Source organism: Rana temporaria, chromosome 1 (assembly GCF_905171775.1).
Source record: "Rana temporaria chromosome 1, aRanTem1.1, whole genome shotgun sequence".
Classification (NCBI taxonomy): Eukaryota; Metazoa; Chordata; class Amphibia; order Anura; family Ranidae; genus Rana; species Rana temporaria.
The window spans coordinates 359,363,311-359,651,668 of record NC_053489.1 but is presented as its reverse complement, the minus strand read 5'-3'; the positions used below and the strand labels follow the sequence as shown (position 1 = coordinate 359,651,668).

Below are 288,358 nucleotides of genomic sequence, written 5' to 3'. Positions count from 1 at the left end.
AAAGGAAAAGTGCCAAAGTAGCTGGGGTTTCAGCTGCATGGTTTGTAAAAAAAACTCCCTTTTGTGTTACTTAGGATAGAAGATGCTATTTTATAAGGTCCATTCTTTTCATTCCCATTTACCAAGTTGCTGTTTATTGTAGCCCAATTATTGGGAAGTACTGAGCATGTAAAACAGAACTCAAAGACCTTGATAACATATCTCAAAGAACCCCCTTCTGCAATTCAATTAAACAAACTATATATGTAGCCAAAAACTTTTTTTTTAGATAGTGTTAGAAAACCCAGTAAAGTTAGTAATGAGGTCTGTATCCTCACTAGGGAGATTCACCCTCTTTTTTCCTGGTAATCCTTGTCAAGGAAACAAAGTGATGCTTCTGTCATCTGAACAAGTTGTGAGGGTAAATCTCCTCCCAGTGAGGACACTTGTACTGGTGACAACTAACTCCCCACACTTTGAAGAGATTTCTTCTCACTTTCTGTTGTGTGAAGGGAAATCTTCCCAATAGGGCACTGGCAGTTTAACCCTTCCCTACTGTGTGCAAAACTAAACATTTTGGGATATACATACACTTTAAGATCTACAGTGAAAAAGAGAAATCCCCTGGGTAGCTCTAATATACAAAAGACAATAGCTGGTGACAGATTGCATGTGACATAATGTGTAATTGCATTCCCCTTTCTGATGTACTGCTGAAATTGCATTCAATATAGTTGCCATAATTTTATTTCCAATACAGCAGTACTGGGGTGTTAAGCCTTATACACATGGGCCGAATATCAGCCAGTTCAACAAATGTGCCAGAAAAACCTCTGCCGATCGGCATCCAATCAGTGCTTGCAGCCACTGGCTGGGAGTGCTGACTGCTGTGTTCTGGCAGGGGTCCCCCTGTCAGAACAGAATAGCTCAGCAGGAAGATCACTATACTAATATCGCATAGTTAGTACAGGGACCTCCTTGCGAGCTTTTCAGTTTCTTTTTGTTTTTTTCTTCGTTCAGCTGAGCGAAAAGAAAAAAAACTCCTGGTGTGTACCAAACATTACGGTCATTGCCGGCAAGTATTTTTGCAGGTTGTGGGCACTGAGGAAATGAAGTATATTAACAACCTTGGCCCAGATTCAAGAAGCACTTGCGCCCGCGCAACCATAGTTGCGCGGCGCAAGTGCTTACTTGCTCCGGTGTAACGAGTGCTCCTGATTCAGGAACCTCGTTACACCGAATGCAGCCTAGGATGTGACAAACATAAGCCTCCTTATGCCTTCACATCCCAGGCTGCATTCTTGCGTTGGCCGCTAGGGGGCGTGGCCTTTGTGATCGGCGGGTTGTAGTATGCAAATTGCATACTACCACCGATTCACAAAAGTTGCGCGGGCCCTGCGTACACAAGGTACGGAGTTTCCGTACGGCGCCTTTAGCATAAGGTTGCTCCTGCTAATAGCAGGCGCAGCCAATGCTAAAGTATAGCTGCGCCTCCCGCTCGCGACGTTCAAATTTCACGTCGTTTACGTAAGTGAACCGTGAATGGCGCTGGACGCCATTCACGTTCACTTACAAGCACGTCATTTGCCGCAATGCACGTCGGGAAAGTTTCCCGACGGAGCATGCGCTGTTCGCTTGGCGCGGGAGCGCGCCTAATTTAAATGATTCCCGCCCCCGGCGGGATCATTTACATTAGGCTGCTTAGCATATTGCCCGCGCAATTTACGGAGCAACTGCTCCGTGAATCGCGGGCAAAGCGCAATATTTGCGTGGGCGCAGAGAAAAAAATTTGCTCTTTGCCCACGCAAATATTGCGCGATTCTACTTGAATCTGGGCCCTTGTTTTTACCCTATGTACATAACCTGTATTTTTATTTTCTACCTGGAGTTTCAGTGTAGAAATTAATACATTTAATTAATGTAAAACTTTGGTATACAAATTAAAAATGTATCTATTGCAAATACTTATTGGGGGGGGGGGAGTGAGTTTGCTGATTACGCATTTTTCATATAATACTTTGTGGTGCCCTTCATTCCTCTTAGAATCTGCCCCACTGGAAACCGCACTAACAGTGTGACAAATAGGATTACAAGAAATACACCACACTAAAATGCATAGACGTGAACCACCTTAAGCTGACTTCTGCCCCCCCCCCCACCCAATGTCACTGGGATTCATAGTGCAGTTTCCAGTCATTTACTGAATGCAACATATATGTGATCTTTTTAGGAGTTTCTGTTCAAATGGACATGATGGTTTAACACGAGCAGAAGCGGCATTCAGCAAAATCTTTAATGTAATGCCTCCAAGCAAATATGTTCGTTATGGGTGGAGAGCTTTTTGTGGCTGTGCGTAAATTTTATGCTTGCTTTTCGTGTCCCATCACTGCAAATCTCCTGAATATCTCCTCTCCTTGATATTGCTGTCTATGCAGGTATGATGAGCAAGAACTTCAAGAAAAAATAGATCAAAGAATGGTGACACTAGATATAAATAAAAGGGTTACAATTGCAATTATATTTTTTACCATAGTCCACTAAAATTCTCCTCCGCCTAAGACTTTTTTAGCTTTTTCCACCTAATAATATGTTTGCTTTTAGCAGGAGTGTTATTTTTACTATTAAAGATTTTTCTTATAGCATTGGGCCCTGCTTATGAAATGTAGAACAGGATATAGAGAAAGTAATATTAAAATTAAATACAAGCACATTACAATTTCATTACTTTTTTAAAAAAAGTTAACCCCCTGGTACAACAAAAAAAAGTTAATTGATTTCTACATTACTATAATTGGGTTAGAAAAAGAGGGAATACAGTAGTATTTGTCAACCACCATGATGTGAATCAAATTGTTTTTTATAAAGTACCCATTAAAAGAATGACTGAATTAATAAATTGATTAAATGTTCTTTTCAGATGTTTCTGTATACATGGAATAGTTGTACAACATACAGGGACCTTTTAAATTGTTTTTAGAATTTGATTCCTATGTGATTTTTACATGTCCTTTTAAATATTCTGCCGCTTCCTCACTTTTCTGAATGTACTAAGGTTGTGGAGCATCCGCCACTCAAAGAATAGTAGCAGAATTCAAATGGACCCCATTCACTGATATGTACATTGCTATATGCTCTACGATATACCCAGTCAGCCTGCACCCTCCACTCCTTTCCGTGATCTGACACTTGTCCCTTTTGTGCTATCTTCCTTTTTGCTCATATGCACACACTGGAATTTGATTTTCTTATTGTGCTCTTGAAAATAAAATGTTTGAAAGTGGAACATGTTTCTACATAGTGTCTAGTATGTTTTGTGTGTCTGTTTTTTTTTTTTTCTTGTATAAAAACAAACCAAAAAAAAAAAAGTTGAGGCATACATGAACAGGAGATGAATATAGATGTGCGAGTTTGGAGATGACAATAGAATATGGTTAAAAATAGAGCTCTTGGCAAGCAAGCTGAATTTTAGGCATATATAGAAGTAACATATTGCAGCTCTGTATTCATAATTCAGAGTCAGTCAGTTATGCTAAAGTGCAAACAAAGAGAATGCTGATAGGGGGAGAGGCCTCTCGCACTTCCCATTTTAACTGTCTAGCCACAGGGAGGGGACACCTGTAGATATCATGCTGGACTGTGTAAACATCAGGATTGGATGGAGCGCAATACAAATTATCTGGTGAGTAAGGCCCCTTACAGACAGGTTGGGCTCATTTGGAGCAGGCGTATGGCTGGTCCATGTCTACTCTGCATAAGTAGAGCGGGGACAGACTACCCACTCTCTCACCTATGGGTACTCGGATGTAAATGGACCATCTGTTTACAACTGACTGCCATCGATCTGCCAGATGGATGGGGAACAGAATCGGATGTCTGCAGCTGTCAATGGACATATGTCTGTTGACACCCTCTGCTTCATGCAGACTGGAGGGTTCAATCGGAGCCACCTGAAAAACTGACAGACGGACCCAATCCATCCGCCCGTGTGAAAGGTCCCAAAAACGGCTCCTATATATGTATTTCATCTGTGTATTTTGCGGTTCAGCTTTCATTTTCAGATTGAAGGATATATAAAGGTCTCTTTTTCTCTTACTCCAGCTTGCATAACTTATTTTTAACAGAAGGAATGTTTATTGAAATAGGGTGGAAGAGAGAGTTCCCCTTTTGGGCTTTTAGGCAGCAAGAAAATGTTTGGGAATAACGTTGTTGTATAAATTATTGTTTATTGCCAAGGATTTCGAATATCACAAGGGTACAAAAGTACAAAGAAGGTCACAAGGTGATAACAATATATAGGTTGAGTGGGGATAGTTGGGGGCAGCCTGGGCCCCAATGGTCCACCCCATGGTCTTATACATTGCCTAGTGTCTTGCATCAGTGGTAATTATGAAATTATTATGGGTAATTTTTTATGATGTGTGTTGACCTATGTCCTCTCATTCATTTTTGATCATATGCAATTATTATACTCTCTATATATATTTTTTAGAAATCCCAGCCCCCTGAAGAGACCCAACGGGTCGAAACGCGTCGGAGCTACAGCACCGCTCATTGGGGTTTTCATTATTACAGATTATTTATTACATATAGCCTCCTACTGTCAAAGTTTTGTTGCAATCATGTTATGCAATCATGTCATGCTCACTGCATCCAGCAATGTCATATGTTTTCAACCTATATATTGTTATCACCTTGTGACCTTCTTTGTACTTTTGTACCCTTGTGATATTCGAAATCCTTGGCAATAAACAATAATTTATACAACAACGTTATTCCCAAAAAATTTCTTGCTGCCTAAAAGCCCCAATGGGGAACTCTCTCTTCCATGCAATTTCGGGGCGAGCAGCCTTTTCATCTCCCCAAATATGTGTCTCCCTCCATTTTTTCTGTTTATTGAAATAAAACATCAGTTTACATGTGAATAACTGCAATTAATACAAAAGAACAACGTGTTTCACAGAACATGACTTGGTTAGAGTATAGAGATAACAGTAGCCAAAAAAAAAAATTTGGTAAAAGTCAGGTGATATAGAGCCGTTCTAATCTCCAAGCAGAAAGTGGAATTAGTATCAGCATATCTCATAGGACTGCCATAGTCTGCTGGAGAAGAGATTCCAAAATTTAGTCAGAAGGGATAGGAGGTGAGAAGAGGGGGGAGAGCCAGGGAGGGAGAGAGGAGGGGGGGGAGCCAGGGAGGGAGAGAGAAGGAGGCCTTCACCTGAATTACACCGTAAGGCGTCTAGCCTCTATCCAGGCTGACCATATTTTCTGGAACTTTTTGGGGCAGTATATGTTAGCTTGTACAGCGGGAGAGTGGCATTCACCATTGTTCTCCAAGCGGAGACCCTAGGCAGCTTGGGTGTCTTCAAATTAACCAATATAGTTTTCCTAGCGTAATATGCAGCATAAAAAAATAAGCTTGGTGTGTGGGTTAGTGGGTATATTCTCAGTTATCCCCAGAAGGAAAATCAGAGGATCCGGCTGTAGGGGCACCCCAGCAATCGAGCCAATGTCAGCAACCACTGCCTGCCAAAACCTCTGTATTAGTGGGCACGTCCAGGCCATATGAATAAAATTTCTTACTTCTCCTCTGCATCTCGGACAAACCGCGACAGAGTTGCTGTAAATGACTGATAGTCTTTGGGGAGTATAATAGACTGTGGAGAAATTTTAACTGCACAAAGCGATCTCTAGCTGCGACCATTAGGGGGATATATTGTTGGAGACTTTCAGACCAGTCTTCCTCTGTTAGATTCGGTATTACACGGTGCTAAGCGGAGAATGCTCTCCCAGCTCCAGTATTACCAGCATAGGTGAGTCTGAGATATATGGAGGATAGCGTCCTAACTATGTTGCAAGCAGTGAGGAGCCTTTCAACTGAGTGTGGGGCTAACGTGATAGGGGCCAGAAACTGTGCCTGTATTGCATGCGGAAGTTGTTGAAATCTAAAATACATCCATTGGGAGCCGGAATTTATTCCTCATTTCACCGAAGGAGAGCTAGTGCCCTTCAGGCATTATATCCCGGAGGACCCTTACATCGTACTTAGCCCAAACTTGCGGATCAGGGACAGTCCTCACCTGGGCCAACCCCTGGTTACCCCACAGTGGGGTATAGGGAGAAACAGTCTGGGGCTTTGCCAAGACCCCCGAGACATGCTAACCGTAGTTGTCATGGGGACAGTGATTTGTGGGCTAGATCGGGGGCCTCTATACACCAAATTACTAAGTTCGGAATATGAACCTAATATTGCCGATTCCAGGTTAACCGAGGGGTTGGACTGATCCTGTGTGAACCACCATCTCACAGACACTAAAACCCCTGACCAATAGTATTTCTTGAAGTTAGGTAGTGCCAAGCCTCCCTCCGTTAGTGGGAGTTGAAGCGTGGACTTAGCCAGCCTGGGAACCGAACCCTGCCAAATAAAGGTACCGATGGCTTGGTCTAGCTTGTTGAAAAAGGAGTTGGGAATGGTAATCGGGGTGTGTCTAAACACGTAAAGAAACTTGGGGAGAAAGGACATTTTTATTACGTTCACTCTACCCACTGGCGTGAGTGGCAGTGTCTTCCATGTTGTGCATTTTTTAAGGAACTTCTGAAGAAATGGGCGCACATTGGCCGCTATATATTCTGTCAGGTTTCTGTTAATGTGTATACCCAAATACTTGAATTCATCTACCCATTTGAAGGGGGCCAGCAGAGCAGGGGGCGCACCATCGGATTGAGGAGGAACAGCACAGATTTATACCAATTTATTCTGACCCCCGAGAATTTACCAAATGAGTCGATAACCTTGAGGGCTGCTACTAAGGAGTGATGGGGGTCATTAAGGTATAGAAGGGTGTCGGCGTCATACATCAACACCTTCTCCACCATCGGGGACACCAATATTCCAGAGACTTCGCAGGAGGACCGTAGCATCATTGCCAGTAGCTCAAGAGCAAACAAGATGGGGGAGGGGGGCATCCCTGCCTGGTACCCTGGCGTGGCGGGAAAGAAGTGGACAGAATGCCACCTGTACGAACCCTGGCTGTCGGGTTGGAGTATAGCAGCTGCAGCCATGATATAAAGGTCTGTCTGAACCCAAATTTGCAAATTTCTGTCCACAAATAGTTCCACTTCACAGAGTCAAAGGCTTTTTTGGCATCTAAAGAGGCCACTACCTCCGCCCTCCTTCCTCCAGCCACCCGGTCTATTACAGTGAATAACCGTCTTAGGTTGATATCGGTGCCTTTACCCGGCATAGAGCCTGTCTAGTCGCTGTGTACCAAGGAGAGTATTATTTTATTGAGTCGGTTGGCCAGGACCTTTGTAAGAATCTTGGCGTCCACGTTCAGTAGGGAAATAGGCCTATAAGATGAGCATAATTCAGGATCTTTCCCTGTTTTGGGTATAACTTCGATAACTGCGCAGAGCATAGATAGTGGCAGCTGGGCATCCCTAAGAGAGACTAGCAGAACCTCCCTGAACATGGACACCAAAGACGCACTGTGCCATTTAAAGAACTCCTCTGGGAGACCATCCTCCCTGGGTGTTTTGCCTGTCTGCATGGATGATATAGCGGCCTTAATTTCTTTCAGGGTAAATGGGGCATCTAGGGCCGACTGGGCCTCCGTAGTCAACATGGGGAAGTCGATAGTGCCTAAAAATGATTGGAGTTCAGCTTGGAAGTATCCGACTCTGGAGGAATAGTAGGAGACAAAACAGGAATTGATCTCTCCAAGGTCTGATATCAATTTCCCTGGGATGTCCCTGACATTCGCCACCTTTGTGGAGGCTGTCTGCTCTCTGAATAGCCAGGCGAGCATGCGCCCCGTTTTCTCCCCCTGTTCAAATATTCGTTGTGATCTATACATTTGCTTTTTGGCAGCAGTCACCCTAAGGAGCTGGACCTCCCTCAGGACCACCGCAAGAGCCACTCTCTGCCCCTCCTCCCCAGTTGCCACATTACCGAGCCTCCAGAGTCTGGGCCGCAGTCTCAGCCTGTGGAAGGGAGGCCTGGGAGGACTTGCGAGCCGAGCCAGCTCGGTTGGTACTGTCCCCTAATATGTGCTTTTAAAACCTTCCCATCGGGTGGGTGACTTCCCCAAAGAGGGGTCCGAAGACCAGTATGACAAAATAGCCGATTCTACAATTGGCTCGACCCGTTCGTCCAATATCCAGTACCTAGAGAGTCGCCACAGGCAGTTGGCCGGGGACACCGATATCTGCAGTCGCAGTAAGACAGGGGCATGATCCGAGATGCCCCTGGGGAGGACAGATATCTCCCACACTCTCGCCAGGACAGGGCAGCTGATATACACTAGATCAATAGGAGACATAGCTGCATACATGGCTAAATTGCATGTGTAATCCCAAATCTGGGGATGTTTCCACCTCCAAACATCGGTGAGTCGTAAAGTTGAGGCCCAATGGGAAAGAGGGGAGTCCACAGCGGGATCCTGAGCCAATTAATCCATATTAGGAAAGGGGGCCATCTTGCAGTCCCCCGCCAAAACGACCGCAGCGGGTGAAAACTCAGCCACAAGCTGCGCTATCTTAACGGGGAAAGCAACCGTGACTGGAGGGGGGATATATAGACCCATCAACACCATGTGAAGACCATCCACTGTCGTGTGTAACAGCACATACTGTCCTGCGGGATCTAGCCGCGGGTCTAAAAGAACAAAAGGCAGGGACTTGCGTATGAGCACACTGACCCCCCCAGGCATGTGTCATGTATGTGGAATGGTAATAATGTCCCACCCATGGTTTCTTGAGACTGAGAACCCTGCTCCCCACCAAATGCATTTCCTGTAGTATGCAAATATCCCCTTTTTTGGGGGAATTCATTCCCCTAACATTCCACAAAATTAGTGTCAGTAGAGCCATATCTCAGATGGGGAACATGGCAGAGGGTGCTCAACAGCCATCTCTGGGCCCCTGAAGGATCAGCAGGGGTAGAAGCCCCCCGAGGAAATACAGTGTTAGTCGTGTGCCCAGCCACAAGTCCCGCCAGTAGTCATGCTCATACATTCCTTCAAGAACTAACATAAAACATAATAAAGAAAAAAAACAGTAAAAAAATAGCCCGCACACCTACCCCAACTAGGATGCACTTGGATCCCCAAATCTAACATTAAACAACAAAGTAGGCAAATTAAGCCCAGGCACAAAACGCTGAGGCATTCTGCAGAGGCGCCGCCAACGGGGTGGGTGGTGGGTATAGGAGATCGCTGAGGCTGGGGGCACAATCTCATCTAGTAACAGTCCGTTAATGAATTTGCAACAGAACTCAAGAGTGAAGCATCTGCAGATGAAAGTAATGTCCTTCGACATATGTAGTACTCAGATAGCATAAAACATCTCATTAGCTTGGCACCAGGCCATGTGGTAGAAATTGACATAAGCTAGCCTGCCATCTTCCCTGACAGCATGAGTCTTAACAATGTGTGGGTCAGGTGAGGCTGGGCACAGACAACAAAAGTGCGTATAGAAAAGGATCTGCCAACCAGGTGGGTTAAAAGGGAACGGTATCAGCCTGGCACCCATCCACATGCAAGGAGGGCCCCCCAACCATAGACAGTCCAGGGCAAGGCACAGTCGCTACCTCCAAGATGGCAGCGGGCCTCAGAGAGCCATCTGGCAGTGAGGTGTCAGGCAAGTAATACAGTAGCTAGACCCCATATCCCCAGTTCATGCGGAGAATCCCGGGAGTCTAAGCGGTCAGACGTGCGGCCGTGTACGAAAATAAAACCAGGCCTCTCCCCCACCGAGAAAGCTAGCTGCGTGTCACGATCAGGCGTCGCGATTGAAGACCAGTAGCGATAGCAGTTGCAGGACAGGTATACAGGCAGTCACTTCTAGCAGATGACACAGGCTCATCTGAGATGCGGAGTCTAAGTACTAGCTGGTGTTCACCAGAGCTCCTGATGGTGGAGATGGATTTAGCTGCGAGCTAGTACCAGGTCGCTGTTCTCAGGTTTGCCCCCACCAGGGTGTGAGCAAGCTGGGGGCCAGTAGCGTATAAGCAGATAAGGGTTAAACAGCAGCATGGTCAGTAAGCAAGCAAAAAAGGTCGGTAACGAGTAGTTGCAGGTTGGGATCAGGCAGTAGAGTAGTCAAGGAACAAGCCAAGGGTTAATCATGAGTGGTAGCAAATACAGATGGCAGCAGGGAAAACAAATAGTAAGGCACTGGCTGAGAAGGCACAACAATCTAGCAAAGAGGAAGTGCTGAGTCAAGGCTTCAATAGGAAGGTAATGGGAGGAGCAAGGGGCCCAAGGTTCAACAGCAATCAAGACACAAGGCAGGGTTGTCCAACGGATCAGATAGGTTTGTCCAGCAGATCAGGCAGGGAGCTGTCCAGCATCCCAGATAGCCCCTGTGGGAAGAGTCAATGCCAGACACAGAAGAGGTCCCAGGTTCAAGCCCAGGTCCTGACACTGCGTCTGTTAGGTTAACATAGTGTCAGAACAATTGACGTATCTCGGCATAGAGCCTACATATACCGTCAGAATGTTTATACTGAAATATAAAATATTATTGTATTAATGAAAATCTGTGCTTTGGGAGATATACAATTTTCCTACAATACAAGAAATCCAAAATTCTTTTATCCGTGCTATTTTGAGGACAAGTAACACAAATGAATATTTAAAATATATATATTTATTAACTAAGATATAGTGCAAAATTAAAATCCGGTACAATTCGTGACAAAATAAACAATTATATATACTTCTACAATCAGAGATACATGATGGTTAAATGTTCAGATAATATTTATATTATATGACAAGGTAAATTCATATCTCTTATTTAAATCATCCTTGTAAATGTAAAACCTGGTGGCTTGTAATATAACCTTCCCGTTATTTCCACGGACTCTAGTAATTAGCTTGTGTTTACCTTGACACTGTGTTATCTCCTCTCAATACCAAACAGATCTCTTGCTTACTACTTATATGTGTACAGATCAAAGGAACATTTTTGTACACCAGCTCTGCAATGCAGACAAGCTTATTTTAAATTTAGAGAGAATATATTTTCACAGACATCACTTTAAAACCAATGTACAATTGTTGGCACTTAGGGCCAGATTCATGTAGAATTACGGCGGCGTAACGTATCCCGTTTACGTTACTCCGCCGCAAGTTTTTTAGCGTAAGTGCTTGATTCATAAAGCACTTACCTGTAAACTTGCGGCGGCGTAGCGTAAAGCCGTCCGGCGCAAGCCCGCCTAATTCAAATGGGGCGCGTACTGCGCATGCTCCGTTTTGAAATTTCCCGCCGTGCTTTGCGCTAAATGACGTCACCCAACGTAATGTTTTGAACGGCGACGTGCGTTACGTACTTTCCTATTCCCGGACGACTTACGCAAAAAAAAATTGAAATTCGACGCGGGAACGACGGCCATACTTTAACATGGGCTGTCTAATTTTACACCACCTAAATAGCAATCTCAACTTTACGACGGGAAAAGCCGACTAGCGACGACGTAAGAGAATGCGACGAACGCGCGTTCCTTCGTGGATCGCTGTAAACAGCTAATTAGCATACCCGACGCGGAAAACGGCACGAACTCCACCCAGCGGGCGCCGAAGTATTGCATCCTAAGATCCGAAGGCATACGAAGCCGTACGCCTGTCGGATCTTAGCCAAATGCCGTCGTATCTTTGTTTGTGAATTACAAATAAAGATACGACGCAGCAAATTTGAAAGTACGCCGGAGTATCAGCAGATACTCCGGCGTACTTTTTCTGTGAATCTGGCCCTTAGCTTTTTAAAGACAAACGTAATGTGTGTATGTCTCCTAATATTTGGAATATAATTATCTCATACTGCAGTTAGAAATAATACAATCCAAATTATTTTTGCCAAGTATATTTAAATGGTTTTAGTTATGTGTATGCGAAAAACCTTCATTACCAAAAGGTAAATAAACAAAATTATACTTTACCAGTATTTAAGAGTTCTTTCTGTTTGAGAAGTGAAAGTCCTATGAGGGACCCTCTTCAATCCCCTACATCTTTGCGTTCAATCTCTCCCTTCCAGATTTCTTCAGAGATCCTCTCAGAGAGAGAGTTCTCCAGACATCTTCCCAGAGTCAGCTTCCTCAGAGATCACCCAAAGATTCCTCCAAAGATCAGAGATCAAGACATCTCAGCCATCAGACCTCCCTTGTGCTCTCTGCATCACTTTTTATCTCCCCCAAAAGTGGGTGTGTATTTCACTATCACGTGACTGACGATGTCACATGACAATATGTTTTGATGGGTGCCCATAGCAACTAAGGATGTGGCTATCTTGAACAATGCCAATATTAACCTGTAGGGGTGGTGGTGTATAAGGAATAATTCCTAATTTTAGGGTCGTCCAGGGTTAATCATAATTTTTTGGCCCCCTTTGACCTCTGGCTTGGTATAGCCCCATAAAAAATTTTTTATGTCAAACAATTGTCAGACATCCTGGCGTTCTAGTGAATTTGTGGGATGTTTGTTTACATATCATTAGCTTAGACATTTGTTCAATTCTTAGGAAAAAGTGAAAAACCTTTGAAGTGTACTTTTCAAGGCAAAACCTTTGCTTCCCAAATACAGATTCTCAATGTCACTTGTGATCTCACATTTGTAAGGATAATAATATATATGTGCTTAACGAGTTATAATATATGAATTACTAATGCACATATATTGTTAAGGCATTACAAAGAAACAATACTATTTAAGATATATAATTCAACTGGGATTGTGAATAAGCCCCTTTGGTCTCATTGTACAAAGACAATACCAGTCGTTTTGTGTCATGCTGTGCAAGGCCTTTCATTTTGTTTATCTTTCTGGGAGTCCAGAACTTTTGATTTACAACCTGGGAGATGGCACAGCCAGGCTCCTTACAACCCAAGAACAATGTCTATTCATGCCTGAGAACCTATGTTTAAACTTTAACAGGGACAAATGGCTGTCCTTCAGTTCATCCTATACATGAATATGGAAAAAATATGAAAAGTACACAATGTGCGACTTTATATGTATTCTTTTAACCCCAAATGTCCTGACAATAGGGAGGGTGAGACAGGTCACAGATGGCACATATTCCATCCCAGGACATAGTATAGAGGTGGTCGGGGTGTAGATGGACTAAGTCCGGGGTACTCACATGTCGCTGATCCGAGATGAAGATCGGGAGTCGCATACAGGGCAGGGTATTGACCCAATGCATGGCCTCCTCTGGTTTAGTAAAGAAGCTGGTAGACTCCCCATCCACCACCCTCAGGCGGACAGGGAAGAGCATGCTATATTTAATGTTCCTGGAGCGGAGGGATTGCTTGACCGCGTCAAAAGACTTACGGAGCCTCTGGGTGTCCACAGAGAAGTCCGGGAAGAACATAAGGTGAGCCGCTTCATGGCAAATGGTGTCCACCTTCCGGGCCTCTCTGAGAAGTAGATTGCAGTCCCTGAATTTAAACAGCCGAAAAATGAACCAGCGGGAGGTGTGCCCGGAGGGCCACGGGTAGGTGGCATTCTGTGAGCCCGCTTTACCAAGTGAGCCCGCTTTACCAAGTGAGAGGAGAAGGCTGCTTGCGGTAAAAGCGTGTAGATGAGGCGCTCGTGAAGGCTGTAGTGTCCGAGCCCCCCACCCCCTCCGGGAGGCTGGGGATTCGGAGGTTGTTCAGCCTATTCCAGTTCTTGGCGTCTTCGTCCTGGGACTCAAGGTGCTTCAGCCTCACCTGTACTGTGTGCAGGGTGGCCGAGTGGTCATGCACCGAGTCCTCTGCCTCACCAACCCAGCTTAGCTACGTCCATCTGGTCCTGGATCTTGTCATAGTCTTTCCACATAAAACTCATGTCAGGGAACCAGTAGCTTCAGCGGTCGATTTGCGCTACGGCGCGTGCCCGTGCACAGCGCGCGCCTCTGCGTTCCAGCGTGGTTCTGTTCTACGTCGCGGGCGCGCGTCCACCAATGAAGGCTCAGCCCGGCCTATTTAAACCAGCCCCAAGCCTATGGCGGGTTGCTGGTTTGTTGTCAGCTTATCCTGTTTTGAACAATTCCTGAAACCTGAACCTTGACCTGTTTTTGACCCGGATTGGACCTGACTTCTCTACGCCTTCTCCTGTACCCGACCCCCGGCTTGTTTCATCGGATCTGCTGCTGTCTCTACCCCTTTGACCTCTGGCTTGTACCTCAGACTTCCTACCTTCTGTATCCCTGACCATTGGCTTGCATCCCGGATCTGCTTACAGTCCTGACTTGAACTAGCTCTCAGTTTCCTGAACTTTGCTTGCACCTGAATCACTGCTAGTACCTGCCACAGTCCTGCTCTGTGTCCGCTGACCAGTTCTCCAGTGATCTACTATCAACGCATCATCCACTGCTGGTAACCGGTGCCTCTTTGTGCCCTTCCCCGCTGTCTCCACCTCCAGGGGGTGAAGTGCACAGAGTCGCAAAGGTAGCCGCCCTCGGCATCTCGGCCTCGGTGAGTACTTATCCTGACAACTCATCTCCAGTTGCAGGGAGTCGATCTTGGACATGAGGGCCGTCTGGCAGCCGGTGATTGCCTGCATCAGAGCCGTGAAGTTAGCTTGTTCGGTAAGGCATGGTGCAGCATCTGCAGTCTGTGTCGCCATGTTGGATACTCTAGCCACATGGTCGGCCGCTCTGGTGGGTTTAGCGGGAGATTCAGTGGGTTGTCGGAGTCCGGGTTGATTCCTGCTCCTTGTCAACATCTGCCAGAACTATTAGAAGGACCCGCAGGTAAGATTATATGTGCCCAAGATGTGTATACAGGATAATAGGCCTCCGTGGCTGCAGAGCTCTGCACCTAGACGTCCGTCCTGTTCGACATCTTGGTCACGCCTCAGCTTGCATAACTTATGACTATACATGATCAATATTCAAAATGTATTTTAAACTATTGGAATAACTCCACTATAGAAAATCTTCCTAGATTAGGGCTCAATCATGGCTGTAGATTCATAAAAGCATACTGCTCAGAAAAGAGCATTTTAACAGCTCTCTGGTCTTGAGTAGGGATGAGCCGAACACCCCCGTGTTCGGTTCGCACCAGAACCTTCAAACGGACCTAACGTTCGCGTGAATGTATCGAACCCCATTGACGTCTATGGGACTCGAACGTTCGAATTCAAAAGTGCTCATTTTAAAGCCCAATATACAAGTTATTGTCGGAAAACGGGTTTGGGGACCCGATCTTGCCCCAGGGAACATGTATTAATGGAAAAAAAAGTTTTAAAAACTGTCATTTTTTCTGGAGCAGCAATTTTAATGATGCTTAAAGTAAAAAAAAATGAAAAATTCCTTTAAATATCGTACCTGCTGGGTGTCTATAGTGGCACATGTTTAGAACTGTCCCTGCACAAAATAAGATTACTATAAGAAAAAAGTCATTTCAGACTGCTTGCGGCTTTAATGTAATGTTTGGTCCTTGCAATATGGATGAAAATCACTGAGAAAAATAACATGGGTTTCCCCGCCCAGGTCATTAAAAAGCCCCTTTGGCCCTATATACTTTGAACAGCAGTATACAGTCGGTGCAAACAAGACAGGGACTGTAGGTTTGTTGTTAAGTAGAATCTGTTTGTAATTTTCAAATGGTACTTCTTTAAAGTGTAGCTTTAGCCATAAAATCTTTTTTTAAGCTTTTCTGAAAACAGAGAAGGGTTATCACCCCTGTAACATTTGTTTTGCTGTCTGTGTGCATCTGTTCAGAAGATTGCACCTCACTTTCTGTCCCAAAGACAAATGATTTTTTGAAAAAAAATATTTTTTTGTGAAACAAGGATTGTGATAAAGCATCAGTGGACAGGAGACACCTTTTACAGAAGAGAATTTCCCTTCCTAGGGGTAGATTTCCTCTCACTTACTGTTGTCTCCTTCCGTTTGCAAGTAGGAGTCGTTTGTAAGTTGGATGTTTGAAAGTAGGGGCCTGCCATATATACTCTGCAGAAATTTGGGCCCAAGAATTGTAATTACACACCCCTGTTGAACAGGGTGTCACGGTCGCTACCGTGCCAAACGGACAGCGAGGCGTGGTCGTGCCCCAGTTGGCTCTGGGTGGAATTGAACCCAGGACCTCTCCATTGCTGGTCCAGGTCTTTGCTTCTGAACCACTTCTCAGCTGGTATTCTTCTTGCTGTCCGTCGGAGCCTGGTTCTGAACTATGTGCTGATTGCCTGTCTCTGGATCTCCCTACAATCTGCACTTGTCTATCCTGGTCCAGCTGAGGCAGGTTTCCTAATCAACCAGGGTATAAAACCCTGCCTCACTATGAGGGAGGTGTCAGTTCATTGTACTCTGATTGTCCTGTCTGTGTCAACGGTTCCTGTGATTGTCTTCAGCTACAAGACTGACCCCGGCTTCTGACCCTTTGGCTTACGTACCCTGGATTGCTGCTGTCTCCTGCCCTCTGACCCCGGCTTGTACTTTTGAACTTTCCCTGCCTTCTCCATCCCTTGACCCACGGCTTGTGCCCCGGACTTGTCTTTGGTTCCTGTCTGCAAACCCTGAACTTTCCGTCGGTACTTACCTGACTCTCTCTGGAATCCTGGGCCACGGCTATACTTGACTATCCTGGGCTAATCTCTATCTAGCCCCTGTGCACAGACTTACAGCTCAGGTAGTGTCTTACCTGTATTACCGTGGGCTGTGTGTACCTGCAAGTGTGAGCTTACAAATCTGCAAAATGGACTCCACTCAAGGTAAGCCCTTACACAGGGGCAGAAAAATTGGGCCTTAGCCACTGGTGCTGGTGCCACAACACTGCAACCCCTCACAGATATTGTAATTGGAGCGCAGCAAAGAGCCACATGCAAAGTATTGCATCAAAAATTGTTATTACACGCCCCTGTTAAACAGGGGCAGAAAAAATGGGCCTTAGGCACTGGTGGCGGTGCCCAGAACCAACAATGTTCTTACTAGCTATCAGCAAGATCATTGAGGAGGAAAAGGATATTCAGTCAGCATAACAGAATAGTCACTTAGCCTAAGCATAGGCAGTCTCCAAGGGATCTGACACTTCCAAAAAATTATTCAGTTACATCAACATCAGGTGCTTGGTAGCTGGTGTTGATCCAAGCCTGATTCATTTTTATGAAGGTCAGTCAAACGACGGAGAGACGCACCCTGTGATCGGTCACAAAGCCTCCAGCAGCACTGAATGTGCGTTCTAAAAAAAGAATGCTGGATGCAGGACAAGCCAGTAACTCAATTGCGTACTGTGCAAGCTCTGGCCAGTGATCCATCCTCAAGACCCAGTAAGCCAGAGGATTTTCGGTGGGGAAGGTGTCCAAGTCTGATCTTGCCCCTAGGTATTCCCGCACCATGTAAACCAGACGCTGGCGATGGTTGCTGGAACCGGTCATACCTTGGGGCTGCAAACTAAAAAATTGTCTGAACGCATCGGTCAGACGGCCACCTTCTCCACCGCTCCTTCTGTGACTCACCGAAGCCTCAGCAACACGTTGTCCAGGACCAGGATTTGGTAATCCCCCAGGTTCTGGGAACGCGTTGCACAGACCTTTCTGCAAGGCTTCCCGAAGATGTTTCATCTTTCGCTCCCTCAGCGACGGCAAGATAAGCTCCGCAACCTTACTCTTGTAACGTGGATCAAGGAGAGTTGCCAGCCAGTAATGATCCCTCTCCTTGATACCACGAATACGAGGATCCTTACGCAGGCTTTGCAGGATCAGGGAGGCCATGCAGCGTAGGTTTGCTGAGGCATTCGGGGCACAGTCCTCTGGGTCACTGAGGATGACAGGATCCGCAGCCACCTCATCCCAGCCATGTAAAAGTCCATGGGTTCCTTGGAGGTCAGTCAAACGACGGAGAGACGCACCCTGTGATCGGTCACAAAGCCTCCAGCAGCACTGAATGTGCGTTCTAAAAAAAGAATGCTGGATGCAGGACAAGCCAGTAACTCAATTGCGTACTGTGCAAGCTCTGGCCAGTGATCCATCCTCAAGACCCAGTAAGCCAGAGGATTTTCGGTGGGGAAGGTGTCCAAGTCTGATCTTGCCCCTAGGTATTCCCGCACCATGTAAACCAGACGCTGGCGATGGTTGCTGGAACCGGTCATACCTTGGGGCTGCAAACTAAAAAATTGTCTGAACGCATCGGTCAGACGGCCACCTTCTCCACCGCTCCTTCTGTGACTCACCGAAGCCTCAGCAACACGTTGTCCAGGACCAGGATTTGGTAATCCCCCAGGTTCTGGGAACGCGTTGCACAGACCTTTCTGCAAGGCTTCCCGAAGATGTTTCATCTTCTGCTCCCTCTGCGACGGCAAGATAAGCTCCGCAACCTTACTCTTGTAACGTGGATCAAGGAGAGTTGCCAGCCAGTAATGATCCCTCTCCTTGATACCACGAATACGAGGATCCTTACGCAGGCTTTGCAGGATCAGGGAGGCCATGCAGCGTAGGTTTGCTGAGGCATTCGGGGCACAGTCCTCTGGGTCACTGAGGATGACAGGATCCGCAGCCACCTCATCCCAGCCATGTAAAAGTCCATGGGTTCCTTGGGACTGTAAATGATCCCTTGAAGACTGCTGATGCAGAGTGATAGGCTCCACCTCCATGCTGATGATACAATCCTCCTCCTCGTCCCCTTTCTGTGTGCTAGGCGAGCAAGCAGGACCACTGTCTGGATAAAGGGGGCCTTGAGAGGTAAGGAAGTCCTCCTCTTCCTCCCTCTGTTCTGCCTCAAGGGCCATGTCCATTATTCCACGAAGCGTGTGCTCCAACATGTGAATAGGAGGGACAGTCTCACTGATGCATGCATTATCACTGCTCACCATCCTTGTGGCCTCCTCAAATGGTGACAGGACAGTGCATGCATCCCTGATCAAGGCCCACTGGCGTGGGGAATAAACCCAAGCCCCCTGACCCAGTTCTGCTGCCATATTGGCACAGGTATCCTGGCTTAAACTCCTGGCTTAAGCTGGCGTGGCGTCAACCACCTCTGAGCCTGCCCCTGTAGAGCTGACAGAACCTCTGGCCCAGTGTGGCTCCTGTCTACCAAGCACACCAGCTCTAGCACCGCACGGCATCTCTTTGCCTGCATTCCTGCAAAGCCCCTTGTACGCCTACGGAGCACGGCTGGTTCCGAGGACACATCAGCACAGGAAAAGGCCACAGAGGAAGAAGAAGAGGAGGGGGTGGAGGAGAGAGGTGTGTCACAACCGGTAGGAGTGTTTTAGAGGCGTGGTGGTGGAACAACCTCCAACACTACTGTACCTTGCCCTGCGTCCTTCCCAGCTGCCAGCAGAGTCACCCAATGCGCTGTGAAAGAGAGGTAACGTCCCTGTCCATGCCTGCTGGACCATGAGTCAGCGGTGATATGCACCTTACCACTGACCACCCTGTCCAGCGAGGCATGGACATTGCCTTCCACATGGCGGTAGAGAGCCGGAATAGCCTTCCGTGAGAAAAAGTGGCGTTTGGGAACTTGCCACTGAGGTACCACACATTCCACAAACTCACGGAAGGGGGCAGAATCTACCAACTGAAAAGGCAGCAGTTGAAGTGCTAGCAATTTCGCTAAGCTAGCATTCAACCGCTGGGCATGTGGATGGCTGGGAGAGTACTTCTTTCGGCGCTGCAGCAGCTGGGGCAGGGAAATTTGGCTGGTACAATCTGACATTGGTGTACCAATAGTAGATTGCCCGCATGTACTACTAGGTTGTGACACACCTAATTCTACACCTTCAGTCCTATCAGTGCAGGCTTCAGAGAGGAGGGTATAGTGGGGTTGGAGATCCCAGCTGATGAAGGGCAAGGGGAGGTCCACTTTGTTCTTTGGTGTGGGTCTTTCAGGTATGCTTGCCAACGAACTGCATGGCAGGTCGACATATGTCTGGTCAAGCATGTGGTGCCCAAGCGGGTGATGTTTTGGCCACGCGAAATACGCTTGAGACATATGTTGTAAATAGCAACGGTGCGATCTGATGCACATGTCTCAAAAAAGGCCCACACCAAAAAACTTTTGCAGTAACGTTGAGACACAGCAGCGTCCTGCACAGGCGTAGCTCTGCGATGTAATGCAGTTGGTGTGCTGCCCTTAAGCTGGCCCCTGGAGGGCATCCTGCCTCTTTGGAGATGTGCCTCTTCCTCCTCCTCTCTCCTATCAGGCACCCACGTAGAGTCAGTGACCTCATCATCCCCTCCCTCCTCATCACTGTCGAAAACCTGACCGTATGCTGCAGCTGGGGGAACATGACTGCCAGATTGCTGTCCCTCTCGGGCACCCCCTCTCTCTGGGCTCACATTACTGCCTTCCTCTATCTGTGTTCCATCATCGGAGCCTTCAAAACGCTGCGCATCTTCATGTAGCATGTACCCAACACTGTGTTGAAAGAGTTCGGGGGACTCCTCAGGAGGACATGGTGGGACTAGGGAAGGAGTAAGTGATGCCATTGAGCAGAGGGAAGAGGACGCCTTGGCAGCTAATTTGCCAGACAAAGGAGGAGGATGGCTTGGTCATCCACTCTACCAATTTGTCTGCATGTTGAGGCTCAACACGGCCAGCTCCCGAAAAGGACGACGAGCGTGTGTGTTGAATGTGGGGGAGAGGGGGGAGAGGTAGACAGATAGAACAGAGACACAGAAGACAGAGGGGACATATGCCTCTAACACGTGTCATGCGATGTGTCAAAAACTCTCCTTCTCCAGGCGTTGCTTCCAAAATATTCAGACATAGGTTCCTTCATTATACGTTGTTTATTCTCCAAAGATATGACAGCAAACAGTTAATGCTTACATTGATTACAGCTGATAAGACATAATGGCAGGTTGGCATCTCAGAAAGTTAACAGAAGGAGGAAATAGATGTTAAGATGGTTTGATCTTTCTTTCTTGGGAGAGGGTCCCCCCTCCCCCCATCTCTCCTGCAGAGTCCGATGACCCTGAGGCTTCCGTCGGGCCGGGTGACCCTGGAGTTCCTACTCACTACACTACCCACGTGTTCTTATATACTGATTTAAAAGCCAAACTTAGGATAATTCATATATAGATTATCTCCAAGGATGGTGGCAAGCTTCCAAAGAAGGTTGCGATGAGCGTTAACGCCCACTTATGTATTTTTAAGTAACATCTCCACCCACTTTCTTGACGTAGGACTTTCAAGAATAGATGTGGCCTACGACAGGTGGCATTTCACTGACCTCAGCAAAGCTTCAAACTACCATGTTTAAACCAATGCTTCAGAGACATTTAATTTATAAAAATATTAATGAATTTAAAATCTAACAATTCCCCCTTAATGCACTGTAATTAACAAACAAAATAAGTGCATTCATCTTTAATAAAGGTTTCTGATCCACTCTTTTCCAATACAAACAATACAATTTAACATTTCAGATATTGTACATAAACTTTTTCCAAAATTCTGCGATATTTCTGTGAAATATCTAACCATTTGATTCCTTTAAGAAACTATAAATTATTATATTATTAATTAATTTTAATTTATTCTTCATCTAAATTATGTAATATAAAAAAATTTCTTCCTTTACCTTCATAAATTTTACTTCTTATAACTTCAACCATATCATATAACTATTTATCATAAAGAAGAAATAAATATATTTGATGTATCAAATTATATTACTCTATAATATTAATTAATAAATACAATTTTTTTGCATTTCTTTTGAAATTTAAATTACCAAATAATTTCTTCAGTATAAGTTTTTTATACATTATCCTTGACACTGAACAATTATAAACATAATACGTAATCTACTTGTTTGTGGATACATAAAAACATAACTTTCCATTATTTGATTGTCATATTTTTATATATTCTATCTTTTTAATCTATTTATTTTATTTATTTATCCATCTATTTAATTTATTTATCTATCCATGACCAGCAAGCAACTCTTTCTTTTAATAATTTTTTCCAATGTTCTGTATTATTTAATTCAACAATAATTCTGTTTAGACACTTTAAAATCCTTTTCTTCCACACAAGCCTGTATGTTTTTTAACTATATTAATACTTCAAATGTATACTTTGTTATACATTCTTGTAATAACAAACTATCCATCCAACTTTCCCAAGTTATGTGTTCTATAAAAATGAATACAAAATTAATTATTCTATGTGAAATAATAATTCTATGTGTATCAATGTGTATTCTTAAAAAAGATTTAGAAACCAAACTATAACAACTATTTTTCCATATTTCAAAAAATTCAAAAATTTCTATATATTATAATTACATTCCAACTCCCCCTTACATAACGATCGACCGATCAATATGCCACTTTTGATGTAAGTCCATATGAATAAATCATTGAAGTTCATTCAAAAATGATGATCCTTGATAACATAATCAAAAAATAATTTTGAAAAAACTAGAAGTAATAACCAAAATAGAAATTTAGTTGTGCTTGTTTAATGGTCATGGAAATATCCAAAACATAAAATAACCTTCCCAATTGAAATCTGATATTTCAGTTGGCATTAATATTGGAATCCGTGGTACCTTCAGATCTATATTCCTAACCATAACTTTAGCTACTGGAATAAATTATGAAACATACTCATGAGAAGTAGAAATCTTATTCAAAACATCATTTCTATTTAAATTTAGCAAAGGCCTAGCCATATTTTGTGAACAAACTTCTGAAATTCCTATACCTGTACTTTGTCCTATGCAACAGATTGCAAATAACTATATATGCTAATTTTAAAAAGACAGAAGAACAGACATTCTTCATCCTGTCATTAACTCAAAAAATGTAACCAACCCTTGCTTTAGAAAAGGTTTTAAACCAAAAATATAACAGGTAAATAAGTCACCTAGTATTTACCTATTCTTGAATCATCTTACCCTATTTAGACTTTAAAATACTATTGTAGCGTTCTATAATATCTGGGTACTAAAGATGATAAGAAACAATAACTTTATCAAATACTAAAATTGCATACATGTCCTTCATCTGTCCTATAAAAATGAAAAAAAATCATTATCTGATTCCATGGTTTGAAAACAATCCCCAATGGAATGTGACAAAGTTCATAACTTAGCTTTCATTAAAAATATATTAATTTTCCTAGAATTACCTCAATTAATTTTATCAGAAAAATTAACTAAAAAGGAAAAAACATACTTGTATACTCCTTCAGCAGGTGAAAAAATCTAATATACTTAATCTGCATAGATTGCAAATTTCTCAATACTTTATAGTATCAGATCACTCTTTGCCTTTTGAATTGCTCTATAAACATAATAAAACAATATTCAGAAGCTTGATGACAAAATGCTCTAATAATGAGCAGTTCAAAATTTCTTTCATTAGCTCAAACAAAAAATCTATTAATCAATTTGTCAGTCAATCTGTCAGATACCTGGATATGCAAAAAAAAATATTTTCATTTAAAAAATAACTATCCATTATTGTTGGAATCAATTATTTTTACAATTAATTTTATCTTCATTATCAGTCTGTACTGAGACAAAATTTTAATTGTCCCCCTTTTTATTCTGTGACTAATTATATTTTGTAAAAGTAATAATTTTACCATATTATTGTATATTTCTTTACTATACTTTACTTATAAATTTCTTTAATTTTGCAAAAGAACATTTAGGTTGGGCTTTCCTGAATATCTTATTTCAGAAAGAAACTTAATCATGTTTAAGTCCTTTTTCTGAACCAACTTATACAGTATGGTTAATTGAACCACATGTCCTGTCACTCTGACTGCGAAACAAACAAGTCTTAAGATCATTTTTTCAGTGTAGACAGATATTCAGAAAGTTTCATCTGTGCCAATATAAATATACATAAATATACTGTATATAGATCTAAATGGATTCTTCCCAATAAATATCCACTGAAAAATTGATAAAGTAACTTTTGCATGATTAATTTGCATCACTGTGGCTTATCACACTGCATAATTCTAGCTTCAATGTCCCATTTCAACTGACCTTACATCCAGTTGTCACTATAGACAAAAGCTTAATCAAAGCCTTGTGTTGACACCTCATGTTTAAAAATAACACCTTTAGTTTTTCAAAACAAATGGTGCAAAACCCACGTGTTTTTTCAAAACAATTACTTTAGTTAGTAATACCTTTTTTAAATATTTTTTTTCCCATCCATGAACCTTTATTTCAGATTTCTGAAAAAAAAAGATTTAAACACTAAAATGTGTTTATCCATAGAGTTGAAAAACTGTCATGGTATGACTGACCATCTGCTTTGTAACTCGACCTCCATTTCTCTGTTAATAGTACATTTTTTACATGTCACACTCCCAGAGAAAGATCTGTCACTGTCAGTCTTAGCTACCCATTCACTATACAATTTGTCTAAACCAATCTCATTTTATCGTTTTTACAATTTTTAACCTTTTTTAAAAATGTTAAAACATATTTGGTTTGTACATCTGCTAAAAATCATGTACATAACGTTATAATATGACTTTTGATTATAATAATGACAAATTAGCAGGACAATCTCATGAAACCCAGATTGGCCTCTGCGCATGAACCGACCTGCGTCTCCCCGAGAAAATTACTCCAACCAACTCTTTATCAGAAATACTCAATTTCTCAAAAACTTTTAACAATAGTTTTCTCTTCAATTTTTGCTATTTTTAGATTGAACAAAACTTTCATATTTTAATATTTTTCCTGGGTAAACTTTAGTAATTTAGAACAATTTACTAATTTTAATTAAATAACCAAAACCAAGTTTGGAAACTTTTGTAAAAATTGCTCAATCCTTAACTTATTATTTTCTACAACCAAATCTGTAGGATTTTTGTTAAATACTAAATACCTTGTTGATTTCCATTAACTGAATTGTATACAGTTCTTACATAATTTTAATCAATAGTTTTTCCTTAAACTTCTGCCCTTGTTTGTGCTTTGAATGACATGCAGTAACACATTTCTGTTGTTTTAGGGCTAAAATATTCCCAAACATATACAAGCAGCATTTAACTGAATTTCCTTATTAACCACTTGCCGCCCGCCAATGACAAATTGACGTCGGCAAAGTGGTTGTAGAATCCTGACTGGACGTCACGGAGACTCTTTACCACGTGATCAGCCGTGTCCAACCACGGCTGATCACGATGTAAACAGGAAGAGCCGTTGATGGCTCTTCCTCACTCGCGTCTGACAGACGCGAGTAGAGGAGAGCCGATCTGCGGCTCTCCTGACAGGGGGGGTTCGCGCTGATTGTTTATCAGCGCAGCCCCCCCTCGGATCGCCACATGGACCACCAGGGATGCCCACCAGGGAAGGGCAAAACAAAAAAAATGGGTCAAAAAAAAAAAGTATGAAAAAAAAAGTCTGGGGAAAAAAAAAGATGCAAAAAAAAAAGATGCCAATCAGTGCCCACAAATGGGCACTGACTGGCAACAAGTAAATCAGTGCCGCCCCACAGTGTCCATCAGTGCCACCCCACAGTGCCCATCAGTGCCACCCCCACAGTGCCCATCAGTGCCACCCCACAGTGCCCATCTGTGCCACCCATAAGTGCCACCCCACAGTGCCTATCTGTGCCGCCCATGAGTGCCCATCAGTGCCGCCCATGAGTGCCCATCAGTGCCGCCCATGAGTGCCCATCAGTGCCGCCTATGTGTGCCCATGAGTGCCGCCTATGTGTGCCCATCAGTGCCGCATACCAGCGCCGCCAATCAGTGCCACCTCATCTGTGCCGTCACATCTGTGCCGTCAGTACTAATATCAATTCCCGAATATTACTGGAATATACTTCTGAACTTTGAGATTTTTAACCATCCCATGTTAACCCACTTATATAAAAAACATATTTACCCCTTGTTTAGAATGATTTTCCTGTGTACACTTAACAAAACAAGAGATGCAATGTCCTTTAACTTTAGTTTCTTTCGCTTGTTACATTTACTGTCTTTGGTGATTTTTCTTGTTGCATTTTCATGTTGCTGTATATTCATACGTTGCTTTATCTTGGAAGAATAATGTCCTTATCTTTTTCATTGAAGAACAGTTTTCTTGTTCTTGTATTTTTCTGGCCCGCCGTTCCTTTTTGTTCCTTTTTCGTTCCTTTTGGCTCGTGTAACTGTTTATTTAAGCTGTAGGTAGCCTCAAGTAAACAAATGTAAAGATGCGTGCGTACAAATAATGTCTTTCTCCTTTTTGTGTATGCGAAAGGAATGTATAATGTATAGTGTATTCTTGGACCGTTCAAACATCAAAATCCGACTTTCATAATAGCTCAACCAAAATACATCTGCCTGTGTATAAATGGTGGCATTTAAAAGTGACGTGAAGCTTTAGATTCTATTTCAACTCTTCTTCTGTGAGAACTCTCACCTTTTTTAGAATCTTCTTGGCACTTCTTTACGTACGTAAACGTCTACGATTTTCCTCCTTAACCAGAAAGTCCTCGCTGGATTTTCCATGATATCTTGAACATTCTGTCCAAAATAGCTGTTAGCCTCGTGTAAGTTTTTTTTTTCTTCGTAAGCTTGTAAGCAGACAAGCATTCTAACAGGTGAGAAAACAAGACAGCGTAAAAACTCACCATTTGTGTTTTTTGAGCCTTCTTTCGTCTGATGGAAACACAAACGCTTCTTTGCTTCTAGGTTCTTTGATCGTACGTTTTTTCTTCAAGACTTGAACAAACATCTTTATGACTTCCTCCCCCTTTTCAAGGCTTTAGGGGGAAAAAATGACCAATATGGCTGGCGCGACAAATGTTGAATGTGGGGGAGAGGGGGGAGAGGTAGACAGATAGAACAGAGAGACAGAGGGGACATATGCCTCTAACACGTGTCATGCGATGTGTCAAAAACTCTCCTTCTCCAGGCGTTGCTTCCAAAATATTCAGACATAGGTTCCTTCATTATACGTTGTTTATTCTCCAAAGATATGACAGCAAACAGTTAATGCTTACATTAATTACAGCTGATAAGACATCATGGCAGGTTGGCATCTCAGAAAGTTAACAGAAGGAGGAAATAGATGTTAAGATGGTTTGATCTTTCTTTCTTGGGAGAGGGTCCCCCCTCCCCCCATCTCTCCTGCAGAGTCCGATGACCCTGAGGCTTCCGTCGGGCCGGGTGACCCTGGAGTTCCTACTCACTACACTACCCACGTGTTCTTATATACTGATTATATACTGATTTAAAAGCCAAACTTAGGATAATTCATATATAGATTATCTCCAAGGATGGTGGCAAGCTTCCAAAGAAGGTTGCGATGAGCGTTAATGCCCACTTATGTATTTTTAAGTAACATCTCCACCCACTTTCTTGACGTAGGACTTTCAAGAATAGATGTGGCCTACGACAGGTGGCATTTCACTGACCTCAGCAAAGCTTCAAATGTTTAAACCAATGCTTCAGAGACATTTAATTTATAAAAATATTAATGAATTTAAAATCTAACAGTGTGCAACGGCCACGTGCTGAAGAGGATGCACCATGTCCACCACCAGCACTGTTGCCTCTAGATGCAGAGCCTGCTTGCCCCCTCCCTCTCTGTCACCCCCTTCTGTCTCACCCCCTTCCTCTCTGTCACCCCCTCCCTCTCTGTCACCCCCATTCTGTCTCACCCCCACCCCCTTCCTCTCTGTCACCCCCTCCCTCTCTGTCACCCCCTTCTGTCTCACCCCCTTCCCCTTCCTCTCTGTCACCCCCCTTCTGTCTCACCCCCTCCCTCTCTGTCACCCCCTCCCTCTCTGTCACCCTCCTTCTGTCTCACCCCCTTTCTCTCTGTCACCCCCTCCCTCTCTGTCTCACCCCCTTCCTCTCTGTCACCCCCTCCCTCTCTGTCACCCCCCTTCTGTCTCACCCCCTCCCTCTCTGTCACCCCCTCCCTCTCTGTCACCCTCCTTCTGTCTCACCCCCTTCCTCTCTGTCACCCCCTCCCTCTCTGTCTCACCCCCTTCCTCTCAAAAACGTAACGCCGCTGGCGTGACCCACGCCACGGGCGGCCACGGCCCCGGCTCCTCAGGGGAGACTCATGGGGGGGGGGAATCAGGGGAAGGAGGAGCATCCCCTGGTCTCTGCCCTCCAAGGCCACGGCGATTCTGGTGAGGCCCACATTGAGGGCTGCCGTGTTGGCCTGGACAGCCTGGGTCAGGGCACGCACCTCCTGACCCACGCCTGCTGTTGCAGTCTGCAATTCATTGAAGCAGTTAATCACTGCCAGTGAGTTGCAAGACATGTCCTGAACTGACTCCTTGATGGAGGCCAGGCTCTCCTCCATCGGGCCCAAAGTCTGGGTGACCTGACCCAGATGGCGGGTCTGACGGGCCTGGTGCCTTCTAAGATTTTCCGGCAGAACCTCTGCCACCCCCTGGTCTTGCGGGTCGTCTTCCTGCCTCCAGATGAGGCTTGTGGCCTGGGAGTAGGGGAGACCCCTGGGGGGGAAGCCCTGTTGGGGGAGGAGTGGGAGGGGCTACCCCTGATGGAGGCCTGACTGCTGCCAGCCCTAGGGGGAGCCTCCTCCAAATGGAGAAGTACCTCATTGGCACTTAGCACCTCCTCCTCCTCAACCTCCTCAGAGGACTCCGGGCTTGCCTGGGGGTCATCCTCAGACTCATGTACGGTGGAGGCTGTGGACTGGTCAGATGGCCCAGCACTCTCCTGCACATCTGTGGATGACACAAAACATACACAGGTTGGAGGATCCACACACTTGTCACATATTCTCTCCCCCCCCACACATGCTACTCACCAGATAGAAAAAAAAAACACTTACCTGTCCTCACGGCCTCCTCAATGGAGTCAAAGCCAGGCAGCCCCTCCACTTGCTGCCTGTGGAAGCACTGGGCCACCGCACGCTCCTCAGCACTCAGCCTAATAGTGCATGCAGGTCCCCCTCCAGTGCCCTTGGCATGTGCTGCAATATTTGCCAGCTTCCCACGGACCACACGCCTGAGATCATTGATCTTTGTTTGGATCCCATTGCGGGTCCTGGTCTCACCACCCAACGCATTGACATCGGCTGTGATGTCTTGAAGTATCTGCCTCCTCCTGGCCGGGGTGGTGTTGGCACTCTCAGGGCCATGCAGAAAACGACCAAATCGGGTAATGGCCCTCACAATGATCTTCTTCTCCCACAAGGAGTAGTTTAACTTCCTCTTCCTCTCAGTCATCTTTGCAAAACACTCTCCAAAAACCACACGACACGACACAAACCAACAAACAGCAACATACAGCAACATACAACGGAACAAAAGCACCTTGCTTCAGGGGGGGAAACAAATGGATGTACTTTTGCAATGGAAGGGCGTATGTCTGGGCCTATTTATGCCCTGGGCGTATCTCACTAAGTACGCCGGGCCTTGTTCCTATCTCACTGATTGCACCGGGCCGAGTTCTGAGCATGCGCAGAGAGGCTCTGACCATAGTCAGCGTCATGCGCAGTCCGGCCGGCCCTTCATTTGCATGGGGTCATGGCTCATTTCAATGGAACACGCCCACGTCCTTCCCACTTTCAATTACGCCGGCTTACGCCTCGGAATTTACGTCGCGCCGGTGCAAATTTGGGCACAAATACTATGAGGATATGGTACTTGAGCTGGCGTAACGTAAATGAGATGCGCTACGCAGGTCTATATATGCCCTGATGTACGTGGATCTGCCCCCAAGTACGTTTAGGTGCAAACTATACAGCACAAGTGCAGTAAACTCCAAGTAGGTTTAAGTGCAAACTATACAGCACAAGTGCAGTAAACACCAAGTACGTTTAGGTGCAAAATATACAGCACAAGTGCAGTAAACACCAAGTACGTTTAGGTGCAAACTATACAGCACAAGTGCAGTAAACACCAAGTACATTTAGGTGCAAACTATACAGCACAAGTGCAGTAAACACCAAGGGGCAGATCCACAGAGATCTGCACCCGCGCAGCGTATCAGAGATACGCTACGCCACCGCCGGCGTACTCGCTCTGTGGATCTGCCCCCAAGTACGTTTAGGTGCAAACTATACAGCACAAGTGCAGTAAACTCCAAGTAGGTTTAAGTTCAAACTATACAGCACAAGTGCAGTAAACACCAAGTAGGTTTAGGTGCAAACTATACAGCACAAGTGCAGTAAACTCCAAGTAGGTTTAGGTGCAAACTATACAGCACAAGTGCAGTAAACACCAAGGGCCAGATCCACATAGATCAGCACCGGCGCAGCGTATCTAAGATACGCTACGCCGCCGTAACTTACTTGGCTTTGTTTCAAATCCACAACGAATTTGCGCCGTAAGTTACTCTCTGGCGGCGGAATTCAAATTGGCGATTAAGGGGGCGTGATTCATTTAAATGAAGCGCGACCCCGTGCCGAATGAACTGCGCATGCTCCGTTTCTAAATTTCCCGCCGTGCATTGCGCGAAATGACGTCGCAAGGACGTCATTTTTTAAACTTAGACGTGACTTACATCCATCCCGATTCACGGACGACTTACGCAAAAAAATAAAAAAATTCAAATTTCAACGCGGGAACGACGGCCATACTTAACATGGCAAATCTAACTATACGCCGCAAAAAAGCAGCTTTAACTATATGCCGGAAAAAGCCGACTAGAGACGACGTAAGAGAATGCGACGGCCGCGCGTACGTTCGTGGATCGTCGAAAATTGCTAATTTGCATACCCGACGCGGAAAACGACGCAAACTCCACCCAGCGGACGCCAAAGTATTGTATCTACGATCCGAAGGCGTACGAAGCCGTACGCCTGTCGGATCAAACCCAGATGCCGTCGTATCTTGGTTTGAGGATTCAAACTAAAGATACGACGCGGGAAATTTGAAAGTACGCCGGCGTATCAGTAGATACGCCGGCGTACTCTCACTGTGGATCTGGCCCCAAGTACGTTTAGGTGCAAACTATACAGCACAAGTGCAGTAAACACCAAGTAGGTTTAAGTGCAAACTATACAGCACAAGTGCAGTAAACACCAAGTACGTTTAGGTGCAAACTATACAGCACAAGTGCAGTAAACACCTAGGCCCAGATTCTCGTATCTCGGCGTAAATCTCCGCGGGCGTAACGTATATCGTTTACGTTAGGCCGCCGCAAGTTTTACGGGCAAGTGCTTTATTCACAAAGAACTTGCCTGTAAAGTTGCGGCTGCATAGTGTAAATCCTCCGGTGCAAGCCTGCCTAATTCTAATGATAGGGGGCGTGGATCATTTAAAGCCACCCTGGCTTTGGCCAATTAAGGCTCTTGGTTTTTTGCGCGCTGTGATTGGCTAAGCATGCGAGTCATAGTGCATGCTTGGCCAATCATCAGCGCGCAATGCCGCAGTGAATTACGACCCGTTTGTTCGAATTTCGACGAACAATCGAACAGGCAATGTTCGAGTCGAACATGGGTTTGAGTCGAACGCGAAGCTCATCCCTAGTCTTGAGATGGACCAATAAGCTTTATCTTTTGGTGCACTGCTGAAGTATGGGTGTTAGTTGCATACGGTATAGTTTTAGGTGTCACACAATGATGCCTCAGCACTGCACTGAAAGAGCGCCTGAAAACCATTGGTAATCCATGTCATTGTAAACAAAAAAAATGCAAAAAAGGAACTACAAAATAAACTTGTCCTTGGCCCATGCAGGGCAAAGCAGCAGGATGACTCTAAGGCCCCGTACACACGGCCGAGGAACTCGACGTGCCAAGCCCATCGAGTTCCTCGTTGAACTTGTCGAGAAGCTCGACAGGCTTGCTTTGCGTACACACGTAACAGACCAAAATTTGGTCGTTCTCCGGCGCGGTGACGCTCACGACGTATGACGCGACTATAAAGGGGAGGTTTGATTTTGTTGGCGCCACCCTTGGGGCTCCTTTTGCTGATTCCGTGTTTACGCGTGTTAGCAAAAGTTTGGTGAGTGACGATTCGTGCTTTTCAGTCTTTGTGCTTTCAGATTGATCTCTGCTGTTCAGTTTGTGCTTGTGGGGGTCGTATCTAGGCAATCGGGACGTGCGGTCAGGTCGTATTGTTTTACATTGCAGTCCTGTCCCCGCGTTTTTCATTGTCAGGGTCGTTCTTCATAGGTCTTGCTGTTCTTCACTGCGGTCTGTTTAGTGCAATTCTGATTTGTCGTTCGTTCCTAGCCTTATAGCCATGTTGCAGGCACCTAGTCGTCGCCGACTTCGTGCTTAGCATCTTCTGTGTGTAGGTCTGTTTGTTTATGACCTAGACGATGAGGAGTTCATGAACAGGAGGAGGACGCGTTCATGGACCAAGAATTGGTTGCTCCGTAGGAACCAATTCTCTCACATGCCTTTGCTGCGGGAGCTTCAGGAAAATAATCCTGTTGATTACAGGAATTTCCTGAGGATGTCTGATCCCGTCTTTCAGCACCTGTTGGCTTTGGTGTCCCCCTATATTACCAGGCAGGACACCGTTATGCGGGAAGCCATCAGTGCTGAGCAGAGGCTAGTTGCCACCCTCCGTTATCTGGCAACTGGGAGAAGCCTTCAGGACTTAAAGTTCTCGACGGGCTTCTCCCCCCAGGCTCTGGGCCTCATCATTCCTGACACCTGCTCTGCCATCATCCAGGTTCTGCAGGAGGAATATATGAGGGTATGTTTGGTCCTTTAATATCACATTTTATGTCTATAATGTATGCTAATGTCTTGTAGTTATCTCCTTCTAATTACCATGTCTGGAATATGCTGTGAATGTCCCCTTTGCCCCCATGCATGCTGTAAACTTTATTGATGCCCCTTTTTTGGCCTACATGCATATTTCCCATCACTTACCTCCCCAGCATGCTATCCTGGGCCCCAACCTACCTAGTCTAGTCACTTCCCAATGTATTGTGTTATATCCATTGTAATGTCCCCCCCCTCCCCTCCAAAATGTGTTGTAAAGTATATGTTCACCAATATTCAATCATTTTTTTTTTGTTTTTTGTACTCCCAAACTCATCTAGCCCTCCCCTCCAAAATGTGTTGTAAAGTCTATGTTCACCAATAATCATAATTATATTATTTTTGTACTCCCAAACTCATCTAGCCCTCCCCTCCAAAATTTGTTGTAAAGTCTATGTTCACCAATAATCATAATTATATTATTTTTGTACTCCCAAACTCATCTAGCCCTCCCCTCCAAAATGTGTTGTAAAGTCTATGTTCACCAATAATCCTAATTATATTATTTTTGTACTCCCAAACTCATCTAGCCCTCCCCTCCAAAATGTGTTGTAAAGTCTATGTTCACCAATAATCCTAATTATATTATTTTTGTACTCCCAAACTCATCTAGCCCTCCCCTCCAAAATGTGTTGTAAAGTCTATGTTCACCAATAATCATAATTATATTATTTTTGTACTCCCAAACTCATCTAGCCCTCCCCCAAACTTGGGCACTGGCCCATCAGAGGGGGTGTTTAATGTGTTAATTGTCTAAATATATTTAGATATAATATGCTAGTTCCCAGAAATGTTATAATGCTTATAATGTCTTTGTCTAATCTGCTTGCAAGGTTATGTGGCTAATTTTTTGCATTTTTTCTTCCCCAGCTTCCGTCCACACCACAGGAGTGGCAGTCTGTGGCTTTGGACTTCCAGACCCGATGGAACTTCCCCAACTGCGGGGGAGCCATCGACGGGAAGCACGTCCGCATCGTGCCTCCACCCCGTTCGGGATCCCAGTTCTTTAAAGCGGGAGTTCACCCATTTGTAAAAAAAAAATGTTTTCTCCCCTTAGCTTCCTGCTCGTTCGGTCTAGGGGAATCGGCTATTTGTATTAAAATATGAGCAGTACTTACCCGTTTTCGAGCTGCATCTTCTTCCGTCGCTTCCGGGTATGGGTCTTCAGGAGCGGGCGTTCCTTCTTGATTGACAGCCTTCCGAGAGGCTTCCGACGGTCGCATCCATCGCGTCACTCGTAGCCGAAAGAAGCCGAACGTCGGTGCGGCTCTATACTGCGCCTGCGCACCGACGTTCGGCTTCTTTCGGAAAATCGTGACGCGATGGATGCGACCGTCGGAAGCCTCTCGGAAGCCTGTCAATCAAGAAGGAACGCCCATTCCCGAAGCCCATACCCGGAAGCGACGGAGAGGATGCATCTCATAAACGGGTAAGCACTGCACATATTTTAAAATAAATAGCCGATTCCCCTAGTAAAAACGAGCAGGAATCTAAGGGGGAAAAGTGCCCTCTAAGGGTGAACCCCCGCTTTAACTATAAGGGGTTCAACAGTATTGTGCTGATGGCGGTGGTGTCAGCACAGTATGAATTCCTTTTTGTGGATGTCGGGATGAACGGACGGATATCGGATGGGGGAGCCTTCAGGCAGACGGAGTTTGCGCTTCGCCTTCAGGATGATGATCTGTCATTGCCACCGGATGACCAGAATGTAGAAGGCCTGCCATTTGTTTTCCTGGCTGATGAAGCGTTTGCCCTGGGACCCCATCTTATGAGGCCATACCCTCAGCGCACCCTCACCCCAGAGAGGAGTGTCTTTAATTTCCGGCTGGGCCGAGCACGCAGAGTGGTTGAGAACGCCTTCGGCATCATGGCCAGCCGGTTCCGCCGTTTTCCTCACCTCTCTCCACATGGCGGAATATAAGTGGAATACAATTATTTTTGCATGCTGCATTCTCCATAATTTTTTGCGGAGACAATCTCCAAATTATATGGCCCTGGTTGGGCCCGAGGCACAACTTTTGGCTCCATCACAAACTTTGGCGGGCCTTGAAGCTGGCCACACAGGACTGCCCCCCCAGAGTGCCCGTGAAGTGCGGGACAAATACATGGACTATTTCATGGGTAGGGGGGCAATACCATCTCAAGCCAATTTGCCATAATTTAATCTTTCCCAAAAATAAATCCTAATATTTTTTCTAAACTTGTTATGTCTTGCTTGTGTTGCTTGGAGTTGTTTACTAAGTGTAACTAAGTGTATTTTCATTATCAACTAGCAAACATTTCCCAGGTGATCCCCAAACCAAACACATAGAAAATTTAACGTATTTTAGGAAAAACACCACACACTTTTTTGAGGTTCAAAAGCTCTTTATTTTCATAATTTTGTTTTTTGGTTTGTTTTCCCAAATACCCTCCAAAAAATTTTTGTTTTTTTTTATCATACAATATACAATCATTTTTGTTATTTTTTTGTTTTTTTTATCATACAATATATAATCATTGTTCTCATTTTTTTGGTCTTTTTTATCTTAATAAACATTGAAATCTGTTTTTTTTTTTTTTTTTAATTAACCACTTGCCGTCGCCGCACCGTCATAATACGTCCACAAGGTGGCTCTCCTAGGCGAGATCACGTATTATGACGTCCTGCCTTTTAGCCGCCACTAGGGCACACGCGATCGCTCGGTACAGAGCGGGGAACGGGAGCTGTGTGTGTAAACACACAGCTCTCGTTACTGTCAGCAGGGGAAATGCTGATTTTCTGTTCATACAATGTATGAACAGAAGATCAGTGTTTCCCCTAGTGAGGCCACCCCCCCCCCCCACAGTAAGAACACACCCAGGCATACTTAACCCCTTCCCCGCCCCCTAGTGTTAACCCCTTCACTGCCAGTGGCATTTTTATAGTAATCTAATGCATTTTTATAGCACTGATCGCTATAAAAATGCCAATGGTCCCAAAAATGTGTCAAAAATGTCCGAAGTGTCCGCCATAATGTCGCAATACCGAAAAAAAAATCGCTGATCGCCGCCATTACTAGTAAAAAAAATATTAATAAAAATGCCATAAAAATACCCCCTATTTTGTAAACGCTATAACTTTTGCGCAAACCAATCAATAAACGCTTATTGCGATTTTTTTTTTACGAAAAATATGTAGAAGAATACGTATCGGCCTAAACTGAGGAAAAAAAATGTTTTTTTATATATTTTTGGGGGATATTTATTACAGCAAAAAGTAAAAAATATTCATTTTTTTCAAAATTGTCGTTCTATTTTTGTTTATAGCGCAAAAAATAAAAAACGCAGAGGTGATCAAATACCACCAAAAGAAAGCTCTATTTGTGGGAAAAAAAGGACGCCAATTTTGTTTGGGAGCCACGTCGCACGACCGCGCAATTGTCTGTTAAAGCGACGCAGTCCCGAATCGCAAAAAGTACTCTGGTCTTTGGGCAGCAATATGGTCCGGGGGGTAAGTGGTTAAAGAAACATTGAAATCTTGTTTTTTTATCTTTTTGTTGTTTTTTTAATTAAAGAAACATTGAAATCTGTTTTTTTTATTTTTTTGTTGTTTTTTTAATTAAAGAAACATTGAAATCTGTTTTTTTTATTTTTTTGTTGTTTTTTTAATTAAAGAAACATTAAAATCTGGTTTTTAAATTTTTTTTTTTTTTTTTTATGATTAAGATTAACTACTAAAAAATCAGTTTTTTATTGGTTTCATATACTTATTTTTTAACATTCAGACTCTCCCCAAAACATCGATTAAATTTCTTAATTTATTTTCCACCCTCCTTGTTCTTTCTTTTATTTTTCTGTTGGCCAGATGAATCTCCTCCACCTCTTCTCTGCAGGCCCAGATTTCAGAGATAACCATCTGGACAGTATGCCTGTCCAAGTCCAAGCCACCACCTGCTCCTGAAATGTGGGACAAAACCATTTTTTAAAATTAGGCAGGCCTACATCTACATTACCTGAAGCTGGGTTAGTTATATGTTACTTTACCTGATGTGGTGGCAGGCTGCGCATCATCACCATCCCTCGGGGGTGTGGCTTGCTGGACTTCTTGCTCCCGTGTCGAAGCTTCATGACGCCCTACGAGAATGAAGAAAATGGAAACAGGATTTTTATAGCTTATAGGCCTGAAAGAGGAATATGATTCACTTTATACAATTTCTGGGACTATTGATGTTTTGAAAAACCCCTCAGGGCAAAACACAGGATTGAAGGCATTCACAAAGATCATGACAATTCTTGTACCTTTGGTCTACTTTTAAACATGTAAGCCAACCAAGTATACACTGGATCACCTCACCTCTGTGTGAACCCCAAAATGGGTTATTAAAGGGGACAACAATTATGCAAATGAGTCCACATGTGTCACCGACTGCTGAGCAGACTCTCCTTTTACTGTATATATTTTAATTTAACAATAATTTTTATTTTTTAATAGCACATCTACATAATTTTCAATATTGATCTCACCCCAATTTTTGGGAAATGTCATAATTTTGATGATTTTAAACACAATATTTTGTCGTTCCGAATGTACGTCCACTTTGACGACAAATTCTTGTGCAGAAAAACATAATACAGTACAACCTGAAATTAAAAACACATGGCGCGGAACAAATATTAAAAAATATATAAAAAACTTACTTCTTCTAATCACTCTCCTGATCCTCTTCATTTGTTCCGGCTCCCGTTTTTTGAGGTCACACCACCTTTTTCGGATCTGCTCCTTCGATCTTTTCACCCCAAATTTCCGATGGAGACTCCTCCTCACCTTCTCCATTATTTGGGCCTTGACCTTATTGGGGTACTTGTATGGCCCATGCCTCCCATCATAGTCCTCTGCTTTGAAGATGAGGACCATCTCAACCATTTCCTCAAAGGTCATGTTGGTGGCCTTAAATCTTATTCTCCTTGTCATCCCTCGTCCCGCCTGGCCTGGCTCCTGTCTTGCTGCCATATTCTCCAACATGTGCTCCCAACAAAAAAAAGATTGAAAAGGGGCGGGGAAAATACGACACCATGAACGTCAGGGGCGGGGAGACGTGCGTAAAGTCACACATGCGCGTGTATAAAGGGCTACCACGTGAGTAAAAGGGGCGTTCACAGTTTGTGGAAGACCGCGGAGATAACGATCGGGTCAAAGACCGGTATGTAACTACATTTTACATGTTATTCTTGATTGAATGATTTTGTGGGCTACATCTTATGTTCATAAACTAAAACATAGCTAGTTCGAAATTTGAAGGTAATGGTCCGCTATAGTGCCGTCGTACGTAACCAACGCTTTGCTTATGCATTTTGATCCAACTACTGTTGTGTGGGCAATCTCGGTTCTCAGGATGTCTTCTAAAAAAAAGTTGGTTTAAACATGATGCAAATGGTCGCTTTTATGTCTTGACCAAACTAGATCGGAGTGCTTTTCTCTAACGTTTCATACACAAATGAGGATGAGATCTGGCTTATTAGTTCTACACAACTGGTCATCTGTTTCCTAGGAACTGACCCAACATGATCTGCTGCCAATTCCTCCTTGTCGTTTTCGCGACGGAAGATAAGGGGCGGGGGGAAACATCTATTTTTTTAAGCATGGGCGGATGTCGTGTGCGGAGTGTATATAAGGCTCGAACACACGTAGCGTCCATACGACCGGGTTGCGTAAGAAAGACGTTTGAACGACAAGCGTGTAGGTATGCTTCGAACTTGGGACAGCAGTGGCATATTCAGGAAAGACAGACATTTAAAGGAGCAATAACCCCAAATTGTTTGGGGCAGAAATAACTAACTTTACATTATATCAGTCTGGATTTCATGTCCTCATTGTCCCTTTTTGCTTTTAAGCAGCTGTAATCCTTTGCATAAATCCTCACTTCCTGGTTCTCTGGCTCCCTCTAAAATTTATCATGGGAGCTTGTCACTGTGGTCTAAGCTGTGTGTCTAAAAATCCACCGAAACAATGCTAAAAAAAATTGAAATTAAAATATGCCCTGGATTTCTTTGTTTTTGTTCTGTGTGTCTCTTTACTTCACAGAAACATTAAATCATTTTAAAAGAAAAAGTGAAACTAGAGGCACATTATATGTATGCACTTGTATGTCTCTAGACACTGTAAACAGTCATTTCATCAAAAAAAGATTTATCCATTAGTGACCCTTTAAGGGCTAGCTGGTGTGAAAGAGTAATTAACTTTATAGACTGTGTATTGACATTATTTATTTCTCCTTGGTTTTGGACAGGAAAAGATGAACCTGTTTAACAGACCTGATTTTTTGGACATATTTATCGACCGGTGGAAAGAACTTCCAGTTCTGTGGGCCACCAAAGACCCCATATCACGCAACAGAGACTTGCGCAAAACCGCACTGGAGAGCCTGCTCCCACTTTTGCGGAGACAGGTGGGGTTTGATGTGACGACTGACCAGTTGGAGGTCAAAATTGGGACCTTGAGAGGCACCTACAGGAAGGCACGCAACAAGGTCTTGGCTTCGATGAGGTCTGGAGCTGGAGCAGGGCGGGTATTTAAACCCAAGTTGTGGTACTATAGCAAACTGAGCTTCCTGGATGACCACCTGGAGGTAAGAGAGTCACTTTCGAGCCTTGCCCCCAGAAGGAACAGAAGGTCCAGCCTTCCCTCCAGCCTTCCCTCCAGCCAACCTGCTGCTCCCTCTGCAGATGAACCCTCTCAGCAGCCTTCCATCCTGGATGAAGATCCGGATTTGCCCAGCTGGAGCCAGGTATATAGTACTTTCAATGTGCAAATGTGTGGTGTTTAAATGTTGTTAAACAGATGTAAATTAAGATGTTAAAGGTAAAAAAAAGGTAGAGCTAAAAGTGTTATACAGAACATTTGTCAGTATTGGCCAGGAATTATTTTTGTGTGATTCACCATAAAACATGGGTCACAATGATTGGCTTAGCTAAGTCGTGACTAAAAAATATGCAACAGTCAGGAGCTGAAAAATTAGTATTATTTTTAAAAAAGAAAGTAAAACTGTACTTTTTTTCCATACACAGGACGAGACCAGGCAGCAGGAGGATCGGGAAAATGCCAGGCATGAGGAGGGCAGGGTGAGTGGCTTGGAGGAGGCTGCAGGACCAAGTATCTTGGACGTGTTGGCAGGCCCAAGTGGCTTGAACGTGGTGGCAGGCCCAAGTGGGTTGGATGAGGTGGCAGGCCCAAGTGGGTTGGACGAGGTGGCTGGGCGAAGTACCAGATGTCAGGTGTCTCCTCTTCGCCTGCGTCCGAGAAGGCAGGTGAGGGATACAAGGGTGCGTGACGCCTCACTAGCCCTCATTCGGGACGCCCATGCAACCCTTCAACAGCCTCCCACTGCTCAGGAGGGATTTGTGACGGTGGTTTTGGCCAAAATGGCCGAAATGACAGTAGACCAGCGCCTCCTCTTTGAGGGACTCCTCATCACCCTCGCAAATCAGGGGGTGAGGGGTCTTCTCACGGAGGACACTGTCATTTGCCGCCATCCCCATCCTCACACACCACATAACTCCCAACCTCCCCCACCTTCTTCTTCTCCTGCTCCTTCTCAACCTCCCCCACCTTCTTCTTCTCATGCTCCTTCTCAACCTCCCCCACCTTCTTCTTCTCATGCTCCTTCTCAACCTCCCCCACCTTCTTCTCATTCTCCATCTCAACATTCTTCTTCCTCTTCTTCTCCTGCTCCTTCTGAACATTCTTCTTCCTCTTCTTCTCCTGCTCCTTCTGAACATTCTTCTTCCTCTTCTTCTCCTGCTCCTTCTCAACATTCTTCTTCCTCTTCTTCTCCTGCTCCTTCTCAACATTCTTCTTCCTCTTCTTCTTCTACTACTCCTCCTCCTTCTACTGCTCCTCCTCCTTCTACTGCTCCTTCTACTACTCCTCCTCCTTCTACTCCTCCTCCTCCTTCTACTGCTCCTTCTACTACTCCTCCTCCTTCTACTACTCCTCCTTCTACTACTCCTCCTCCTTCTAATGCTCCACCTCCTTCTACTACTCCTCCTCCTTCTACTCCTCCTTCTACTACTCCTCCTCCTTCTAATGCTCCACCTCCTTCTACTACTCCTCCTCCTTCTACTGCTCCACCTCCTTCTCCTCCACCTCCTCCTCCACCACCGTCGTCTACTCATCCTCCACCACCTTCGTCTACTCCTCCTCCTGGCATGAGTACTACCCCTGTGGCACCACCTCCAGCCAGGCAGAAGAGGAAGGCTGCTGAGAAGGCTGCAGAGAAGGTCAAAGAGCAGGCTGCAGGGAAGCCACCAAGGAAGGCCTTGAAGAAATCAAGAAAGTGACTCCCTTACTTCCATGTGGTGTACCAGAGTTCAGGCTGCTATAGTACCACAACCTGGTGACATCTGCCTGCCCTGCTCCAGTTTGTGACCTCGGGGAGTCCAAGACCTTGATGCGTTCCTTCCTGAATGAACCTCTCAAGTCCCCATTTTGGCCTCCAACTGCTCACCAGTCACATCAGGCCACACCTGGCTGTGCACAAATGGCAGCAAGCTCTCCAGTGCTGACTTTTGCATACTTAATTTATTTTTATAACCAAAATAAATGGTAAATTTTTATTTTACAGTTCATACTTGTCCTTGTATTTTTTTGATTTACAATTTTGCTTGTGAGAAGGCAGGTTATGTTTAAAAAAAAATTGGATATAAGGTGTAATTTGAAAGGGACAGATGAGATAAGACAAAGCAATAAGGTTTCTATGGGGGGAACTTGACATTACAAAAAATAAAATGATTTGCATTTTTGAGAACTAAAAAATTAAGGTGAATATTAAGAGCAGGATTTAAAACACAGGACCAAAATAAGCTGAGAATATTTTCAAAAAATAATATTGAGATCAGTAAGAAAAAGGTTCCACCAAATTTTAAGGAACTCTGTGTGAATATCCTAAAAAAAGAAAAAAAGAATATTGCTGTTTTGTGCCCTTACAAAAAATTGTGTAAAGCGCTGCAAATAAACGATGAAATAATGTTGGAAGCGACACGAATGTGCTATCTCCATTCCAAACGCTAGTTTTACCTATGTTGTTCTCCAGTGTCTAAGTTTTTGACAGGTTTCTTAGCATACACACGACCGAGTTTCTCGTTGAAAAAACAGCCCGATGAAGAACTCGTCGAGCCAAAATCCACTCCCATCGAGAAAATAGAGAACCTGCTCTCTATTTGCTCGACGAGTTCCTCGGCGGCTCCATCGGGCCGAAAGTGTACACACGACAGAGTTTCTCGACAGAATCCGGCTCTTCACCGAGATTCTCGACGAATTCTGCCGAGAAACTCTGTCGTGTGTACGAGGCCTAATACATGCTTATCTTCCTGATACAATCCTTTGCTACTAATCCAGAATCTGTCGGGCCAGCTTCTGCTGAAGGGGCATAACCGAAAAAGGTCTGCCGACTGACTCCCAATCAGCGCTTTCAGCCAATGGCTGAGAGTGCTGACCAGAGTGCTCTGGTGGGGGGGCCGTCCCCCTGTCAGAACACAATAGAACAGCAGGGGAGATAGCTGTACTAACATCGGTATAACATTGTTAGTACAGCATCTCCGACCTGAGCTGTCAGTTATTTATTTTGTTCAGCCCACCGGATGAAAAAGGGACATACATTGATCCCTATGAGATTGCGGGTGTCAGCGGATGAACATCCGCTGACACCCGATCTCACCTGGGTCCGCAATCCTCCGATTCTGCAGACGGAGGAAAACCCTATTTTTCCATCCGTCTGCGGATCAGATCAGGTGAACACGGACAGACGGTTCGTGTTCAATCCGATCCCCCCATAGGGGAGAGTGGAGAAAAGACAGGGCGGTCCCTGCACAGTGTACAGTCCCTGCACAGTCTGTCATCCACCGGCTCAGCGGGGATCAGCAGAGCGATCCCCACTTAGCAAGTGTAGGTTCACTGGGGGGATTGTCACGGATCCGTCCTGTGTGAAAGAGGCCTTAAGAGACCGTATGTCTGTTTTTTCATCCATCCGTGTACGGATGAAAAAGGGACATACATTGATCCATATGAGATTGCGGGTGTCAGCCGATGTCACCCGGGTCCGCAATCCTCCGATTCTGCAGACGGAGGAAAACCCTACTTTTCCATCCATCTGCGGATCGGATCGGGTGAACGTGGTCAGACGGTCTGTGTTCATCCGATCCCCCCATAGGGGAGAGCACAGTGTGCGGGGACCGCCCTGTCATCCGCCGGGTCAGCAGGGATCAGCGGAGCGATCCCCGCTGACCAAGCGGAGGTTCACGGGGCAGATAATCACGGATCCGTCCCGTGTGAAAGAGGCCTTAGGATGTTCACTCAATATGATATAAATAATTCTAACAGGGAATGACAATAACTGGGAAATAGCAGGCTGATAGAGCTGGGAATGGGAGATCCTCTCCCTGTACATATGAGGTATAAATTAAAAACTAAAGTGCACAAGCAACCAAACACTGATTAATATAATCTGCTATAGTGCTTTTTTTTTAAGTTTTTAGGCCCTTTTTGTTTCTTTTTTTTGTTTGGTCAGCCCGTAAAAAAAAAAAACACTAGTCTGACAGCATAAAAATAGTACAATCTGATAAATGTCGATTCTTTCTTAATTGTACTGGGCACAGGCTCAAAGTCTAGACTGGGAGGCCCAGATTCACGTAGAAACGGGCAAATCTGCGGCGGCGTAACGTATGACAAGTTTTACGGGCAAGTGCTTGATTCACAAAGCACTTGCCTGTAAAGTTGCGGCGGCGTAGCGTAAATCCCCCGGCGAAAGCCCGCCTAATTCAAATGATCCGGGTAGGGGGTGTCGATCATTTAAATTAGGCGCGTTTCCGCGCTGAACGTACTGCGCATGCGCCGTCCCTAAAATTTCCCGACGTGCATTGCACTAAATGACGTTGCAAGGACGTCATTGGTTTCGACGTGAACGTAAATAGCGTCCAGCCCCATTCACGGACGAGTTACGCAAACGACGTAAAATTTTCAAATTTCGACGCGGGAACGACGTCCATACTTAACATTGGCTGCGCCTCCTAATAGCAGGAGCAACGTTACGACGAAAACGACTTACGCAAACGACGTAAAAAACTACCGCCGGGCGCACGTACGTTTGTGAATCGGCGTAAGTAGGTAATTTGCATACTCTACGCTGAAAACTACGGGAGTGCCACCTAGCGGCCAGCGTGAGAATGCACCCTAAGATACGACGGCGTAAGAGACTTATGCCAGTCGTATCTTAGGCTAATGTCGGCGTATCTAGCTTTCAAAATACAGAAAGTAGATACGCCGGCGCAGATTTGAATTTACGCAGTGTATCTATGGATACGCCGGCGTAAATTCTATCTGAATCTACACCGTAGTCTCCGAACTCCGGGCATGTGCTTGCTTTAATCTTGCTAATTCCTGCCACTGACATCCGTGATGGAGCACTATTTCTCCCACTGACACCAATTATGGGACATTACTCTTTCTACTGACACCAATGATGGGGCACTATTCCTCTTACTGAAGCCAATGAGGAGGCAGTATTTCTTCCAGTTAATTCAGGCACTATTCCTCCCCTTAATACTAGGGATGAGAAACTATTGCATTTACTGACACCAATGATGAGGTACTACTTTTTCTATCGACACCAATTATGGGGCACTATTCCTTTCACTCACACCAAAAATGGGACACTATTCCTTCTGCTAACACCAACAATAGGGCACTATTCCTCTCTTCAATACTAAAGATGGGGCATTGTTTACTCCCATTAGGCCCAATCCAACCCCTCTAAAGTGTGAGGACAATAAACTGGTCCTTTGTTTTAGAAAGTTTGGCAACCCCTGGTCTAAATCGTAGGTTATATATACAGTATATCACAAAAAGTGAGGACACCCCTCACATTTTTATAAATATTTTATTATATCTTTTCATGTAACAACACTGAAGAAATTACACTTTGCTAAAATGTAAAGTAGTGAGTGTACAGCTTGTATAACAGTGTCAATTTGCTGTCCCCTTCAAAATACAGTTGAACCTCGGATTACGAACATAATCCATTCCAGGAGAATGCTTATAATCCAAAGAACTTGCATATCAAAGCGAGTTTCCCCATTGAAGTCATGGGAAACTAAAATAATTTGTTCCGCATTGACTTCAATGGGATGCAATACCGCATGCGGCCAGAGGTGGGGGGCGCCGGAGAGCCTCTGAAACGGGCGGAAAGGACTGAGAACACGTCGGCTGACCTCGGCAAACGTCGGAAAGGCTTGGAAACAGAGTATTTCCATGTCTTTCCGAGCATTGCCGAATGGCGACGATCGGCTGCGATCGTCGCTGTTCGGCTCTGCTCGGCTCCGGTGTCCCCACACCTCAGGCCAAATGCAGTACTGCAGGCCCTATTAGGTTGAATTCTGCTCGTCTTGCAAGACAACACTCGCAAACCGAGTCAGAATTAAAAAAAAAAGTTGCTCGTAAATCAAAACACTCTTAAACTAAGGTTCCACTGTAACTCAACACAAAGCCATTAATGTCTAAACCGCTGGCAGCAAAAATAAGTACACCCCTAAGTGAAAATTTACAAATTGGGCCTAAAGTGTCAATATTTTGTGTGGCCACCATTATTTTCCAGCACTGCCTTAAACCTCTTGGGCATGGAGTTCACCAGAGCTTCAAAGGTTGCCACTGGAGTCCTCTTCCACTCCTCCATGATGACATCATGGAGCTGGTGGATGTTAGAGACCTTGCGCTCCTCCACCTTCCCTTTGAGGATGCCCCACAGATGCTCAATAGGGTTTTGGTCTGGAGACATGCTTGGCCAGTCTATCACCTTTACCCTCAGCTTCTTTTGCAAGGCAGTGGTTGTCTTAGAGGTGTGTTTGGGATCGTTATCATGTTGGAATCTTGCCCTGCAGCCCAGTTTCCGAAGGGAGGGGATCATGCTCTGCTTCAGTACATCACAGTACATGTTGGCATTCATTGTTCCCTTAACTGTAGCTTCCCAGTGCCGGCAGCAGTCATGCAGCCCCAGACAATGACACTCCCACCACCATGCTTGACTGTAGGCAAGACACACTTGTTGTACTCCTCACCTGGTTGCCACCACACATGCTTGATACCTTCTGAACCAAATAGGTTTATCTTGGTCTTAGCAGCCCACAGGACATTGTTCCAGTAATCCATGTCCTTAGTCTGCTTGTCTTCAGCAAACTGTTTGTAGTCTTTCTTGTGCATCATCTTTAGAAGAAGCTTCCTTCTGGAATGAAAGCCATGCAGACCAATTTGATGCAGTGTGCAGCATATTGTCTGAGCGCTGATAGGCTGACCCCTTCAACCTCTGCAGCAATGCTGGCAGCACTCATACGTCTATTTCGTAAAGACAATTTCTGGATATGACGATGAGCACGTGCACTCAACTGCTTTGATCGATCATGGTGAGGCCTGTTCTGAGTGAAACTTTTCCTGTTAAACCGCTGTATGGTTTTGGCCACCGTTCTGCAGCTCAGTTTCAGGGCCTTGGCAGTCTTCTTATAGCCTATGCCACCTATATGTAGAGCAACAATTCTTTTTTTTTCAGATCCTCAGAAAGTTCTTTGCCATGAGGTGCCATGTTGAGCTTCCAGTGACCAATATGAGAGAAGGAGAGCGATAACACCAAATTTAACACACCTGCTCCCCATTCATATCTGAGACCTTGTAACACTAACAAGTCACATGACACCGGGGAGGGAAAATTACTATTAATTGGGCCCAATTTGGATTTTTTTTCTCACATTTGATGCCAGCGGTTTAGACATTAATGGCTGTGTGTTGAGTTATTTTGAAGGGACGGCAAATCTACACTGTTATACAAGCTATACACTCACTACTTTACATTTTAGCAAAGTGTAATTTCTTCAGTGTTGTCACATGAAGAGATATAATAAAATATTGACAAAAATGTGAGGGGTGTCACTTTCGTGAGATACTTTAGCTACATTCAGGTGATTGGACACTGGGAAAGCTGCAAGAACATCCTAAATATAAACACTTCCAGAAAGCTTTTGTTTTAGGTGATGGACACCCTCTGTGCTGACAGATTCATACCACTTTCTTTTAGAAAGTTTCTAGCTGCTTCATAGTCACTGCGGCTCCCCTATTTGCAGCTTTCTTGATCGGTTGACTTCTCGGGTGACCCTTGGGGGATCAGACCCTGCCAGGAAGAACATGTGGGGCCAGCCTATGTTGCTTTGAGGACTAAATCCTGCATTAGGCACTTGCATAGGCATGAAAAGGAATGCCACCGGTGAAACTCTGTCCCTGAAGACCCTCTCGATGTAGCCTGTCCCAACCATCTATTTCATTACTGGGAGACTGGCAAGTCTGTGGGGCCCCCCCACTTAACCTCCTCTTTAGTGTTTGTCTCTGTCTTTCCTCTAGCTACTTCTATGCACCCTAAAGGGTTGGTGGACAATACAACATTGGCTTCTGAGGATTCAGTGCAGGAGGAGACTCATTTTTTTTATTATTATACAGGATTTATTTAGTGCCAACAGTTTACACAGTGATTTACAACTTGAGGGTAGACAGTACAACTACAATACTGCTACTGTTGATATCTCCAACAGGTTGCCATTTTGATCATTATTAATGTGGTTCACACTTGTCTAGCCATAGAGCAGTCTGAGTTGGACCTTCCTTTTTTTCATTTTTTATTATTATTATCTTTTTATTGACAGATGCACAAGAGATGACAATTACAGCTAGATAGTTAAACAGCCATGCTATATCACAGTTAGAGATGAGCTTTGTGTTCAAATGGAACTCACGCTCGACTCGAACATCGTATGTTCGATCGTTCGTCGAATTACGAACGTTATGGGCCGTTCGCGCCAAATTTGAGTGGCGTGTCACGGCCCATAATTCACTGCAGCATCGCAGTGCATTGCTGTCTGATGATTGGCCAAGCATGCACTATGACCCGCATGCTTTGGCCAATCACAGCACGCAAAAAACGAAGAGCCATAATTGGCCAAAGCCAGAGTGGCTTTGGCGAATTATGGCTCAGGAAGTTTAGTACACGCCCCACACTATATAAGGCCGCTTTGAAGTCGGCCTTGTGTAGTGTGTTGCGGTGGTTAAGACAGAGAGAGAGAGAGAGAGTGTAATTTTTTTGAGTTAGATAGAGCAGGCAGGCAGGCTAGTCAATTAGCGTTACAGTTTGTAGAGGATATATATGCATCCCAGGTGTTGTATATATATTTAGGGCTTTTTTTAGGGGGAACTTGGTGGAACTCAGTTCCCCCACCTCTGGCTCAGACCCTTTGGTGGCTGCTCACCACAATCACTTGTAAACACAGAATTTCGGTTTCAGCTCTGCACTCTGTGTGTAACCCCCCTGAACTCTGTACTCTGTATGTAATGCAATCCTGGTATTTAATGCCCCTTTAAGACCCTCCTACTGTTCGAGAAATTTGACTGACCACACCCACTATTTGATGTGATTTGGAGGGTGTATGTGGGTGAAGGGGTTTTGGGGGGTCGAGTTCCAGCACCTATTGTTTGAGGAAAAAATATACACTGTATTGAGTTTAGCCAGATCCGCTCTTCCTAATATACTGACAGGCAGGCAGGTGATTGTGCTAGCTGCAGTATTTTCACTTGGTGTACTGTGTCCTCTGCACAGTGTGAACCTAAAGCTATGTGAATACAATTGCTGTTGCTCTCATATTAACCACTTCCATACAGGGCACTGCCCAGACCAATTTTCAGCTTTCAGCGCTGTTGCACTTTGAATGACAATTACGCGGTCATGCTACACTGTACCCAAACTAAATTTTTATCATTTTGTTCCCAGAAATAGAGCTTTATTTTGGTGGTATTTGATCACCTCTGGGATTTTTATTTTCTGCAAAAAAAAAATTAAAAAGACCGAAAATTTTGAAAAACAAATGCTTTTCTTTGTTTCCGTTACAAAACTTTGTAAATAAGTATGTTTTCTCCTTCACTGATGGGCACTGATAAGGCGGCACTGATGGGCACCGATGAGGTGGCACTGATGAGGTGGAATTGATGGGCACTGATGATGGGCACTAATATGCAGCACTGATGGGGCACTGATAGGTGGCACTGATGGGTGGCATGGATGGGCACAGATAGGCACCACGGATGGGCACTGATAGGCGGCACGGATGGGCACTGATAGGTGGCACGGATGGGCACTGATAGGTGGCATGGATGGGCACTGATAGGTGGCACGGATATACTGTAAAATTATTGTACTGATGGATGCCAATCAGTGCCAAACAATGCCTTCCAATCAGTGCTGCCCATTGTGGGCACTGATTGGTATCCATTTTGGGCACTGATTGGCATCCATTGTGGGCACTAATTGGCATCACTGGTGGTCTAGGGTAGCATACCTGGTGGTGGGCATCCCTGGTGGTCTGGTGGCATAACTGGTGGTCTAGTGTGGGCATCGTCGGGGGGGCTGCGCTGATAATCGATCAGCACAAACCCCCCCTGTCAGAGGAGCAGCCGGTCGGCTCTCTACTCGCGTCTAACAGATCACGGCTCTTCTTGTTTACATTGTGATCAGCCGTGATTGGACACAATGGTAAAGAGTCTCCGCCTCTTTACCTAGATCGGTGTTGCAGGGTGTCAGACGGACACCTCACAACAACGATCGCTGCGATACGCGCCCCCGGGGGCGCGCATCGGCTCAATATCCTGAACACGTCATATGACATCTGGTCAGGATATTGAAACCACTTTGCTGCCGTCATTTTGTAATAGGGCGGGTGGAAAGTGGTTAATACCACAGGTAGTGGCTGATCAGCAAGTATTCTCACTTGGTGTACTGTGTCCTCTGCACAGTGTGCACCTAAAGCCATGTGAATACAATTGCTGTTGTTCTCATATTAATACCACAGGCAGTGGCTGATCAGCAAGTATTTTCACTTGGTGTACTGTGTCCTCTGCACAGTGTGCACCTAAAGCTACGTGAATACAATTGCTGTTGTTGTCATATTAATACCACAGGCAGTGGCTGATCGGCAAGTATTTTCTCTTGGTGTACTGTGTCCTCTGCACAGTGTGCACCTGTTGTTCTCATATTAATACCACAGAATATTAGATTGTATATGCAGTTTACCCACAGTTTTAGGTGCGCTCCCATTTAATTCTATTTTTTTGGGGGCGGAGAGTGGATACCTAGTGTAAGCAGGTACCCTCGCCCCCCTCGCCCCGCAACCTTCTAGGACACATCACAGGTCTCAGGAGGCTGCAGGATCATTCACAGGAAGCAGCGGGAAGCCAGCAAGGTGTCATAGCAGGATTAACACAGGTAACCTGGCTGGTGCCAGAGACCTGAAGACTGGTGAAGACAGCGCTGAGTCCCTGGATAGGTAAGTGTCTGTTTATAAAAAGCAGCTACAGATTTTGCAGCTGCTGACTTTTAATTTTTGGAAACCTGGATGAAGCTCCTCTTTAAAGGAGTTGTAAAGTCAGGTTTTTTATCTTAATGCATTAAGATAAAAAAACCTGTGTGCAGCAGCCACCCCATTCCCTAATACTTACCTGAGCCCCATCTCTGTCCAGCGAAGTCCACGAATGTCTCGGCTGTCCGAGACTCCCTCCTGATTGGCTGAGAAACAGCAGTGGTGCCATTGGCTCCCCCTGCTGTCAATCAAAGTCAGTCAGCCAATCAGGAGAGAAATGGGGCAGGGCTGGGCTGCAGCTCCGTGTCTGAATGGACACAGGGAGCTGTGACTCGGCTCTGGGTGCCTCCATAGCAAGCTGCTTTCTGTGGGGGCACTCAACAGGAGGGAGGGGCCAGGAGCACAGAAGAGGGACCCGAGAAGAGGATCCAGACTGCTCTGTGCAAATCCACTGCAACATAGGAGGTAAGTATAACATGTTTATTATTTAAAAAAATTAGACTTAACAATCACATTAAGGCCCTCGTGGTATTGTCTTTTGTGTCTCTTAGCGGCACAAAGCCTACCTGATCTTGATGTATGAATGAGGGGAAGAAGTCTTTTTGCTAACATTTTAGTTTAAGATCTACATTTAATAGTGAAAATGGACAGTAATTGCCACACTGTATAGGATCTTTCTCCTCCTTAGGTATTACTGTAACAATTTCACAAAGAGTATCCATCGGGAAAGATCCTTTGTCTAAAAATAAGTTGTATCCCTGGGCAAATGGCTGAGCTAGATGTTCATAGAAGGCCTGATTCAGCTAAGTACTGGGAGATTGTGTCTTGTTTGTCCTTAGAAGGTCTTTGTAAAATTCTGTAAGAATCTCTGTAATATTCACAGAATTCCTTTCCCAACTGTCCCTGATTTTGAGGGACTGTCCCTGATTTGCAGCAAAGTCCCTCTTTCCCCCTCATTTGTCTCTCATTTTGGTCTGATCTATAAAGCTGTATACAAAATGCACCTTTTTTTCTTTCAAAAAAGTGTTTCCCAGTGCTAAACCTTTCACCTATATTCTAAATGGCTGCATTTGTAAATTTCAAAAGCCAATATAAAGTAATTGTAGTGGTAAAAAAAGCCCTTGTGGATTTAGTTAACCTTTTATTTTGTTAATTCTCCTTTAAGGAGGTGTGACAGGGGGCATGTCCTATGCCTGCATATATTTGCTAGTAGGTGTCCCGCATTCCCATCTCAAAATGTTGGGAGGTATGCCTTTCCAAAGTTTATAGACTGAATGTAGGAATATGCCCTCACTTCCTTGAAAGTGGCCTGCCTGTTTGTTTCCCCACACAAATTTTTTTTTGCCTTACTCTAGGCTAGAGAGATAATTTTTTTAACTTTATGGAGAAGAAGCTCATTCGGCCTGTAATGAAATATATGTACAGTAGCTGAGTTAGAGCAGACAGAGCCAGGGATCTTTAATGTACTATTTATAGTTTTTGAATTTGAGACATCAATGAGTATATCTTCTGTGGTCTTTAGTTATTCAGACAGGATTGTTGGGAAATGAGAATGCCAATGATCACACATTTATGTGTTTCCCAAATTGTCATTGAGGTAGAATCTGTGTCTGTGATTTTGGAAAAACAAGGTAAAAAATTGGGAAGGAAGAGGGGATAGTTGAGAGGAATGAAGGGAAAACTCAGCAAAGGGGGTTTAAGGAACAGGGAGAAATAGAGGAAATATTAACACATTAGGCACATGCCTACAAGCGTGTACATGTACTATGTGTATGCTGTCTGGTAATTTATTTATATTACCTATATAAACTTAACCAGAAATAAAGAATATATATATATTTTTGAAAATATAATAATATCTTACATGCTTTGACTCTAGAGCTTTGTTGACCATATTCATTAAGCTTGTTATTAACTAGCCACTGACCAGATTTTGTATGGCATTTTGCTCATCTCTGGTGTGCTTTTGTTTGACCACTAGGTGTCTCAGTTGTAATGTTAAAAAACCTGTACTGTCTGTCAGGATTGGAAGTGGATACTACATAACTGGCTGATCTTCATCTAAGTCACAACAATAGACGATCACAGTCTGCTTAAACTAATAACACACAAAGAATTAACTGTTACCATGTTTTTATTGAACACACCATGTAAACATTCACAGTGCAGGTGGAAAAAGTATGTGAACCCTTGGATTTAATAACTGGTTGAACCTCCTTTGGCAGCAATAACTTCAACCAAACGTTTCCTGTAGTTGCAGATCAGACGTGCACAACGATCAGGAGTAATTCTTGACCATTCCTCTTTACAGAACTGTTTCAGTTTAGCAATATTCTTGGGATGTCTGCTGTGAATCGCTTTTTTGAGGTCATGCCACAGCATCTCAATCGGGTTGAGGTCAGGACTCTGACTGGGCCACTCCAAAAGGCGTATTTTCTTCTGTTTAAGCCATTCTGTTGTTGATTTACTTCTATGCTTTGGGTCGTTGTCCTGTTGCTACACCCATATTCTGTTGAGCTTCAGCTGGTGGAGAGATGGCCTTAAGTTCTCCTGCAAAATGTCTAAATAAACTTGGGAATTTGTTTTTCCTTCGATGATAGCAGTTCGTCCAGGCCCTGACGCAGCAAAGCAGCCCCAAACCATGATGCCCCCACATAGTGTTGTGTGTTTCTTCCAAATAACTCGACTTTGGTTTCTTCTGTCCACAGAATATTTTGCCAGTACTGCAAACTGTAAACGTGCAGCAATGTTTTTTTTGGACAGCTGGACGGCTTCCTCTGTGGTATCCTCCCATGAAATCCATTCTTGTTTAGTGTTTTACGTATCGTAAATTCGCTAACAGGGATGTTAGCATATTCCAGAGACTTTTGTAAGTCTTTAGCTGACACTCTAGGATTCTTCTTCACCTCATTGAGCAGTCTGCGCTGTGCTCTTGCAGTCATCTTTACAGGATGGCCACTCCTAGGGAGAGTAGCAGCAGTGCTGAACTTTCTCCATTTATAGACAATTTGTCTTACCGTGGACTGATGAACAGCAAGGCTTTTGGAGATAATTTTATAACCATTTTACAGCTTCAAGCAAGTCAACAATTCTTAATCGTAGGTCTTCTGAGAGCTCTTTTGTGCAAGGCATCATTCACATGAGGCAATGCTTCTTGTGAAAAGCAAACCCAGAACTGGTGTGTGTTTTTTATAGGGCAGGGTATCTGTAACCAACACCTCCAATCTCATCTCATTGATTGGACTCCAGTTGGTTGACACCTCACTCCAATTAGCTCTTGGAGATGTCATTAGTCTAGGGGTTCACATACTTTTTCCACCTGCATTGTGAATGTTTACACGGTGTGTTCAATAAAAACATGGTAACATTTCATTCTTTTTGTGTTATTAGTTTAAGCAGACTCTGATTGTCTTTTGTTGTGACTTAGATGAAGATCAGATCACATGCTATAACCAATTTGTGCAGAAATTTATATCATCCCAAAAGGGTTCACATACTTTTTGTGGCAACTGTATACCTTAGCTTAAACCTAAATGCTACTCTTCTGTGAACCTAAAATGACTCCAGACACCTTGGCAAAATTTACACCTTTATGGTAGTAAATAGTATATTAATATTGGGATAAAAACTATAAAAATTTGTAAACACCAAGGTTGTTTAGCAATGATTAATTGCTGAACAACCTTCAGAGGAATTCCCATGGTCAATAATCTTGCCAATCAGAGCCAGTACAAGGAGTGGGCGGGGGGGGGGGGTGGGTGCCCTGGGCGAAGTGTGAGAGGGGGTGGGTTGTTAGCAGTGGTTGCTATAGGGGTGCGGGACGCACCCGGGTGACACCCGCCAGAGGGGCCACCGCTTTACACAGTTGTTACTTGCAGAGCTGAAGCGGAGTGTTGCGAGTGTGCCCACTGCGTTCCTGCATCGAGCCGTTGTTGTGCCGAGAACAGTGTCCCATCGATATCTGTTTCCCCTGGCTCTCGGGTGAGATCTGCACTGCGAGGCGGAGTTCTGATCTCAGCCGAGAGCCAGGGAAAACAGATTTTGATGGGAAACCGTTCTCGGCACAGCTCCGTGTGCATGTCCAGAATGTGCAGGAAACAGCTGAGCCTGAGAGGTAAAGAGTCGGGGAAACGTGATGAGGGGGGTCTCACCCATCTCTTTCACACCCCCCTCTCTGTCACACCCCCTCCCTCTCTGTCACCCCCCCCCTCTGTCACACCCCACCCCCCCTCTCTGTCATCCCCCACCCCCTCACTGTCATCCCCCACCCCCTCCCTCTCTATCATCCCCCCTCTGTCATATCTATCTGCAGCCACCAGAACCTCCTGACCGAAGCAAGTAGCAAGCAGTGCCAGTGGGAAGTCTGTGCCAGCAGGAGGTCCACTCAGCTCACAGTCCGCTGAATGAACGATTACTATCTTGGACACATGAGATTCTTTAGCCCTCTATTTTATCTGTAGCTTGAACTCAGAACATGCTGCTGCCACCTGGTGGACATTAGTAGAACTGCAGTATAGTTGTTATATCCTTTCCCTTTACGGTTCATATTAATGTTTTGTACTGTATACCTGTGTTCACATGATCTCCTGCACAATTTGTGTTGAATTTCATTGTTAGGTAAAGTAGAAATTGCATATCACCACTGGTCTGGTCATTTGGCTGAAAACCGTTACGCAACACTTGGCGTCACGAACAGGATCAGCCATGTCAGACAGTGATGAGGAGAGCAGCACAATGGCGGAGCCAGTCAGCAGCGGCACTGAGGGAGTTAAACAGTCTGCCATAGCTTCTCTATTGCTGGCAGGATTGCTACCTAAACAGCTGCCTAAGTACACCGGACCAGATCAAGACTTTGATGATTGGATTAGGAGATTGCGGGGCTTGATTCGGTCATATGGGGTCTCACCTGCACAGCAGGCAGACCTGGCCATTAATGCTCTTGAAGGGGAAGCAAGGAATTAAGTTAATCCTACACCTTCCAGCAGAGGACCAGGACTCCTTAGACAAGATAATTAGCCGCTTGGAAGCAGTGTACACCCAGACGGTTGCATTAGGGGATCTTAGAGCTCGCTTTATCAGTAGAAGGCAAAAAGCAGGAGAATCCATTCCGCAGTACATCCTGGAACTGCAGAATATAGCAGTCGAGAGCCGCCGCTGGCTGAAGAATCAGTTTGTGGATGGGCTTCTGTCTGACAAAGTCAGGGAAAAGTTACAAGAAAAGAACATACAGTGGGGATCAAAAGTTTGGGCACCCCAGGTCAAAATTTGTATTAATGTGCATATTGAAGCCAAGGAAAGATGGAAAAATCTCCAAAAGGTATCAAATTACAGATTAGACATTCTTATAATATGTCAAACGAAGTTAGATTTTATTTCCATCATTTACACTTTCAAGATTACAGAAAACAAAAAAATGGCATCTGCAAAAGTCTGGGCACCCTGCAGAGTTAATATCTTGTACTGCCCCCTTTGGCAAGTATCACAGCTTGTAAACGCTTTTTGTAGCCAGCCAAGAGTCTTTCAATTCTTGTTTGAGGTATCTTTGCCCATTCTTCCTTACAAAAGTCTTCCAGTTCTTTGAGATTCCTGGGCTGTCTGTCACTCACTGCTCTTTTAAGGTCTATCCATAGATTTCCAATTATGTTGAGGTCAGGAGATTGTGAAGGCCATGGCAAAACCTTCAGTTTACGCCTCTTGATGTAATCCCCCGTGGATTTTGAGGTGTGTTTTGGATCATTATCCATTTGTAGAAGCCATCCTCTCTTTAACTTCAGCTTTTTCACAGATGGCAAGTTACCATCCGAAATTTGCTGAAATTTTATTGAATGCATTTTTCCTTCTACTCGTGAAATGTTCCCTGTGCCACTGGCTGCAATACAACCCCAAAGCATGATTCATCCACCCCCATGCTTAACAGTTGGACAGAGGTTCTCTTCATTAAATCATTAAATTCTGTGCCCTTTCTTCTCCAAACGTACCTTTGCTCATTCCGGCCAAAAAGTTATATTCTAACCTCATCGGTCCACAGAACTTGTTTCCAAAATGCATCAGGCTTGTCTATATGTTCATTTGCAAAGTTCAAGCGCTGATTTTTGTGGTGAGGACATAGAAGAGGTTTTCTTCTGATGACTCTTCCATGAAGACCATATTTGTACAAGTATCTCTTTATAGTGGAATAGTGTACCACAACTCCAGTGTCTGCCAGATCTTTCTGGAGGGATCGTGCAGTCAAACGTGGGTTTTGAATTACTTTTCTCACAATCCTGCAAGCTGTTCTGTCTGATATTTTTCTTGGTCTTCCAGATCTTGCTTTAACTTCCACTGTTCCTGATGACTGCCATTTCTTAATTACATTCCGAACAGAGGATATTGACATCTGAAAACGCTTTGCTATCTTCTTATAGCCTTCTCCAGCTTTGTGAGTGTCAACTATTTTCAGTTTCAGTTTTCTAGACAACTGCTTAGAAGAACCCATGGTGCTGATTGTTGGGGCAAGGTCAGATGAGTCTGGGCATTTAAAACCTTTGAGATTGACATCACCTGGTCTTCCTATACGATGATTGAGAACAATCCATGACACTGGCAGGTCTCAGCTTTTCAAAGGGGGGGAGTGCATGCTATAAATTCTGCAGGGTGCCCAAACTTTTGCAGATGCCATTTTTTTGTTTTCTGTAATTTTGAAAGTGTAAATGATGGAAATAAAATCTAACCTTTTTTGACATATTATAAGAATGTCTAATCTGTAATTTGATGCCTTTTGGAGATTTTTCCATCTTTCCTTGGCTTCGTTATGCACATTAATACAAATTTTGACCTGGGGTGCCCAAACTTTCGATCCCCACTGTATGTACGATCAGTATGGATCTTTTCCTGGTCATATGCAATCATCTCTGAAATATTAATTTTGGATTGACCAGGGCATTGTCTAATTAATGTATGAAATAAACTAAAGAGTATATTTATCTTTAATAGTTCTATAATATATCCATTAGTTCTGCCAAATCTCTTCCCTGGCTCTTTTATAAATATTCCTTTCAATTTATTAAAAAACAAGAAGTACTTGGGTACAGACAAGGGAAGATAAAAATGAGATAAAAGCAATGGCTGTGTATAAATAATGATTTAATAAATAAATAGGGGCGTGACCGGAAGTCGTCCTGGATGGAAGCCTAGACCTCCTGCTCTCTCACAGCCCAGCGTAACGAGGCACTTTTGGGGACTTTAATCCACAGCTACATGGGCAAATCCAGGGGTGCCCGCTCCATGAAAGCCCGGGGATCCTCTCAGCCATCACCGAGAACCGCGGTGGACCTCCGGTCCTTCTTCAATCAACAAAACATGCCACCTGTCGGGTCCGACAAGATGGCGCCGGACTCCCCCGCGGCCTGCTCACAGCCATCTCCGCGGCTCTCCAGGTCAGCCAGCTCCACACCCTGGACTCCTGAGGGACACCTGTCGGCTCCGATCCACCCCGCGGACCTTCCATCCCCCTCCGGTGCGGTGAGTCCACTCAGCCCCAGCTATCTCGCCCTGTAAGGGACTCCGCCACATGGAGCACAGGCCACCATGACAGGCCTCCCCCCTCCGCACTACATGCAGTGCTCTGGTGCTTTCCCCCAGCTGCTGAGGTCCATGTCTGACCCCTGCCTCCCAGAGACTGATCTTGGATCCCCCACGCCCTTGACCTCCTCCTTTCCTGCCCTGCCAGCACCACTGTACCCAGCCGACCAAGCAGTACAGGGGCCTGTGGGGATCCATGAGGCCTTCTTCCCCCAAGCACCTGATCCACCCCCACCTAAGAGACTCCCACAGCAGCAGCCCCCCTGCCCTCCTGGAGCCCAGCTTACTAAACATACCTATGCCCAGAAGGCTGGCTCCCCTGCACCCCATGCTTCTGGAGCAGACATCCGTGCATTGCCATCGCCCACCCAGGAACCATCGTGGGGTGACCCGAGGAACTCTCCTACAGAACCAGCCTACCTTGCTCATGGATATGCTACCCCAAACCCCCAGCCGCTGCCACCATGTCCCCCCCTTCTCACGGGCACCCACCCGTACCAGAAAATGTCCATCCTGCGTCTCATCAGTGGCATTCTTACCTGCAAGCAATTCCTACTAAGGAAGATTTTAGACAGCTGATTGAGGAGGTTAAGTCGGCGTGCCGCTCAGAAATTCAAGTGCTCCAATCGGGTATAAAGCACCTGGCAGACCGCGTGGAAATGGCGGAAGAAGAAATTCAGGAAACCAAGCTGGCGGTCCACAGGGCTCAACTTCAAGGTGCGGACCACCGCACCCTGCTACAGGACATGCAGCGCCACGTGGAGGACCTGGACAACAGGGGGCGCAGAAATAATATCAGGCTGAGGGGGGTCCCAGAGTCCGAGGACCAGGAGGACCTACAGAGTATGCTGCAGACGGTGTTTAACAACCTCCTAGGAGAACCCCCCACCTCACGCATTGAGATGGACAGAGCTCACCGGGCGCTGCGCCCTAAAAATGCCACCTCCAAACCAAGGGATATCATCTGCAGGATCAGCTCCTACCCCTTGAAGGAGGAAATCATGCGCCAGGCCCGCTTGGCGCGGAAAGTGATGCTTCAAGTGCCAGTGCAGCTATACCCAGACCTTTCGTGGATAACTCTACAAAAGCGCAGACTCCTGCAACCCCTGCTGCGGGCCTTGCAAGATGAACATATCATATACAGGTGGGGATTCCCCTTCAGCCTCACAGCCAAGCATCAGGGCAAGTCGGCCATTCTGAGATACCCGGAGGACCTCAAAGCCTTTTGCGATGTCCTGGGGATTCCTGTCCCCCAACTCCTGGAGTGGGACCTCGTTGCCACTCCGCCGGTGCCACCAGTAACTTGGCACAAAGTACCTCCGTCCAATCGTTCCAGGGGTAAAGACGCACCCCGCAAGACAGCTCACCGCAGAGGCACCTGAACTTCAAGAACCCCCCCTATTGAGATGTTTTTGCTGCGTTTTTTTCTTCTTTTTTCTGGTGACTATGCCCTGGACACCCTTTTTTTTATTATTATTCAGTCCCCCCCTCATAGTGCCCAAAGTTACACCTCCAGTATGTCTAATGGGCGCGTCTCTGTTGAGACTTGAGAGAAAGGGAGCTTTCTGTTCATCCACCCCCCTCCCCCCCTGGTTTAGTGACTGTAGTTCCCCCCCAGTCTTGCAGTTAGTTTTTTTTTATGACCACCTTAGGGCTCCCGGGCATCCACCTGGCGCACCCTCATGTGGTGTGGCCGGATGGATTCCGAGGAAACCGTTTTGACCTAGGCCTATTGGCCTTTCAAGGTCTGGCGTTAATGTTAGATCTAGTTAACCATTGTCTTTTTGTTGTTGTATGTGTTAACTCTTCTTCTTTCTTTCAGCTCTTCTCGCTCCCCTTTTCTCCTCAATCATCGGATGGCTCACCCCGACCTGCATGGGATCCGCTTGGATCACCTCCCGGGGCGCCCCGGTCCTTGGCCTCTGACCTCCGTCGGCTCCATATCGCTTCAGGTAAGAGACTCCCCCCCTCCCCACACCAACCCCATGGCTAAGGTCCTATCTTTAAACATACACTGTCTAAATTCTGACAGAAAGAGGCATCTGGCACTAAGGGAGTTTAGACAGTCGGGAGCGGACGTAGTCTTTGTCCAGGAAACCCACTTTGACAGTAAGGGATCCTTCGCGTTCGCCTCTAAGCAATTCCCACAGATGTATTTAGCGTCGGGCCCCCGCAAAAGTGCTGTGGTCGCAATACTTGTTAAACATGGGTCCCCGTTCACTTGCTCCAGCCATTACAGCGACCCCCAGGGTCACTTTGTTATCCTCCGAGGCCTATGGCAGATGCGTGAGGTCACTTTCTGCCCGTTATACGCCCCGAATGTCCAGCAGCACAGATTTTTAACTAGGCTCTTTACTCGCCTCTTTCGATCAGACCACGGGCTGCTAGTGGTAGGGGGCGACTTCAACCTGACTCATTCTGCGACTGCTGATCGCCATGTGGTGGGTCCCCGGGGCGTTGTCAGCTCGAGCTCTTAGGGACTCGAAGCTCTTCCGCCAAATCTCCAGACGATATGCCCTCTTTGATGTCTGGCGGGCCCTCCACCCAGGTGATCGGCAGTACACTTTTTACTCGGCCCCTCACAAAGCCCACTCTCGCATCGACTACTTTTTCACCAACAATCCTACACTTAGGGTTGTGCGTGAGGCGCAGATACTCCCGATATCGTGGTCGGACCATGCTCCGATCATGCTCACGCTAGACCTAGGCTCCCCCGCCCACAGGCCCTATAACTGGAGACTAAACACCTTCCTCCTCCAACATCTACCGTCCAAGACAGAACTTACCTCTACCCTACAACTCTACTTTGTAGAAAATAACACCGCTGACGTCTCCACCTCTACGCTCTGGGAGGCCCACAAGGCGGTCCTTCGAGGTAGATGCATGGCGATATCCGCGGCCCTAAAAAAAGATACAGCCGCTACTGAGCAGCGGCCCGAAAAGGGAACTTGGAGCCCTAGAGCGCCGACTACAAGTGTCCCCCTCCATCGCCCTCCTGAAGAAAATTACAAGCCTCCGAACGACCCTGAGAGACCTGGCCCTTGGCCAGGTGGAAAAGGCCCTCAGTAGATTGCGGCAAATTTACTATGACAAGGGCAATAAGGCCCACTCCCTCTTAGCGAAAAAACTGCGCAACACCCACCTTGCGACGACGCCCCATCAGGTTGAAGAAGCCTCGGGCTGTCTCCAATCTCACCCCAGGGACGTGGCCAGCACGTTTGCTGACTTTTACATGGACCTTTACAACAACCCCGACATTCCCAGTGACCCTCTCTCCCCGGACGTTTCCCGTCGTATGGCACAATACCTGGAACAGAGCGGCGTTTCTAGGCTCCAATCCTCTGACCTAACTTCCCTGAATATGCGTATTACTGAAGAGGAGATTGAGCAGACCATTAAATCTCTACCCTCCCGCATGTCCCCAGGTCCAGATGGCCTGCCTTATGAATATTATAAAGCTTTCCTGCCCCTCCTGCTTCCCCATATGTGCAAACTCTTTAATGCTTTCCTCCGAGACAGCCCCGTCTCGTCAGACATGCAGCGCTCCTTTATAACCCTGATCCCTAAGCCGGACAAGGACCCTGTTCTTTGCGCCAATTATAGGCCAATCGCCCTATTGAACTCAGATCTAAAAAAAATTACGAAATTGCTTTCGATTCGTTTGAACATGGTCCTCCCTTCCCTCATTCACAAGGATCAGGTGGGCTTCGTGCCACTTAGGCAGGCAGGCGATAACACCCGAAAAGTAATAGACCTGGTGGATGTGGCGAAGAGAGATAACACGGCGTCCTTGCTACTTAGCTTGGACGCCGAGAAGGCCTTTGACCGGCTTGGATGGCCCTTCATGTTCACCACGTTGCACCATGTGGGAATCCGGGGCCCATTTATGACAGCGATTCGCCACCTATACTCAAACCCCTCTAACCAGGTCAAAACACCCATTCGCCCTCTCTTCCTCCTTTCCCATCACTATTGGTACTCGGCAGGGGTGTCCACTTTCACCCTTGCTATTTGCTCTATGTGTTGAACCCTTAGCGGCCACTATCCGGAACAACCGTCTATCCGGGGGGTCCCTGTTAGGGGCAGGGAATTTAAAATTTCCCTGTTCGCGTATGACATCATCCTTTCCCTGACCCAACCCAGAATCTCCCTCCCGAACCTTCACGCTGAACTGGCCTGGTATGGAGCCCTGTCAGGCTATAAAATTAACACGTCTAAATCAGAGGCCCTTCCAATTAATATTGCTGGGACGGAGGTAGCTCACCTACAGGCCAACTTCTCCTACCACTGGAAAACGACCTCCCTGAAATATCTGGGGATACACATTACCCCAAGCTTCACCACTCTGTACCAGGAGAATTCCCCCCCCCCTGTTTCGCTCAGTAAGATCCCTATTGACACAATGGAAGAAACATCATATTTCCCTGCTCGGCCGGATCGCCTCAGTCAAAATGACGATACTCCCAAAGCTCCTCTATCTTTTCCAAACGTTACCCATCCCTGTCCCCTACAAACACCTGAGAAAGCTCCAGTCTGACCTAATTAAATTCACCTGGAACTACAAGAGACATAGGATACCTCAGACAGTATTGATGGCAGCGCGCTCAGACGGGGGCTTAGCGTTTCCTAACCTTGTCAAATACTGCCAAGCCACTCAACTCAGGGCGATAGCTTCTTGGTTTACGCAACGATCCTACAATAAATGGACAGAGATTGAAAAACTATGGCTAGCCCGACTCATCCTAATAACTTGCTTTGGTGCGCGGACGCGGAGGTTCCCCCTGAACGCTTGCTGGGATCTATGACACAGCTAAGGCGTCTTTGGCGTTGGCTGACGAAACCGCTCGGACTGTCCTCGGAGCGTTCGCTCATGACTTCATTTATGTGTAACCCCAAGGTGCCAGATAGCCTCACACACCATATGTCCCATCCTTGGACATCTCGGAATCTGTTTCACTTTGGGACCCTAGTAGATCCTATCTCACGCAAACTACTGCCCTTCGCTAGCCTCCAAACCAAATTTGACCTCCCTCGGCAGGTATTCTATAGCTATTTGCAAATTCGCCATTACGCCCAATCAATAGCACCTGACCTGCAATTTCCCCCCCCCCCCCAGTGCCCTTTGAGACTTTGATCCTGGCTGGATCGGCCCAGAAAGGCCTCATCTCCGACATATACAGGATATTAAACACCTACCGATCGGAATCCCAGGGTAAACACTCCTATATGATCCGTTGGGAAAAAGCCCTTAATGAGGTAATTCCAATAGAGCAATGGCGGATAATATGGTCCCAGGCGGCAAAGAGTTCACTTTGTACACTGTACAAGGAGAACACATACAAAGTACTTCTCTTCTGGTATATGACCCCCGACGTACTGCATGCCATATACCCCTCTAGCTCAGATCGCTGTTGGCAATGTCAAACGGATAGGGGCTCCCTCTTTCATATTTACTGGAGTTGCCCGGTGATCTCCCCCTACTGGACTGCAGTCCAACAACTTCTGGGCCATCTTCTAGAATTGTCGTATTTCCGAATTTTTCAATTTGCGAATTTTCGGACTTCCGAAATTTCGAGTTTCCGAATTTTTTAATTCCCGAATTTCGGAATTTTTAATTTCCGAATTTTTAAATTTCCGTATTTCCGAATTTCGGAAATTTGGATTTTTCGGAAATACGAAAAATTTACGTTTTTTTTTTCATTTTAAAAATCCCGAATTTTAGAAATTTTTCATTTTCGATTTTCGATTTTTTCAATTTTAGAAATTTCGAATTTTTCATTTTTTTAATTTTCGAATTTTTCATTTTCGATTTTGAAAATTTCGAATTTTCGAATTTTTCATTTTCAAATTTTTCAATTTTCGAATTTTCGTTTTTTTTTCGAATTTTTTAATTTCAATTTCCCAATTTCAAATTTTTCGAATTTTCACATTTTTCAATTTCGTATTTCCGAATTTTTACATTTCTGAATTTTCAATTTCGAATTTTCGTTTTTTTTTAATTTTCGAAATTCCGAATTTTCGAAATTTCCAATTTTTCATTTTCGAATCTTTCAAATTTCGAAATTTCCAATTTTTCATTTTTTATTTTCGAATCTTTCAATTTTAGAAATTTCTAATTTTTCATTTTTTTTTAATTTTCGAATTTTTCATTTTCGAATTTTCAAATTTCGAATTTTTAAATTTTCGAATTTTCGAAATTTTAAATTTTAGAATCTCGAAATTTTAAATTTTGAATTTCGAAATTTTAAATATTCGAATTTCGAAATTTTAAATATTCGAATTTCGAAATTTTAAATTTTCGAATTTCGAAATTTAACATTTTCTAATTTTCTAATTTTTTATTTTTCGAATTTTCTAATTTTCGAAATTCCGAATTTTCGAAATTTTTCATTTTCGAATTTTCGAAATTTCAAATTTTTCATTTTCGAATTTTTCATTTTCTAAATTTCGATTTTTGGAATTTTCCATTTTCGAAATTTCGATTTTTGAAAAATTCGAAAATTCGAAAAAGAAAAAATTTTAAAATTCGAAAATTAAAAAAATCTGAATTTTCGAATTTTCGAAATTGTGGAGTTTCCGAAATTGTGGAATTTTCGTTTTTTTTAATTTTCGAATTTTAGAAATCCCGAATATTCAAATAATTTTTTTTTCGTACTTCTGAATTTTTTCATTTCCGAAATTTTCCGAATTTTTTGAATATCCGAAAATTATTTTTTTAATTTTCGTTTCATTCGTTTTTTTCGGAAATTTCGTTTTTTTCGTTTTATTCATTTTTTGCTTTTTCGGAAATCCGAAAATTCTGAATTCCGAATTTACGAAAAAAGCAAAAAAAACGACTAAAAAGTAAAACATTTTTTTTAGATTTTCCCGAATTTCCGAAAAAATTTAAAAAAACGAATAAAACAAAAACGAAATTTTTTTTTTGATTTTCCCGAATTTCCGAAAAAAAAAAAAAAATGAAAATAACAAACGAAAAAAAACGATTTTTTTGGCAGTGCACATGTCTAGCCAGGATACAGGACAGGCTGGAAGCCCATGACGTTGTCTGGGAGCCGTGGCGCCTTCGGGAGGACCCATCATAACCAGGTGAACGAGCTGATCCGATGACACCTTTCTCTCCCCCCCTTTTTTCTTTTTTTTCCCCCTACCCCCCCCCCCTTCCTCTCTCTCTCTCTTTCTTATCTCCTTATCCCTTTCTTTTCTTTCTCTGTGAGCACTCCTGTGACTCACCCCAGGCTTAATGTTTTGCAAAGTCCTAATGCATGCTTCAACGAGTTAGTAAATTTGACTTCGGATATGTGCTTACTATTGCTTAACAGTGTACTGACAAAGCATATTTTTTATTGCTGGAAGGTCTGTAACGTATGCAGACTGTGTCCTATTTTGTACATCTTCCTTTATGCTATATCCCATGCTTTTGTATGTTGTAAGCAATTATTTTCAATAAAAAGTTATTTGAGAAAAAAAATAAAAAATAATTGTCCCAATAAAAAATACAATAAAACCATCAAATGGTGAGATTTATCCTGGACGCTTGTGTTAATTTACTTTCCCTAGAGCTCCTAAGGTAGTCCTTCTCTGATTCAAATTCATAAAAAAAAGTAAAAATAAAAAGTAAACACAATACTTTTCAAATATACAGGGCAACTATCTATAGCCCATGGGGCTTTTATCGAGTCACACCACAGAGGTAAAAATTTAAGTACATTTATTACATGAGGGGGCGTGTCCAAGATGGCGAGGTGAGCGGACGCTTCTGACCTGAGCTCCGCTGGGACACTTACTTTTATCCGGATCTGGGCTGCTGGATAATCCTCTCACCCCTCCTGCTGTACCTGGATGGGACGCCGGACCTCGGGCACGCCGTCCGGTAGGGGAAGGAAGCTTTGTTTCCGGGCGGTGGTAGTGGAGGACCCGCCGCCTGCTCCTCCCGCACACGTGGAGACTCGCGTGGAGACTCGCGCCACTCAAAGCTCCTGCAGGGCCTCGCAGGCCGCGGTGATGACGGAGCCCGAGCCTAGACCCCCCTGGCTTGCGGAGGTCATGGGCGCTATAGCCACTTGTCAGGCCACCCTCACGGCGAAGATTGAAGCCGTTCAGCTGGATATGGGCCTCCTGAGGCAGGACATTGATAAGCTGCGGTCCCGCGTGTCGGAGACGGAGCAGCGGGTTGGAGTTGCGGAGGACGAGGTGTTTGAACACACGGCGGCAATCCGGACTCTGCAGACCAAGGTGAAAGCCCTAGAATACCGGGCCGAGGACGGCCAGAACAGGAATCGGAGAAATAATCCCCGCATAGTAGGCCTTCCTGAAGGGACAGAGGGCCCGAGCCCGACTACATTTGTGGAGGACTTCCTGCGTTCGCTTCTCCCGGAGGCTCGTCTGTCCCCCAATACGTGGTCGAGAGGGCGCATCGTGTGCCTCCCAAGCCGGGACCCCCGGGATCGCCGCCCAGGACATTCATCCTTAAATTGCTCAACTTCAGGGACCGGGATGAGATCCTCAGGGCATCCAGAACCCTTGGAGAACTCCGATTCCAGAATACCAAGCTCCTTATCTTCCCTGATTACTCCGTGGAGACGCAGAAGCTTAGGAAGTCCTTTGACCAGGTCAAGGCGGCCATAAGAGCTAAGAATATCCGCTACAGTGTCCTGTTCCCGGCGCGGCTGAGAGTCCAGGATGGCGAATCGGTCCGGTTCTTTACTACTCCGCGTGATGCTGCGGCCTGGTTGGAGTCTCTGCCCTGGGGCCTCTGAACGCCGGATCTGTGAGTTTCCTCCCCTGCATTCGTGTTTTCGGCCTCTCTTCCCCCCCTCTCCCTGCCCGTTTGACGTTATGCTGCATGCCATCTGGACTGTCCTGTTGCTTTGCCTGGCTTGGTGGGTGGTGAGGCGGCCTTTGGCGGGAGGGCAGGGGATCCATGTCCTGACGGGTGGGGGGCTCCCTGCAATGACTGCCATATTCCTGCTTGTGGCGGGCCTGCTGGGATCGTGCCTGCCTGTGGTGGGGGGGAGGGGGGAGACTGGAGCCTGAGGCCTTTCTGCACTGACTGTGCCCGGCTGACTGTTTTGTCCTTTCAATTTTTTTTATTTTTTTTTTACCATTGTTTGCAACCTAAGTCTGTGCCCCTGCGACTGTCAGGTGTTTGATGCAGCTCGATGCCCGCTCCTGTGTGCGGTGGGCGCTTTGGTGTTCACCGCTCCGGATCACATTCACTCCTCTTTCCCTGTGGGGGTCTCTTTTGGATGACTTTATTGCCCTGATACACTCCTGCTAACCCCACCTAGCCTTCAGACTGTCCCGGCGGGAGCTATGGAGTTAAGACTTGTCTGCTTGCCTGCACTCCCTGGAACTTTCACGGGGGGGCACTATGGCTGCTTGCACAGGTCCCCTACTTGTCGGCAGTTATGCCGTGTTGGATGTTGGGATACAAACCCTCCTTGGTTTTAGGGGGATGGGTGGGGTGGGGGGATGGCCATTTGGGGGGCGCTGAGTTTTTGGGGTTACTGTTTGATTTTTTTGTTAAGTTGTTTTTATTTCATATACAGAAAATAGATATATCGGCATTACCTGAGGCTATGATGTGCATGTCCTGGGATCGGGGGCTGAGTCTGGGAGCCGGCCTTGCGCATAGTTCTGATTCCCCTGTAGCATTCCCGAGCCATGTCTTCAGTTAATATTGTGTCCTGGAATGCCAGGGGACTGAACTCTCCCACCAAACGCTCCCTGGTGTTCCAATTCCTTAAATCCCACAACCCCCACATTTGCATTTTACAAGAGACCCATCTTGTGGGGAGTAGGTTGCTGTCACTCAAGAAGCCGTGGGTGGGCACCATTACCACTCCACATACTCTAGCTTCTCTAGAGGGGTTAGTGTTCTGATTCATAAATCCCTCCCGTTCCGGCTCCTGGACCTGACCCTCGATCCTGACGGCAGATATGTCATTGTTCATGCAGTACAGTACTCTATGACTTGGACAATTGTGGGCCTCTATCTGCCTCCCCAGGCCTCATTGCTGTTAATAAATCATGTGACTGCCAAAATGGCTGAGTACGCTTCTGACAATACAGTTATACTCAGGGATTTTAATTTAGTTCCTGACTCAGGCCTGGACCGGCTGACACCTTCGCAGACCCCATGCTCTGGGCTTACGGACTGGGCCGAGACATACGGACTAACAGACGTGTGGAGGTGGAGGCACCCTCGGACTCGGGCCTTTACGTGCCACCCCATAGGACGTTCTCCCGCATCGATCTGGTATATGCGGGGGGGCCTGTCCTGCCGAGGGTGGCCGATGTACGTATACTCCCCCGGGGGGTCTCCGATCATGCTCCAATGCTTTTGACGCTTGACCTTTCCGTGGGTTCTCCTGTTAGACTCTGGAGACTCTCCAGGTTCTGGGTTACTGACACAGAAGTTGACGTTCAGTTTCAGACTGAACTGACGGGCTACTGGGCGGATAACGCTGGCACGGCCGATGCTGTGACGGTGTGGGACGCCTTCAAGGCCTCCACTAGGGGGCACTACCAGACCATTATTGCCAGGGTCCGTAGGGAGCGTAGGGCCGAGCTGGTGCGGGCGGAGAAGGGGGCGGCCGAGGCGGAGGAAGTTTTTGTCAGAACTAGGGACCCACAGGATTATAATCGGCTCCAGCTGCTCACGAGGGAGGTCCTTGGGCTCTGCACGGCTCTCACCCAGAAGAGGCTGCTAGCTCAGTCTCAAAGGATTTTTGAGCAGGGAGAGCGGTCCGGGAGACTGCTGGCCTGGCTCTCTAGGGAGCAGGCGACTGGGATGTGTGTTTCGGGAGTCCGGGATCCCGCGGGGGTACTTGTCTGTTCGTCGGACAGAATTAGTAAGTGCTTTGCCGACTTCTACAGGCTCCTTTACACCTCCAGGGCTGACTACCAGGTCTCAGACCTCCGGTCATACCTGGCAGACATTGACATACCGGTTCTAACTTTGACGTACCGTACCAAGCTTGATGCCCCAATTACGGTCATGGAGATTCGGAGATTCGTCGGGCTCTTAAGTCCATGCAAGTGGGGAAGACGCTGGGACCCGACGGACTCCCTGTGGAGTTTTATAAACACTACGCTGCGGATCTCGTTGGTAAATTTCACTCCCTCCTGGCGGATTTGCCGCGGCTGGGGAAGCTTCCTGACTCCATGAGTGAGGCTGTGATTGTGGTCATCCCCAAACCGGGGAGGGAGCCTACGCAGTGCTCCTCGTATCGTCCCATCACTTTGCTCAATGTGGACGCAAAGATCTTGGCGAAGGTCCTTGCGAATAGATTGAACTTGGTTGTAGCTGCCCTGGTCCATCCGGACCAAACAGGCTTCATGCCAGGGCGGGGAGCAGACATCAACATCAGACGCCTTCTTACCCACATTGACAGGGCCGGGGAGGGCTCGGCGGGGGTGGTAGCCTCGCTCGACGCGGAGAAGGCCTTCGATTCCATTGAGTGGGGCTACCTGTGGGAGGTGCTTTCCAGCTTCGGGTTCGGGCCAGCTTTTACAAATTGGGTGCGCCTCTTATACAACTGCCCCTCAGCCAGGATTAGGACTAACGGATGCCTTTCTGACACATTCCAACTAGGTAGGGGTGTCCCCTCTCCCCGGGCTTGTTTGCCCTGGCGGTGGAACCCCTTGCCATACTCTTGAGAGCGGATGGGAGGGTTATAGGATTACGGATAGGCCCTGTCGAGGAGAAACTGTCTCTGTATGCGGATGATACTCTCCTCTACTTGGCGGACGCCTCATCCTTGCTGCAGGTAACTTTGGACCTGATTGACCGGTTTGGTCGACACTCGGGCATCCGTGTCAATTGGGATAACTCGGTCCTGTTCCTGCTACATCCCTCTTTCTTGCGACCCTCGACCCCCACGCCGCTCCGCTGGGTGGATGAGTTTAAATATTTGGGCATTAGGGTTAGTGCTGGGGCAGGTGAGTACTTCAGCATGAATATTCAACCACTTCTGTCTCAACTGACAACTAAATGCGCGACGTGGCGATCCCTCCCCCTAACACCGGTGGGTAGGGTTAACTTGTTGAAAATGGTCTACCTTCCAAAGTTCTTATACTTTTTTCGTAACACCCCCTCATATATACCTAGGTCCTTTTTTAGACGGTTGGAGAGTCTGCTGTTGTCTTTTGTGTGGACTGGGCGACCCCCCCGAGTGGCGAGGCAGATCCTCTACCTCCCTTTATCTGGAGGGGGGCTGGCGCTCCTGAATTTTTTGATTTACTACTGGGCGGCGGTGCTGGTCACGGTCCGGTGGTGGTTCTCCCAGCCCAGGCAGAACCCGGCAGTTACGCTGGAGGTGGCTATTCTGGGCTCCTATGCGGCCCTGAGTAATTTGCCATTCCGGGGTCTCAGGGCAAATCCCTCCATGACGACCCTCATGCAGACCACAGTTAAGGTCTGGCAGGAGGCTCGGCTCATTTACAGGAGGCCCGCCCATGTCTCCCCGCATATGCCCCTGTGGTGCAATCCCATGCTGCCCCACCTACATAGCATCCCGGACCCCTCACTTTGGGCTAAGAAGGGTATTATTAGGTTGCCTCAGGTAGTTCGGGAGGGCAGGCTCATGCCCTTTAGGGAGTTGAGACAGGCAAATGCCCTGCCGATCTCTTTCCAATTTAGGTACTGGCAGCTTGTGCATGCATTCAGAGCCCAATTTCCTGACCCTCTGACCTTGGGGCCAGACTCTGTTGAACGCCTTCTGGTCTCTAGTGTGATGACGCGCCCCTTATCGTCCATGTACCTGCGTCTAACGGTGGCGCATGACACCAAGTTTACTAAGTCCTGGGAAGCGTGGAGGGCTGATATCCCCTCCCTGGATGAGGAGACCTGGGAGGACTGTATTTCTTTCTATGTCCCTTCTTTAATTGCTGCAAAAGACAGGTTCATACAATTCAAATTCCTCCACAGGGCTTACTACACCCCGCAGCGGCTGGCCCGTATCTATCCGCTGAGAGACCCTAATTGTCAGAGATGTAAGGTGGAACTGGGGACATTTTGGCATATGGTCTGGGCGTGCCCTAGGCTCCAGCCGTATTGGACGGCGGTGGCCTCTAGACTGACTGATGTGACTGGGACGGTTATCCCGGTTGACCCAACAATCCTCTTACTTAGCCATCTGGAGGACGTCGTGGGGGACAGGTACTGTAAACTGAGACTGACGTTTGCACTTTTTTATGCCAGACGTGAGATACTGTTGAGATGGAAATCGGAGGACCCTCCCACTTGCGCATCTTGGCAACGCACGGTGACTTCGGTCCTGCCCCTATACCAGTTGACTTATGAGAATAGGCAATGCCCGGATAAGTTTGACAAGATCTGGTCCAGTTGGAGAGAAGCTCGGGCGGCTCTCGACCCGGCCCCATGAGCCATTGTTCAAGGCGCCCCCCCTCCCCCCTTCCCTAGTACGCTCCTGTACTCTCATGTTTCAAACCTCGGGTGGGTTGGATGAGTGAGGTTTGCTGGGATTCGATAGTTTGTCATCCTTTCTGAGTGAGAATGTGCTTGGGGCTGTTCCCTTAGCCGGATGGCTATTCATGCTCCTGACACTGGACTTGTACATTGATGTATTTACTATAGTGTAACTGTGATGTAATGCTGATTTGTCTAATAAAGTTTTCCCAGTTAAAAAAAATAATAATTATCACATGAAAAAATATGTATATTATTATAAAACACATATCATTATACATGTATTTGAACAGTGAAAAAACATCATCAAATGGCATTCAGAAACCTTCAAGTTTGAAAAGACCTGGCATCAACATATGGCAACTGAGTGTCTGAGAAGAATGCTAAGCAAATCCTCATCAGTAAATCTTGTTCGACTGGGAAAACACTAAATATCCTTTCTCTCCCTCTTATATAAAAAAATTGTATTATTATATTCTACCTTTTTCCAGCAGGGAGGGTGGCAGCAATGCGCTCATAACCTGTTTTGCCAGCTCGAGATGAAGTGGAATACATAGCACAGGTGCGGCTGAGACCTGTCAGCTTGAAAAACTTGTTTCGCTAACTAGTCTGTACATGGGTCTGGCTGCCATCCCCAATACATTTGCTTGAAGTATCTCTCAAGGGAGACCTTAAGAGATGGGACTTGATGTTCAGTATTAACCAGTTTCTTTCTCAAGTACATTTTAAAGAATTTTTCTAGCTTCACATGGATCATTTATTGCACTTCCTTGTGGTACCTTACTGGGAAAGAAGAAAAAGCTGTAACTGTGGATTACCGTATCTAAGGAACTATTGTTACTGTTGTGTTTTCCTAAAGGATTTGTAAGGGCAACCTAAAAGGAATTTTAGGAAAGTCTAAATGACTGGTTGAGGAAGTATAGCTAGAAATATATTGGTTTCTATCAGACATAATCCAGAAAAGAGGGATCCTCTCAGTTTATTCAACAAAGCAGACTCGTTTTGGAGGCTTCTGTCTCTCATCTGAGGCTTCACTGAATAGAAGATGAAACTGTCACTCAGGTGAAAGTGGAGGATTGGGGTCTGCCAGTGAGGATACCTGGTGTTAACTTGTGATATGCCGTGGTGGTGTTTGTGGTGCTTCTGCCCTCCCTGTCTGTCTGAAGATGACAAAGCAGCACTGGCTATTAACAGAGAGATTAACAGGGTGCTTAAATTTCACAAGAGTCGCGATCGGAGAGAGTTAAAACTCCTACTTCTAGGTAAGTGTCACTTATTATTACTGTCCTTCAGCATATGTGCATACATGTCTTTTACCTTGATGAGGTTATTTTCTTTGTAAATTGATGCTGTCCTGGTAGTCAGTTACAATGAAAACCTCTGCTGAAGAGGGGTGTTTCAAAAACTTTTCCAAAATTGTGTAAAACTTGGGGACCAAAAAGCATCACATAGGGGTTACATAGTAGTTGAGGTTGAAAAAAGACACAAGTCCATCAAGTTCAAACTATGGGTTGATTTACTGTAGGAGAAAAAGCTGTTCACTGAGCATGATAAGCTTAGTTTGCTTCAGTCAACCAATCATGACCAGCAGATATCCTGTTATTTAATTTTCCTTGCATGTAGTTGGGTATTCAAAGTTAAGGAAGAGTCGCCTTCTGGATAATGGAAAAGGAGTCGGGACTTTATATTAAGCATGCGGATTGAAAGCAAAAAAATGAGCTAGTGTGTCAGATATCTATAAATGTATTAAATGTATTACAGTAAAAAATACATAGAACACCATAATACATATTCCATCACCCAACATGATTAAATAAACTCATATATATACATAGGTTCATAAAGTCATTAGGTAAAACAGTAAAATCGTGAGGCAGAGCTACATGATTCAGTGTGATTGATGCATCTGAAGCTCGACGCGTTTCGCGGCTCGGGCCGCTCATCAGGAGCTGATAGATAATGGATGTCTGTAAAAAAACAAGAGCATTGTACCAAATAATGAATTAAGCTTATTGTAATGCCTGTCATTGTCAGGGTTTTGCAATGTCTCATGGGACTTGTAGTTTCAAAACAGCTGGAGGGCCGAGTTTGCCCTTGCCTGGTATAGACACAGCAGAGGACATGTGGGTAGCCGGGGATACTGTCCGATATGGGAGCTGAGGCGGCATGGTTGGTGACACAGCTTGGAGGCAAGTATCATTGTGTGAACTCGACATGAGATCTCCTCCAGGAAGGGTCGCCTTCTTTACTAACATTTACGTTGCAAATTAAACATTCACTTTTCTAAGTGAACAGCTACTCTTTTGGTAAATTAGCCCCACTGAGGTTGATTTATGAATACTCGATTTTAGCATTTATTGGTCAGCTCCACTTTTGGTAAAATTTATGTTGGCGCTTTCTTCTAAAATCAGCAGTCCCATAAAATTTAGAAAAACAGTATTCACTATGGAAAACGTGTTCTGCACTTATGATTGTATTAAATAAGTAGCATACAAAATAGCTTATAGCAGATTTCTAAAAAAGAAACTTGCTTCCCCTCCAGTGATCCTACATCTGCTAGGTCCCCCGCTAGCGTCTTCTCCTTGGATTCTTCTGGGTGTCAGGTCTTTACTGTCTTGATTGGCTGTTGCAGGATGATGTTACTCTTGCATGTGGGCAGGAGGTCATTCATCCAGGCACACAGGAACCATGCTGAGAATGTGCCCTGAACTGCATGTGTGCAGCTCAGAGTACATTTTAAAGAAGTTCTGCAAATTGGCAAGTAAGTTTATTTTTTTGCAGAATATACAATTAAGTTCCTGCCTGTTTGCAATAGTTTTATTCATAGGTGTAGTTCCACTTTAACAGCTTGACGTCCTAAAGTCGTCTTAAAATATCCTTGACTTCAAGTGGTTAAAGCAAGTTTAGGGTAGCAGTTGCAGCTGCAGCCATAAGCTTGGAATGATTTTTTTCACTTGGTGATTGGCTGTTTAATAAAAGTGATCTCTACAGTCACCCGATCACTTTTAGCAGTGAGAAGGGCAGCTACCTCTCCTCCACCACTGCTTCTCACTGCCTGTGGTGGTTGGTATGCTCTCCTTTTCCTCCAGGGAGCCCAGGACTGCTGAAATATGCCCCACCCATTAAGCAGAAGATTGCAAGTAATGAAGCCAGAAGCTAAAATGATTTAGTGAATTCCAGATTCACAGCTGTCATTCCCCATAGACTGCAGCCAGGGAAGCAGTAAAACAAGCACACGTGGGGAGACATTGTGAGTCTAATAGACCTCTGATGTCCCCCATAAAGAGAACCTGTCGTCTGCCAATGCTATTACTCAGGGGACCTGTTAGCCCCCTTGTAAAATAAATGAAGTTAAAAGAAAAAGTGTAAAACAAATGTTTATAATGTAAAAAAGAATAATAAGAAACTTTTAAAGCACCCATGTCCCCCCTGTACATACATGTTAATGTAAATGTGCATGCAGGGCCTGCACGTGTATGGAAACAGCAATTGTGCCCCATGTGAGGTATTGATGTGAACATCAGAGTAAGGGAGTGTTTACAAAAACACAGAACTCTGTGTACAGTAAATAGCGATCTGGATATTTCGTCTCTCTCAAAAGCAGGGAGAATAAACAGACAAATAGTAAAGTAACAGCAGCACACATTACATACATTACACATTGTTAGGCACACAGTTAACCCCTTGATTGCCCCTAGATTTTAACCCCTTCCCAGCCAGTGTCATTAGTACAGTGTCATTGTACAGTATTATCACTGATCACTGTATTAGTGTCACTAGCAACATTAATGTCAGTGACCTTCCCAGATAGAGTCTGTTGGCGTCAGATTGCCACCACACAATCAGAGTCCCAGTATAGCATCATAGCTGCATAAATACCAGTATATTTACTGGGATTTATTTTTTACCAAAGACGTGTAGCATACAAGGGCTGAATAGCAAAATATGCCCCGGTCATGAAGGGGGTAAAACCTTCCAGAAGTCAACTGGTTAACATAACTTTCTAGCAATATATGCTGATTTTAACATGTGTCTGAGAAATGAATTCAGTGGCAAAGTGGTTAACTCCTTCCCACCGCTGCCTCCTGGGCCTTTAAGAGGTTTTAAATGCCGGGAGGCAGAACCGGGCATTTAAATCACATGACCGCTGTGATTGACTGTCACAGCAGTCACATGATCGGAAAGCTCCTGATCGAAAGTATGCATTGGGAGCTTTCTGGTACCCCCGGTTCCTCTTCTGGGAGAGCAGGGTGTGTTCTCTTAGCACAGAAAGATGTTTACATAGAGGCGCATATATGCAGCCTCTCAGCGTTAAAGCCCACCTGCCAAGTGACCGCATATATGCGTATGGCCGACATGAAAAGTTTATCTGTAGTCAAAACATTTTACCGTGTATATAGAAAGGCAGTCCTTCTTGCCCAGGGTTCCTTCAGAGGGTGCTAGGGTTTCCTTGAGATGTGACTTTCAGACCTCTTATTTGATGGTGCCTGCATGGTAACAAGGCCAACACTATGCGGCAGAGTCAGCAGCATGATGGCAATGATGTTTTTGTCTGTCTCTAAGAACACAGTAGGGAGACATTCTTCTTACTAACCAGTGATGGCCCATAATGCAGGTCGCAAGGGCGCCGCCCCCCTAATCCATGCGTCTGGCCCCCTAATCTACATGTGGGGCACTAATAGGCTTCAAAAGAGTGGACTCGGTGCGCAGTTTTACAAAAGATTATTGTACAAGCCTGAATGTTTGTGCTTATCAGGCAAAGGAAGGAGAGAACAGAATCATTCAACTTAACTGACTGACACAGGCAGAAAGGGTCAACATATGAACAAATGTTATGTCACCTATAAATTGTTAGATCTGAAAAATGTTCCCTGTCTGTAGGTGCCTTTAAACCTTAGATGACCCAAGTACATGTTCAAACTCCTCCAGAACAGTGATGGCCTGACCATCAGGTGAAGGAGTGCCGCCACCTAATTCATGCATCTAGCCCCTAATCTACATGCAGGGCTCCGGACGCATGGATTCCAATGTTTTTTTTTTCAAAGAACACGATTAGAGCTGGAGGCTCTAATTGGCTTCAAAAGGGGTGGGGTGGCTATTGTCAAACAACCACCCTACCCAGTTGTTTGACAATAGCGAAATAATATCAGCTATTGCTATCGGCCAATCAGGAAGTACGTCTTGAGACTCCCGACTGACCGAGGGGAGAAGCAACCATATTGGCCACCAAGGAGGAAGCTGCCAAGGAGGAGGAGACGCAGAAAATATCTGACGATTGCCCACGACCTAGATGGGATAAGTGCAGGGCTGGGGTGCCGACTGACAGATGGACGAGCAAACTCACAACAGGGCGGAGGTATGTGTGGACCGCCTGGGGGGGTGTAGTCAGCGGGTGGTTTGTTTTAGCCCCCTTCCCAAAATGGAGCACGAGCCACCACTTACCCAGAAGATCTTTTTGGTTCCCTGTCATTAGGATCACTGCCTAATCTGGATGAAAATCATCTAATGTATACCTTAAAGTGATACTAAAATCTCGTTTTTTTTTCTTTAAAAATAACATACGTTATACTTACCTGCTCTGTGCAGTGGTTTTGCACAGAGAAGCCCAAATCCTCCTCTTCTTGGGTCCCTTGCTGGCACTCCTGGCCCCTCTCTCCTGTCGGGTGCCCCCACAGCAAGCAGCTTGCTATGGGGGCACCCGAGATGATCCACAGCTCTGTGTGTCCATTCAGACACAGAGCCGCGGTTCGGCCATGACCCCTCTGTCTTTCTCTCCTGATTGGCTAACTGACTTTGATTGACATCAGCGGGAGCCAATGGCGCCACTGCTGTGCCAATCAGGAGGGAGAGTCCCGGTCGACCAAGGCACTTGTGCGACATCGCTGGATAGAGATGGGCTCAGGTAAGTATTAGGGGGGCTGCTGCACACAGAAGATTTTGTTATCTTAATGCATAGAATGCATTAAGATAAAAAAACTTCTGACTTTAAAACCACTTTAGGCTTCTTTAACCACTTCAACAGCAGGCACATTTAACCCCCTTTCCAGGCCAATTTTTAGCTTTCAGCGCTGTCACACTTTGAATGAAAATTGTGCAGTCATGCAACACTGTACCCAAACAAATTTGTTATCATTTTGTAAATATTGAGCTTTCTTTTGGTGGTATTTAATCACCACTGGGTCTTTTATTTTTTGACAAATAAGTGAATAAAGACTAAGGCCCGGATTCACAAAGCACTTACACCGACGTATCACCAGATACGCCGCGTAAGTGTAAGTATGCGCTGTCGTATCTATGCGCCATGCCCATAAACTGAGATACGCCTGAAAATAGGCTTCATCTGACCGACGTAACTTTCCTACGCCGTCGTATCGTGGGCCCATATTTACGCTGGGCGCATTTGCCGCTCCCATTGATTTTCTATGCACATATGCAAATGAGGGAGATACGCCGATTCACGAATGTAGTTGCGCCCGGCGCATAATATACGCGGTTTGCGTAAGTCGTACGTCCGGCGTAGCGTTATTCCCCATATAGGAGGCGCAACTCATGCAAAGGTATGGACCAGGGAACACAAGCCGTCGTATCTTTTGTCGTTTACGTTGTACGTGAATATGACTAGGCGTAGGTTACGTTCACGTCGTAGGCAGTGATCCATCGTATCTTAGGGAGTAGTTCCAACATGATTCTGCGCATGCGCATTGGGATGCGTCCACAGGACGGTGCATGCGCCGTTCGTTTAAAAATGTACTGCATGGGGTCACGCCTCATTAGCATGGCTCACGCCCACTTCCACCTACGCTGGCTTACGCCGAGGAAACAGGAACGCCGAGGATCTTTAACAGCGAGTGGGAGCAAGTGCTTTGTAAATCCAGTGCTTGCCTCTGTGCGCTGCGCCGGCGTAGCGTAAAAGAGATACGCTACGGCGGCATAAATATGCGTCGATGTATGTAATTCCGGGCCTAAAAGTTTATGTTATAACATTTTGCAAATAAATAATTGTTCTTCATAAATTTAGCCCAAAATGTATTCTGCTACATTTCTTTGGTGAAAATAACCCAATCAGTGTATATTATATAGTATGTATGAAAGTTATAGAGTCCACAAACTATGGTATACAGTTGTGCTGATAAGTTTACATACCCTGGCAGAATTCATGATTTCCTGGCCATTTTTCCGAGAATATGAATGATAACACAAAAACATTTTTTTCACTCATGGTTAGTGTTTGGCTGAAGCCATTTATTATCAATCAACCACCATAGGTCGGACTTAATGCACTTGTGTCTTTTTTCAGCCTTGCCTACTATGTAACTGTGTTTACTCTTTTTAAATCATAAACACAACAGAAAATACCCAAATGACCTGATCAAAAGTTTACATACCCTGATGATTTTGGCCTGATAACATGCCCACAGGTTGACACAAAGAGGTTTGAATGGCTATTAATCACTTCTGCCACGGACCATTAGGCTGCCTAAAGACCAGAGGATTTTCTGCGATTCGGCACTGCGCTGCTTTAACTGGTAATCACGCGGTCATGCAATGTTGTACCCAAATGAAATTTGCGTCCTTTTTTTACCGCAAATAGAGCTTTCTTTTAATGTCATTTGATTGCCTCTGTGATTTTTATTTTTGCGATATAAACGGAAAAAGACCGAAAATTTCGAAAAAAATATGATATTTTCTACTTTTTGTTATAAGAAAAATCCAATCCAACTAAATTTTAGTCATACATTTAACCCAAAATGTATTAATGTATTCAGCCACATGTCTTTAGTAAAAAAATGTCAATAAGCGTATATTTATTGGTTTGCACAAAAGTTATAGCGTCTACAAACTAGGGTACATTTTCTGGAATTGACACAGCTTCAAGTTTATGACTGCCTATCTCATTTCTTGAGGTGCTAAAATGGCAGGGCAGTACAAACCCCCCCCCCCCCCCCAAATGACCCCATTTTGGAAAGTAAACACCCCAAGGAAATTGCTGAGAGTCATGTTGAGCCCATTGAATATATTTTTTTTTGTCCCAAGTGATTGAATAATGACAAGAAAAAAGAAAATGGAATTGCCCCCCAAAATACTTTTTGGGAGCCTAGCAGCGTACGAGACCCCAAAATCCAAGCACCACCTTCAGGATTTCTAAAGGTGCAAATTTTGGATTTCACTCCTCACTGCCAACTACACATGTGGTATCTCCATACTCAGGAGAAGGAGCAGAATGCATTTTGGGGTGTAATTCCACATATGCCCATGGCATGTGTGAGCAATATATCATTTAGCGACAACTTTGTGCAAAAAGAAAAAAAAAATGTTTTTCCTGCAATTTGTGTCAAAATATAAAATATTCCATGGACTCAACATGCCTCTTAGCAAATATCTTGGGGTGTCTACTTTCCAAAATGGGGTCATTTGGGGGGGGGGGGTTTAAACTGTCCTGGCATTTTATGCACAACATTTAGAAGCTTATGTCACACATCACCCACTCTTCTAACCACTTGAAGACAAAGCCCTTTCTGACACTTTTTGTTTACATGAAAAAATATTTTTTTTTTGCAAGAAAATTACGTTGAACCCCCAAACATTATATATTTTTTAATGATATAGTGGGTGTTGCATTTTTTTCCAAATAGTATTTGCGCAGCGATTTTTCAAGCGATTTTTTGGGGACAAACACACTTTTTTTATTTTAATGCACTAAAACACACTATATTGCCCAAATGTTTGATGAAATAAAAAAGATGATCTTAGGCCGAGCACATGGATACCAAACACAACATGCTTTAAAATTGTGCACAAACGCGCATTGGCGACAAACTACATACATTTTTAAAAGCCTTTAAAAGCCTTTACAGGTTACCAGTTTAGATTTCCAAAGGAGGTCTCCTGCTAAAATTACTGCCCTCGATCTGACCTTTGCGGTGATATCTCACATGCATGGTGCATTTGCTGTTTACATATCACGCCAGACCGACGTTTGCGTTTGCCTTTGCGCGAGAGCAGGGGGGAACAGGGGTGCTTTTTTTAATTATTTATTTTGCATTTATTATTTTATTTTTAAACTGTTCCTTCCATTTTTTTTTATTATCATTTTTATTGTTATCTCAGGGAATGCAAATATCCCCTATGATAGCAATAGGTAGTGACAGGTACTCTTTTTTGAAAATAGATCTCTCCTCTGCCCTCAAAGCATCTGACCACACCAAGATCGGTGTGATAAAATGTTTTCCCAATTTCCCAATGGTGCTGTTTATATTTCGGCGAAATCTAGGTCATGAAATGCTTGTAGCTTCCGGTTTCTTAGGCCATAGAGATGATTGGAGCTGTTCTGGTCTCCGATCAGCTGGCGGAACCACTGGCTGCATTTTCATGTTCCCTGTTGGGACAGGAGAGCCAGAGAAAACCATGGAAGATGGTGGGAGGGGGGGACATTCCTTCCCGCTGCTTGTAAAAGCAGTCTAAAGGCTAATCAGCTGCTAGGATTGCTTTTACATGAAAGCTGACTGCTGGCTGAAAAGAATGATACCAAGATGATACCTAAACCTGCAGGCATCATTCTGGTATCACCATTCAAAGTCCAGCAACATACCAGTACGTTGCTGGTCCTTGTTGGGCATATATTGTAATATTTTTTTTCATGCAGCCTGTTGGCTGAATGAAAAAAAGAGATTGATTGGTGGGTATGCCCACCATTAGAATACCTCCCTTCATCCACCCACTTCTAATGATGGGCATACATGCGCCATTTATATATGCCGAAGCATGGGGGCATCCTCCCGCAAAAGTTAGGAGCAAATCGCTCCTCCACCCCTGCTGCCCCCATGCTTCAGCATATATGCTCTTTTTTTTAACTGTGGTTGTGAAATCTCCTACATCGTTGGAGTCACGGCTTTATGTATCGTGGGAGCAAACGTTGTTGCTGTCAAGATAAATAAATCCGCGCTGCGGCTGAATGACGTACCTGAAAACAAAAAAATGGTTAACAATAAAACAAAGTAAACAGTAAAGTATAAAAAAATTACATACCTGAAAAGCAAACATGATAAAACATAATAACAATAAATAGAATAGAATACAGTAAAAAAAAAGAGCAGAATAATAGAGAGAGTATAGAGAGAGAGAGAGAGAGAGAGAACAATAAAACAACAACTATTTTTTTATTTGTATTTTTTATTTTATTGTGTTTTTTTTTTTTTTTACTTTTTTTTGGTAACTGTAACTGTAACGGTTCGGTTCCAGGTTCGGGTCTCTCAAAATGCAATGGCATCTTGGGAGACCCTGTGTAAGTGTGTCCTATTCTGTGAAATGCTGTACCCTACGCAATACTCCACTAGTGTATGGTAGCGTTCAAAACATTCACCAATGCAAAAACCAGGATTGTCAGGACAGCATGGACAATAATAACGGGTGTCACGCCTATATCCACGTTTGCTACAGACACGAAATCTTCTTTGGGGGGCTCGTTGGGTAGGGGTACCAGGAAGGACATATGGAAAATGCCTCTCATGCAGCCGGCTTACTGCATTTGGTTGGGGATGGTGAGGTGAAGCACCGCCTGGATACGATATCTTCCTGGAATTTAAGGAAAGATCAAATCCATCCTGAAGCTCTGTATAACACATGAGCATTCAGCAAAGCCAATTGAAATAAGTATACAGACACTTTTTTGTACCAGCGTCTGACCTTATGGGCAACTAGGTACGGCGCCAGCAACTGGTCGTTAAGGTTCACCCCTCCCATATTTTGGTTATATTCGTGGACACAGAGGGTTTTTTCAACAAAACCAGTCGCCATACGAATTTGGACAGTCGTATCTGCGTGAAGGGAGGACATAACGAAAACATTCTTATTATCCCTCCACTTCACAGCAAGCAAATTATTACACCTGCAGCAGGCTCTCTCCTCCAGCCTAAGATGGAATCTACAAGCCTCTGGGATTAAGCCCTGGAGATTAGGTCACACGTGCCACATGTGCCAATTTGATGATCAAACAAGTGACTAAAAAAAACTATGCTCGTGTAATAATTGTGCACATACAAATGGTACCCCTTTCCAAATAAGGGTGACACCAAGTTCGACACTATCTTGCCAGTGCTCCCTATGTAATATGGGCAGTTCTCCAGCTCTACGTGACTATCTTTTCCCTCATAAACCATAAAGCTCCATGTATAGCCTGTTGCTCTGTCACAGAGCTTATACATCTTGACCCCATATCTGGCACGCTTGCTGGGAAGGTACTGTTTGAAAGACAAGTGGCCAGAAAATTTAATCAGGGACTCAACAACGCAGACAACTTGATGGGGAGTATACAAGGCTGCAAAACGTTCGTTGAAATGGTTTACGAGGGGCCGAATTTTGTAAATACGTTTTTTATTTTGAATTTTCGAATTTTGTAGAGCCAATCGTATTCAGGGTCTCCACGAGGACAACAAAGTTCATTGTTGTTGAAGTGCATGAACTGCTCGTATAGTGCCCTGGCCATGGAGGCAGAGAACACAGGGCCAGAAAGGTCTTAAATTTGGAAACCGTGATTGGGAAGGGAGGACTGGGGATTAGCGGCGATGTATTGACCAGCATACAAATTACTTTGGTCCACAATAGATCTATAGAGATCTTCCGTGAAAAACAGCAAATAAAAATCAAGTGCCGTAAAATCAATTGTTTCCACCTGAATTCCGGGTTGGCCAGTGATGTGCCCTATAATGTGCCCTGTGCTCTATTGTGTGCCCCACTGTGTACCCCCTGATGTGCCCTGTGCCCCCTGTGATGCACCATGCTGTGCTCAATAATGTGCCCTGTGCCCCCTGTGATGCACCATGCTGTGCTCAATAATGTGCCCTGCTATGTGCCCCATGCCCTGCTGTGTACTGCCTGATGTGCCCTGTGATGTGACCTACTGTGTGCCCTGTTATGTGCTCCTCTACTGTGTGCCCCATGCCCTGTAATGTGCTGTGTACTCCCTGATGTGTCCTACTGTGTTCCCCATGCTCTGTGATGTGCCCCGTGTACCCCCTGATGTATCCTACTGTGTGCCCCATGCCCTGGGATGTGTGCCCTATGCCCTGTGATGTGCCCTGATGTGTACCGCCTAATGTGCCCTGTTCCTAATGATGTGCCCTACTGTGTGCTCTGTGCTCTGCTGTGTGCCATGTGATGTGCCCTACTATGTGCCATATGCCCGGTGATGTCTTGCATGCCCTGATGTGTACCCCCTGATGTGCCCTGTTGTGTACCGCCTCATTTGCCCTACTGTGTGCCCCACTGTGTACCCCATGATGTGCCTACTGTGTGCCCCATGCCCTGCTGTGTACCCCTGATGTGCCCTGTGCCCCCTGTTATGCACCATGCTGTGCTCAATAATGTGCCCTGCTGTGTACACCATAATAAACCCTGATGTGTGCCCTACTGTAGGCCCCATGCCCTGCTATATACTCCCTGATGTACCCTGTGATGTGCCCTACTGTGTGCCTTGTGATGTGCTCAGTGCCCTGCTGTGTGCCCCGTGATATGCCTTCCTGTGTGCCCTGTGATGTGCCCTACTGTGTGCCCCGTGCCCTGCGCTGTGCCCCATTCGCTGCTGTGTCCCACTTGATGTGCCCTGTGCCTCATAATGTGCCCTGCTGCTCCCCTTGTGGTGTGCACTCCTTACCCCCTATGCTCTAACCTGCTGACTCCTATACTTTTCTATGCTTACCCCTTGCTATGCCCTGCTGCTCCCCTGCCCCCTGTGTACTGTGGACATGTTTTTGGTACATTTTGGAAATGTACCATAGTTGAACTCTAATGTAAGTTTATTTTTCTTTATTTTCTTGTCAATTTTGTTTATTGAATATTAAATAATATAGACAGTTACAATTAGTAATAAATAGTTACAACAAATGGTAATATTAGTCAAGTATATAATAATAAATTGGATGGAATTATACATATCTGAAGATTAGATATTTTACATAAACAGGTAATCAACTCGAAAATTAAAGGTTAGGTTAATATAAACAATTGAAAAATGTAATATGTAAATATGTGCTAATACACTTAGTTCCAGGTTTATTCAATTAATATATAGTCACTATAGAAAGAAGGCTAATTGAAAATCAACTAGTTCAATAAAAACTTAAAAAATTAATAATTTTTATAAGTAATAACTAAATATAGTATTTATGTATAATACATTACCATTTAAATATGATAATACAAAAAATAGGGAAATAGAAAAAAGGACAGAGTAATAGTAAAGGCTTTAGGGGCAAAACATGAAAATAATATCCTACTGTTTATCTACTATATGAACTCAGAGGCATAACAAGGCAGAGACAGTGAAGCATGAATCAGGTGACACGTAAGAAATAGTCAGGTAGAAAGGTATCTACACAGATAAGAAAAAGCGTAGGTGTATATGAAAACACCTTGAGGGATATACAAAGTGACACTACTGGGAAAATATGAGCATCTGGCCATTTTGTTTTACAGATAATTATTAGTCTTCATGTACTTGGGGATTTTTTTAGGCATATTATATATCTAGTGTAATGTCCACGTGCTTTCTGACAGCTAGAAATATCAGTGATGGCATGTTTTAAAGCTCCTTTACTACTTGTTAAGAATATGAGAACGTTTTAATGTACCTGTAGCCTTTCCCCTTCAAATTTTTGAAAATAGCGACACAGGGATGAAGAACAGCATAAAAATTAAGAAAAGTCACAAGGGCAGCGGCGGCCCATCTAAATGGGGCGCAGGGGTGTTGCCCCACTTAATCCATGTGCCCGGCCCTACATGCAGGGTACCAGACGCATCGATTTCAACAGGGTTTTCTTGAATCACGTAACTAGAGCCAGAGGTTCTAATTGGCTTTAAAAAAGGGTTAATATTCGCTGTTGTTGTCCTGCTTCTCCTCCCGGCCAATCAGGAAGCGGGTCCTGAGATCTGATTGGCCAGGGAGTCTTAGGACCAACTTCCTGTTTGGCCGGGAGGAGAAGTAATGCCCCCTGAGCGAGGAGCGAGATTCCTGTCATCTGCCTACTAGGGTAAGGAGGCCATAGTCCATGCGTATACTACGCGGTTTGATCATTGCCTTCACGTCTGTCTCCTGCCACGCGGGAAGGAGGGAGGGTTGGGGGTTCGCCGTCTTCCGGGTCCATCTCCCGCCATCCTGTCTGTCTAATGCAGGGGGGTTGGCATTGGCTTTGCCTCCACACCCAAAATATTGAGCACCAGCCACCACTGCACAAGGGCATTGGTATACTTGTGTATTTTCCCCTAAAAATAACAGAAAATTTCCCAGACCATTTACCAGCTAGTCTGACTGCAACAAAACCGAATAAGTCCCGTCTAACAGTTCATGTTGAAACAGAGGTTTAGCACACATTTGCAAACACATCTGAAAGCCACAGTGCCTTGTCAAGGCTCCTTTGTATACTGTGGTCCTAACTCTTCAGGTTTGAGAGTCTCCAAATTGGAGCACATTGAAGCAGTGCATAAATTATGGGCAGAATTGCTTGGAGGTAGCCCAATCCTCCTAAAGGCATTTTTTAAGCTTCAGCGTTTAGGAGCTCTTTTGCGGCAGAAAAAACTCCTAAATGCTTATAAATGCTACTAAAACACTCCTAACAAGCGTTCCTTTTTTCATGTACTGTAAAAACCCCGATGTAGCACCCTGATTATTAGGCGGGGCTGCTCTTAAATGTATTTGCCAAGTGATAGTTGCCTTGTTCAACTGACTTCGCTCTAATTCTGGAATTGCTGCACTTCTCTCTTCTGCCGCTAGGTTACCTGGTGGCATTAGATAAGACAAGGGCATTGCAAGGACAGATTGGGGGTATCTCAGCCAACAGGCAGGGATTCTCTTGAGTCCCTTGGCTTGCTGGGAGAGCCTATTTATTCGGGTGGAGTAAGGTGATCAGGGTTCTGTGCCACCTGGACAGCTGTCTGGGTGGATGTGTGTTGTACTGCCCTGGGCTGCTAGGCCAGAGACCTGAGGCCTATGCTGGGGGCATCTGGCTGCTAGGCTGTCTGAGAGGCCTATCCAGAAGCAAGATAGCAGTGTAGGGTTGGGACTGCGGCTTGCAGCCCAACCAGAAGAGACAGTTCTGCTGGCCTGAGAACCTGTCATGGTCGGAGGTAGAGGGGAAGCTGTCACCACTAAGGAACTATCTACCCTGTTGCTGGGGACCACTGTGAGTAGCTGGAGCAAGTACCAGAGCAGTGTTCTCACCAACCGGGGACGGTGAAGAATTGGGAACCTTCAGCAGGCACCAAGCCAGGGACCCAGCCAGTGGAGGTGACGAGTCAACGCTTGCAGAACAGTATTAGGTGTCAAACCAGGGACCGAGCAGGCCAGCTGGGTGACGCTTGAGGAGTATCTGTGAGTGCCAATCTGGGGACCCAGCAGGGACACGGGGTGATGCTTGAGGAAGATATTGTGTGAGAAGATTGGAAGAGCTCAGGGGATCCAGTGGCAGTGGATCAGCAAGTCTAGTGAGAGAGACTGGGAGCTCAGTTGAGTGAAGATCTACAAGCGGAGATTGTAGAGGAAGTGAAGAAATTTCAACTTGTGTTAGAAACTGTTATAAGACTGTTGCCATAGGAGACAGCTTTCCTACTCATGCAGATGTGGTGTCTTGCTGGATGTCTTTATATGCATGCATGGCTGTCTACCTGTAGAGATTTTGGAGTCTGCCAATTAACATTTCAACTGCTGAAGGGTGTCCTGGCCCTAACTCCCTCTCCCACAGTTCTGTTTAAGAAACAATAAATCTCTTTGCATTCAAGTGTCTGACGTCCATTTATCTACCTTGCATCACACCCACCATGCCACTCTACATAGAAGGATGTCAGCTATCCCCTAACTCTGGAGGTCACAATTAGTAAGGTGACCATATTTTTTACATGAAATCTGGGGACATATTTTTTCTTTACTAGTACAATCAGCGACTCTCTGCCCATCGCCGCCCGCCTCACAGCCTCTCAAGTCTTACTCTTCGAAGCCCCAGGTACTACTGAATGGGGAGCGGAGGAAGATCACTCCGCCAGGGAAGGCAAGGAGATAGGCAGGTGGCTGGCCAGGATTTGAGCCAAGGCAGAAGAACATGCGAGCGAAGCTAAATGGGCATGTGCCCGAAACTGAAGAAATATTCCCTCCGCTCCGACCAGCACATGATCATCAGAAAGGGGACCAGAAAATGGGAAAAATACAACCCCCCTATGCTAGTAGGCACGGCGGAGCAGGGGTGTGTAATTTTATTTTATTTTAATTCTGCACTGACTGTCTTTGAAATTGCCCCTGCCCCCTATTAAATCCAATCTGGGGACAAAACCAGGGACAGACTTGGTCCAGGGACAGTGTCCTCAATCAAGGGACTGTCCCCTGAAACTGGGGATGTCTGGTCACCCTACAATTAGGCCTGGAGAGGCCTACACTAATAAAATGCTAACACTCCTAAACACTCCTAAATGCTCCTAAAAGCTACAAAAACGCTATTACAAGCCAGCACATAAAAACTCTATTATCAGCGTTTTTCATCCAGCTTGTTTTTCCCAGCATTTTTTAAGCTTATAAAAAAAATGCTAGTGTGAATGGACCTGAATACCATTTTTCTGCCAGCTGCTTAAAAATGAAATGATCTAAACTGAATGGTGTAATTCACATCTAAAGAATGTTATACAAAACAATGCATCATTCATGACATTCCCAACAGGCATGGTTTCGTACTAGTGCACCTCTTCTTTGAAACATAGGTTCAATGAAAGTTCAATGACAATATTGTCTAAGGGCTCATCTCATGCACACTGCAGCTCAAAGAAAAAGCTTATTTTACAGGCATTTGAGCTTTTATTTCTCTGCCTAAAAGCTTGAAGTAGCTTGTGCTTTTTTGTGCTCTTTTGCATGTTTTTTTTTTCAAGCTTATTTGAGCTTGTTTGAACTTTTTTGAGAATAAGCATTTTCATAAAACTCTCCTGTCAGCTAATTTTACCTTTTTTGTGCGTTTTTGCACATTTAGGTGTCTTTTCTGCTCAAAAATTTTCTCTCAAAAACGCGAGTTTGGTGGGGGTGTTTTATCTGCCTGTAAGAAAAAGCCATAGTGTGCACTTTGTCTAATTATTGTTCCATAGGTCCTTCAGTTTATAGTCCATATAAAAAGATTATAATGTGACCAGGTTGTGTGACCATAAAATATCCATCCACAAATGGAAGCCTCTACAAGGGGATTAGAAGCAAAATCCAGCAGGAGCTAGAGAGTATAAAAGAGAAGAGAGGCGCCTCTAAGTGTAGCAATATGTTGCTAAATGTTGTACCCCCATTAAATGTAGCCATATTGCTACACTTAAAGGCACATCTCTTCTCTTTTATACTCTGTTGTGACATGATGCTATATCAAGACATCGCTAGTATATCAAGTTAAACTTTATTTAAAAATGTTGCTTGTCTTGCAAAACGCTCTCAAACCAAGTTACTCTCAAACCAAGGTTTTTCTGTAAAAGGAAGTGAACTCTGTATAACAGATAAGCAGCTAGCCCATAAAAGTGAATATACAACCTTTAGTAATCGATAAAACAAAAACTGTTATGCACATACAAAAACTCTTAGTAAGTGATAAACAAATATGGTCCTAAAATAAATAAATCTGTGACGTGATTAAGGAAATACCTCTGTGTTCAAAATAATTCCAATGGTAGGTGTGCTTTGTTCAAAACACTCACCAGAAATAAAATGAAAAAATAGACTGCCACGCCTGCGCAACTCCACCAATCTAGACACTCACAAGATAGTTAGCTAGTTCCATGTATACTGTCTTATACCAATCTGGGTTATGTAAAATTGTTTCACACATGGCCACATATTGGCTCTTGTCCATAAAGACCACATTGCCCCCCTTGTTGGAAGGCTTCATGACAATCTTTTTGGACAAGATCCTTTAAGGCCTTTTGCTGTAAGTGTGTTAAATTAGGAGTAGAAAAGGTTTTCAACCTCCTTAACTGTTTGTTTGAGGAATGCCTATACAGCTGGGCAGGATTGAACTTGAGGAAATTTGGTAGATTTAGCTTAGAACATGAGGAGGAAGAATATTCTTCCTGAGACATTCCAGCCTGTTCATTCTCAGCTAAGGCCTCGTACACACGGCCGAGGAACTCGACGTGCCAAACACATCGAGTTCCTCGGCCAGTTCAGCCCTGAAGCCGCCGAGGACCTCGGCGGGCCGAGAGCTCCCATAGAACAACGAGGAAATAGAGAACATGTTCTCTATTTCCTCGCTGAGGTCCTCGTCGGCTTCCTCGGCCGAAAGTGTACACACGGCCGGGTTTCTCGGCAGAATTCAGCCAGAAACTCGGTCGGAAGCTGAATTCTGCCGAGGAAACTGGTCGTGTGTACGGGGCCTAAGAGTTGAATAAGTATTTTTTAAGTTCGGTAAGCCTGGATTGTAGACATGTGCACAACAAAAATTTTCGTATTTTTTTGTTCCGTTTCGTCTCGTTCCGTAGGTTCGTAAAGATTCGTAATTTCGTAAGACTCAAGTTTTCCTATTCGGACACGTTGGTATTTCGTAACACGCAAGTTTTCCTATTTGGACCCGTTCGTATTTTCGTAACAGTTTAATTTTCGTTTATACTGAATGATTCGTAATTTATTTTCGTTGATTCGAAATTCGTAATTTTGTTAGATAATAATTTTCGTTTAATGGATTTGTAATTTTGTACTTTCGTAAATACATAGCAACACGTGGTAATCCATATTAAGATATACTTTCTTTTTGACCGTGTGTACGCTCTATCGGACAAACTTTTTTGGTTTCAAAAGTCTGACCAACTCCCTTCAGACAAAAATCCACGGAAAAGTTTGTTTGAAGTCCGATCGTGTGTACGAGGCTTTACACTGTACAATGTGACTCAGCACAAAAGAGATAAGATGATTGGCTAAGATATTAAGTAAGATATTAATTAAGATACATCACTCACTAACTACACTGCCCAGTGCCCATTCGAAAGAACGATACAAGTACACAAATTTACGAACAGACAAAGAAACGGATTTACAAAACACACAAATGAAAATACGAACAGACAAAGGATTTAAAATACGGAATGCAAATCGTTCGTTATAGATGTCATTTTCGTTCTTTTGCTTTTTCGGTGTTTCGTATTTTAGTAAGATTGTCCAATCATACGTTCGTATTTTCGCTTGTTCGTTATTTTGCTTACTCGGAATTCCGTAATTTTCGTATTTTGGTTCTTTCAGCTTTTAGGATGTTTGAATTGATCCGAATGTACGAATACTAACAAATTCGTACGAAAATCCATTTGTTACGAACGGGAACGCACATGTCTACTGGATTGTAAAGCCCTTATAGGTATTATATTCATTGGTCCAAGCATATAAAACCAAAGAAACTGGCCAGCAATGAGTTTGCTTCATAGCAATAGGTCCATGCACATTGATGTCCATTATCTGTGGATGATCCCTCTGGCATTTAACTTCTGATCACAGCACCTGGGCTGGAGGCCACTTTGCTTCAAAGTAATAGTTCAAGGCTCATTGATGTCCACTATCTGGTGAGTGTCTAGACTGGTGGAGGTGCACGTTTGTGTTTGAAATTAGTGTATGTGTAGGGCCTGTATTTTTGTAAATGCAAACAGCTATGCAAATACACAGATAGAATACATATAAGGGAGCTGTTTTACCTGCTAAAGCAGACCTGGGCAAACTACGGCCCGCGGGCCGTATACGGCCCGGCGGACCTTTTAATCCGGCCCCCCCGCCGCCGCCGAAATCGCCGCCGCCACGTTAATCACGGCGGCGGGGAACATTATAGACAGCGTTCGTTTGAACAGCTGTTTTCCCCGCCGCGCATAGACACTCCCCCTTGGACGGATCTGTCCAATCGCGAGCAAGGGGGAGTCGCATAGACACTCCCCCTTGCTCGCGATTGGACAGATCCGTCCAAGGGGGAGTGTCTACAGGGCAAGGGAGGGCTCTCGCCCCCCCCCTAGAAACCAGTGCCAATGTCATGATTGAATGAAATTAGAGCTAGCTCCACTGACAGACGGGGGCGATCGGGGGAGAATTACAGTGCAGACAGCTCACGGCTCTCCTCTCCCTGTCACAGCGCCGCTGCAGAGTTCTCTGGTAAATAGAGCCGTGGCGCTGTGACAGTGAGAGGAGAGCCGTGAGGTGTCTGCACTGTATATCTCCCCCGATCGCCCCCCCCTCCCTGTCAGCGGGACGGCCCCCCCTGAAATCTAACAGCGGATGGCCGGTGAGTGCCGTGGATGGGTGAGAGCTAGCAGGCCAGGCTGTGGGCAGCTGGGTGGGCTGGTGAGGGAGCGAGTGACATAGTGTGCGGGCGAGTGACAGCTAAAAGTGCGGGCGGCTTCGCTGACGGGTGTCAGGTGAGAGAACTTGTGGGCTGGGCGGATTGGCTTGGTGAGTGTCTATGCCTGAGCGAGTGCTGGCCAATCAGCGAGCTGTTAAGCGGGAGGGAGCAGAGAGATTACATCATCTCTCACTGCCCGCCCAGCAGCCCCCTTCCTCTCTGTGTAGGCACCGCGGGAATTTAGAGAGTTTAAATAATTTCTCTGCTGCCTGACATTGCTGACAACCCTGGTCCTGACTCTGGGACACAGCAAGGGACAATTGGAGCAGGCAAGTGACAGTCCGGACCGCAACATGTGACAGGCGATGTGACAATCCACAATGTGTGACAGGCAACGTGGCAAGTGACAATCCACAACATGTGACAGGCGACGTGGCAAGTGACAATCCACAACATGTGACAGGCGACGTGGCAAGTGACAATCCACAACATGTGACAGGCGACGTGGCAAGTGACAATCCGCAACGTGGCAAGTGGTAAACATGTGACAGGCGATGTGGCAAGTGACAATCCACAACATGTGACAGGCAACGTGGCAAGTGATAAACATGTGACAGGCGATGTGGCGAGTGACAATCCACAATGTGCGACAGGCGCTGTGGCAAGTGACAATCCACAACATGTGACAGCAGGCAACGTGGCAAGTGACAATCCACAACATGTGACAGCAGGCAACGTGGCAAGTGACAATCCACAACATGTGACAGGCGACGTGGCAGGTGACAATCCACAACATGTGACAGCAGGCAACGTGGCAAGTGAAAATCCACAACATGTGACAGCAGGCAACGTGGCAAGTGACAATCCACAACATGTGACAGCAGGCAACGTGGCAAGTGACAATCCACAACATGTGACAGGCGACGTGGCAAGTGACAATCCGCAACGTGGCAAGTGGTAAACATGTGACAGGCGATGTGGCAAGTGACAATCCACAACATGTGACAGGCAACGTGGCAAGTGATAAACATGTGACAGGCGATGTGGCGAGTGACAATCCACAATGTGCGACAGGCGCTGTGGCAAGTGACAATCCACAACATGTGACAGCAGGCAACGTGGCAAGTGACAATCCACAACATGTGACAGCAGGCAACGTGGCAAGTGACAATCCACAACATGTGACAGGCGACGTGGCAGGTGACAATCCACAACATGTGACAGCAGGCAACGTGGCAAGTGAAAATCCACAACATGTGACAGCAGGCAACGTGGCAAGTGACAATCCACAACATGTGACAGGCGACGTGGCAAGTGACAATCCGCAACGTGGCAAGTGGTAAACATGTGACAGGCGATGTGGCAAGTGACAATCCACAACATGTGACAGGCAACGTGGCAAGTGATAAACATGTGACAGGCGATGTGGCGAGTGACAATCCACAATGTGCGACAGGCGCTGTGGCAAGTGACAATCCACAACATGTGACAGCAGGCAACGTGGCAAGTGACAATCCACAACATGTGACAGCAGGCAACGTGGCAAGTGACAATCCACAACATGTGACAGGCGACGTGGCAGGTGACAATCCACAACATGTGACAGCAGGCAACGTGGCAAGTGAAAATCCACAGCAGGCAACGTGGCAAGTGACAATCCACAACATGTGACAGGCGACGTGGCAAGTGACAATCCGCAACGTGGCAAGTGGTAAACATGTGACAGGCGATGTGGCAAGTGACAATCCACAACATGTGACAGGCAACGTGGCAAGTGATAAACATGTGACAGGCGATGTGGCGAGTGACAATCCACAATGTGCGACAGGCGCTGTGGCAAGTGACAATCCACAACATGTGACAGCAGGCAACGTGGCAAGTGACAATCCACAACATGTGACAGCAGGCAACGTGGCAAGTGACAATCCACAACATGTGACAGCAGGCAACGTGGCAAGTGACAATCCACAACATGTGACAGGCAACGTGGCAAGTGATAAGCATGTGGCAAGTGACAATCCGCAACGCGTGGCAGGCGATGGTGGCAAGTGACACACTCGGGTCTCCAACTGTTTCTGCATTATGGTGAGTTGAACCATTTAATTTTGTATAACTATGTAATAATAGAAATAGGTCCAGTGATCCAGGGTGCTGTGTAATGTAAAGGGGTCCAGAGGTGCAGTTGTGGAGACGGGGTACACAGTAGGACAAAGAGATATTGAAAGATGCAGGGGGCACAGTGGGGTGTTTTTAAATTTTAACGTGGGGGGGTAGCTTTTAACCCCCGCTAGCAGTCGATGAAAGGGTAAAATGCGACTGTGTATCGCCGCTGCTGAAGCGCCCCCCCCCCCCTGAAAAAGTTTCAGCGGATGCCCATGAGTCTGTGCCACCAAAAATTGTCGCCACTGTGCCCATCACACGCAGCCACTGTGCCAATCACACGCAGCCACTGTGCCCATCAAACGCAGCCACTGTGCCATCACATGCAGCCACTGTGCCAACACACGCAGTCACTGTGCCATCAATTGTTGCCACTGTGCCCATCACACGCAGCCACTGTGCCATCACATGCAGCCACTGTTTAATCAATTGTTATTGATTAAACAGTGGCTGCCTGTCCCCAGCCTCTGCCCCCCTCCTGTGCCATGTCCCCAGCCTCTGTCCCCCTCCTGTGTCATGTCCCCAGCGTCTGTCTCCCTCCTGTGCCATGTCCCCAGCGTCTGTCCCCCTCCTGTGTCATGTCCCCAGCCTCTGTCCCCCTCCTGTGTCATGTCCCCAGCCTCTGTCCCCCTCCTGTGTCATGTCCCCAGCCTCTGTCCCCCTCCTGTGCCATGTCCCCAGCCTCTGTCCCCCTCCTGTGTCATGTCCCCAGCCTCTGTCCCCCTCCTGTGCCATGTCCCCAGCCTCTGTCCCCCTCCTGTGCCATGTCTATAACAAGTACTCGTACCAGTTGTCCAACAATGATATTTACTGCTTTTTATAAAGAAATACAATTGATTTTATGCAGTATTGAGTTTAGCCTTTTGGCCCGGCCCTCCAAAATATTTTTAGTTTCTCATGTGGCCCCCTCGAAAAAATAATTGCCCACCCCTGTGCTAAAGGATTTACATTTGTCTATCCAGTTATGAGAGCTTCACAGCCCTGCCTGGTGATCCTGAAATCTACCAGATCCAGATATGTAGAACCTTAGCCAATATACACTGACCAACCATAACATTTTGACCCCTGACAAGTAAAGTGAATAACGATGATTATCTTGTGGCAATGGCATCTAAAGGTGGATGGAATTTAATAGACAGAAGGTGAACATGTCTCTGAAGTTAGTGTAATGAAAGCAGAAAAAATGGGCAAGTGTAAGGATTTTAATTAACACTACTGAAAAGATATTGAAATCATAACGTACCGTCGTCCTATCAATTCAAGAAAAAAGGAGCAGAAGCTTTAAGGAAACTTCGGACTTTCATGGTACTTTAAACACTCACATAAACAATATGTATACAAACATATAAATGCATTAAGACAAAACAGAGTTAAAAGTAGTCCTTAAAAGCGAAGAAAGAAAGAACTGCAAACACAGACATGGAATCATTCGTGTAGGGGGGGGGGGGGGGGATCAGATATTCGTCCCTTGTCAGTTCAGCCTCTACATATTTTGCGGTGGGACCACTTCTTCAGGAATATATTTTTCAGCATTTATATGTGTGGATATCACTATAATAAACAAACATATATATAAGTACAAATAGGAAAAATATAAATCGCGCTACCTCGACCACCCTTCTTGGTCAACACAAACGTATGCAAGTGGGTGATCTATAATAATATGGGTGAAAGGCTGGCTGTTATGTCAAAAATGACCGTGATGGCCACTAGGGTGCAACATGCAGCCACCTAAAAATCCCTCAACAATCATGTGATAGTAATTTGCAAAAAGACAAAAACCAGGAGCAAAAAACAAAACACAAAAAACAAAAAGCACTTGGGTCACAAAACATCAGCTAGATATGGGTTTTGGCTCTGAATGCGTTAATAAACAGTCCAAAATGTTGACAATGAAGAGTCCATTAGATAGCAAGTAATGAGTCAAACACCCGTGCATCTGTGCCACAGTATGAATTGGTTATAAACGTGTCCAAAAGAAAAAGAGTGACATCTCCTCCACCACACTTATAGGTTGGCCTCTTACCGAATTCCAACGATCCCTTATGACAGGGGATCAGAAACAGCATATAATAGGTCCCAATCTCGCAGTTTCGGATGTGCAGTCCTGATGGATCTCGTTTTCCAAAAAATTCCAACAGCATCAATGCCCACCATGTAAAAAATTGTGACAGCTCCACATTGCATTAAATGTGTCGAAAATGTATTAAAAGATTAAAATTGCACTTACAGTTATGCAGTTTAAAATTTGCCTTGAATCTAATGTGCCGGCCGGTACACAAAACTCTCAGGCACCCGTCCACTGGGGGAACGTCAGGAGCTTCTTGGGTGACGACAGGGGTGTCAAACTCAATTTCATCGTGGGCCGCATCAGCATTATGATTGCCCTCAAAAGGGCCGGTTGTATCTGTAAGATTAGATGTCCAGCGCATCCCCTCCCCTTATATTAGATGTTAAGAGCCACTCCACCATCAGAAGTTGATTCCCCCGCTTGAAAGCAGAAAGTAAGGGTCTGGAGGAGGACCAGAGGAGGGCTGGAGCTCTCCTGCAGCTACAGGAGAGGTGCGAGTGCCACATGAAATGGTCTGGAGGGCCGGATTCGGGCTTTGTGTTCGACACCTGTGCTTCAAAGAATCTGCTACCGTGGCTTGGTGCTAGATACCACATCATACCTTCAGAGGTCTAGCGGAGTCCGTTCTTGACGGGATATGGTAGGTGGTCATACTTTTATGGCTGATTGGTGTTTTTATATAATTTTGGAAAACAAAAACATTCATTTATCAGGGTTTGTCTAAATGAGTAATTTAGGACGATGCACAAGCTCTTTTGTGTAACTGTTTTGAACAATCAGATGGTGTTTTTGCTAAGTTATTGTGCAATATGACAGACATTCAAAACTGGTAATATGAGTAACAAGCTCTTACGGATTTTTCTTGCCGTATAGTTAGCATTTCACAACAGGAAGCACAGATGTATAATATTCTATTGCATTTCTTTGAAAAACAACCCCAATTATTTATTTATCTTTTTTTTCTGTACAAACAGCTTACATGTTAACGGTAGCCCAAAGAGACACGAAATGTTATTTAAAAGTACATAGTGTTAACTGAAAAAAGTCTAAGGCTGGCCATAGACGTAGCAAATTTCTTTCCTGCAACCACAAGCTATTGTGTTCTTCCATCACGGAAAGCCGTCCTCACCAGGAGAACACTGTGATTATTGCTAGAGGCAAATCTGTTAGGCTGGGTTGTACTCAAGTTGATTGATTGATCAACTGGGGTACATTCAGCCTGCCCAGAGATTCGAACTATCTATTGCTGGCTTAATTCTAAAGCCTCAGCTTCTTCCAAATCTCCAAATTTGTTTGTTTGTGTTGCTGGGATCTGACTTCCTGTTAGGCCTCATGTACACAGGGCCTAAAAAATGCTTCTTTTGTCAGGCGTTTGGAATCAATGCCCGGTACCAGGCAGGGCCACAATCATGTGAAGGCCAACATTATGTTGGTACCCCGGCTTAGAGATGTGTGCCTTAAACTGTGTGCAGTACTTAAACGCACATAGTTCCTCTGTGAAGCATTTAATCCCATATCACTACACACCTTTCTCGTTAAATGTTGCATTTAGGGGAGACACTGCTGAGCCGTGCCCTCTCTAACAGTCCAGCATATCTCTGCCACCTCACTCGCAGTGACAGAATGGTGTCCCACTGTGCACAAAGCGCAGACCTCATGCTTGCACTTAATTAAGTCCTTGACTCTCCTGTACCATGCGACTAGGTATATAGGGACTTCATACTGCAAGTTCGGTCCCGGCTGCTTTTGGGGAACCATCCGCTAGGGAGAAAGTCAGAACAATTCCCCCTTCCCTAACAGAGGAACTGTCACGAATGCCAGGTATCATGCTTTATTGACCGGCTGCTATTTACTTCTCACCAGTTCTTGGTTACCCGTGTTAACTGCCTTCCAACTCTCCTTCCGATTTAACCCTTTGTAGTGGCCTTTCTTTATGCCCCCTTGTGTGCTTTAAAGACCCTGTTTTTCTGAAACGCCATGCACTACCATGCACCCCTTTGAATAATTTCAGACAAGGCTTGGAACAGTTAATGCAACTTTACTGAGCATTCAGCAACACAGTTCAACAGAACAGCATGCATGAAACAGAGTGAATCCCTAACTAACTAATGCAGGCTGCCAGGTTCTTACCTTCCAGAAAGGCAAAGTACACTCAGCAAGAGTCCAGTAATAGTAGGTTCCTAGTCCAGGGAGAATCCCAGCAGAATGACCCAGGAAGGGGCCACGTGATCCAGTACGACTGCTGTACATGTTGCAGTAGTTCTTCCTTTGTAAATTCTGTGTGGAAGAGCAAGAGATCTGAGCCCTCCCCTGGTATTAAAGTGCCTTACAGCAGGGGGGCAGAACTCAGAAAGCCCAAGAATATTTAGACAGTTCAACCTCTTCCCATCCTGGGCAGCCTGTAACTGTCTGTATAACTACACAGCGCAATGAATACAACAGCAGAAATACACCCAATGACACCCCACAAGCACCTGCTTACATGTGAAATACGTGACTGTAACGGTATTGCCCGTGGGACCCAGAGGCTCTTGAAGGGTGTGGGGTACCTCTGTTTCAGCTTCACCAATGACTCTTGTGTCTAGGGTCATCCTATGTCCACTAGGGGCATAGGATGACTGAGAACTGATATATTGGATTACATGAGATGGCACAGTAATGATAATCCACAATATATTTAAGAATGTCTGCAAAGAACTAATTACAGGTTGTTGATTCTGAACCCAACAGGTCAATAGGAGAGTGACTCATTCAATGTGGAACTGTAAGGCCCCGTACACACGACCGGATCTATCCGCTGGGATTGATCCGCGGATCAGTTCCAGCGGACAAATCCGGTCGTCTGTACGGCCTAGCGGATATTTATCCACGGAGATTTCTCGGGCCGATCGATTTCAAGCGGATATAAATTTCTTAGCATGCTAAGAAATTTATCCGCTTGAATCGGGTCCAGCGGATTGATCCGGTGGTCTGTACAGACTCACTGGATCAATCCGTCCGCTCCCCTCCCTCCCTCGCATGCGTCGTAATGATTCGACGCATGCGTGGAAGTACTTACCTTCCAGCGTCGCTCATCATCGCGGCGACGGCGTGACACGTCACCGCGGATGAATTCCGCGTGGATTTTGATCCGATGGTGAGTATAAGCCATCAGATCCAAATCCGGAGGAGGAATCTCCGCTGGAAACGGTCTGGTGGACCGTTTCCAGCGGAGATCCCCTCGTGTGTACGGGGCCTTAAGGTGGTAATTAACTCTGCTACTGTCATGTAAACTAACCCTAGTCTGGCTCATAAAGACCTTTTCATTGTGTGATGCTAATTAACACTGTATTGTGTAAAAGTTCTATTGATAAATGTGTATTGTATAGCAGGTGAGAAAAGCTGGAGTCTTGATGTCTGACTTGTCAGCTGTAGCTAATTAGTTCATGTGGATTATATCGGTGCCAGAAAGTCTGGCTAAAAATGTGTATTGGGCTCCTTGTGTCATGTTGTGGGTGGAGTTGATTAATTGTTCACTCTTGGTTTCTACTGTATAAAAGCCTTAGCTTACCATTAAAGTATTTATTCGTTTGAACCAGAGAACAGAGCTGTGTGTCTCGTTTTCTGGGGAATCCTATGGGCCGTGTTCGTCTGCTGGATTGTCGAGTGTCGATAAGCTGTCTTGGGGTGGAATGGAATATCGTAAACGGCGTTAACCCCTGTCCCATTTGGGGTTCCGTTACAATTGTTGGCTAGCAGTGGGATGATTTCATCGCCTGAAGAACAGCTACAAGAGGACACGGGACAATGGAGACACAGTATGAACGGCTGAAGCTCTCTTCCCTCAAGGACTTACTGGAGAACCGGGGCAGACCAGCCAGCAACCGTAAGAAAAGGGACATTATCGTAGAACTTGTCGAAATGGATAGAGCTGGAAGGCCCAACATAAAGGAAAGGCTCAGCGTAACAGACAGGACACCCGAGGAGGCAAGTTTTGATCGGGCTGTTAAACTAAGACTGGCACAGTATGGTCCTAATCCTCCACCAGAGATCATAGACCTGGTTATAGCGGCTTTTTTTTTTTAAATGTCGCTCTATTTTTGTTTATAGCGCAAAAAATTAAAACCGCAGAGGTGATTAAATGGCACCAAAAGAAAGCTCTATTTGTGGGAAAAAAAGGACGTCAATTTTGTTTGGGAGCCACGTCGCACTACCGCGCAATTGTCAGTTAAAGTGACGCAGTGCCGAATCGCAAAAAGTGGCCTGGTCATTTGGCAACCAAATTCTCCGGGGCTGAAGTGGTTAATGTTACTTAGGCTGTCAGGTCATATTTTTTTTTTTTCATTTTACCAGTCAAGATGAAGATGATCTTTTTTTTAATCAGATCTTCTTGGGCTAAAAGTGTGGAAATTCATAAAACAATATAGAAATATCCAAAACAAAATCTTAATACACCAACAGAAAAAAAAAAGAGAATAAGCTCTGATAACTCATACATAATGTATGAGCATACAGCAACCATAAGCACAGATCTGTATCCAATATACTGATAGCACAGATTTATATAATTATTCCAACAACACACAGTCATTAACACAGACCTAATTTGTATACTTGTAAAATATCTTAGCTCAATCAAATACATTTTCCAAACCAATTTTTTATATTTAAAATTGGACATTTCTCTGCTCTATGCTTTATGGGGTGATTTAGAAACCAGCAAAATCGAAGCCATAAAAGTGTGGTTTTTACAAAGTCCAGCAAAGTGAAGTGAAAATGTATTATTTTGATAGCAGATCCTAAATAGTATATCAGGTTCCTGGTCCCCAAAGTATGTAGCAATGTATTTCCTAGGTCATCATGACATGTGAATAACCTTAAAACAAAAAGAGAAGAAGATGAAGGGGAAAAAGGCAGGAGTTAAAGTTATAATTCTGGAGGCAGTAGAATCCACCTGGCTAGTCCACATGGGAGAGGCTGTGGAAAGGGGCAAGCTGAGCTCAAATGTCCCTACGACCCTATGACCAAGCACTAGTAAGCAGGGTGAAATGAATCAAGGTGTAAGGTTTGGTGAAGACATGTGAAGGTCGATGCCGCTCTTTATTGTTTATTCACCTGGGCTGGTCGGGAGTAGCGACAATCCTTTATTCTTTACATTTACTAACCCCCTGTATGGGTATTAGGACAAGCCTGCACCCCATGTTTTGGGACACAGGTATATGCTTTCACCTCTACTTTGAGCAATGCCAAAAGCAATTTCCCAGCTAAATTCAGTGGCATAGAAGAGGGTGGGATTGTACAAAATAGGGGTGGGGGCGGGTTGCGAAACATCATTCTATCGTATGGTCAGAGAATGGAGCACATTTTATTTGGCAAGTTGAAGGGCAAGAAAAGAAAGCACCGGAGGGATGCTACAGTGGGGAATATAATTATTTGATCCCCTACAGATTTTGTAAGTTTTCCCACTAACAAACAAATAAAGCATCTATAATTTTTATCACAGGTGTATTTTAAATGTTAGAGACAGAGGGCCAGATTCACGTAGAATCGCGGCGGCGTAACGTATCGTGGATACGTTACACCACCGCAAGTTTTCATCGCAAGTGCCTGATTCACAAAGCACTTGCAATGAAAACCTACGCCGGCGGCCTCCGGGGGGAGCCCGCGTAATTCAAAGGGGCGTGTGCCATTTAAATTAGGCGCACTCCCGCGCCGGACCTACTGCGCATGCTCCTTTTTGAAATTCCCGCTGTGCTTTGCGCGAAGTGACGTAAATTTTTCGAACGGCGACGTGCGTAGCGTACTTTCGTATTCCCGGACGTCTTACGCAAGAAGAAAAATTTTTGAAATTCAACGCGGGAACGACGGCCATACTTTATACAGCACATACGTGGGCTGTGTAAAGTTAAGCCAGCTAAAACGACGACTAACTTTGCGACGGGAAACTAGACTAGCAGCGACGTAGCGAACACGAAAAACAGTCGTGGATGGCCGTAACTACTAATTTGCATACCCGACGCTGGTTTACGACGTAAACTCCCCCCAGCGGCGGCCGAGGTATTGCATCCTAAGATCCGACAGTGTAAAACAATTACACCTGTCGGATCTAAGGGCTATCTATGCGTAACTGATTCTATGAATCAGTCGCATAGATACTCTGAGAGATACGACGGAGTATCTGAGATACTCCGTCGTATCTCTGCTGTAAATCTGGCCCAGAATATCAACCAAAAATCCAGAAAAACACATGATACAAAAGAATAAATTGAGTTGCAGTTTAGTGATTAAAAAAAGTAATTCATCCCCTACAGACCGACACTAATTTTGTCTCCCACAGACTGGCTACAGTATGTGCTCATGTGGACATGTGAACAGATTAGTTCTGTCAATTTAACAAGGTGCTTCTAACGACAACTGTCCACAAAATCCCCAAGACCAAAGAGCTGTCAAAGTAAGTCAGGTACAAAATTGTAGATCCGCACAAGGCTGAAATGGGCTACAAGACCATCAGCAAGAAGCTCGTTGAGAAGGAGACAACTGTTGGAGCGATTATTCGCAAATGCAAGAAATGCAAAATAACCGTCAATCCCCCTTGGTCTGGAGCTCCATGCAATATTTTGCTTCATGGGGTAAGGATGATCATGAGAAAAGTGGGGGATCAGCCCAGAACTGCACCGGAGGAGCTTGTGAATGATCTTAAGGCAATTGGGACCACAGTCACCAAACCAACCATTGGTAACACAATATGCCACCATAGATCTAAATCCTGCAGCGCCCACAAGGTCTCCATTCTAAAGAAGGCTTATGCACAGGCCCATCTGAAGTTTGCCAATGAACATCTAAATGATTCAGAGAAGGATTGGGAGAAAGTGCTCTGGTCCAATGAGACCAAAATTTTGCTCTTTGGCATTAACTCGATTTGCCGTGTTTGGAGGAAGAAAAATTGTGACTATGACCCTAAGTCAGGGGTGCCCAACCTTTTGAAGAGCGAGGGCCACTTAAGCAACTTGGTAACCAGTTGCAGGCCACAATGATCGGAGCAGCCAGATGACAGGTCGCGGCTTTTCTATAGGCCCTCCGATCCGATCCGCCTAGATGGAAGGGGACGAATTTCCTTCTTCTTTTTTTTTTTTATTTTTTTTAGAGGATCGGATTGGAGGTAGGCAGGCTTAAATGGACAAAAGTCTGTTTGCATCTGCCGCTCTGTAGAGGTGAATTGAGGGTCCGATTGGGTTTCACACTGATGTGCTGTGGTTTACCCACACCGCGAGTGCAGCGTAGTGCACCTATGTCTACACTGCAGGTTAGCTGAACTTTGCCATAGACTCCACCTGTGGCAAAAGGAAGCGCTGTACAGGAAGCATCGGCTAACGGGGATCTACTCCACAGCCGTTTTCTTCCTTTACCACCAGCTTCATTCACAACACTGATGCTGTGGTATGATGGGTGGACAACCTGCGATCTGGGCTTGCCAACCCGCCATTCCAGAGTAGGAGATCGCGAGCCACATGTGGCCCCCGGGCCATTGATTGGTCACCCCTGCCCTAAGTCAAGCACAGAGGTGGAAACATTATGCTTTGGGGCGGTTTCTCTGCTAAAGATACAGGCCGACTTTGCGCCATTGAGGGGCCAATGTATTGTAAAATCTTGGGTGAGAACTTTCTTCCCTCAGCCAGAACAATGAGGATGGGTCGTGGATGGGTTTTCCAGCATGATATTGACCCTAAACATACCGCCAAGGCAACAAAGGAGTAGTTTAAGAAGAAGCACATTAAAGTCATGGAGTGGCCTAGCCAGTCTCCAGACCTTAATCTTATAGAAAATTTATGGAGGGAGCTGAAACTTTGAGTTGCCAAGTGAAAGCCAAGAAACCTTAAGGATTTAGAGAAGGTCTGTAAAGAAGAGTGGACCAAAATACCTCCAGCTACAAGAAATGCCTTACCTCTGTGCTTGCCATTTTTCCACCAAGTACTAAGTCATGTTTTTCTTGGGGATCAAATACTTATTTTACTTACTGAACTGCAACTAAATTTATAACAATTGTATCATGTGTTTTTCTGGATTTTTGGTTGATATTCTGGGTCTACCATTTGAAATACACCTATAATAAAAATTATAGACCCTTCATTTCTTTGTAAGTGGGCAAACTTACAAAATCTGCAGGGGATGAAAAAATAAATTTCCCCACTGTATCTGGGGAAAATGTCAATGGTGTGCCTCCATCAATGCATTCAGTATTTATCAGTGGACAGAAGAACATTTTCAGAAAAGGATATCAAATGTCAAATGGTGCATTTAAATCTTATACATTTTTTAAAACTTCATTATGTATTTTTGTAACTTACTGTTATCCATAAATAGTTTTTCACATATTTTCTTAAGGTATTTCTTTGACAAACGACATCAAGGCCACTGGCATTCCATGCCAGTTAAGATGTCACACATGCCCTTTAATAGACCATCTCAAACATACTACACATATTGTAAAACCAAATAGCTAAAACTATTAACACTTTTTTTTATTAGAATCCTGACAGCCCAAATCAGGAGTTCCTCAAAAAGCCTCTCAGTATGGTTCACAAAAAAATAGAAAGCCTTTTATTGGTATTGGCCCAAAGCACTATACAGACTACTCTTATCGCGTTTTGTTTATTTTTTTGTGGTTGAACTGGATGGACTTGTGTCTTTTTTCAACCTGACTAACTATGTAACTATGTTAGCCAATATTTTATAGTCATCAGTCCACACCTAAGTTGTCAAGATGGACACCTTGTATAGAGCAGATAATTAAAAGGGGAATGTCACTTTAAGGCCTCTTGCACACTGGGGTTCTTCTAAATGCTTTTCTCCTGGCAGGAGAAACCCAGAAGCAAAAACCCTTCTAAGCTGTGTTTAGGCGTGTTTAGGAGTGACAAGCACTTGGGTGTTTATTCATTTCATTGACCAGAGTATTAATTTATCCTGGGCATTGAAATGAAAAAATGCTCAAACACTATAAGCGCCTAGAGTTACCACGCATTTAGTGCATTTAAATGTGTTTAGCTGTGTTTAGCCACTTGCTTACTGAGCACTTAAACCCCCCCCCCCCCTCCTGCCCAGACCAATTTTCAGCTCTCAGCGCTGTCACTCTTTGAATGACAATTGCGTGGTCATGCTACACTGTACCCAAATTACATTTTTATAATTTTTGTTCACATAAATAGAGCTTTCTTTAAATGGTATTTAATCACTACTGGGGTTTTTTTTTTTTGCTAAACAAACAAGAAAAGAAGGAACATTTTGAAAAAAAAAAACATGTTTCATAGTTTGTTTTAAAATTTTGCAAAAAACATAATTTTTCTCCTTCATTGATATACGCTGATGAGTCTGCACTGATGGGCTGCACTGGTGGGCACTGATAGGCTGCACTGATAGGCACAGATAAGGCAGCACTGATAGGCACAGATAAGGCAGCACTGATGGGCACTGCTGATAGATGGCACTGATGGGTACTGATAGGTGGCTCTGATAGGTGGCACTGATGGGCACTGGTAGGTGGCACTGGTGGACACTGGTAGGTGATACTGATGGACACTGGTTAAGTGGCACTGATGGGCAGCACTGTTGATGAGGCACCGATTGGTGACATTGATAGATGGCACTGTGAGCACTGACTGGTTGCACTATGGGCACTGGTAGGTGGCACTGTTGTGCACTGGTAGGTGGCACAGGTGAGGCTGTTCTCCTTGATGTCCCTTAGCTGCCGGTGATCGGGTTTTTTTTTTTAGCCAAATGTCGGCTCTGTTTATATCACATGATCAGCTGTCATTGGATGGCAGCTGATCACATGGTAAGGGGTCGGACTCGCTGATCACAGAGCGCACCACGTGTGTCCTGCAGGGGGCACGCAGGCCGTTCGAGCACGGGAGGACATCTATTGATGCCCTCCTGGCAAAGTAGGTCCACGCTGCAGCCATCATTCGGCTATAGCGCAGATCTGAAGGGCTTAAGCGTATCAAGTTTTTTTTATGCACAATAGCTCCTCTCCTGAATGCACAAGTGATGGATTTTTTTCTGCCTCTAAACTCCTGTAAACGCCTATAGTGTGCATAGGCAGATACTGTAGGTTAACCTGGAGGCAGAGAAAAAATACTCTCTAGCTGGATTTATATTTCTCAATATAGTGAGACCAAAATTATAGAGGAGCGTCATGACTACAGCTGCTTCACAAAATCCTGCTATGTACTGAAAAAATAAAAAAATTTCAAATGGTAACAAAAAGATAATCACAGGGAGTCGTTTCCAGCCCCTAATGTCGCGTACAGACGATCGGACATTCCGACAACAAAACCGTGGATTTTTTTCTGACGAATGTTGGCTCAAACTTGTCTTGCATACACACGGTCGCACAAACGTTGTCAGAAATTCCGAACGCCAAGAACGCAGTCACGTACAACATGTATGACAGCACTATTAAAGGGAAGTTCAATACCAGTCGTGTTAGTAGAAGTTTGGTGAGAGACAATTTGCGCTTTTCAGCCTCGTGCTTTTCAGTCCGTTACAGCGTGACCAATGTGCTATCTCCATTACGAACGCTAGTTTTACCAGACGGAGCGCTTCCGTCTCATACTTGATTCAGAGCATGCATGGAATTTTGTGCGTCGGAATTGGCTACACACGATCGGAAATTTACGAGAACGGATTTTGTTGTCGGAAAATTTGAGAACCAGCTCTCAAATTTTTGTTGTCGGAAATTCAGACAGAAAATGTCCGATGGAGCCTACACACGGTCGGAATTTCCAACAACAAGCTCCCGTCGAACATTTATTGTTGGAAATTCCGAGCGTGTGTACGCGCACGGCCATCTTTAATTTTGATTGGGCCCTGGGCAAACATTTTCTTGGGGCCCCCCCCTCCATCTGAGACATACAAAAAAATAGCAAATAGATGCAAAATCAGTTTACTGCAGCAGATCACGTAGCGATTGCAAGTGTTTGCCAGAGGTTACAGCCTATCCTTACCACTCACTGGCTGGTTGCTAGAGGTTACAACACATAATTTGTGCTTGCCGATTGGTTGCTAGAGGTTACTGCACATTATTAGTGCTCACTGATTGGTTGCTATAGTTTAATGCACATCATTACCACTCACTGAGCAGTGGAGCAATCTCAAATAATTGAGCAAGTAAGGCGGCACATTAATACACATACTACAGGAGAGGGTCAGAGAGTGCAGACATACTGCACGAGATTACCAGAGACTGCGGACATACTGCACAAGATTATCAGAGACTGCGAACATACTGCACAAGCTTACCATTGACTGCGGACATACTGCACAAGATTACCAGAGACTGTGACATACTGCATGAAGTTACCAGAGACTGTGACATACTGCACGAGATTACCAGAGACTGTGACATACTGCACAAGATTACCAGAGACTATGACATACTGCACAAGATTACCAGAGACTGTTACATAGTTACATAGTTAGTCAGGTTGAAAAAAGACACAAGTCCATCCAGTTCAACCACAAAAAAAAAAAAAAACACAGTAAAATCCTATACACCCAACTCCATACCCACAGTTGATCCAGAGGAAGGCAAAAAACCCCAGCAGAGCATGATCCAATTTGCTACAGCAGGGGAAAAAATTCCTTCCTGATCCCCCGAGAGGCAATCGGATTTACCCTGGATCAACTTTACCTACAAATCTTAGTATTCAGTTATATTCTGTACATTTAGGAAAGAATCCAGGCCTTTCTTAAAGCAATTTACTGAGCTGGCCAGAACCACCTCTGGAGGGAGTCTGTTCCACATTTTCACAGCTCTTACTGTGAAAAAACCTTTCTGTATTTGGAGGTGAAATCTCTTTTCCTCTAGACGTAAAGAGTGCCCCCTTGTCCTCAGTGTTGACCGTAAAGTGAATAACTCAACACCAAGTTCACTGTATGGACCTCTTATATATTTGTACATGTTGATCATATCCCCCCTAATTCTCCTCTTCTCAAGAGTGAATAAATTTAGTTCTTCTAATCTTTCCTCATAGCTGAGCTCCTCCATGCCTCTTATCAGTTTGGTTGCCCTTCTCTGCACTTTCTCCAGTTCTCCGATGTCCTTTTTGAGAACTGGTGCCCAAAACTGAACTGCATATTCCAGATGAGGTCTTACTAATGATTTGTACAGGGGCAAAATTATATCTCTGTCTCTGGAGTCCATACCTCTCTTAATACAAGAAAGGACTTTGCTCGCTTTGGAAACCGCAGCTTGGCACTGTGACATACTGCATGAGATTACCAGAGACTGTGACATACTGCACGAGATTACCAGAGACTGTGACATACTGCATGAGATCACCAGAGACTGTGACATACTGCACGAGATTACCAGAGACTGTGACATACTGCATGTGTGTATTTGGTTTGGTTTATCAGCAGTCAAGTTATTTTTGACCAGAAATACAATTATTTCCGGCACCCAAAAAAGGTTCATCATAGATCTACTACAATTCGCTACCGGACAGAATTATTTTTGGTATAATGGTGATTTCTACCTCCAACAAAGGGGTGTAGCATTGGGGGTGAAGTTTGCCCCCAGTCTGGCAAATATTTTTTATGGCCAAGTGGGAGGAGGATGTCGTGTATGCCCCAAACAGGCCCGAGATTATTCTCTGGGCCCATTACATAGACAACATCCTCCTCCTATGGGATGGTGATCTAGAATCCCTAGTTTTATGTGGACTTTAAATGACAATCAAGTAGGAATTAGTTTATCCTACGAAGCTAGCAGCTCTAACATACATTTCCTAGATCTGGAAATTATGGTCCAAGATAAACAACTGGTGACAAAAACCTTTTTCAAGACCACCGACCCGAAAGCTTATATTCCAATCGGCAGTTGTAACCATCCGTCATGGCTAGAGGGAGAACCTCGAAGTATATTTCTGAGGATTAGAAGAAATTGTACCAACCTCTCAGACTACTATTTTAAAGCTGATGTATTAAAATCTAGGTTTGTAGCTAAAGGTTACCAGCCATCGAACATGGAGAAAGAAATTAGGAAAATATCGTTGATAGATAGAAACACACTTACAATTGCACAACCGAAACAGGTTGCAGAATCCAAACATAAACATTCCTTTCTAACTACATTTTCTGTCCAATACAGACAGATCAAACTTTTCATACAGAAACATCGGGGGGTGTTAAGAAATTACCCAATTTTAGGTCCGACACTCCCATTGAGAGCAGGAGTTATTTATAGAGGTGCACTGTCCCTAAAAGGACAGATTGCCCCTAATGTAAGCGACCCCCCCCCCATTGCCCCCACTTTTTTTTCAATTATCCAAAGGTTTTCACCCATGTCGGAGGTGCAAGGTGTGCGTCCACAACATTTGTGGACGCAAGAAAGCTACAACTTTTAAATCAACTTCCACATCTGTAGAATATCCTATGAAGCATTTTTTCACCTGTGCCACAAAGTATATTGTGTACCTTATCACCTGCCCTTGTGGAAAACAATATATTGGCCGTACCATACGGACTTTCTCCATAAGGGTAGGTGAACACATAACCAGTATTAAAAAGGAACGGACTAATCATATGGAGCCAAGACATTTTTTACATCATCATAATAAAAACCCCATGGGCACCAGTTTCCAAATTATTGATAAGTTCATCCCCCATTGGAGGGGAGAGTCTAGTTTGAGGGGTGTATCCAGACTGGAGACATTCTGGATATACCAGCTCAAATGTTATGTGCCACATGGGTTGAATGTGGATTGGGACATAAATGCCTTTATCAATCAAGCCTGATCCCACTCCGATTCTCCTGTATGTGGAACACATGTTTTGAACGTTTTGCATTTATTGATTGTAAATGTTCTTTTTCTTATATGCAATTTAAATGACTTGTTAAGATCAAGTTTAGTATGTAACCCTTAGGGTGATAGGGTTCTTCTGTATTTTTTATAGTATTATTTTTTATAGATTCTTGTTTTTTATAGATTCCTGTTCCATGTGACCCTGTGGTGTTTCTCCTTCGGTTTCCCATTTGTTGGGTGGGAAAAAAAATATATACTAAACAGTGGGGCTAAGAAGGGTTCCATTGGTTTTTCATAGGGTCTTTGTGACGTACCTTTGAAGCCTATCTGGAATTGGGAGGATCTTTCCAGTTTTTTACATTGTTTTTTTGTTTCAGAGTGACAGCCAAATCTCTATTACATTAGGGTGCATTTCTTTTACTTCCCACTAGATGGAGCACACTGGATGGATTGTCCCAATTCAGAGTGTCGTCTATATTTCCATCATGCTCTGACGTGATTCTCACGTCTCCCACCAGGTGGAACGCACCGCTCCCATTGACTAGGTAGAACGCATTTTCCTATCAGCGGAGACAGGAAGTGGGAGGAACGCTTTCGGGGGACGTATCGGTACGTGACCCAGAGGTTGGCGGTTTTTCTCCTACAGGTACTGCCTCGTTGTTCGGTAAGGGATGGTGGGAGCTTAGAAAATCAGAGTTGGATCGATCGACGCTTAGGGACTCCTAAGATTGTGCAGCTTAAACGAATTGTCCATTCCCTATCGTTGGATAAGGTTTGTTAGATTAGAGGGGAGGCTTGGAACGCACCGGGACGTGGTGCAGTGACGTTATGACGTCCCTACGCAATGAGATTTGGAACGCACGCGGAGACCCGGAAGCGGGGTCACATGGAGCAATTGGTCGATAGTGGTAATAGATTGTATTATTTAAAGCGCAGTGAGATGGAGGTGCGAGTGTATGCCCCAGTGGAAGTCTAAGAAGACGAAACGCATAGGAGACATACCCTGGCTCCAGCCACCCAATACTGCTCTACTGATATCTCCTTTTACAAAAGAGATATTTTTGTTTTTGTTGTGTTTTTTTGGATTTGGGTCTTTGGATCTTTTGGTTCATCATTGGCTGTGAGAGAGTTTCTAAATAAATTTTTACTGACGTTTTTTACACTATAGTTTTATAAACACACCGTTGTTGGTGAGGCCGATCCGGACAAAAGTTTTTTTCATATAACTTTGAGTAATATCCATTGCTGTACAGCTTGAAGAGACCGTGGAATAGAATAAGGATCCACCAAGGAAGGATTTGAGAGATCCACCAGGAGTCCAGCTGAAGCAGTGTTGATATTTATGCCCATCATATCGACCGCTGTAAGGCGAGTTAGATCCATCCCGTCCGGTAAGAGTATCCAACTTTTCTACTTCCCCCTGGATGGTGAAGGCACTCCCGGGTGTTCTGTGTTTTTACTACATTCAGTTTCTACTTCAGATCGAGAGACTGTTGGAATACTTATGATTTGCACTGTTTAGATTTTGGCAGACATCCAGGAAATTTATGTGTGGATTAATACATATTTATAAACACTGGATGGTGTTTTTATCCTATGTTCTTATTCACTTTTTTTCGGAGGAACTTTGTGTTTTCTATAGGGCACATAAGACTCTCAGTCCTTTATACATTTTTGCACATTCATTTATATTAGATGTGCATATACATTTATTATTTATGATTTATGCACATATGTTGTTTTTTCACTAACAATTATTAAACTTCAATTTGTTTTGTTTTTTTCTTGCAAGTATTTGCGGTACAGTCTTTTCCTCGGAATAGCAAGAATATACTTAATGTTTCCCATCACAGGGCGTCACCGATTATTTATTGTGGGAGGAGATAGTTTTCATCACTTCCCCTGACCACAGTGCACTACACTTTATATTTCATTTGTTTCACAAAATTTGTCTTTTTTGTTGTGTTGGCTGCTAATACATATATGCAAAAGTGTGGTGCAATATTTTTTCACTCCCTTTTCAAGTACGTCACCTAGTCTGGCTGTGCTGCACTGCTGCAGTAAATGTACTGTGGGTGGGCGGTAAGCAGTTAAATATATTCTGACAAAAATGGCAAAATGCTACTTTAAATATATTCTGCATATTCTGCTGTTTGTTATGATACCAATCGTGTATGTTTTACTCATATTCTATGTTTATTATTTTATTTCACATTTCTGTTTGTTATATCTATGTGCATATGCATAATGTAAACGGAAATGCTCTATTTTCTCTTGCAAAAAAATAAAATAAATATATATACCATAGCAGTCACCTATGTAGTAAATTTAAAAACAAGCAAATATTATTATTTTTTTCCAACTGCTTGTTCAGCTTGTACAAATTACATAATCAAATACTTTGCTGAAACACCCCACATATTTTGCGTGTTACCCCCAGCGCTACCCCCCACACTCCATAGACGAGAATTTGGGCAAATATCTTGACAAGTTTGTACAACCCTTAGAGCCGGTTCACACAGGCACGACTCATCAGGCGACTTAGCCGCCTGACAAGTCGCGCTCCGTTCTGTACTATGCAACTGTTCTAAAAGGAGCGATTCAAGTCGCTCTGACTTAGAAAAAGTTCCTGTACTGCTTTGGGACGACTTCAGGGCGACTTGCATTGACTTCAATACAGAAGTCATTTTGCAAGTCGCCTCTGAAGTCATGGGCAGACGCTCGGCAAGTCGTGCTGCCCCAGTGTGAACCGTCTTATAGTTAGATCTTATTTATAGGACAGTAAACAACTGATTACATTATTGGAGATAAAGGATGCAGACCATTGCATTTTGGCCACTATAGATGTCTATAGTACAAGTAAATGGATTAAAAAGCAGGCCAAACAAATTTGAAACGGAACAAACACATTTTATTTTGGAAGGTCTCAAGTTGGCCATGGAATGTAATTATTTTTGGTACAGAGGAGAGTATTATGTACAAACAAAAGGGGTAGCCATGGGAGTTAAGTACGCTCCTAGTGTTGCTAACCTCTTCATGAATAAATGGGAGGATGAGCTATATAGTAAATCCTACCACAAATTAAGTTTTACAAACGATATATAGTCATCTTGTGGGAAGGCATTGCAAAATCACTGCAGGAGTTCTTTAAAGATATAAACTACAACAAGTATAATATTTATATTAAAAAACATCTTAAATACTCGTGCTACGTGAAAAAAAAAAAAACACTGTAGTGCTAAACCACTTTAAAATGGAATAACTAAGAATAATAAAACAGTGCTCACAGTCCAAATTGCATAACATTGACTACTAATAATGCAATGTGATTTAAAATAAAATAAAGTGCTCTGAGCTCCAAAAACATGCTGAAGTGGTTCAACACTTTAGTCCAAATTACAAAACAGTGACAGATACACCAACATAACATACAGTCCAAAATCTTGTATAAAGTGCTTGTTGCTCCTAAAGTGCTGTAAGTAAACAGCTGTGCAAAGTTCCTCATTCCCCTCTTGTATACCCATTCACTAGATAGAATGGACCCTCAGCTTTTCAGTCGGGGGTCAGACACACTTAGTATCTGGTGTTAGGAAATTCCAGGTGTCAAAGGCTTCTTAACAGATATCCAGAATTCTGATGTTAAAAGCAGCCAAAAATATTCACCAGGAGAATAGCTGTATTCAATAAGCATCAAGACAATAGTAAGGCTCTTCTGGGTTTGCCACAGCTCGGCATGTGTTCCACAGAGGGCGAAAGTGAAGTCTACGATCTTGGAACGCAAAATTGCATCAACGGCAACCCACAGGGCATCATCAAGGACATCATTGTCACTGTTATGCAATTTGGACTGTAAACGCTGTTCTATTATTTTTATTTATTAAATATAATATTTCATTTACTGGAGGTTGGAATTATCAAGGTATCTTAAGCAGGAGAAATTCATAGGCAACATACCCAAGGGCCAATAAATGCAATTACGCAGAAATTGCCAGTCCATCAGAGATTATGATGAACAGGCAGAAGTGTTAAATGGGTTGTAAATGTTAGTTTTTTATTTTCTAAATAGGTTCCTTTAAGCTAGTGCATTGTTGGTTCACTCACCTTTTCCTTCGATTTCCCTTTAAATGTTTTTTTTTCTTTGTCTGAATTTCTTACTTCCTGTTTCTCCTCAGTACTGAGGAGGAACAGGAAGTGAGAAATTCAAACAAAGAAAACAAAGGAAAAAAAACATTTAGAAGGGAAATTAAAGGAAAATGTAAGTAAACCAACAATGCACTAGCTTAAAGGAACCTATTTAGAAAATAAAAAAACAAACCTTTATAGGGGAAAGGCTATTGGAAACAAGATTTGGAATCCATCAAGATACAAGTAAAACGTATAAAAAGAGAACTGTTACTAGAAGACAAAAATCAAAGACAAAATTATAAAAATAGCTATGATGTGGCGTTTATTATGGGATTCAGTAGACAGTACAAACACTTGAGAACATTATAAAGAAACATTGGCCTATCCTGAGATGGGATGCCACATTATCCAACATAATACCTAATAGACCTAAATTCATTTATAAGAGAGCTCCGACTCTCTACCTGAGATCTACCTGAACAACACAGGAGAAGTCAAAGATCAGCAGGCACAGTGTTGCTCAGTTTCACCTCCTCACACCTGATTTTAACCTCTAACTGTCGTACTACCGTGTCACAATCACGTGCATTGCACTGCAATTAAGGGTTTAAATCAGGTGGTGAGAAGACAACATATTGCCTGAACACAATTTTTCAACATTTGTTGTACATATCATTGCAACTACTTTGTGTATCCAGGTGGATTATACCTTGTTTTTCTTTCAGGACATGGGTTCCCACTAGCAATTTTAAAAGTGCAAGTCACACGTGTTTTCCAAGTGTCACGCATAGAGCAGCCCATCACTTGAATGGGTTGCCCAATGCAAGTTTGTCATGCCAAAGAAGCCACATTTTGGCCCTGAGCCAAGCATGATTTTACCAACATGTTTTCTTGCTCTACATTCGCACCGCTTTTGGTGTATCATTCAGGATAAATGGCATCCAATTGTGCATCATGTTGGATATATGCAACAAACTATAGCTTAGAATGCAGTTTAGATAAAGGACACAAGATGTCGCTAGTGATCATTGATATGATAGACTGTGTTCTTTATGATATGCTGTGTTTTCTGTATCACAGTGATGTACTCGTTGGTTTTCTCTTCCTGCTTGTAATCTGTGTGTTCTTACCATGATACAGAGAGACATCTTTGTCTGTCTGATGATCCTACAATAAACAAGCCAGTTCCTGTTACTACAGAATATGTCTGATCTGAATTAGACTCCGCTGCACTTATCCATCATACTCTGCAACAGGTTATGGGCCCAGAGTCCAGATAAAGTCTTATGACCAGGTGCGGCCTAAGCAGAACAAAAGCCTGAACGGAAGACAGCGTGGCTGATGCGGAGATCGACATAAAGAAGCTTTCCAGTGACATCTCCTATAGACAAGTAAGACTGTTTATATATAAAGGAGGGATAAAATGGCCAGAAACTCAGAGCTTAAACTCTCAGTGGCAAAGCTGAATAATGACAATTACCAGCTATGGAAGTTTAAAGTGGAAATGCTGTTATCCAGAGATGACTTGTGGGAGGTTACCACTACAGACAGACTACAGGATATTAATCAGGACTGGGACAAGAAAAACAGACAAGCACGTGCCACAATAAGTTTACTAGTAGAAGATGATCAGCTCATTCACATACGCAATGAGGACACAGCGAAAGGCATGTGGGATGTACTGAAAAGACTGCATGAAAGACCCAGTTTAAACAACAAGCTGTTTATGCTGCGGAAACTTTACAAAATGAGACTTGGCAGAGAACAGGACATGCAGGAGCATATAAACGCAATGCTGGAAGTGATTGCGCAACTCAGATCAATCGGTGGAGAATATAACAGACAGTCACATTGCAGCCATGTTATTATGCAGTTTACCTGATACATATACTGCACTGATAAATGCACTGGAGACACGAGCCGAAACAGATTTGACGGTAGCATTTGTAAAAACCAGGCTCATAGATGAGTATCAGAGAAGAAAGGAATTAATGCATGACTCCACAGAAACCGACACCAGTACCGCTCTTAAAGCTACAGATGCAAGATTACACAGAAAAGAAACCAGAGTGTGTTTCAGATGCCACAAACAGGGACACATAAAGAAAGACTGTACTATATGGAGAGCAGAGCAAATGAGACAACGTCCCTCTTATGCTAAACAAAATGTCAAAACCACAATCCATGACCCAAGGGAAGGCAATTGGAATGCCACATTTAAAGCGACAGGCAACAATAAATGCCAAGACTGGTGCATCGATTTAGGGGCAACCAGTCACATGACGAGCGATAGAAGTTTCTTCATAGAACTTGATCTGAACAACAAAGAAACTATTTACCTTGCAGATGGAAGCAAGATACATGCAGAAGGATGTGGGCACGGAACCCTTGTATGCCCTAATGATGCGGGACACAATTTAACCATACCAGTGAAAGATGTACTTTATGTTCCTAATCTAGAAGGAGGACTCTTATCTGTGAAACGTCTAACAGCCAGAGGACTCACTGTGAAATTCCAAGGTGACAAGTGTTCCATTCTAAACGAGAAACAGACAATAGCAAGTGCCAAGCTGGATGATCATCTATATCATCTCGACACAGTGAAAGAAAAGGTGAGACTATGTACACACAAGCACAATGACTGTATACATAAATGGCACAGACGTCTAAGTCACAGACACCCAGAATGCATACAGGAACTACAGAGGAGGAATCTGACAAGGGTTCTGATAATATCCCCTTGTCCAGTCACTATCAAATGTGAGTGTTGCATCAAATCCAAAGCTACAAGAGCAACACTTCCCAAAGTCAGTCAAAAGAGAGCTTCAAGACCACTTGACTTAGTTCACAGTGACGTGTGTGGTCCCCTAAACCCACCAACATCTGGAGGCAACAGGTACATAGTGACTTTCATAGACGACTATTCAAGATACACAGTCACCTACCTAATGCAACACAAGAGTGACGTTTTCGACAAATTACAAGACTATGTAACAAAGACAAGTAACAAGTTTCAGAGGAAGCCTCTCATACTCCGGAGCGATAATGGAGGTGAATTCACAGGAGGTAAGATACAAGAATACTTAAAAAGGCATGGAATAGAACATCAAAAGACAGTTCCGTATACACCAGAACAAAATGGAGTAGCTGAAAGAAAGAATAGAACTCTGACCGAAATGATCAGATGTATGCTGACAGATTCTGGACTACCACAAAAATACTGGGGTGAGGCAGCCATGACAGCTACATATTTGCAGAACAGACTTATTTCCAGAACAGTGGAGAAAAACCCATATGAACTATGGCAGAATGAGAAACCAAGTGTAAAACATCTTATGCCGCATACACACCATCACTTTATGTGATGAAAAAAAACGACACTTTCTGTGAAGTAAAAAATGACGTTTTTGAAACTTCAATTTTCAAAGACGAAGTTGCCTACACACCATCGTTTTTCTCACAATGTTCTTGCAAAGTGAGGTTACGTTCCACCACGTTTTACCATTGAAGCTTGCTTCATAAGTAGCTTCTGGGCATGCGTGGATGAAAAAACGTCTTAGAAAACGAAGTTTTTTGCTACACACGGTCAATTTCTGTGAAGTAAAAAGTGCACTTTTGAAAAACGACACATAAAATTGAAGCATGCTTCAATTTTTTTTGGTCGTTTTTTACAAGACATAAAACGACGTTTTCCCCCACACACGGTCAATTAAAGTGACGTTTTTAAAAACGTCATTTTTTTTCATCACATAAAGTGATGGTGTGTACGCGGCATAAGAGTTTTTGGATGCAAAGCATTTGTCTACATACCTGAAGAAAAACGCACCAAGCTCCAAAACAGAGCATTTGAAGGTATCTTCGTTGGATACAGTGACAATGTCAAAGGTTACAGAATCCTAGATCCCAAAACAGCCAAGGTTACCATTAGCAACAGCGTAACTTTTGTTGAAGATTTAAGAGACAATGTAATGACAACAGTAGAAGCAAGAATACAAGAGAAAACTGACATTGACCAGCCCATCTCTGTAACTTCTGAACAAACAGTTGAAGTGAGTATAGACTCAACCAGTACTGAAGAGCAGACACAAGAAGGCTCAGACACAAAAATGAGACGGTCAACAAGAGAAAACAAAGGTAAACCACCAATACGTCTCTCATACAAAGCAAGTACTGCCAGTATCAACAAACCTGTAAAATGGGAAGACATATCTCAACTTTCAGAACAAGAAGCAACTAAATGGATAAAGGCTTCTGAGGAAGAGATAAAATCCATGCATGACACTAAAACATGGACACTTACAGAACTACCACCCGGAAGGAAAGCCATAGGCTGTAAATGGACTTTTAAAGTGAAATACAACGTAGATGGCACAATTGAACGATACAAAGCAAGACTAGTAGCCAAAGGCTATTCTCAAAAATATGGAGAGGACTACGATGAGACATTTGCACCAGTAGTCAAGCACACTACAATACGGACTTTACTGACAGTAGCCGTCACAAGGAAAATGCAAGTGAAACATTTTGATGTGAAAACCGCGTTTCTACATGGCGATTTAACAGAAGAAATCTACATGGAACAACCGCCAGGATTCAAAGATGACCAAAGGTCAGACCTAGTATGCAAACTTCGCAGGAGTATATATTGCCTAAAGCAAGCCGCCAGAGTGTGGAATATAAAAATAAATTAAGTGCTTACACATCAAAACTTTCAAAGGAGCAAAGCAGACCCCTGCTTATACACAAATACATTGGCAAACAGATGGATCTATTTGCTTATTTATGTGGATGCTATTCTGATTTGCTTTGAGCAAGAAGGGGATGAAGCAGAAATACTTGAAAAGCTAAACCAGCACTTTGACACCAAGGACCTCGGCAACATAAAGAATTACCTCGGCATCCAGATCGAGAGAGAGGAAGATGGCAGCTTTCTTCTGAATCAAAGACACAAAATACAAGAAATAATTGAAACTTTTGGAATGGAAGACGCCAAACCAGTGAAATCTCCCATGGAAACCAACTACCTAAAGGAGATGAAATGTCAAGATAACCCATTACCTACTAATACTCAATACAGGAAAGCAATAGGGAAATTGCTGTACCTTACCACAGCTACAAGGCCTGACATTGCAGCAACAGTTGGAATCCTATGCAAAAAGGTTTCAATACCAAATCAAAAGGACTGGAATGCTGTAAAGCGAATCATTCGCTATCTTAAAGGGACTTTGCACTACAAGCTCAAGTTACCAGCAAGCGATGAAAGCACCTTAACAGGATATGTGGATGCTGACTGGGCAGGAGACACCAATGACAGAAAATCTACCAGTGGTTACTTATTTTTCCTGTCAGGAGGCGCCATCAGTTGGACTAGTAAGAAGCAGCTCACTGTTTCACTGTCATCTACTGAAGCAGAATACATTGCTGTAGCGGAAGCAAGCAAAGAAGTTATATGGCTGAGACAGCTATTAACAGATTTAGGTCAACCACAGTTGGGACCAACAGAAATCTATGAGGACAATCAAGGATGCATTGGACTTGCACATACGGAAGGAGTTAATTCAAGAACCAAGCACATTGATGTGAAGTTTCACTTTCTTAGGGATCTTCAAGAGCAAGGTCTTCTTGAGTTACTTTATTGCCCAACAGAGGAAATGACAGCAGACATCCTTACAAAGCCTCTGACCGCCGAAAGACATTCAAAGCTTACGAAGAAGATAGGTTTAATGGACTAAGCCTCAGTTTGTTGAGAAGGGGTGTTGGATATATGCAACAAACTATAGCTTAGAATGCAGTTTAGATAAAGGACACAAGATGTCGCTAGTGATCATTGATATGATAGACTGTGTTCTTTATGATATGTTGTGTTTTCTGTATTACAGTGATATACTCGTTGGTTTTGTCTTCCTGCTTGTAATCTGTGTGTGTTCTTACCATGAGGCAGAGAGACATCTTTGTCTGCCTGATGATCCTACAATAAACAAGCCAGTTCCTGTTTCTACAGAATATGTCTGATCTGAATTAGACTTCGCTGCACTTATCCATCATACTCTGCAACACATCATGCGTATTGTCGTTATTTGGAATCATGGGCAGAATTGGGCTATTCTGTCCACGATTCCTAATTGCCCAAATGTGAATGGGGCTGGCATTCATCTTGTTTTTACTAGTGATGTTTATCATGTTGTATAAATCTTTGTATTGAATTGTGGGATGCATTTTGCACGTTCTTCTGAGAACCAGCTCTTATTAAAGGGGTGGCCTTCACACCATGCTATCCTTTTTTGGGCTTAAAGTGTTCCTAAACCCAGAACAGTAAAATCAGTCTGTATATTCAATAAAGAATGCATGTTATACTCACTGTGGAACCTAAGGGGTTAATCCTCTGCATTGTGTAAAAAGGCTGTTTGATTATGTCTCCTTTGATCTTCACCTTTTCCCACTGTCTCCAACTCATCTCCGTATATTTTTGAGGAAAGGGTTCAAGTTGCAGATGCTAATTTTGGTGTATATTGCTAGAGAGTTTTTTTTTCTTGGGCGAGTGCATGTGATCAGAACGGGGTCAATCGGCAAGGTACAGACAGAGGGTCGGGGTCCTGCAGTCTTATAGGACAGTGAGAGCAGAATGAAAACTCCTCCTACAAGTTTTAACCAGACACTGATAGAAGTCACAAGACTGCTATGGTGCCTTGAAAAAGTATTCACACCCCTTGAAATTTTCCGCATCTTGTCATGTTATAACCAAAAAACTTAAATTTATTTTATTTGATAGACCAACACAAAGTGGCACATAATTGTGAAATGGAAGTAAAATGATAAATGGTCAATGGTAAATGGTTTACCAATTTTTATTACAAATAAATATCTGAAAAGTGTGGCGTGTATTTGTATTTAGCCCCCTTAACTCTGATACCCCTAACTAAAATCTAGTGGAACCAATTCCCTTCATAAGTAGTCACCTAATTAGTACATAGAGTCCACCTGTGTGTAATTTGATCTTAGTATAAATACAGCTGTTCTGTGAAGCCCTCAGAGGTTTGTTAGAGAACCTTAGTGAACAAATAGCATCATGAACACCAAGGAACACATCAGACAGATCAGGGATAAAGTTGTGGAGAAGTTTAAAGCAGGGTTAGGTTATACAAAAAATATTCCATCTTGAACATCTCACAGAGTACTGTTGAATCCATCATTGGAAAATGGATCGAGTATGGCACAACTGAAAACCTACCAAGACATGGCCGTCTAGCTAATCTGACAGGCTGGGCAAGGCAAGCATTAATCAGGGAAGCAGCCAAGAGGCACATAGTAACACTGGAGGAGCTGCGGAGATCCACAGTTCAGATGGGATAATCTGTCCGCAGGACAATTTATAGTTGTGCACTCCACAAATCTGGCTTTTATGGAAGCGTGGCAAGAAGAAAGCTATTGTTGAAAGAAAACCATAAGAAGTCCAGTTTGCAGTTGTTTCCGAGAAGCCATGTAGGGGACACAGCAAACATGTGGAAAAAGGTGCCTTTGGCCTAAAAGCAAAATGCTATGTGTGGCAGAAAACTAACACTGCACATCATCCTGAACACACCATCCCCACCATAAAACATAGTGGTGGCAGCATCATGTTGTGGTGATGCTTTTCTTCAGAGACAGGGAAGCTGGTCAGAGTTGATGGGAAGTTGGATGAAGCCAAATACAGGGCAATCTTAGAAGAAAATCTCACTCGGGTGGAGGTTCACCTTCCAGCAGGACAATGACCCTAAACATACATCCAGAAGTACAATGGAATGGTTTAGATCAAAGCATATTCATGTGTTAGAATGGCCCAGTCAATGTCCAGACCTAAATCCGATTGAGAATCTGTGGCAAGACTTGAAAATTGCTGTTCAAAGACTCTCTTCATCCAATCTGACAGAGCTTGAGCTGTTTTGCAAAGAAGAATGGGCAAAAATGTCACTCTCTAGATGTGCTAAGCTGGTAGAGACATCCCCAAAAAGGCTTGCAGCTGTAATTGCAGTGAAAGGTGGTTCTAAGTATTGACTCAAGGAAGCTGAATACAAATGCACGCCACACTTTTCAAATATTTGTTTGTAAAAAATTTGAAAACCATTTATCATTTTCCTTCCACTTCACAATTATGTGCCACTTTGTGTTGGACTATCACATAAAATCCAAATAAAATACATAACATTTTGGTTGTAACATGACAAAACGTGGAAAATGTCAAGGGGTATGAATACTTTTTCAAGGCACTGTATATACTGCTAATGCGAAAAAGGTATTTAGCATTTTATATTTACTAAAACGATTGCATTTCCATGTTATGTGTACTGAGGGAGACCAGGGGCCTGATTTACTATGCTTTGTGCGCTGCGCTGGTTCATGCGTTAATTAGTACTCCGGGTGGAGGCTTAATTGGGCGCATGAACCAGCGTAGCAGCCGGCGCATTGAAAGTAATATGTAAAGCCGCGCCGAACTCCCTATAGAAGTCTATGGGAGAAATCAAAAGTGTTCATTTTAAAGGCTAATCTGCTAGTTTTGTCCTAAAAAGTGTTTGGGGACCTCAGTCCTGTCCCAGGGAACATGTATCAATGCTTTTTTTATTTTTTAAAACGGCCGTTTTTTCGGGAGCAGTGAAATTAATAATTCTTAAAGTGAAACAATAAAAGTGAAATATTCCTTTAAATTTCGTACCTAGGGGGGGTGTAATGTCAGCATGTGAAATAGCGCATTTTTCCCGCACTTATGCCCCGTACACACCATCACTTTATGTGATGAAAAAAAACGACACTTTCTGTGAAGTAAAAAATGACGTTTTTGAAACTTCAATTTTCAAAGACGAAGTTGCCTACACACCATCGTTTTCTCACAATGATCTTGCAAAGTGAGGTTACGTTCCACCACGTTTTACCATTGAAGCTTGCTTCATAATTAGGTTCTGGGCATGCGTGGATGAAAAAACGTCTTAGAAAACGACGTTTTTTGCTACACACGGTCAATTTCTGTGAAGTAAAAAAGTGCACTTTTGAAAAACGACACATAAAATTGAAGCATGCTTCAATTTTTTTTTGGTCGTTTTTTACAAGACATAAAACGACGTTTTCCCCCACACACAGTCAATTAAAGTGACGTTTTTAAAAACGTCATTTTTTTTCATCACATAAAGTGATGGTGTGTACGCGGCATTAGAACTCCCCCTGCACAAAATGACATTCAGAAGGAAAAAAGTCATTTAAAAATTCACACGCGGCTATAATGAATTGTCGGCTCTGACAATTCTAAAGGGATTCATTCATAAAACAAACAAAAAAATGTGTAGGGGTTCCCCCAAATTAAATTACCAGGCCCTTCAGGTCTGGAATGGATATTAAGGGGAACCCCGCCGTAAAAAACAAAAAAAAAAAAGACATGCGGTTCCTGGCAAATATCCATTCCAGGCCCTTCAGGTCTGGTGTGGATTTTAAGGGGAACTCCACCCCAAATTGAAAAAAAATGGCGTGGAGTCCCCCTAAAAATCCACACCAGACCCTTATCCGAGCACGTTGACCTGGCCGGCCGCAGAAAAGAGGGGGGGACAGAGTGCGGCCCCCCCTCTCTCCTGAACCGCACCAGGCCACATGCCCTCAACATGGGGAGGATGTCCCCATGTTGATGGGGACAAGGGTCTCATCCCCACAACCCTTGCCCGGTGGTTGTGGGGGTATGCGGGCGGGAGGTTTATCAGAATCTGGAAGACCCCTTTAACAAAGGGGACCCCCAGATCCTGACCCCCCCCCCCCCTGTGTGAAATGGTAATGGGGTACATTGTACCTCTACCATTTCACCCCAAAAAAAAATATCAAAGTGTTAAAAATGACAGTAGCCGGTTTTTGACAAATCTTTTAATAAAATCTTCTTTTCTTCTTTCCTTCGGGTTTCTTCCGCTGCTTCTTTCTTCTCGTCCACATCTTGCCCGACGTCTTCTTCTATCTTCTCCGTCCGTCCTTCAGCCTTCTGGTCCCGCATCTTGCCCGTTGTCTTGTCCTGTCTTCTTCGTCGTCTTCCCGCTCCTGGGACCCGCCCCCCTCTGACGCCACAAGTAAACTCCTTAGAAGGTCATGTGCGTCAGAGGGGGGCGGGGTCACATGAGTGTGACACGGCGGGAACTTCTTCTCCGGGCGGCGCGATTGAAATTGAATTCCCCCGCTGTGTGACGCTCTGTGACCCCGTTTACTTGTGGCGTCAGCGGGGGGGCGGGTCCCAGGAGCGGGAACACGACGGCCAATTCAAATTCAAACGCTGGGTCCGGAGAAGACACAATATGCGGACGAGAAGGCTGGCGGACCGAGAAGAAGACCGCAGAAGACACAAGATGCGGACGAGGAGGCTGGCGGACGGACGGAGAAGAAGACAGGACAAGACAACGGGCAAGATGCGGGACCAGAAGGCTGAAGGACGGACGGAGAAGATAGAAGAAGACGTCGGGCAAGATGTGGACGAGAAGAAAGAAGCAGCGGAAGAAACCCGAAGGAAAGAAGAAAAGAAGATTTTATTAAAAGATTTGTCAAAAACCGGCTACTGTCATTTTTAACACTTTGACATTTTTTTTGGGGGTGAAATGGTAGAGGTACAATGTACCCCATTACCATTTCACACAGGGGGGGGGTCAGGATCTGGGGGTCCCCTTTGTTAAAGGGGTCTTCCAGATTCTGATAAAACTCCCGCCCGCATACCCCCACAACCACCGGGCAAGGGTTGTGGGGATGAGACCCTTGTCCCCATCAACATGGGGACATCCTCCCCATGTTGAGGGCATGTGGCCTGGTGCGGTTCAGGAGAGGGGGGGGGCCGCACTCTGTCCCCCCCTCTTTTCTGCGGCCGGCCAGGTCAACGTGCTCGGATAAGGGTCTGGTGTGGATTTTTAGGGGGACTCCACGCCATTTTTTTTCTCAATTTGGGGTGGAGTTCCCCTTAAAATCCACACCAGACCTGCGTGTACCCCCCCTCCCCCCCTGTATGAAATTTAAAGGAATATTTCACTTTTATTATTTATTATTTTATTATTTCACTTTAACCACTTCCATACCGCGCCTATTCTGGCACTTCTCTCCTTCATGTAAAAATTATATTTTGTTCCTGGGAAATTAATCAGGACCCCCAAACATTATATATAATTTTTTAGCAGACACCCTAGGGAATAAAGTTAGCGGTCATTTTTTATTTGATTTCCAACGGTATTTGCGCAATAATTTTTCAAACGACTTTTTTTTGGCCCAAAAAAAAAACACGGTTCATGAATTAAAAAAAAAAAAAAGTAAAGTTAGCCCAATTTTTATGGATAATGTTAAAGATGATGTTACACCGAGTAAATAGATACCTAACTTGTCACGCTTTAATATTGTACACACTCATGGAATGGCGCCAAACTTCGGGACATAAAAATATCCATAGGCGATGCTTGTTTTTTTTACAGGTGACCAGTTCAGAGTTACAGAGGAGGTCTAGGGCTAGAATTATTGCTCTCGCTCTAACGCACGCGTCAATACCTCACATGTGTGGTTTGAATGGTGTTTACATATGTGGGCGGGACTTACATGCATATTTGCTTCTGAGTGCGAGCTTCTAGGGACAGGGGCGTTATTTTATTTATTTGTTTGTTTTTTTTACCTCATATTTTTATTCTTGCACTTTTTTGACACTTTTTTTGATTTTGGATCACTTTTCTTCCTATTACAAGGAATGTAAACATCCCTTGTAATAGGACTAGTGTGTGACAGGTCCTCTTTATGGAGAGAGGCGGGGTCAATAAGGCTGGAAAGCATGGTATTGAAAAAAAAATAAAAGTTCTCATGCTTTCAGCTGCAATCATGTTCGTTCAGCACAGTGGTGTAGTGTATAGCACTTTGACCTAGCAGCAAAAGAGTCGTTGGTTCGAATCCCGCCCGTGACAGCATCTGCATAGAGTTTGCATGTTCTCCCTGTGCCTGCGTGGGTTTCCTCCCACAATATAAAAACACGCTGTAAATCGGATCCGGTCTAAATAAGCCCTAATATGCAGTAGTATATTTAGGTTTTGTTCTGCCCTAGGCCTGACTACATATCTGCACCTCCTAATAGAAAAATGACCCACCCCTTCCTGTCAAAGCCACACCCTGTTTTTGTATGACCCGCCCAGTAATTTTCAGGGGACCCACACACTAGTTCTGGGGGGGCACTGGATTCCCTTAACCACTTCCGTACCAGGCACTTACGCACCTTCCCGCCCAAGCCAATTTTCAGCTTTCAACACTGTCGCACTTTGAATGGCAATTGCGCGGTCATACAACACTGTACCCAAACAAAATTGGCGTCCTTTTTCCCCCACAAATAGAGCTTTCTTTTTTTGTTATTTGATCACCTCTGCGATTTTTTTTTTGCGCAACAACTAAAAAAATACTGCAAATTTAAAAAAAAAAAAAGTTTTTATTTTTTTAGGTTAATTTTTTTGTAAATAAGTTTTTCTCTTTCAATTACGGGCACTGATATGGCGGCACTGATGGGCACCGATGAGATGGCACTGATGGACATCGATGAGGTAGTACTGACGGGCACAGATGAGGTGGCATTGATTGGCGGCGCTGCTATGCGACACTGATGGGCACTCATAGGCGGCACTGATGGGCACTCATGGGCGGCACAGATGGGCACTCATGGGCGGCACTTATGGGTGGCACTGATGGATACTTATGGGCGGCACTTATGGGTGGCACTGATGGATACTTATGGGTGGCACAGGTGGGCACAGATAGGTGGGCACTGTGGGGTGGCACTGATGGACACTGTGGGGTGGCACTGATGGACACTGTGGGGTGGCACTGATTTTCCCAGGTTGCCAGTCAGTGCCCATTTGTGGGCACTGATTGGCATCTTTTTTTTTAATGCTTTTTTTTTTTTTTTTCTATATTTTTTTTTTTTTTGCACACCCTGGTGGTCCAGGGTGGGCATCCCTGGTGGTCCAGTGTGGTGATCCGAGGGGGGGCTGCGCTGATAAACAATCAGCGCGAACGCCCCCTGTCAGGAGAGCCGCCGATCGGCTCTCCTATACTCGCGTCTGTCTCCGTGAGAGACTCTTTACCGAGATCGGAGATGCAGGGTGTCAGACTGACACCCCGCATCACCGATCGCCGCGCTGCGTGCCCCCACAGGCGCGCGCGGCATGAAATCCTGCAGGACGTCCTGTCAGGATTGTGTAACCACTTCCCGGACGTAAATCGGCCATAGGCTGGGCGGGAAGTGGTTAATTTGCATAGTTTTTCTCTCACTTCCTGTTTGGCTATGGGGCAGGAAGTGAAGGCAAATCTCCCCAATTGGACACAGATAATACAAAATAAACTGACAGGGCCTATAACCCTTCCTCACTATCCAAAATTAAAGAAAATAAAACTTGTTGATTATAGTTCATGTCAGGGGCGGACTGACCATTGAGTCACTCGTGCACTGCCCGAGGGCCCCATGCCACTAGGCGGCCCCATCCGGGTTGCCAGGCTCAGTAAAACCAGGGACAGTATGTAAAAATCTGTGTTTTTTTTAGATCTGTCCCTGATATGTCCGAAAATGACATGCTTTTAATGTGAATATCCCAAGATTTTAGCTGCCCGCCTCTGCACTACCTCCTGGCGTGGTGGCCATCTGTAAGCCAGAGGGGCCCCATAATCTTCTATTGCCCAGGGGCCCCATGAGTTGTCAGTCCGCCCCTGGTTCTAGTTTAAGCACAAATTTCATAGAGTTTTATTGAGAGCCCTAAGGAAATATAACCATGCCAATAGGCCAGGATAGAGCGTTGCTAATATGTAGGAATGTGTGTGTTAGAGCACCCCACCCAATGTTAACTAAAAAATTATTAATTTGCAAATAAGTATTATCTGCTAATTTTTTTGGGGATGTCTGCACCCCTGATAGTGACAACATTTGTGAGGTGTCTTCACCCTTTCTAATTCATTCACTTCCTGTCACATAGCCAAACAGGAAGTGAGGGTAAAACCTTACTAATATATTTTCTTGGGGACACAGAGATCAATCTAAATAGTTTCCCATTATGTAAATTGCACTCTAGCATTTTGCTGTGTACACCCCAAATTATTAGGGATCTTGGACTTTGGGGTCCATTTACTAAAGGCAAATCCACTCCTACAAGTGCAAAGCAAGGAAGTAAACAAAACAACTTTGCTTCTACAGGATTGGATGTTAAAACCATCAGTGCTTCCTCTCTGATTTTCAGCAACTATGCTTGTACTGCAGAGTGGCTTTGCCTTTACTAAACCCCAAACTAAATAATCATTTGGGGCAGGGATCCTCAAACTACGGCCCTCCAGCTGTTTTAGAACTACACATCCCATGAGGCCATGTAATGCACTGACATTCACAGACATGACTAGGCATGATGGGAATTGTAGTTCCTGAACAACTGGAGGGCCGTAGTTTGAAGACCCATGATTTGGGGTGTACACAACAGTGCTGGAGTGCAATTTGCTTAATGGGGACACTAGTTAGATTGACCTGTGTCCCCAAGAAATGACACTGGTAGGGTTTTAACCTCACTTCCTGTTCAGCTGTGTGACAGGAAGTGAAGCCAATTTTAAGAAAAGGGACACAAAGCTCAACACAAAAATAAAAAAACACAAAGCAGGGGTTCTAACACTCACTTGGCTTCCCTCAAACACCCACAATTTGAATAGGATTGCCTTGCGCTAGATTTAAGCACAGTGCTGTAAATCAGCACGTCAAGCCTGTCCACCAATAGCAAACCCCCCCCCCCCAGGCCATGTTTGCAGGTTTTCCTTCATCTTGTACATGTGCTTTAAAATACAGTCTGGACAGCAATTCTTGATAAGAGAAATCCACAAAACATGTCCTGTCGGGGGTACTTGAGGGCTGAGGACCACTGCAGAAAAAATAAAATAATTACCAGTTTTTTCTTTAAAGTCATGGAGAATAAACATGGCAAACATTTCATGATTACACACCAGGAAAGAAGCTTAGACACACATAATTTGTTAGGCCCAAACCGATTTCAGCTGCAGCTGTCAACATATGTAGCATGAAAAAGTAACACAAGACAAACTTAACAATTCTAAAATAATTTTTATTGGTCAACAAAACAAGGAAAGCGAAAAAAGACAAACAAACAAACACAAACAAAAATACATTTCAAAATTCTAACTAACCATAGCTTCACACATTTTTCATAAAATAAGGCCACATAGACAAATACATCAAAGTGAACATCATTTAAAAATAAACCAAAACCATTGGCAAAATAAAACAAAACCCATGCAACAAACCACATTTGTGTTTAGCAACAGCATTTCTGCCAGCCTGCCCCTTCTGAGGGCAGCTGAGGACTGATCGATCCAAGCTTTTTATAACAGTGCTAGTAATGAAGCAATTGAAATCACATGAACAAATTGCAGTCTCTAGTTTGGGTGAGCTTGTAATTGGGCACACCTGCAATTAACCCAAACCACGCTCTATGAGCATCCAAGGAGTGTTTTTCACCTTTTAAAAAGAAAGGATATTTTTTTTCTAAGTGTTTGAGCATGCTCAGTTCATCACACATGTAGGAACCAAGCTGCAATGGAATGAGAGCTTTTTTTTTTTTTGTTTCCCCTGATCTGATGCTTTCCAGCCTGAAGGGGAGGTGTAAAGAAGTAAACACGCACATTTAATAATCTATTTGTGGGCAAAAAAAGGTTGACAATTTTGTTTGGGAGCCACGTCGCACGACTGCGCAATTGTCAGTTAAAGCGACGCCGTGCCGAATCACAAAAACTTGCCCGGTCATTGACCAGAAATATGGTCCGGGCTCAAGTGGTTAAAAATTAACAAAACACAAAAGTGATCCCAATTTTTGGGGATAATGTAAAAGATGATGTTACACTGAGTAAATAGATACCTTACATGTCACGCTTTACTATTGGAAACACTCCTGCAATGGGGCCAAAATGAATTCCGTGAATATCCCCATAGGCGACCTTTTTCTTTTTTTTCCAGGTTACCAGTTTATAGTTACAAAGAAGGTCTAGTGGTAAAAGTATTGCTCTCGCTCTAACGCATGCGTCAATACCTCACATGTGTGGTTTGAACGATGTTTATATATGTGGGCGGGACTTGTGTAAGTCCCGCCCACATATGTAAAAATTATTTTTACTTTTTGCTATAATAAATATCCCCAAAAATATATATTGTAAAAAATAAAAAAACCCTCAGTTTAGGCCGATACGTATTCTACATCTTTTTGGTTCCAAAAAATCGCAAATAGCGTTTAGTGTTTGGTTTTTGCAAAAGTTATAGCGTCTACAAAATATATATTTTTTTTGTTTTAACTAGTTATTGTTGCGATCAGCGATTTTTATCGGTACTGCGACATTATGGCGGACACATCGAACACTTTTTTGGAACCATTGGCATTTTTCTAGCGATCAGTGCTGTAAAAATGCATTGCTTACTCTAAAAATGCCACTGGCAGGGAAGGGGTTAACACTAGGTGCGAGGGAGGGGTTAAATATGTTCCCTGGGTATGATCTAACTGTAGGTGGGGGGTGGGACTGACATGTGTAAATGACAGATCGCTGTTCATGAAGGGGAACTCCAGACCCCCCCAAAAAAAATAAGGTGGGTTCCCTCCAGGCTCTTAGGCTTGGTCTGGAACATAAGGGGTTAAACCCGCGCAAAAAAAAAATAGCGTGGGGTCCCCCCCCCAAGATCCAAACCAAGCCCTTATCCCAGGCACGCAGTCTGGTCAGACAGGAATGGGGGTGGGGACGAGCGAGCGCCCCCCTCCCTCCTGAGCCATACCAGACCACATGCCCTCAACATGGGGGAGTGTGTGCTGTGGGGGAGGGGGGCACTGCCCCCCCACCCCAAAGCACTCTTGTCCCCATGTCGATAGGGACAAGAGCCTCTTCCCGACAACCCTGGCCGTTGGTTGTCGGGGTATGCGGGCGGAGGGCTTATCAGAATCTGAGAGACCCCTTTAATAAGGGGGCCCCCAGATGCCGGCCCCCCACCCTATGTGAATGAGTATGGGGTACATCGTACCTCTACCCATTCACATGGGGGAAATGTAAAGTAAAATAAAACACCACACAGAATAAAATATTTTATTAATCTGCTCCGGAGCCCCCCCTTTCTTCCTTAGCTCTCTTAGAAGGGGGGGTTTCTTCTCTCCCGATCTTCCGCCGGGACCCTGGGCTTCGGTGATTTCTGCCGGGGGAGGGCGCCATCCCTCGGTCCTCTCCGGAGCCTTCCGCCGGATGCCCCCCACCCCATTTAAGCTCTTTTTCATTAGGGAGGGGCATCCGGACTTCGGGGTCTTCTGCCGGGGGATGGCGCCTATCCCCCGGTCTTTCCGGTGCCTTCCGCCAGGGTTCCGGTCTTCCTGGTCTTCTGCCGGGGGTGCGCCAACTCCCAGGTCTTTTCTCTTCTGTCTTCTCTGCTCCCTCTTCTGCCTGGCTCCCCCGCGGAGCCAGGGCTTTCTTCCGTCTTCTTTCTTCTCTCTTCCTTCTTCTGCCTGTCTCCTCCGGGAGCACAGGGCTTGTCTCCGCTGTCTTCTTCCTTCTTTCCTTCTCTTCCATTGGATGTTGACACGACGAGGTTCCGCGCTGACATGCCGTGTCAGCGGCGGGCATGGACTTATATAGGGTAATGCCACCATGTGACCTCAACCCATGTGACATCACATTCCCTGGGCATGATGGGAATGTGATGTCACATGGGTTGAGGTCACATGGTGGCATTGCCCTATATAAGTCCATGCCCACTGCTCAGACGGCATTCCAGCGCCGGACCTCGTCGTGTCAACATCCAATGGAAGAGAAGGGAGAAGACAGCGGAGACAAGCCCTGGGCTCCCGGAGGAGACAGGCAGAAGAAGGAAGAGAGAAGAAAGAAGACGGAAGAAAGCCATGGCTCCGCGGGGGAGCCAGGCAGAAGAGGGAGCAGAGAAGACAGAAGAGAAAAGACCTGGGAGTTGGCGCACCCCCGGCAGAAGACCAGGAAGACCGGAACCCTGGCGGAAGGCACCGGAAAGACCGGGGGATAGGCGCCATTCCCCGGCAGAAGACCCCGAAGTCCGGATGCCCCTCCCTAATGAAAAAGAGCTTAAATGGGATGGGGGCATCCGGCGGAAGGCTCCGGAGAGGACCGAGGGATGGCACCCTCCCCCGGCAGAAATCACCGAAGCCCAGGGTCCCGGCGGAAGATCGGGAGAGAAGAAACCCCCCCTTCTAAGAGAGCTAAAGAAGAAAGGGGGGGCTCCGGAGCAGATTAATAAAATATTTTATTCTGTGTGGTGTTTTATTTTACTTTACATTTCCCCCAGGTGAATGGGTAGAGGTACGATGTACCCCATACTCATTCACATAGGGTGGGGGGCCGGCATCTGGGGGCCCCCTTATTAAAGGGAGCTCGCAGATTCCGATTAGCCCCGCCCGCATACCCCGACAACCAATGGCAAGGGTTGTCGGGAAGAGGCTCTTGTCCCTATCGACATGGGGGCAAGAGTGCTGTGGGGTGGGGGGGCAGTGCCCCCCTCCCCCACAGCACACACTCCCCCATGTTGAGGGCATGCGGTCTGGTACGGCTCAGGAGGGGGGGCGCTCGCTCGTCCCCGCCCCCATTCCTGTCCGGGCCAGACTGCATGCTTGGGATGAGGGCTTGGTTTGGATCTGGGGGGGACCCCCGCGCCGAATCGGCGCGGGTTTAACCCCTCACGTTCCGGACCAAGCCTAAGGCCTAATGTAGCCCTGAAGGGGGACCCGCGCCGATTTCAAGTTTGAAATTTGGCGCCGAGTTACCCTTCAGGGCTGAAAACAGCTCGGAGATTCCCGTGCGCCGCGTCACGCAGCGCATTCACGGGTACGCCGCTTGGTATTTACCAAGATTTTCACGGCGTACTGACAAGGCGCACGGGAATCCCTGACTTTTCTCTCTGCGCATGCCCAGTATGCAAATGAACCTCCCGAGGTTCAGGCGCACTGTGCAAGCGTATGGGGATCTGTTTTCAAAAAACACTTTCCCTTTCAATTCGGCCCGCCAAACACTTCAAAACACATGTCACTTCACTTCCCCTGCATCCCCCCACCTCCCCCCCTAATAAACTCCCGCCCAAACCCCCGCAATTTACATTTCAATGTGCCGTGCGCCAGGTCTGTACTGGTGCACAATGCACCCTCTCCTGGGCGCACGGAGCACATTAGTAACTAGGGAAATACACTGCACTAGCAGCGTATTTCTTTAGTAAATGGCCAAACGGCTGCTACTCCTGCTTTTACTCCATGAGTCATGGAGTAAAGGCTTGGTAAATCAGGCCCCAGATATATTTAAGGGTCCTGGTTTTAGTAACACTTTAAAATATATAGTGATGTGAAGGTGACTAATATTAAGATGTTGTGCTTATATGTTTTTAGGGGTTCTGGTTTTGTGTATTGTGTTGTTGATGAAAACAGTTTATTTGTTGACACAGTTTTGTTTGTGATTTTTTTTTTTTTGGAGGGTTTAAAGATAATCTGCAGAATTATATTAGTAGAATCACAGCAATCGATCTGGCAGTAAATTTGTCTCTCTAATATCTTTGGGTTTTGCAGATGTGTCAATTTATGTACTTAAAGGAAGGGCAAGGTGGTTTTATTTAATTGGGAATGAGAGAGATGTATATACTTCTGAGATGTAGAAGATGCGTGTTTTGTTTGGTAAATGTAGTTAGAGGAGAGGTATATACTGATACAGGTGTAAAAAAAAAAAAAAAATTCTCCATTGGAACTTTGCTGCAGCAACATACAAGGTTGTTCATAAAAACAACATTTTTTTTGTACAATGCAGATTTCACAGAGCGGGGATCTCCCACTTACCTGGCGGCCACTGTCATATGAAGTCCCGCCTCCTGGACTGGCTCCTATGATAGACAGCACACTGATGATATCCATCATGGAAGCGGCCATGCTGGGTAACTGGGAGATCTCCACTCTGTGTAATCTGGCTGCTCTCCTCTCTAATCCCCAGGGACTGGTGATTCTGCGCTGATGGGCACTGGTGAGGCTGCGCTGATGGACACTGGTGAGGCTGTGCTGATGGGCACTGGGGATGGTGAGCTTATTCGGTGGTTTAAAGGGCCACTTGACTGGACTTGCCCCCCAGGCCCCAAGGCTGCCAGCCCTCCCCTGGTTGTACTTGTGATATTTTATTTCCGATACCAGAGTATTGATGTATGTAGTCATTATTAATGCATTGTACATTAAAGAATGTTGGGCCAGATTCACAGAGGAAATATGCCGGAGTATCTACTGATACTCCGGCATATTTTCAAATTTGCCACGTCGTATCTTTATTTGTAATTCACAAAAAAGATACAACGGCTTTTGGCTAAGATCCGACAAGCGTACGGCTTCGTACGCCTTCGGATCCTAGGTGTAATTTTCCGGTGGCCGCTGGGTGGAGTTCGCGTCGTTTTCCAGCGTCGGGTATGCAAATTAGCTGATTACGGCGATCCACGAAGATACGCGCGTTCGTCGCAATCTCTTACGTCGTCGCTAGTCGTTTTTTCCCGTCGCAAACTTAGGCCTGATTTTTCATGGCTTATCTTTAGAACAGCCATGTTAAAGTATGGCCATCGTTCCCGCGTCGAATTTCAAATTTTTTTTTTTTGCGTAAGACGTCCGGGAATACGAAACGACGTAATGCACGTCGCCGTTTAAACAATACGTTGGGGCGACGTAATTTCACGCAAAGCACGTCAGGAAATTTCCTAACAGAGCATGCGCAGAACATTCGGCGCGGGAACGCGCCTAATTTAAATGGTACACGCCCCATTTGAATTAAGCGGACTTGCGCCGGACGGCTTTACGTTACACCATCGTAAGTTTACACGCAAGTGCTTGGTGAATCAGGCACTTGCGCTGAAAACTTGCGGCGGTGTAACGTAAAGACGATACGTTACGCCGCCGCGGATGTACATGAATCTGGCCCGTTGTTTTTATGAAAAAACATGTATGTTGCTGCAGTAAAGTCTCAAGGGAGAAAAATTATTTTTACACCTGTATCAGTATACAGGCAGTCCCCGGATTACAAACAAGACAGGGACTGTAGGTTTGTTCTTAAGTTGAATCTGTTTGTAAGTCGGAACAGGATTTTTTTTTAAGTGTAGCTTCAGCCCAATTAATCCTATTTTTAAGCTTTTTGGGTAGCATAGGGAAGGGTTATCACCCTTGTAACATTTGTTTTGCTGTCTGTGCCCCTGTTCAGCAGATTTCACCTCACTTTCTGTCCCAATGACAATTGGATTTTGAGAATGTGGGGTTTTTAGGCAAACAAGGATTGGTGATAAAGCATCAGAGGAGAGGAGACTCATTTTTCCCATATTAACTCTTAGGCCCCGTACACACGGCCGAGAAACTCGACGAGCAAAACACATCGTTTTGCTCGTCGAGTTCCTTGTGAAGCCGCCGAGAATATCGGCGAGCCAAGTTTCCCCGTTGACTAACGAGGAATCAGAGAACATGTTCTCTATTTGGCCCGATGAGATCCTCGTCGGTTTCCTCGGCCGAAAGTGTACACACGGCCGGGTTTCTTGGCAGAATACGGCTCCGATCGAGTTTCTGGCTGAATTCTGCCGAGAAACTCGGTCGTGTGTACGGGGCCTCACAGGAGAGAATTTCCCTTCCAAGGGGTAGATTTCCTCTCACTTCCTGTTGTCTCCCTCCGTTTGTAAGTAGGAGTCGTTTGTAAGTCAGGTGTTTGTAAGTAGGGGACCGCCTGTATACTTCTCTATCTACACTTACTAAACAAAACATACATCTTCTACATCTCAGGAGTATATACATCTCTCTCATTCCCAATTAATAAAACCATCTTGCCCTTCCCTCAAGTACATAAATTGTCACATCTGAAAAACCCAAAGAAATTAGAGAGCCACATTTACTGCCAGATTGATTGCTGTGTACTATTCTACTGGTATAATTCAAGCAACAATTAGTCAAAATTAATATTTAAAAAGTGCAAATATTCTTCTTAAATGATCCAAGGTGCTTAAAACAAACAAGACGTGCTTCTCGACTAACTGAGATCAAGCTGCTTACCAGATATGTATTAGCAAAGATTATAATAGTCATACAAGCATGTTGCGCCTCTAATGACCTGTACACACGATCGGTTCACCTGATGAAAACGGACTGATGGATTTTTTCATCAGATATCAGATGAAGCTGACTTTCATCAGTCGTGCCTACACACCATCAGTTAAAAAAACGATCGTGTCAGAACGCGGTGACCTAAAACACAACGACGTTCTGAGAAAAATGAAGTTCAATTCTTCCAAGCATGCGTTGACTTGATTCTGAGCATGCATGGATTTTTAACCGATGGACGTGCCCACAGACGATTGTTTTTTTCTATCGCTTTTTTAACCATCAGATAATTCTAAAACAAGTTCCTAGTTTTTTCACCGATGGATAACAAACCGATGGGTCCCACAAACGATCGGTTCGTCTGATGAAAACGGTCCATCAGACCGTTTTCATCAGACGAACCGATCGTGTGTACGCGGCTTAAGGGTTAATGGTTTCACCAGTAAGATAAATCAACAGGATTGCCACCCAACTCCACATCAATACCAGCAGACAGGATTCCACACCATAATCAAAGTAGCTCGAAAAAAGAAAGCAAGCTCCATAGTGTAAAATCACTATAGCGCAAATTTATTAAACCAAAATGTAAACACATATAAACTCCTAGAAGACAGCGTTTAAAGCGGTTGATGACTTTTATTTATGTGGACAATTGCAGGTTTTATAATAATTTGCTTTAGAAGAATGTTTCCTTACCTACCTTTCTTGCAAGATATTTGTATAATTGTGGCTAAGTGCCGTTTGTCCAAACTTTCTGGCAGGCCAAGACCCTGCCGGAAAAATGCAGTGTCTATGCCGAGTCTGCGTCATTTCCTATTGTCGACATCAGCCCCGACATCCCGCAATGCCAACAATAAGATAGTCTCTGATTTGTTCGATGTCTGTTTCCATAGTAACTGGAAATGAAGAAGAGGCTTGGATAGTGCAATTACTGCGCATGCGCGAGATTACAGAGGGAAAAATGTAATGCGGGCAGAAGTAAATCAGAATACAGACATAGGAGACCACAGTTGATATGGCGACGGCTATGACAGAGCAGCAGTGAAGAACGATTTTTTGGGCTTACTCTTAGTGCCCATTTTATTTTCAATACATATGTAGATTGTAATATTGGTTAAATCGTTTTTATATTGACGAGTTTATTACCACTTTAAAATAACTAAGTGCTCCTGTATGTAAATCAGCGTTCGGTCCGATCACTGATCGTATGTGCAATAATGTCACATTCTAAGACTCTGCCTGACTGGTTCTGCTGGAGACAGCATCATTAAGAGAACTAGCCAGTTCGCTTGATGATGTTGTCTCCAGTAAAACCAGTCGGGTAGAGCCTTAAGATGAGATGTTATTGTTTTTATGATGGTGGCTGAAGACTTTAAATGGCACAACAGAATCATCCAGCGCCAAGTCTACTCAGTAGATACATGTAAAATACCTTTATCTGGGAGCTGTGTATTTTTCCACAACCTCTTCTGATTAGAAAGAGAGTTTTGGCCCAAGGTGGTTGGGACTCGAGGCATACAAGGCAACATGAGGGAAGCTCAGCAAATATCGCCAAAATGCATAAACAGTCCCAAACATTGGGATGGAACCCCAAATGTTCACAAATAAATTCACCAATTGGTTTGACATGATCCAGGCCAAAAGTCATGCCTGGCCAAAAGTCATGCCAATTTGGTGATCTAGTAGTCTTCATGTGAAGTCCCATTCAGCAAATGACTACTGTATATTTATGTTAGTTATCATACAAGCTAACATATGATTAGTCGTTGTAGGATTTGAAAGGCTTCTTTACCCATTTTAAGCTTGTAGTGCTCTTTAACTTAATTGTGGAGATTCAGCTTCTTCTTTATTCAAGGTTCTTGTGATGAAACTGGGCCTCCACATTGAAAGGTTGACTTGAAGTGTAGTAGATATCAGAGATGGCACAAACGAGCTTTGTGGCAAGTATAATCCAAATCGGTGATATTGCCTTTTGTACTACTTCTATCTTTAAGTAAGGTGTTATTCATTAAAAAAAATACAGTACAGTATACTAATTTGTAGTGTTTCCTATAGGAACTGGAGAGAGTGGAAAGAGCACATTTATAAAGCAGATGCGAATCATCCATGGAACCGGGTTCTCAGTAGAAGATCGCAAAGTGTACGCAATACTCGTGCATCAGAACATAGTTACCTGTGCTCAGTATTTGGTGGGAGCTATGGAAACCCTACAAGTGCCTTATACCTTGCAAGGAAACATGGTAATGTTGTATCTGAGCAGTGTTGAAATGACACACAGTAAATAACAGTTCTACTTGTTGCATGAATGTTTAGTAAATGGTCCCCCATAGATCCCCCTTTAGAGCGGGCCAGGCCGGGGGCCTTCATAGATCCCCTTAGAGCAGGCCAGGGCAGGTCCCCCATAGATCCTCCTTTAGAGCAGGCCATTGAAGCAGGTCCCCCATAGAATAGATCTCCATTTAGTCTTCTTACTCAGATACTCTTACCTTTCACCTGTAGTATATTCATCAGGTTTTCCTGCTGCACCACACTCCATCCCTGAAAATAATATATATATATATATATATATATATATATATATATATATATATATATATATATATATATTTTTAGCCAACATGTTACTGCTGGAGCTGGGCCGGCACAGAACAGAAGAATCTATTCCAGCTCCAGGCCTCCTCCAGCACCTTCCTTCCTTGTTTCCACCCCCTCGGCTCAGTCAGCTCTCGGCTGTTCTCCTTCTCCCCGTCCCACGCTGGGCAGCCGCTTCACTGACACTGCCTGTCCCTGCTCCCTCCAACAGAACACAGATAAATCACTCCACAGTCCGCAGTAACATACACTCCTCCACTCCACTGACTCCTTTCTTCTTCCTCCTGGGCTGCTTGTTCTCTTGCGCTGGGTGGCCACTGCACAGACTAATACAAGTCCCTCCCTCCAACAGATCACTTTACACTCCACTCCACTAGAGTTTGCGGCCGGAGCCACATTACAGTACACAGAAGGAGACTCAGCACAAAAAATGTCTGCGGCGGCTGCGAACACTGCAAGGGCCGCTCACGGACACAGGTGTCTGTGTGCGGACACCTTGCTGATCCCTGCTTGGAAGTGTAGTGCAGTGTGCTGTAGATCTGAGGGGGACATGCAAGGACAATAAAAAGGCGTTTTTGCTTGCACATGATTGGATGATAGAAAACAGCAGAGCTTCCCCTTATTTCAGATCTTCCCAGATCTATAGCAAAAGAGTCTGTTAGCTTACAATTTGGGCTTATTGGTCCTAAAGGCTCGAGTTAAATTTCTTGAACACCAGTTGTCCCTTTTCATGTGTGGACTATTCTCTTTTTTGACTTACTAAACTGAGAGCCATTTCACACCACATCCAGTCCAGTGCGTTTTTTTTTTTCCATCAGAAAACCCATGGAAAGTAGGTTATGCTGTATGGTTTCCAATGGCATAGGTTACACTGTATCTATACGTTGTATTTTTACAGTATTCTTTACAGTATATACAATTATCTCTTCTGGAAATAACCAATAAAATAGTTTGAACTAAAAGTCTGTTAGTTTGCTGATTGGTGCAATGCAGATGTAATCTTATTCTCACTGTCTCACCACCGGCGGATCCAGGGGGGGCAACAGGGCAATTGCAATTTTTTTTTTTTGTTATCATTTTTTTTTTAAAACTGCTTTGCGGTGCCTGCAGCTGCCGCTGCCGAGTCTCTCACTCTCTCTCATCACCAGGGCCGGAGTGGCCCAGCCCGGTAGGCTGCCTGTCCTGAGGCTGCTTTGAGCTGTAGCTGACTGCAGCGCTTCCCCTCTCTCCTGCATGTATGACACCGGGCATCTCTCGCTGTGTGTGAGAGCTGGGTCTGTGTTCGGCTGTGCTGCCTGTGCTAGACCTGCTTGTGTGATAGTAGATGGAGATGGAACACTGATTGAATCAGTGTTTTGTCTATCACACAAGCCCGTCTAGGGGGGGACCTTGCTAGAGCACACTGCCCTGACGAACACAGACCTACAGCTCCTGTTTGTTCCATCACACACGTCGGGAGAGGAGATACCTGCTGTGTGTGATCGAGGCAATGCCATGGTGAGTGCCATGCACAGTGGGGCTTCATTCATATACAAAAGTGGGGCTGCATTAATATACAAAGTGGGGCTGCATTAATAGACAAAAGTGGGACTGCATTCATAGACAAAGTGGGACTGCATTAATATACAAAAGTGGGGCTGCATTAATATACAAAAGTGGGGCTGCATTAATATACAAGTGGGGCTGAATTAATATACAAAAGTGGGACTGCATTCATAGACAAAAGTGGGACTGCATTCATATACAATTGTGGGACTGCATTCATAGACAAAAGTGAGACTGCATTCATAGACAAAGTGGGACTGCATTCATAGACAAAGTGGGGCTGCATTTATATACAAAAGTGGGGCTGCATTTATATACAAAAGTGGGGCTGCATTTATATACAAAAATGGGACTGCATTTATATACAAAAGTGGGGCTGCATTTATATACAAAGTGGGACTGCATTCATATACAAAAGTGGGGCTGCATTCATATACAAAAATTTTAAGTTAAGGAGCACCCTGATGGGCACATTTTATATTAAGGGGCACTCTGATGGGCACAACAAAATGTTTCCCTTAACATAAAATTTGCCCATCAGAGTGCCCCTTAACATAAAATATGTCCAACAGCGTGCCCCTTAACATAAAATGTGCCCATGGGCACATTTTATATTAAGGGACACTCTGATGGGCACATTTTATGTTTAAGGGCACTCTGATGGGCACAACAAAACGTGCTCCTTAACATAAAATCTGCCCTTTAGAGTGCCCCTTAATACAAAATGTGCCCATCAGTGTTGCTCTTAAAATAAAATATGCCCATCAGAGTGCTCCTTAACAAAAAATGTCCCCATCAGCATGCCCCTTAACATAAAATAAGGGTCACGATGATGGGCACCTTTTATGTTAAGGGGCACTCTGATGGGCACATTTTATTTTAAGGGGCACGCTGATGGCTATATATTTTTAATGTGTACGCTGATGGGCATAATTTATGTTAAGGGCCATTCTGATGAGCACCACAGAATGTGTCTATCAGTGTGCCCCTTAACAAAATATGCCCATCAGTGTGCACATTAAAAATATACCTATCAGTATTAAAATAAAATTTGTCCATTAGAGTGCTCCTTTCCCCTTAACATAAAAAAAAAGGTGCCCATCAGCGTGACCGTTAATAACATATGCCCAGCAGTGTACACAATAAAATATATGCCCATTAGTGATCACTAATTAACATGTCACATACCTGGGCAGTGTAATAGTTTAAAACAATTTTTATATATACAGTGGGACTGAATTTATATACAAAAGTGGGACTGCATTTATATACAAAAGTGGGACTGCATTTATATACAAAAGTGGGGCTGCATTCATATGTACAGTGAGGCTGCAATGATGGGCACTGATGAGGCTGCATTGATCTCTTGTACAATGTCTTCAGTCTCTGACCATCCCTTGTACCATGTCTGCAGTCTCTGACCATCCCTTGTACCATGTCTGCAGTCTCTGACCATCCCTTGTACCATGTCTGCAGTCTCTGACCATCTCTTGTACCATGTCTGCAGTCTCTGACCATCTCTTGTATCATGTCTGCAGTCTCTGACCATCTCTTGTACCATGTCTGCAGTCTCTGACCATCTCCTGTACCATGTCTGCAGTCTCTGACCATCTCTTGTACCATGTCTGCAGTCTCTGACCATCTCTTGTACCATGTCTGCAGTCTCTGACCATCTCTTGTACCATGTATACAGTCTCTGACCATCTCTTGTACCATGTCTGCAGTCTCTGACCATCTCTTGTACCATGTCTGCAGTCCCTGACAATCGTCTACAAACTATGGGATAGATTTATGGCATTTATATTTAAATATTTTTTACTAGTAATGGCAGCGATCATTGATTTTTTAGCGGTACTGCAACATTGCAGCGGACACACCGGACACCTAATTGAGTTCTGTAAGCAACACCTTATTTTCTGGCAGTGCCCCTCCCGAGACTAGACTCTGGATCCGCCCTTGTGTCTCACTGACGTTTCTGGATTCTGAGGCATGTGGAAAGATAAAGGATTGTCATAGGATCTCTGGGAAAAGGTAGTTGTACTGTTAAAAACAGGAAAGGCATATAAAAAGATGTCCAAGGAATTGAGAATGCCAATCAGCAGTGTTCAAACTCTAATCAAGAAGTGGCCCTTCTGGCACAAAGTCATTTGGAGTGATGAGTAGAGTTGAGAGGACACCTGGATGTTCGGGTTCGGGAACCCGAACCCGAACCCGAACTCCGAACCCCATTGTAGTCAATGGGACACGGACTTTTAGAAAAAAAAATGCGCGGAGGTCCCCGCAAATTCAATAACCAGACCCTTTAGGTCTGGTATGGATATTAAGGGGAACTCCGCCGTCAATTTAAAAAAATAAATGACGTGCGGTTCCCCCTAAATATCCATAACCAGACCCTTCAGGTCTGGTATGGATATTAAGGGGAACCCCTCGTTCCCGGCTTCCTGCTCCAACGTTGTCCTGATCCAGCGACGGGTGCGGGTGATCTCCAGCGATGAGAAGATCCATTCATCCAGAGCGCAGCATCGCCGACCTCCTCTCACCGCTGGACACAGCCCAGCGAATGACGCGCTGAAGCTGTGACATTACTTATATAGGGGAGGCAGGGCCACCCGTCACGTGACCCCGCACCCTCTGACGCACCCTCTGCTACGTCACTGGGTAAGCCCAGTCTTCCCTCTTCCTGGACTTCCCCAGTGACGTAGCAGAGGGTGCGTCAGAGGGTGCGGGGTCACGTGACGGGTGGCCCTGCCTCCCCTATATAAGTAATGTCTCAGCTTCAGCACGTCATTCGCTGGGCTGTGTCCAGCGGTGAGAGGAGGTCGGCAATGCTGCGCTCTGGATGGATGGATCTTCTCATCGCTGGAGATCACCCGCACCTGTCGCTGGATCAAGACAACGTTGGAGCAGGAAGCCGGGAACGAGTGGATTATCACCGCTGGAGTTTTTTTCTTTTTTTTTTATTAATAAAGGACTTTATTCTACGGTGTGTGTGTGTGTTTTTTTACAAGAATTTACACTTCCTTCGTGCAATGGTAGGGGTACAGTGTACCCCATTACCATTTCACACAGGGGTGGGTCAGGATCTGGGGGTCCCCTTTGTTAAAGGGGTCTTCCAGATTCTGATAAGCCTCCCGCCCGCATACCCCCACAACCACCGGGCAAGGGTTGTGGGGATGAGAGCCTTGTCCCCATCAACATGGGGACAAGGTGCTTTGGGGGGCAATGTTGAGGGCATGTGGCCTGGTGCGGTTCAGGAGAGGGGGGGCCACACTCTGTCCCCCCCCTTTTTTTTCTGCGGCCGGCCAGGTCAACGTGCTCGGATAACGGGTCTGGTTATGGATATTTAGGGGGAACCGCATGTCTTTTTTTTTTTAAATTGACGGCGGGGTTCCCCTTAATATCCTTACCAGACCTGAAGGGTCTGGTTATGGATATTTAGGGGGAACCGCACGTCATTTTTTTTTTAAATTGACGGCGGGGACCTCCGCACATTTTTTTTCCCGAACTCCGAAACCCGGACCCAAACTTTTTCTAATTGTTCGGGTCCGGGTTCGGGAAAAACCCAAAGTCCGTACCGAACCCAAACTTTACAGTTCGGGTTCGCTCAACTCTAGTGATGAGACCAAAATGTAACTTTTTGCAGTATGTTATCAAGAAATACTGGAGAAACATTTGTATCCATCAGCCAGGAAGCTGCGCATGGGACGTACTTGGACATTCCAACTTGACAATGATCCAAAACACAAGGCCAAGTTGACCTGTCATTGGCTACAACAGAATAAAGTGAAGGTTCTGGAGTTGCCATCTCAGTCTCCTGACCTCAATATCATTGAGCCACTCTGGGGAGATCTCAGATGTCCAGTTCATGCAAGACAGCCCAAGAATTTACAGGAACTGGAGGCTTTTTTTTCAAAAGGAATGGGCAGCTTTACCATCCGAGAATATAAAGAGCCTCATCCCCAAATACCCCAAAAGACTTCAAGCTGTCATTGATGTCAAAGGGGAAAACACAGTATTAAGAACTGGTGTATATAAACTTTTGATCAGGGTCATTTGGGTAGTTTATGTTGCCAATGTGATTTAAAAAAAGTAAATGCAGTTAATTGATAATAAATGGCTTCAGCCAAACACCAACCATGAGTGAAAAAAAAGTTTTTGTGTTATCATTCATATCCTTTGAAAAATGGCCAAGAAATCATAAATTCTGGCAAGGGAATGTAAACTTATAAAAACAACTGTGTATATATATATATATATATATATATATATATATATATATATATATATATATATATATATATATACAGTACAGACCAAAAGTTTGGACACACCTTCTCATTCAAAGAGTTTTCTTTATTTTCATGACTATGAAAATTGTTGATTTACACTGAAGGCATCAAAACTATGAATTAACACATGTGGAATTATAAATAACAAAAAAGTGTGAAACAACTGAAAATATATTTCATATTCTAGGTTCTTCAAAGTAGCCACCTTTTGCTTTGATTACTGCTTGGCACACTCTTGGCATTCTCTTGATGAGCTTCAAGAGGTAGTCACCTGGCGCAGCACCCCATCACTCTCCTTCTTGGTCAAATAGCCCTTACACAGCCTGGAGGTGTGTTTGGGGTCATTGTCCTGTTGAAAAATAAATGGTGGTCCAACTAAATGCAAACCGGATGGAATAGCATGCCGCTGCAAGATGCTGTGGTAGCCATGCTGGTTCAGTATGCCTTCATTTTTGAATAAATCCCCAACAGTGTCACCAGCAAAGCACCCCCACACCATCACACCTCCTCCTCCATGCTTCACGGTGGGAACCAGGCATGTAGAGTCCATCCGTTCACCTTTTCTGCGTCGCACAAAGACACAGGGGTTGGAACAAAAGTTCTCAAGTTTGGACTCATCAGACCAAAGCACAGATTTCCACTGGTCTAATGTCCATTCCTTGTGTTCTTTAGCCCAAACAAGTCTCTTCTGCTTGTTGCCTTTCTTTAGCAGTGGTTTTCTAGCAGATATTCTACCATGAAGGCCTGATTCACACAGTCTCCTCTTAACAGTTCTAGAGATGTGTCTGCTGCAAAAGGTGGCTACTTTGAAGAACCTAGAATATGAAATATATTTTCAGTTGTTTCACACTTTTTTGTTATGTATAATATATATATTACAATGGGTAAAACGAATCACCCCCTTTAAAATAATCCAATTGTGTTGCATTGCAGCCTAAAATGAAGTCATACACAGTTTTTGTTTTATCCAGCTGTAATTACATATGCAACTTATAACACTCAAGTGAAAGATATAACACCAAAAAAAAAAAATCAAAGACAGAATCACTAAAAATGACTTTAAACTCAAAAAGGTGTAGATAATCACCTTCTTAATGGTACACAAAGCCATTTGACTTTCAACTGTGATCAGCTGTGGTCATTTTGATTAGCTCAGCATGAAAACAGCTTTTAGTCTCTGCAACTGAAACAAGCAATCAACTATGGGTGGCAAGGCACTGCCAAACGATCCTCAGGATAAAGTTGTCAGGAGATGGATAAAAAAAAATTCTCAAAGGCTCTATCAATGCCTAGAAGTGTGCATGTGACAACAATATCACAAATTCTCCACAAATGTGGGAGGGGTTAAAAAAAGCCTCAAGAAAGGCCACATGCAGTCATGACTTTAAGAGTCTGAGGCCACATAGAAAAAGATGTTATGGTCAGATGAGACTAAAAATGTATTATTAAGCCTCAACACCAAATGATATGTCTAGTGAAAATCCAATACAACTTACCATCCAAATAGCACAATTCATACAGTAAAGCATGGAGGTGGTAATATCCTGTTATGGGGGTGTTTCTCTGCAGCAGGGAATGGAGCACTTGTCAGGATAGAAGAAAGAATGGATGGGGCAAAAACCATCAAATTCTTGAGGAAAATCTGCTGCCCTCTGCCAGAAAGTTGTCAATGGGAAGAAGGTTTACCTTCCAACATGACAATGACCCAAAGTGCACCACAAAAATAACCACACAGTGGTTGAAGAAGAAATAGTTGAATGTCCTTGCATGACCTAGTCAGAGCCCAGACTTAAACCCCAATGAAAATCTGTGGAATGACTTGAAGACTGCAGTCCACAAATTGTCACCATCAGATTTAACTGAAAAGAAGATGTGCAAAGTTAGTAGAGACATATCCCAACAGACTAAAGGCTATAATTAAAGCAAAAGGTGGTTCAACAAAATACTGACACAAGGGGGTGATCCTTTTTCTAACTCAGTGATTCTGTTTTTTATTTATTTTTTTATTTTGTTTTTCTGACATGTTGGTGTTATATTTTTCACTTTGATGTTATACATTGCACTGAGTAAATACAGAACTGTGGCTGTCTTCATTTCAGGCTGCAAAGCAACGCAGTGTGATTATTTTAAATGGGGGGGGGGGCTATTCTTTTACACACTGTGACTGTATATGTACATTGTATATATTCTTTTACATTATCATTTTTTTTTTTACAAAGGGGAGCATACTTAAATAAATTTGAGAAACATTGTCAATTCTAATTCTTAGCCTAAATTCTGCACTTTCCTCTCCTCACACTGACAATGTCATTGTATTCTTTTTCATAGATGAATGGGAAGCTGATCAAAAGTTTGGATGTATATAATGTAAAGCAAATAGAAAAACATCATGTTGCCGCCATAAAGAAATTATGGAACGATCCCGGTGTTCGCAAGTGTTATGAGAAAAGAAGAGAATTTCACCTGCTTGACTCTGCTTACTAGTAAGATCATGAGAGGACTAGAATATGTGAGAAATAAGAAGTTACAAACCTTCCCAGTGGAACACAGACAACTATTAAAGCCAGAAAGAGGTTCTAACCCTTTTATAGCTCTATCTTAACCTAAAAAAAAATAAAAAAAAAATTGACTGAGGTTCCACTTTAAGAATAGAGTTCTGGAAAGATTCTGTGGATTTTCAGTTTCTGCATATATAATATATATTTAACCCTGAGAACGTCATCAATTATACATTGAAATGTTTTCTTTGTTCATACTAATGTAATTGTTCCTGCAATTATTCTATGAGTCACACACCTAATTTGTCAGCAAGTTTCATTGGAGTAAAATTATATCACAACCGAGAAATAAAATGAGTCATACTGACGTATATGGAGTGTCAGCATAGATAAAGAGAACAAGAATAAATAAAGGCTAGAACTGCCAATGAAATGACTTTAACAAGGACTAATCATCTAATACCCAGACACATGCATTACAACAGAATAGAATAGTAAAACTCTGGCTGCATGTGAAATAGTAAAGACCATATAGTAAGGATTAAAAAAAAGACTATAGGCCCAGATGGAAATGTTCAGCAGGTTAACTGTTTTTTCTGTTATTGAATATGAATTTGGAAGTACTAAACTTTAGAGAAGATTATTTTACATTGTGTGAAGTTGACAAGATTAAGAAGCTTGTTAAGAGAGGAAAGGATAAAATTGAAGGTTAAAGGGGTTGTAAAGGTTTGTGTTTTTTTCACCTTAATTCAGGTGAACGCCCCGCGGGAGTGGGCGTTCCTAATCACAGGCTGTGATTGACGTGCTTCCGACCGGCGCATACTGTCGGTGCGGCTCTATATGGCGCCTGCGCACCGACGTTCGGCTTCTTTCGGCAACTCGTGACGCGCAGTATGCGCCGGTCGGAAGCAAGTCAATCACAGCCTGTGATTCGGAACGCCCACTCCCTCGGGGAAGCCGGGGGTGAAAATAGCCATAAAATGGTATGTACTTCTCTTATCCCTTCTTCTGTTTTGGGCAGAATTTCAGTCAGAGAGAGGCACAGTCTGAAATCAGATTTTTTAACCTATACCCTATTGGTGGTGAGATTGGCACATGTTAGATACTCAGCAATGTCCAGCTCTTCTGGAATCGCTCAGTTCTGCGCCACCATGTCTTGCCGCGGTTTTATCGAGCTGCTGCCGGCTGTTCCGGGTTCAGCCAACATGTCTTTTCATTTACTCAATTTAACGGTTTGCCTACTGGGATATGTGATGTTTATATCCCTGGAGGCAGAGGGAGAACAGGGCATGCCGAGGCTGGACAAATTCATAAAAAAAAAGTAAATAAAGAAAAAAAAGGTCCCTTATCGGGAAGAGGACTGGAAGATGGGTGGAAGGGAGAGACAATGCCATGAAGGGTGAAGATCTGCTTACCTGTGTCATGGGTGCATGTATTGAATGTTTATTTGTTAAGTTAAGATGTTACATAAATAAAAAAAATCATTAAAAATATATAAACTTTAAGGCTCCATGCACACTGAAGCTGATAAACTGTAGTTTATTGGCGTTTTGGCTTTTTTTTTTAAAAGCCCATAAACTGCACTCTATGTTAGCCTATGTGTCCTTGCACACCTGGACGTTTTACAGCTTTAATGAGCAGTTGAGTTTATGGGCTTTTTTCTGAAAGCTCGAAAATCGCGTTCAAAGTGCCATTTTTCAGTGGGAAAAAAACGCTAAAAAACGCTAAAAAACGCTAATAAATGCTCAAAAACGCAACTCACCAGCTTTTTTGGGCGTTTTTTTTTAATCAATAAAAAAAAAAGCTAAAAACGCTACACTGAAAAACACTAATAAACGCTAAAAAACGTTGAAAGGTTCCCTGCAAAGCTACTGGCAGTTTTTATAGCTTTTCTTTAGCTTCCAGTGTGCATGGAGCCTAAACAATTTTAAATAAAATGACCTAAAACCATATAGTATCTTCTAATGCCATAGTACTGCTTGCAGCTTCTGTGTAACTGTGATGCAGTGTTATCAAATTCATCACAGTAAGACTGATGCTCTTAACTCCACAATCTTGTAGATTTCAAATCGATTTTGTCTTCTTTTGAAACAGGCTTTTGCAAGGACTGAAACTCATATCAGGCAATAACAGTTCTTCCAGACAGGAAGTGACAGCAACACACAAATAAAATGTATTTTTTTATTAGTACAGCAGAGACGGCTAGAACCCCTGTCCCATATCATTTTTTGTCTGTATCTCACATAGTGAGGGGAATTCTCTCTAAAAGAGCCCTGCATAGCAGTAAACACATACAATTGGTTCTAACCCTTCTCCACTCTATTCAAAACGAAAAAAAAAAAAAAAACATTTTGGCTTGACATACACTTGTCCCGCTTGCAACTCTGTCACTGGACAGAACTCACCAGTGACAGGATCGTTAAAATGTACAGGGAAGGCACTCACCTGTTTTGAATGTGTCCTTGCCAAAAATGCTGCAGAATATGTGCCACCAGTAAGGAAGCAACATGTCATTCATCCAGCTGGCGAGGGATTGACACATGCAAGCAGGTGGGTGTCTCACCTCCCTGCTGTGTCTTCCATAGTGATCCTGTCCGGGCACGTTTTGGTCAGTGACAGGATCGCATGTGTGACATTGGACTAGGGTGTCCGTTTATGAAGCAGAGAAAAGCTGTGATCCTCAGGATCATGGCTGATCTCTGGTGTGTACCGGTTTATGTAGCTGAGATGAGGAGCATAGAACATGTTCTCGGCTGCTCATCACAGCACACAACCGTTCTGTCACAAAAGGCCAGACCTGAAGATTTCACTGGCCATTACTCTGAAATTTCTCAGAGCTCAGAGCTGGAGAATCTGGGAGAGAAGCTGGTGCGATTAGAGAAAGAAGACTTCTTTCTTCCTATACTGTATATCAGCACCAGTGGGTTAAAATTATTATAATATATATATATATATATATATATATATATATATATATATATACAGTATATATATATATATATATATATATACATATATATATATATATATACACACACACAGTAAAACCTTGGTTTGCGAGCATAATTCATTCCAGAAACATGCTTGTAATCCAAAGCACTTGTATATCAAAGCATTTTTTTACAGGGTATAAAAGAGAAGAGAGGCACCTCTAAGTGTAGCAATAAGTTGCTAAATGTTGTACCTTCATTAAATATAACCATATTGCTACACAGTCTCCTCTCTTCTTTTTTATACTCAGTTGTGACATGACGCTACTCTTATATCAATACATCGCTTGTATATTTAGTCAAAATGTATTAAAACATTTTGCTTGTCTTTCAAAACGCTCTCAAACCAAGTTACTCTCAAACCAAGGTTTTACTTTATCTAGATATATCTATATATAGTAGCTCACAAAACTGAGTACAAACCTCACATTTTTATAAATACATTTTTATTTTACTGTATCTTTTCATGTGACAACACTGAAGAAATGACACTTTGCTACAATGTAAAGTAGTGAGTGTACAGCTTGTATAACAGTGTAAATTTGCTGTCCCCTCAAAATAACTCACACAGCCATTAATGTCTAAACTGCTGGCAACAAAATTGAGTACACCCCCTAAGTGAAAATGTCCAAATTGGGCCCAAAGTGTCAATATTTTGTGAGGCGCATTATTATTTTCCAGCACTGCCTTAACCCTCTTGGGCATGGAGTTCACCAGAGCTTCACAGGTTGCCACTGGAGTCCTCTTCCACTCCTTCATGATGATATCACAGAGCTTGTGGATATTAGAGACCTTGCGCTACTCCACCTTCCATTTGAGTAGGGTTTAGGTCTGGAGACATGCTTGGCCAGTCCATTACCTTTACCCTCAGCTTCTTTAGAAAGGCAGTGGTTGTCTTGGAGAGAAAACGTCTCAGTTTAATAAATGTACACCTAATGCTGCGCACACACGATCAGAATTTCAAATTAAAAATCTGAAATTCCGATCGTGTGTGGGCCCCATCTGACTTTTTTCTGTCAGTGTTTAGAAATAGAACATGTTTTATTTTTTTCTGATGGAAAAAAAAACTATAGGAAATTCCTATTGTCTGTGTGCAACTCCGATAGAGAAAAAACTCAGAATCAAGTCGACGCATGCTCAGAAGCATTGAACTTAATTTTTCTTGGCTTGACGTAGTGTTAGTCACTGCATTTTGGACGGTCGGAATTTGGTCTGACAGTGTGTATGCAAGATAGCTTAAACGGATTTCCGCCGAAAAATTCCATCGGATTTTAGGCCATCGGAAATTCCGACCGTGTGTACGGGGCATAAGAGTGACATACAAAAATGATAAGAAGGCTAGACCTGTGAACTCTTGGATTGCTTAGCAGAAAAAATATTTTGGACTGTTGTAGGACAGGAAAACTTTATTAAACCTACATCTTGTAAAACCCAAAGTGTTTTAGGCTTTTAAACCTCCATATCCCTGGTACATAAAACCTGGGCTTTTTTTCAGCGGGAACGCGGGGGATCGCAGTTCCCGCACCTCCTGGACTGACTGTGTGTAATGTTAAGGGGTGCTGGGGTGTGTGTGCTGCAGGGTATTGATGCTCACTGCTGGCGGATCGATTCTAGCTGGAGGGGATCTATTTTTGCAGAGGGTCTATTGTTGCTGAGGAGGTCTAGTGATGCTGGTGGGGGACCTATTGTTGCTGGGGGGGTCAGTTGTTGCTGAAGGAGATCTACTGTTGGGGGAGGGGTCTATTGTTAATGGCTGCCAGAGAGTCTATTAATGCCGGCTGTGCGGGGATGCTGCCGGGTGTCTATTGTTGCTGGGGGGGGGATTTAGTTGTGGGTGGTACATTGTTAGGGGGATCTATTGTTGCTGGCTGAAGGTAAAACCAAATTCCATACAAATTACTTAGCACAGCAAAATGATACTTGGTTCTGTATTGTCTAAAAGGGACGGTACTGGAAGGTGGGTAGGGGTCGGAGAAAACAAGTGACTTAGAAAAGGGGAGTTCCTGCACCTATTGTCTGAGAAAAAAAGCCTTGCTAAAACATAATGCATAGTAAAAAGATTGCTACTCATTGTTCTTATACAAAAGATTGCTACTTATGGTTCTTATACATCACATACATTGCAGAAAAAAAACATAAATATAAAATATACAATTAAACGCAATCATGATATTTTTTGTGTAACGCACCAAAAAATCAGTTATATGTATCATATAGATGCATACAGGATGAAGATTTACAAAGAAACCAGTTATCAATCAATGGTAAAATAAGAACGTATATGGACATGTGTTGTTTTTCCGTAGGTGACCAACCATCAGTTACATACAGAGTAAAATGTGCAGCTGCAATGGATTACAGATATTCTAAACAATAAACGTTATCACAGGATTTCATAATGTGTTATACAAGCCCTGCTTATCTCAGCTAACAATGCCTTCCTGTCTTGCAGCTACTTGACCAATCTGGAACGGATCACAGAAGATGGATATCTACCAACTAATGAAGACATCGTAAGAGTCAGGATGCCAACTACAGGAATCAATGAGTATTGTTTCTCTGTGGATAATGTTACTCTTAGGTGAGAAACAAGAAATATATACCGTGTGTGTGTGTGTATATATATATATATATATATATATATATATATATATATATATACAGTTGTGCTCATAAGTTTACATACCCTGGCAGAATTTATGATTTCTTGGATTTCTTAATTTTTCAGAGAATATGAATGAAAACCCCAAAAACATTTTTTTTACTCATGGTTAGTGTTTGGCTGAAGCCATTTATTATCAATAAACGGTGTTTACTCTTTTTAGAACAAAATAGCAACAAAAACTGCCTAAATGACCCTGATCAAAAGTCTACATACCCTGGTGATTTTGGCCTGATAACATGTACACAAGTTGACACAAAGGGGTTTGAATTACTATTAAAGATAACCATCCTCACATGTGATCTGTTTACTTGTAATTAGTGTGTGTATAAAAGGTCAATGCATTTCTGGACTCCTGACAGACCCTTGCATCTTTCACCCAGTGCTGCACTGATATTTCTGGATTCTGAGTTATGGGGAAAGCAAAAGAATTGTCAAAGGATCTGCGGGAAAAGGTAGTTGAACTGTATAAAACAGGAAAGGGATATAAAAAGATGTCCAAGGTATTGAGAATGCTAATCAGCAGTGTTCAAACTCTAATCAAGAAGTGGAAAATGAGAGGTTCTGTTGAAACCAAACCACGGTCGGGTAGACCAACTAAAATTTCACCACAACTGCCAGAAAAATAGTATAGGATGCAAAGAAAAACCCACAACTTCAGGTGAAATACAGGACTCTCTGAAAATGTGTGATGTGGCTGTTTCAAGATACACAATAAGGAGGCACTTGAAGAAAGATGGGCGGCATGGTCGGGTCACCAGAAGAAAGCCATTACTACGCAAATTCCACAAAGTATCCCGCTTACAAAACGCCAAACAGCACAGAGAGAAGCCTCAAACCTTCTGGCACAAAGTCATTTGGAGTGATGAGACCAAAATGTTGCTTTTTGGCCACAACCATAAACGCTACATTTTGAGAGGAGTCAACAAAGCATATGATGAAAGGTACATACAAAGGTGGATCACTGATGTTTTGGGGATGTGTGAGCTACAAAGGCACAGGAAATTTGGTTAATAATGATGGCAAGATGAATGCAGTATGTTAACAAAAAATACTGGAGGAACATTTGCATTCATCAGCCAGGAAGCTGCGCATGGGACGTACTTGGACAGATGTGGATCCAAGAGGAATGGGCAGCTTTACCATCTGAGAAGATAAAGAGCCTCATCCACGAATACAACAAAAGACTTCAAGCTGTCATTGATGTTAAAGGGGGCAATACACGGTATTAAGAACTGGGGTATGTAAACTTTTGATCAGGGTGATTTCTGTAGTTTCTGGTGCCATTATGATTTAAAAAGAGTAAACACAGTTGATTGATAATAAATGACTTCAGCCAAACACTAACCATGAGTGAAACAAAAGTTTTTGTGTTATCATTCATATTCTCTGAAAAATGGCCAAAAAAGCATTCTCCCAGGGTATGTAAACTTATGAGCACAACTGAATATATCCAGTACTGTACATATACCACACGTTTAGAAATTAAAAGTAAATGAGATATAACATCTTCAATTTGTAGATCATTAACAGGTCATACATAATCCAAATTAAAGTGATGCAAAAAGATTGTTTTAATTCTTTCTGTTTATTAGTCATACATATAACCCTTTGATGTGATCCACTGAGCTACTATAAATTGTTCCAGTGTGTGTTAATTATATTAACTAAATTAGATTAACTTAAACTGCATGGTGCAAAATTTGGTGCAGCTCTGCATAGTAACCAGCTTTCAGGTTTTATAATTAAAGCTTAATTAAACAAAATTAACTTAGAAGCTGCTTGGCTGCTATGCACAGCTGCACCAGATTCTGAGTGCATCAGTTTTAGTAAATCTCCCCCATTCTTCAAATTGTACAAGCTTTATTTTTTTTAATTTTTTACTTTGCTTTCCTCCTCTGAACGGCTCTGAGTTTGTGGCTAAATTCAGCAACTGTACTATAGGGGGAACAGGTGTGTGGATACATTCAGAGAAGTCAAAAGACTAACTATAGTTAAAAAAATCATGAGACATCCTGCCTTTCTCTTGTTTGTAGGTCCATAAAGTAAAAAAGTAGCTGTAAGTATAAATTAGACAGTAAGGGGTTGATTTTCTACAACTGGAGAGTGCAAGATCTGGTGAAGTTGCGCATGATAGCCAATCAGCAAACTGGTTAAACTGAATGGGTTGTTTTACAAGGTGATCATTTACAATCACTTTAACCTACCAGCATGTCTTTGGATATGTGAGACAGCACACCAGCCAATGATTATGACTAGGGATGAGCCGAACACCCCCCTGTTCGGTTTGCACCAGAACTTGCGAACACACCAAATGTTCGTGTGAACTTTAGAACCCCCTTAAAGTCTATGGGACTCGAACATTTGAAATCTAAAGTGCTAATTTTAAAGGCCAATATGCAAGTTATTGTCCTAAAAAGTGTTTGGGGATCTGGGTCCTGCCCCTGGGGACATGTATCAATGCAATTTTTTTTTTCGGGAGCAGTGAATTTAATAATGCTAAAAGTGAAACAATAAAAGTGAAATATTCCTTTAAATTTCGTACCATGGGGGGGGGGGTGTAAAGTAAGCATGTGAAATAGTGCATGTTTCCAGTACTTAGAACTGTCCCTGCACAAAGTGTCATTTCTGAAAGAAAAAAAATCATTCAAAACCGGACTTGGGGTTTTAATGAATTGTCGGCTCCCGGCAATTCAGAGAGGATTCATTCATAAAAAATAAAAAAAATAACTTCATTTGGTTAGGGCAAATGTTGCATAGGCTCTCTGTTTTTAAAGCTACCTTTGCTTATTATATTTTTCCCAGGATGGTGGATGTAGGGGGGCAGAAATCTGAGCGCAAGAAGTGGATCCACTGCTTTGAAAATGTGAATGCTCTCATTTACCTGGCATCTCTCAGTGAATATGACCAACAGCTAGAAGAGAAGAAAGATGAGGTAAAAATCTTTTAAATACTAAGGTCAGATTCCCATTTTTGTGTTGAGGTAACGTTGCAGCACCATTCATTTTGAATAGTTCCCCAATGCACCTGTGAACCAACTGTGCTTTGTAATTCAGTATGAAGGAAAACTGGTGCCGGTCTATCAAAACCTGTATTTTAGTGCATTGGCAGGGATTCAAAAGCCTAAATGCAGCCTATGTAATAGAAGGGGCACCTGAACGCAATGGCATACCTAGCATACTTACATAGTTACATAGTTAGTCAGGTTGAAAAAAGACACAAGTCCATCCAGTTCAACCACAAAAAACAAAATAAAAAAACACAGTAAAATCCTATACACCCAACTTCATACCCACAGTTGATCCAGAGGAAGGCAAAAAACCCCAGCGGAGCATGATCCAATTTGCTACAGCAGGGGAAAAAATTCCTTCCTGATCCCCCGAGAGGCAATCGGATTTACCCTGGATCAACTTTACCTACAAATCTTAGTACCCAGTTATATTCTGTACATTTAGGAAAGAATCCAGACCTTTCTTAAAGCAATCTACTGATCTGGCCAGAACCACCTCTGGAGGGAGTCTGTTCCACATTTTCACAGCTCTTACTGTGAAAAAACCTTTCCGTATTTGGAGGTGAAATCTCTTTTCCTCTAGACGTAAAGAGTGCCCCCTTGTCCTCAGTGATGACCGTAAAGTGAATAACTCATCACCAAGTTCACTGTATGGACCTCTTATATATTTGTACATGTTGATCATATCCCCCCTTATTCTCCTCTTCTCAAGAGTGAATAAATCTAGTTCCTCTAATCTTTCCTCATAGCTGAGCTCCTCCATGCCTCTTATCAGTTTGGTTGCTCTTCTCTGCACTTTCTCCAGTTCTCCTATATCCTTTTTGAGAACTGGTGCCCAAAACTGAACTGCATATTCCAGATGAGGTCTTACTAATGATTTGTACAGGGGCAAAATTATATCTCTGTCTCTGGAGTCCATACCTCTCTTAATACAAGAAAGGACTTTGCTCGCTTTGGAAACCGCAGCTTGGCATTGCATGCCATTATTGAGCTTATGATCAACTAAAACCCCCAGATCTTTCTCCACTACAGACCCCCCCAGTTGTACTCCCCCTAGTATGTATGATGCATGCATATTCTTAGCCCCCAAGTGCATAACTTTACATTTATCTACATTAAACCTCATCTGCCACTTAGTCGCCCAATCAGACAGAGCATTGAGGTCGGCTTGTAAATTGGAGACATCCTGTAAGGACGTTATTCCACTGCATAGCTTGGTGTCATCTGCAAAGACAGAAATGTTACTTTTGATCTCAGACCCAATATCATTTATAAATATATTGAAAAGTAAGGGTCCCAGCACTGAACCTTGGGGTACACCACTGATAACATTGGACCATTCAGAGTAAGAATCATTAACCACGACTCTCTGAATTCTGGCTTTCAGCCAGTTTTCTATCCATTTACAAACTGATATATCCAATCCTGTAGACCTTACCTTACACATGAGCTGTGTGTGCGGAACTGTATCGAACGCTTTTGTAAAATCCAAATATATCACGTCCACAGCCACGCCTCTGTCCAGGGTTTTACTTACCTCTTCATAAAAGGAAATCAGGTTTGTCTGACAACTTCTGTCTTTCATGAATCCATGTTGTCTGCTTGACACCTGAAATTAATTATTTTATAATGCCACCATCCTGTATACGACAAAATGATTTTTATTAATATTTATACAGTAAAACCTTGGATTGCCAGCATAATTCATAATTCCAGAAACATGCTTGTAATCCAAAGCACTCTTATATCAATGCAAATTTCTCCATAAGAAATAATGGAAACTCAAATGATTCGTTCCACAACAATTTAGTCATAAGCCCTTAAGTTTATAGCCCTTATAAAAAGATTATAGCAATGTGATAAGTTGTGTGACCATAAAATGTTAATCCACAAATAGCAGCCTCCACAAGGTGATTAGAAGCAAAATCCAGCAGGAGCTACAGAGTATAAAAGAGAAGAGAGGTGGGTGTAAGTGTAGTAATATGGTTACATTTATTGAAGGTACAACATTTAGCAACTCACATGGTTGATGATTAAAAGAGGCACATCTAAGTATGCAGGCATCCGGGGTCAAGTTGTCCACATAGACCGTCCTCCAAACCGCGGCTCTCACCGCTGTCAGTCTGCAATCGTGACCGGAAAGACTACCCTGCAGTAGAGCGATCTGAAAGTGAGGCTTGAAACGCTTGTGGAGAGCAGTGTGAAAGGGATGACGTTGATGACAGTGAAGAGGTCTGTCTTTTCCCCCGGATGCCTGCATACTTAGATGTGGCTCTTTTAATCATCAACCATGTGAGTTGCTAAACGTTGTACCTTCATTAAATGTAACCAAATTGCTACACTTAGAGGCTTTTATACTCAGTTGTGACATGACGCTACTCATATAAAGACTTATATCAGGACATCGCTTGTATATCAAGTCAAAATGTTTTTAAAATTATCTTGTCTTGCAAAACGCTCTTAAACCAAGTTACTCTCAAACCAAGGTTTTACTGCAAAGTAAAATTAGACAGTGAAAATTTTCTAAACAGACCCCATGTTGTCTCACATTTGAAACAGAGAAAGGGACCAAAGACAGATTTCCCAATCCCAATCCTGTTCTCTGCAGCCTCAGCTGCACTGGAGAGCGAATGAATGAAGCATAGTAAACATAGTGCCAATCACTCAATGTGTTCATTCAGGAAGAGCTGGTAAATAGGCCATATTTAGAGAAGGGGACGCAGATACCAACCTCCCTGCAGTGCAGCTGGAGGGAAAACAAGGAGGAGGAGCTGGCAGGGCTGCAGGGGGACCCATAAGGGTTGGTAAAAGGCAATACTGCCATTGCTCCTGCTCGGCCCCCCTTTTTGAACTAATGGGGCCAGGGCCCGATACAGGAGGGCTGGCTGTACTGGTTTATCAGGAGCCCTGACAGAAGTCAATTATTACAATATGGTGCTACAAATGGACAATCATTTTAATACAAGTGCAACAAACAGCTGATCAGCAAGGGCAGAAAACAGGCCGTTGTTACAATATTGTCCTCAAAGATCACTATTGTTGAAGGGATTATTTTTCTGTTGATGGCCAGTGTGAAGTATGATTCATTCTCCTGTTGACCACCAACGTGGGGGGGTTCTTCTTTCCACTGACCAACAATGCAAGAGAAGGACAGACTCAACTGGTGTTGGCAGAAGTAAACCATGCACAAAACAGTGTCAAGCAGGATTGTCCTGCTTTTTTATTTAGAAAGACAGCATAAAACAAAACATCTGCTGGTCCAAGTCACTAACTAAACTTAGATTAGTTCCTGACTAATAGGGTGTTCCCTAAAAGGTTCCTTAACATAAGCAGGCTGCCCTTGTACCTTTTATGGGGGTTTTGTCCACTCTCAGCCTTTTCAGCAGTATACTCTCACAATAGAGATGGTGAGAGAGAGCCATGAGCATTAGTCATCACATCTACACTATATTAAATTAATTATAATTATTAATTATACCTATTGGAACACCTGTCTTTATACGCACATGAACTTTAATGGCATCCCAGTCTCAGCCCATAGGGTTCAATATTGAGATGGCCCACCCTTTGCAGCTATAACAGCTTCAACTCTCCTGGGAAAGCTGTCCACAAGGTTTAGGAGTGTGTCTATGGGAATGTTTGACCATTATTCCAGAAGCGCATTTGTGAGGTTAGGCACTGATGTGGACAAGATGGCCTGGCTAGCAGTCTCCACTCTAATTCATCTCAAAGGTGGTCTATCGGGTTGAGGTCAGGCCGATCAAGTTTCTCCCCAAACACGCTCATCCATGTCTTTATGGACCTTGCTTTGTTCACTGGTCCAAATCATTTGGTGGAGGGGGGATTATGGTGTGGGGTTGATTTTCAGGGGTTGGACTTGGCCCCTTAGTTCCAGTAAAGGCATCAGCATAACAAGACATTTTGGACAATTTCATGCTCCCAACAGTTTGTGGATGGCCCCTTCCTGTTCCAACATGACATCACACAAGTGCACAAAGCAAGGTCCATAAAGATATAGATGAGAGAGTTTGGAGTGAAGAAACTTGACTGGCCTGCATAGAGTCCTAACCTCAACCCTGATTGAACACCTTTGGGATGAATTAGAATGGAGACTGCAAGCCAGGCCTTCTTGTTCAACATCAGTGACTGACCTCACAAATGTGTTTCTGGAAACATTTTCAAGACACTCCCTAACCTTGTGGACAGCCTTTATAGAAGAGATGAAGCTGTTATAGCTGCAAAGGGTGGGCCAACTCAATATTGAACCCTACAGACTAAAGGCCCGTAAACACAGTCAGACTTTTTGCCAACAAACTTCAAAATCAGCAAGTTTTCAAAATAGTCCGACCGTGTGTACGCTCCATCGGACAAACTTTTTTCGGGTTTCATCGGACAAAAAGTTTGGTCTGCAAATAGACAAACTTTACGTCAACAAGAGTCCGATGGTGCCTAGTCCGACCGTGTGTACAGCAAGCAATCGGACTTTTGCACAAAATACAAACGCGCATGCTCAGAAGCATGTCTGGTAGAACTAGCATTCGTATTTGAAAGAGCACATTCTTGACGCGGCAATTCTGAAATCAAGAAAAGCAGCGCACATTCTCTTCTTCTTTATAATGTGATAATACTAAAAGCTGCTTTACTGGTGATACTGACGGAGTAAAAACAAATGTCTTTACTTTGGATTAGTGTATTTTGGTTATATGAATCAAACATATTTCTATATTTTTTGGTGGGTCAAGTTAGCACAACCCTATTGCGCAACATGTCTGCTTGACGAACGGACGTTCAGAAACGAACAAAATTGCACAAAACTGAAAATCGCGAATGCACACAGACGAAACCTCTACTAACTCTCGATTAGCAGAAGGAGCCCAAAGGGTGACGCCGGAGAATTGAACTTCCTCTTTTAAACTCTCGTCAGTACGTTGAAACGTCACTACGTTCGTGTTTGTTGCCGAAAAAGTCAGAACGTGTGTATGCTATGGGTGTGACCGGGCAACTCCCTTCGGACAAAAATCCAAGGGAAAGTTTGTTTGATGTCCGATCGTGTGTACGAGGCTTAAGACTGGGATGCCATTAAAGTTCATGTGCGTGTAAAGGCAGGTATCCCGATACTTTTGGTAATATAGTGTATTAGTTTATTGGTGGGGTACAGTAAGCTCTAGTTTAAGAATACAAATGCAAATGATGGATGTTGGTGAATATGCAGGTGAACTTTCCTGGAGAAAACATTTCTTTTTAGTTTTGGCTAGTGGATCTGCATCCTATTTATATAACATTACAGATGTATGGAAAATCTTGTGAAATATCCGTAACGTGGACCAGGTAGCATGATCTCAGTATGTAAGCTTTCAGACTTTATGAAAACAAATTCTGTGTTCAAAATGATGACACAGTTGCTAAAGATATTTCAGATGTCTGATGATCTGCACGTACATTTTGTTTTCCTTCGAGTGTTTGCAAACACTTATTCATTTAAGTGGCAAATATTTAAAGTATGTGGTTGAGAGCCCTTAGTATTTTCAGGAATGGAAAAACAGATAGGTTTGTGAAAAAAATAAAATAAAAAAAAGTCAAGTAACAAGTTATTAAACTAAAGACCTAGGGCCAGATTCACGTAGATCGCAGCATCTCTGCGGCGGCGTAACGTATCTAATTTACGTTACGCCGCCGCAAGTTTTACGGGCAAGTGTTTGATTCACAAAGCACTTGCCTGTAAAAGTTGTGGCGGCGTAGCATAAACCCTCCGGCGCAAGCCCGCCTAATTCAAATGATCCGGGTAGGGGGCGTGGATCATTTAAATTAGGCGCGTTCCCGCGCCGATAGTACTGCGCATGCGCCGTCCCTAAAATTTCCCGACGCGCATTGCGCTAAATGACGTCGCAAGGACGTCATTGGTTTCGACGTTAACGTAAATGGCGTCCAGCGGCATTCACGGACGACTTACGCAAACGACGTTAAATTTTCAAATTTCAACGCGGGAACGACGGCCATACTTAACATTGGCTACACCACCTAGGGGGCAGCTTTATCTTTACGCCGCTTTATCTTACGGAAACGGCGTAAATTTACTGCGACGGGCAATCGTACGTTCGTGAAACGGCGTAACGACTCATTTGCATATTCTACGCCAACCGCAATGGAATCGCCACCTAGCGGCCGGCTTGGAATTGCAGCCTAAGATCCGATGGTGTAAGTCACTTACACCTGTCGGATCTAAGGCCCCGTACACACGATAGAATCCATCCGCGGATAAATCCCAGCGAATGGGTTTCAGCGGATAGATCCTATGGTGTGTACACTCCAGCGGATCTGTTTCCGCGGATATTTATCCGTCGACTCGCTTTTCAGCAGATCGAATATTTGCTGACATGCTAAACAAATCTATCCGCTGCGAATCTATCCGACGGACAGATCCGTTGGTTAGTACACAATATCCGCGGATAAGAACCCCGCGCATGCTCAGACAAAATAAGGGGATGGGAGCACTCGTTCAGGTAAAACTCTCGTTTGTTTGTGATATGGCACATTCGTCCTTTTAAATATCTAGTGTGTCGTTTATTGCCTCTTGTTTTTTCGGCGTTCTCTTGCTAGAATAAACCTGTTCTCTTGCTGATGCTATCTATCCAGATGTTGGAACTTTCTTTTTGTCCTCCACATGTCTATGTTTCTTTTTGTTTGTTTTTAATTTAATGTTGTTTCTTTTTTTTTTTCTTTTTTTGGTGCAAGTTATGTCACCATTGTTTTTTCTTGATTTTTTTTTCTTTTTTTTTTTGTGCAATTTATGTCACCATTTTTTTTTCTTGCACATTTTTTTTTTTTTTTTTTGGTGCAAGTTATGTCACCATTGTTTTTTCTAGAATTTTTTTTATTTTTATTTTTTTGTCAAGTTATGTCACCATTTTATTTTGGCGTGTGTTTTTCCTTTTTTGTTTTCCCAAGTTGGTACGCCAAATGTACCCCCCCCCCCCCAAGGAGTTGGTGTCCTTTCTAAATCACACATATTATTTTCTAAAATGTTTCATGCCTAATCACCACAGTATTAAAACACAATAGACAAGGTATTTCAGTAAATCAAATAACCATTTATTTTGGCCATAAACAAAAATAAATTACAGAGAACGGCAGCACTTGATGAGATAGCAACATACATGCAGACTTGTGTTCCAGACTGCACAGGCAACATAGTCAAGGACAAAATGGCAAACCTTGAGGACCACATACCGAGAACTAAAAAGAACAACCACAAAAACAAAAACCAGGAGCAGCAGTAAGTGAGCCAATGGAGCCCAGGCTGTGGTAGTCCAAAAAAACCAAAGTTTTTGGGGGATCAAATGGAAGGCCGGGAATCATCTTCTCCTGTTCCTTGTAACCCTCCTTGCAGCCTGCATTGCAGCAGATCTTCCACGGACCCGTCCACGGCCCCTTGCAGGTGGGGATGATGTGGCAGCAGGAGGAGGTAACAGGTGTTGGGCAGGATGGGCCGGGTCACTGAGCTCGGTCTCATTGGTCAGCCAGCCCTGGTGCATCCATAAAATCACCTGGTTCACCAGGTTCCTGGCACGCCTCTGATCGGCCTCCCCCGCTTCTGAGAGTTCATGCGCCACATAGGCACTGTAGGCCTCAGTGGGGTTGAGGGGGGCCCTCATTAAGGCGCTAGCCTCCCGTATCATTTCGAGGCTAGCGTCCTCAACTTGCCTCCTGCGCCTCATTAGGCCTGCTTGCCTGACCCGGGGGGGAGGGACTTGCCTGGTGGTGCTGACCCTGGGCCTGGGGCCCTGCTGACTGGTGCTGGGCCCGGCCTCCTCCTCCTGGCTGCCAATGACCCCTTCCTCCTGGCTGGCATGCATCTCAGCATCAGTAGCCGAAATCTCCTGGCTGCTCCCTTCTTCCTGTGGCAAAAAAAGTGACATGTTTTACAATTTGGCACAAGCAAATCACACACATTTTCATGCTCTAGACTGGTTTGTTTTATCTTACTTTAAACTTGAATAGACTCTCCTTCTGATCCCTGCACTTGGCATCCATGACCCCTATTTTTATGCCCATGACTTTTATAGGCCATTTTTTTTTGGGATTACAATATCAACTCAATAAACAAACAAGAATTAGCAGCCCAAAAAAATTTAGAAAAATACTCTACCTCATCAGAAGTGGAGAGTCGCAGATTTTCATGCATGCCAGCCAGCCCCTCACCGTCCTCCTCCTGGCTGTGGTGATCCGTGGAAGGTCTGCTGCGATGCCGGCTGGAAGGAAGGCTTGACATTGATCGCCGGCCCTCCATTTGATCCCCCAAAAACTCAAGCTCTTGGTAGTACCACAGACTGGGCTCCGTGGACTCGCTTGCTGCTGCTCCTGATCTTTGTTCCCGTAGTTCTCTTCTTTTGGTTCGGTATGCGGCCCTCAGGTTATTCATTTTCTTCTTGACCATCTCGCCTGTGCAGCCGGGAACCCATGTCTGCATATATGTAGCTATCTCATCAAGTGCTGCCGTTCGTCGGTCCCGCTTCGAATACAGGGGATGTTTTGTATCCCAAAGTAGGGGCATTTCCCTAAATTTTTCAATTAGGCGAGAAATTATGTCTTTTCCCACGATGTGTTCCATGGTTATTTTTTCTTTTGCAAATTTCAAGCTAAACACTGTTAAAAAAATAATAATTAAGCATTAAAAAATGCACAGCATTCACATTGTATTAATATGTGACCCCAGATTTATCAAGTACTATGCAAACACAGTGTCTCCTGCAGCTAAAATGCTGGCCAGCCCTGCCCCATTGTTGTGACCAAAAATGAGTTCACATGCAGACCCTTTTTCAAATAAGTTTGCTAAATACGTGTAATCTAGAACCATCCACAATTTTGAAAATTTTGACCATTCCTCAAGGCACTATTTCATGTGTACCTAGCATGCCCCTCATCATTCCTGACATATAAATACACTTCCTAATAACCTCTGGCCAACCAACACAGAACAATACTTGCATGATCACAATACACCTGGCAAAAAGTACAAATAGGTAGAGCATTCTTCACATCTAGATTTAAGTGATGTGTGAAAGCATTGTGAGAAGTAGATACCGTTTTGGGGACACAAGAAACATAAGTAGCGTTAAAAGGGTGCAAACAACAGACAAAACCCCAATCCCATGGCTCTCAAGTTTCTAGGCCTCTGCTGATCCCATGTTGTAATTTCTTACCTTATTATCTCTAGCTCCTCGTGAAGCACGATCAAATAATCTCCGCGTAACCTACGTAATCACGTCGGTTCCCTTTTATACACTCCGCGTGTGCGTGACACACCGCCTTCGTCTCCATTGCCATGCCCCCTAATCAATGTTAACTCAAAAAATATGGCGTTAACTGTGTAACTTCTGTCAAATGTTCTACTAATCTCCGCGTAAGCTACGTAATCACGTAGGTTCCCTTTAATAGACTCCGCGTGTGCGTGACACACCGCCTTCGTCTCCATTGCCATGCCCCCTAATCAATGTTAACTCAAAAAATATGGTGTTAACTGTGTAACTTCTGTCAAATGTTCTACTAATCTCCGCGTAAGCTACGTAATCACGTAGGTTCCCTTTAATAGACTCCGCGTGTGCGTGACACACCGCCTTCGTCTCCATTGCCATGCCCCCTAATCAATGTTAACTCAAAAAATATGGCGTTAACTCTGTAACTTCTGTCAAATGTTCTACTAATCTCCGCGTAAGCTACGTAATCACGTAGGTTCCCTTTAATAGACTCCGCGTGTGCGTGACACACCGCCTTCGTCTCCATTGCCATGCCCCCTAATCAATGTTAACTCAAAAAATATGGCGTTAACTCTGTAACTTCTGTCAAATGTTCTACTAATCTCCACGTAAGCTACGTAATCACGTAGGTTCCCTTTAATAGACTCCGCGTGTGCGTGACACACCGCCTTCGTCTCCATTGCCATGCCCCCTAATCAATGTTAACTCTAAAAATATGGCGTTAACTGTGTAACTTCTGTCAAATGTTCTACTAATCTCCGTGTATGCTACGTACTCACGTAGGTTCCCTTTAATAGACTCCGCGTGTGCGTGACACACCGCCTTCGTCTCCATTGCCATGCCCCCTAATCAATGTTAACTCAAAAAATATGGCGTTAACTATGTTACTTCTGTGAAACGAGCGAATAATCTCAGCGTAACCTACGTAATCACGTCTTATTCATTCTCTCCACTCCACGTATGCATGAACCGCCGCCCTCGTCCCCGCCCATGACGGGACATTTCCTGTTTTCCACGCCCCTAATCTCTGTGGGAAGGAAAGATGGCGATGTCACACAAGCATGCACGGAGCTCTCAGGCCGCAAGTGAGGTGACAGAGGCAGGAACGTCGCGATCCCGGCCAAAACGATATAAGGCCACTAATATGTCTTTGGACGAAATGGTGGAGCTTGTGGACATAATGTGGAGGAAGGACTATGATGGCCAATATGGCCCATACAAGACCCCCAACCGCAGGAAGGGGAAAATTATGGAGAAGGTGGCAAGGAAAATGCAGAGGATGTTTGGGATCACCAGGTCCAAGGAGCAGCTACGGAAGCATGGGTCCGACTTAAAACTCCGTGAGCCACATCAATTGAAGAAAATCAAAAAAATTCTAAAAAAAGTAAGTTCTTTTTTTGTTTGTGGGGGGGTGGGACAATTTTATTAGTTTAATGTTTGGTCAGGTACATTTCTACATCTGTATCCTTGGCCTGGTTGTACTTCTGAACACATGTTGAAATATTATTATTTTTAAAATATATCATTTGCTTGGCCAACGAGTGTTAATAGGAAACCTTGTTCACATCAGATTGCTTCTCACCAATACGATGTTGGCCCAGGAACAACACACCTGGACATGCCTCTCTGGCCAAAAACATTGTTTGTAAACATTGTGTAAAAATATATTTTTGTATAATTTGAATCCTAGAATGGGAAATGCAAACAGTGCTACTAAGCAGGTGTTTTCATATCTGTAATCCAGAGCACCTGTGTCTCCCCCAAAATATTACACTAAAATTTGTATGGTCTCAGCTCCAAATTTTAAGGGGGGGGGCATCCATGTGTGTCACTTTGCTAAAAAGGGACTGAATAAGAGCTTGGCCTAGAAGTCTTCCAAAAATGTAGGTTTGGGATGATAAGACACCAAAACTAAAAAAAAAAAAGCCTCTAAACTTCTATGCAATGTGTGAGATTTCTGCTCTACAATATCTGTGTGCTGATGAGTATACCTTTTGTTTTTGTGTTATTTATAGGGGAAAGAAGACGCCAGCATTTCGAGGAGGCAGAGAGGGCCAGACACGCCCGGAATCTGCCATCTGGCCATGTGGAGGAGGAGGAAGGAAGAGAGGAGGATGTGGAGGAGGAGGATGTGGAGGAGGAGGAGGAAGGAAGAGATGAGGATGTGGAGGAGGAGGTGGAAGGAAGAGAGGAGGATGTGGAGGAGGAGGAAGGAAGAGAGGAGGATGTGGAGGAGGAGGTGGAAGGAAGAGAGGAGGATGGAGTAATTTTAAATCTGGTAGTTGTGGAGGATGAAGATGAAATTGAAGAAGATGATTTTGGTGATTTTGAAGATGGTGGATTGGTGGAAGAAGAAGAAGGAGGAGTCGTGGAGGATGAGGGGGAAGTGGTTCAAGAAGGAGGAGTTATTGAAGATGGAGAAGTGGTGGGGGAGGAGGAAATTCGCACAACATCAGGTCAGTGTCACCCCAGCTTTATAGTGCAAAACAGATGTAGATAGGGTTGCCACCTCATCCCTTTAATCCCGAACACATATGGATTACACATGTTCTGTGGCTAATGTAATGCAGATATGGCACCAGGTGAGTTAAATTACCACCTTTTAATCAGCCACAGAACCTGTGTAATTAATATGTGTTCTGGTTTAAAGGGATGAGGTGGCAACCCTAGATGTAGATAGGCCGGTAAAATTGTTAATTTTATATTTTGGATTCATTTTGTAGGGGATGAAGATGCTGTTCCATATTTTTCTCGCGCAAGTGCGGGAATAATTATCCAGCAAGTGATGGAGTGCAGCAGTGAAATGGAGAATATGCGGCAACAGATGGTTCTCATGGAACAGAATGTGCGAAATGTAATTGTCGAGTGCTGCACCGAGCTGGACACTATGCGGCAAAGAATGGTGGTTATAGAACAAAACTATAAAAACATCATTGACATGATCGGCCGTGTCAAAGACTGAATTTTTGACTCAGCAACACGCCAAAATTTGAAGATGCACACACAGTGTGTCAACATGTGCTATCTGCCATCATAGAATCTCGAATATCTGTGCTTTGTGGGTACAACCCCCTCCTCGATTGTCAATTAGTTTTCGAGGAAGGGTTTGCTCCCACAAAACACAGACATTGGTCACCCATGATGGCAGATAGCACATGTCGCCCTTTTTCTGTGTTGTAGAACTGACATTTGGCGAATTGCACTGAATGTGTGCATCTTCAAATTTTGGCGTGTTCAGGTGTGAAATCACACCATGACTGTTATTGTGAATGTAAAAGTGACACATTTGTCTTTTAAATGTTTTGGACATGTTATATTTTTTCAAGACAAAAAATGGCTTACAATCAACAAGCCTGAAAAATCAAAAAAAAATAAAAAATTAAATTATTCTAAAAAAAGTATTTAAAAAAAAAAAATGGGTAACAAATCTAGCCAAAAAATGTTACCAATCTTTTTTTTTTAAATAATAAAAAAAAAAAATAAAGAAATAATTTTTCACAATTTTCTTAAAATTTGTGCAAAAAAAAATAAAAAAATAAAAAACAAATAAGAAATAATTTTTCGCAATTTTCTTAAAATTTTTGCAAAAAAATATAAAAAAAAAAAAATAGAAAACACACAAAAAAACAAAATGTAAAAGCCTTGCAAACTAAAAATCTTGGCATGTTTATTAATAAAAATCTTCCTAAAAATCAAGGAAAATGAAAAAGCTGCAAATAAAAAAAGCTTTTCAAAAATCCAAAAAATTAGTGGCTTTATTCTTTATATGCTGAATACCCAGTTTGGAGATGAGTGAATAATGTGCAATTGTGTTTATTTACTAAAACCTGAACCCTACATTTGGCACTAGAAGTGCACTATTTTTGGTGAGAACCAGGAAGACAGATAAAAAGAGAAAAAGCAGTAATGACAAACAACTGTATAAAGTCCAATGGTCTAATTATTTATTAAAGTTCTGTGAATATTTCTTTCTTTTGGGGGCCGAATTAGAAAGAAATATGATCTGGCATAGCAATGGCCCCCCGACCCATGAAGTACTCAACATATTTGTCACGTACCTCACGAGCTGATTGGGTGGCAAAGCCAGCGCGACCAGTGTCCAGCCCAGGGAGAGGATCTGAGAGTAGTCTTGCCTCAGAAACGCTGTCGGGTAGGTACGTCTGGGAGTGCCTGCGTAAAAAGTTGTGCAAAATGCAGCAGGCAAATACAATGGTGTTCAATTTATATTCCGCCAGATGTATCGCTGTCAGGAAAAGGCGGAACCGGTTGGTGAGTATCCCAAAGGCATTCTCGACTACCCTCCGAGCCCTGGCCAACCGATAATTAAACACCCTCCTCTCTGAGGTGAGGGTCCTCTGGGGAAAAGGCCGCATTAGGTGAGGTCCAAGCCCGAATGCTTCGTCCGCTAGGAACACAAACGGAAGTCCTTCCACATTATCTTCATCTGGTGGCAATGCCAGACCACCAGTTTGTAGACGATCGTAGAATTCAGTCCGTGAGAACACTCCCCCATCTGACAGCCGGCCGTTCTTCCCCACGTCCACATATAGAAACTCATACTGTGCCGACACCACCGCCATCAACACAATACTATGATAACCCTTGTAGTTATAATAGTAGGACCCCGAGTGGGGTGGGGGCACTATGCGGACGTGTTTCCCATCTATTGCTCCACCGCAGTTCGGAAAATCACAACGCTGGGCAAATTGGGAAGCCACAGACTGCCATTCCTGTGGTGTGGAGGGTAGCTGTGGGGACAAACAAATAAAGAGATTTAGTACTTGGGCACATAAACATTGCAAACAAAATACAAAAACCATCATTGTGCAACATCAACAACAGGATTCACATTTCCTACAAGCATTGTGAAGTGAGTATTTTTGGAAAAAAATCTAGGCCCACTTAATTATCAGACTCCACATCCCTCTGATGATAGAGCAAGAACAAATTTTCAGGGGGGGAGGAGGGGGGGGGGGGCAGAGCTACAATGGATTAGCCAAAAAATCACCCAAAAATTGGCTAGGTGGGTTTGGGCCTAGGAAAGCATGCTGGACAGGTTTATGGTGGGTAAGGTCAAAATATGCAGGTAGGCCCAAAACAAACATGTATAAAGGATAACAACATGCATGGGGAGAAAAGGGAACATCCAACACACAGCTGATTACAATCTCATGGTTATTAGGGAATAAAAAAATATTAGACTTTCTCACACATTTAAAAAAAAAAACATTGTGAGGTTAAAATGAGGGAACTTACCTTAATATACTCCTCCTTCAGAACACGTATGATGGCAGTACACGTCTCCGGTATGATGACCCCAAGCAACTGGGGAGAGATGCCTGTCGAGAACTTGAGGTCCTGCAGGCTCCTCCCAGTCGCCAGGTACCGCAACGTGGCAATAAGCCTCTGCTCGGCCGTGATGGCTTGGCGCATCACAGTGTCCAGCCTCGTGATATAGGGGGACAGAAGATCCAGCAGACGGTTGAATACGGGGTCCGTCATGCGGAGAAAATTCCTAAAATCATTAGGATTATTCTCCTGGAGTTCCCTAAGCAGAGGCATATGAGAAAAATGGTCACGCTGGTGCAACCAATTCTTGGCCCAGAAACGCCTCCTCCCACTGTTCCTGGCCAAACAACTGGTTCGCTGGACATGGCCATAAGCAATCCCATAACCAGCACCAATTCGCGAGAATCGACGCTGCTGCTCCATCATGGCTTCAAACCGGCCGGCTGGTCAGTCAAGAACACACTCCAACAGAAAGCACCCCCAAATCCAGCACAACCTGCTAAGAACACACGACAAACAGATACGAGCGCACAGTACGCAGAAACGTGCTGAAAGCCTGTGCCCAAATGCCAACTGCGAACCCGCAAGCAAACGCACTGAACCAGAGAATCGGCTCTAACCAAACCTTCACTAGCACGCGGTAACACGGAACTAGCAAAAGCGGAACAGAGGGCGGCGCCGTTGACTTTGGTCTTCCCCTTTATAGTGACGTCTTACGTGGTTTACGTTGCATGCATTCTGGTTCGCGGGGATTTTTTGGCGCTAGTGTGTACGTTCCAGCGGATCAACAGATAAATCCGCCGATCCGCTGAAACCGATCCGCGGATAAATTTCAGCGGATGGATTCTATCGTGTGTATGGGGCCTTAGGGAGATCTATGCGTAACCTGATTCTATGAATCAGGCGCATAGATACGACCGTCGGAACTCAGAGATACGACGGCGTATCAGGAGATACGTCGTATCTCTTTCTGAATTCAGCCCCTAATAACTAAGAATTTGGTATGTCACAAGATATTTGTGCAGCCATTTATCAAATGCAAATTTTCAGGTAAAAGTACTCTTTAAATTAATATTAGTGCATGCATACACAATACCCAGGGGATGGCTGGAACATGTGTCTTGCAAGATTGTAGTTAGTCAAACGTGCAGATGGAACAGTTCATATGGTAGGCAGAGACATAGTCAGCAAACAAGCAAAATATTGGTCCAGGTAGCAGGCACTAGTCTGGTGTGGTGGTAAACACTGATTCTAGGTACATTGGTCTGGTGATAAGAGACACTGTGACTGTGACACTGTGACTGTCTGCACTATTAGGGCCAGTTCATATGTGAGGTTTGGGGGGCTCATGCCAAAGCTGTGATTGTTTGCTTCGCAGCCATGGCAGGAATTGTGTGCCCTGTGCACCCAGCAACCTTGAACCATTGGGATGCTTGTGCGGGCTCTACAGAGAGCATGTGAATGATTAGGGTCACTGGGGCTGTTGTGGTGATGATTAGGGACACTGGGAGTGGTGTGGTGGTGAATAATGACACTGTGACTGATGTGGCTGTGGTAAGGGACACTGTGACTGGTGTGGTGGTGATCCTGGACACTGACTGGTGCAACAGAGATTAGGGACACTGACTAGTAGCACTGGTCTAGTGACATTGTACTACTGTGGCGGTGATAAGAGAAAATTTCTGGCAGCACTGACATTGATATCAGAACAGCCAGCCATTGTACATGATCACTGTCACAGCAGTACAATGTCATCATAATGATACTACACATGCTTTGCTGACCTATGTAAAAAAAAAAAATGTTTACCTACTGCCACCAGAGAACTGCAGTATCACCATAGTGGTGAGTGTTTTTTTTTCTGTTTTTCTTACTGTGATTGCTCACAGTCATAATCACAGTGTTTTAAAAGGTTTTTAATTCATGAGTGAGTGAGTGAGTGAGTGAGTGAGTGAGTGAATGCGAACTGAATCGCCCCAGGGCAGGATAATTCAGGGCAATTCATGCAGCCTTTGTTTACTACTGTGATCGCTGTGATTAGTCACAGCAACCACATGGTACAGGGACAATTTCCCACGCACGAGTGGATAGAGTGGAAGGGCCTATGGGTACATCCTCTAAGAACAGCGTTTTCCCTACCCGACTGTATATGTACAGTGGCCAGTCAGGAAGTAGGTAAAACTGAAATCAAATCCTAAGAAAAACCTTTTGATCATTCCACTGTAAAATTAAGTCACCAAGGGCAAAAAAGAAAAAAAAATGGGGAGTAATGTCCCTTTAAGGTAGTAACCCTTCAAAGTTTCATACATATGCAAAAGGTTCAGATATGCAGAAAAGGTGCCACAATGGACTCAAAGGTCCCCAAAAATGGATGCGGCTTAAAATGCAAAAAAGTTATGGCAAAAGAGGTAAAAGGCCACGTTGGGTTTGAAAGCCCAATTGCTTGGACACAGCACTGTCGCAGGTTAGAGGATGGGGCATCATTGATCCTTGTGAGCTCTAACAGCAGCCGACACTGAGTATTTTGATTGGGTTTGTCAGAAGTTGGGCTTTACACAGACATAGCAGTTGCTTACCTTGCTATCCTACTTCTGAAAATGCTAGTTATGCTAATCTAATGGTTTCAATACTTAGTATTATTTTATATACACCTTTCAACCTTCAAATAACAAATCCGAATAAAAGGATCACACTGATTGTTAACTAATGATTACAATACTTTCTAAGTGCTCTACCTGTATGTAAATGAGGCAATTGATATGTATGGAATTAATGCCATAAACTTCTGTTTCAAAAGTCTATGGCAAAACGATTTTGAACAAAATAAAAGAAGGTAACCAAATTAACATCTGGCACGATATATACAGTAAAGCCATGAATTTTAAAGTAAAGTGCATGTCTAACTAATACCCTTTTTCCTTATTTTTTAGGACACTAATGCTCCTCTGTTGGAGATTTACCCTCACTGCTGACCAGAGCTTTTTTTCTCAGAAAATAGGTGCAGGAACTCAACCACGACCCCATTCAGATTTCACAAACAGTAGAAGGGTCTTAAAGGGGCATTAAATACCAGGATTGCATTACATACAGAGTGCAGAGTTCAGGGGGGTTACACACAGAGTGCAGAGCTGTCACTTGTAAACACAGAAACCAGACTTCTGTGTTTACAAGTGATTGTGGTGAGCAGGCACCAAAGGGTCTGAGCCAAAGGTGGTGGAACTGAGTTCCCCCAAGTTTCCCCTGAAAAAAAGCCCTGCTGCTGACAATGTTTTATCAGTGATGAAAACTTTTCAATAGCAGCGAAGATAGAAAAACAAAATTCTGTAGTACAGTAGGGGAAGGCTAGGACCACTGTCAAATTTTTATTCTGTTGTATTTATGTTTTAAAATGATGATTTTCCCATCTTCCTATCTAATTAAACCGTCACCAGCAGGACAGGAAATTAGGGTAATTCTCTCTAACACAGCCCAGATCATAGTAAAACCCTGGCAGGAGTTCTAATACTTCACCACTGTTTTCAAAACTAGAGAAAAGATGTATTTGTCTTGATGTGTGCCCAAATGCCTGGCTGAAACTTTTTGGCTTCTGAAAATCTGTATGTTTGGGGGCCAGGCATTTGGGCACACATGTACCACGTTTTACAAAAATCAAGTGCCCTTTTGTAATGTAGCATCGAAAGCTTTTCCTGACATTCCCTATCTTTTTATCATAGAATCGTATGAAAGAGAGCTTGGCACTCTTCAAGCAAATAATGGCGCTTCCTTGGTTTAAAGAGACTCCTATTATCCTTTTCCTCAACAAGACTGACTTGCTGGCTGAGAAGATCTATATGTCTGATTTGGCTACATACTTCCCCAAGTTCAAAGGTACATTTTGATGTCAAAATTATAGGACATTGAAAGAAACCTGGGAAAAAAACAAGATGCGCTGAACAATTAATATAACAAATAAATGCACCCAAAGATCATGTCACAACTGATTGTCCATGAATAATAAGGGCAAAACAGGAAAATAGTAAAAACAAAGTCCTTAGAGGGACGACGTAGCTCCTATTCACCAGTGCAGTAGAAAAAGGAAAAACCAAAAGTCCACAGATGTTGATCAGAAACTTGTGGTGATAATCCAATAAACAGTGATCCTCCACCAAAGAGTATTGAATCCGCTTACCAGATTTCCAGCGGTCTCTTAATTAAAAGAAGACCCCAGAAAGCATGTAGGTTAATACTGTTGAAGTTGGAGTGCAGATGGGCCGAGTTGGATGCCAATCCCCGTATCATTCCAGTGTATGAAAAGCTTGATTACCGAGTACCATGGAAAACACATAAAGGGCCGCAATAGTGTAAAACCATAGATAAAATGTATTTAAAAAGTCAAAAACACACTTACATGATAGCAGTGTTAAAAGGCATGTCAATTTGGAGCTCCGGCCGGAAGCAACCCAAAACGACCCGTCCAATAGGTATGGAAGTAGTGCAGATAAACGGGGGGTGATCTGATGCAGCACACGTTCCGCCCGACCGGCTTCGCGAAATATCGCTTCCTCTGGGGCAAGAAACCTGTTTATTATAAAAATGTAAGAAAAAAACAATAACATTCTACCAAATAGATCCTGCAAATTTAAAATAAATGCATAAAATAGATATAATAATATCGTTAATAACAACAACAGCAGGGCAGCTCCAATTTGGTATGAAAGACGTGTGTCTCGAGGTTGCTGATAACAAGCAGTCGTGTAATCTAAGATTATCTGATAAAGTTCTGTGGAAGGACTAACAAAACCACAGAATATTACAGTGAGGACTCTGAATCAAGCAAAGGAGAAATAACTAAAAAAGGAAAATAGGGCTGAATAGAAATGGTTGGTTTAGTCATGTGAATCTCCTATACAAAATCCGGAAGTTAAGCTGCACAAAAATATATATTTTAAGAGAAAAAGCGAGCGCTAGCTGAAGACTTTCATCAATGTCCAAGCATATCTAAACCCAAGAACATACATTGTATTTTTCAGCTTACCAGTCTTTAACCTCCCTGGTGGTATGATTATAGATGATTTTTGATGCAGAAAGCGGTACATTGTTTTGCATGAAAATTTGGCATTTTATATTGTAGGCCTGTAGTTCTTAGGAATCACTCACTTAAATCTGTCTAAACCAGAGTCTAGTAGACATCCTAGGTATGATAAAGTTTGAAACACAAAACCATAAATAATATAATAAATAACTATAAATAATAATAACAAATAATAATATAACAATAATACATTTTATTCAATAATATAATCAAATCAAAAACACAGAAATTTGTCCAAACAAGGGTGCAATATTACTAGTCATATTGGTTCAGTAAACATCCCGAGTATGAAAAATGTTGAAACATGGGACTGCACAAAGTCCGACGTCACAATCAGGACAATAAAACCTGGTTTATTTTGGATTTTCTTTCCAGTGTCATCTTACATTAAGCAACAAACCACGCACATTCTTATAGGTGCTGACTTTTTCTCAGTTGGTGGGATGTAGTCCATGAAGTGACGACCAGTGACCACGCCAGCAGCACAACGCCCAGCTCTATTCGCAGCCATTGGTGTTTGGTGGTTTACGAAGATCAGTTTGGCAACTTTCCAAATACAGTCAGAATGAATCATAGACTTGTCACACTTGCCTGAAGATCTTCTAATGCCTTGTACACACGGTCGGACTTTCCGAGAAAAAAGTCAGACAGGCTTTTTTTCTCGGAAAGTCCGACCGTGTGTAGCCTCCATCTGATTTTTTTGGTTGGAAGTCCGATGGACCTTAGATAGAGAACCTGTTCTCTATCTTTCTGTAGGACTTCCGACTGACTCACGGCAGATTTTTGCATGATTAAATGTCCGACGGTGTGCACGAGGCATTATAGTACTTTTTTTGCTGTTTCTGTATTGCTGGATAGAATGTCATTGCTTGGTCGGCTCTGTCAACACCTCCCATGGTGTTATTGTAGTCTATCATTACTTGTGGCTTCTTGATTTCTTTACCACCTTTTGTGCGTACCAGCAGACGTATTATGGACTGTACACATTAGGCTTTTTTGTCATGCCATCGCAGTGCCATCATTTTGCCTTTCTGCCAGGCAACCATTTCTCCAGTCTTCAGCTTCTTACTGCCAAACATTGGTGGCATGTCGCACCAGTTAGCCCTAACGGTTTCGTTTTGTTCTGCAGAAGAAACTCACAAAGTTTCAGGAGATGTGTAAAAGTTGTCGGTAGAAATGCAATAGCCCTGATTTAGCAATGGCTCAATCAGTGAAAGAACGTTAGATGTTGCCATTCCATAGTTGCTCTATTTTGGGTTGAATTATGTTCCTTTTCCAGTGTACAGGACAGAATTCCAAATGTAGCCAGTTGATGATTCGCATAGCATGAAGGATTTTACGTCAAATCGTGCTCTCTTTGATGCCATGTATTGTAACCAGCTGAGCCTTCCCTTGTAGGCCATTAGACTTTCATCTATGCCAATATCTCTATCTGGCACATAGCTCTGTTGGAAATTCTTCAGAATCATTTGATATACTTCCCAAATTATCTTGAGTTTTGGTGCTGGATGAGTAGTTTCATTAAATTCTTCGTTGTTTTCGAAGTGCAAATGTTTCACTATCAAGGAAAATTTGTACTCTGACATGACCGTGCCAAAGAATGGAGTGGCAAGAAATTTGTTAGTTGTCCAATACCACTTCTGCAGGGGGTTTCCCACCACTCACTGAAGTATTATTAGGCCCAGAAAGTTTCCAATGTCATCTTTGGTCACTGGTTCCCACTTTCTACTTTTTGAAAACTTCCAACGTGTGGTAGCTAGTTGCTCTTGGTACTGGTTCCTCTCCGCAACAATTTTTTCAAAAACCTCATCGGTCAGAAATTGTTGTAGGTATGCCAAGGGGTTGTCATCATCAATGTCCACTTTCATACCAGGTGCTCCAGTAAATGTTAATCTTGGGGGGTGCTGCATGATCCGTACCGCAGTTAATAGAGCACCAAGTCCGCACATCGCTTCGCAGAATCGTCACTGAAATCACTTTCTGTGTCTGATGATGAATTTTCCTATGAATCACTATCACTCAATTCTGCAAGTGATTCTGAATCGCTATCGCTGTTTTCAAGCAGGTCATGAACCTCTTTTGATGAAGATGCATGCTTTTTGGATGCCATGGATGTTCTCCAGTTTCCAGGCAGAAAGAACAGTAAACCTGCAGGCAGGGTACTGGACAAAGCATTGGGGACAAACTAAGGTTAAATGATTTGATACAGTAATATAATCCAATAAGATTACAATGTATTGAGTTTGTGTGTTGTGTTTTATACATTTTGAAATTGCTGCCGGTTCCTCCCCCATGCATCGCAATGGTTGGAGGGAACGGAAGCCAGGACAGATCCGGCTGCCGGACACAGCGGGAGTACATTGCGGGTTTGTGGGAACAAGGTAAGTAACCTCTTCCAGGATCCTGCGATGCAATCCCGAGGGTTACCGCTAATGGTACTGAAATTTCACCCTGAGCCACACTTGGGAATACCGCCAGGGAGGTAAAAAGTGTCAATAAACGTAACACTTTTTTTCCATTTTGGATAGAGTAGTGCAGGGATATGCAATTAGCGGACCTCCAGCTGTTGACAAACTACAAGTCCCATGAGGCATAGCGAGACCCTGACAGCATCAAGCATGACACCCAGAGGCAGAGGCATGATGGGACTTGTAGTTTGGCAACAGCTGGAGGTCCGCTAATTGCTTATGCCTGGAGTAGTGGAAGGATTATAAACCCGTCAGTTTTTTTTTTCCATCTGCGTCCCATTGACGAGATTTCCCTTCACTTCATGTCCTGTAGCCAAATCAGAAAGTGAAAGAAAATCAGCAGGAATCCCAGGGTGTCACAAGGGTCGCCAGAACTAGTGTCCCCACGATTTACCCTCCTTTCCTGTTCTGATGTTAATCCAAAATTTGGGAGTTTCTTTTACTTTCACTTTTGAAGATAGTGGTACACAGTGCAAAGAGAGAGGGGGAATCTCCCTAGCTGGAGCACTGGCAGCATTAAAGTGTTACTCAATCCAGGACCCTGAAATCACTATATCTGGTTTTCCACATCGCACAAAACATGGAAATGGAATTATTTTAGTGAATATAAACTGCTAAATACCTTTACTCATCAGCAGTATGCTATATACTTTTCAGTTCCTGATAAAGCATGTAGGAGGAGTTTTCATACTGCACTGAGCTGTCCTATCAGGCAGACCACCGTTCTGCCAGAGGGAAATTGAGATCTTGTTTTCCTTTAGTCAAAGCACATCCCCCACAGTTAGAAAGCACCTCCTAGTGACACAATTAACCCTTTGATTGCCCCTGATGTTAACCCCTTCCCTGCCAGTGTCATTAGTACAGTGACGGTGCTTTTTTTAAGCATTGATCACTGTATTGGTGTCACTGGTCCCCAAACAGTTTCACTTAGTGTCAGATTTGTCTGCCACAATGTCATAGTCCCGCTAAATATCGCTGATTGCTCCCATTACTAGTAATAATTATAGAAAAAAAAAGTCCCTAAATCTATGCCAGAGTTTGTAGACGCTATGGGCCAGATTCACGTAGAGCGGCGCATATTTAGTTCGTCGTAACGCATGTCATTTACGTTACGGCGGCTGAATTTTGTGACGTAAGTGCCATATCCACAGAGCATTTGCGCCCAAATGTGCGCCAGCGTAACGTAAATTCTGAGGCGTAAAGCGGGGTAATTGAAAGTGGGAAGGAAGTGGGCGTGCTCCATTGAAATGAGCCGTGACCCCATGCAAATGAAGTACCGGCTGTACTGTGCATGCACGCATGAATATATGCACCTCACTGGGCATGCTCAGAACTCAGCCCGGCGCAATCAGTGAGATAGGAAAAAGGCCAAGCGTACTTAGTGAGATACGCCCTGTGTATAAATAGCCCCAGACAAACGCCCTTCCATTGCAAAAGTACATCCATGTGTTCCCCTTCCTAAAGTAAGGTGCTTTTGTTCTGTTGTCTGTTGGTGTTTGTTGGTTAGTGTAGTAGTGTTAGATTAAAAATTTATTGTAGTAGGAGGTTGTAGTAGCTGTGTGTTTTTTCTGAGTGTTTTTTGTGTCTGTTTTTTCTGTGTTTTTTTTTTGTTTTTGTATTAGCTGTCTGCTTGTGTTGTTTGATATTGGTGTCTGTTTTTTTGCTGTCTGATTTGTGTTTGTTTGTTCTGTGTCTTTTTGTTTCTGTTTGTTCTGGGTTTTTTTGTCTGTTTGTTCTGTGTGTTTTTGTGTTTGTTTGTTTGTTTGTTCAGTTTGATTTTTGTGTGTGTTTGGTGCTGAGTGCTGTGTGGTGAGATGGCACCAAAGAGAAGGAAGCTGAACTTCTCGGTGCGTGAGAAGCACTTACTTGCCAGAGCGATCACCCAATTTGGGTGATATTTGCATGGCCCTGAGAGCCGGGACATCACCCCGGCCAGGAAGAGGGAGATCATTCAGCAGATTACTGATCGGATCAATGCGGGGGGGGGGGGGACAAGGACCCCCAGTGGGATTGCCAAGAAGATCAATGATCTGAGGAGCCTGGTCCGTGACAAGCTGGCCAAGCAAACAGCCCATGCCAGGGGCACTGGAGGAGGTCCACCTTGCACCGTAAGGTGGACTGAGGAGGAACGTGCGGTGGCCCGGTGCTTCCATAGCCAGCAAGTGGTGGACCGACATAAGCATAAAAGCACCAGCCTCTATAGCTCACCATCAGGCCAATAGAAGGAGCAGTGGCTCCGAGCGCGTAGCCCAATCAGCCTTTGTTCTCCCTGTTTGACCCTCCTCCCGGAAGTGTTCCTGGGAAGTAATCACGTGACCTGTCACATGACCTGTGAGGCTGGAACAGACTACATCCTGAAGGCCACAGGACAGGCCTGAAGACTCCACACAATCTGCTTTCTTCACTTCTAAAGCAGCCCATGGATCCGGGACGGGGACTACAGGATGTTACAGATGAGCCTTCTTTCCTTACCTTCTTGTAAGTGTGTTTTTTACAATGTGTCATTAAAAGAACCTCTTTAATACTGCACTTAGGTGGCGCTTCCTTTCTCTACCCCTTTTTTAGCAAGTGGTGGGCCTGCCTGGCTTTGACTCCGATGATGCTGTGAGGACAGGTACGTTTTTTTTTCCATCTGGCGAGTAGCATGTGTGGGGGGGGGGAGGGAATATGTGCCAAGTGTGTGGATCCTCCAACCTGTGTATGTTTTGTGTCATCCACAGATGGCCAGGAGGTTGCTGGGCCATCTGGCCAGTCCGCACCATGCCCCGGACACCAGGCTGCTGAGGAGCCCCCAGAAAGGCCGGAGTCCCCAGGGCAGGGGAGTGGCCACAACTCCCCTCATGAGGAGGTTCAGGGGGAGGAGGTTGTGGATGATCGGATGGACATTGCCAGGGAAATTATGGAGTGTTGGAATGTGGATCCCCTTGTGGCTGACAGCAGTCAGGCCACCATCAGGGGTAGTTCCTCCCACTCCTCCCCCAACAGGCCCACCCCCCCAGGGGGATCCCCTGCTCCCAGGCCACAAGCCTCATCTGGAGGCAGTCAGGCCACCATCAGGGGTAGTCCCTCCCACTCCTCCCCCAACAGGCCCCCCCCCCAGGGGGATCCCCTGCTCCCAGGCCACAAGACTCAACTGCAGGCAGGAAGGCCACCCAGAAGACCAGGGGGTGGCCGAGTTCCTGCCTGCAAATCTGCAGAGGGAGCAGGCCTGTCAGACCCACCATCTGGGTCAGGTCACCTGGACTTTGGCCCAGATGGAGGAGAGCCTGGTCTCCATTAAGGAGTCGGTCAGTGATGTGGGCACAAATTCATTATCGCTGATAACGTGTTTTTGTGAGCTGCAGTCCGCCACAGCAGGCGTGGCCCTGGAGGTGACTGCCCTGACCCAGGCTGTCCAGGACAATACCCAGGCTGTCCAGGCCAATATGGCAGCCCTCACTCTGGGCCTGAACAGGATAGCCGTGGCCTTGGAGGGCAGGCCAGCAGGTGGGCAGAGCCCAGGGGAGGCTCCTCCTTCCCCTGCTTCCCCCCTCATGAGTCTCCCCTGAGGGCCCGTGGCCGTGGCCGGCCCAGGCGTAGCTCACGCCGCCGTTGATTATTTGGGATGTTCTTTTGGTTTATTTTTTAATTTGTTTATGATTTTCTACTGTGATTATGATTTGTTTTATGTGTGTGAATGATGTATGAATGTGGGGGTGACATTCCTGGTGAAAAAGGGTGCCACCCTCAGTTTTGGTGGAATAGGGATCCCCAGGACCAGGGAGAAGTGATCCCAGGTCCATGTGAATGGTGTATAAATGCACAGTGACATAATTGTAGCCTTGGTGTGGCGTTGCTGCTCCCTAATACCATGTGGTTTACTTGGGTCTAATCCAATTCGATGTGCATGTGGGGTGTGTGTGCTAGGGACCACAGTGGTGTGCATGCATGCATTCTCATTGTGCCATGATTAATGTGTGTGTTTACTGTGCAAAGATGCCTTCTGCGAGGCGTCTCCTGGCTGCTGTTCCCTCAGCAGACCGGGTAGAGTTGGTTGGGGGGGAATGTCTGGTTGGGGGGTCAGGTCATCACGTATGTCAATCTCCAGGCCCCTTCTCACTGCGAAGTTGTGCAGCATGCAACATGCACCGATGATCTGGCACACAAAGTTTGGGGAATACAACAGGGTACCCCCAGACTTTTCCAGGCATCGGAAACGGGACTTCAGGAGGCCAAAGATGCGTTCCACCACTGCACGGGTACGTATGTGTGCAGCATTGTAGTTTTCCTCTCCTGGGGTTTGGGGGTTCCGGAATGGAGTCATGAGATGGGGTCCAAGTGCATATGCAGAGTCACCTGGAAAAGAAAAGACAAGAGGATGTTAGTCATGCATGTGCCCCACGTGATGTCTGCATCATGGGGGGGGACAGTCATACCTGACACCCATGTCACTCACCAACCAGCCAGCTGTCCCCATACATGTTCTGTTCAAATTCTCTTGAGATGTTGCTTTGACGGTATATGAAGCTGTCATGGCTGGATCCTGGGTGTTTGGCACGGACATGCCATATGAGGCATTGGGCATCCACTATCACCTGTACATTGATTGAATGCCAATGCTTCCGATTGCGGTACATGTGCTCTGTTTCACGGGGGGCTGTAGTTCCACATGTGTGCAATCAATGGCCCCCACAGTGCGTGGGAATCTGGCAATTTTGTAAAAATCTGTCATGGTCTTCATCCGCAGGTCCTCCTGGGTGGGTTTGATGATTTGGTTGGCCATGCGTCTCAGGATTGCGGGGACAACCTGGTGCACACATCTGCTCATGGAGGATTGTGACATCCCAGCCAACAATCCACTTGTGCGCTGAAAAGAGCCAGTGGCAAGGAAATGGAGTGTTGCCAGGACCTTGATCAGTGGCTCCACTGCATGTGAGAGGTGTGTTGGGCTGGTGATGTCATCCTGCAGGGTTGTGGTTAATTCCAGGATGGCTTCACGGTTGAATCTGAAGGTGCGATACACCTCAGAAGCAGTAATGCGAAAGACATCTAGGCGTCTGCGGTATATCCTCTCCTGTGCCCTCCTCCTCCTCTGTTCCCTCCTCCTTCTTTGCGCCTCTAAAGTCACTAGTATAGTTATGAGCATGGATGCCCCTGGCATGTTGGCAGACAGATTGTAGTCCGGCAAGTCTGTGTGCTCAGCTCTTCCTTAATGGTGTTGCTTTAGCTGACCTTTACACGGCTGGTGCAAAATTAAGGCACCTTTTATAAAGTGTAACTTTCCGCCGGGAAACTAGCAGATGCGCACAGGGCGTAGCCTACGCCGCACAAACTTAATTTTGTGGATCGCCGTATCTCCCTCATTTGCATCTTTGCCTATCAAAACAATGGTGTGTCTAGCGTATTTTGCGCTCCAAGATGCGCCGGTGTAATCGTTTTACGTCGGACGGAAAAAACTGGTTTGCAGGCTTAACCCCGTTTTGAGGATCAGGCGCAAAGATACGCGCGGCGCATTTTTCAATTACGCTGCGCATCTCTAGATACGTCGGCGTAAGTGCTTTGTGAATCTGGCCCTATATCTTTTGCACAAACCAATCAATATACACTTATATGTTTTATAGCAGAAAGTAAAGAATATTTTTTTTTGTTTTTCAAAATTCTTGCTCTTTTTTTGTTTATAGCACAAACAATAAAAATCAAAGAGGTGATCAAATACCACCAAAAGAAATCTCTATTTGTGGGGAAAAAAAGGACATCAATTTTATTTGGTTAGAGCGTCACACGACCACACAATTGTCAGTTAAAGTAACGCAGTGCCGTATCACAAAAAATGGCCTGGTCGGGAAGGGTGTAAAACCTTCTGGAGCTAAAGTGGTTAAACGTGGTGGCTACATCAGCCTTTTCAGTTGTTTTTTCCTTTTATTTTCACCTGGTGAACTTGCCAATAACACACTTCTTCTCCTAGGGTGACAACTATGTTGGTCTATCTATTTAGAATTAGCATTGTCACCATAGGCTGCTATCCTGATTTGGGCTACAAGCATCTTCCCATCTGACCAACTTCATAACCTAGGGAGAATGCTTGTTCTGCCACCCCAGTCAAAGCATTGAGTCAAAGTATGATCTTAAACACACACACACACACACATGTTCAAGAGGGCCTCACAATAGCAGTATCTTTTCATGCATTAAGGTGCATTGTTTCAATTTAGGTGGCCTATTAAAAAAAAAAAATAGGTCGTAACACTTCAACATTTTTTCCAATGTACAGTTATGCACACTGAAGAGGAAATGAGAGTAAGATAAGCTCCATCCATCTGTCAGGGGCAGTCATAGTAATTTCCAACATTTCTATTAGTGACCATAATAATACCCCCAGCCTTGGTGTCAGAGCCTCTCACATTTTTTAAATATACAAGTGGAGTGGGTTTATTCAATTTCAAGGCTTATCATACTACCAGTCTACTGCAGTGGATAGTTGGTTGGCAGGCAATCTCTTACACCTCCGGCTCGGTACCCCTGATAAGGTAACAGGAGATGCAGGCGCAGTCGGCTGAAAGACAGTCAGCAGGCACTTGGTGGCTGGCTGGTCATGGGCAGCAAGCAGTTGGCAGGCCAGCAGGTGGCAGACAGCATGTACTTGGCAGGCTGCAGGAGTAGGGATGGCCTCCACAGGCTAGACACAGAGCAGAGTCAGGCAAGCCAGATGAGTAACTAGCAGGCAGGTTAGGTACAGAGCAGCAGGCAGAAGACTAGTCAGATTCAGGCTGGAGTTGGCAACGGTAAGCATATAGGCAGAAAAATCAGGCAGGGACTTGGTCAAAGAGCAAGCCAGGGGTGGTTCAGGCAGAGTTCAAGCATGGTTGGATGGATAGCAGAACGGCAACAAGAAATCAAGCACAGGAACAAGTAGCAGGTAGCAGAAAGTTGTAGACCATAAGGCAAGGTCCTGGTGCAGCAGAGGTGTTTGAATAGCCAACTTGGTGCCAATCTAGTGGCCGGGGTGCATACAGGCATGCACACACATTTGCACATCCGCATTTGCATGAGTGCAGCTCTGGCTAGAAGACAATTGCTGTTCATGCATAAATATGTGCCTATGCACATTTGTTCTTTCCTGACAATAGGTTTGGCTATTAGGAATTCTCCGTCTGCGCATAACTATTCACCTGGGTATACACTGTATTTTGTTTTTGCTGACACAGACTTTCTACCTGATAACCATATTCAGCTCCATCCTTCTGAACCCTTCTCTAGACCTTGATTAGTAAAGGATTTCATAGACATGGGAACACCTCACAAGATCAGAATTGAATTTACCCACCCTAGAAAGAGACATTCTTTCTGGGCCTACCTCCAAAATAGAGATGATTAAACAGAAGGAAATGTCAATTTTCCTAACATCTATGTCCCATAAACAGAACTCTAAACCAGATGACTATATTTATTTCAAAGCACTTAGAGAAAAATTACCCTAAGACCACCAGATAATGATGACCACATTCTGAATGTTACACACAAATTCTCACCTCCATTTGACACCTCCATTCAAGAGCCAGCCCACAAGCCGATATTAAGGTGGTATAAAACACTCCAGAAGCTTCATGAAACTTTTCCATCTACAACCTTACAACAAATGTTGGCAAAACTGTGGTGGAACAGGTTCCTTCCTCACATAACCCCTATTTTCAAGTTAGATTTATACCTTCATGTCAAGCCACACCCATAGAGCCAAGCTTATGCCGCGTACAGACGGTCGTTTTTTGTGATGAAAAAAAACGACGTTTTAAAAAACGTCATTTAAAATGATCGTGTGTGGGCAAAACGTCGTTTTATGTCTTCAAAAAAACGACCAAAAAAAAATTCGAACATGCTCGAATTTTTTGTGTCGTTTTTCAAAACGTCGTTTTTTGTTTCACAGAAATTGACCGTGTGTAGCAAAAACGACGTTTAAAACGACGTTTTTAAACCCGCGCATGCCCAGAAGCTAGTTATGAAGTGAGCTTCAATGGAAAAAAGTGGTGAAACGTAACCTCGCTTTGCTAGAGCATTGTGAAAAAACGATGGTGTGTAGGCAACATCGTTTTTGAAAATGATGTTTCAAAAACGTCGTTTTATTTCATGATTTAAAACGTCGTTTTATTTCATCACAAAAAACGACCGTCTGTACGCGGCATAATATTTACTACACAACTTTACCCAGTGTAAGAAGCATCAGTACTGTTAGCGCCATTCTCCACCCAAGCATCTTTCATTCTTTCCTATGAAAAACCTACTTTAATAAACCATTTTTAGCAGGGAACAGGAGACAATTTTCTTTAAAAAATACAAACAAAAAACAAACAATAAATAACTATTTTGTTCTCATTTGAGCTTTAATGTTGTGTTCCAACTACTGGCTCATTGGAAAAGTGTTTTTACACAGCAAAAAGTCTGTTTTACAGAAAAAATATGTTGATAATTGGAGCAATCGATGCTTTTGATTGTTTCTAAGACAAAAAAAAAGAGAAATGCTGAATAGAACAGAAATTGTAAAATCTATGTTTGCGTATTTTGTGTTATCGGAAATCATATTGTGGGCTTTTAAAACATCCCCGTAAGGTTTTAGTTTATTTTTCATACAAACACTATTTGTACATTTGTAACCGTCTTCTTGTCATAACCTTTTGTCAAATCTCTGTAGAATGATTTTGTATGACACTGCAACAATCAGTCAACTTTGAAAAATATATTTTTTTTTTCACAAGAAATTGAAAAATATATTTAAAAGCTTATGTAGCACTACCCCCGGAGGAGATGCTGGTTTGTTTTGGGTGGCACATTTACCTCGTGGCTCTCTGAATTCCTAGGGGTGTATGGTGCATATAGTAGAAGTAAAGGAATGTCCACAACAGGTGTCTTTTGCCGTGCTCTTTATTACCCAGCTGGGTAAAAACAATAAAACTTGTGGTGAAGAAGGTAGAGTTGAAAGAAGAACAAGAATAGCAAATTCAGGCGTAGCAATAAGGAAACAGTCCTGCTCCCATGTGTAACACTTCTTGCGCCACTCCTACTTGAGTGGGAATAGAGTACCTGGACAGGCCTCACTCACTGACCTGGCAGCCTGAGTATCGCTCAAACCTTTGAGGAAAAGTCTCTGCCACAGACCCTCCTGGAATAGATTCAGTGAGAAACCTCTGCCACAGGCCCTCCTGATTGTAGTTACGGAGATGAACCTCGTTAGTGGAATTACGCCTGGATCTCCTTCTAATTTCTTTCAGGTACCGACTGACAGGTGACCAGCCTCCCAGTGTCCGGATACCTTGATCCCCGTTGGATTGTCGAGACCCTATTGGATCGCCAGCCTCTCATTTGCTCTCCTCAGATGGACTCCCCACCGAACAGCTATACCGCTTGGGATCTTCAGGATTTGGGAACCCAGTCGACCACTGAGCTCCCTGCCACAGCTCAAATGTTTCTGACCAACATGGTCCCGGAACCAGGAACTCCGCGTGGCATTCACTGAGGGTGTCCCCCAATCGGAAAAGACTGGCTCCAGGAACTTCCTGTTCAGGGCCCATTCATTTTTGTCTGGAAATTCCAGACTCAGACGATCCGCAATGGAATTTTGGCTGCCTGGAATGTAGGCTGCTGTTAGGGCTTCCAGATGTGCTTCGGCCCAGACAAATATCTTGTTCGCCACTTGTAACAGTGGCAAACTTTTGGTTCCACGCTGTTTGGCTATGTATGCCACCGCCATCTTGTTGTCTAACATCAGTTTGACTCGGGCTCCTTGCACTAGTTTCTCGAAGGCCCGCAGGGCCAGATATGCTGCTTGCAGTTCCAAGAGGTTGGAGTGTCTGGATTCCAACTTGTTCCATACGCCCTGTACCTGCCTGCCGAGGCAGTGAGCTCCCCAGCCCCGGAGACTGGCATCCGAGGTTATCAGAACCCAGTCTCCGGGGCTGAGGGACAGATTTTCTGGCGTCGTCCACCAAGCTAAGTTCTGGCGAATTTGGTTCGGCATGAGAATCTTCTGGTGGAGAGACGTGCCATCCCACTGGCTCAGAAAAGTCGCCTGGAATGCCCTTGTGTGGAACCTTGCCCAGGGAATGGCTGGGATTGCTGCTGTAAACATCCCGAGCAGAGTCATACAATCCCTTGCTGATAGTAACGGTGACTTCATCACGCTGTCTAGGCAGGCTACCAATTCTGCCCTCTTGCGTTCGGGTAGCAGGACAAGTCCTGTGTCTGTATTGAAGATCAGTCCCAGATATTCCATCTCCTGTGAGGGAACTAACTGGCTCTTCTGCCAGTTGATGATCCAGCCAAACTTTGATAGGGTTTCTAGCACTACCTTGCGTTGCGAAATTAGCTGACTGCTTGAACGGGCTACTACAAGGATGTCGTCTAGGTAGTGAAAAATCTTTATACCCTTCAGACGGATGACGGCAATGACGGCTAGTAGGATCTTGGAAAATACTCGAGGAGCTGTGCTGATCCCAAAAGGTAGACATCTGAACTGGAAATTATCTTCTCCTACCATGAATCTTAAGTATTTTTTGTGGTTCTCGCTGATTGGGACATGCAGATATGCATCTGCTAAATCGATTGATATCAACCAGTCCCCTGGTTGCAATACTGAGATGATCGTAAATATGGATTCCATTTTGAACGTCCTGTGAGTTATATAATGATTTAAACTTCTCAGGTCCAAAACCGGTCTGAGTTCTCCTGATGCTTTGGGAACCAGAAAGATTGGAGAGTATACCCCTTTTCCCTGTTTTATGGGTACTGGCAAAATCGCATTCTCTTGTCGTAAGCCGGTTAAATATTCTTGTAAACAGTTTCGTTTTTTCTGGTCTGTCGGCCAATCTGTGCGAACCACTATATTGGGAGGTTTCTTCTGAAAGGATATTTTGTAGCCATATTTTAGCGTCTTGTGGACCCACTGGTCCTTGACTATTTCCGCCCATATCCTCCAAAAGGACGTTAACCTGGCGCCCACCTGGGGAGGATGGGTGGTTAACCCGTCAAAGAGACTTCTCGGGTTTCTTCGCGGTCTGTGCTGCTTTGGTCTTTACATTCCGCAAAAAAGAGCCCTGCGAGTTTCTCCAGTAGGGTCTAGCGTACTCCCGTCCAGGTTTATATGACCTGGCGTCATAGGTCCTCTTGTAATCTGGTTGAGCTGGCCGGGTGGTCTGCTGCCTCCTCTTGGGTCTCTGAGGCATCAGACCCGATTTTACCCCCGTTGCTCGACTAATAGCCTCTTCCAGGGATTTCCCAAATAGCACTTTTCCATTGAACGGATATTGCAGAGACTTCGTTTAGAACTACTGTCGGCTACCCAATGACGTAACCAAAGGGCCCTCTTGGCTGTCACTGCGAAAGCTATGATTTTTGCGAGTAGCTTTACCAGATCCATCAAAGCCTCTGCTATAAAATCGGCGGCGAGGTCTAATTCTTCTAATGTTTGTATGGCCGCTTCTGTTTCCATGCCTGCCTTCAGGGCTGTTTGTATCTTTGAGGTCCAGACCTTCAGAGCTCTGGAGACTGAGGTTAAGGCTATGGCCGGGCGGCATGCTGCACCAGCGGAGGAAAAAAAACTTTTTTAGGTCTGTATCAGCACGCCTGTCCATTGGATCTCTAAATGTTGTAGAATCCTGTAACAGCAAGGTGACTTGTCTGGCCAGGCGTTGTAAGGCCACATCAATGCCCAGCGGGGAATCCTAGAGAGCTGCTTCTGGGGGTTTAAAAGGGTATAATATTGAAAGACGATTCTGCACGTTCGCCCTTCTTTCCGGTCTCTCCCATTCATCTTCGACTCACTCGCGAATTGCAGGCAAAAGGTGACTCAGAAAAAATCTTTTAATTTTTTCAGGCGGCTGAGTATCCTGATCCCAGTCTATGGCTTCCTTTACAGCCGTGACAAATGATTCTATGTATTGAAAATTTTATAGAAATTCAGAAGGTTCTTCCGTGTCTGACGAACCTCGTGATGGCCCTTCAGAGTCTGGTGATTCATCTCGGATTTGAGGGTCCGCTCTGAATTTGGTTTTAGATCTTGGGGTTTTGCCAGCTGAGGCTGATTGTATCCCCCTCTGTGACTGCGTCTTAAATGTAATTTCTATTCCTTTGCGCTTCAGCCTCTCTATCTTTAGCGACGTCTCTAATGCAGCCGGTGCACAAAAGTTTGCCAGGTTCGGAAGGCGCCGAACATGCCCAACAAAGACCGTCATCTGGGCGGGGTCTTAGTTCTGTGGTCTTGGGCTGGCTAGATTTGCGAGCTGGGCTAGAATGGGACTTGTGCGTTGCCCGAGATCCAGACGCTTGCGGAGATTTGGAACGGTGGCGGGACTTTTTTCTCCGTGTATGTCTTGTTTTAGGGCTTCTGCTCCTAAAAAGACAACCAAGAAAACGTGTTTTTAGTTCTCGTTATTTGCACTCTTTTACTATGGCCCCCGTCGACCCCTCCTATCTTTCTGGTAAATTTTGTGCATTCTGGGGCTGTGGTGAGCTCATGCTGCATAAACGAAAGGATACCGTAATCAGGAGCTGACCCCAAAAAAATATTCTAGCAACAAATATATATATATATATATATATATATATATATATATATATATATATATATATATATATATATATAAAATAAAAAAACTACAGTTTTTTTTATTATTATTCCTAACAGTATTATTATTCCCCTAAGGAAGACAGAAAAAAAGCTGTTTAAACTTCTATTAAAAACACTAACCTTTTGCAGTAAAGAAAATGGCCACAGGGTGGCAGCAGTTACACAGCAATACACAGAACGCTGTAGAAGGAACAAGCAGAGGTTTAGAAACCAAGTCAGCTGACACAATCTCTCCACCTCCCTCTGAGGAGACTCACCAACAGCATCCTGTTCAGAGCCAGTGTCAGCTACACAGCACCGCCCCCCCCCCGTGACATCATCAGCGCTCGTCCAGAAAGCACAGGGAGGGCAGCCAGCGCGCTCCTATGGAGCTCAGCTTCCATGAGGTACAGACAGGCATCCAAGCAGCCGCAAACACCACAGCCCCCTCACCCTCAAACAGTAAGCTCTATAAGCTATTATATGCCCGCAGCTCATGCCTGAGAGTCCAGTGTCATGAAGGGACATACCTCATTATTCTGGACCTTCCACGCCAGGAGAGCCTGAACCTGGGTGGGATGGTTCGGTAGGGTTTTTTTTTCTTTTTCTATCTCTTTGTTAGAGTCCGGTCGTCCGACCAAAAAAAAGGAACAAGGACTGGAGAGGAGGGGCCCCCTACTTATTATCTAAGAAGAAGGTGGTACTGGTGGACCGGAGGAGGGGATTAACCCATAGTGTGCTGACGTGAGACTGGCCAGGAAAATACGGTATGTACGGGGATAAAATAAAAAAAAACAGCCGATTGTCATTCTGACAACTCGGCTGAATCTAATATTAAATTTTTTTTTGGGGTGAACCCCCGCTTTAACCACTTAAGCCCCGGACCAAAATGCAGCTAAAAGACCAGGCCAGGTTTTGCGATTCGGCACTGCGTCGCTTTAACAGACAATTGCGTGGTCCTTTATTTCCCACAAATAGAGCTTTCTTTTGGTGGTATTTGATCACCTCTGCGGTTTTTATTTTTTGCGCTATAAACAAAAATAGAGCGACAGTTTTGAAAAAAAATCAATATTTTTTACTTTTTTCTATAATAAATATCCCCCAAAAATATATAAAAAAAAATGTTTTTCCTCAGTTTAGGCCGATATGTATTCTTCTACATATTTTTGGTAAAAATCGCAATAAGCGTTTATCGGTTGGTTTTCGCAAAATTTATAGCGTTTACAAAATAGGGGATAGTTTTATTGCATTTCTATGATTTTTTTTTTTTTATACTACTAATGGCGGCGATCAGCGATTTTTTTCGTGAATGCGACATTATGGCGGACACTTGGGACAATTTTGACACATTTTTGGGACCATTGTCATTTTCACAGCAAAAAATGCATTTAAATTGCATTGTTTAGTGTGAAAATGACAGTTGCAGTTTGGGAGTTAACCACAGGGGGCGCTGAAGGAGTTATGTTTCACCTAGTGTGTGTTTACAACTGTAGGGGGGTGTGGCTGTAGGTCTGACGTAATCGATTGTGTCTCCCTATTAAAGGGATGACACATTCGATGCAGCCGCCACAGTGAAGCACGGGGAAGCCATGCTTACATACGGCTCTCCCAGTTCTTCAGCTCCGGGGAGCGATCGCGAGGGGGTGGCTAGAAACTAATAGCCGCGCCCTCATCCCAGATCGCTCCCAGACGATTTCCGACCGCCGCATGTACCGGGGGGGGGGGGGTCCCGATCGGACCCCCGACCTACGTCTAGGCAGGGACGTACGGGTACGCCCATCTGCCTGTACGTGCCATTCTGTGGACGTATATGTACATGCGGCGGTCGTTAAGTGGTTAAAGTGTACCTTTACTCTATGAAACAACATTGACTATTGTAAATTATATTTACTGTTTTTTTCTTTTCTTTACATACAGTGCTCAGCATAAATGAGTACACCCATTTTGAAAAGTAAGATTTTAATCAACATCCCAATAAACCCAAGAACAATTTCCAAAATGTTGACAAAACTGAGTTTTATAGAACATTTGTTTAGCTCATTACATAAAAGTAAGGTTAATAATATAACTTAGATTACAAAATATTTAGTTTTACTCAAATTTGTTGATGCAAACATGAATACACCCCACAACAAAAACGACTATGATTTGTAAGGACAGCACCGAGTCTTCTAGGCATGGAATAAATGAGTTGGCAGCATATTGCAACATCTATCTTTTTCTATTCTTCAAGAACAACCTCTTTTAGAGCCTGGATGGAGAGTAATGCCCAACTTGTCTCTTCAGAATTCCCCATAGGTGTGTAGCGCCTGGCTACTTTCATAGCAGTAAATTTAGAGGGGGTCACAGAGTTAGTTGCCTCTGACCATGTTTATTTGGCTAAATTTAGGGCCTCTGCTCCAGCTCTGGCTGTACTGTGTGCCCCTGCTTGTTGTCTGGGGAACCTCACCCCCCCAGACGACAGGTGGCAGCAGTGAGGTCAGGGTCGTGTGGATGCTTCTCCTCGGCAGCCAATCAGGAGGGTTGATCGCCTCGCTGTGCATGCTGGGGATAGGTATTTAGGGGGCAGACACCATTGGTTCAGGTCATCGTCCTCCCTGCCATCCGCCTGGGCAGTCGTCCCACCACCCCCGTGTGTGGCCCTCCTGGCCGGGGTGTGTGTTGGAGTGTTCCTGGCTCCGGGGCCACGTTGGTCCAGAACAACTAATCTACCTGTAGGCCCGGTGGGTAGATTGGGTCTGCAATTTACAAGTAGTCCTGTGCTGTCCATCCCGAGGGAGGAAGCTGACCGATGAAGAACCTGTCTGGGGGAATACCGAGCACGAGGCTGGTATCTCAGGAGAGGCCCGTTGCTTCATCGAGGGACCCACCATTTCTGGGAGGCTGAATGATGGTCGCCTACCAGTCCGGAAATCACTAAAGCTGTTTGAAGGAGATCCGGGTGCTAAATCAAATTGGAGAAGGATTTCAGACCAAGAATATCTCCACCCTTTGGAAAGGTCTGTGGCAGGGACTTTGCTAAAGCTCAGAGTTACACCCTGGCTGCTAGGCTGGTGAGAGAGGCCTATCCAGGTGCACTATACCCACTCTGGTTAGAGTGGCAAAGCAAGTTGTAGTTGGAAGCAGGACTGTTTCCAGAAACCAGTTAACCCTGAATCCGCCATCTTCCATTTCTTCTATCCCTTCACCTATCACTACTTTTACCATTTTACCCCGTTGGGTAATAAAGCACAGAAAATACATCGACAGTGTGGACATTAATTTTATTACAGCTTTCATCCAGTACCCTAGACGGTGGGAAGAAAGAGGTAACGTGCCACCCAAATCAAACCAGCAGCTCCTTCGGGGGTAGTGCTACACGTGTTTGATTGAGTTAAGATCAGGAGACATAATTGGCCACTGAATCACTTTCACCCTGTTCTTCTTCGGAAATGCAACAGTGACCTTAGATGTGTGTTTTAGATCATTGTCATGTTGGAAAAGAGCACGACGACCAAGGGCACGGAGTGATGGTAGCATCTTCTCTTTCAATATAGAGCAGTACATCTGTAAATTCATGATACCATCAATGAAATGCAGCTCCCCGACACCAGCAGCACTCATGCAGCCCAACAGAAGGACACTGCCATCACCATGGTTTAACTGTAGGCACCATGCATTTTTTTTGTACTCCTCACCTTTACAATGCCATAAAGAGAGTTTGCCAGCCCTAATTCCAGATTCTGTTCCTGACCATCTTTGCTTGTTTCAGGTCCTCCTGTTACCTTTTCAGTAGCATGTTGGGACCCCTACTTATGACTACAACAGATGGGCAAATTCAACAACAAAACCACAGATATCTCATCAATAGAGTCCCAAAATGTTTAAGTAATTCAGGTGGGTTAACTCCTTTGGTTGGATAGCCCTTTAGGGTCCATTCACACTAATGCACTGCGGTAATGCACAGTAAAATACTTATTTGGTGTGCATTTTAAAATACATTTCTAAAAATGCTTCAGGTGCAGTTTTTGGACATTGCCACTGTATAGGTTGCCTTAAAGTAGAACTATAGGCAAAACTTTTTTTTTTCATTTTGGATAGCATAAGGAAGGGTTATAACCCCTGTAAGGTTTATTTTTGCCATCTTTATCCCACTGGGGAGATTTACCTTCACGCCTGTCCCAAAGCCAAAACAAGAAGTGAAAGGAAACCTGCAAATTAAGGGAATCTCTCAGGGACCCCCAGGTCAGCAGAACTAGTGTCCCCATTGGAAGATTTTTCCTATATTACTTTTTTGGGGACAACCCAACATTTGGCGTTTTCTTTTACTTTTCACTTTTCCTTTACTATAAAGGTAAACAGTACAAATAGAGAGGGTGAATCTCCTTAATGGGGACACAAACAGCAATAAAAACTGACAGCTGTTCTAATCCATTGCCTTTAGTTATACTTTAATGCAGTGTACCATCATGTAGGAAAATATGTTGCCCCTACACGTGTGTTAACACAAAAGATTTGTGTGACTGGGCCCTTTAAATTTTCAACTTTATATGTGGGGCCCATAAAGTGTTTTTAAAAGGGACACGTCTTTTCTGATCCCTACTGTTTTGCAGGTGTCAGGAAGTATCTTATCCCTTGGCTCTAAATAATTCTACCACCCTCCTGGCATATGATGCTAGGTAACGTGGCTCCTTCTGTAATTAAAGTAACAGTAATTGTTTGTTCTGGTCTGTTCAGAGTTTCACAGGCTGGAAGTTTGATTGCTTCCTCTGCCTCTGAAAGAAGCTTCCAGAGTTTAGGGTGGGAGATTCAAAGAAACCAGCCTAAACATTTATCAGGTTCCAGCCAATCACTGGAGAGGAGTTTCCAGTAGGGAGCTGAAATTGTAGTAAATAGTCAGAAACACTGGAGATCAGGGTTCCTTCTCATCAGGAGAGTTCCAGAGCTAGAAAGGCTGCTGCCATCAGGCTTCCCACGGACTGATCGGCTGCTCTTGAGCCAGCAGTGCCAGAGCTGAGGGCCTGGGTGGACTTTGCTTGGAGTTGATTGCAGAACCACACCACAGATTTTGTCCTAAGAGGTGCTGTCTCACTCACTGGGCTGTGTCTGGAGAAAGCTGGAAGGTGGTAGCTTGTAAATAGTGACCTTGAGCTGATCTCGGAAACTGGCTAGCATTCTGGAGGCTGCACTGGATACCTGCAGTTGTGCCACAGCACAAGGTAGCCAGATGCCAAAAAGATTTGCCCTGTGGTCTTTAGCCGGGAGGACCTAGACTGTTCACACTTACTATTACTCTATTACTATTGTCCTCTAACTTTTAAGTGCCAAGCATTTTGGAGTATCCCATGCCCAAGACCCCCTTTCCTGTAGAAGTTCTACAAGCAATAAAATACATGTAGCCCCCTAATGTTTAGACAGGGTTGCTCTTAAATTTAATTGCCAAGTGATAGTTGCCTTGGCAAATTGCTAGGAGGTCAACTGACTTTGCCCTAATTCTGGAATTGCTGCACTTCTCTCTTCTGTCGCTAGGTGGCCGGGTACCTAGTGGCATTAGATAAGACAAGGGCATTGCAAGGACAGATTAGGAGTATATGAGGTATCTCAGCCAATGTTCAGGGATTTTCTTGGGCCCCTTGGCCTGCTGGGAGACCCTATTTATTTGGGTGGAGTCAGGTGATCTGGGTTCTGTGACACCTGGATGGCTGTCTGGGTGGACGTATGTTGTACTGCCCCAGGCTACTAGGCCAGAGACCCGAGGCCTATCCCAGGGGCTAGGTTGTCTGAGGGGCCTATCCAGAAGCAAGAGAGCAGAAGTGACGGTTCTGCTGGCCGGAAAACCTATCGTGGTCAGAGGTAGAGGGGAAGCTGTCGCCACTAAGGGACCATCCACCTTGTTACCGGGGACCACTGTAAGTAGCTGAAGAAAGTACCAGAGCAGTGTTCTCACCAACTGGGAATGGTGAGGAATTGGGAAGCTTCAGCAGGCGCCAAGCCAGGGACCCAACCAGTGGAGGTGATGCTTGCAGAGCAGTATTGTGTGTCAAGCCAGGGACCGAGCAGGGACGCGGGGGTGACGCTTGAGGAACATACTGTGTGAGAAGATTGGAAGAGCTCAGGGGATCCAGTGGCAGTCGATCAGCAAGTCTAGTGAGAGAGACTGGGAGCTCAGTTGAGTGAAGATCTACAAGAGGAGATTGTAGAGGAGGTAAAGGAAGTAGTTCATTACAACTTGTATTAGAAACTGTTACAAGATTGTTGCCATAGGAGACAGCGATCCTACTTGTGCAGATGTACATCAACAGACAGGTGATAGCCGATGCCTCATATGGCACGTCCGTGCCAAACACCCCGGGGCCAGCCACGACAGCTACATATTCCGTCAAAGCACCATCCCAACAGAATTCGAACAGAACGTGTACAGGGACAGCTGGCTGGTTGGTGAGTGACATGGGTGTCAGGCATGACTGTCCGACCCCATGATGCAGACATCACGAGGGGCACATGCACGGCTAACATCCTCCTGTCTTTTCCCTTCCAGGTAACTCGACATATGCACTTGGGCCCCATCTCATGACTCCATACCGTAATCCCCAAACCAGAGGAGAGAGAAGATACAATGCAGCACATATATGTACCCGTGCAGTGGTGTAGCGCACATTTGGCCTCCTGAAGTCCCGTTTCCGATGCCTGGATAAGTCCGGGGGGACCCTGTTGTATTCCCCAAACTTCGTTTGCCAGATCATCGGTGCATGTTGCGTGCTGCACAACTACGCCATGAGAAAGGGCCTGGAGATTGACATATGTGATGACCTGACCCCCCCAACCACACAGTCCCCCCCTGCCCGAGGCTACCCCGTCTGCTGAGGGAACAGCAGTCAGGAGTTGCCTCGTGGAACGCATCTTTGCACGTTAAACACACACATTCATCATGGCACACGGACAATGCATACATGCACACCACTGTGGTCCCTAGCTCACACACACCACCTCCACCTCATATTCGATTAGCCCAAGTCCACAGCACGGGACTTGGGAGCAGCAACGCCGCACCAAGGCCCCAATGGTGTTGCTGTCCATTCATACCACATTCACATGGTCGTAGGGATAACCTCTCCCTGACGACCCAGGGTGACACACCTTGCTGGCAGGTATGTCACCCACACATTCACACACCAGTCACACTGTAGCCTGCACTCCTCACCATGTGCATTCACTACAAAATATAAAAACGCTCATAACCTGAGCATAAACAAAAATAAAACGCTCATAACCTGAGCATAAACAAAAATAAAACGCTCATAACCTGAGCATAAACAAAAATAAAACGCTCATAACCTGAGCATAAACATAAATAAAACGCTCATAACCTGAGCATAAACAAAAATAAAACGCTCATAACCTGAGCATATATAATAAAAAAAGGCAATCAATTGCCCTGTCGTGGGCCATGCCTGGTGACACGGCTCCGGCTCCTTAGTTGTCTGGGGGAAGCCTCAGGTGGGGGTGGTGGGGCATCAGGAGGAGGCTCATCCCCAGGTCTGCCACTCCTGGCATGTGCTGGCTGCCTGCCCTCCAATGCCAGGGCAATGCGGGTGAGGACCGCATTAGTCTAGGCCTGCATCCGCAGCTGGCGGGTGGTGTTGTGCTGCTGGTGGCGCCTCGTCTGCCTTCCCTCCGCCTTGATGGCAGCAGTATTGGCCTTTACAGCCACTGCCAGTCTCTTTACCTCTGCCACGAGGCATGATGTTGTGGCCTGCAGCTCCCCAACGCAGGTGACAATCGCAGCACAGTTCCCACTGACATCCTGCAGGCTGTCATTTATCTGTGCCGAGGAGGCCAGGCTGTCTGCCACACGTAGCAGGTCCCTGGCTACAGCACCCATATGGCAGGTCTGGCGGGCCTGATCCCTCGCCAGATTTTCCTGGAGGGACTCAGGAACACCCCTTGTCTTCCTGGGGGCAGGAGAGGCTTGGGGCCGTGTGTACGGGGAGGCCCTTGAGGGGCTTTGCCTGATGGTGGAGGAGGGTGAGGGGCTTCCCCTGATGGTGGAGGAGGGTGAGGGGCTTCCCCTGATGGGGGAGGAGGTTTGGGAGGGTCCAGGGATGATGGGATCCTCCTCAATGAGGTACACAACTTCCTCCAGGTCCCCATGCTCCTCCACAACTTCCTCTAGAGGAGAGGTGTGAGCTCCCTCCAGCACATCTGTGGATGACACAAAGCATTCACATGTTGGTGGACTAACACACTTGTCACATGTTCCCTTCCACCCCCTCACATGCTACACACCGGATAGGGGATAAAACACACTTACCTGTCCTCAAGGCCTGGTCACCGGAGTCAAAGCCCTCCATGCCCTCCACCTGCTCCCGCTGCAGACATTGGGCGATGACCTCCTCCTCATCGGTCAAGCGCAGAGCAGAGGCTGGTCCTCCTCCCGTGCCCCTGGCGTGCCTCCTCATAAGGGCCAGCTTGTCACGGACCCGACGTCTGAGGTCATTTATTTTTTTGCTCACATCGTCGGAGGTCCTGGTCTCATTACCGACGGCATTGACCTCCAGGGTGATCTCCTCAAGGATCTCCCTCTTACGTGCCCTGCTGGTCCGGGCACTGTGGGCACCATGGAGGAACTGATCAAATTTGGCTATTGCCGTAATAATAATAGCCCTCTCCTCCTTAGAAAAGTTCTTCTTCCTCCTCTCCTTGCCTCCATTTACAGCTGCCGCCATCTCTCAGCAAAAGTACCTTGCTTCAGGGGGGAAAACAAGCAGGATGAACTTTTGCGCCGGATGGGCGTATGGCTGGGCGTATTTATGCGCTCGGCGTAAGCCGGTGGGCCGGCGTATCCCAGGAAGTTGCGCCGGCGTAGTTGTGAGCATGCGCACAGGGGAGCGCTCATACGTCGATGTCACTGTGCATGCTCCGTTCATGATACGCCGGGCGTAAAACACTGCTCCACGCTCGGATCATCATTTGCATAAGGTCACAACCACTTACACTTACGCTGGCTTACGCAAACAAAATTACGTTACGCCGGCACAACGTTGGGAGCATTTTCATTGTGAATACTGTGCTCGCCGCTGTGCGCAACATCGGCGTAGCGTATATTCGATACGCTACGGCGGCATAAATATGCGCCGATGTATGTGAATCCGGGCCAATATCTTTTACTTTTTGATTTAATAAATATCATAATTAAAAAAATAAAAAATAAAAAATTTCCTCAGTTTAGACCGATGCGTATTCTTCTGCATATTTTTGGTAAAAAAAAACCGCAATAAGCGTATTTGATCGGTTTGCGCAAAAGTTCTAACGTCTACAAAATAGGGAATAGAATTATGGCATTTTTATTTATTTTTATTTTTTTACTAGTAATGGCGGCGATCTGCGATTTTTATTGTGACTGTGACATTGCGGCAGACATATCGGACACTTTTGACACAATTTTGGGACCATTCACATTTACACAGCGATTAGTGCTATAAAACTGCACTGATTACTGTGTAAATGTGACTGGCAGGGAAGGGGTTAACACTAGGGGGCGCCGAAGGGGGTTAAATATGTTCCCTAAAGTGTGTTCTAACTGTAAGGCCCCGTACACACCATAGAATCCATCCGCAGATAAATCCCAGCAAATGGGTTTCAGCGGATAGATCCTATGGTGTGTACACGCCAGCGGATCTGTTTCCGCGGAGAAATCTCCCCTGGGATGGATTCCAGCAGATCGAATATTTGCTGACATGCAGAACATATCCATCTGCTGGAGTCCATCCCAACAGATGGATCCGCTGGTCTGTACAGACTCACCGGATCCATCCGTCCGAAGGGATCCCCCGCATGCGTCGTAATGATTCGACGCATGCGTGGAATTCCTTATATGACAGCGTCGCGCACGTCGCCGCGTCATAATCGCGGCGACGGCGCGACACGTCATCGCCAAAGGATTTCGGCGCGGATTTCAATGCGATGGTGAGTACACTCCATCGCAGAGAAATCTGCTGAAATCCTCGAGAGGATTTATCCGCGGAAACGGTCCGCTGGACCGTATCCGCGGATAAATCCTCCCGTGTGTATGGGGCCTTAGGGGGAAGGGGACTCACAAGGGGAGGAGATTGATGTGTGTTCCTCGATGAAAGGTTCCCGCCGACATCATTTTAGTAAGACTCGGTAGGGAAGTGGTTAAAATTGTGCATGAGAAATCATTGCTTCAGCCAGGGTTCCTCCAAGGGTTGCTAAGGGTTCTTTGAAGAAAAAGCAGCAGCAGATTGATTTTCTGTAAGGAACATAAAACAATGAAAATAGTACCTCTCGAATGCCCCCCAAACCTGTGATGGTCTGATCAAATTGTGAATAGAGTGTTGCAAGACAGACAGTATCAGCTTGTCAGGCTCTAGAAGACTTCAACAAAATAGTGACCATCTGCACACAGACACTAATGCACGGTTGTTTTTCGGCATTAAAAAAAACTGCATTTTTTAAAACGTCATTTAAAATCATTGTGTGCGGGCTTCACATCGTTTTTCAGCTTCTGAAAAAAGACAAAAAAAAAAATTCGAACATGCTGCATTTTTTAACGTCGTTTTTTAAAATGTCGTTTTTCAGGTTGTAAAAAATGATCGTGTGTGGGCTAAAACGACGTTTTAAACCCGCGCATGCCCAGAAGCGAGTTATGAGACGGGAGCGCTAGTTCAGGTAAAACTACCATTCATAATGAAGTAAGCACATTCATCACGTTGTAACAGACAAAAAAGCGCGAATCGTCTTTTACTAACAAGGAATCAGCTTAAAGCAGCCCAAAGGCGATTAGAACTTCCCCTTCAGAGTGCCGTTGTACGTGTTGTACGTCACCGCGCTTTGTTCATAATTTTTCAAAAACAATGGTGTGTGGGCAACATCGTTTTTAATGATGAAGTTGGAAAAACATTGTTTTTTGGAAGTTTTTTGAAAAACGACCGTGTGTACACGGCATATATCCCAAATGTGAATAAAATGGGTATGGCTTCAGCTCATGTTCTCCATGCTTTTCGCCCTTTTTGGGGCTTAATCGTAGAAGCCATCTTCTACCAATTTTATTCACATTCATGCAACATTTTATTGAAGTCTACTAGAGAATTTTTTTGGTGCCTATATGTGGCACAAGGGATCATGTAAGGGATCATTTATCATCTGTGTTTTATTTCTGGCCATTATTAGTGAATTATTTTGATCATTGTAGATTTTGTTATGTATAGCTGGGATATTAAGCACACCCTATTCTTCTTTTATTTAAAACCCTCTAAAACTTACTGATCAGGCTAATGTACTAGGAGGTGTAGGTATAATATTTTTTTGTGGGGGTTCCTTGAGATCTGAAAGCTTTTACAAGGATTCCTTCATGGTAAAAAAGTTGAGAAAGCCTGCTTTACAATAGAGATTATTGTTAATACTGCCTAAAGGACCTAATTTTCAAGGACACTTAAACCTGTACATGATAAATGAGGCGCCATTTGTGTGGATGGTGCAATTTGGAGCTGGGTGTAAGTAAATGCAGATGAAGGGGTTGTATGTACACACCTTGCATGCCCTAATTTGGTAGGAGTGCAGAGGTGGGTACATGACACAGTCTGGCAATGGAGACGCGCACCCACCTCTGCAACCCTTCCAAATTGTCTGTATAGCTGCCACATCTGCATTCACTTGCATTGGCTGCTTACACACAGCTCCAGTCCCATATACAAACCCCTCATTCTTGCTGTATGAGTCCCAGTGCCTGTGTGACTAAGTCTTAAAGGTATTTGTTTCACCAGATGTCAGAAAAATAGCATATTTTATCATAATTTAAGGGGGCCATTCACACTAGCAGTGTTGGTCTGCATTGCTTAATGCAGTCCTAACGAAAAAACAAACTGATTTTCTTTATGTGATGTAGCACTCTCCTAGATAGGTGCTAGGAATTAGATAGAATTAGTGTGTGTGTTTTGATAGGTAAATTTAGTTGCCACGCTGTAGTCAGTGTGGCTGTACTGTTTGTTAGGAAAAAGCATAGCTTGCACACTGTACTCAGTGAAGCTGTGATTAATTAGTAAGGTCTGCTCAGTGTGCTCAGCTGCTGCCAGTCTGGTCTAATAGCTCTCTATGCATCTAGAGAACGTGAGAAGTTTCTGTATAATAGGTGTGAAGCTATGCAGATGGCAACATGAATATTGATACAGTCCTGCCCTATCCCAGAGAGGCAGGCTCTGATGGCATGCTGGGAGACTGTATATATTCCATGAGCACACTAAGCTCAGGGACTTTTCCCTGAGTCGATTGGTCCAGTCTGTAGGGCACACTGCCCTCCCAGACACTGCTGTTGTGAGGTGGGCCTGGATGCTGAGACCCTGGAGATAAAGAAAGCTGACTGAGGGAAAGCTGTAGTCTGGCACCACCAGAGAGGTGTCGCTTGGAAGTTGGAAGGAGGCAACCAGACGTTCTTTGGGCCTTGTGTGAGTACAGACAGTCTGAAAGATCTTAGGGACCTTTGTGCCTTTGTCAACCCTCTGGTGCTAGGGAAAGTCAGCTGTGGGTCTATTTAAAGGAGATGCCACCTGACATCCTAAAGAGCTTGTCCATATCTTCTTCTTCTTCTTCTTCTTCTTCTTCTTCTTCTTCTTCTTCGTCTTCTTCTTCTTCTTCTTCTTCTTCTTCTTCTTCTTCTTCAATCACAAAGGGTTAAACCAGCTTACAGGCATCAAAAGATAAAAGCACATATCACATCAGGCACCTGATCTTCCCATTACAAAGCCAGCAACCCCAGTACGCAGGCATTGCTCACCACTTTGGGAAAACATTATATTGGGCTTAAAGGATAACTCCACTTTCATGGGAAAAAATAGCATATTAAAAAAATAAAAAGAATATAGCGTATACAATTGCGACACAAGTTTTATTGTAATTAAATGTTATTAAAAAATTACCTTTCCTTAACCTGCAGCTCTGTAATTTTATGTAAAATGCAATGCGATATGGCAACCTGAAGGCGTTCTGTAAACAGAATGTGTACTGAACACCCCTCCCCCCCCCAGAATTGTCATTTTGTGCTTGTGTGATTGGCTTACTGATTTTTCCAGTAGTTTACAATAAGATACACGTCAGATTTTGGGCATTCTCTGCAACACAAATGTCATCTTTAGTGAGATACTCTCAAAGGGAAATCAAGTCTAAAGGGATACAGATCCTACCACTTTCCCATTAGAGCCCTGCAGGTGCAGCAGCTGATTGATACTTATAAAATCGCTTCCATACAAATTCATTGTGCACATGGTCACAGACAAACAGCTGTTTCTTCTAAATAACAAAAGGTAGGTAGGGGTGGTGGCGGTAAAGCGCCGCTATTTTAGCAACGCTTTCCCGTCAGAATTGCGGCGTATTCGGCCGCTAGCGGTGCAGTTTTACCCCCGCTAGCGACCGAAAAAGGGTTAATACCGCCGGCAATGCGCTTCTGCAGAGGCCCATTGCCGGCGGTATAGCCACGGTTTCCTATTGCTTTCAATGGGAAGGAGCGGTGGAGGAGCGGTAAACACACTGCTCCTATACCACTCCAAAGATGCGGCCAACAGGACTTTTGGAGCGGTCCTGCTAGCGTACCACTCCAGTGTGAAAGCCCTCAGTGTTGGGCCCTATAGTAGCAGCCTCAAAAATAGTTTTGAGGGGGCAGCTAGTCAATCTGAGTCCTCATGCAAGTAGTCACAGTCCATTGCAGCAACTTCTGGGGTCTTACCCTCAAGAAGTACTTCCACACCTGGAGCTACAGGCAGAAAGGGCTCCAGCCAAACTTCCACAGTCAAGTTTCCTTCAGGCAAGTCTGCAAACAGCAGTAGATCTCTGGCGCACACACACACCTTTCCCCGGGGAGAAGGGGAAGAGAGCTCTGATCAGATCCTGACAAATATTTATTTTCTCCCCAGCGACATAGGTCATCTTCCGTAGGATTGGCTAGGGTCAAATAACTATTCATAACCCATTGATTGATCCTCCCAAATTATTTCTGGAATATTCTTCCAAAAGCAGGCAGAAGCTAGCAGCCACCGGGTGTCAATCTTGATCAGCCCTAAAAATGAACTGTAGCTCAGCTGGTTACAGCAAAGCCATATACTAAATTTAGACAGCCCAGGGCAGGGGTGCTACACATAACATATAGAGAGGTTGACTCCCCCTAATGGAGGCACAGACAGCAAAAAAAACCTCAAAAGGTGTTCTAATCCTACTCCACTCTGTCCAGAACTAAAAAAAAGTTTTGACTTTAGTTCTACTTTAAAGTGGATGCAAACCCACTCTCATCCTTTCTAAACTACTGCCATATTGCTGATCTATAAGGATATACATGCCTGTTATAAGAACTGAAAAACTGCAGATTCTGTGGGTGGATCTGTTGTCTGGAGCTCTGTGGGTGGAGTCGTGATATCAGTAGACTCCCCGCCCACCTCTACACTCCCCTTACACTAAATTCTGCTATGATCACTAACATCCAGTCAAAATCCAGAAAAGTAACCACATTACTTCAGAAAAGGAGTGGGGGTGGGAATTAAAAATTATCCAGTTTTATTTCACTGAACAATAAAAGAGGATTGCGCAGAGCTGGATTAACTCTGGGTGGCAAGACTGGGCACAGATGATAGGAAATCTTATTCTGTACATTGTGACAGCAAAGAATTTTTTTTTTTCGGGTTTACATCCACTTTAAGTTACGACAAGAATCCTAATCTCTAAGGAGCCATGTCTTATGTGTAGCATCCAGCCAGCACAGTCTGTAAGGGCCGGTACCAAGAGAGCAGGAAAGATGTTCAGAAGACCAGAAATGTGTTCTGGCAAGAAGCTTTCAGGCATCCTGTGCTCCCTCAACCCTCCTTCTTTTATATATGCAGTACTGCATTAAAACCTATAAAAGTTTCCCTAAACTTACTAGTGTGCATATATTCCACCCTTGGAAAAGATGAATAAATGAGAAGAATGTGCCTTGTAACTTATTACTACAAACATTGGTTTGGGAAATTCGCAGGGTGGCCTATTTTTCAGCTGAATGCCTATTCTTGAGAATTCGGGTACTATTAGGGCCACATCCCTATATCCAATACTCCTTAGTTGTGTTTATTTTGTGAGTTTGAGGCTTGGCTTAAAACTTATTTATGTAAACCCAAGAACAAAAACTGTAATTTGTTGTAGCTTATCATTTCTTAACTCAGATGACTGCAATTGTTTTTTTTCAGGGTTTCTTCTTTTTTCACCTGGTGATCCTATTACTAACACACTTCCTGTCCTAGGGGTAACAATGCTCACTGGCTTTACTGCATCCATTTAGAAGCAGTGTTGACACCTTAGGCTGTAATTGCTACAAAACCATCTTCCTCTCCATTAAGGAAATAGCTGTAAAAGCTGATAATTGTTTTTGCTATTCTAGTCCAGTGCAGAGGAATTGATAAGGATGCTGGAATTTTGGAAACATTACCAAGCATTTTCTGTATTTGCAGAAAATGTACTTAGCCTGAAAGAATAAAAAAAAATGCATCCAACACATATAAGGAGTGGACTGGTAAGATACAATATATTACATTTTTGTTCTTGATTTTAGATATGCATTAAAGCTGAACTCAAGGCAGATCTGAAATATGTTCGTTAAGAGGCATTAAAGCGGAGGTTCGCCCTCAAACAGAACTTTCTATTTATCATTTCTTCTGCCTTAATAAATGCCTGTAGCGTTTTCATTTTTTTCTACATCTGTACCCTTACCTGTATACAGCATGACTTCCGGGTCTTCTTCCCTGCGGGGAGTGGGCGTGTCGCTCCTTTTTCCCGACGACTCGAGGCGTATTGGGAGCTGTGCACAAGGTCTCCTGGGAGTACAACGGGGCGTGTATCCTAAATGACATCACCCGTTGGCATAGTAATGATGGTAATCAGGAAGTGTTGACAGCGAGCCTCACGCTGCTCACCGTCAACACCGTGCATGCACGAGATCCTGCGGTGCATGATGGGGGCATCGCATCACGGAATCCAGGAAGTATTTGCTTGTGGGCTTTACACTGCCCACAAGCAAGATGGAAAAGCCCTGGATTCGTTTTTAAAAGTTACTATTTATCATGGAAAAAGAACGGATAGACGTACAAGCGGCTAGCAGGTGAGTGGTAGATTGCAATCTAAATTAATAAGCATTTCAGATATTAAGAAAAAATCCACAACCCGCGGAACCTCCGCTTTAAATACTCAAGAATTTGACACAAATCTGCAAATGACATGTAGGATTTTTGAAATAATAATATAAATATTAAGCAAAGTACAGGTTGTATAATTTCCTCTTTTTATCTATAGGGCCTCGTCGGGATGCTCAAGCTGCTACACAGTATATCAGGGATTACTACAAAGATATCTTTAGTAAAACAAAACCACAGGATCTATCAGAAAAGGATAAGAAAGATGCAGAGCGTACACTTTATATCCACGAGACCTGCGCTACGGAAACTAAAAACATCCAAAGAGTGTTTGAAACCACAAGAGAAGACGTACTCCGAAAATATCTTAAAGAGTTTGGAATTGTATGACCGTCATTGCCAAAAATCCTAATTTGCTTCTTTATTTATCTGCCACTTGCACAAACATAGAGGAATTGTATCTTGGACATTGGTGCACCTCCTTTCAAGTATTTACCTATTTGAATAGTTAGCATGCACAGAAATTGACAGAAGACAGATGGGCTTGGCTGACCATTGGGTCAAATCTCATGATCAATATGGCTTCCTTGCACGATGGATTGTTTTATGAAAGATAAACGAGCCATGTCACAGCTGTGTGTGGATCCAAAAGACAGCTTTCTGAACAAGCTTCCATCTCTATAAAGCTGTAACTTCATTACAATTGTGTATCCTATTACATAAAAATCTATGTGAAAAGATAGACTAAAGCCCAGTACAATCAGCCAGTACAGTAGAAACCGGCCGACATTCCGCTCGTGTGTATAGGCCCTTGTCCAACAGAAGCCAATCCGGCTTCTGTCGGACAAGCATGCTGGAAGAATAGCAGCCAATGGCTGCAAGCGCTGACCCGTGTGTTCAAACAGTAGCACAGTGGGGAGATCGCTGTACTAACATTGCATAGATAGTACAGCAAACTCCTCAGTTCTTTTTTTCGTTCAGCTCGCTGGGTTGAATGGAAAACAAAACACGACCAGGCAAAAGGCTTTCACAACTGACTGTGAGTGTTGGAACTTGTGCATGTAACAGTAGTAAATAAGCAAGATGCATCTACGAATTTGCATGCTTTCAGGTGATTGCTTATGTTGAGCTTTTTTCATAAGGTACAATCATAGTCTATGGTAGTAAGGCTGGCCAAAGATTTTATTTTTTTTCAGCTGGAAGGCTGTGACTGCATGTTTAGAAGTCACACCTGATTGAGGCTATGTGTGCAGTTGTTGTACTGAGCAGGCTAATTGTTACAGTTTCATATGTTGTAACACACTTTGAGGAATATATCCAAAATACAGATGTCAAAAGCAAATACCTTCCCTTATATTTATAGACCAATGCACTTGCAGCAAGATCCCCCTTTTCCGAGTAGTTTAATGTAAAATCAAACAAGCTTCAAAATATTCTTAGACTTTTAAAGTTTTTATGAAGTAGTTTAAAAAGAACTTGGACTTGTTTTAAAATACAAAAGTGCCCCTGTGTCAATGGTGTCACTGTAAAAAAAAAAATGTCCTTGCATCAATGGTGTCACTGTATGAAAAAAATATTCCTGTGTAAAAGGTGTCGCTGGAAAGAAAAAATGCCCCTTTGTCCATATTGTCATAGTTACATAGTAGGTGAGGTTGAAAAAAGACACAAGTCCATCAAGTCCAACCTATGTGAATGAATGAATGAATGAAAAATGAATGAAAAACTTATAAAGCGCGGCGCATGCGAACTAAATCGCTTCTGGGCGCTAGTTGTTCGTGTCTCATGACATCAAAAGAGCAGAGTTTTGATCTGTCTTCTGAAAGTCAGGTGGTTTTCCTCCAACCGTCTCAGGTCCATCTAGATCTACGGATCTGCAGGCAGGGAGAGAAATCTATCCTGTGGCCATCAGGAAACAGCCAGGTTCAGCATGGAGGTGCAGATGATGACGTTACCAGAGAGCGGGACCAGGGAGAGCACCGGAAGGAAGGTGAGATTAGAAACAACAGGCTACGCGCTCGGAGACAAGCCCCTTCTACAGGCCTAAGAGTATTTAAAGTGTTTACATAGATAGCTTGACTCTCTATTGGTCCAACCTGGGGGGATAGCAGTTTTTTTCTCCTGACCAGGCTGAAATACTGCACCAGTGGAAGGGAATAGGTTGGTGAAAGGAACAGGCCAGGAGTCTTACAGTGTGCTATGGCAGTATAGGAGTGCAGGAGGCAGAACATCTGTATTAAGAAAGAAGTGTGTTCTCTGTGGATGCCCTGCTCTCTTCCACCCACAGAAGACTGATATTGAAGGGAGAATAGAGCAGAATCCCCCTTTTAGCAGCTGTGGAGACTGCAGCGCGTGGTCTTGCCTGACATAGACAGCCGTTTTCTTTGACAATAGTGACACTGCCCATCACTCCTGTTTATAAGATAGTCAAAGAAAGTAGCAGCTGCAAGCTCCCTTCGTCCCCCCTCCTTTATAACAACATTATGCCCAGGGCACATACCCCCTCTGGCCCCTCATTATCCCGGAACCGATTCTGGGTCATTGACTCAGAAAGCATAAATATGACAATGCTTCAGCTTTCACCTTTAAAAATATGTCAACTGCTACTTATCAACAAAAAATGTTTACTTTTTTTTTGTTACCTACTTATCTAATCACATTTCATACTTTAACATCTTTGTGTAGTCAGGCTACTGAAAAAAAAAATTCTGATTAACTGCTGTGGGTAACCGCACTTTGCTTATTGCCCAATAAGCTTATAAAAAGGCTGAGATAGCCAAGAACCCACATACTGTAATTAACTAATTTGAAAGGCAAAGCAGCCATCAATAAAAATCCCAAGACATAGTTGTCTTCATGCTGGTTTGTATAGTGAGTGTATGTGATCAGTGTGATAAACCAACCTTTTAATTTAACCTTACAATCAACGACTCCAAGTATTCCATTATAAGCAAGGAATTCTGCATAATTACAATTATTTGACAGAAAATCATTTTCTGTGCCCATATCTGATTTAAGTTCACTTTTTTGGGGTCCTGCCACTTTTCATCCCCCTGGCTACTGAGGCATTCTTAATGGACAGTGGCAGGACCAAGCCACCTAAGTGGCATGGAGTTGCTTTGACAAACTAGGATTGACTTTGTGCAGTGACAGCTTGCTGGTGGGATAGCTCAGGTGGGTTTGGACTAGGATCTGAACATGCCTCAGCTTCTACCTGCTCCTTAGTAGCACAAATCTTTCCTATGCTCAGCTACTGCTCTGTTCAGCTGCCAGAAGAAAGTGAAATGCCCTATACTTCTGGTTAGGTAACCTAATCCCTTTTACCACATGAGACAGCATTGGTGTTTGATGGCCACAAAAGACAACCCTCAGGATGACTGCATAATTGGATAGCAGGTCGACTTCTAACAGAGCAGTTGACTGCTAGATCAAAATGGAGCAGTAAAAATTGATTTTGCTACTGAAAAAAAGGCTTCCTTACACTACTCATCAAAGATGAATGGAGCCAGGAGTCAGTTTATGCTGCCTGGGCAAAGCAGAAATTCACTTTAAGCATCTGACAATATAAGCTGTTTAAGGTCAGGAGGTCTTTGGAACTGCTTTGTGCAACAGTACTGAAGATGGTGTTCAATATGCCAGTGTAACTTTAAGGCCTCGTACACACGATAGGTTAAACAGAGGACAACGGTCTAATGGACCGTTTTCATCGGTCAAAACCGATCGTGCGTGTGTTTTACGTCACCGCTTTCTGACACGATCGTTTTTTTAACCGATGGTGTGTAGGTGTGACGGACCATCAGTCAGCTTCATCGGTTAACTGATGAAAGCGGTCCATTGGTCCGTTCTCATCGGACAGTCATGGCTGAAAAATGCTTTATTTAATTAAAGATCTGCTGCATAATCAAACAATCTTTAGTGGCAAGTAATTCTTTAACACCCAAGTAGTCGTGTGACATATAGTTTTCACTTGTCAACGTATTATCGTGGTAATATATGTACTGTTGTCTTCTGTCCTATTTTGTTTTCTTAAATAAAGAATTAATTTCACACTGGTTTACTTTATTTGTGTAAAGCAGCCGTTCTAAAGTAGCCTGCCTTAATTGGCAAATGATCAGCTTGTACGTTTTAAACCTTCTGGGTGACCTCAGATAGAATATTACTGGGGAAGGATCTAAAATAAAGCTAGTCCCAGAAGAGGAATATGGATGGAGGAGCTACATAACTAGTCAGAGGAGCTGTCCTGGTAAAATGGGGACTTACAGAGACCTTCCTGTGAGGTTGTGGGTCTGCCCAACTTGCTGACGTGACGTCTCTTGCCGACCTGTTGAGTGTCCCTCTGTGTTTCCGTTGAGTGGGTCACCATGTGCGGAGCATTAAAATTACCAGAGTAAGGGGTGTTGTCATCTACCTGAAGAATACCAGACTGTGTGAGGCATTAACTGCAGGTTGGCATAACACCTTCATCCATCTTTTTTACCTTTTTAACTATGTGTGGAGAACCGAAAACCCAATTCAATAATTGTTAAAAGCCAATATCCACTTCCACTGATTCCTAAACTGTATCATAAATTAGGACTTGCTAAGATATTCACCAAACATGATTTGCCTATAACTTGGTGTGCATGAGAGTGACTAATCGAAGAACGCTTTTTGAACCTGAATATTTATTATGTACTACTACTTTCCAGCACTTTACTAAGGATACAGTATCTTCAAAGACTTACCAAATCACTTTTTCATTCTATATATGAATGACATCTTTTTTTTCTTTTACCAAGGTTTTGCAAACTTTTCCTGGAAATTTATCAAAGGGTTTTCTACAATTATCATTTCTCTCATGCATCTTACCAAACAGAACAGCCATTGTCATCCTACTTTTGAGGCCCAGTCAGCTTTCTATCAGTTTAAAAACGTATTTACAACACCTGCTCTGAGTCAGTTAGATCCAGCTCTACCTAAGATTCTTGAAGTGGATATCAAGGTCCAAAAGCATTGATACATCCAGTAGCATTTTTATCATGCTAACTCACCACAAGAGAGAGATTGGAGGTATCTTCTGGATGAAATTTACCTAATACTAATATTCACTGACCACAAGGATCTAGAATACCTGGGAGCTGCTAAACCAAGTTAGATGGGCATTGTTATTTCACATTTTGTTTTCTACATCACCTACCAACCATGGACTAAAAAAAGTAAGCCACCCGCACTATCCTGTATGCTCTCCAGCCCTGAAAATGTAGGAAGGAGAGGTAAGTAGTCATGCTGTAAGAACTGGTGACCAGTGTGTTGCCCTTTGAGAAATTTTATGTCTAATCGCCATTAGCAGCTAGGAATAATTGTACATAGTATACATATATAATTTAGGATAAGAAATGTGTAGCGTGTAGGAGATGGTGTCTGTAAGGGTTAACTGGGCTGACAGGCTAGGGTCTGAGAATATCTATTTAACACTCTCCTTTTGATATGCATGAATGCTGGTGGACAAGGTGCCACAGAGCCAATCGGTCTCCTATACCTTCTTGATATACAAACAAGCCAGGGAGATATCACGACTGGAATCTGTAGACTATGCGGAGATGCCTTGATTGGCTGTACTCTTCCATGTATAGCCAAGTACCCCATTCAAGGATGTTAACGACCTTTGATTTAATTTGTTTTTCTTCAAATAAAATTATCACTAAACTCATGTAGGAAGATATTGCCCATATTTGGGAGAGACCGGCCCAGAGGGAGCAGAGCAGGCCCAGACTGGGACAAAAAATAGGCCCGGGCATTCTAAGCTGAGCAGCCCATTTAAAAAAAAAATGGCAATCGGTTTCTCTATGTATTTTAGTTAGATTTAGCCTGCTTCAGTCACTGCAACTGACTGCGGATCTAATACTATCTAATGCCCTGCATTAAAGACGGCCCTGGGAGGGGGTATATATATATATATATATATATATATATATATATATATATACACACACACATATACAGGGAGTGCAGAATTATTAGGCAAATGAGTAATTGGACCACATCATGCTCTTTATGCATGTTGTCTTACTCCAAGCTGTATAGGCTCGAAAGCCTTCTACCAATTAGGCATATTAGGTAGTGTACAGGTCTAATGACATCAACACTCTATATCAGGTGTGCATAATTATTAGTCTACTTCCTTTCCTTTGGCAAAATGGGCCAAAAGAAAGATTTTAAGAGACTCTAAAAAGTCCTAAATAGAAAGATATCTAGCAGAGGGATGCAGCACTCTTAAAATTGCAAATCTTCTGAAGCGTGATCATCGAAAAATCAAGCGTTTCATTCAAAATAGTCAACAGGGTCAAAAGAAGCGTGTGGAAAAAACAAGGCGCAAAATAACTGACCATGAACTGAGAAAAGTCAAGCGTGCAGCTGCCAAGATGCCACTTGCCACCAGATTGGCCATATTTCAGAGCTGCAACATCACTGGGGTGCCCAAAAGCACAAGGTGTGCAATACCCAGAGACATGGCCAAGGTAAGAAAGGCTGAAAGACGACGACCACTGAACAAGACACACAAGCTGCAACGTCAAGACTGTGCCAATAAATATCTCAAGAATGATTTTTCTAAGGTTTTATGGACTGCTGAAATGAGAGTGAGTCTTGATGGGCCAGATGGAAGAGCCCGTGGCTGGATTGGTAAAGGGCAGAGAGCTCCAGTCCGACTCAGACGCCAGCAAGGTGGTGGTGGAGTACTGGTTTGGGCTGGTATCATCAAAGATGAGCTTGTGGGGCTTTTTCGGATTGAGGATGGAGTCAAGCTCAACTCCCAGTCCTACTGCCAGATTATGGAAGACACCTTCTTCAAGCAGTGGTACAGGAAGAAGTCTGCATCCTTCAAGAAAAACATGATTTTCATGCAGGACAATGCTCCATCACACGTGTCAAAGTACTCCACAGCGTGGCTGGCAAGAAAGGGTATTAAAGAAAAAAAACTAATGACATGGCCTCCTTGTTCACCTGATTTGAACCCCATTGAGAACCTGTGGTCCATCATCAAATGTGAGATTTACAAGGAGGGAAAACAGTACACCTCTCTGAACAGTGTCTGTGAGGCTGCGGTTGCTGCTGCACGCAATGTTGATGGTGAACAGATCAAAACACTGACAGAATCCATGGATGTCAGGCTTTTGAGTGTCCTTGCAAAGAAAGGTGGCTATATTGGTCACTGATTTGTTTTTGTTTTGTTTTTGAATGTCAGAAATGTATATTTGTGAATGTTGAGATGTTATATTGGTTTCACTGGTAAAAATAAATAATTGAAATGGGTATATATTTGTTTTTTGTTAAGTTGCCTAATAATTATGCACAGTAATAGTCACCTGCACACACAGATATCCCCCTAAAATAGCTAAAACTAAAAACAAACTAAAAACTACTTCCAAAAATATTCAGCTTTGATATTAATGAGTTTTTGGGGTTCATTGAGAACATGGTTGTTGTTCAATAATAAAATTAATCCTCAAAAATACAACTTGCCTAATAATTCTGCACTACCTGTATATACATACATACATACATATACACATACATACACCCATTCTGTTGACAGTTTTCAGTTGGGGGGGGGGGGCGATTTGACAGACATCTGTGCGGGTTCATGCACAGATGTCTATTCAAATCGCCCCCAAAATCGGCAAAAGTAGTACAGGAACTAGATTTGGGAATCGGTGCAGTGCCGCAAAGTCAGCGTCGCAATGATTCGGACGGTACTATTGCCTGCAATACCCTCCGATTTGGCATGCGATTTGACATGTCAAATCGCATGCCAAATCGGGCCAATGTGAATGTGAGCTCAATGCAGGACACCTTTTGGGCACAAGAACTGTTCCTCTCTCACAATGTCTGAAAAGTGCCTCTCAAGCCTCCCCAGTATGAAAGCCAGAGTGCTTTCACACTGGGGCAATGCGCTTGCAGGACGGTAAAAAAAGTTCTGCTAGCAGCATCTTTGGGGCGGTCTGGGAACGCTGTATACATTACTCCCAAAACGCCCTGCCCATTGAAATGAATGAGCAGCTCTTACGAGGCGCCTGCAAAGCGATTTTGGCAGCGCCGCTTTTCGGGTGCTTTTAACCCATCCTTTGGGGTTAAAAGCGCCCCGCTACCGCCCGCAAACTGGCGCTGCAGTGCCGGCAAAGCGCCGCTAAAACGAGCAGCGCTTTAACGCTACCATGGGGCAATCTAGGTGTGAGGTTTTTGCGCTAAAAAATAGCGCCTGTAAACTGCCTCTTCTGTGTTTTCACACTGGAGTGGTGCACTTGCAGGATGGGAAGCAGCATCTTTGGGGCGGTGCCTGAAATGAATAGGTACCGCTTTCAAAGCACCATAAAAGCTTTTTGAAAGCAGTGCTAAACGAATGCTTTTAACCCCTTCTGGGGGGTTAAAAGTGCCTGCTAGTGGCGCCAGAGGGCTGCTATAAGGCTACTTACACACTGAGACACTTTGCAAAAAAAGCGCCTGCAAAGCGCCCTGAAAGAGCCGCTCCTTTCACTCCAATGTGAAAGCCTGAGTTCTTTCACACTGGAGCGGTGCGCTGGCAGGACCTTAAAGAGGTCCTGCAAGCCGCATCTTTGAAGCGCTGTAGGAGCGGCCCTGCCCATTGAAATCAATGGGCAGGGCCGCCAAAGTGCCTGCAAAGCACCTCAGGAGCGGCGTTTTGTGGGCGCTTTTACCCCTTTATTCAGCCGCTAGCGGGGGTTAAAAGCGCCAGTACCCAAAAAGCACAGCAAAGATTACGGTAAAGCGCCGCTAAAAATAGCAACGTTTTACCACAGACGCCTCAGTGTGAAAGTAGCTTAACAGCGGTAAAGAGTCGCTAAAACTAGCAGCGCTATACCGTTAACGCCCGCACTGCCCCAGTGTGAAAGGGGTCTCTAAGACCTCAGAATGCTTTTATTCTGAATAGTTTAACATTGGCAGGCATGATAAAAAAACATTGGTAGCCAAGATACAGAAAACATTTCAATTGACAGGCAAGAAAAAAAAATACATTGACAGGCAAAATACAAAAAAAAAACTTTGGCAGCCAAGATACAGAAAAAAAATGACAGGCAAGATGCAAAAAACAAACAAAAACACATTGGCAGGCAAGAAACAAAAAAAAAAAACACTGGTAGGCTGGCATAGTGTCACTTACCTTTGCAACAGTCCAGCACCTTTTACGACATCAGGCAGAGGAGGTCTCCTCCAGCTCCTCCCCCTTTACGGTCACATGACCTGTCCTCTTCATTTCCTCCTTCTGAGCTGAACAGATTCAGAAGGCTGGCTGGACGGCCACGGAGGTGGCGGTGGAGCCAGCTGTGGTGAGCGGCACCGACAAAAGAAGCAGCCCAGCTCGCTGCCTTCAGAGTAGGGAGTGGGACCCTGGCTGGCAGATAGAAATGCGGCTGTCGGCCGCGGAATCGGCCACGGGGGCCTGCCACAGATCCGACTGCGGAGTTTGCCGCAGCTGAGAGTGTACTGGGGGGGGAGATGTGACATGCGGGCCGCTGCGGCCCACCAGGCATATGCCCGGTATGCCCTATGGCCAGTCCGGGCCTGGAGGAGAGAGATAACAGTAGCCAATCCTAGTGAACCCGTTTAAATCAATAGAAGAGGGGCTTATAAAAGTAGAGCCTTAAATCAATAGAGGGAGGAGAGATGGGATGACCTGGGCCCAGGAAGTCATTATTCGAGGTAATTATAAGACACCATCTCCCAGCACTTACAATATACTTGCTTTATTATGTTTTTCTGTTTGATATTTGTAGTGTGATGTACATACTTTGTATTTGAAACTAATATTTACCCCCTTGCTTAAGACTGTAAATGTATGTTGATATACTAATAACATTCTCTAATAAATGCTTATTATGTTGAAGCTTTCACTTCTGGTCAAAAGAACTCTTATTTAAACCATATCATATATGTGAGATATTAAATCTTAAATATACTTTTAGAAAGCTACAGTTGGCAGCCACGAAACTATGAACAGGACTGAAAGTATTTAATATAATAACAAAATATTTGTGTATTAGAGATTAAGGTTATTAGGGGAATTCAGTCAGCTTATCCAATCTATCTAGGGAAAAATATAAGTAAAGATTTTTGTTTTTATTAGTAGGTATTACCTCTAAGAATATACACCACAGGTTATTTTTCTTATTATTGTTTTTTTTTTCAATTTTTTTTTTGTTTGTTTCATTAATATCCCAAAATCATAATTGATAAAAGTATTTTGGATGTACCATTATAACCGGTCAATTTAATGGGGAGGAGGTACAGAATGGGAACATTTTTGTTTTAATTGTCATTGTTTTATTGACACACTGAAAGAGTGGTCATTGGTTTTGTGAAAAAAAAAATGTTTATTTTTTTTCCATTTTTTTTTCCATTTTTTTAATAATATTATTAATAATAATTATTTTTATTATTATTATTATTTTTTTTGTCCCAGCCTTAGTTTTAGGCTTTATTTTTTTTGTTGTTGTTTAAGACACAGAAACGTGCTTGTTTTCTGTTGTGTGTAGGTTGAAACAGGCTCAATAGGGTTGGTTGTTATTTAAATTGTATGTCCACTAACATTAAAAAAAATTAGGACATTGAAAATAACCTACAAAAGATTTTGGGCCAGATTCACAGAAAAAGTACGCCGGAGTATCTGCTGATACTCCGGCGTACTTTCAAATTTGCCGCGTCGTATCTTTATTTGTAATTCACAAACAAAGATACGACGGCTTTTGCATACTCTACGCCGAAAACGACGGGAGCGCCACCTAGCGGCCAGCGTGAGAATGCACCCTAAAATACGACGGCGTAAGAGACTTATGCCAGTCGTATCTTAGGCTAATGTCGGCGTATCTTGCTTTCTGAATACAGAAAGAAGATACGCCGGCGCAGATTTGAATTTACGCGGCGTATCTATGGATACGCCAGTGTAAATTCTCTCTGAATCCGGGCCAAGAACAATGAATTTGCCTGTGATGCTAAAGTATTGGAAGAACAAGAAAAAGCAACCAAAATTAACAAAAAACTTAAAAATCTAGCCTTAGCAGGCATGTTTGTTGCTTGCATGGCTATGAATGCTAAAATTAAGAGATTGGAAGGTATAGTCTATAATAAAAATATTACAATTTCGGAGAGGGAAAAGGAAAATGCAGCTTTACAAAGCCAAGTACAAACCTTAACTACCCTTAATCAAATAGTTAATGCCTCACAGGAAGAAAATTTTAAAAATTACAAATTGGCCCAAAAAGACGTGGTACAATATAAAAGCATGCTAACTAAAGTTGAGACTGAACTGGACCATATAACTATTGCATACAAAGTGCTCCAAGATCAGTTACATGAATCTAAGAAAGGAAAATTTAAAGGACAGGCTGTGGCTAGCATATGCGAACATAGTAATGCTACGGCACCTACCTGTGCCTTTGAAATTGGGGACACTGAGGAATATGAAGAGTATTGGGGAGAGGAAGATATGGATCCTAATTCTACTTTTCCTGTGGCGATGGGAGAAATCGCAGAGCCACAGGAAAATCGAGAAGGCCCCATTGTCATAGACCCACTAGACAATGGGGTCCAGCTATCCAGAAATGAGGAGCATGACAAGTTCCCCATCATGGGTAGGACCCAGATCTTCTCTTCTAATGAAGAAAAACAAACATTTTTAGGGTTTGATAGTGAAGGGAATTAGATGATTTCCAATGTATATCCAATTCAACCGGTAAAAATCCTTATGAGTGTGGCTGATTTCATTGGCAAAATTAAATCTAGTGAACACAGTACTTCACATGCAACCATGAGAGACATTTTAACTGATTTTTCTTCTACTAAGAATCTTTTTCAGTACATTGACAATTTGCTTATAGCCACATGCGACAAAGAAAAGCATTTGTGGCTATTGGAGGAACTCTGACGGATCCTAGGAAAAAACGTGACAGAAGTGTAATCCCATTAAGGCACAATTGTTGCAGGAATCTGTGTCTTTTCTGGGAATTACAGTGGCAGCAAACGGTAGTAAGATAGCAACAGAGAAGATAAAAACCATTCTACAATTCCCTCTACCAGTGAGTATGCCCACTCTCAGATCTTTCCTAGGAGTGGTAAATTATTTGCGGGATTTCATCCCTGATTGTGCCCATAAGTCCGCACCACTGTATGATTGGTGGAAAAAGGATACCCGATGGCACTGGACTGAGCAACACACCAATCCAGTGCAGGAGCTTAAAGAAGCTTTAGCGCAAGCGCCAGTATTAGCCAACCCAGAGTACCAACTGCCCTTTCACATTGTGACTGCCATATCAGAGACAGCCATGTCAGCTGTTCTGTCATAGGAAATCCATGGGCAACAGAGACCCATATTATATGCTTCTAACCATTATCTCCTGTGGAAATGAAGTACTCTCTATGTGAAAAACACCTTCTTGTCATGTTGTGGTCAGTGAAATACTTCACATACATCATAGGACTAAACTCAGTCATCCTGCACACAACTCCCACTCCCACTAAGTTTTTACTCACAGACAGAGTGAAGGAGGGCAATGTATTCAATGCCAGACTGGCCCATTGGGCTCTGTTGCTCCAAGATCAAGACATTAAAGTCAAACAAACAAATAATCCTTCCACTAGGGCCCATGGCCTCATTTACCAAGGAATACCACATGAATGTGATATCACCCCACAATCAGTGGCACAGCAATTCTTTAGACCTTTGTCAGCAAATGAAAAGGTCCCGGAAAATGCAGTCCAAATTTTCACAGATGGATCATGTTTTTACGTGGAGGGTTCCCCAAATGCAGGATTGGGAATATACATTATCGATCCACATGCAAAGACCCAAACATCAATCTTTTGGTCATGTCACGTCAAATCAGCACAATTCGCTGAGATGACTGCGATTGCTCATGCCCTAGAACTGATGAAAGGGGATCAAGAAATTGTTTTATATTCAGATTCTGCGTGGGTCTGTAATGCTCTTACAGAATTTCTGCCATTCTGGCACACCCACCAGTACAGGTCCTCAGATGGGTCTCCACTTAAACATGCATCCCTGTGGAAATATACTGTAACATTGGTGCCAAAGTTGCCAGTCAAAACATGGGGGTGCAAAGTAAAAGGTCATACAGACACTGCCCCATACTGGGAACAAAATGAGGTAGTAGATTGCTTGGCCAAACAAGGAGCACAAGGGGGGGAGATCTGGGAAATTCCTTTGAATTTACTGGACTCAGTTTAGTGCCCCATCGTTTGTGCCCTCACAAAATTCTGCAACTAAAATGTTCTGCTTTCTTCCCTTTTAGAGCCATAGAGTAAAAGTGGATTGTGATCCTGCTCCATCTGATCTAAAACAAGGAATACGGGATAATGGGAGCCGCTGGACAGTCCGGAAGGGGGTTATGGCTGCCCCCATCCCCCCCAAAATACAAAAGGAGCAAAAGGCCCATCCAAAAGGGCTTGCAAGGAGCCAAAGCGTGAACGCCCTCTCGGCGGTGGAGGAGCAGGCACCTGCAAAGAACACCCACAATGTTGTAGGTTGGGGAGAATTGAATAAATAATTCAACGCAAAGCTGCCAAAATGACAGCTAGAGTCTGGGTATAGAGGTATGGGGGCTGAAGGCAGGTACTAATTGCCAATATAAGTAATGAATGGCAGGGCAACTTCAGGGGTCCATTAGGATTAGTAAGTAAGTAGGGGATATAAATAAATAATTAAAGTAGGGTAATGATTAGTGTGTGAATTGATGGGTGGTGTGAGTGATTGAAAAATAAAAATAGGTGACTGCCAAATAGGTAGTCCAGTGATGGAAGTGTAAGAGTGTGATGATAATTAGATTAAAAGGAAAAATACAGCTGCAATCCCCTATTACAAACCAACATCATTGAAATGCCCATCATTGCAAGAGGGACCACCTAGTGGTTTAACGGAAACCTCAATCCCTGGAATATTGTTTAGTAACGTTAAGTTCATTCATGGGCCGATGGTACTTAATTTGTCCCAGTGGATCATGGCTGAATTCAGCTCATGTGCCCGGACAAATGTATCTTTGTTTTACTCTTCCTTGCTAGTAGATTTGATTGCCTCCCATGCAAGCCCAACTCAGGATTCATTTGCATAACCAAACCTTCCTCCCCACAGGGGCATTTTCAGATCCAGAAAATTAAAGGGCGTGGACAGCATACTTGCATCCATCCCAGGACTTTTTGGATCTGGCATGTCAATTTGGAACCAAGCCAATTTGTCAGCGATTCGCAGGTATATCGGAAATTGTGAACAGAAAGAGGGTCGGCAAGTGCTGAAACCAGTTCTGCAGGGTGTCGAGGGGCTTGCAGGTGAGAAAAGGTTTTTACAGTTTATAACATAAAGCTAGAGAGGAGGGTATGGGCCAAGCAGTAATATACACTGCGTATGGAAATTTTATTTTAACAAAGGTCACTAATGTCATCCGAGATATTCAAGCCGGTAAAATCCCTGATATTTTAAAAGATACAGACCTTACCCAATGGTATTGTACTCACACTAATACTAGTGGTGGAATGAATGTACATTCTGGAGACAAGTGCAAACCTTTGCCGGTTTCCACAATTCGAAATATAGGGATAGTGACACCACACCCAAATAGAGGGCCATTTGCTTGCAAGAAGAGCCAGTCACTGTGCACCTACCGTGACCTAATGTACGTATCATGCACAATGTCGCTGCCCGTGTTCCATCCACAAGATGACTACTTTAACACAATGGTGTCCATACACTCCCTCGGATACCTCGAGAATGACGTGTACAAGGAAAGGTTGCACCTCCCTGAAATGCTCATTCAAGTTCAAGGGCGATGGAAAGCACCACACACTGCCTGCTGCACTGTCAAAGACAATAGATACTTATGCCGTTGTAATGTGTTTGAAATTGACACTCCAGTCTGTGGTCTAAACAATGACCCGGATCCCACAGCCAAAGTAGCCAGGGATTTATGTTACTGGCCGCTTCCTGTATATGGATTCATCGGGTAGTGTGCGGGTATTCCGTTACCACCTCGATGCCGCAATGTCTCCTGGGAGCTTTTGTCATTGTTCCCAGGAGACATTGCGGAGGTCTGCCGCGAGTTATCCCGGGATGTAGAAAGAACTTTAAGCAAGTTCTTTCGCCTGCCCCTGACAGTGACTCGAGCTGGGCATCGCCGCTTAGTGAAGGATTGGCTCGGGCGGCTCGGCTGCTCTAGTCCAGCAAAGGGAACTGCGTTCCTGCTGTGAAAAAAGTGCAGGTATTCCGTTCCCACGCGTTCCCGCAGGACTTGAGGCCTGCTACAAGTGCAAATTCGAGTAAGGCAACGGGTAAGCAACAGGTGGTCAGAGTCCATGCCAGAGTCAGTGTCAGACAAGCAAATCAGGAACAGAAGGAGAAGATGGAAGAGTAGTAAAGGAACAGGCTGAGGTCAATAACAGGCAGATGAGCAGAAGCAGGTCAAGGCAAGCCAGGTTCTCTTCATTTGTTTAAATTCTGAACCCGACCATTCCACATCCTACAGTCTAGTATGGCTTCAACCTCATACTCCTCATAACCATTCACCATCACTGGCCTAAGTAGACCTGTATTTCAATCTGGAAATGGGTCTGGTAGATATGTGCAGAACAGAAAAATGTGTTTTGTTTCGTTTGAGAAGGATCCGTTATGCTACTTATTTCATTTTGTTCATTTGTTTCAAAATTATTTTCTTTTTGTTTTGTTTATTCATTTTCGAACTAATTCCAAATTTTCTGAACGATTCGAATTCGGATTGGTTGAAAAAGAATCAGTTATAGTTGCACGATTAATCGTTAAAAAATTGCGATCTGGATTCAAACCCCTGAAGATCTTAATCCAGCATTACCACGATTCATTTATGTAACCAGTGCAGAGCCGTTCTCTGCTCACTCACAGCTATCAAAAATAAACAAGCATCCAGCAAATGTTTATCAACATTGGTCAGCGCTGAGAGATCAAAAGAAACATTGTAACATTTTGTTCTTTTAGATCAAAGGGATAAACTTCTGTCTGCAAACAAGGTCAGTTAGATCAGTCACTTAAAGTGATTGTAAGGGTTAAACATTTTTTATATTTATTTATATAATATTATCAGAGACCCTAAAGAATAAAATGGCGGTCATTGCAATATTTTATGTTATACTGTAGTTGCGCAGCCGTCTTTCAAACACAATTTTTTGGTAAAATATACACTTCAATTAATTAAAAATAAACAGTAAAGTTAGCCCAATTTTTTTGTATAATGTGAAAGATGATGTTACACTGTGAGAATCGTGAGAGAATCGTGATCTTTATTCTAAGCAAAAAAATTGTGTTTCTCATTTTTTCCAGAATTGCGCAGCTCTATGATCGATCAATTTGAATTCTGTGTGAAAAATAGCTGGTTGTTAAGGAGCAGACCAGAAAGCAAGCAGTTGGCAAGCAGTGGGATGATTTTGCTCTCAATATAGCATACATGGTAATGTATAATAATCATAGGTCTCACTAAATAAAGTCTAGACAATACATAGTTGTACATATTAGTCTCACAGTAACATAACATGGTAATAAACCTTGGGTATGTGAACCAAATTTGTAATGGTAGCAAATAAATATAATGACAATAGTGGTTGGTCCATTAAAATAATTTAAAATGCACATAGTAGGCATATTCTGTGACATATCATTATGAAGAAGCTCTATGCGTTTTGTGGTTTGTACCACTCGTCAGGAGCAGATATACAGTATGAGGATATCTATCAGTAGCATAATAATATGGTTGTAGGATGGTATCAATGGTAGGGGGCGGCTATAGAAGGCATCATCCCCGGGAGCTGAGGCGGTTAACACCAAAGGCACGGCAGCAGCACCAGCAGTCAATGGTGAATAGAAAGGTAAGATGACCGGTCATCAGCTGGGATATGTGTAATTAATAGTAATTCATTGTACAATCAAATTCCCAGAAGTATCTGCAAGGGTATGTAGAAGGGAATATTACACAAGGTGCAAACGTGTCATGGGGATAGAATAACATGAAGTGTTGGAGCAGTGCGAAGAGATTGTGTATAGTGACCATGAGCGCGCTATGCTGCTTGGGCGCCGGCGCCGCCCCTTCCTCTTTATGACGCTGCGTGGCCTTGACGGTCACCATTGGTTCACGGCTACTATACACAATCTCTTCGCACTGCTTCAACACTTCATGTTATTCTATCCCCTATCCCCAGTGCCCAATTGTCCCTGATTTCGAGGGGCTGTCCCTGATTTAGAGTAATGTCCCTATTTCCTCCTTATTTGTCCCTTTCTTTGGTTTGATCTATATAGTTGTATATAAAATGCACTTTTTATCTCTCAAAAGGTGTTTCCCAGTGCTAAGCCTTTCATCCAATTTCTAAATTGCTGCATTTGTACATTTTAAAAGCCAAAATAAAGGAATAGTAGTGGTAAAAAAAGCGCTTGTGGATTTAATTAACCTTTTTTTTTGGTTAAAGCGGTTCTCCACCCTAAAGTGGAGTCCCGCTGATCGGAACCCTCCCCCCCTCCGGTGTCACCCCCCTCCTAAGCCTTTCATCCAATTTCTAAATTGCTGCATTTGTTCATTTTAAAAGCCAAAATAAAGGAATAGTAGTGGTAAAAAAAGCGCTTGTGGATTTAATTAACCTTTTTTTTTGGTTAAAGCGGTTCTCCACCCTAAAGTGGAGTCCCGCTGATCGGAACCCTCCCCCCCTCCGGTGTCACCCCCCTCCGGTGACACCTTTCAGGGGGGAGGGGGGTGCAGATACCTGTCTAAAGACAGGTATTTGCACCCACTTCCGGCCCGGCATTCACGGGCAAAAGACGGGCATTCTGTCACATCCCGTCGCCCCCCCCCGTTGTGTGCTGGGAACACTCGGCTCCCAGCACACAGCGGGAGCCAATCGGCGGGCGCGGCGCGACTCGCGCATGCGCCGTAGGGAACCAGGCAGTGAAGCCGCAGCGCTTCACTTCCTGGTTCCCTCAGCGTGGATGGCGGGGGGAGCAGCAGAGTGACGAGCGATCGCTCGTCATCTGCTGCGATCGGCGCTGGACTCCAGGACAGGTAAGTGTCCTAATATTAAAAGTCAGCAGCTGCAGTATTTGTAGCTGCTGGCTTTTAATATATTTTTCCCATGGCACATCCGCTTTAATTTTCTCTTATTGGTGTGTGGCAGAGGGGTGTCCTATGCCTACATACGTTTGTTAGTAGGTGTCCCTCATTCCTATCTCAACATTTTGGGAGGTATGTTTAGTGTAGCAGTAGGTGACTGACATTTACTTTATCTCTTTGGCACCTCCTCTGTTTTCCAGTAAGAATGTTCTGGAAAAGAGGCAGGGCAGAGTGCTGGAGTGATATGGGGTGTATTTGGGAGCCCTGACCAATCCTCAACTAGGATTGGCAGGGGACAGGCCTCATGTATATATATATATATATATATATATATATATATATATATATATATATATCGATATCTATCTCTCTCTCTCTCTCTCTCTCACAATATATATATATATATATATAAACGGGAGGGCCGTGGGACCCAGAAGCTCTTACACAGATTGAACCAGGAAATAAGGGACATATGTTGGATTGTTTTAACATGGGTCTGTAATCCACAATATATTCAAGAATGTCTGCAAGAACTATTTACAGGTTGTTGATTCTGAACCCAACAGGTCAATAAGAAAGAGTGACTCATTCAATGTGGGAACATAGAATGTTAAGGTGTTTATTGTCGTCTGCTACTGTCATGTAAATGAACCTTAGTCTGGCTCTCAAGAACCTATCATTGTGTGATGCTAATTGAGACTGTATTGTGTGAATTTCTATTGATGATAAATGTGTATTGTATAGCAGGTGAGAAGAGCTTATCTCGGAGTCACCTTGTCTGGGTAACTGATTAGTAATTAGCTCATGTAGATTATGGCTGTCTCCTAAAAGATGTGTATTGAGCTCCTTGTGTCATGTGGTGGGTGGAGTTGGGTCATTGTTCATTGTGGTTCCTAAACTGTATATAAGAAGCCTGAGTTTTCCGATACGTATTTTTCTACATATTTTTCGTAAAAAAAATCGCAATAAGCGTTTATTGATTGGTTTGCGCAAAAGTTATAGCGTCTACAAAATAGGGGGCAGTTTTTGGCATTTTTATATATTTTTTTTCTTTTTACTAGTAATGGCGGCGATCTGTGATTTTTATCAGTACTGCGGCCTTATGGCGGACACTTTGGACACTTTTGACAAATTTTTGGGACCATTGGCATTTTTATAGCGATCAGCGCTATAAAAATGCATTAATAACTGTAAAAATGTCACTGGCAGGGAAGGGGTTAACACTAGGGGGAGAGGAAGGGGTTAATTATGTTCCCTGTGTGTGTTCTGACTGAAGGGGGGGTGGCAATGACAGATCGCTGTTCATACATTGTATGAACATGCGATCAGTCATTTCTCCCCCTGAAAGGACCGGGAGCCGTGTGTTTACAAAAATAGCTCCCGGTTCTAGCTCCGTAACGAGCGATCGCAGGTGCCCGGCGGTAAACGCGCCCGCCGGGCACGCGCGTCGCCACCAGGGGCTGAAATGCATAATCGCGTTATATTACGTGATTTCGCGCAGCCGAGCCGATCTGCCGCCGTAAAACATTTTTACGGCGGCTGGTCGGCTAGTGGTTAAAACTATCAAGAATAAAACTTAATAAATATATAAAAGATGTATATATGAAATCCGCAGAAATTAGCACAATATAAAGTCTATTCCTGTTGGACCAGACAACAGAGTTATGTCTCGTTTCTGGGGAATCTGTATGGGCCATGTTCGTCTGCCGGATTGTGGGGTGTCGAAAAGCTGTCTTGGGCTCGGAATGGAATATCGTAAAGAGGACACAGGACAATGAAGGCACAGTAGGAACGGCTAAAGCTCTCTACCCTCAAGGACTTACTGGAGAACCGTGATAGACCGGCCAGCAACCGCAAGAAGAGTGACATGATCACAAAACTAGTCCAAATGGATGGAGCTGAAAGACCCAACTTAACGGAAAGGCCCAGCGTAACAGACAGGACACCCGAGGAGGCAAGTTTTGATCGGGCTGTTAAACTAAGACTGGCACACTATGGTCCTAACCCTCCACCGGAGATCATAGACCGAGTTATAGCTGCTGTGGACGCAAATTGGCTACGGCAAAGAGGTTCTGCAGCAACAGAAGTCACAGCAGCACCAACTGAAAGGAGAAAAATAAATTTTGCTGCTTTTAAGAACTTGAGTGAAACTGAAGGGGAGATTGATGGGTACCTTGCTGATTTTGAACTGCAATGTGCCCTACACCGGGTGCCCACAGAGGAATGGGTTACAATTTTGTCTGGAAAATTGTCCGGCCGGGCCAGTGAAGCGTTCAGGGCCATCCCAGACGAGGATATTATGAACTATGGACTGGTAAAAGAAGCACTTTTGGCCAGGTATGCTGTCACACCAGAGGCATACCGGAGGCTGTTTCCGAGAGACGAGCAAGCAGACTGGAGACTCATATACCGAGTGGGCATGCCGCCTACACCGCACTGCATCCCACTGGGTTGATGGATGCCAATCAGAATCCAGGGAAGAGGTGCTGCAGGTGTTCCTGCTGGAACACTTCTTTGACAGACTGTCCCTGGAAGTCAGAGAGTGGGTCCGGGACCGAAAACCTTTCTCCTTGTCTGAAGCAGCTCGCCTGGCGGACGAATACACAGACGCCCGCAAACTGGATAATTCTGTGGTCAAGACAACAGCTCGGGGGGATTATCGATCAGCGGCACCCCCGCCGGCTATTGCCTACAAACCCCAGTCAGACCGTCCTACACCTCCAGCGGCCACTTATCCTCAGCAGCCTAGGTTCAACTCCCAGAGCTACTCACAACCCTTTAAATATTTTGGGTATAAACAGCTAGGACACAAAAAGCTAGACTGTCTGTTGAATCCAACCAGGCAGTCACAATCATGGAGACAGCCAGAAAGGGGAACCCCCACACATCCATGCCTGCGGACCACTGCGATGAGGAGGAAGAACATTGGGGTGTCCTGCACGAGGCAGATCCAATACAAGCAGCTAACCAGGACAACAGGCAGCAACACAGGCAGACTGTCTGGGTCAATGGAAAGGTAGCCAATGGGCTACGTGATACTGGCACCACCATGACCCTGCTACAGAAGAACCTCATCCCAGAGAGCCAGCACACCGGAGACACTGGAGCCGTAAGAGTAGCGGGAGGCACCGTCTTATGGCTACCCGTTGCCCGGGTTTACCTGGATTGGGGGGTTGGTTCAGGACACGTGAATGTGGGGGTGATGAAGGATTTGCCAGCGGATGTACTTCTGGGGAATGATTTGGCTCCCCTTGTTTCTGCTAACGCCCCGATGTGCGCCGCTGAAGCCAACCCAGTGACTACCTGTGCCCAGATCCGTGCTGCCGGAACTAACCCACTTGCTGCTGAGACCCGGGTAAGACTATCTTCCCCGTCATGTACCTTAGATCAGGCACAATATCACAGTCTAAAATGGGAATGTGACAAGTTGGCCAGTGAGAAATCGGAGATGCAACGACACTACATCATGTATTATGAGATGTCCCGTGGCTTGAAGATTGAAATGCACAAACAGGCTGACATTGTCAAAAGGTTAAATGGGATTTGCGCCCAGGTTGTACCTTATCTCTCCCAAGAGCATCAGCAACAGGTTTTGGGAGCCATTGAGAAAGCAAAGCAAGTGACTGTTCCAGAACTGAATTCCATTATTCACCCTGCAACCTTACAATTTCACCATCAGCTACCGACCTGGTAAGCAAAATGGCAATGCTGATGGGTTGTCCAGGCATTAGAGGAATGGAACTATGGACTAACTTCGGAGTCAACCCGTCTGGGGTCTCCTCCTGTGTTAGTCTCCTGCCGAAAGGGGAGACATGTAACAGGAGGGCCGTGGGACCCAGAAGCTCTTACACAGTTTGAGCCAGGAAATAAGGGACATATGTTGGATTGTTTTAACATGGGTCTGTAATCCACAATATATTCAAGAATGTCTGCAAGAACTATTTACAGGTTGTTGATTCTGAACCCAACAGGTCAATAAGAAAGAGTGACTCATTCAATGTGGGAACATAGACTGTTAAGGTGTTTAATGTCGTCTGCTACTGTCATGTAAATGAACCCTAGTCTGGCTCTCAAGAACCTTTCATTGTGTGCTGCTAATTGACACTGTATTGTGTGAATTTCTATTGATGATAAATGTGTATTGTATAGCAGGTGGGAAAAGCTTATCTTGGAGTCACCTTGTCTGGGTAAAGGATTAGTAATTAGCTCATATAGATTATCTCAGAGTCAGAATGGCTGTCTCCTAAAAGATGTGTATTGAGCTCCTTGTGTCATGTTGTGGGTGGAGTTGGGTCATTGTTCATTGTGGTTCCTAAACTGTATATAAGAAGCCTGAGTTTCCCATTAAAGTCTATTCCTGTTGAACCAGAGAACAGAGCTGTGTCTCGTTTCTGGGGAATCTGTATGGGCCATGTTCATCAGCCGCATTGTGGGGTGTCGATAAGCTGTCTTGGGCTCGGAATGAAATATCGTAAACGGCATTAACCCCTGTCCCATTTGGGGTTCCTTTACATATATATATATATATATATATATATATATATATATATATAAAAATATATATATACCCATGGTCAGCCTGTTGTGGGAGGAGTTGTCGGGTGGAAGAACTGAGATGATGGCGTGTTAGGCTGTGGTGGTCTTTGAGGGACCCTCTTTCATGAGGGGTGTACCTCAGGCTTGGAGCTCAGAAACTGGGAGGGAGCCTCTCTTTACATGGTCATTGAGAGGTGTCCTGGAACAGGAGCAGAAGAAAGACAGCGGGTAGCACGGCCAGGGTTTGCATCGGACGTGCTGGGAGCAGTAGTCCACCAAGGATCAGTTAGCACAATTATCTTCTTCATCTAAAATGGCTACAAGGAAAATGTTAGGACTTATTCAGAGTGAGGCCGCCCTAGGCATGTGCTAACGGTGACAGGAATCTAGAACTGGACAGTAAAGGAAAGCAAGTGATGTCAAGTAGTGTGCTGGAGGAGATGTGAAGTAACAGAGGCTGTCAGTTTAGATTCAACTGCATTTATTTCCATTACTAAAGATTCATAATTTGGGCATTCCAATTTCCTTTTCCCCCATCCATGTTTAGCCCCCTAATAAAAACAACAAAAACAAGCAAGCGACTGTTCATTGACTGGAGAAAGTGTGCCCAAAATGGATGTCTGACCAGCGGGGTGATGTGTGGATGGTGAAACACGCAGTGACCCCACGGGGGCACAACTACATTTAATTTATTCATAAATGACTTGAGCAGATGGTATAAATAGCTTAATCTCATTGTTTGCTGACAATGCAAAGCTAAGCAGGGCAATAACTTCACAGCAGGAATTAAAATAACTCAATAAAATAATGGGGTGGGCAGCTACATGGCAAATGAGGTTTATTGTTGAGAAATGTAAAGTAATGCACTTGGGGGGCCACAAACACGAATGCAAGTTACTCTTTAGGGGGAGAACCATTGGGGGATTCTGGGATAGAAAAAGACTCTGGTTCAGCCACATCTTGGTCACCAATCCTCAGAAAGGATGTGCTGGAACTGGAGAGAGTCCAGAGAAGGATAACTAATAAGGGGACTGGGGGACCTCAGTTTACACGGAATGATTACAAGCAATAAAAATGTATTCTATCAAAAATATTAATACTAAAACATTAGCAGCGCTATTAACCACTTCAGCCCCGGACCATTTTGCTGGTCAATGACTGGGCCACTTTTTGCGATTTGGCACTGCGTCGCTTTAACTGACAATTGCGCGGTCGTGCGACGTGGCTCCCAAACAAAATTGGCGTCCTTTTTTCCCCACAAATAGAGCTTTCTTTTGATGGTATTTGATCACCTCTGTGGTTTTTATTTTTTGCGCTATAAACAAAAATAGAGCGATATTTTTTACTTTTTGCTGTAATAAGTATCCCCACAAATATATAAAAAAACGTGTTTTTTTCCTCAGTTTAGGCCGATACGTATTCTTCTACATATTTTTCTAAAAAAAAATCGCAATAAGCGTTTATTGATTGGTTTGCGCAAAAGTTATAGCATCTACAAAATAGGGGGTAGTTTTATGGCATTTTTATATATATATTTTTCTTTTTACTAGTAATGGCGGCGATCTGTGATTTTTATCAGTACTGCGACCTTTAGCGGACACTTTGGACACTTTTGACACATTTTTGGGACCAATGGCATTTTTATAGCGATCAGTGCTATAAAAAATGCATTGATTACTGTAAAAATGTCGATGGGCAGGGAAGGGGTTAACACTAGGGGGCGAGCAAGGGGTTAATTATGTTCCCTGTGTGTGTTCTAACTGAAGGGGGGGTGGGAATGACTAGGGGAAATGACAGATCGCTGTTCATACACTGTATGAACATGCGATTAGTAATTTCTCCCCCTGAAAGGACCGGGAGCTGTGTGTTTACAAAATTAGCTCCCGGTTCTCGCTCTGTAACGAGCGATCGCAGGTGCCTGACGGGAAACGCGCCCGCCGGGCACGCGCGTCGGCACCAGGGGTGAGCAGGGGGCCAGCGCGCCCCTAGTAGCTGAAATGCAAAATCACGTTATATTGTTCACCAAGTGAATCAACATATTTTAAACAGACTTGAAGCTTATATTGTGCTAATTTCAAATATACATCTTTTATATATTTATTAAGTTTTATTCTTGATAGTTTTTTTTTTTTTCAAAATATTTTATTGAGTTTACAGAAAATAATATAGCAAAGACAAAAGAACTGAGGTGCATTGTCTAGTCCAATAGAAATTATACACAGTACAGTGGTGGACAATATTATCACACTTCATAAACATGCTTAAATGTTGACAAGTTTAGGACTAGAGGACAGACCTCCAGGGAAAGGTAAAGGTAAAGATAAAGGTGAGTACAGGCTAGGATAGTTTTAATAGCGCTGCTAATGTACACTGACATATTTTTGATATAAGTTCTTTACATTATAGTAGCTGCTTTACTTTATTTTTTAACAAATCTCAATGAGCGCTGAGAGATATAGAACATTGGTTTTTTTTTTTTCAATTTTTGATTAATAAAAATGTATTCTCCCCAGAGAAAAGACACCTGAGATAGCGATATCTTGATAGTGATTCTAGCATAGGGAGGAAATGATGCACTTTCAGGGAGGTACCTAGAGGTAAGCCTATAATAAGGCTTACCTCTAGGTACAGTGAATATTTTCTAAACTTTCACTGTTTTGGAGAAATATACACATGTGCTCTGAAGGGACAGCATACCTGTGCCGTCCCTTCAGAGCTCGGTGCCACGCCCATTATGCATGCAAGGGAGTTATGTCATCACAACTCAGCCATTCATACAGCCAGAGCCCGCAAATCCGGAAGGAAGACCGGGGGAAGCCCTGTCATCAGTGACAGCATGCCGCTCGAGGGCTTAATTTTAAGGTAAGCATGCCATAATGTTCTAATATGCATACTAGCACGTTATAACATTAACTTGCAGGTGGACTTGTTTCACCTTTTCTTTTCTTTACGGACATTACTATCTCTTTAAAAAGACACGCGGCCACTCAATGAAATTGGAGGAGACACGGTTCAACCTTAACCACTAGGCATCTGCACTACAGTATAGCCGAAATGACGGCTACAGTGCGGACCTCAATTGCCGGGAGGCTGTCAATAGATGTCCTCTTCTTTGCACGCGCCCCGCGTGCCCCCTGCAGAGAGTGCGCGGCACGGAGAAAAGAAAGCCGATCACCGGCTCTTGTGTAAGGGACGCCGGTCCCCAGTAGAAGAGGCACATCAGCCTCATTAGTGCCCACCAGTACCGCCTGCCAGTGATCCCTGCCAGTGCCCACAGTGACAACCAGTGCAATAAATTGCCACCTATCAATGCCCACGAGTGCCATCAATAAATGCCCACTGACTAGTGGTGCTAGTCAGTGCCTCATCAGTGCCACCTAGCAGTGCTGCCTATCAGTCTCACCTACCAGTGCCGATCAGTACCCATTAGTGCCCATCACTGCCAGCTATCATTGCCACCTATTAGTGCCATCAATTAGTGCCAATTCTCAGTGCCCATCAGTGCCACCTATCAATGGCCTTCAGTGCCACCTCTCAGTGTCACCTCTCAGTGCCCACCAAAGCTGCCTCTCAGTGTCCACCAGTGCCACCTTATTGGTGCCCATCAATGCAGCCCATCGGTGTCCATCAGTGCAGCCCACCAGTGTAGCCTATCGTGTCCATCAGTGCAGCCTAATCAGCGTACATCAGTGAAGGAGAAAAATTACCCGATTGCAAAATTTTATAACAAAATATGAAACGGTTTTGTATTTTTTTTAGTCTTTTTGAATTTTTTTAACAAAAAATAAAAACCCCAGAGGTGATCAAATAACACAATTGTGGAAACAAATGATAAAAACTTCATTTGGGTACAGTGTTGTATGACCGCGCAATTGTCATTGAAAGAGTGAGAGCGCTGAAAGCTGAAAATTGGTCTGGGCAGGAGGGAGATGGGGCGGCGGGGGGGGGGGGGGTAGGGTTTGTTTAAGTGCCCAGTAAGCCAGTGGTCAAACTGCATATGGTGTTCTTTACTGATAGAATGGTAAGGATGTGAAACTCCCTTCCACAATCAGTGGTGTCATTGATCATTTAAAAAATACTCTTAAACAAGCATTTTAGTGAACACAATATACAGGGATCTGGGAAATGGTATTGGCATAAACACACACACATACATGCATCTACACAGTTTGAACTAGATGGACTGGTGTCTTTATTCAATCGTACCAACTATGAAACTACCGTTAAAGTAAGCTTGGTTCTAAACATATGATGCTATATAATGTAAACATATGATGCTATATAATGTAAACATATGATGCTGCTTAAATTTTTTATTAATCATGCCTGCGATTATCTGATCAAACATTAATCATGACTCCTGTTACATTTCAGTACTAATGCTAACATATGAGTGTGTTCACATACATATTTAATTACTATAACAATCAGAAGTTTGTTAAACGAAAACAACAGCATTGTTTAGAGTTTTTGGTCATCATTTTGTGACATGGTCTGTTTGATCCAATCCAAGTACTTGCCAACTCTTGTATAGACACCAGGGGGGTGATCATAACCAAATGACACTATACCTTCCTGTACCCTTTTACAAATCAGAGGCCCTCCGGAGTCCCCCTACAAGCAAAGATTAGAGAAATTACATTAGGTGATTGAAATCAAGATAAATGTGAAAGTACTGGTACATCTAATGCCGCGTACACACGATCGGTCAAACCGATGAGAACGGTCTGATTGACGGTTTTCATTGGATGGACCGATCGTGTGTACAGGGCATAAGGGCCACAACAGGCTTATCAGATTGCTGTTTAAGGGACTGGATTCATTTATTCCTGGACGCCAAGTAGTTTGCATTCAGTTTTCTTCATCTCATTAATGATCCCATCCTTCGTTGTAGCCAATAAAGAATCATGGCGTGGTGAGCTCATTTATTGCAGTGTTTTAACGGTACTGTGGCTCTCCAGAACAGTCAGCATGAAGACCGATGGACTAGTTAATACCTGGAGGATAGTGACAGGCATATTTACAATCTGCTTTTGGTGAGTGCATATTCAGGGCTAGATTCAGGTAGGGGCGCGCATTGTTATGGCGGCGCAGCGTATCGTATTTACGCTACGCCGCCGTAAGTTAGAGAGGCAAGTGCTGTATTCACAAAGCACTTGCCTCCTAAGTTACGGCGGTGTAGCGTAAATGGGGCCGGCGTAAGCGCGCGTAATTCAAATGAGGATGAGGGGGCGTGTTTTATGTTAATTCTTGGTGACCCGACGTGATTGACGTTGCTCCAAAGTACGCCGCAAGGACGTCATTGGTTTCGACGTGAACGTAAATTACGTCCAGCCCTATTCGTGAACGACTTACGCAAACGACATAAAAAATTCTAAATTCGGCGCGGGAACGACGTCCATACTTAACATTGCGTACGCCTCATAATAGCAGGAGCAACCTTACGCCGAAAAAGCCTAACGTAAACGACGTAAAAAAATAGCGCCGGGCGTACATAAATTTGTGAATCGGCGTATCTAGGTCATTTGCATATTCTACGCTGAAAACGACGGAAGCGCCACCTAGCGGCCAGCGTAAATATGCACTCTAAGATACGACGGTGTAAGAGACTTACGCCAGTCGGATCTTAGGCTAATGTCGGCGTATCTTGCTTTCTGAATACAGAAAGAAGATACGCCGGCGCAGCTTTGAATTTTTGCAGCGTATCTATAGATACGCCGGCGTAATTTAATGCTGAATCTAGCCCATAGTGCCTTAAAAAAGTATTCATACCCCTTGAAATTTCCCACATTTTGTTATGTTACAACCAAAAAAGTAAATTTATTTTATTGGCATTTTATGTGATAGACCAACACAAAGTGGCACATAATTGTAAAGTGGAAGGAAAATTATAAATGGTTTTCAATATTTTTTTTACAAATAATTATCTGAAAAGTGTGGCGTGTATTTGTATTTAGCATTTGTATTTAGCCCCCTTTACTCTGATACCCCTAGCTAAAGTCTAGTGGAACCAATTTAATCTCAGTATAAATATGGCTGTTCTGTGAAGCCCTCAGAGGTTTGTTAGCGAAATCTAGTGAACAAACAGCATCATGAAGGCCAAGGGACACACCAGGTAGGTCAGGGATAAAGTTGTGGAGAAGTTTAAAGGTTATACTTTGAACATCTCATAGAGTAATTTCGAATCCATCATCCAAAAATGGAAAGAGTATGGTACAATTGCAAACCTACAAAGACATGGCCGTCCACCTAAACTGACAGGACGGGCAAGGAGAGCATTAATCAGAGAAGCAGCCAAGAGTACCCATGGTAACTCTGGAGGAGCTGCAGAGATCCACAGCTCAGGTGGAAGAATCTGTCAGTGGTGTAAGCAGGAAAGAAGAGATCTTCAGGTCAGGGTGAAGCAATATACTGGACATAATAGTATAGGGCTGCTTTCACACTCGTGTTGTGGTTTACCCACACCGTGGGTACAGTTCAATGTATCTGCAGCTTTCCTGCAGGTTTGCTGTACTTAGCCTTATACCTCTATTATATCCTGAGGGTTTGATGCACTTTCTGAATCCAGGCGTTTTGGTGCGCTTTCAGAAACTGCACCACACCTGGAAAGGTTGCAGATACACTGTGCTGCAGCCACTGTGTTTTTCAGCCGTGCTTTTTGGAGGTCAGGGACTTTTTTTCCGGCAGCAGATTGCGTTTTGCATGTAATAAACTTTAATGGACCTGCATCAAAAACGCAAATGTTGCTTTTCTGATGCGTTTTTACATGCATTTTTTTTCTCCTTAACAAATTGTGAATAGTCGATTTATTTCTTTAATTATAAAAAAACTAAAATCTCCACCGGTGTAGATCCAGCGTCAATCACGATGAACGCTGCTGCCGACCCAAACAAAAAAACTAGCTCCACACTCGTTGCTTGCTCCCACAGTCTGCCCGCTCCGCTGTCTGACAGTTCTTAAATAGCCAATGGGCAGGGCCACCCAGCGACGTCAATGATAATTGACGCTAGATCTACAAGGGGGTGGGGGGGTTCATTGTTTTTGTTTTTTTAATAAAGGGATTGTCAAAAACTGTCTCTGTGTTTTATTACTTTTGGACACTTTTTTTGGTGAATGAGTAGGGGCACAATGTACCTTAATCTCATTCACATAGCAGAGCAGGATCTGGGGGCCACCTTGTTAAAGGGGTTTCCAGATTCTGATAAGCCCCCTGTGACAGACCCCCATACCCAAGATGAGTCTGTCCACTGTATCGCTATCAATCCAAGACCCCTTAGCTTTCACATTCACTAGTCGTAGCTCAGTGTAGGGTAAAACATCAGACAGTTTATTAGAACCAGAATACAAGTCTTATATACAGTTCAAGAGGAGGTTCCTACCTCCTGCTCATATTACTCTAACAATACACCTGTAACCAGAAACATAAATTAACATGAGCTAATTAACTAATCCCTTAAAGCAATGAATGTGACTCCCTAACTACAATACACATTATCATACACATCAACACAGAACTCCTTCATAAAATTGCAGGGTTAATTAGCATAACCAACAATGGGTGAAAGACTCTTAGAAGATGTGACAAGCCATACCAGGCTCATTTACATGATAGCAGACAACAGACAGACAGGTGGCTGGACTTGACATCAGCATCTCCTAACAGTATGTGTCCCAACATTATGAATCAGTCGCTATTTCTAATACGGCATATACAGGGTTTCCAGAGTCTGTGTGTCTTGGGGGAACATTGACCTGTATCCAAAGTAACACCACCTCAAGGGTCCCCAGGCATTCAGCTCACAAATAGCACCGTTCCCCCCAAATGCCAGGGCCCATAATCACAAGCAAGAGGCATTCAGTCCTCTCCAAAAGTCTTTGTCCTGGCTAGGTCTGTCACACCCCCTGCACGCAAACCCTCACAACCACTGATCAGGGTTGTGGGGAAGAGGCCCTGCCCAAAAGCACCCCCCCCCATGTTGAGGGCATGTGACCTGATATGGTTCAGGAGGGGAGGTGCTCACTCCCCCTCCCCTCCTATCTTGGCTTTCCAGGCTGCATGCCCGGATAATCGTCTGGTATGGATTTTGAGGGGCCCTACGTCTGTGAAAGGAGCTCAAAACATAGATATAATATTTTGCCCTCTTTTCCTTCAGAAAGAGGTCTGGGGAATATCCTAAATGTTTCTTTGATATTCATACAGTGACAAATTTAAAGTGATATTAAAGTAAATTTTTATTAATCAGATGTCAACAATATAACTTACATGCATTTGTTTTTGTTTTTTGTCTTTTTTTAAAACAAATTTCCTCCTCTGAACTTTCTTTGAAACGGTTTTCTGATTGCGCTGCCACACTCCCGCCAAATTTGTACCCCCTGTGCTTGCACAACCTATGGAGTCTTGTAGGGCAGTGGTCTCCAAACTGTGGCTAATGGACCTCTGCTTGCCTTTATATGGCCCTTTAGGCATTATTCCTCCCACTGATGTGAGGCACAATTCCTCCTACCAACATTAATGATAAGGCACCATACCCTGCGCTGACAACAACAGTGAGGCATCATTTCTTTCACTGACACCAATGATGGGTCACTATTCCCCCCACTAGTTTTAATGATGGAGCACTGTTTGTTCCACTGCCACCAATAATGGGGCACTATTCCTTCCACTGACATCAACGATGGAGCACAATTCTTCCCAGTGACAACAATGATGGAGCACTATTCCTGCCACTGACACCAATGATGGAGTACTGTTCCTCCTACTGACACCAACGTTTGAGAGCACTATTCCTCCCACTGCGACCAATGATGGGGCACTATTCCTTTCACTATCCACCAATAATGGGGCACTGTTCCTTCCACTGACACCAATGATCGGATACTATTCCTTCCATTGACACCAATGATGGTGCACTATTCCTTCCACTGACATCAACTGACAACTATTCCTTTCACTGATCCTCCCACTAATATCAATGATGGGGACAATTCCTCATCCTAATGACCACCAAGCCTAATGCCGCATACACACGATCATTTTTCAGCATTAAAAAAAAGTTTTAAAAAAATGTCATTTAAAATGAATGGGTGTGGGCTTCACATCATTTTTCGGGTTCTGAAAAACGTACATTTTTTTTTCGAACATGCTGCATTTTTTAACAACGTTTTAAACAATGTCGTTTTTCGGGTTGTAAAAAATGATCGTGTGTGGGCTAAAACGACGTTAAAAACCTGCGCACGCTCAGAAGCAAGTTATGAGACGGGAGCGCTCGTTCTGGTAAAACTATCATTCGTAATGGAGTAAGCACATTCATCACTCTGTAACAGACAGAAAATCGCGAATCGTCTTTTACTAACACGGAATCAGCTAAAGCAGCCCCATAGGTATCGTCATTCGCATGGAACTTCCCCTTTATAGTGCCGTCGTACGTGTTGTACGTCACCGTGCTTTGCTAGAGCATTTTTTTTAAATGATCGTGTGTGGGCAACGTCATTTTAATGATGAAGTTTGAAAAAACGTTGTTTTTTCTACATGCCGAAAAACGTAGTTTTTTTCATGCTGAAAAATGATCATGTGTACGCGGCACGAGCCATTGACATCAAGACATTTTTTTTACTCCCAATGGCCACAGTCTGGCCCCCATAAAGTTTGAAAGACAGTAAACTGGCCCATTGTTTAGAAAGTTTGGAGACCCCGGCTGTAGGAGGTTCCTCTACATGTACGCCCTCCTGAACTACAACTGTACATGCAGCCGTTCAGAGCGCCACACCCACAGGCAGTGCAAGAAGAACACAGAGCACCTGCAACCTTTCCCTACAAACAGCATCATACAGCGCCTTTACAAGCATATTAGTAGTGGTTTACCTGTTTGACATTGATCCAAAAACAAGCATTTGCAAACATTCTCTTGATAGCAAACCTGGTTAACTGTGCATTACCATCTATATTGTGTTAGGCAGTCTATTAATTTGAATACCACACCAAAATGCACCAAAAAAGTTCCATGTAACAATTTTGGCAATGCAATGCAACACAACGTACATTGTGCTGCCACACAGCTGCATCAGCAAAGTGAATCAGGATGCTATTCAGAATAATCGGGTTACTGCAGTGCAAAACTGTGGACCCTAGAGCGTTTTGGTCCTGACTGGCATACTCCTTGAACTTAAAAAAATGTCATTACATTACCTGACTAGAGTCTGTGATTTTTGTATCGCTCCCTGCGCAGATCATCCCATCAGTCAAATCATGATAAAAACGGTGGCACGTTCTTCGGCTTACAATAGTGACGTTGGTTTCAAATAATTTGTCAGTAGAATGGATCTTGTCAATCAGTCCCCACCCAGCAACACTGCAGGGAATGTCCTTTGGAAGGTCTCTGTTACTGACTGGAAGTTCAATTGTCTGCACATAGCGATTTATCTCGGCTGGGGATATGAGCTGGTGAGAAAATGAATGAAAAAAAAATGGTAAAAAAAAAAGAATTTGACTAAGTCCCTTAGGACTAACTAGTAAACATCACAATTTAAATATGACCAGTTAGTAAACATCATAGGTGACATATATGATCATTGTCAATAGCTATGGGTAAATCTGCCCAATTTTGATTCAACAAGGTTCCAGTGAGTCTACTTCAAAAATGTGTCAAACTCAAACTTAGAGGCATATCTGTTCTTAAACCTCTCTTATTTTCAATCTACACATCTTCTTTGGGTCAGCTGATTGCCTCACACGGCTTTCAATATAATTTCTACACTGACGACAGCCAAAAGTATCTCTCTACCCCTCAACTCACTCCATCAGTCTGCTCACACGACACTAACTTACTATAAGACATTTCTGTCTGGATGTCACACCACTTCTTCAAACTCAACTTGTCCAAAACAGAGCTCATAATATTTCCACCCCTACGTGCCTCTTCCCCTGACTTCTATGTCAAGAGCAATGGCACAACCATCCACCCATCCTCCACATGCCAGGGTACTAGGTGTTGTCCTGGACTCTGAACTCTCCTTTCGGTCTCACATCCAATCCCTTTCTAAAGCTTGCTGCCTCAACCTCCGCAGCATCTACAAACGACGTCCCTTCCTAACCAATGAAACCACAAAGCTCTTGATTCACTCCCTGGTTCTCTCGTCTCGACTACTGCAACTCCCTCCTCATTGGCTTACCTTGAAATAGACTATTCCCTCTTCAGTCTATCATGAATACTGCTGCCAGACTCATCCACCTTACAAACCACTCAGCGTCTGCTACCCATCTCTGCCAATCCCTCCATTGGTTGCTACTCATCCAACAAATTAAATTAAAAATACTAACAATAAGTTACAAACCCGTCCACAACTCTGCCCCCCAGCGACATCACTAGCCTAGTTTTAAAATGCCAACCTAATCGTCCTCTTAATTCCTCCCAAGACCTCCTGCTCTCTTTCTTCCTCATCCCTCCCTTATTTGCCTCCAGGATTTCACCCAAGCCTCTCCCATACTCTAGAACAGTGGTCATCAACCCTGTCCTCATGGCCCACTAACAGGCCAGGTTTGCAAGATAACTGAAATACATCACAGGTGATATCATTTGTTGCTCAGTGATTGCAGTATTCTAGTCTGCATCTCCCCAAGGTAATACATAAAACCTGGCCTGTTAGTGGGCCCTGAGGACAGTATTGATGACCACTGCTCTAGAATACTCTATCCCAATCTGTCAGACTATCTCCAAATCTATCCTTTTTTGGGCAATTCTGGAAAACATTTCTCTTCGGAGAAGACTACCCTGCCTCCACCTAACAACTGTTCTTTTATTTTCTTAATCAGCTCATCCCCTGCAGCTTTTACCCCATCGTATCACTTGACCCTCCCTCCTAGATTGTAATCTTTAACAAGCAGGGCCCTCTGATTTTTTCTGTATTGAATTGTGAATTGTTGTGACATCACGCCCGTGTACTCGGAAGTAAACAAAGCCGCAATAGCGGCTGTCGGCATGAGATCTGTGAATTTTTTTCACAATCTCATGCTTTCAAGCCTGGAGGAGAGATGTGGGGTCTTATTGACCCCACATCTCTCCATAAAGAGGACCTGTCACAATGATTCCTATTACAAGGAATGTAAACAAAAGTGATCAAAACAAATTTAAAATAAGTGTAAAAATAAAAAATAAATAAGTAAAAAAAAAAGTAAAATGCCCCTGTCTCCGGTAGCTTGCACTCAGAAGCGAACACGCATGTAAGTCCTGCTCACATATGTAAACGCAGTTCAAACCCCACATGTGAGGTATCGCCACGTTCGTTAGAGCGTGTGCAACAATTCTAGCATTAGACCTCCTCTGTAACTCGAAAATAGTAACCTGTAAAAAAAATTAAATAGTCGCCTATGGAGATTTTTAAGTACCTAAGTTTGGCGCCATTCCATGAGTGTGTGCCATTTTAAAGCGTGACATGTTAGGTATCTATTTACTCAGCCTAACATCATCTTTCACATTTTACAAAAAATTGGGCTGACTTTACTGTTTTGTTATTTTTTAATTCATGTAACCGTTTTTTCCCCCCAAAAAAGGCATTTGAAAAATGATTACGCAAATACCGTGCGAGATAAATAATTGTAATGACTGTCATTTTATTCCCTAGGGTGTCTGCTAAAAAAATATATAATGTTTGGGGGTTCTGATTACTTTTCTAGCAAAAAAAATATGATTTTTACATGAAGGAGTGAAGTGCCAGAATAGGCCTGGTGGAGAAGTGGTTAAATTCTGGACATTTTTAGGGCTAACAGGCAAACTATTGTCAAAAAAGGCATGGAAAGCTGGGCACTGGCATAAGGGACATGTACATATGCAAAAAAATTACAGAAGGGGGAAGGACTTTTCATTTTATATTGCCAATAATATTTAAAAAAAATTATAAAAAAAAAGAAAGAAGAGTGAAAAATATTTACATTATACATGAGTACATAAAAAAAATATAATCGTAATGTAGTCATTTATTGAAATACCCAACACATTCCATCATATATTAAAGTGCACCCAGAATAAACACAATAAAAAGGACTTTAGAAAAATCCTCACTGTAGCTAGAAACACTATATTTTTATATATTTTTTTAAATGGCAAGCAAATCTTCTCAGCAGGCTTCTAATGTAAACACATAGCAGAAGCTTTAACAGCCGGTTCACACTGGGGCGGCACGACTTCGGGGGCGACTCGGCAAGTCGTCCTGAAGACGACTTCAGAGGCGACTTGCAAAATGACTTCTGTATAGAAGTCAATGCAAGTCGCCCAGAGTAGCCCCCGAAGTCATACAAGAACCTTTTTCTAAGTCGGAGTGATTTGCGTCGCTCCAATTAGAACGGTTCTGGTGAATAGAATGGGACGCGACTTGTCAGGCGGCTGAGTCGCCCCAGTGTGAACCGTCTCTAAAGTCACAATAAACCTGTTTATTCTCAAAAAATTAAAAATAAAATAAAAAACAAACACTACAATACACATCCACTACTTAAAGCGGAGTTTCACCCAAAAATGGAACTTCCGCTTTTCGGATTACTCCTCCCCTCCAGTGTCACATTTGGCACCTTTCAGGGGAGGGGAGCAGATATCTGTAACAAAAGGTATTTGCTCCCACTTCTGGGCTCATTTTATATTTAGAGGGCAACATTGGAAATAGACAAATCCAACATGCATATAAAGTATGCCTTGAAGCTGTATGTGGTTATAGAACAGTATGGTTTTGTTGGATGGTCTTCAGCGACAAAGTACATTGGCAGCGTATATTTGGCTGTGTAATTTTTTTCAGAATTATTTCAGTTTTAACAAAAAGGGCCTTTTCTAAAGTAGTTTTAGCAGAAAAGCATGCTTTTTCCTCAACTGGTAATAAACCCACTTTGACTAGCATATACGTAGAAATTGTCCAGTAGTTTACTGCGGCTGTCTTTGTTCTCTTTGATGCAAAAATGTCCTATCGCTGGCTAGTACTAGAGATTGAAAGTACAGACAGGTGTTTACTCCAGGGAATAAAAGACTGCTGACAACACAGCAGTGTAAAACAAGGTAAAAACTACTCACACACGTGGAGAAAAATTGCTTGTAAAAGCCACCTATTTGTGGCAATCAGTCCTGAAACTAAGAGTCTCGAGGTGACAGAGGGGAGGACATCAGGACCGCTACTGGCTGACACGTTTTGAAGGAGTACCTTCTTCCTCAGAGCCTAGCAGTAATGACTCCTTCAGCTTATTATATACACATGTACATTCATAGGATACGTCATAATAAGCATAACTGGTGTATGCCTAACATTTATTTTACCTATGGGAAGAGGTGGGTGTGGTAATTTGAGTGATATATTGTAAGGTGGTTTAGGTGCAAAATGTTCTTTCACCCCAAAATACCACCCTTGAAACAAAAGCCCATTTTTTAAAGGGAAGATTTGCAAGCTTATTTTACTCCATAACCTGCACAATTGGATATGTTTTCCTACAACTCTCATAAAGATTAGGTTTATTTTACTCGTGACAACTATGATGCAGATTATTTTACTCTCCTTGACACCAATGATATTGAGTCTATTTTATTTCAATATGAAGTGGAAATATAGGGTGCTATCTAGTCAGCAAACATATGTGCAGTTTGTGTCCTTTGTGCAATGACTGTAGAATTATTAATCACTTCAATACATTTCCATATGTACAACATCAGTGAATCAATACAATTCAGGAATAAAAGTCCAAATAAAAGAATCAATTTTTCCAATGTTGTTTGATGTATTCACTCCAACACCGTGCTTTAAGGTAATAAAAGTGCTATAAATATAAATTTGAGAATTTTCACCCAAGGTGACAAAAAAATGCGCTCACCAGATGGCTTTGGCCACCCAGCGACCATAAAGCATAGAGGTAGGAAACTCCTCATTCCATGGAGTAAAATAAGTATTTTTTGTGTCATTGGAATAAAAGAATGGAAGAATTAAAAGAGTAATAGTAATTAGTTCTAAAACTAAAAAGAGTATGAAGTGAAAATATAGGGTGCTATCTAGTCAGCAAACATATGTGCAGTTTGTGTCCTTTGTGCAATGAATGTAGAATTATTAATCACTTCAATACATTTCCATATATACAACATTTGTGAATCAATAAAATTCATGAAACTCCCACTGACATCAACAATAGTACTTTTTTTTTTATCCCACTGACACCAACAATGTGCAATTTATTTTATTCCATTGACACCAATAAAAGGACATATTTCGTTCCCACTGATATCCGATTTATTATTTTCTGCCTATACTGACATTGGGGTTATTTTTAATCATACTGACACTAATGAGGGGACTACGTTTATTCCCATTTTCTCTGGAGTGTTCCTTCTTATTATTTACAAATGTTGGCATTGGCTACTATGTTACCACTATACAGTATTTGCACCCCCCTCCCTGCTTTATGAAGCGATGCATAGACCGTTGAGAGATGAAGTGTGGGATGGGAGATAAAAGTGACATGCATGCACCTATCAGAAAATGCCCCAGTTAATATCTCAGTTGTTTGTTTTTGTTATCTGTGTCCCATTGGGAAGATATCCATTCACTTTCTGCACTGTAGACTGCAACTGGTAAGTGTCTCCACTTGAAGGTTTCTGCTTTTTATACTTATAACTCAAAAGTTTGGATTTTGCCTCACTTTCATTCCCGATGGCTGTAAATCTCCGACATGAAATATGAACAAAGCATATCCCTCTATAGTATGCAATTGTCTCAATTCATAGCGCTAAGTGTCATTTTTGTCTGCTGTCCTTCTTTATCTGCATGAGTCACCTCTGTCAAGTTTTCCTGATACCAAGTGGTAAAAATGTGACAGGAGAGGAAGCTCCAGCAAACAGCCAATGATTGGCAGCCTCAGCTCTGTTCCTCTGTGCTGTGTGAAAAGGGGGGGGGGGTGTCCCTTCTCTCCGAACTGAGGTCTGCAGAGTGTAACTTCAGCTCCCTACCCCCTGCTTTCTGGAAGCTCAGAAAAGCAGTATAAATGCTGGACTTTTAAAAGCTGTGGAGGAGAGAAGACTGCAGTTAAACAGGTACAACTTATGTAGGAGGGTTTGTTTAACCTCTGTGTATCACCTGAGGCCAGTCACTTCACTGGGTTTATGTAAGGGTTTACAACCACTTTAAGGCAACACAGACAACAATAAAAGTCTGATGTGTGTTTTAATTTGTCATCACTCTATACTCTATCACTCCTAGATTAAGAATAAGGTGCAATCCCCCTCATCCTTAGTTGACTGTACGGGTCAGACTGACTTTGTAGGAGAGAGCATGGAATTATGCTTGCAGTCCCTCGGTTCTCATTCTATCATGGCTGCAATATGGTCCAAAACCCAGACACAGAAGCTGGGAATTCTTCCCTAGATGACATCTAGGAAAGAGCAGGGCTTTTTTTCAGGGGGAACTTGGGGGAACTCAGTTCCACCACCTCTGGCTCAGACCCTTTGGTGCCTGCTCACCACAATCACTTGTAAACACAGACGTCTGATTTCTGTGTTTACAAGTGACAGCTCTTCACTCTGTGTGTAACCCCCTGAACTCTGCACTCTGTATGTAATGCAATCCTGGTATTTAATGCCCCTTTAAGACCCTTCTACTGTTTTTGAAATCTGAACGGGGTCGTGGTTGAGTTCCTGCACCTATTTTCTGAGAAAAAAAGCTCTGGGAAAGAGTAACCCTTGAAGTAGTTATGGGAAGACTCAGAGAAGTGCTGTGACTGGGAACAATGATCCAGATATTCATGTCAGGTCCTACAAGACCCCAATTACTCTTATTGAATTTTAAGACATCCAGGCCCCTGCAACCCCATAGGTACAGAGTGAAGGATTTCTTACAAGGGTAATGGCATAATTTCTGCTGAAGCAGAAAGGGTTAATGCCGTCTGTGGCCAGACAGCATTATGGCAGCAAGGAGAACAGGTAACGTCAGTAGGATTGTAGGACTGATGTAGGTGCAGAGAAGATGGTGGAAAGGCAACAAAGTCCATGTGCACCTGGAGAAAAGGTGCGCACATGTGGAGTATGACCACCATAGAGGGAACTAACACAGGAGAAAAAATACCAAGAGCCGGCAAATCAGCAAAAACGGCTGCTCAATTTAAAAAATGTTGTCGCTCCCCTTTTTCCCACCAGCCATGTGATCATTAGTGTTGCTGAATGAGCCAGATGGATTAACCCCTTATATGAAGCCAGAATGTATACACAGAACAGGCTCCCTGTATGAAAGGGCAAAAGGCCCTATTCACAGTAGATGAGATCAAGAGGAAGCCTTGCAGTGCCCCAGAAAGTACATCAGGGGTGAGAGAGGCCAAATCCAGGAAGCATGTTGCTCCTGAGTCCTGACAGCTTTTGCTCCTCCGACAGGCACACCCTAAGTGGTCTTCAAGGACAGGGTTCCACCAGACGGGTATACCACAGCCCTGGACCTGTATAGCACTCTGTGACTGACTCAACGCGTGGCACATGTAGACTCAGGCGAGTGTCTTTAGCAGGGTTCAGTGTTAAAAGACACATTATGGCTTTCTGCTCAGTGGGTCACAGATATGACTTCTGTGACATGCCAAGGATCAGAAAATCCAGAAAACTGCAAAATGAACCTGTTCTGGTCTTCCACCTACTGAAGAAACTTATTAGACAGAATAAAACAAAGAAAAGGTTTCTCTTCTCTCAGAGAAGAAAATACATCAGTTTCTTCCTTGCACACTACCAAAAAACTGAGACAGGCTTGAAGTGAGAGGAGTTACACTGTACTGTCCTTACAGTTCTGTTTACTATTGTGGAATCTCCCCAAGGCAACATCATAACCCAGTGTACCTAAATACTTCATACTGTGTCCCTTCATTTACAATTAAGAAAGAACGTTTTTGGATAGAGGGAGGAAAGGAAAGGGATCTTTTTTCTCTCCCTTTTTTCTTGAGCGTTTTTTTTTTTTGTGTGACATAAGGAATTGTAATATCACGGTAAACCAGGTTAAGATAAACACGGAACACGTAGATATTTATTGGTCATTTATAGAAACAAAGTAATATAATGGTATGTAATAAGAGGGAGGGTTTTTATTTTTCTTAGAGGGGTGAGAGAAAGGAAAAGGAAAAGACATGAGAAATTGTAAAACCACGTGAAAATTAGGTGAAATAGAAATAAGGAACACATAATATTTATGGTATAAGAGAGTAGATGGGAACGACACAGAGTTGGGGGGGGGGGGGGGATTTTTTCTTTTTTTTTGGGGGGGGGGAGGGGTGAAGGAAAAAAAAAAAAAAGGGGAAAAAGGGGCACAGGGAGGATAATAAAACATAATGTATATGTAATGCTCCCCTAGGGGAAAAAGGGAAATGCATGAGGAATAAGTGATAGATTAGGAATATTGATTTGCATAGATGGAAATATTGTTTTAATTCAATTAATAGGGAGTATCTGGGTGCTCTAAAATCATGTGAGTGGGAGAGGGGAGGGAGGTGGACAGGAACTCTGCCATGTGTGGGGTTTCCCTTTTTTTTTTTTTCTATTAGGGGAAAGGTCCCAAGATATGGAATAACACAAAAAACGCAGAGGTGTAGTTGAAATATATAGAGGAGTAGAGGAGCCCGCCACACAAGTGAATGGGAGATAGGTGGTTGTTTTTTTTTTTCTTCTTTTTGTTTTTTTGAATGTATCAGGGTACTAGACCTAAAGAAAGAATTATGGTCAGTAAATTAGGGGATAGAAGAAATTCCTCTCCACTCCCATCCGAGATTAGATGGGGGAAGACAAAAGAGAGGGGAGTGGGGAGGGGTAGGGTGGGTAGGGTGGAATGAATGAAAGAATGAAGAGAGAATGGGGAAGTCAATGGTGTGATTTAAATACCCAAAGCCAATGGTGCGATTTAGGTACCCAAGTGATACCTCCCAAAAGGTATACTGAACAACGGAGGCTTAAAACCCTCGCATACTGTAGATACCATGCCTGGGAAGGATAACTGCTTTTCGATACTATCCTGGAATGTTCGGGGACTGAATTCAAAGTTTAAACGTGCTTTAACCAGTTCCCGACCCCCGCATGTACATATACGTCCACAATATGGCACGTACAGGCACATGGGCGTACACGTACGTCCTCGCCTATTAGCGGGTGGGGGGTCCGATCGGGACCCCCCCCCGCTACATGCGGAGGTCGGGTCCGCTCGGGGAGCGATCCGGGACCACGGCGCGGCTATTTGTTTATAGCCGCTCCGTCGCGATCGCTCCCCGGAGCTGAAGAACGGGGAGAGCCGTATGTAAACACGGCTTCCCCGTCCTTCACTATGGCGGCGCATCGATCGCGTCATTCCCTTTATAGGGAAGACACGATCGATGACGTCATTCCTACAGCCACACCCCCCTACAGTTGTAAACACATACTAGGTGCACCCTAACTCCTACAGCGCCACCTGTGGTTAACTCCCAAACTGCAACTGTCATTTTCACAATAAAGAATGCAATTTAAATGCATTTTTTGCTGTGAAAATGACAATGGTCCCAAAAATGTGTCAAAATTGTCCAAAGTGTCCGCCATAATGTCGCAGTCACGAAAAAAATTGCTGATCGCCGCCATTAGTAGTAAAAAAAAAAAAATTTCTAAAAATGCAATAAAACTATCCCCTATTTTGTAAACACTATAAATTTTGCGCAAACCAATCGATAAACGCTTATTGCGATTTTTTTTACTAAAAATAGGTAGAAGAATACGTATCGGCCTAAACTGAGGAAAAATTTTTTTTTTATATATGTTTTTGGGGGATATTTATTACAGCAAAAAGTAAAAAATATTGCATTTTTTTCAAAATTGACGCTCTATTTTTGTTTATAGCGCAAAAACTAAAAACCGCAGATGTGATCAAATACCACCAAAAGAAAGCTCTATTTGTGGGGGGAAAAAGGACGCCAATTTTGTTTGGGAGCCACATCGCACGACCGCCCAATTGTCTGTTAAAGCGACGCAGTCCCGAACTGTAAAAACACCTTGGGTCTTTAGGCTGCATATTGGTCCGGGGCTTAACTGGTTAATGTTCCAGTACATAAAAAAATTCTCCCCCCAACTGATTGTATTGCAGGAGACGCATTTGATGGGGAAAAAAGTAATAACATTAAAAAAAGCCTGGATACAGAAAACATATCACTCTACGTATTCTTCATATGCTAGAGGGGTGTCGATCCTAGTGAATAAATCCTTTCCAGGAGAAATAGAGAAGGCCTATATAGATGCAAATGGAAAATATGTTATCTTAGTATACAAGATAGGCAAACAGAGATATGTTATAGCTGCTGTGTATATTCCACCTCCATTCTCGGTGGCAGTACTGAATGAGATAATGGAAAAAATCATTTGGCATATGCCAGCGAGATTGATACTAATAGGAGAATTCAATGCAGTCTTGTCACCAGAGCTGGACAGACCAAAACCCCCTAAACAACATTTTTCAGAATTATATAATTGGGCACAGGAAATGGGGGTAACGGAAGTTTGGCGATGGAAGAATCCAGGAGAAAGGGGATACTCCTGTTTCTCCACCTCCTATAAGACGGCATCTAGAATTGACATGGCATTTACTGATCCCGCGATGTTAGCAGACATCGCGGAGGCCAAGTATCTGCCGAGTGGCCTCTCGGATCATTCTCCTTTGTTTCTATCGGTACGTATTCCAATCCCTAAAAACGCGTCTCTGTGGAGGCTAACTCCGCAATGGGTAGATCACCCAGAGATAGCAGAGAAAATGATACCAATAATGAGGGAGTACTGGGAGAATAATATAGGATCAGCCTCGGTAGAGACGGTATGGGATGCGTTTAAGGCCTATATACGAGGGCAATATATATCAAATATCTCAACAGTTAACAAAAAACAGAAAATGAAGGAACAAGAGTTGAAAATACAGATTGATGTACAAAGGGAAAGATATGGGCAGGACCCCAGCAATATTAACTTTGATGAAATGATGGCAGCACATAGAGATCTTCATTTGCATATGGAAGAAATAACAAGACTGGAAATGCATAAAAATAGACAAAATATCTTTGAACAGGGTGATAGGGGGGGCAGATTTCTGGCTAGGCTAGCGCAACAAGAACATCAAGCCACAATTATCTCAGAGATTGAAGACTTAAATGGACAGATGGTGAAAGAACCTAAAGAGATATTGGAGGCCTTTAGAGAGTATTATAACATGCTTTATACTTCCTCTCTCCCGTCCGGCTCCTGCCCGGAGGGTATGACGGACCTTTTGGACCAGATAGCCTTGGGGTGGTTGTCAGATGGGGAGAGGAGAGAATTGGTCCGGCCCATCGAGGCGGAAGAGATTATGGAGGTCATACGAACATTTCCGGGAGGAAAGGCACCGGGCCCAGATGGAATCCCTGTAGAATTCTATAAAAGGTATGGAGCAATAATAGCCCCTAAACTAGCGGGAGTATTCACAAATGGGTTAATGCAAGGAGCCCTGCCAGAATCTATGCGAGAGGCACATATAACATTAATATATAAGGAAACAAAAGACCCAAAGCTATGCTCATCGTATAGGCCAATTGCATTATTAAATATAGATTTGAAAATATTGACAAAAATATTGACACTCAGAGTACAGCCCCTGCTGAGAAGCATAATAGATTCTGATCAAACAGGATTCATGCCACAAAGAACAACAGACATTAACCTACGCAGGCTCTATACGAATATACATACACATCATATCTGTGAGGGTTCAAGGACAGTGGCCTCTTTGGATATCGAGAAAGCCTTTGATACGGTGGAGTGGCCATTTCTCTGGGAAGTACTCAGGAGGATGGGATTCCCACTAGTATTCATCAAGTGGATTCAGATAATCTATGAAAGGCCAATGTCCGCAGTGAAATTGGGGGGAAGATTGTCGCCTTTTTTTCAGTTATATAGAGGCACGAGGCAGGGCTGTCCTCTTTCTCCAGCGCTCTTTGCAATTGCAATAGAGCCAGTGGCAGAGGCTCTCAGGACCACACCTAATATTCGGGGACTCCGGGTGGGGGGGCTGGAGGAGAGGGTAGCCCTGTATGCCGATGACATGCTTCTATTTTTAAGAGATGCAGGTCCATCTTTGGAAGGAGCTCTGAAATTGCTGAATGAATATTCGGCATATACAGGGCTTAAAGTAAACTGGGGCAAGTCAATATTATTTCCTATAGATCAAGGAGCAAAAAAAAACGCGGCCCCAAACATGCCATTGAAATGGGTCTCGGAATTTAAATATTTAGGCATTAAAATATCTAGTCAGGTTGAAGATTTTAGGAAACTAAACTTAGATCCGGAGATACAGGAACTTGGTAGGAAGATAAAGATTTGGGCATCACTCCCTCTGTCTCTACTGGGACGTATAAACCTGGTGAAGATGAAGGTTCTGCCTAAATTTTTGTATGCTTTCAGAAACTCCCCACAGTGGCTCCCGAAAAGTTTTTTTACACAGATACATGGAATGCTCTCCGCATTTATATGGGCTAATAAACCAGCTAGAATAAATTTAAGTACACTTATGAGACCGGAAGCACAGGGGGGATTGGCATTTCCAGACTTTCTTAAATACTATAAAGCAGCACAGTAAGGCCCCATACACACCATAGAATCTATCCGCAGATAAATCCCATCAAATGGGTTTCTGCGGATAGATTCTATGGTGTGTACACTCCGTCGGATATTTATCCGCAGATAAATCTCCCCTGGGATGGATTTCCAGCAGATGGATATTTGCTGACATGCTCAACAAATCCATCTGCTGAAATCCATTCCAACGGATGGATCCGCTCGTCTGTACAGACTTACCGGATCCATCCGTCCAAAGGGATTCCCCGCATGCGTCGTAATGATTTGACGCATGCGTGGAATTCCTTATATGACAGCGTCGCGCCCGTCGTCGCGTCATAATAGCGGCGACGGCGCGACACGTCATCGGCAGAGGATTTCAACGGGGATTTCAATGCGATGGTGTGTACACGCCATCGCATAGAAATCTTCTGAAATCCTCGAGAGGATTTATCCGCGGATACGGTCCGCTGGACCGTATCTGCGGATAAATCCTCTCGTGTGTATGGGGCCTTAGTCACAGCAGGAAAATGGTTAAACCCGGATGGTTACGATCCGGCCACTATGTTGGAAGCAACAGTGGTCCAATCGGTAGAGGCACTGCAGGGATTGTTATATAGAGGTATTAAAACTAGGAGGGACTTAACGCCAGCAATGAAAACAACGGTTAAAGCATGGAAGGCTGCCATAGGAAGAGAAGGGGGAAAAAAAATATTCTATCTCCAAATACCCCCCTGTGGAGGAATCCTGAATTGCCACATTTGGATTCAGTTCAGGACCCGGGAGCATGGACCAAATACGGGGTGAAGAAAATATCACAGCTGATACAGGAGGGAAAGTTCCTATCATATGGGGAAATGAGACAGATCTGGAATATTCCCGAGAGCTATGCGTTTAGATATAGGCAGCTCGGCCATGCCATAATAGCTCAGTTCCCAGAGGGGACCCCGCAATTGATGGAATCTGAGGTGGAACAAATGATAAAAGGTGGGAAGCGGACAATTTCAAAGTTCTATGGATACCTGATAAACATCACACCCTATGATATAAGTAAACTAAAGGAAAATTGGAAGAAGGAAGCCCCGGGTTTGAAAAATTGGGAGGAAGTATGGAGGTTCCCACTGCAGATTTTAGTATCACTCCGTGATAAACTGATACAATATAAAATCATACATAGAAGCCACTATACACCATACAAGTTGCATAGGATTTCACCAAGCAATTCTCAGAATTGCTGGAGGTGTGTAGTGGAGTCAGGGGACTTCATACATATATTCTGGCTTTGTCCAAAAATAGTAGCGTTCTGGAGCGAGATCTTGACAATGATAGCAAGGGTGACATCTGTAAGGTTGGAACAAGAAGTAGAGATCTGTCTCTTGGGACTAATAGAGGGTAATGCTATTTCAAAAGAAAGGAAAACGCAGATAGGCCTGCTACTATTCTATGCCAGGAAGGTAATAGTGCTAAATTGGAAAAAAACAGAGGCCCCATCAATAGCACAGTGGAAAAATTTAGTAAATAGCAACCTGATATTATATAGAGAGACATATTGTAATAGAGGACATGGGGAGAAATATAGAAGAATATGGGCAAACTGGATAGAGAACCCTATAACAGCGTCAGGATGAGGGGAGAATTGGGGAGATAATCACACCATTGGGAGAGGGGGGGGGGGGGGGGGGGAAGAAGAATGAATGGCATTGGATGAAAGGATATTGTATGAATGTTTTGGGAATACGGTCAATGTTAATGTCATTAGAGTTTTAGTAAAGTAAAATATGAATGTAATATATGTGTATGATCTTATTTTTTTGTATGGATAAAAAAAAGAAAATTTAAATAAAGAGATTTATAAAAAAAAAAAAAAGAAAGAACGTTTTTTCTCACCTTTAACAACATGATATCGTTATTTACAATTTCTGGATCATACGCTGGGTGAACGTAATAGTTCTTCACACCCAAGATCTGTTGACTACTTTCGGGTTCAGATACATCATGGGCTCCAAGGATAACTGTGATTTCCCTGTACAGACAAAGCCAGCAGGGTCAATGAAATAAGGTTTCTTTCCTATTAAGCATAAACAGTAACAAGCTTTCCAGGGGGCAGTGTTTTGCTCAGACATAATATATATATATATATATATATATATATATATATATATTTTGTTTAATATGACTAAATGATTCAGCAATCCCGGGTTTTATTTTTATGTTCAATTAAAGTTACAGATAAGTAACACACATTCAATAAGCAATGTTGACAATCAATCAGCTTCCAGGTTTTATTAATAAATAAACAAGCTGGAGTTGGAAGCTGATTGGCTACCAAGCACAGCTGCACCAGATTCTGTACCAGTGTTAGTAAATCTATCTCACTATTTAAACACACTATTTAAATTAGTATGGCACTTGTCTTAAAGCGGTAGTTCACCCTCACTGGATTGATTTTACCATCGAGACAGGCATTGTAGCGCGAGCTACAGTATGCCTGTCCCGATTTTTTTAACCCCGGACTCACTTTGTAATCGGACATCGTAGATTTCGGCTCCCGCGGGGAATGGGCGTGCCTATGGAGAGGGAGGATGATTGACGGCCGGCTCTGGCACGTCACGCTCCCCGAAGACAGCCGGAGTAGGTCTCGGCTCTTCACGGCGCCTGCGCACAGGCTATGCGCAGGCGTCGTGAAGAGCCAAGCCTATTTCGGCTATTTCCGGAGAAGCGTGACGCGCCAGAGCCGGCCGTCAATCATCCTCCGTCTCCATAGGCACGCCCATTCCCCGGTATCTTCGATCTACGAGTACAAGGTGAGTACGGGGGTAAAAAATTCGGGACAGGCATACTGTAGCTCGCGCTACAATGCCTGATTTTATGGTAAAAGAAAAAAAAAATTTTTTTCGTTGATAGGGTGAACCCCCGCTTTAAGCTGCACCCTACTGGATTGAACATGTTAACAGACTCAAATGCTCTAACTTCCTGTCAGGGGAGTTTCTGGGGAACCATCAAAACCACACGTAGAAGCACCCGGTTGGCTCCTGATTTTAATAATATTACTATTCAGCTGAAACCCTCAAAGACCTGTTATCCGCCCCTTTGCCTATTAGGTCATTTTAAAACCTAAAATGAGTGGGTCGGAAAAGTATCACAATGCACTTTCCAGAATTAAAGTGTTTGTAAACCCTTACACAGGGGAGGGCTGGCAGGGGGGGCAGGGTGGAAATCTCCCCCCGGGCTGGTGACACTATGCACAGCCACCGGCCGCCACTACCAAATGCTATTTTTGCAGAGCAGGAACATGCCTGCTGGAGCTCTGTTAACACAGGTTAACACGGCTGCTGCTGCTCACCTCTCACTGTGCAGCCGTGCCTGTGTCAGCTCCAAGGTAGATGGCTGCAGAGCTGAGCTGTCTCGTCTCACACATAGCTCAGTCTCAGCGCACACCAGCACTGACATCCCCTTTTCTCTCTGCACAGACACGAGGAGAGATAGAGCTCATCTGCTCCTCCTCCTTCTGAGTCTGCCCTGCCCACACTCCCCGGGCATGTGTGGGCACTGGACAAGAAGTTTGAAACATGTGAGGGAGGGGGCGCTATGTCTAACAAATAAGTACACATATATAAACATATATACACATAGTGATAAATGAATAGTAGTCCATAAATGAATACTTCCAAGTAGTGCTGGTGAAAATAAAAAATAATAAATAAAATAAAATAAATAAATTTTTATGCAAGGAAGTTTGAACCCAAAAAAGCATCAGACTGCCTGCCTGCGCCTCAGCCTCCAACCTGGTAAGCTCACCCTCTCTAGTCTCTCCTGCCTCCCAGTGTATAAAAGGGGTGCTCTGTGGACTTTGTTAAAGGGGAGGGGGGGCAGGCTTTGGTGAGCAGAGACCCTCTTTACACAATAGTCCACAGCATGCACCCTTAAATCAAGTTTCCCAGAACACCCCTTACATCAAATCTGATGTATATGGGGTCTGTGCAGACTCAGATGTAAATGGAGAGGATCTGTGCGGACTCTGATGTAAGGGGAGGCTCTGTGCGGACTCTGGTGTAAAGGGAGGCTCTGTGCGGACTCTGATGTAAGGGGAGGCTCTGTGCGGACTCTGGTGTAAAGGGAGGCTCTGTGCGGACTCTGATGTAAGGGGAGGCTCTGTGCGAACTCTGATGTAAGGGGAGGCTCTGTGCGGACTCTGATGTAAGGGGAGGGTCTGTGCGGACTCTGATGTAAAGGGAGGCTCTGTGCGGACTCTGATGTAAGGGGAGGCTCTGTGCGGACTCTGATGTAAGGGGGGCCTCTGTGCAGACTCTGATGTAAGGGGGGCCTCTGTGCAGACTCTGATGTAAGGGAGGCCTCTGTGCAGACTCTGATGTAAGGGAGGCCTCTGTGCGGACTCTGATGTAAGGGGGGCCTCTGTGCAGACTCTGATGTAAGGGAGGCCTCTGTGCAGACTCTGATGTAAGGGGAGCCTCTGTGCGGACTCTGTAAGGGGAGCCTCTGTGCGGACTCTTGTGATCATGAAAAATCTTAGACTGTTTTCCTCGATCTATCACTTTTCCACACTCTATGGGCCACTTGACTGGACTTGCCCCCCATGCCTAAGGCTGCCAGCCCTCCCCTGCCCTTACATATACAGTGCCTTGGAATAGTATTCATACCCCCTGAATTTTTCCACCTTTTGTCATGTTACAACCAAAAATGTAAATGTATTTTATTGGGATTCTATGTGATTGACCAACACAAAGTGGCACAATGTGGAAGGAAAAGGATAAATGTTTTTTAAATGTTTTACAAATAAATATGTGAAAAGTGTGGCGTGCATTTGTGTTTAGCCCCCCCCCCCCCCAAGTCAATATTTGGCTCCATCATCTTTCCCATCAACTCTGACCAGCTTCCCTGTCCCTGCTGAAGAAAAGCATCCTTAAAACATAATGCTGCCACCATCACGTCTCCTGCTGAGGATGGTGTGTTCAGGGTGATGTGCAGTGTTAGGCCCTACACACGGTCGGTCAAAACCGATGCAAACAGACTGAAGGACCTTTTCATCGGTCCAAACCGATCGTGTGTGGGCCCCATCGGTCAGTTAACCTTCGGTCAAAAAATTTAGAACTTGCTTTAAAATTGAACCAATGGACGCCTAACCGATAGGTCAAAACCGATGGTTAGTATGCAAAAGCATCGGTTAAAAACCTGCACATGCTCAGAATCAAGTCGAAGCATGCTTGGAAGCATTGAACTTCGTTTTTTTTCAGCACGTCGTTGTGTTTTACATCACCGCGTTCTGACCCGATCGTTTTTTTAACTGATGGTGTGTACGCACATCAGAACATCATCAGCTTCATCGGTTAACCGATGACAACGGTCCTTAGGACCGTTCTCATCGGATGGAGCGATCGTGTGTACAGGGCTTTAGTTTTCCACCACATATAGCGTTTTGCTTTTAGGCCAAATAGTTAAACTTTGGTCTCATCTGACCAGAGCACCTTCTTCCACTAGTTTTCTGTGTTCCCCACATGGCTTCTCGCAAACTGCAAACGGGAATTCTTATGACTTTCTTTCAACAATGATTTTCTTCTTGCCACTCTTCCATAAAGGCCAGATTTGTGGAGTGCAAAACTAATAGTTGTCCTGTGGACAGATTCTCCCACCTGAGCTGTGGATCTTTGCAGCTCCTCCAGAGTTACCATGAGCCTCTTGGCTGCTTCTCTGATTAATGCCCTCCGTGCCTGTCAGTTTGGGTGGGAACCCATGTCTTGGTAGGTGTGCAGTTATACCATACTCTTTCCATTTTCGGATGATGGATTGAACAGTGATCTGTGAGATGTTCAAAGCTTGGGATTTTTTTTATAGCCTAACCCTGCTTTAAACTTCTCCATAACTTTATTCCTGACCTGTCTGGTGTGTTCCCTGGCCTTCATAATGCTGTTTGTTCACATAGGTTCTCTAACACAGTGTTTCTCAACTCCAGTCCTCAAGGCACCCCAACAGGTCATGTTTTCAGGATTTCACCTGTGCAAAATACATGCATAATACAGAAGTGAGCCTGATTTTGTTCTTTCCAGCTTTAGTAAATAAACCCCATTCTCACTCAATCAGACACCTTATATTCCGATCTGTGGAGCAGATTCTTCCAGCTGAAATCACAGGTCGATGTGAACAACTGCAGCCAGGAAGCATGTACAAAGCAATGACAGGCTGGGAGGAGCCATGGTTTTCCACAGCTGTTCACATATATACATACATTAAGCAGCTACCTGTGGTTAGGACAGATGATTGGCCATGGATGAAGGAAGATTACATCAACTGTATCTGTCCCCAACTGCAGGTAACCCTTGAAAGGAAACAGCTGACCGGCCCTAAACCCATGTGTGAATAGGCCTGAGGAGTCCATGCAAAACTTCCTGGCTTTGTGAGCCTTGAACATAAAAACTGTTTGCCTGGAACGTTTGTGTTTTGTTGGATGTATCCTGGCAGGTTTTTAAGACTCATTTACACTTGTGCTACATTTTGAAGAGATATCTGTGTTGGTTTGCTCTTCAGAGTATACTCTGGGATAAAGAAATGCACACAGATCCCATGCATTAAAGTGTACTGTACACCTTTTTCTGATGAAGTGGCCACGGAACGCGTTGATGGTGTTTAAACCTGTTTTCATGATCAATGAAAACGGAAAACCCAAACGATCATCTAGTGCGACCACCCACACTGTGTGGAGACAGTCACATTCTTCAAATGTGCTAAAAGAGGTTGCTTGACCCTAGGACGGGTATCCAGTAACCTTATAAATGTGAGTATATGCTTACCACACTTTTTGACTTACTTTTCTTATACATTCAACTGAATAACATCCTTAGAAGGATCGCTCTTGTGGCGTTTAATCCCCCTATTTTTGTCTTTCTCCTTGTCTCGGCTTATCTGGAGCACCACTGATTTACCGATCAAATGAACGCGTTGGCGATGCACCAAAATGTCCAAAATGAAAAGCAATGCACCACAAAGGAAAAGTTTGATCCCAGTACAGTACAAAGAAATATAATTTTATCAGATGTATGGAAAATAACATACCAGTATTTAATATGTCAGGTTGAATCTGTTGTTTGTGGGAACAAGAAACTGATGATTTGATACCTGCAGATTGTAGTTCTATATAACCGGATCGGCATCGATTCAAAGAAACATTGAGAACTGAATGCATGTAAGCCCAATTTTGTTCATGGCAGCAGCAATAGATACATTTATAATATCCTTAAACATTTGCTTCAGGTGTATCTTCCAGGTGCATGTAGTGTAATGCCGCATACACACCATCACTTTATGTGATGAAAAAAAACGACATTTTCTGTGAAGTAAAAAACGACGTTTTTGAAACTTCAATTTTCAAAGACGAAGTTGCCTACACACCATCGTTTTTTCACAATGTTCTAGCAAAGCGAGGTTACGTTCTCACCACTTTTTTCCATTGAAGCTCGCTTCATAACTAGCTTCTGGGCATGCGCGGGTGTAAAAACGTTTTAAACAACGTTTTTTGCTACACACGGTCAATTTCTGTGAAGTAAAAAACAACGTTTTGAAAAACGACACATAAAATTGAAGCATGCTTCAATTTTTTTTTGTCGTTTTTCTGAAGACATAAAACAACGTTTTCCCCCACACACGGTCATTTAAAGTGACGTTTTTAAAAACGTTGTTTTTTTTCATCACATAAAGTGATGGTGTGTACGCGGCATTAGTTACAGTGACACGTTCACCTGCAGTGAATATTTAGTAAATGTCACATTCATTGCTTTATAATACAATCCCCTTAAATTGCTTACCATATCTGAATTCTATGTACTTATACTTGATAATAACGCTAGGATAGAATCTGGTTACTTACCCAAAACAGTGGGCTGCAGACAACACCCAATTTGGAGCAATGAGCGAGCCTCCACAAGAGTACTGACCAATGTCTAAATATGCCATGTAAGGCCGTGAATGTGGTTCTGCCTCATCACCTCCAATAATCCCATAGCGGGACTTTCCTGCAAAATACATTAAAATTTGTCAACATGCATTTTTTAGGAAATTTGTTTAGTTCTTTTTAGTTGGGCTTTTCAGACACTTTCAAATCAATGAGACTGGTTTACTAAAGGGGTTGAAAATCTTTGTTCATTAATTAAGAGAATATTCACTTCAGTTTCCCAATAATGAAAAAAGCTAATTCATGATAACTTTAAATACTTAATCATGTGCAGATAAAAAAAAGTAAATTTACTAAGGAGTAAATAAAGAAAGCAATAAAAACTATTTCCTGACGCATTCATGGCAGCACACACTGGGTTGTGACTCCGCCCCCACAACCTGACAGGATTGGTTAGCTATAAATTTGAAGAGGAGACACCCGGCATTATTCTCTTTTTTTATCCTCACCTGACAGGACGTGGACGTACAGCTTGTCTCCTACCGCTATCGCCCCAGCAGGTTCAGCCTCTCCTGTTTTGGAAGTCCCCCTTGTACAGTCTCTAATAGAGCTTTTATAGGGGGAGCCCCGCTCTGGTGGTCTCAGGGGTTAATCCCGGCAAGTTCCTGGCATATATGCAAGCTTTAAATAAGCTTATACTGGCAGTGTGGCTCTCTAACTTTTTTTCTCTTTCCACTCCTCTTCTGGGTATGCCCTTCGTTTTATATGACAAAGCTTTCCCTGCAATTGTGCCCCCTGAAGGTTCCCATTTCATTGCTGTGCTTAATGTGTGCATCTGTACCTTTTTTTTCAGCAGGCTCTCTGAGCCATGTAGTCCCTCGCACCGCCGCATTCCCCGGGCGTACTGTGCATGCGCGCAGCACAATGATGACGCCGGACACCTCCCTCGCCCTCATCCAAGATGGCGCCGGGACACGCGGGACGCTACTGCGCATGCGCGTACGCGTCATCAGCGCAGCGACGGCGGCGCCAAATTTAAAAAGCCTGAAAATTTCTTTTTTTCCCTGAGGCTGCTGCTTTGCTTGAATTCCACAGGGATTTCTCCCAGGGTATGCAGGTGCTTCCCTTTCCCTTTGCTTATGCCTTGTTATGTGTTTTGTTTATTTATTTTTTAACCACCTGTTGCTTTCTTCCAGTACATCCTTCTGCTGCTTCCCTGTGTTTTTCATGGAGCCCACTGCCCTCGCAGACCACTACCAACAAACGAGGTATGGAGACCATCACTTTCGGGTAAGTAGAGAAGAGACAAAAATGAGAGCCGGCCACTAAACACATTCTTTCTGTTGCAGTCCCATCAGGCCAAGAGACGCAAGCCCACGGCGCAGGGAGAGGTCCAGGCATGCATCAAGCAGGAGGTCCCGTAAAAGTCGGTCAAGATCTTCCTCCCGCTACCATCGATCAAGGCATAGCCGATCACGCCGCAGCCGCTCCCGTCATAGCCGGTCTCATCGCAGACGGTCTCCCTCATCTCACCGCGAGCATTATCATACCCGTCCTGCAGCTAACGCTTGCTGGGTGTGCGGTGCTACTGCTTTGCCAGGAAAGCTAGCATGTCAGACTTGCTTTAATGAAGCAACTAGAGAAAAGGAGACGAGCGCCAGGATGACTACAGATTTCTCCTCCCAACAGCTCGTGGGGGAGTCAGCGCAAGAATCAATGTGGACTTCAGTTCCTTTGGTCTGTGATGAGCCCACTCCAGGCACTTCATCCGCCTCCGGCCCATATGCCCAACTAATAGAGGCTCATTCCGATCATGAAGATCGAGAACTTGTGTCTGGATTGACTTCTGTCTAGTCGAACCTTTTGCCCGCTCGGTCAAGGCGACAATATGTTGGGAAGAACCCGTGACGGAACCACCCAAGGTTGGGAAATATTTCCCCGAGTTAAGGAGGGATCCCGAACTGTTTCCCTTCATCGAAGAATTGGAAGACCTCATTAAGGAGGAGTGGGAGAAACCGGACAAGCGTCCCGGTCTGTCCAACAAACTCTCTAAACTGTAACCTCTGAAAGACTCTAAAGTCGCTTCCCTCATTAACGCTCCCGTGGTGGATGCTTCTCTTATGCGACTCGCCAGGCATGTCACTCTGCCAATAGAGGACGCAGCATCATTCCGGGATGTTCTCGACCGTAAGATCGACCTAGAATTAAAGAAGGCTTACTCCACGTCGGGGGGCGCATGTAGACCAGCTATTGCTACAGCAGCTGTCGCCAAGGCCATTTCCGCATGGGCAGCCAATGCTGAGAAGGTTCTCCTGGAAGGTGCTGATCGAGGGGATGTCATATCCTCCTTGCAGGAGATCAGGCTAGCCGGTGACTTTATGGCGGGGGCCTCGGTGGATATCATTCGTTCTTCGGCCAGGTCCATGTTAGCCTCAGTTATGGCCCGCAGAGCCTTATGGTTAAAGCCTTGGGTCGCTGACGCGGCTTCAAAAGCCAACTGGTGCAGGATACCATATGATGGCACGAACCTGTTCGGCACAAAATTAGATTCGGCAATCTCCAAGGTCACTGGTGGAAAATCGGGGCTTATTCCCTCCGACAGAAGACCCAAGCCTCAGAAAGGTCCTACCTTCAGGCGTAATCTGCCTGAGAGGTACAGGGAGGCCAGATCCTATCGTCCCGGTAAGGAGTTCAGGAGAGAATGGAGACCTAATCGCCCACCCTTTACGAGGGGGCAGAAGCCCAAGGTCACTACTGCAGGGGACCAGCAGAAGTCTTTTTGAAGTCTTGCCTGCCCACCCAGCTCAGGTGGGCGCCAGGCTCAGCAGTTTTGCGCAAATATGGTCGGACCACATAGAGGACCCATGGACTCTTTCTACAATAAAGCATGGCCACAGAAGGAACTTTATAGGGGTATTGCCTCACGCTACCTTTCAACCCACCAAAATACCGTCTTCCCTAGACAAAAGGAAACTGCTCACTGAATACATCTTAGAACTAGTTCAGAAAAGAGCTATCGTGGAAGTTCCTTCGCACCAGAGAGGCAGGGGATTTTATTCCCCTCTCTTTCTGGTTCGAAAGAAATCAGGGGACCTTCGGCCCGTGCTGGACCTCAAGCGGCTCAACAGAAGGATTCAGATAGAGGCCTTCAAAATGGAGAGTCTCCAGTCCATCCTCCTGGCAGTAAATCTCGGAGACTGGATGCTGTCGATCGACCTGTCAGACGCCTACCTCCATGTGCCAATACATCCCGCATACCAGAAATTTCTGCGCTTTTCCATCGGCCAACATCACTACCAATTCCGATGTCTACCATTCGGGATCTCCTCGGCTCCCAGGACGTTCACGAAGGTTATGCTTCCCCTCATAGCATTCCTCAGAGAGAAGGGGCTGCGGGTGCATCATTACCTGGACGATATCTTTCTCTTGGCAACAAATCGGGAGACTCTACTCCTCCAGCGGGAGATCCTAATCTCGACCCTCCAAAAGTTTGGCTGGTTAATCAACTGGCGAAAGAGCAGCCTTCAGCCATCACAGTCCATGGTTTACCTGGGGGCAGAATTGGACATGAAACAGAACAGGGTACAACTGCCCTTAGAGAAGGTGAATCCCTTAGTCCGGAAAGTGCGGAATCTATTGTCCTCCAGTCTCACGTCTTCCAGAACCTGCCTCAGTATGCTGGGCTCGATGTCATCCACCATACCCATGGTACAATGGTCCCAATGGCGCATGAGAACCCTGCAGAACACTTTTCTCAGGCATTGGGACGGAGCATCAATGCACCAACCCATCAGCATCCCCAGTCATGTAAGACACTCCCTTCTGTGGTGGACTTGCCCTTCCAACCTCAGAAGATTCAGGCCCATAGCTCCTCCGGAACCGGAGATAGTAACATCCGATGCCAGCGAGAGAGGTTGGGGGGCTCACTACCTGGATCAGACAGCCCAGGGTCACTGGCACTTCCCTGCTCAGGGGACAGTCTCAAATATACTGGAGCTCCGAGCGGCATTCCAGGCCCTCTTAGCCTTTGCGCCTCTTCTACAGGGGAAGAGCGTCCTAATTCGGTTGAACAACAGGGTGGCAGTAGCCTACATCCAGAGGCAGGGCGGTACCCGAAGCCTCACTCTTCTGGAGGAAGTTCGCCCCATAATGGAGTGGTCCCAGATACATCTTCTGGACCTGAGAGCAGTCTATGTCCCAGCAGCACAGAATACGCTAGCCGACTTTCTGAGCAGGGAACTTCTATCCAACAACGAGTGGTCCTTGAATCCCCGGGTGTTCGCCGTTCTGACGGAAACCTGGGGGGTTCCGGAGATAGACCTGGCAGCAACACCAGCGAATGCCAAGTGTTCGAGATTCCTTTCCAGGGTACCCTTTCCAACAGCAGAGGGGACAGATTGCCTCCTTCACCCATGGGACTTCAATTTGGGGTACATCTTCCCCCCAACTCCTCTAATAGCGAGATTTCTATGTCGTCGGCCACAGTAATCACAGTGGTATCATTCTGGCCGAGGAGACCGTGGTTTACGACGCTCCTATAGCTCAATACCCGACCTCCAATCCACCTTCCAGTTACAGCGGATCTCCTACTCCAAGGTCGGTCTCTCCATCCAGCCCCAGACAGGCTCCACCTGACAGCCTGGAGGTTGAGAGGGCTAGACTAAGGGAACAAGGATGTTCCCAGGCGGTTATAACAACCTTGATGCAAGCCAGAAAATCCTCCACGAACTCCATTTATACCGGGATTTGGGAAAAATTCGCCCAGTTGGCGCAACTCAAAGGTTGGAACCCCGTCTCACCCGATCCTTACCAGATCCTGGAGTTCCTGCAAACAGGAATTGACAAGGGACTAAATTCAAGCACCCTAAAGGTACAGATCTCCGCTCTGTCCGCCAAAACTGGCACCAGGTGGGCCTTGCATCCTTTGATCATCCAGTTCATGAAGGCATGCGTAAAGATCAGACCACCCAGAAGACCGTCCTTCCCGTCCTGGGATCTTTCGGTGGTCCTCGAGGCGTTCTCCAATCCACCCTTCTTCCCACTCAACTCGATTTCTCTATGGGATCTGACCTTAAAGTTATCCTTCCTCATTGCCATTGCCTCGGCGAGGAGAGTGTCGGAGTTGCAAGCTCTCATGTCTAAGGAGCCATACCTGATTTTTCATCCCGACAGAGTGATTCTGAGACCGTCAGACCGTTTCCTGCCCAAAGTTACTTCGGCCTTCCATTACAGCCAGGACATCGTCTTACCATGCCTTTCTAACGAGAATGGCGAACCTCATGCCTTGGACATTAAATCTACAATTTCCAAATATCTGTCGGCTACTACTCATCTTAGATCAACAGACGCTCTCTTGATTATACCTCACGGGGCCAGGCGAGGCCAGGCGGCCACTTCCCGCACCATCGCCTCTTGGCTGGTCAGGGCTATTGGAAAAGCGTATTCCACTCAGCAGATGGAGATCCCGGAAGGCGTCAGGGCACACTCAACCAGGGCAGTGGCAACCTCTTGGGCAGCATATTGTGGTGTTTCTGCGGAAACTATATGCAGAGCAGCAACCTGGTCTTCCAGGCATACCTTTATCTCCCACTACAGGGTGGACGCCGCTCTCTTGGCTACGGCCGAATTTGGCAGATCTGTCATCAGGGCCAATTCTTCTGCTCTCTAGGGAATAAAATACTTTTGCATTGAACCCTCCCGACTGGCGAGTTATTTCCCAGTGTGTGCTGCCATGAATGCGTCAGGAAAACGGAAAATTGTATACTTACCTTTCCGTAATTTTCCTTTCCTGACGCATCTTCATGGCAGCACACAGCTGCCCACCCTACTGTTCAATGATGATATTTACGGAGAATAATGCCGGGTGTCTCCTCTTCAAATTTATAGCTAACCAATCCTGTCAGGTTGTGGGGGCGGAGTCACAACCCAGTGTGTGCTGCCATGAAGATGCGTCAGGAAAGGAAAATTACGGAAAGGTAAGTATACAATTTTCCGTTTTTTACCAGCTATTTAAACAGGGCAATAGAAAGCACCAGCACCCAGGGCACTCCAACATTATTGAGATTTTCACCCAACAGTAAAGTTTTCCATCCACTAACACTATAACCTGGTGGGTAAGTGAGCGGGGTCTGCTTCCTGTACCTTGTGACTGGGCCATAGATCTCCGCTACACAGGTTCGGATCCAGTTACTATTGGATGCGGACTGTCAGGAAGGGAACCAAATAACGTCCAACGTGCTACCAGAGGAATCACGCCTAACGACTGGTTGCTTATGTTTGTGCTCTTCTACTTGGTAACCCATAGCAACTACACTTGTCTTTCGAAGAAGTGTTTTTTCTAGAGGTGTTACTCGGATGTCTTCCGAAAACTGTGATTTCTTTAGCAGGGCAAAACAAGTGTGCTCACAGCTGATGCTGGAATTCACCAATATCAGGTGACAGATGCACCCCGTTGAGATCTGGAGTGCACCGCAAGGTAGTGGACCCAACGGCTGACTGCTGCGGATGGAACTCTAGGTGATACAGGAGAGCAGGTACTCTGTAGCACCAACATGGATGACACTGGGAGCTAGAGCATGAGATTTTCCAAGGTGTGGAATCTAGGCTGCAACCCCGTTGGGATTTGGAGTGCACCGCAAGGTAGTGGACCCAACGGCTGACTGCTGCGGATGGAACTCTAGGTGATACAGGAGCACCAACATGGATGACACTGGGAGCTAGAGCATGAGATTTCCCAAGGTGTGTAATCTAGGAGACAGTGGGTGTTCCCCCGAGGTCCCAAGTGGTGGGGATGGATTTAGCTGCAGTCTGGCTCCAGGCTGCTACCCCTAGGGCCCTCCAGCTCACGCTCACGGTAGACTACAGGGAGGTAGAGAGGAAGCAGAAGACTGCGACAACAAAGGATAGTCAGGAGATAACCAAAGGTTGGGGCAACAAGCAGGTAAGCATAGTCAAGAACAAGCCATGATCGGTAACTGGAATCAGATGTAGAACACACAGCAAGTAGCACACGGAAGCCAAATACACAATATTGATCAGCAGGGCTGACTTGCAGTGCACGGTTAATATAGAGTTCCCTGATAGGGGCTGGGGTGGAGCCATGCTTTAAAGGAGAGATTTCTTAATTAGTCAGGTGAGAGTGGCTGGGCTCTTAAGATGAACACAAGGAGAGGTAAGCTGACAGAAAAACATTACTGCAGATCCTTGACAACCGAACCCACAGGAACCTGCAACTTGGAACTCTGAACTTGGAACTCATAGAACTCAGCCGCCCCCCTTTTTGTGGTATAAATAGCTCTGTAACTAAGCTAGAAACATTTAACCCCTTCCCCAGTCTGAGCCAGCAGCTGACAGCTGGCTCACTAGACTATACACATACACATTTCAAGCTGCCTACAGGTAAACCCCGGAAACCACATTTTCTAGGTAATGTGCTAACAGGAAGTCCTGGGCAAGCACAGACAAAATGAATGGGTTGTGGGGACAATATCTCTGAATTTATCGACTAGGTAATTGTTGTCCTGAGGGGTCAGGGGGTGGAGCTGACCCAATGGTATTCTGACATGAGAAGGCCAGAAAATAATAATGTTTGAAGGCAAGGTCTGCAGCCACCATATTCCTTACTTTACATGTATTTGAATCAACATCGTCCTCAAATGGTCCTAGAGAAAGTGTGAATGCATGAATGATTGCTGTAGGGGCATTAGGCCTCGTACACACGACAAAAAACAGCAAGAAACTTGCTGGGATTTTTTTCTTGCCGAGGAAACCGGTCGTGTGTACATTTTTCGACAAGGAAACTGTTGAGGATCCCGTCGAGCCAAAAAGAGAGCATGTCTTCTTTTTCCTCGACGGGAATGGAAAAACTTGCCTTGTCGAGTTCCTCGACAGCCTAACATGGAACTCGACGAGGAAAACTATGTGTTTCGCCCGCCGAGTTCCTCGGTCGTGTGTATGAGGCTTTAGACTGCAAGCTTCAATGGAGAAAGGACTAAAATGAATTCATATACTCTAACGTGAACAGTATTTTGGCCCTGTCTATATATAAAGAAAGAACCCATCAAAATGTAATACATTTCAATTTACTTAACACCATTTTGTTTCGCAGATGTGATCAGAAATCTTTTCCGATGCATGTAAAATTGTTGCAAGAAGAAATCTGGGTTTAGATTTTTACTGGCAGGAATTGTATTCGCCCCTTGCATGAGTCATACAAAACATTCAAAATTCTGTAAGGTTTTATAGTGTGAACATGGTGACAGAACTGAGTAAATACAGTAGAAGTAAAGGAAATACACAGAAAGCACATTGTTACATTGTAAGATCCTAACTGTACATAAAAATTTGATGTTTGTCTCTCTTTTGCAACTGTAAATAAAAAATGCAAAAAAAAAGTTGTAGCCCAAAAAGATTCATCTGCTGGGCATCTTCCTTTATTGTGCTTTATAAGTTGACCATACACAAGTATTATAGATTTTTGGACATTTGATAATGCCAAAAAAGACTTAAAGCGGGGGTTCACCCTATCGACGAAAAAAAAAAATTTTTTTTTTCTTTTACCATAAAATCAGGCATTGTAGCGCGAGCTACAGTATGCCTGTCCCGAATTTTTTACCCCCGTACTCACCTTGTACGCGTAGATCGAAGATACCGGGGAATGGGCGTGCCTATGGAGACGGAGGATGATTGACGGCCGGCTCTGGCGCGTCACGCTTCTCCGGAAATAGCCGAAATAGGCTTGGTCTTCACGACGCGTGCGCATAGCCTGTGCGCAGGCGCCGTGAAGAGCCGAGACCTACTCCGGCTGTCTTCGGGGAGAGTGACGTGCCAGGGCCGGCCGTCAATCATCCTCCCTCTCCATAGGCACGCCCATTCCCCGCGGGAGCCGAAAAATACGATCTCCGATTACAAGGTGAGTCCGGGGTTAAAAAAATCGGGACAGGCATACTGTAGCTCGCGCTACAATGCCTGTCTCGATGGTAAAATCGTGTCGGGGGGGGGGGGGTGAACTACCGCTTTAACAAATGTCGTTCAAAAGTACCTTTTTTAAAAAATGTTTCAATTTCTGAATATATTTTAACGTTCGATTTTGGAATGAATGTAATTTCCTAAATGAAAACCACATTCACTGTTATGCCGCGTACACATGATCAAACATTCTGACATAAAAACCATGGATTTTCTTAACGACAGATGTTCGCTCAAACTTGTCTTGCATACACACGGTCACGCAAATGATAAAAATATAATTTTCGCGCCAACAATTAGATTGCGTGTTGTAAAAATACACGTGATTAAATAAATAAATAAATAAATACAAATAATTTGTGTATTTAATTCGAAGCTTCTCCCCTGTGAAATGGAGTGTATAACTCCTATCTAATGAATGTTTTGGTGATAGGGGGCGCTGTTTAAAGGATAAATGTGTTAGTCACTATAGTAAACCGGTGACTATATAAAAAGTGGTGGATGTAACAGAAAATATAAACTTTTGGATCCCAAACAAGTGTTCAAATAAATGGTATATTACTTGCTGACAGTGAAAAAATAAAAATGTGAATAAATAAACAAATATAATAATACGCTGCTATTGTGAGTACCAAATAGTGAATTCAATTGACCCTATGGTTTAATATGTCACAAATTGACCAAAAATAGCAAACACTAAATCCCAAAGAAGGAAAATCTCATAATGATTAATGAATTCCTTGCCAGTGGTGAAAATTATAAATGGTTAAATACGGTATATGTCACTGAGCTAATTATATTAGTGCCACTGTGTAAATCTTTATGTGCTTGATAAATATCTTCTTATTCAAATAGTGCCTTTGAGTGCTCCTTCACCATAGTATTAGACGATCGACACCCAAACGTGCCCAGATAGTGGTAATGCGCTTACCAGAACCTTTGGACCTCTTTATTGAAAAAGATGGTCGGAATCACTTATGCAGGATAATGCCTGCATGCATATTATACGTCACGGATGATAGATAAAAAACCTTGGCCTCCAGTTTTCAAAGATGGGACATGGAACAGAAAGAGACTTCCATAGTGCAACTTTTTCTGTCACACAAATGTCGGAAATTCAGATAGCCAAGAACGCGGTGACGTAGAACACTACGATGAGCCGAGAAAAATGAAGTTCAATGATTCCGAGGATGCGTCGAATTGATTCCGAGCATGCGTAGGATTTTTGTGCGTTGATCGGAATTTCCGACAAGAACTTTTGTTGTTGGAAAATATGAGAACCAGCTCTCAAACATTTGTTGCTTCCGAAAGCAAATGTCCGATGGAGCATACACACGGTCGGATTTTCCGACGACAAGCTCACATCGAACATTTGTTGTCGGAATGACCGATCATGTGTACGCGGCATTAGTTTCCATCCTGGTCCTTCGAATATTCTTGTCACTAGTTTGTAAACTTGACCCCACTAACACTAACTATTAGAACATCAAACAAATGTTCTGAAAACACAAATTTTGGAATTCTACTAGTGTATGGCCAGCTGTGCGTAGGCCGTTTGCACCAAATATTTTCTGAATGAGTCTGCGTCAGTGATTCATTAGGTCTTAGCCACCATAGATTCACTGACTTTGAGCAGTGAAATTACTTTCTGTAACAGGCAGTGAACTATTTGAAGGAACAGCTTCCTACGGGCTGCCAAATGGAAATAGAATCTGTCTGACTGTACTCTGACCACCATAGTATTTAATATTGTGAGTACAAAGATAGCTGGATAACAAGGAAATGTTACTGTTACATTGTACACCTTAAAGTATTTATTTTAGGTTTCCCTTGCTTTAACACATGAAGACCAATTCTGACATTGACATATTCATGTCTTTATTTCCCCTGGATTAGCCTTACATAAAGCTATGTAAGCTATGTATTATGACTTGCACATGTTTTGCCATGGCAGTGTAACTCCTGTTACCTGGATAGGCAGATCATGGCACACCTGTAGAACTAAGCTCACATCTATGTGTTTTTTAGCGTATTTGAAGATCTGCAGAAAAGCAGTTCACATCTTTACAGTGTCCTGCAAAGTGTTTTTTCCAACGGTGCAGGGACTTATTTACACCCTGAATGGTACATTTTTGGCTCCATAGACTTCAATGAAACTGCATCATGTACATACTTTTTCTGTTTTTCTATTTAACAACCAGTCTCTTCCTCCTACTAAAAAAATGCAAGAAGCATGAAAACGTATCAAAAATGCGCGAAAAGCACGCCACAAAAGTGCATAAAAAAAAAGCAACCGCACACGCATAGATGTGAACCTAGCCTCAGGGGTAGATCCACAAAGAAATTTCAAAATTCCCACGTCGTATCCTCAAAACAAGATACAACGGCATCTCGGCTAGATCCGACAGGCGTACGTCTTCGTACGCCGTCGCATCTAAGATGCAATTTTTCGGCGGCCGCTAGGTGGCGTTCCCGTCGTAATCCGCGTTGAGAATGCAAATGAGCTATTTATGGCGATCGACGAACGTACGTCGGCCCGTCGCTTTTTTTTCCTTCGTTTGCGTTCGGCTTTTTCAGGCGTATAGTTAAAGCTGCTATACTGAGGCGTTAAAGCGCTGCGTAAACTGTTGGCGCTATATAAATCCTGTATAATAATAATAATAATAATAATACTCAATGTTAAGTATGGCCGTCCTTCCCGCGTACAATTTTTAATTTTTTACGTCGTTTGCGTAAGTCGTTCGCGAATAGGCATTTGCGTAGAATGACGTCACCGTCGTAAGCATTGGTGGGTTCCGGTTTAATTTCGAGCATGCGCACTGGGATACCCCCAGGGACGGCGCATGCGCAGTTCCAAAAAAACGTTGTTTACGTCGGGTCACGACGTATTAACATAAAACACGCCCCCATTAGATCCATTTGAATTCCGCGCCCCTTACGCCGCGAGAGATACTCTACGCCGCCGTAACTTACGGCGCAAATTCGTTGAGGATTCAAACCAAAGCAAAGTAAGTTACAGCGGCGTAGCATATCTTACATACGCTGCGCCCGGCGCAGATGTATGTGGATCTGCCCCTAAGTGTGTACCCAGTTCTGACAGCAGGTAAGTGGATAGAATGGCACATACCAGATGCCTGAATATGGTGCTTTTGCATGTTTGGCTGATTGGTTTCAACTCTCCAGTACAATAATATCTTGGTTAAATAATGAAGAATGTCAAGCTTGCAGAATACAAATAGTGCACTGATGATGCTGATGGCTGACACTTTGTCTAATGCAACAAAAAAGTCCTATATATGTCATTAAGCATTAGCCTGTAATTCAATGGTAGTTAACATGCTTACCTGCACATGAGGATGGCACATAAAGAATAGAAATGAAGAAGATCACAAGGAGGACTAGGCGTTGCTCCATATCACAGTTTATTTTGAAACTGTGGCTCCTGCAAACTGCCAGCATGTATCTCCTTTTATATTCTACTCAGCGCAGATAGTCATCTTGTAGCATCCCACCCTGTCACTAAGCTATCACAGGCATATAATATGGGCTATAAACAGTATATATGTAATAACATGCATTTTTCTATATAAACAAAGCTAAATATAAAAATTATTTAATGTGTAAAGAAATAAAAAAATTACCATTAAAGCGGAGTCCCGCCTGGATAATTTTTTTTATAGCTGCTGACTTTTAATATAAGAACACTTACCTGTCCTGGGAGCCTGCAATTTCGGCACCCAAAGGCGACCTGTCCCTCGCTTCCTACTGCGCATGCGTGAGTCGCGCTGTGCCTTCTGAATGGTCCCTGCTGTCTTCTGGGACATGTGTGTGTCTCCCAGAAGGCATTTTGGGAAGGGGGAGGAGGGGCTGGACATTACGTAGTTCGCCGCACAATGTGTGGCGATCTTTCCTCGGAAGTGGGAGCAGATACCTGGATTTGCCAGGTATCTGCTTCCCCCTACCCCCAAAAGGTGTCAAATGTGGTGCCGGGGGGGGGGGGGGGATTGGTGGTCTGATCAGCAGAAGTTCCACTTATGAGTGGAGCTCAGCGTTACGTTATTTTAGGGTCTTTTTTTAGTACTCGCTGATACCAATTACCAATACCTACCGCAACTGTTTTGTTTACACTTCAGCTCTCAGCAATGGTACAATGGCCCCTTCTGTTTACACACTCCTGATGGCGAGGACCAATATTGGGTTAACACCTAGAGCACTAATGTAATAGGAAGTGCACACGTGGAGCACAATTCCAACATTATTATTGCAGTTGAGACTTTATGCGTTTACACAATATTTTTGGACTTGGCACAATGGGCCAGATCCACATAGAAATGGATTGGCGCAGCGTATCAGAGATACGCTACGCCGCCGTATCTTACCTGGCTTTAAGTCGAATCCAGGAAGATTTTGCGCCGTAAGTTACGGCGGCGTAGTGTATCTCTCGGCGCGTAATTCAAATCGGCGGGTAGGGGCGTGATTCATTTAAATGAAGCGCGTCCCCGCGCCGAATGAACTGCGCATGCTCCCTTTCGAAATTTCCCGCCGTGCATTGCGCTAAATGACGTCGCAACAATGTCATTTTTTGAACTTAGACGTGACTTACGGCCATCCCTATTCACGGACGACTTACGCAAAAAATTTTAAAAAATTAAATTTCGTCGCGGGAACGACGGCCATTCTTAACTTGGCAAGTCTATCTATACGCCGCAAAATAGCACCTTTAACTATACGCCGGAAAAAGCCATCTAGAGATGACGTAAGAGAATGCGACGGCCGCGCGTACGTTCGTGGATCGACGGAAAAAGCTCATTTGCATACCCAACGCGGAAAAAAAAAAAACTCCACCCAGCGGACGCTGAAGTATTGCATCTACGATCCGAAGGCGTACGAAGCCGGACGCCTGTCGGACCGAACCCAGATGCCGTTGTATCTTGGTTTGAGGATTCAAACTAAAGATACGACGCGGGTAATTTGAAAGTACGCCGGCGTATCAGTAGATACGCCGGCGTACTCGCTATGAGGATCTGGCCCAATATTTCTTGCATAATAGCACGGACTTTATGAATTTTTAGATTTTTAAGCATTTATATATTCAGTATGAATTTGATGAGTTTTTTTGTGGCACACATATGTGATCAATGTTTTGATTATGGGTGTTTTGATAACACATCATTTTATTTTTGTATTTTTAGCACCCTTAATAACAGTGCAACATTTTTAAAATATCCTATAAGCACCTCCCCCTGTTAACAAAATTTGCCCATGTCCACTGTTCCCATGGCGCATTGTGACCAATCACCAAATCTTGTAGAAAATGGCCATGGTAATACGGTTAGAGACCGGCCACAAGAAAATGGCCATTAGGCACTTTGATCACACAGACACACCACTAAGAAAATGGCCGCGATGCCTCATTTTAGATAAGGGCTACAAGAAAATGGTCGCTGTATCACTTTCTGTCGGCAACATACAAATGCAACCATCTAACAGCCAATTCGGTTCCCCTGATGAAGTCACGTGTCGTGACGTAACGCATAGGGCGTGGCCGGAAACAGACGCGGATCGGAAGTGACATGAGAATGCGCACAAACGTTGTTTTTTATTCCAATGCACTTTTAAAGCTTAATTTATGTAAGAGTCCATTTGTTTACAATAGATATCCCTTTATTCAAATTCACTACACTATGGAGGGCATTTTTTCTCTTTGATTCCTATCTCAACTGGAGCTTATAGAGATTTAAAAGCAATTTACAGTCTGGCGTTTTGGAGTCTGGATGCTGGTCTACTCTATGGGTCTCAGGAAGGCTGGATATTCCTTTAACCACTTCAATACCAGGCACTTATGCCCCTTCCTATCCAAGCTCATTTTCAGCTTTTTGCGCTGTCGCTGTTTAAATGACAATTGCACCGTCATGCTACACTGTACCCAAACAGAATTTTTATCATTATGTTCCCACAAATAGAGCTTTCTTTTGGTAGTATTTTATCGCCTCTGGGGTTTTTATTTTTTGCAATACAAATAAAAAAAGACCGAAAATTTTGAAACAAAAATTTTAGTTTTTTTTTTTCTGTTATACAATTTTGTAAATCAGTAAGTTTTCCCCTTCACCGATGGGCACTGATAAGGCAGCATCGATGAGGTGGCACTGACGATGGGCACTGATGGGCACTGGTAGGCTGCACTGTTGGGTGGCACTGATATGCAGCACTGATGGGCATTGATAGGCAGCACTGATGGGCACTCATGGGTGGCACTGGTGGGCACTAATGGCACTGATAGGCGACACTGATGGGCACTGAAAAGCTGCAAAGGTGGGTACTTATGGGTGGCATTGATAGGCGGCACTGATAGGCGGCACTGCTGGGCACTGATAGGCGGCACTGATGGGCACTAATAGGCATCGATACATGGCACTGATGGGCACTAATGGGCACTGACATGCAGCACTGATATTCAGCACTGATGGGTATCCCTGGTGGCACTGTTAGGGATTTTGAATGGGCACTGGTTGGCAGCTGCCTGGGCATTGATTGGCAGCTGCCTTGGCACCGATTGGCATTCCCTGGTGGTCTAGGGGGCATACCTGGTGGTCCAGTGTGGATGCCCATCCTTGGTGGTCCTGGGCGGCATGCTGGTGGTCCTGTGCAGTGATCCGAGGGGGGGCTGCGCTGATAAACTACCAGCACAAACCCCCCCTGTTAGGAGAGCAGCCGATCGGCTTTCCTCTACTCGCGTCTATCAGATCCGATCAGCGGCTTTTCCTGTTTACATTGTGATCAGCCGTGATTGGACACGGCTGATCACATGGTAAAGAGCCTCCGCCGGAAGCTCTTTACCGAGATCAGTGTAGCGGTATGTCAGACTGACACACCGCATCACCGTTCGCCACCATGCTGCCACCATGCCCATTAAACGCAGCCACTGTGCCCATTAAACACTGCCAGTTTTCCCCTCAAATGCAGCCAGTTTCCCCCCAAATACAGCCAGTTTCCCCCCAAATACAGCCAGTTGTCCCCAAATGCAGACAGTTTGTCCCCAAATACAGCCAGTTTGTCCCCAAATGCAGCCAGTTTGTCCCCAAATGCCGCCAGTTTGTCCCCAGGCCGGTACTTACCTTCCTCGGATCAGCGGCGTCCTCCTCCACGCTCGCTTGATGTCTTCTCCCGTCCTCGATGTTGCTTCAACCAATCAGGTGACCGGTAACCAGACCCGGTGCACCTGATTGGCTGAGAGGCGGGTCAGTGTTAGGGAAGCAATTCCCTAACACAGAATGGTTTAGACAGGGAACTCACAGCCATGCACCCTCTATTTAACCATTTGGAAGCCTCTGGCTCTAATCAGACACTTCCAAAACACACCCATCGCTGTTATTAAGATGGCCAGCGCTAAACAGGGGGCCGGACACCTGCAATGCATGAATATATCTATTGTTGAGTGATGGGTGCGTGCAGGAGAGAGGGCGCAGCGCTCCTGCGCCCACTATGCGCCCACTATGCAAGCACCGGCACTGGTTTTGGACTTGATTTAGCACACTTGTTTTGCACATCTACATTGTTTGTGATAATTTATTACTGTGCAAGATCACTTGTTTATTATTCCTGTGGCGCATTACTCCTTCCCCCAATAAAGAAGGTATGGTCCATTGTCATAATGAAGAGTTTAAGGTATCTTTTGAGAAGCATGCAAGCATACAACTCCCTCCAACATACAGATTTTTTACTCAAGGGTGTTTTTCAATGCTGCTGTTGTTCATGACTGCAGTTTTATTCGATTATATTGCATACACTGTTGGTAATTTATCTAGATTGGATTGGCATACTCCCTAACTACTCCTGGCATTTGTAGGAATATCCAGAGATTCTAAAATTCTTACATGCCGCAAGTCTAGCACTCCCTGTCCTGCTATCAGAAACTGAAATGCTTGTTTTAGCACCTGGCAACAGATCTGTGACGGCACTGCCAACTGAAGTGATTTGCTACCTGCTGTCTATAATTTTCCCTCCTTTTGACCACCAACACCGAAATATATTTTCTTTCACTGGCCACTGACAACGAGGCATTATTTTCCTCCCAATGACCACCAATAGCAGGGCAACAGGGTTGAAAACCATTTGTATTTTTCTCACCCTTATAAGTCAGTGGACGTATTCCAATACAGCTTCCACCCACTGCCATTTCCTGCCAGTGTCATCAACTCTAGTGGTTGGTTGTCCTAACAACCAAGAACATGCTTTCCCCAGATAGATAAAATGTCCTCCTCCATACTTGCCCCCAGAGCTCCACCCTGCTGCCTGCCACACTGAGAGTGGGAACACTGATATAAAAGTGAACTCTGGAGACACTGATGTAGCACCTTCTAGTGCAGTGGTTATCAACCTGGGGTTCGGGAGCTCCTCGGGGGTTGAATGATGATTTGACAGGGGTCACCGAATCCTGGGCTGTTTCTGAAGCCCACTCTACTCTCCCAGGTATTTGCGGCCGCCCAGCAGGGCTGTCCTTGGAGCCTGTGGCTGCCCAGCTGGGATGTTCCTGGAGCCCGCAGCTGCCCGCAGCTGCCGACTCAGCCTCTTCACAGCCACCCATTCAGTTCATGGCATGGCTGGGGGGCAGAGACTAGAGGTCAGCTGACTGGTGAGGAATGTAAAGTGGGGGCTGGAGGAGACCCTATCTCCTGATTTCGGCATAGGCGTCACTGTTATGAGACACCACAAAGTCGGAGACACAGTGTAGTCGCAGACACAGTGAGTACATAATAAAAGAACAAAACAAGCCAAAGACTATTTTCTATTTTGGAGTGAATGGGGGAGAATGCTATGTGACTGGCTGTGCAGCAGTGGGGAACCCTTACTTCAGCAACTCATACAGAGGGTAGTGCTACACTGATGTAGGGGAGACTCTGGGGACCCCTGATGTAATGGGAGACTCTAAGGACCCTGATGTAAGTAAGCACTCTTGTATAAGGGGGGACTTTGGGGACCATGGTGTAGGAAGGATGCTTGCACAGACTGCTAACACTGGGGCATTCTTCCAGTTATTTGCCACTGACACTGGGGCATTTTTTACTCTTACTTATGGCCAACACTTGGGCATTTTATTCTCCCCCTGACACCTGGCATTTTTTTCCTCCTACTGAACACTGACACTGGCGCAATCTTCCTTTCATTGACCACCAAAGCAAAGGAATTTGATCCACCCAGTGACAACTGACACTATGGCATTTGTTTATCCCACTGCAAAAAAAAGCTCTGAAGAAGGGGGCATATCCTCCGAAACGCGTTAGCCTTTTCATACCCGGTCAGATGCCATCGCCTCAAATCTGGAGTTGATATTTGATACGCTTATTCCCTACTATGTTTCTGAGTATATAATTGTCTTTTTCATCCAATAAACATTTTTGGCGGTAATATACTTGGCGTTTGCGCCCTCCTGTGTGTTTTTTGCAATGTTTTGCAAATTACCCCGATCTGAGGAGGGCTGCATCAGACAAAGCATTACTGTAAGACCATTGGATGTACTCTTGCCTGAGCGCTGCAGTGTTTGAACTTCCTAGGGCATCCTCTCACTGACCAGCAATGTAAAGGCCACTATGTTGCATAATGACTACTTAATTCTGTAAGCTGTTTTGTACAATACATACTCCTGACCACTGCACTATTTAGGTTACACTGTGCATTACCTACTCCTGACTAGTGATGTCGCGAACCTAAAATTTTGCGTTCGCAAATGGCGAACGTGAACTTCCGCAAATGTTCGTGAACGGGCGAACCCGGCGAACCGCCATAGACTTCAATGGGCAGGCGAATTTTAAAAGCTACAGGGACTCTTTCTGGCCACAACTGTGATGGAAAAGTTGTTTCAAGGGGACTAACACCTGGACTGAGGCATGCCGGAGGGGGATCCATGGCAAAACTCCCATGGAAAATTACATAGTTGTTGCAGAGTCCGTTTTTAATCCTTAAAGGGCATAAATCACCTAACATTCCTAAATTGTTTGGAATAACGTGCTTTAAAACATCAGGTATAATGTTGTATCGATCAGGTAGTGTAAGGGTTAGGGTTAGGGTTGGGGTTACAGATAGGGTTAGGGTTACAGATAGGGTTAGGGTTACAGTCTGTAACCCTAACCCTATCTGTAAACCTAACCCTGTCTGTAACCCTAACCCTATCTGTAACCCTAACTCTATCTGTAACCCTAACCCTGTCTGTAACTTACACACTCATGACAAATTTTTATTCCTATGCGTCAATCTTGATGTAGTGATGACTGTGCTCGTGCGCACGTTTGGAAGATTGCAGGCGATGGGGTTTTTTCAAATCCTATGGTCGTGCTGAGGTAGTTCAGTGACAGTTAAGTGACCCAGAAAACAATGATTCTGCAGTGTGGGCCCATTGTTGGCCTAGTAGGCTTTAATGATCTCCTTAGATGATCACAAAGAAAATTAATGTTTTTTCTATGCAAAATTATCCAGCCGATCGCTTTTGGTCTGTTCACAATGAAGCAACGACCGTATCATCTGGGGTGTGCCAACACAAGATAGATGAGATGTGGCACTGGCAGGTGGGCACAGTTTACCCTGTGAGGCAAAGACACCCTGGCAGACAAAAGACTACTATTTAGTATTGCAGTGAATTTTGTTTTTATATCTTATCAACTGTGCCAACACAATATAGATGAGATGTGGCACTGGCAGGCAGGTGGGCACAGTTTACCCTGTGAGGCAAAGACACCCTGGCAGACAAAAGACTACTATTTAGTATTGCAGTGAATTTTGTTTTTATATCTTATCAACTGTGCCAACACAATATAGATAAGATGTGGCACTGGCAGGTGGGCACAGTTTACACTGTGAGCCTGGGCCCCTTACATTACACAGCACCCCACAGCTCTGGGCCCCTCTACATAGCACCCAGCACCACTGGACCCCTTTATATTACACAGCAGCTTGCACCACTGGGCCCCTTTATATTACACAGCAGCTTGAACCATTGGGCCCCTTACATTACACAGCACCCCACAGCTCTGGACCCCTTTACATAGCACCCTGCACCACTGGACCCCTTTATATTACACAGCAGCTTGCACCACTGGGCCCCTTACATTACATTACACAGCACCCCACAGCTCTGGACCCCTTTACATAGCACCCTGCACCACTGGACCTCTTTATATTACACATCAGCTTGCACCACTGGGCCCCTTATATTACACAGCACCCCACAGCTCTGGGCCCCTCTACATAGCACCCAGCACTACTGGACCCCTTTATATTACACAGCAGCTTGCACCACTGGGCCCCTTACATTACACAGCACCCCACAGCTCTGGGTCCCTCTACCCAGTACCACTGGACCCCTTTATATTACACAGCAGCTTGCACCACTGGGCCCCTTTATATTACACAGCAGCTTGCACCACTGGGCCCCTTACAATACACAGCACCCCACAGCTCTGGACCCCTTTACATAGCACCCTGCACCACTGGACCCCTTTATATTACACAGCAGCTTGCACCACTGGGCCCCATACATTACACAGCACCCCATAGCTCTGGGCCCCTCTACATAGCACCCAGCACCACTGGACCCCTTTATATTACACAGCAGCTTGCACCACTGGGTCCCTTTATATTACACAGCAGCTTGCACCACTGGGCCCCTTACATTACACAGCACCCCACAGCTCTGGGCCCCTTTACATAGCACCCTGCACCACTGGACCCCTTTATATTACACAGCACCCTGCACCTCTAATCTAACTAAACTATACAGTGTATAAATATATGTACAACTCCTGGTGATGTATATATATCCTCTACACACTGTAACATTAACGTACAAGCCTGCCTGCTCTATCTAACTCCAAAAAATTACACTCTCTCTCTCTCTCTCTCTCTCTCTCTCTCTCTCTCTCTCGCTCTCTCTCTGTCTCTCTCTGTAAACCACGCAGCACAGATTGCAGAGAAGAAAAAAAAAGCAGACTGATTGATTAGCCGTAACAAGGGCTGTTTGGGGTGCTGTTCTAACAGCAGAGATCAGATGAGTCTTTCAGGACTGGAGTACACTGGCCTAGCTAGAGCTTTCCCTATAAAATCAGCAGCGGCAACTCTGTCCCTCCTCTCACTAAGAATGCAGGTTCAGAATTAATCTAAAATGGATGCTGCCCTAGAGGTGGGAGGGTCAGGGAGGGAGGGTATGCTTCTGATTGGCTGGAATGTGTCTGCTGACTGTGAGGTAGAGGGTCAAAGTTTGCTCAATGTTAATTAATAGGAGGCGGGTCGAACATCGCATATGTTCGCCGGCGACGGCGAACGCGAACAAGCGAAAATCGCCGCGAACTATTCGCCGGCGAACCGTTCTGTACATCTCTATCGAGGAGCAGGAAGATGAGGAAGTCGCAATGCTGGATGAATTCCCAGGAGGGGCTACTCCCCTTGAGACAAGTCAACAACGGGAGTCTGAAGAGGAGTCAGAGGAGGATGGTGCCAGGGGGGATGAGGAGGAGCAAGAAGAGCATGCTTTAAACCTTTCTGGGATCCCTGGTGTTGTCCGTGGATGGGGGGAGGAGAACGAGGACGACATTATCCTGGATGATGAGCAGGAGCCAGGCCACTACACTGCTTCCAGTTTAGTGCAAATGGGGGCCTTCATGCTCCAGTTTTTTAGGAGGGACCCCCGTATAAAAAGCATAAAGGGCAAGGAGCAGTACTGGGTGGCAATGTACTTAGACCCCCAGTACAAACAAAACATGGCGGAAATGTTACCACCATCACAGAGAGCTATCAGAATGCAGCACTTCCAGGCCTTGCTTCGAGAAATGCTGCATTCTGCTTTTGCGTGCGTTGGTAGAGGAATTCCCACTCACAGTAAAAAAGTTGCGGGTATCAATCCGACAGCGCCTGCAAGAAGAAGGCGGTTTGAAGATGTGTTGGTCACTAATGATATGAGATCATTCTTTCAGCCGACCCATCAACAGCTGTCCTCCGGATCCAGCATCAGGGAATGCCTAGACCAACAGGTGTCCGACTACATCGGGTTAACGGCCGATGTGGACGCACTGAGAAGTGATGAACCCCTGGACTACTGGGTGGGCAGGCTTGACCTCTGGCCAGAGCTTGCACAATTTGCAATGGAACTGTTGGCTTGCCCTTTGCCTGGTGTCCTGTCCGAAAGGACGTTCAGCGCAGCAGGGGGGGTCGTGACCGATAAGCGCACTCGCCTAGCTCACAACAGTGTTGACTACCTCATATTTCTAAAAATGAATGAGGCATGGATCTCGGAGGAATTCAACACATGTGACCCGTAGACCATGTTTGATTCAAATTCCTCATGACAAGCCACAAATATCTGCCACCACCCATAACAATTTATGGTCCCTGTCTTAGGTAAATACAGCGGCATAAAAAGCCTTTTATGTCCGTTGAATGCCTAATTTTTGGGGCCTGTATTTCTGTATCCTGTGAATGCCTAATGTACCACCAGCCACAGAATACAAAGTTGTTTGCTATCAGGAGAACGCCTGTGGACTAATTTTTGGGGCCTGTACTGGCCGACACTTACTTCTGTATCAGTTGAATAGCTTAATGTACCTCCAGCCACAGAATACAAAGTTGTTTGCTGTCAGGGGAACGCCTGTGGGCTAATTTTTGGGGCCTGTAATGGGCGGCACTTAATTCTGTATCCGGCGAATGCCTAATGTAACACCAGCCGCAGAATACAAAGTTGTTTGCTGTCAGGTGAACGCCTGTGGGCTAATTTTTGGGGCCTGTAATGGCCGACACTTACTTCTGTATCCGGTGAATAGCTTAATGTACCTCCAGCCACAGAATACAAAGTTGTTTGCTGTCAGGTGAACGCATGTGGGCTAATTTTTGGGGCCTGTAATGGCCAACACTTACTTCTGTATCCGGGTTTTCACTTAATACTTCTGGTAGGTCAGTGTCCATGTTGTGGGACTATTTGTGCACAGCTAGTAAGTATTTTGTGGCTGCAAATATGACCTGCGGGTTTTTAATGTTCGTCTGCCATTAAAGTCAATGGGGCCCGCCGCGAACTTGCGGTTTGCGAACATTTGAGAAAGTTTGTGGTTAGCGTTTTGCAAACCGCCCCATCAGGTGTTCGTCCATCACTAACCACCACCCTTGTCAGCGGGGCAAATCACTAAGGGCCAGATTCTGGTAGAATCTGCGGCGGCGTAGCGTAAGCCATTTACACTACGCCGCCGCAAACTACTGGAGCAAGTGCCGTATTCTCCAAGCACTTGCTCCGTAATTTGCGGCGGCGCCATGTAAATGGCCCATCGTAAGGCCACGTAATTCAAAGGGGGCGGCTTGTATTTAAATTAAGCGCGCCCCCGCGACGATCGAACTGCGCCAATGACGCCGACGTGAGCGTCATTGACGTAAAGTCGTATTCGCGAACGACTTACGAAAACGACGTTAACGACGGAAAAAGACGACGCTGACCCAACGCCATACTTAACATGGCTTACGACGGACCTTCCTAAACTTGCCCCTCATATAGCAGGGGCAAGTTTACGCTTACGGAAACATTGTAAATTCATTGCGTCGTCCGCGCGTACGTTCGGGAATCGCCGTAAATAGCTAATTTGCATAGACCACGGGGAAAACGACGAGGCGACACCTAGCGGCGGGAAAAAAAATTGCATTTAGGATCTGACAGCGTAAGAGCCTTACGCCTGTCAGATCTAAGGGATATCTATGCGTAACTGATTCTAAGAATCAGTCGCATAGATACGCCGGGCCAGATTAGGACTTACGACGGCGCAAATGGAGTTGCGCCGTCGTAAGCCTTTTAAGAATCTGGCCCTAAGTCTTTCTTCTCACATATAGCTAGATTCAGAAAGAGTTAAGCCGGCGTATCAGTAGATACGCCATCGTAACTCTGAATCTGTGCCGTCGTACATTTAAGTGTATTCTCAAATTGAGATACACTTAAATGTAGCTAAGATACGACTGCCTGCGCCGTCGTTTCCTAGCTGTCTAGTTCCGCCGGCCGCTAGGGGCGTGAACGCTGATTTACGCCTAGAATGCGTAAATCAGCGAGATACGCCTATTCACGAACGTACGCTTGCCCGTCGCAGTAAAGATACGCCGTTTATGTAAGGCGTTTTCAGGCGTAAAGTTATTCCACCAAAAAGCTGGCCTAGCCAATGTTAAGTCTAATTTTGAAAATTTTACGTTGTTTGCATAAGTCGTCCGTGAATGGGGCTGGACGTAATTTACGTTCACGTCGAAACCAATAAGTCCTTGCGGCGTACTTTCGAGCAATACACACTGGGATATGTCCACGGACGGCGCATGCGTCGTTCGTTAAAAATGTCAATTACGTCGGGTCACGATTCATTAACATAAAACACGCCCCCCTGTTCCTCATTTGAATTAGGCGCGCTTAGGCCGGCACAATTTACGATACGCCGCCGTAACTTAGGACGCAAGTGCTTTGTGAATACAGCACTTGCCTCTCTAACTTACGGCGGCGTAGCGTAAATACGATACGCTACGCCGGCTCAAACATACGCCGCCCTACGTGAATCCAGCTATTAGAGATTTGAGCCCGGCTTTAGACAAGGAATGGTGGTAGACACTTTCACTGGAAGTTTAGCTAAATCTTTGAGTATCAACTCCTTAAAAATATTGACAGCCGGGGCAGTCGCGACAGTTGGGTTGAACAAGGATGAATTCGATAATCCTAAATGCACAGTCCCCGAAGTGGCAGCTCAAATGTAGTTCTGTATGTCAAGTTTTTTCAGGGGGGCAAATTTAAGGCCCTTATCCAAAACTGAAAGTTCATCATGAGTGAGAATTTTAGTACTGAGATCGAAAACACCTTGACCTGTTATGTTCTCCCTGTACACTTCAAATTGCAAGCACTGCACTTTTCTTATTTTATTTTTATTGCAACACTGTCTGTTTGTCGTGCTAGCTGCTACTTGATGCTGGATTGTCTAGCGTGGTATTACATTTATATTTTCACCTTGTTCCCCCTGACCCTCAGATGCACCGGAAATGTTAAACTAGTTAGCGGAGGGGGTCAGAGAAAGCTATATCCAGCAGGGAGCAAAGGTCAGAGGGGGCTTCTAGGGCATCTATCGGTAGTGTAACTAGAAAACCTAAACCCAAGGCGCATAGGTTGACAGAATCCAATTGCAGCCTCAGAACAAGCAAGGATAAAATAATATGCATCTGTAGAAAACTAAAAGGCATGTTTACAATTGCTAGAAGTCTAGCTATTGTAATAAAATTGAAGAATTGGAGCTGTTCAAACACAAGGAGGATTTCTACTTTGTGGGAATATAAGAAATTTGGTTTGGCAGCTCATATGACTGGCTTGCGACTGCCCAGCGGTATCGGAGGGACAGGGAGGGAAGAAGAGGGGGAGGGTGTGCCTGTATGTCAATACAGATTTGCTAGTGAACACTAGGAACAACATTGCTAATAAGTTAGGTGAGAAAGTGTAGTCCTTGTGGCTGGAGGTTCAAAGGGAAGAAAGAAATGGGAAATTAAAGGTGGGCGTATACTACAGGCCCCCTAACCTAAAGGATGAGGAGGAGTTTGTTCAGCTTTCACAGTTAGGAATGGACAATGGACAATGTTATTATAATTTGGAAATTCAATTATCCGGATATTGACTGAGCAGACAGAACTGCTCACTCATTTAAGGCTCGTAATTTCTTAAATGTCTTGAAGGACAACGTGTCAAATGGTAAATGCCCGACTAGAAATATTGCTCTGCTAGATCTACTAATTACTATGTAACTATGTGGGTCCTGTTACTTGGTGATGAAAACTGAATTCTGTGGATGTATATGCAGGGAGATGGTCCCAATGCTATGATTCTCCTAAGGAGGAAATGGAAGATAGCCTAATTTTTTGTGAAATGACTGCTATAGATTTTTTTAACGTTGTACACAACGTTCTGCACCAAAAACTCTGATGGTAGGTCAATTGTGATATGTCAAAGGAAGTTATGCATGCAAAGTGCTAAAAAGGCATCTGTATGTGCACATTCCTTTATTCTGAATGTTATGGCCTCTGGCTAGGGATGTCATGAGTGGGCCAATGACCGGGAGACGTGTCCAAGATGGTGCCTACAAAGGCAGGGGCAGGGAAGTAGATGCTCCATCCAAGAAGAAGAGGGGTATGACTAATACAATTTGGCACCAACATCTGCCTAATCGCAAGTTCCTCTTACATTAATATGGTTTTCAATTTTTTTTCAATTTATTTATTCATTCTATTTATTTTAATTTTTTTTATTTAAGCTAGTTAGAGTTTTATTTGTCAACCTGACTATATAACTATATAACAGCATTTATAAAAAAAAAATAAAAAACCTCTGTGAAGACAGGAGCCTTGTGAAAAATCTAAGACAGTCTTTTTCAACCAGGGTGCCTTTAGGTTTTTTCAGGGGTGCCTTGGCAAAAAATAATTGTGTACAAGCCAGTGGTTATATCAAGCCTGCTTTTACTTACACAAAGCCACAGGTCTTTATTGTGCACCATTACAACCTTCTAGCTGCCAGTGTCCTAGCAATCAAAAACATCATCGTTGATCATGGGGATGTTGGATGTAGTATCCTTGTTTGCTCCACCCCTGCCTCTCTCCATCAGCATTGGGGTCACATTAGCTTACAGTTAGAGAGAGAAAGAGAAACTTTGGTGTGCAAAGGTGTATTTGCTTTGTAAAAATAAATCACCTCTAACGATGGGTGTTCTACGTCTGTGGATGTTGCTGCGTTATGTAAAACTATTAGTTCCGTTTTTACATTTTAGAATGGGGTGCCTCAAGACTGTGCTGAATTTTAAAGAGTGCCTTGACTTAAAAAAGGTTGAGAAACACTGATCTAAGATATACATGAGATAATAATAAAAAAAACTGAATTAAATGGATAGATAGTAATAATAGGATAATAATAAAATCTCGCTGAATCTAATTCTCCCCAGGCTAGTATTCAGATTTAGGTCATCTCTAACCTAACTTGTACTCATATAAAAGTATACATTTTTCTCAGGCAAACTGACACTTGCAAAATAACTTTAACATGGCACAATCACACATAATTTATATGCATATAAGATGAGAACAAGCCGTGTTCCTAAGGTTAAGAAATTAAAGTACATTTTTTTATACATATCGTGAATAGCCACATAGTAACATATTTTACATTCTCTGCACTTGCACATTTAAAATCAGTTATCAAGCAGAGCTATCCAGTACATGCAAATCCTCTAGAGTGCCTGCATGGCCTCTAGCGAGGTGTCACAAATAGGTTCTAAAGAAAGACAAGAACATGCTGTAAGGACAGTCAAAATTGCCCTCATAAGACATCTTTAAACACTGTTGATATTTAAAAAGGAAAGTATTTTACTGTACTCTACACAATATGTAGACTGCTGGTAAAGATAATCAGTGATTTGTTTCTGTTTCCCATGCATTATTTGATATTGATCATTTACCAATATGTAATCTGTTGTAAGAAAATCGGCATGATTTACTCAAAGCAAAGGAATCACCAGACTTACAGCTTGGATTTTAAACTTAAATTCTTGAAAGTTCAATTTGCCAAAGGATTTGTAATTCTGTGTGCCCAGTCTTGTGATCCAGACACCCTTGTGTGTTGCAATGACATTTATTCTAAACAGCAACCCAACACACCTAGGCAGCAGTTTGTAGTAGCCTTTTAAAAAATACAGTACATATGTTAACTAACTGAGTCATGTGGTACCTGTGTTGTACAAATTGCCACATGTCCAATTTTTAGAGCTTCGTGATGTACTGGCAACCCATTCCAAATTACTGGGCTGCTTAACACAATGCATGTTAAATGCCCAAATACTTAACATGTGTTACCACAAAGCACTCCCACTGACTATAGATACCAGGATATTCTTCCTCCAACTGACCATTGACACCAGGGAATTCTTCCTGTCACTGACCAGCAATGTAAGGCCTCCTTCACACGAGTAGCCAGGGGTGGTAGCTGTTCACATGCCACAGCTGCAATGCTTTGCATTGTGGCTGGGACAAATTTAATGTGGTATGCCAAGATGACAAGCAGCACTGCCTGCCAAACTCAGCAATTCAAATTAACGAGGTCGTACCACAATCACAAGTCAAGTGCTGGTCTTGCTGTTGAGGTGCATTAGCCCCATTATAAATTGCCTTAGAAAAAATAAAAAAAATAAAACAGGCTAGGGTACATCACACTTAGGTCCCATTCACACGAGGCAGACTCCGTTCCTACGGAGTCCGCCTGCTCCCGCCAGCTCAGTGGGAGATCAGTCCGCAGATCTCCGCTGAGCCGACGGATGACAAGCTCCTCTCTGCTCACTGAGCAGGGAGGGGCTTGTCGGTCACCGCTGTCTCCTATGGAGCGATCTGATGAAACCGGACAGCATGTCTGTTTTCATCAGATCTTACCCGATCCGATCCGCATGGACGGATGGGGACGTGTCCCCCATACGTCTGTTTTTAGCGGATCAGATAGGGTCGGATGTCAGCGGACATGTCTCCGCTGACATCCGACGCTCCATAGGGATGAATGGAGCGGCCGTTCAGGTCCGCCGTCAAAACTGACAGGCAGACCCGAACGGTCCTCTGTGTGAATGAGGCCTTAGGGCTCTTTCACACTGAGCGCCCGTACAGGTCCGTCTGTAAGGTTTTTTTGCGGACCTGTACGGGCGCTCCGTGCTCCTCTATGGAGCCGCGGATGTCAGCGGTGACATGCCCGCTGACATCTGACCCGCTCCGATCCGCCAAAGTGTGACAGAGGAAAAACCTACTTTTCCTTCCGTCTGGCGGATCGGATCGGGTGAACACGGACATACGGTCCGTGTTCACCCGATCCCCCATAGGGGGGAGCGGAGAAAAGACAGGGCGGTCCCTGCACAGTGTGCGGGGACCGCCCTGTCATCCGCCGGCTTAGCGGGGATCAACAGAGCGATCCCCGCTGAGCAAGCGGAGGTGCACGGGGCGGATCATTACTGATCCACCCAGTGTGAAAGAGCCCTTACACTTTCTGTCAACAAAGAAGTGCTGGCCCAAGCTTGAATGTAGTTTACTGTTTACTTATAAGCTTATAAGGAGGTAGGTAGGATAGGAAAAGGTGGAATACCCCAAAACTCGATTGTTGGGCTCTGACAACTTTTCAGACTAAAAGTTACTGGGTGGGTTTTAGCATCCAAATCTTCTGTTCTAGTGCTTCTTCATTCCAGTATGGAGCGTAAAGAGGCCCATAAGGCATACTGGTACACAGCCTTCTCTCAGAGAGGCAATTCCTCAAACCAGGAGCATTGCTTTCTCAATAGCAGCTCTCCCTAGAAGATTTAAGGAGGTA

At 44.2% G+C, this 288,358-nt stretch overlaps 2 protein-coding genes across 4 annotated transcripts; one reads left to right on the top strand and one right to left on the bottom strand.

The window, feature by feature from the left end:
* Positions 1-71,508: 71,508 nt before the first annotated feature.
* Positions 71,509-206,909, top strand: GNA15 (G protein subunit alpha 15). Of its 3 annotated transcripts, none has more exons than XM_040321777.1 (7): positions 71,509-72,226; positions 137,590-137,774; positions 146,289-146,443; positions 151,901-152,029; positions 154,916-155,045; positions 173,377-173,530; positions 193,525-193,868. In XM_040321777.1, the coding sequence occupies exons 1-7, from the start codon at positions 72,082-72,084 to the stop codon at positions 193,569-193,571; spliced, it is 945 nt and encodes a 314-aa protein (XP_040177711.1). In that variant the 5' UTR covers positions 71,509-72,081; the 3' UTR covers positions 193,572-193,868. The 3 variants fall into 3 exon arrangements, with proteins under 3 accessions (XP_040177711.1, XP_040177710.1, XP_040177707.1); XM_040321773.1 differs by lacking the exon at positions 193,525-193,868 and adding an exon at positions 206,073-206,909 and having other exon boundaries at positions 71,553-72,226; XM_040321776.1 differs by lacking the exons at positions 173,377-173,530; positions 193,525-193,868 and adding an exon at positions 206,073-206,909 and having other exon boundaries at positions 71,514-72,226.
* Positions 206,910-232,727: 25,818 nt separating this feature from the next.
* Positions 232,728-271,461, bottom strand: LOC120909938 (mast cell protease 1A-like). Its single transcript, XM_040321762.1, has 5 exons — positions 271,347-271,461; positions 259,012-259,156; positions 253,023-253,158; positions 238,751-239,002; positions 232,728-233,178 (listed from the first exon to the last, which is right to left on the bottom strand). Exons 1-5 carry the CDS (start codon positions 271,459-271,461, stop codon positions 233,026-233,028), a joined length of 801 nt encoding a protein of 266 aa, XP_040177696.1. The 3' UTR covers positions 232,728-233,025.
* Between the last annotated feature and the right edge of the window lie 16,897 nt (positions 271,462-288,358).

Excerpts from the sequence above, each read along its gene's own strand:
- GNA15 (XM_040321773.1), top strand. The coding sequence starts at position 72,082 with ATGCCGTGGTGGTGTTTGTGGTGCTTCTGCCCTCCCTGTCTGTCTGAA. Across the intron at positions 152,030-154,915 it reads GTGGATAATGTTACTCTTAG|GATGGTGGATGTAGGGGGGC; the intron begins GTGAGAAACAAG and ends TATTTTTCCCAG. Across the intron at positions 155,046-173,376 it reads TAGAAGAGAAGAAAGATGAG|AATCGTATGAAAGAGAGCTT; the intron begins GTAAAAATCTTT and ends TTTTTATCATAG.
- LOC120909938 (XM_040321762.1), bottom strand. The coding sequence starts at position 271,461 with ATGCTGGCAGTTTGCAGGAGCCACAGTTTCAAAATAAACTGTGATATG. Across the intron at positions 239,003-253,022 it reads ACGATATCATGTTGTTAAAG|CTCATATCCCCAGCCGAGAT; the intron begins GTGAGAAAAAAC and ends TTTTCTCACCAG. Across the intron at positions 233,179-238,750 it reads AAATCACAGACTCTAGTCAG|GGGGACTCCGGAGGGCCTCT; the intron begins GTAATGTAATGA and ends CTTTGCTTGTAG.